This window comes from Papio anubis, chromosome 5, assembly GCF_008728515.1.
Source record: "Papio anubis isolate 15944 chromosome 5, Panubis1.0, whole genome shotgun sequence".
NCBI classification, from domain to species: domain Eukaryota; kingdom Metazoa; phylum Chordata; class Mammalia; order Primates; family Cercopithecidae; genus Papio; species Papio anubis.
Genome location: NC_044980.1, coordinates 173,028,077 through 173,316,434, shown reverse-complemented (window position 1 = coordinate 173,316,434; position 288,358 = coordinate 173,028,077). Strand labels below are relative to the sequence as shown.

The window sequence follows — 288,358 nt, the reverse complement described above, 5'->3', positions numbered from 1 at the left end:
TGGTGTGGAACTTAAAGATTACTGATACAGACAGACAGGTGTTAAAAGTATGTGTAGCATATTCTTTGTAGCTTGCCGAATGTATCACATCCTTTAATCCCAATCCAAATCCTTTGAAATAAATTACTTTCTCTGTTTTATAGGTAAGTAAACTGAGATTCACAGAAACAAAATTTCCCAGGATAGGTGTCACAGCTGGTCAACAGTAGAGTTGATCTGCCGGGACCGATTTGAATGGTAAAGCCATTGTTGTCTACTACGGTGGTCATTCAAAAAAATGGCTTTGATGTCTTGGTTAAGCTACATATGAATTACCTCTTTGCTGTTATTAATTCACAATTTATCCATCTTTTCCACAAGGGCATCAAGGGTGGTGTCCAAATGCCTTACCGGAATCATTGATCCAGCGTTGATCCATTGATGATGGCCTTCAGTCCAATAAACTTAACAGAAAGAGGACAGAGTTAATTCGGCAAAAATTGTTCATATTGAGCACATTGTAGGCTCCTGTTCCCTTTTTTGCTTTCTGACATACTTCCTTATAATCCTGTTTAGATTTTTTGTCCAAAGAAATGTGAATTTTAAAGTAGAGCAAATTTTTATGCATCTCTCACTTTCAGTTTATCCAAATGTGTTGGTAATCTCAGGTTTCTTAGAAGAAATGAATTTTGATGAGATTTGAAGGGATAACCTAATGTTTCACTCAATGAAATTTATTCAAAATCTACTGTGTGCCCTGAATTAAAATAATATTAATTTAACATCTCTTGTGTAGCAAAAAGAAAGACACTACTTTTTTTTTTTTTTTTTTCTTAGTGTCGTGGCACAATCTTGGCTCACGCCAACCTCCGACTTCCAGGTTCCAGGAATTCTCCTGCTTCAGCTTCCCGAGCAGCTGGGATTACAGGTGCCCATCACCATGCCTGGCTATTTTTGGGTGTGTGTATTTTTAGTAGAGACAGGGTTTCTCCATGTTGGCCAGGCTGGTCTCAAACTCCTGACCTCAGGTGATCCACCCACCTCCACCTCCCAAAGTGCTGGGATTACAGGGGTGAGCCACCGCGCCCCACTGAAAGATACTAATATTGATTTTACATTCATTATATTAGCTACCACTAAGGAGCTCACAGCTCAGAGAGGGACAAAGACATACAAAAAGAATTCCAGTGAGTGTGACAAGTGCTAGAGAGAAACTGTACAAGCAGGGTTGGGCTAGAGAAGAGGAATCAACTCTTCTTGGGCAGCTGAGGAAGGGATTTATCCCTTGAAGAGAGTGTGTATGTGCGTGTGTGCGTGTGTGTGTGTGGTAGTCCAGGCATCATGACACACCACAGGAAACATATTTGTTGCTAATTGGTTTTCTTTTCTTCTCCAAAAGGAGGAATCTACATTCTTCTCAGTCATTTGCTGGTCAGGCTTGGAGCTTCTTGGATTGCATGGGCTGACCGTAGTCGGAAAAGCAGGTGGGCACCCAGAGGTCAAACAGGGCTCCCGGCCTGGTTAGGCCTGGTGGGTAACCTACTGAAAGAGGCCACCGGCCAGACCAGGAAGTGGGGCAAACGGGAGCAACACAGGATAGTATTGCTACGTGTTACGTCTAAGTCTTTTAAAAGCAGCTTCCACATTATTGCATTTGACCCTAATCTCAGTGCCGTGATACGTCATGTCTACTTTCAGGCAAAGAAATGTTGGATCTAAAGGACTGACTGGCCTGGCTGAAGTCCTGGAACAAACAGGCAGCAGGACTAGGATTCAAACAAAGGCCGTATCATTCCCCAGCTGGTGATTTCCACCCTGAAGAAGAGAAGAGAAAGAACACCGGACACAACAAACTGCAAAATAGATAATCAAATGCGTGACTCAGTATCCAGGGAATCCTGCGAAATCATGTTGTAATTTGTACTCAGTACAGGAGGCATTCCATTTCCGTCTGCTGTTTAGACGGGCAAAAGGCTATGGGAAGTTTCAACACCAGTTTTGAAGACGCCTTCATTTTGGTGGGATTCTCAGATTGGCCGCAACTGGAGCCCATCCTGTTTGTCTTTATTTTGATTTTCTACTCCCTAACTCTCTTTGGCAACACCATCATCATCGCTCTCTCCTGGCTAGACCTTCGGCTGCACACACCCATGTACTTCTTTCTCTCCCACCTGTCCCTCCTGGACCTCTGCTTCACCACAAGCACCGTGCCCCAGCTCCTGATCAACCTCTGCGGGGTTGACCGCACCATCACCCGTGGAGGGTGTGTGGCTCAGCTCTTCATCTACCTAGCCCTGGGCTCCACGGAGTGTGTGCTCCTGGTGGTGATGGCTTTTGACCGCTATGCTGCTGTCTGTCGTCCACTCCACTACATGGCCATCATGCACCCCCGTCTCTGCCAGACCCTGGCTGTCGCCTCCTGGGGGGCGGGTTTCGTGAACTCTCTGATCCAGACAGGTCTCGCAATGGCCAAGCCTCTCTGTGGCCATCAGCTGAATCACTTCTTTTGTGAGATGCCTGTATTTCTGAAGCTGGCTTGTGCGGACACAGAAGGAACGGAGGCCAAGATGTTCGTGGCCCGAGTCATAATTGTGGTTGTTCCCGTAGCACTAATTTTAGGCTCCTATGTGCACATTGCCCGTGCAGTGCTGAGGGTCAAGTCAATGGCTGGGCGCAGAAAGGTTTTCAGGACTTGTGGGTGCCACCTCCTAGTAGTGTTCCTTTTTTATGGCTCGGCCATTTACACCTATCTCCAATCCATCCACAGTTATTCTGAGAGTGAGGGAAAATTTGTTGCCCTTTTTTATACTATCATTACCCCTATTCTCAATCCTCTGATTTATACACTAAGAAACAAGGATATGAAGGGTGCTCTGTGGAAAGTACTATGGAGGGGCAGAGACTCAGGGTAGGAGATGAAAAAATGGGCAGTAAAATTTTCTGCAACAGCTCTTCAATCAAAGATCTCACCGTGTTCCTCGGAGGGCAGTTGGTCAGTAGGAAACAGCCCTCAGTCATCCTCGGAATTGGTTTTTGGTTTTGTTTTTTTAGTAGGACGGAGTTTCCCTCTTGTTGACCGGGCTGGAGTACCGTGGTGCAATCTCGGCTCACTGCAACCTCAGATTCCTGGGTCCAAGTGATTCTCCTGCCTCAATCTCCTGAGTAGCTGGGATTACAGGCGCCCACCACCATGCCTGGCTAATTTTTGTATTTTTAGTAGAGATGGCATTTCACCATGTTGGCCAGGCTGGTCTCGAACTCCTGACCTCAGGCGATCCGCCCACCTTGGCCTCTCAAAGTGCTGGGATTACAGGTGTGGACCCCTGTGCCTGGCCGTCCTCAGAGTTTTAGTCCCTTCCTTGTTTAGAAACTGAAAGTAGGGATCTCTTGGGACTCTTTCTTGTTCAGTGTCTATGATCACTGTGTAGCCAGCAGCAAGTGCTGGTTTGTATCACAACTTTCCAAAGGAACGAGATTGAGAAGAGGTTGTATTGTGTCCAGTTATGGAGAGTGGGATGGGTTCTGGGCAAGACTGAGAGTGATAGAAGACTTAATTAGGAATGACAACGCCTTTCCAAGGTCAATGACTCCCAGCGTGGTGCCATGCAGACGCACTGCGCCCGAAGGCAGACAGAATGAGTTCCCCCTGCTCTTCTAAGCAACTGCGACCCTGCCGTGCACCCTCACATCTCAGGGCCCATTTCTAAGGTCTTTAACAGAGGTTATTCATGTCCGATGTTTGGAGCAAATAAGGAGATCACAAACAGAGGTGCTTCATGGAGCGTGTAGAGTTTCAGGTTTGCATGTCATTTACACCCTTGAAGAAAAAGACAAAATCATTAGGGTGGCGTTGAGTACAGGGAGCAGTGACTCTTACTAGCTGCACCAGGAGTCTCTGTCATGCCGCTTGGTGCCATGGATAAGATACTTTCCATGCAAGAGAGAAGATAATAGAGAAGAAATGAACATATGAATAACGAGCCAAGAGGAACAGATATAGAAAAGAAGAATAAGCTTTCACAGTCTTGGTAAATTTCATGTTGAGGGAATAATCTTTTATTCTGATAACAATAATATTTGTTTATATCTGAAAACCCTTTTTGCACAAAATGTTATTAGTCCTTACAGCTGTATTGTGAGAGTGAGTTTTGTTGTAGTCCCTATTTATTCACAAGAAACTGAGGTTCAGAGCGTTGAAGTCACTCATGTTCACATAGCAAATATGGGGTGAAGCTGAGATCCGGGTTTCTGAAACCCTAAATCCAACCCTTACTACAACACCCTCCTAATTCTCTTTTTCTGAAAGGACATTTTTAATAGGGAAAGATTGAGTTTGGACAGAAGGGTGGCTGGAGAGAGAATCAAGTGTGAGCTTAGTGTACTTTCATAGTTTTGCGCTGGTTAATTCTGGCCAGGGTTCTAGATGCTTCTGAGTTACATATTCATTGGTCGGAGGGCATATTTCTTTTCTTCGCACAAAGCTAATGTGTCCTATAAAAACAGTTACCATTTATTGAACACTTATTATAGTTATATTCAAGCACAGTTCAAACACCATGCTATATAATATACATCACTGACACACTAAATTCTTACAATATGGAATGTAGGTACTATTTCCCTCCTCCCATTAGTTCTGCTGATCTAGAGACTGAAAGTCAGATAATCATTTTGGGTGATTTGCCTCAATTACCCAGGCACTAAATTGTGGGGCAGGATTTGAATCGGGCCTGTTTTATTCCAAATCCTACCCAACTAGCCACTACTTAAAGACCAATTAAAAAATGTTTATTAGCTCAAGGAACTAACCTATAAACTGCCTGGAACAAATGATTTTTCTCCTGCATCCTTGTCTATCTAAGTTGAAACAATCCAAGCGTATACATTACCTAATGAAGAAAAGGAAACTATTTGAACGAGCAAGAATTTAATAAAATTGTTTTGTGGTTAATGAGTTCTTTTTTCATTTGGAAAGCAGAGATATAGCCTCCTAATTACATTAGAGGGAACATATCTCAGAGCTGAGCAATTTTAAGAGGTCACTGGTGCAGTTGGGGACACACAGCCACTGCTCTCGCAAGTCAGGTCTTGTGCAAGGCAAATGCCATCTCCACGGGAACCTATATCCCTTGCGCCTCCTTGGACCTTCTCATCCATAACAGTGGCTAATTGATCATTAGAGATTTTTGTGTCCTCATAGCCCTCCCAGAGCCAGTGAGTGGTTCCCGGGTCCTTCAGTTGCCCATCTGAGAGAGGAAGTCAGAGGTGACTTCATGAATGGAACAGAATATAAACACCTCCGCACCTTTGTCTTTTAGAGCCCAGCTGGCCGCCATTTAAACCTGTTGCCGTTTGTCCTTTACCTGCTAAACCACCTGAACAGAATTTTGAGCTAGAAATAATGATGCATGTAAGGCCTAAAACTGGGACGTATTTATGGAAAAGACAGGGAGACACAGGAGAAAGGAGATTGTGAGGATTGGTTCTCAAGAGAAAAAAATTAAATTGATGATTTCATAGAGAAGAAAGAAAAAGAACTTAGAGACATTTCAGTGAATATCAGGGAAAGCCATCTTTAAGAAACTCATACAGCCGGGTGCGGTGGCTCAAGCCTGTAATCACAGCACTTTGGGAGGCTGAGACGGGCGGATCACGAGGTCAGGAGATCGAGACCATCCTGGCTAACACGGCGAAACCCCGTCTCTACTAAAAAATACAAAAAAACTAGCCGGGCGGGGTGGCGGGCGCCTGTAGTCCCAGCTACTCGGGAGGCTGAGGCAAGAGAATGGCGTGAACCCGGGAGATGGAGCTTGCAGTGAGCTGAGATCCGGCCACTGCACTCCAGCCTGGGCGACAGAGCGAGACTCCGTCTCAAAAAAAAAAAAAAAAAAAAGAAAAAAGAAAAAAAGAAATTCATACAACCAAGTTCAATAGCAAACAAAAATAACTCACTAAGTAACCATTTAAAAATGGGCAAAGGCGGCCTGGTGTGGTGGCTCATGCCTGTAATCCCAGCAGTTTGGGAAGCGGGGGTGGGTGGATCACTTGAGGTCAGGAGTTCAAGACCTGCCTGGCCAACATGGAGAAATCCTGTCTCTACTAAAAATATAAAAATTAGCCAGATGTGTTGGCAGGTGCCATAATCCCAGCTCCTTGGGAGGCTGAGGCAGGAGAATTGCTTGAACCCAGGAGGCAGAGGTTGCAGTGAGCCGAGATTGCACCACTGCACTCCATCCTGGGCAACAGAGAGAGACCCTGTCAAAAAAAAAAAAAAAAAAGAGGGGGGTGGGCAAAGAATAGACATTTAGACACTTTTCCAAAGAAGTCATACAAATAGCCAAGAGATATAAGAAAAAATGCTCAACATCACTAAACAGGGAAATGCAAATCAAAACCATAATGAGATACCACCTCACACCTCTTAGGATGACTAATACCAGAAAACCAAAAGATAGTTAAGTGTGGGGAGGATGTGGAGAAGGGAACCTTTGAACATTGTCGGAGGTACAGCCATTGTGGGAAACAGTAGGAAAGTTTCTCAAAAAATTAAACATAGAACCACCATATTATCCAGCAAGCCTACTTTTGGTTATACATAAAGCAATATATCAAGGACATTACTATCTTGAGAAGATATCTGCACTCCCATGTTAATTGCAGCACTATTCACAATAGCTGAGATATGGAAACAATCTAAGTGTCCACCAGGAGATGAATGGATAAAGAAAACAGAGGCATGAATATTATTCAGACGTAAAGAGGAAGGAAATCCTGTCATTGGCAATAACATGGATGAACCTTAGGATACTATGCTAAGTAAAAATAAGTCATACACAGAAAGATACCACACGATCTCATTTATATATAGAATCTTAAAAACAAAATCAAACTCCTAGTAATAGGGAGTAGAGCTATGGTTAGCAGGGTGAGGGTGGGACAAAAGGGAGATACTGGTCAAAGTGTAAAACCTTCCGCTATAAAGTAAGTACTGCAGACCTATTGCATATTAACTGTAGTTAATAATAATGTATTGTATACTTAAAATTTGCTAAAAGAGTAGGTGAAAGATATTCTGACCATGAAAATGGTTAACGATTTGAGGTGATGGATGTTAATTACCCCATGTTAATGGTGGTAATCATTACACAATGTATATACTGTATATATCAAAATATTATGTTGTACATCCTAATCACAGTAAATTCTTCAAAGGGTGATTGCTTATTTAGGAGACAAATTTAAGGAGGAGGCGTTCTTTAGCTGCAGAAGGGAAAGTCCAGATACACCCACCTGGCAATCAGCAACAGGAGGGAAGGCCCCTATCTTCACGCAGGTGGTGGTGATGAGCGTGTGTGTGTGTTGGGGAGAGGAATGAGCGTGTGTGCATGCATGCATGTGCCATGTGGGAGCACCTTCTCAGAGGCCCAGTGTGACACTAGGAGACCAAGTAGCAAGAAGGGACGCTAGGTAACATTCACCACTAGTTTCTTTCATCTTCACTCAATCTCTATCCTTTCGTATGTGCAAGAAGGTAGCTAAACCTCTCAGTAAACCCTTTTCTTGCATCTTGATGCCAGAAATGCCTCATCATTAATCAATATCTGAGCCAGAAGAATATTAAGAGTTACCTTTATGGAGTCTTCCATCCATATTAAATTCTTTTCAGATTTTTAAAAGGCTTTACATGTTTCATTCTGATTCTTTCTGGGGCTGATATAACAGAGCTGAGCTATGATGCTTATTTTATTACAACCCAACCCAAAGCTTTGTTTATTTATCATTTAACTCAAGAACTAGGGGTGCTGTCTCTTGAACAAGGATGTGAAGAAGAGGGGAATATTAAAAAAAATGACAACAACAGAAGACACGTTATAAGGAAAGGTTAGGGGATGCTTTTATTGTATTCTTGATACACAAATATTATTATTTAAAAGATATGGAGATCAGTGGTTTTCTCTGCCATCTGGCTACTGGGAAAGAAAACTTTGAGTCAAAGAGGGTTTGACACTGGACATAGGGAACGACTTAGCTATTAGTGTGAGGTGACTCTGAAACAGCTGTGGCCTCTCCATTACAGATATGGGCAGAAACCTGTTATTTATTTATATCCCCTATTTCAATTGCTTTGGTTTATTAGAAAAAGTTTCACTGGCCAGATATGGTGACATGTACCTGTCATCCCAGCTATTGGGGAGGCTGAGGCAGGAGGATCACCTCCATCCGGGAGGCTGAGGTGGGAGGATCACTTCTGTCTGGGAGTTGGAGGTTGCAGTGAGCTACGATCTACAGCACTCAGGCCCATTGAATGTAGCTCCTATCTCCTCATCTGATACGAGGCCAGCCACTCTTTAGAAACATGACCGATTCGAATGTTTCTTTATTTGGCTTGTTCTTCAGTTTTCCAAAATCAAATTTGCCACCAGCCTATACCTGTGGTCACCTCCAATGAAATAAGGGACATAGTTTTCGACCCAAGGGTGTGCTTTGAGAAGTATCTTCTGCTGTGTCTTTCTGAGCTCTGTAGCTGCAGAATCATCTTTTCAAGCATCCTCTTCCACTTCATCTCACACCGGTGCTCAATTCCCCCCTGGTTCACAGTCCTCGACATTTTCTGGTTTGGAGTTTTAGATAATTCCCAGTTTCTCTGAAAATGGAAATTCAACTTCTGCTTTTAATTCTCCTTGCGGCTTTTGAATGATTTATGTGATAGAAGGGGGAAATACCTATTTTGTGGTATGATGTTACGTGCTCTATTTATGCTTGTTGAGTTGAATTTCCAGTAGTTGCCTACATTTAGTTACAAGTTCCTTTTCTGATTCTTGCATACTCGGGCGAGATGGTAGGCCAGAGGTGAGGGTATACTTTGTGAACAGAAAACAAATGCCAGGAGTATTATTTGTTCAGTGTGAATCTAATTGGACCAAGATGGCATTTACATTTTCAATTTTGTTTTCATCATACCCATCTCTAACATCTGAAAAAGCGAGAAGTAAATGAGAAAAAACTTCTTCATATACAAGTATCTTTACTGAAAAGTTGTTTTAGCCTTATACTTCATTTTAACCAATTAAACTATATTCAATATAATCTGCTTTTCTGTGGTCTTTAGCAATAACCATGCTCCCACCACATCCTATGCAAATATGTGCATATGTACGGTATGTGCAAAAATGCGCATGCTTGTTTCTATCCATTCACAACTTAGTTTGTTTAGGCTGATGCCAATTTTCACTCAGAACAGGCACCGAAGGATGAAGGAGGCAGCCTGGGCGTGTGAGGGTGATACGGTGTGAAAGCCAGGCATTATTCAGGTCGTGGGAGCTAAGGTTTGCCGTCAACTGCTTCATGACTCTACTGAACATTATAAGATCATTATCATAATTCCTTCACCAATTTGCTTATTAAATACTTCATGAAGGAAACACCTTAATATTTCCTTAGTTGAATGGCTATTCAATGAATGATAGCATGAAGGTACTCTTGGAAGAATAACAAGGTAAGACAGCGGTTTTCAGGGTGTCCCCAAAGAGGCCATTGTCTCAGGGGTCCTCAACCAGCAGCATCACCCGCTCCCAGGAACTCACTAGACATGTGAACTCTTGGACCCCAGGCCAGACCTCTTCAATCAGAGACTGCGGGAAGCGGGACAGTCATCTGCGCTGTAACAAGCCCTCCTGCTGATTCTAATGCACACGTGTGAGAAGCACTGACATCACCCGCGATTCCTCCCCCTATCTTTTCTTTCGGTTCTGTATAAAACCGAGTCACTTCAAGGATTAAATGAGCTCACTCTGTGAAGATTCTGAAGTATAAAGTAGTATACATTTTTAGGTATTTTGTCCACCATCAAAGGGGGCAAATTGAGGTGGGAATCTCAGAGTTCCACCTTATCTTTTATACAGTGTGTGTAGAAAGTCATGAACTAACCTTCATATCAAAATCCACCTTCCCCCTCAAGGTGACCAGCCATGGAAATTGCTATCACTGACTTGAAACAGGGTTTTTCTTCGTGGGTATAGATTCGTGGGAAATACTACTCTCAATCTTTCTAGGCTTATTTGTATCCAGATATAGTAAGAGTAAAACAAACATCCATGTAGCTCTGAGACAGAAAAGAGTCCCGAGGGGATGATGGGGACAGGAGAGGGGAGGGCTGGCCCCCTCTTTCAGCACCAGATCAACAGGATGAATATTTATCCGTGCCGCATTGAGTCCCTTCCTTTTCCACACCTGGCCACCGCTTTGAGTCACATCCCTCTGTCTGCTGCCTGGATTTCCCCAAATGTAGGGCCTGGAGATGATCACTGTATTCACTCTATCTTCAGTAAGTTTCTGCCTTTAGTGTAAGCAGTTCTACTATTTTTCACCTCACCGAGGGATTTGATTATGTGATTAGTGTTTGACAATTAGACAAGAGTGCATGGGACACAGAACAGGTGAGTGGGGATGGGCAGAAGAAGATCTTATGAAGAATAAAGCAGGCCGGGCGCAGTGGCTCATGCCTGTAATCCCAGCATTTTGGGAGGCCGAGGTGGGCTGATCCCCTGAGGTCAGGGGCTCGAGACTAGCCTGGCCAACATGGTGAAATCCTGTCTCCACTAAATACAAAAATTAGCCAGGCATGGTGGCACATGCCTGTAATCCCAGCTACTCAGGAGGCTGAGGCAGGAGAATTGCTTGAATCCGGAGGCAGAGGTTACAGTGAGCCGAGATCACGCCATTGCACTCCAGCCTGGGCAACAAGAGTGAAACTCCGTCTAAAAAAAAGAGTAAAAGGACAAAGCAGTGAGGAGGTCTAGGCACTTGGGATAGAAACCCCAAAAAGGAATGAGGGTTCTGAGAGGAAGGGAGGAAGGGAGGATTGTGCCATGAGGCCAAGCGTCATGCTCTGTGGTCATCTCAGTGACTCCTGAATTGGCCAGCTGTTTCTTACTAGGCAAACGGATGAGCAGGGATCTTCCCTAAAGACAGTCCTATGCTGCTGTAAAGACACATGCACACATATGTTTATTGCGGCACTATTCACAACAGCAAAGATTTGGAATCAACCCAAAAGTCCATCAGTGACAGACTGGATGAAGAAAATGTGGCACATATACACCATGGAATACTACGCAGCCATAAAAAAGGATGAGTTCATATCCTTTGCAGGGACATGAATGAAGCTGGAAACCATCATTCTCAGCAAACTATCGCAAGAATAGAAAACCAAACACCACATGTTCTTACTCATAGGTGGGAATTGAACAATGAGAACACTTGGACATAGGAAGGGGAACATCACACACCAGGGCCTGTCGTGGGGTGGGGGGCTTGGGGAGGGATAGCATTAGGAGAAATACCTAATGTAAATGACGAACTGATGGGCACAGTACATCAACATAGCACATGTGTACATATGTAACAAACCTGCACGTTGTGCACATGTACCCTAGAACTTAAAGTATAATAGTAAAAAAAGAAAACAAAACAATCAAAAAGTAAAGTAAGAAGTTTTATTAAAACAAAAGCACAGATATATTTTAAAAAGAGGGTTATTTGTTTTCTTATTATTGATTAGTTTCAGTTCCTTACATATTTTGCATATTAGTGCCTTATGTTATATAATTTGCAGTATTTTCTCCCTACCTGTGGTATGTTTCTTCCTTCAATTAACTGCTTCTTTTGCTGTACAGAAGCCTTCCAGTTTCATGCAATCCCAGTTGTCTATTTTTGCTTTCATTGCCTGTGCTTTTCAGGTCATATCCAAAAAATCACGGTCCAGACCAGTGTCGTGGAGCTTTTCTCTAATGTTTTCTTCTAGTAGTTTTAGGGTGTCAGGTTTTATGTTAAGTTTTTCATCCATTTTAGTTGATTCTTGCATAAGGAGTGAGATGAGTCCAATTTCATTCTTCTGCATATGAATAGCCAGTTTCCCAACATCATTTATTTCTGTTCTGCTGTTGATGAACATTGGTGCGAGTGATGTGGCCACGAACTGGTTGGACTTGTTCCTGTGCACGTAGGAAGGAGTTTCTTGGGGGAATGCTTCTAGCTGGAATTGCGGGCCTCAGAGTGCCATTTAAATTTATATTTCCCTGCTTTTTAATGAGTTTGGGTATTCTTTCTTTTTTTTTTATTTTTGAGACAGAGTCTTGCTCTGTTGCCCAGGCTGGAGTGCAGTGGTGTGATCTTGGCTCTCTGCAAGCTCCACCTCCCAGGTTCACGCCATTCTCCTGCCTCAGCCTCCCCAGTAGCTGGGACTACAGGTGCCCACCACCGTGCCTGGCTAAGTTTTTGTATTTTTAGTAGAGACGGGGTTTCACTGTGTTAGCTGGGATGGTCTCGATATCCTGACCTTGTGATCCACCCGCCTTGGCCTCCCAAAGTGCTGGGACTACAGGTGCCTGCCACCACGCCTGGCTAATTTTTTGTGTTTTTAGTAGAGATGGGGTTTCACTGTGTTAGCCAGGACGGTCTCGATCTGCTGCCCTCGGGATCCACCCACCTTGGCCTCCCAAAGTGCTGGGATTACAGGCGTGGAGCCACCGCGCTCGGCCTACAAAGCTCTTCTTATTTAAATTAACACCTACTTAGCACTGACTGTTTAGCAGTAGAATACTACCTGCTAAACAGTCAGTGCTAAGTAGGTGTTAAAGATAGAAATATAAGCCCCTACATCCGTGTGCCCAGATGGCGTTCTTAGGCCAAGCCTGGAGGAGGTCACATTCCCTTAGCTGTGAGGGGCTGCGCAGTGTGGCCCGGCTGTGAGCCCAGGAAGAAGAGGAGGCCGTGGGTTTGGGGAGCACCTAGGAGACCCTGCCTCACACGCACTGTCTGATGTTGGCTAAGACAGTCCTACGGGGGCACCTGAGCTCTTATCATTCTGTGGTTTTGTTGGTGAGCGGGTTTGTTTTCCTTTTCTAAGAAAACAAATAGAATCTGTGTCAGAAGCCAGACATCTGTTTGCTTTTTTAACTTCTAGATCAATGATTTTTTTAATTGACATATGATTGACAAACATCAGATATAGTTAAGTATACAATGTGATGTTTGATGTACATATGTGTTGTGTAACAATCAAGCTAAGGAACCTACCCAACACCTCACATATGTACTTTTTCTATTTTCTTTTCAGTGATAACACTTAAGATCTACTCTCTTAGCAAATTTCAAGTATACAATGCATTATTATGAATAAACTATGGTCACCATGTTGTACATGAGATCTCCATAAGTTTTTTATCTTTAATCAAAAGTTTGTAGCCCATGACCAGCATCCCCCTATTTTCTTCCACCCAGCACCCCTGGCAACCATCATTCTACTCTCTGTTTAAATTAATGATGTTTTTACAGTTTGTTATCTTAAAAGTCATCCAGAAATAGGTTAAAGACTTAGATTCTGGAGTCAGACCTCCTGAACTTAAATACTACATCTGCTACTTTCTAATAACAACAATAAAACTGGCAAGTTACTCAATCTCTCTATGCCTGTTTTCTCTTCAGTAAAATAATAATATAAAATGTCAAAAATAGTTTACATATCACAAGTTCTTTTAGAATTTGAGGGTGAAAAGTCACAGCATCCAGAGAAACTGAAAGTTGAAGTAAGTCTAGCTGTTAGTAATCAACTGTACCTTCTTTGCTGAGGGGCAGAAGACGAAACTTCAGCTATCCTTGGTTGCTTTATGTCAGTGTTTCCAATGTACTCAAATCTGAGAGTAGAATGCCATTTCAAATGAAAACATTCGGGTGAAAACAATGGCCAGAGGGCAATGAAATTTTTACCATCATCGCAAGAGACATAAGGAAAAGTATTTCTTACCATTTCATGGCCAGGCCAGTTAAAAATGGATTTAAACATTTTCCCATACATTTTGATAAAGTGGTGGTGTGGACAAATATTTACCAGAAGACGATGGTATTCCTTTGGTAGGATGACCTTAACAAAATACCACAGACGGGGTAGTTTACACAGCAGTAATTGTCTTCTCACAGTCTGGAGCTGGAGCTCCAAGATCAAGGTGTGGGCAGGGCTGGTTCCCCTGAGGCCTTTCTCCGTGGCTTGCAGAATCGCCTCCTCCCTGTGTCCTCATGTGGTCGTCCCTCTCTGTGTGTCTGTGTCCTCACCTCTGTAAGGACAGCAGTCATATTGCATTAGGGACCACCCACAGGACCTCATTTTACTTTGATTACCTCTTTTAAGGACCGGTCTCCAAACAGTCCCATTCTGAGATTACTGGGAGTTAGGACTCCACAATACAAATTGGGGTTGGGGGAAGGAGCCAATTCAGCCCATAACAACGATTGTGGTAAAGCACTGTGTCTGGTATCATGACAATAATTCAAAACTTTTATGACTCAGTAAATAGCAAGAAATCTGTGCTAAAAGCTGCCTGCCTGCCTGTCTACAACTTTCAGAGCAAAACAAAACAAAAAGTTCCAGCAGGTGGAGCCGTTTCCAGACGAAAAAATCACCTGATGTGCAATCGAAGCATTAATGCGACCTGCGTTTTGAAACATTAATGCAACCTGCTTTTTTTTTTCTTTTTTTAAAGTATGAAAGGAAGGCCCTTTTCAAATATATCTGGGCTTGAATATAATAAATAGAGGATAAATCCCAAAGTTCTGGCAACGTTTGTTTAATATCTGCACTTCAAAGTGAACATTTTATTATAAAACAGGTAGCTCTTTTCCTCTCAGAGGTTTGATTTTTAAAATGTTATTTTTTTGCACATAAGAAGGACAAGGGCTACAATCCCAGCACTTCGGGAGGCCGAGGTGGGCGGATCACTTGAGGTCAGGAGTTCGAGACCAGCCTGATCAACATGGTGAAACCCATCTCTATGAAAAAAAAAAAAAAGCCTGGTGTGGTGGTGCACACCTGTAATTGCAGCTACTCGGGAAGCTGAAGCAGGAGAATAATTAGAGTCTGGGAGACGGAGGTTGCAGTGAGCCGAAATTGTGCCACTACACTCCAGCCTGGGAGACAGAGCAAGACTCTGTTTCAAAAATAAATAAATAAATAAATAATAAAAGGAAGGAAAAGGGTATTTTCACCAATATCCTCCAGGCTAAGATATAAGTTATGAGTAATGAATGGGCTCTTTATTTTTTCTTTTGACAAATCCCTCACACTTCTCATTTCTCACTTTCTGTTAATGCTTGCTCAATTTGGTTCTGCAAATGATTGTGGTTAGGGCTCTTAGTTTATAATTCAACAGTCAAGGTGATGCTATACTTATCACTATTGTGTCAAAAGATAAAGGTTAAGTAGATGGTATAATCTCCCTGCCCCACCTCTATTTTGTGCATTCCTTCTTCTCATTCATGGTAGGAGAAGAAGAAAGTAAATAGTAAACATTACTTAGGAATATACTGAGTCACTCGTAAAAACCTTCAAACAGTGGCTTAAACAACGAAGAGCTTTGAACTTTATTTTCCCATCACATAAAATAAATCTAGAGGTTGTCTGCGGCTGAAGAGGTGTCATACTTACACAGTGCTACAAACAGCACATCGCTCCCGTCTTCAAGATCTCCTTGTGGTACAAAATAGCTGCTGGCAGTCCAACCATCAGATCTACATCCCTGGTGGAAAGGAGGAAAGAGGGAAGAGCCAAAAGACATGTATCAGATAAAGAAGTCCCCACTTACATGTAATGTCGCTTTTGTAATTTATCACATTTTCTGGATGCATACATTGTGTTTCCTTTGGTGTTCTCTTTTATCCCGTTGCAAATTCTCCACTGTCTTAATCATTATGGCACTCAGTAAGTCTTTATTTCTGGTAGCACAACTCTCCTTGTCTAATTTTTCTTGAAAACTGTCCTGCTACCCATTTTCTTTTTAATATGGCTTATTAAAGTTTTATGGGAAACCTCATTTAGTTTTTATTGGAATTACATTAAAGTCATAATAAATTTGGATAATATTATTATCCAGAAATAATAAATATTTCTCTATGCATTTAGGTCTTTATTACTTGAATTTTGTTTCATATTTTTATTCATAAAATATTTTTTTAGATTCATTCCTCAGATTTTTGTTGATAGTTTTAGTTGCTATCATAAGTGAGTTTTTTAAAATTAAAAAGTAACTCCTCATTCTCCCTTGCTCCCAGCCCTGGCAACAGCAAATCTACAACTTTATCACTATAGACTTAGCTATCTGAATTCACTTCACATATGTGGAATCATACAGTATGTGACCTTTTGTATCATTTCGTAACATGTTTTCAAGACTCATCTATGTTTTAGCATGGATCAATGTCTCATTTGTTATGGCTGAATAATATTCCACTGTATGGCTGTATCACATTTTGTTTATTGATTAATGAGTTGACAGAAATTTGGGTTGATTTCACCTTTTGTCTATCGTGAATAGTGCTTCTATGTACATTTACATACAATATTTGTTTGAATGCCTGTTTTCAATTATTTGGGTTTTATACCTAGAAATAAAATTGCCCCATCATCTGACAGGCGATTCTATGTGTAGTTTTTGAAGGACCACCAAACTGGTTTCCATAGCAGTGGCACAATGTTTCATTCCCATCAGCAACAGAGGAGGGTTCCAGTGTCTCCGTCATTGCTATCCTTTCATATTTTATGTTGTTTTGATTATGCCCATCCTAATGGGTGTGAAGAGATACTCCATTGTGATTTTGATTCACATTTCCCTAATGATTAATGACATCAAGCATTTTTTGTGTGTTTTATGGCCATTTGTACATCTTCTTAGGAGAAATGTCTGCTCAGGTCTGTAGAGGGTTGTGATGTGGTCCCAAAAAGATATGTCCAAGTTTTAACCCCCGGTATCTGTGAAAGTTATCTTATTTGGAAATAGTCTTTGAAGATATAATGAAGTTAAGATGAGGGCATCCTGCATGTAGGTTGGGCTCTAAATACAATGACCATTCTCTTTGTAGGAGACAGAAAAGGATAAAACAGACACAGCAAAGAAGATCATATGAAGATGGAGGTAGAAATTGGAGTTATGCTGTCAGAAGTCAGGCAACACCAGGAGTCACCAGGAGCTGACAGAGGCAAGGAAGGATTCTCCCCCAGAGCTTCCAGAGGGAGCCTGGCCTTACGACACGTCGATTTCAGGCTTCTCATTTTGGGAAGCACGAGAGAATAAATTACCACCAACTTGAAGTAATCTGTTACAGAAGCTAGGAAACTGATAGAAAGTCTTTTGCCCATTTCTCAGTTGGGTTGTTTGTCTTTTATTTTGAATTGTAAGAGTTCCTTACAGATTCGGAATACTAGATCTTTACCAGACATGTGACAGGTAAATATTTTCTCCATTCTTTGGATCGTCTTTTCACTATCTTTATAGTGTCATTTGATGTAATTTTTTTTTTAATTTTTAAGAAGTCAAATGTATCTATTTTTCTTTTGTTGCTAGCGCTTTTGGTGTTATATCCTGTAATCTATTGTCAAATCCTAAGTGATGAAGATTTACTCTCATGTTTTCTTCTAAGAGTTGTGTAGTTTTAGCTCCTACATTTGTCCACTTTGAGTTAACTTTGTACACGGAATGAGGTAAGCATCCAGCTTTATTCTTTTGCATGTGGTTATCCAGTTGTCCTAGCCCTATTTGTTAAAGAGATGGGTCTACTGTTCTTTCCCCACTGAATAGCCTTGGCTATCATTGTCAAAAATCAATTGGCCATAGATGTATGAGTTGACATCTGGATTCTCAATTTTGTTCTATATGTCTGTTGTCATGTTTTGATTACTGTAGCTTTGTGGTAAGTTTTGAGATCAGGAAGTATACATCTTCCTACTTATTCTTTTTCACTATGTTTTTTGGTTATTCAGAGTTGCTTGAACTGCCATACGAATTCTATTTCTGCAAAAAAAGTTGGAATTTTTACAGGGATTGCTTAGAATCTGCAGATCTCTTTGAGTCCTGTTGCAATCTTCATAATATTAACTCTTCAGTTCATGACCATGGGTATCTTTCCTTTTATTTGGTCTTCTTTAATTTCTGTGATGCTTTATAGTTTTCAACATGCAAGTTTTTCACTTCCTTGGTCAAATTTATTCCTGAGTACTTTATTCTTTTTGATGCTATGGTAAATGAAACTTTTTAAATTTAATTTTTGGATTGTTCATTGCTAACATATTAAAATAAAGCTGATTTTTGCTTGTTGGTCTTATATCCTATAACTTTTCTGAATTCTCTTATTAGCTCTACTAGTCTTTTTGTGGAGTCTTTGGGATTTTCTATATATAAGATCATGCCATCTGTGAATAAAGATTTTACTTCCATCTTTTCATTATGGATACCTTTTATTTCTTTTTCCTGGTTAATTGCTCTGGCTAGAACTTCCATTAAGATGTTGAATAGAAGTCATAAAAGAGGGCATCCTTATCTTGTTCCTGATCTTAAAGGGAAAGCTTTCAGCTTTTCATCATTGAGTACGACAACTATGATTTTTTTAAATAAATGATCTTTACCATGTTTAGGAAGTTCCCTTCTATTCCTACTTTGTTGAGTATTTATAGGGAAAGGACACTGGATTTTTCTCAAATGCTTTTTCTTTACCAATTGAGATGATTGTCTGGGTTTTCCCAACTTAATTTTATTAATGTGGTCCAGTGGGTTGGATAGCAACCCTCATAAAAAGATATAACTACCCAGAACCTAGAAATACAAGACCCTTATTTGAAATAAGACTTTTTGCAGATGTATTCAAGTAAGAATCCCAAGAAGAAATTATCCTGGGTTAGAATGGGCACTAAATCCCATGACAAGTGTACCTATAGGAGAAAGAAAAGGAGAGACACAACAAAATAGAGACGAAGACCTTTGCAAAGATGGAGGCAGAGACTGGAGTGATGCAACTACATGCCAAGGATTCCTGGAAGGCACCAGAAACTAGGAGAGAGGTATGGAACAGATTCTCCTACAAAGCTTCCAAAGGGAGCCAACCCCACTCACACCTTGATTTTAAATGTATGGCCTTCAGCACTGGATAGAATAAACTTCTGTTGTTTTAGGCCATTCAACTTGTGAAGATTTGCTATGACAGCCCTAGGAAACTAATACACGTGATGTGCTCCATTTATTGATTTTCATATGTCTAGTTATTTTGCATTCCTGGGATAATTGACACTTTATCATGATATATAATCCCCTTAATCTGCTTCTGAAATTGGGTTGCTAGCATTTTGTAAGGATTTTCTTATCTATTTTCATAAGGAATATTGGTCTGCAACTTTCTTTCTCTCTCTCTCGCTTTCTCTTTGTCTCTCTTTTTTCTCTGTGATTTCTTAGTCTGGCTTTGGTATCAAAGTAATGATGGTTTCAAATAATGAGTTACAAAGTATCCCTTTCTTTTCAATTTTTTGGGAAAAATTGGAAAAGGATAAGTGTTAATTTAACTTCATATGTCTTGTAGAATTTACCAGTGAAGCCATCTGTTCAAGGACTTTTCTCTTTTGGGAGATTTTTGGCTACTCTTTACTTCTGTTGACAAAAAAAGCCAACCTCTGAAAGATATTTGAAAAGGTTTATTCTGACTCATATGTGAGGGCTATGACCTGTTACACAGTCTCAGGCGGTCCTGGAAACATGTGCCCAAGATGGTTGGGTTATAGTTTGGTTTTATACATTTTAGGGAGACATAAGACATCAGTAAATACATACAAGGTATACATTGGTTTGGTCCAGAAAGGCAGGACAACTCGAAGTGGGGACTTACAGTTCATAGGTGGATTCAAAGATTTTTTGATTGGCAATCTGTTGAAACATTTAAGTTAATTGGATAAAGAAAATGTGATACATATACACAATGGAATACTATGTAGCCATAAAAAAGAATGAGATCATGTCCTTTGCAGGGACATGAATGGAGCTGGAGGACATTATCCTTAGCAAACTAATGCAGAAACAGAAAACTAAATATCACATGTTCTCACTTATAAGTGTGAGCTAAATGGTGAGAACACATGGACACAGAGGGGGAACAACACACACTGGGGCCTATAAAAAAGAAAGAGTTAAGTTCTTATATAAAGAACTGGAATCAATAGAAAGGAATGCCTTGGTTAAGAAACAGGGTTATGGAAACTAAGGTTCTCATTGTGTAGATGAGATCTCATTGGTGGCTGCCATAAGAGGCAACAGATAACAAACGTTTCTTATTCAGACCTTAAAAGGTGCTAAACTCTCAACTAATCTCTTCAGGATCAGAAAAAGACCTGGAAAGGGAAAGGAATTCTCCACAGAAAGTAAATTTCCCCCACAAGAGACTGCTGTGCAGGGACATTTCAAAATATGTCAAAGAAATATATTTTGGGGTAAAATATTTTTATTTCTTGTAGAGCCTGCTGTCATATGATGCTATACTAGAGTCAGGTTGGAATTTGGTGTCTTATTGCTACAAAGAGTCCTTTGTCAGTCTTGATGTCTCCGTTTTAATGTTGATGCTAGTCAGTTGTGCCTGAACTCCAAAGGGAGGAGAGTATGATGAGGCATATCTGATCTCCACTTTCCGTGATAGCCTGAACTAGTTTTTCAGGTTTATTTGGAATCCCCTTGGCTGAGAGGAGGGGTCCATTCAGTTAGTTAGGGGGCTTAGAATTTTACTTTTGTTTATACTTTATATAGGCCTATTTAGGTTTTTTATTTCTTCTTGAGTCAATTTTAGTAACTTGTGTCTTTCTAGGAATTTGTCCATTGCATTTGGGTTATTCAACTTGATGGCAAACAATTGTTTATAGTAGGCTCCCATAATCTTTTTTATTTCTGTAAAATCGGTAGTAATGTACTCACTTTAATTTCTGATTTAGTAATTTGAGTCTTCTCTTTTTTGCTTTTAGTCTAGCTAAAATTTGCCAATTTTGTTAATCTTCAAAAAAACAGCTTTTGGTTTTGTTATTTCTATTTTTCTAACCTCTATTTCACTCATTTCCATTTTAATCTTTATTATTTCCTTTCCTCTGTTAATTTTGGGTTTAGTTTGTTCTTTCTTTTCTAGTTCCTTGAGGTGTACATACACACCCAAACTTATGAGATGCAGCAAAAGCAGTGCTTGCAGGGAAATTTACAGCTGTGAACACCTGAATTAAGAAAGAAGAAAGACTTACAAACTATAATGTAAATGTACACCACAACCAAACAACTGCAGAACAGGAATTCTTCTCAAGTACATGCAGATTATTCCTCAGGATAGACCATTTGTTATGACACAAAAAGTCTTAATAAATTTACAAATATTCAAATCACACAAAGAATTTTTTGATGATGATGGAGTAAAACTAGGTATTGGCCGGGTGCAGTGGCTCAAGCCTGTAATCCCAGCACTTTGGGAGGCCGAGACGGGTGGATCATGAGGTCAGGAGATCGAGACCATCCTGGCTAACATGGTGAAACACCGTCTCTACCAAAAAATACAAAAAACTAGCCGGGCAAGGTGGCAGGCGCCTGTAGTCCCAGCAAAAGTAGTCCCAGCTACTCGGGAGGCTGAGGCAGGAGAATGGCGTAAACCCGGGAGGCGGAGCTTGCAGTGAGCTGAGATCCGGCCACTGCACCCCAGCCTGGGCGACAGAGTGAGACTCCGTCTCAAAAAAAAACAAAAAAACAAAAAAACTAGGTATCAATAACAGAAGGGATATGGGAAAAGTTCATAAATATATGGAAGTGAAACACAATTTTAAACTGCCAATGGGACAAAGAAGAAAATACAAGAGAAATTAAAAATAAACCTTAAGCTATTTTCCTTCTTTGCCTCTTGTAATAATTTTGGCTTACAGTCTATTTTATCTTATATTAGCATTGCTTCTCCAGCTCTCTTTTGGCTAATATTCACATGGAATATCTTTCCACAATTTCATTTTAAACCTATTTGTGCCTTTGGATGTAAAGAGCGTTTCTGATACACAGCATATAGATGAATTATGTTCCTTTTAACATTTATTTTTGCCAGTTTCTGCCTTTAATTGGAGAGGATTTCCTTTGAGACAGGATCTTGCTATGTTGCTCAGGCTGGACTCAAACATTTCCACTCAAGTAATTCTCTCACTTCAGCCTCCTGAGTAGCTGGGATTATGTGCATGCACCACCACGCCGGCTAATTGGAGAGTTTAATATATTCACATTTAAAGCAAATATGGATTAGAAAAGACTTACTTACATCATTATTCTATTTCTTTTCTTATATCTTTTTTCTTCCTCAATTCTTCCAACATTGACTTTTTTTAAGTTTAACTTTTTTGTAATGTACCATTTAATTCCATTCTCATTATCGTTCTCCATATTTTTAGTAATATTCTTAGCAGTTATGTTGGACATTACAATTAACATGTTAAACTTTATGATTATCAAATTTGAGTTAATACTAACTTGGCATCAAAATTATTCAATAATCCTACTGTTGTATATGATTTCTGTGCCTTCCTATTTTGTTATTGCAAATTGTATCTTTATATATCATGTTCCCATTATCATAGATTTATATTAATGTTTTGTTTACTTGCCTTTTATGTAAGATGGGAAAGAAAAGAGAGGTTGCAAACCAAAAATACAACAACTGACCTTTATATTTACCCGTGCAGTTACCTTTACCAGTGTATTTTATTCTTTGTATGGCTTCAGGTTACTGCCTAGTGTCCTTTTATTTCAGCCTGAAGGATTTCTTCAGAATTTCTTGTACAGCCAATGTATTAGAAACATTTCCTTCAGTTTTTAGTATCGCCTATACTTAATTTCTCCTTCAGTTTGAAGGATTGCTTTGCCACATAGAGTTTTTGATTGGCATCAGTTTTTTGTTTTGTTTTGTTTTCTTTCAGCATTCTAATGTCATCCCACTACTCTCTGGCCTCCACGTTTTCTGATGAGAATTTGACTGTAAATCTTATTGAAGATTTTTGTACATGAGGAGTCACTTCTGGATTGCTGCTTTCAAGGTTCTCTCTTTATCTTTCTAAAGTCTGATTATAAAGCATCTTGGCATGGATATATTTTAGTTTGTCCGACTTGGATTTTGCTGAGCTTCTTTGATGTGTAGTTTAATGCTTTCCATCAGATTTGGGAAGTTTTCAGCCAATATTTCCTCAAATGTTCTTTCTGTCCCTTTCTCTCCCACCTCACCCCCTTGGGACTTCCATTTTATGTATCTTGGTATGCTTCTTGGGGTTATACGAGTTTCAGGCTCTCCTCATTTTTCCTCATCTTTTTTCCTTTCTCTGAAAAATTCACCAAGGCAATTCAAGCAGAAAACAATGAGCAAATTTGAATTAAATCAACTGAGATGATGTCTTAAGAACTACCAATAAAAAGAATAAAAATAAATGAACAAAGCCTGAGACCTGTGGCACACCATCAAATGTCCCTTCACATGCATGATGAGTGTCCTAGAATGAAAACAGAGAGAGAATAAGAATGTCTTAAAATACAATGGCTGAAAACATACTGTATTTGATTTAATAAACTTTTGTTGGAACTTATAACTCAGTTGTGCTCATTTATGTATGCCCACGGCGACTTCATGCTGTACTGGTGGTGTGGAGTAGGGTCCGAAGAACCACATGGTTCACAAAGCCTAAATATTTACTATTTGGCTGCAAAAGTTTGCAAAAGTTTGCTACAAAAGCAGCAAAAGTTTGCTGATACCTGTCCTAGATTATTAGAAGATCCTAGGTGGGCTTGTCAGACACTGCTTTAGAATGACATTAAAAGGGTAATTAGTTGTTTTTAGTCTCTTGTTTGTGGGATTTTTCTAAATCAGCTATTTAGAATTATGATAATACTCTGAGGCATCCAGACATGCAGCTTTCTGAGGCAGGGTTGGGATGGATTTAATGGCAGGGTTGGGATGGATTTAATGGCCTTGTGTATGCGAAGGGCCATGTAGCTGGAAAGTTGTGCTGTCATTAAAATGGTGGTGAAATCATGGGGGAGGATGTGGGCTGTTGTAAATGAGGAGCAAAAATGAGAGAGTGGAAAAGTAAAGACTATAAATGTAAGTCCTCCTGATTCCAGAGTGTGTATTCTTTCTGTTACACTGCAACCGGTAAATCGGTTAAAATGATATATTTTTATTTTTACTGTGGTAAGAACACTTAACATGAGAATTATCTTCCTAGAAAACTTTTAATTGTACAATACGGTATGACTGACTATAGGTACAATGCTGTACAGCAGATATTTTTAGTCTGCTGGTGACTTTTCCTAAACATTCTTTCACGGATATCACATAACCAAAGTTAAGTGGTCTTTTCCGACTATGAAGGGATTCTGTGCTATTCCTTTTCCCCAGAAGTAAATGCAAATGTGGCTATAATAAAGCACTTCAAAAATAATTTAGATAATAAAAACTAGTTATTAATTTTTAAAATTCTAAGGAAAAATATGTATTCAACATATTGATGTTAATGTTAAACAAACAGCTTATAAAGACTGATTTAATGATAATTTGGAATTATATGCAGCTACTTGTCAACTTTGCTCTGGATATCTTATTTCTTTTGTTTTTGCCAAGAATCCCCAAAAGCATCAGATTTTTTAATGCAGCGATGATAAACTGAGACAAACAAAGCAATGATGAAATAGATGGAATTAGTTCTAGGTCTCTGTAGAAATTCTCTGGAGGCCCCCATCGTCTTTTTTTTTTACATCTCCCTCATCCCAGGGCTCATCCATTTCTGATAGTAATTAACCACAGGAGGCTGAAGCCCAGGGGATGTCAAAATAAGGCAGAGTCTTGTGCAGCCAACATTATCCTGTTGCTTTCTCCATGTCCTTGGGTAAGATAAAAGCAATTTGCCAACCTGAGCTCAACTCTTTTGCCTGGAGCAGGAACTCCCAGTCACCAGGTAGGATCGAAATCTTCTATTTCTTTGTTATAAGTTCTGCACTGGCTTCTGGTCCCCTTTGGGGCACTGAGGATGTATGTGTGAGCAAGAGAGAGACTTCATATGTTCACACAAAGCATATAAAGGACACTTAAGTGTAGGATAAAGTTCTGCTGACCAATGGAACTTCATGTTCTAAGAAAAGAAAAGTACAGCAATATCACTTCCAGCTCTGTCACAGAAAAATGAAAGGCTTTACATAATCGGTCATAGCATTTTTATTCACAATCATGTTATTATTCAAGCCTAGTGCCCATATTTTGTCTTTTTTTTTTTTTTTTTTTTCCTGTAGGAGTCTCCCTCTTTCGCCCAGGCTGGAGTACAGTGGCATGATCTCCACTCACCACCACCTCTGCCTCCTGGGTTCAAGTGATTCTCCTTCCTCAGCTTCCCAAGTAGCTGGGATTACAGGCGCCTGCCACCAGGACGGGCTACCTTTTGTATTTTATAGTAGAGATGGGGTTTCACTATGTTGGCCACGCTGGTCTCAAACTCCCGACCTCAAGTAATCTGCCCATCTTGGCCTCCCAAAGAGCTGGGATTACAGCTGTGAACCACTCTGCCCGGCCCCATATTTTGTTCTTAATACTATTCTTTACTAAAGTAAACTCAAAGTCTTTGGAGAGTAGTTAATTCCAGTTTTTTGAGGCTGGAAGAAACTATTTGGACAGCAAGGTATATCCAGTGAAGTTTGTAAGAGAATCAGTGACAGTCCTCAAAAAGCAATGAGCCACCTTAGGGGAATGTCCACTGGCCACATTGTGATGATTGAGAGTAATGATAATAAAGATAACTTAGGTTAATTGGGACAGGACCATGAGTCCATAATGATACTCAGGTTTATATAAAGCATCAAAAGTGTAGTGTAATCCAAAAGAAGGGTGGATTTCAAATGACATGTTTAACTTTTCAGATTGATTTTAATAAGCAAGAATGTGTTTTTCCTCACATATATATGTATACAGTATACATACACATGTGCATGTAGTTTGTTACTTCTGTTAAGTAGATGTTTTTAAGAAATATAATATGTATATCACCACCTATATGAGCTGGAAAGATAAAGCAAAATAAGGAAACCCAAAAGCCAAGTTAATGGGTACAAAAAAATAGTTAAAAGAATGAATAAGACCTAGTATTTGACAGCACAACAAGGTGACTATAGTCAGTAATAATTTAATTGCATATTTCAAAATAACTAAAAGACTATAATTGGATTGTATGTAATACCAAGGATAAATACTTGAAGGGATAGATAAATACCCCATTTTACTTACATTTTGTGATTATTACCTATTACATGCATGTAGCAAAACCTCTCAAGTACTCCATATATATATGTGTGTATACACACACACACACCCCTACTATGTACCCATATAAATTAAAATTAAAAAGCGAAAGTCCTGTGGAAATAAGGACAAGTTTTAACAACAGGAACAACTGATCAGCTCCTGAGATCTCGTGTGAGCACCAGGCAGAAGGGGAGTGTCGTGGGTAACTTGTGCTGGTGTCCACACAAACCAAAAACAACGGTGAAAGGAGGGCTCAGCTGTTCACAAAGACATGGAATGAACCCAGGGGTCCATCAGCCGTGGACGGGATAAAGAAAACGTGGTACTCTACAGCTGTTAAAAAAAAAAAAAAAAAAAAACCTGAATGAAGTCATGTCCTTTACAGCAACACGTGTGGAGATGGAGGATGGTTTTCTCAGTGAGTTGACCCGGAAACAGAAAACCAAACGTCGCGGGTTCTCGCTTCCAAGTGGGAACTAAACATCCGGTACGCAGGACCATAAAGACGGCAGCAGCAGACACCGAGGACTACCGGCGGTGGGAGGGGAGAAGTGTTTAAAAACTACCTATTCCTTAGGAGGCCGAGGCGGGCGGGTCACGGGGTCAGGAGATGGAGACCATCCTGGCGAACACGGTGAAACCCCGTCTCTACTAAAAATACAAAAAACTAGCCGGGCGTGGTGGCGGCGCCTGTAGTCCCAGCTACTCGGGAGGCTGAGGCAGGAGAATGGCGGGAACCCGGGGGGCGGAGCTTGCAGTGAGCTGAGATCCGGCCACTGCACTCCAGCCTGGGCAACAGAGCGAGACTCTCAAAATAAAAAAACCAAAAAAAACCAACCTTGAATACTATGTTCCCTGTCTGAGTGACGGGTTCAATAGACGCCCAAACATCAGGATCACACAATATACCCATGTGACAAATCTGCACATGCACCTGAAAAGGACGGCTCAGCAGTGTGCTCCAAGAAAATTAATTAGCTACATATCTCCAAAAAAATAATAAATTAGCTACATATCTCAAAAAAAAAATGAATTAGTTACATATCTCAAAAAAATAATAAATTAGCTGCATATCTCCAAAAAAAATAATAATCGGCTACATATCTCCAAAAAAAGGGCTAGGTGTGCAGACTACCTCATTTATTCTTCATTCAGGGAACAGGATGTGTGTCTGTGCTGTCCAGTATTCGAGAGGTTGAAATGTGACTACTGAGACTGACAGGGAAAGTTTTGAATTTTATTTAATTTAACCTAAGTTAAAAAACTGATTCTCAATTCAGCTATTGGAAAACAAAGTGTGCTTGGAACAACTGGGATAAGTAAATCTATGTTTTCAAGTGTAATTATTATAAAGTCTAAATACAGATGAAGTATTGCCAATAAAAAATTAGCATCTGATTTGAAATGTACAGTAAGTATAAAATAAATCCTAAAGTTTAGACAGTACGAAATTAACACCTCATTAATTTTTTGTATTCAGACATATTGAATTAATAGTTTGGGTATACTGAATTCAATAAGATATATTGTTAATTTACTTTTTCAACCTTTTAAAATATGGTTATTAGAAAAATTTTAACGACATATTTTGCTTGCATTGTTGCCACTGGGCAACTCTGCCCTAGATAATCTTACTAATTATAATGAGTGACTGTTGATAAGAAAAACACAAGTTTATAATTAAATCAGTAGAACAGATCAGTATGTCAACATAACGTGACAGTAAGTCAGGTGCTTCTGTCCTACTAATGTTAAAAGCATACCTCATTTCTGGGCAAACAGCCAGCTCTCTAGGGAAGATGGAGTTCTAGCAGTCACCATGACATAGCATGTCAATCTTTGCTCCAAAAAGAGTCTCAGCCTAACCGGTGATCACCAGCTCAGCATTTCCTTGGATGGTACATGTATTTTTGGATGCCGACGAAGAGTAGATTGGGCAGGTTCTGGAATGCCTGTTGGTCTGAGGCAATCCTGCATTTTCTTTTGATCTAGGAAGACAAACTTGGGAGCAGTAGAAGCATTTTAAAAAGCAATAATGAAGAAATAAATTCACGTCCACAGCAATGCATTTTAAAATTGGCTTTAGTTTTTATGTAGGGATCAATTTTGGAGAAATGGTGATACTCTATTTTTGCTATCTGTGCTTTCTAAGGTGTTTAAAGTGCACAAAGGAATCTGGATATGGTAAACTTAAGATGTATTTGACTGAGAGAAGAGGCAATTACAGAAAAGTAGCTGCGGGCGCGGTTCCATGGAGTGAGGGAGGGCATTTGAAGGTGAGGCAGTGGCATCATCAGAGGGATCTGCCGAGCGCGGTGACTCACACCTGTAATCCAGCACTTCGGGAGGCTGAGGCGGGCAGATCACCTGAGGTCAGGAGTTCAAGACTAGCCTGGCCAACATGGTGAAACCCCATCTCTACTAAAAATACAAAAATTAGCCAGGTGTGGTGGCAGATGCCTGTAGTCCCAGCTATTGGGAGGCTGAGGCAGGAGAATTGCTTGAACCCTGGTGGTGGAGGTTGCAGTGAGCTGAGATCACACCACTGCACTCCAGCCTGGGTGACAGAGCGAGGCTCCATCTCAAAAAAAAAAAAAAAAGAAAAAAAAGAAAGAAAGAAAGAAAGAAAAGAAAAAAGAAATAAAAGTGAAGTAGAAAAAAGTCACAGATTTGGAATATTAACATGAGCTAGTTTAATGGAGGAGAGATCTCAAAAACAATAGGAACAGAAGATACTGAAATTGAACACCTACAAATAACCTGCATAGATACATCGAAAAAGCGTTACTATATTTTTTGTTAGAAAGGAGGTGCTATTACCCTGCCTCCATTGACATTGATCATTTCTCAAAATATACGTTGTTTTGGGTGGGGAGAGATGCAGCAAATAATTATTCATTTAGAATGATTTATTTTAATAAAACAAATTCTATTCTATCTCCAAATAACTTTGTCTCTAATTTTTTTAACTTTAATTTTTAATTGAGGTTAAAAAACACATAACACTAAACTTACCATCTTAGCCATTTTAAGTGTATGGTTCAGTAGTGTTAATATATTCACACTGTTGTGTAACAGATCTCCAGAGCTTTTCCATCTTACAAGCTGAAACTCTACAACACATTAAATAACTCTCCATTTCCCCTACCCTGTCTCCTAATAACTATCATTCTTTCTGCTTCTATAAAATTGATTGCTGTATACATTTTTTGTAACTGACTTATTCCACTGCACATAATGTCCTCATAATTAATCCGTGTTGTAGAATGTGACAGGATCCCTTCCTTTTGAAGGCTGAGTAATATTTCATTGCATGAGTAGACCACATTTTTGTTTATTTGTCCATCTGTTGATAAATATTTGTGCTGTTTCCACCTGCTGGATATTATGAATAATGTTGTAATGAACACAGGTGTGCAAGTATTTGTTCAAGCCCTTGATTTCAATCATTTTGGGCATATACCCAGCAGAGAGATTGCTGAACCATATGGTAATTCTATTTTTAATTTTTTGAGGAAACTGTCTTACTTTTTTCCAAAGCAACAGCTCCATTTTGGATTTCCCAACAGCAATGCAGAAGGATTCCAATTTCTTCACATTCTTACTAACATTTATTTTCCGGTTTTGGTAGTAACTGCTCTAGCAAGTATGAAGTGATATCTCATTGTAGTTTTTATTTGCATTTCTCTAATTATTAGTGATACTTAGAATCTTTTCTTGTGCTTATTGGCCATTTATATATCTTCTATAGGGAAATGTTTATTCAAATCCTTTGTCCATTATTTAGTTGGGTTATTTTGTTGTTATTTAGTCATAGGAGTACTTTATATGTTCTAGATATTAACCCCTTGATATAGTCTGGATATTGTTCCCTCCAAATCTCACGTTGAAATTTGACCCCCAAGGTTGGAGTTGGGGCCTAGTGGGAGGTGTTTGGTTCATGGAGGCACATCCCTCAGGAATGGCTGGTGCCCTCCCTGTGGTAATGAATGCATTCTCTCTCTACTAATTCATGTGAGACCGGGTTGTTTAAAAGAGCCTCACATATTTCTTGCTACCTCTTTCACCATGTGTCATGTTGGTTTCCCTTTGTTTTCCCCCATAGGTCAAAGCTTCCTAAGGTCCTCACCAGAAGCAGATACTAGTGCCATGCTTCTTGTACAGCCTGCAAAACCTTGAGCCAAATAAACTTCTTTTCTTTACAAATTACCCAACCTCAGGCATTTCTTTATAGCAACACAAATGAACTAACCCAGAAAATTGGTACCAAGAGTGGGGTGTTGCTATAAAGATACCTAAAAATGTGGACGCAGCTTGGGAACCGGGTAATGGGCAGAGGATGGATGAGTTTGAAGGGCTCATAGGAAGATAGGAAGACTAGGGAAAATGTGGATCTTCTTAGAGACTGGTTAAGTGGTTGTAGTCAAAATGCTGATAGAAATTTGAACAATGAAGGCCAGGCCGATGAGGTATCAGACAGAAATAAGAAAGTTATTAGGAATTGGAGCAAAGGTTGCCCTTGCTGCACTATATCAAAGAAGTTGGCTGCTTTGTGTCCATGTCCTAGAACTTTGCGGAAGGCTAAACTTAAGAGTGATGACATAAGGTATCTGGTGAAAGAAATTTCTTTCTTTTCTTTTCTTTCTTTCTTTCTTCTTTTTTTTTGTAACAGAATTTCACTGTCGTTGCCCAGGCTGGACTGCAATGCCATGATCTTGGCTCACTGCACCCTCTGCCTCCCCAGCTCAAGCAATTCTCCTGCCTCAGCCTCCTGAGTAGCTGGGATTACAGGCACGCACCACCACACCCAGCTATTTTGTTTTGTGTTTTTAGTAGAGACAGTGTTTCACCATGTTGACCAGGCTGGTCTCAAACTCTTAACTTCAGGTGATCTATCCACCTCGGCCTCCCAAAGTTCTGGCATTACAGGCGTAAGCCACCATGCTTGGCAAAATTTCTAAGCAACAAAGTGTTCAAGAAGTTGCATAGCTTCTTCTAACACCCTACAATCAGATATAGGAGCAAAGGAAAAACTTGAAGTTGGAACTTATAATTAAAAGGGAAGCAGAATGTTAAAATGTGGAAAATTCACAGCCTGGCTATGTCATCAAGAAGGAAGAAGCAGTTTCAGAAGAGGAATTTAATAGGAATTCAGGAATTCAAGCAGGTTGAGGAGAAACCACTTGTTAGAAAGATTAGCATGACTAAAAGGGAGCCAAGTGCTAATATTCAAGACAATGGGGAAAAGGCTGAGGGGCCCAAGAGGACAGATTGATCTGGGGAAGAGAAAGGAAAGAAAACCAGGCCTACGGTGCTGCTGCCCTGTGCTGCCCCAGGATGCTGCTTCTCACATCCTGGCCATGCCAGCTACAGACAAAGCTCACAGATCACCAGGTACAATCACTTTATTGATTGTGTCCTTTGATGCATGGAAGTTTTAGGTCTGCTGTAGTTCTATTTGTCTATTTTTCCTTTTGTTGCTTGTGCTTTTGGTGTCATATTCAAGAAATCGTTGCCAAATCCAACACCATGAAGATGTTCCCCTGTTTTCTTCTAAGAATTTCATAGTATGGGGGTCTTTTTCTTTTTCTTTTACGTTTAGGGGTACATGTGCAGGTTTGTTACACAAGTAAACTTGTGTCATGGGGATTTGTTGTACAGGTTATTTCATCACTCAGGTATTAAGCCTAGCACTCAGTAGTTATTTCTCTTGATCCTCTATCTCCTTACACCCTCCACCCTCTGATAGGCCCAAGTATGTGTTGTTCCTCTCTATGTGTCCATGAGTTTTCATAATTTAGCTCCCACTTATAAGTGAGAACATGTGGCATTTGATTTTCTGTTCTTGTGTTAGTTTGCTAAGGATAATGTCCTCCATCTCCATTCATGTCTCTGCCAAGGATATGATCTCATTCTTTTATACGAGTGCATAGTATTCTATGGTATATATGTACTACGTTTTCTTTATCCAGTTTATCGTTGATGGACATTTTGGTTGATTTCATGTCTTTGCAATTGTGAATAGTGCTGCAATAAACATATGCATGTATGTGTCTTTAAAATAGAACAATTTATATTCCTTTGAGTATATACCCTATAATGGGATTCCTGGGTGGAATGGCGTTTCTGTCTTTAGGTTTTTGAGGAATTGCCACATTGTCTTTCACAATGGCTGACCTAATTTACACTCCCACAATGACTGACCTAATTTACACTCCCACAAAAGGATAAGCATTCTTTTTTCTCCACAATCTCACCAGCATCTGTTATTTTTTGACTTTTTAATAAGAGTAATTATGACTGGTGCGAGATGGTATCTCATTTTGGTTTTGATTTGCTTTTCTCAGATGACGAGTGATGTTGAGCTTTTTTTTAATATGCCTGTTGGCTGCATGTATGTCTTCTTTTGAAAAGTATCTGTTATATTCTTTGTCCACTTTATAATTAGGTTATGGGTTTTTTTTCTTGTAAATTTAAGTTCCTTATAGATGCAGGATATTAGACCTTTGTCAGATGCATAGTTTGCAAAGATTTTCTCCCATTCTGTAGGTTGTCTGTTTACTCTGTTGATAATTTCTTTTGCGGTGCAGAAGCTCTTTGGTTTAATTAGATCCCATTAGTCAACTTTTGCTTTTGTTACAATTGCTTTTGGTGTCTTCATCATAAAATTTTTGCCCATACCTAAGTCCATAATATTATTGCCTATGTTGTCTTCCAGGGTTTTTATAGTTTTGGGTTTTACATTTAAGTCTTTAATCCATCTTGAGTTAGTTTTTGTATATGGTATAAGGAAGGGGTCCAGTTTCAATCTCCTGCATATGGTTAGCCAGTTATTACAGCACCATTTATTGAATAGGGAATCCTTTCTCCATTGCTTGTTTTTGTAAGGTTTGTCGAAGATCAGATAGTTGTAGGTGTATGGGCTTATTTATGAGTTCTGTATTCTGTTCCACTGGTCTAAGTGTCTGTTTTTGTACCCGTGCCATGCTGTTTTGGTTACTGTAGCCTTGTACTATAGTTTGAAGTTGGTTAGTGTGATGCCTTCAGTTTTGTCCTTTTTGCTTAGGATTGTCTTGGCAATTTGGGCTCTTTTTTTCATTCCATATGAATTTTAAAATAGTTTTTTTCTAGTTCTGTGAAGAATCTCAATGGCAGTTTAATAGGAATAGCATTGAATCTGTAAATTGCTTTGGCCAGTATGGCCTTTTTAATTATATTGATTCTTCCTATCCATGAGCATGGATTTTTTTTTCATTTGTTTGCATCATCTCTGATTTCTTTGAGCAGTGATTTGTAGTTCTTGTAGAGATCTATCACCTCCCTAGTTAGCTGTATTCCTAGGTATCTTCTTCTTTTGGTGGTAATAGTGAATGGGAGTTTGTTCCTGATTTGGCTGTTGGCTTGACTGTTATTGGTGTTTAGAAATGCCAGTGATTTTTGCAAACCGATTTTGTATTCTGAGACTTTGCTCAAGTTGTTTATCAGCTTATGAAGCTTTGGGGCTGAGATTACAGGGTTTTCTAGATATAGGATTATGTTGTCTACAAACAGGAATAGTTTGACTTCCTCTTTTTCTATTTGGCTGCCCTTTTTTTGTTTCTCTTGCTTGATTACCCTGGCCAGGACTTCTGGTACTATATTGAATGGGAGTGGTAAGAGAGGGCATCCTTATTTCATGCCAGTTTTCAAGGGGAATGCTTCCAGATTTTGCCCATTCAGTATGGTGTTGGCTATGGGTTTGTCGTATGTGATTCTTATTACTTTGAGGTGTATTTATTCAATACTTAGTTTATTGAAAGTTTTTAACATGAATCAGTGTTGAATTTTATCAAAAGCCTTTTCTGCATCTTTTGAGATACTCATGTAGTTTTTATCTTTAGTTCCGTTTATGTGACGATTCACATTTATTAATTTGCATATGTTGAACCAACCTTGCAGTCCAGGAATAAAGACTACTTGTTCATTGTGGATAAGCTTTTCGATGTGCTGCTAAATTTGGTTTGTTAGTATTATGTTTATGTCTTTAATCAATATTGAGTTAATTTTTACATGTGGTGTAAAATAAGGATTCAACTTTATTCTTTTGCACATAAACATCTGGTTTTTCCAGTATCATTTTTTAAAGAGAGTGTCCTGTCTCTCTCAGCACGCTTGTCCAAAATCATCTGACCATATGTGTGATGTTAAGCAGAATACTGTACACTAGTATCAATCCCAGGTGAAGACTAAACACCTTGCCAATTTCTGCAAAGTTTTCTAAATCTGGCAGAAGGTTTTACTCAAACCCAGTTGCCAGAGTATGAGCGTGGTAAGACAGAACACTCTTGTAATACACTAAGTAAAACAACTTTACTATTAACAGATAGCAAGCAAGGATAAACAGAAGGCTGGAATCTGTGGTGTGCTGGTCCCTCAAACTTAGGAAATCTTCCCAGAACAGATAAAATTTTGTTTGCACATTTCACTCTCTATCTCAGCTGAGTGATGACTAAAACAGTCCACCTTGAATTTATACCTCTGGGTGCATCTTGGATCACTGAGCACAACTGTTGTAAAATATCCTTTTGTGGGAGGAATGATAACACTGTCTAGATTCTTCCAAACACATCCTTCTAATTTCAGGATGTTTCATTTTACAGTTATTCTGAGAATACAAGTAGGAGTAGGCAGAACTGGGTCATCCAAGGCAATGCTGAGATCTGTCTTCCTGCACAGTAGGATTTACTTCTGGACTCTCTATCCAAGTCCATTGGTCTGTATGTCTATCTTTATGCCAGTACCATGCTGTTTCAATTACTGTAGCTTTGCAATATCTTTTGAAATTAGGAAGTGAGAGACCTCAAACTTTATTTCTTTTCAAGACTGTTTTGGCTATTCAGGGTCTCTTGAAGTTCTACATCAATTTTAGGATGAATTCTGTTTTTGCAAAAAAGTTATTGGAATTTTGATAGGAAATTTTGATAGGAAATCATTCCTATATTGACTGAATATATTGTTTTGAATAGTGTGTACATTAACAATATTAAGCCTTTCATTCATGAACACGGGATGTATTTTCTTTGTGTCTTCTTTTATTTCTTTCAACATTTTGTAGTTTTTGGTGTACAAGTCTTTCACTTCATTGTTTAATTTTATTTATAAGTATTTTATTCTTTTTGATGCTATTTTAAATAAAGTTTTTTATTAATTTACTTTTTAGATTGTTATTAGTCTATAGAAATGCAATTGATCTTTTATTCTTGTTTGTTGATCTTTTATTTTGTTTGTTGTTTGTTTGATCTTTTATTCTTCAACTTTGCTGAATTTGTTTATTCATTTTAACTGTGTGTATTTGCACACTATGGGCCTTTCTACATATAAAATCATATCATCTGTAAACAGAGATAGCTGGACTTCTTCATTTCCAATTTGGGTATCTTTTATTTCTTTTTCTTCCCTAATTGCTCTGGCTGGGACTCCCACTGGCATATTGAACAGAAGTGGTGAGAACCAACATCCTCACCTTGTTCCTGATTTTAGAGGAAAAACTTTCAGTCTTTTAACATTGAGTATGATGTAAGCTGTCCATTTTTCATACATGGCTTTATAATGTTGATGTGGTTTCCTTTTATTCCTAGTTGATTGTTTTTATCAGGAAAAGAATATTATCTTTTGTCAAATGCTTTTTTCTGCATCAGTTGTGATGATCACGTAGTTTTGTCTTTTATTAATGTGGCATACTACATTGATTAATTTTTATATCTTTTCCAGTGTTAAACCATCCTTGCACTCCAGGAATAAAACTTGATCATGATGTATAATACTTGAAATATGCTGTTGAATTCAGATTGCTAATATCTCTTTAGGGTTTTTGCGTCAATAATCATCAGGATTATTCTATAGTTTTCTTTTATTTTAGTGACTGTCTGACTTTAATATTAGGAGAATGCTAGCTTCATAGAATGAGTTTGTGAGCATTCTCTCCTATTTATTTATTTTTTGAAGAATTGGAGCATAATTGTTCTTAATTTATCTTTAAATATCTGGTAGAGTATCACCAGTGAAGCCTTACAGTTCTGAGTTATTCTTTGTTGGAAAGTTTTTGATTACTGATTCAGTCTCCTTTCTAGCTATTGGTTTGTTCTGGTTTTCTATTTATTGCTGATCCAGTCTTGGTAAGTTGTATGTTTCAAGGAGTTGATTCATTTCCTCTAGGTTACCTAATTTATTGGCATTCAATTGTTCATGGTATTGTCCTATAATCCTTTTTTACTTCTGTGATATTGACTGTAATATTTCCTCTTTCATTCTGATTTTACATGAGTCTTCTTTTTTCTTTTTCTTAATCTAGCTAAAGGTTTGTCAATTTTGTTGATCTTTCAAAAAATGCAAATCCATAAATGTGATACACCACATGAACAGAATGAAGAATAAAACCATATGATCATCATGTTAAATGCAGAAAAAATATTTGACCAAATTCAATGTCCATTTATGATACAAAATCTCAGTAGATTAGGTAAAGAAGGAATGTAGCTCAATTCAATAAAAGCCATAAATTACAAGCTAACAGCTAACTTTATACTTAGTGGCAAAAAGTTGAAAGCTTCTTCTGTAACATCAGGAGCAAGACAAGGATGTCCACTCTTGCCACATCTATTTACTATAGTACTGGTTGTCTATAAAATTGATTTTATTTTATCTTTACTATTCTTAAAATGTTTTGAGCTCACTTGTCTAAAAGTGTTAAGCAGTAATAATTATAAAGCTACTTCACTCTAAGTTTTACATTCTTTGTGACATTGGATTTTGTACACCAGGAAATTTGAATTCCTATTATTTAGATTTGTTTGCAAACCTATGAAATGATAGTGACTATTACATAAAAATTGTTTTGACAATATATAGATTACACTTGATTTTATTTCAAGTGCTACAAAATAAGCAGATGATTAAAATAAATGACAGCTCAAGGGAAGACTTCATCTTAGTTGGCTTCTCAGAATATCCCCAGGCTGAGTTCATCCTTTCTTTGTTTGTCTCCGGGTTCTACACCATGACACTCATGGGGAACACAGCCATCATCTTGGTCTCCCTGCTGGATAGCCGGCTCCACACCCCAATGTACTTTTTCCTCCGAAACCTCTCATTTCTGGACATGTGTTTCACCACCTGCATTGTCCCTCAGATGCTGGTGAACATCTGGGGAGCAAGTAAGAAGGTCAGTTACGTAGGCTGCATGGTTCAATATTCTGTCGCTTTGGCTCTCGGCTCCACAGAGTGTGTGTTTCTTGCTGTCATGGCTGTGGACCGTTACGTTGCCGTCTGCTGGCCTCTTCGCTATGTTACAATCATGCACCAACAGATCTGCCACCTTCTCACAGCCTTGTCCTGGTTTTCTGGGTTTGCCAACTCTCTCTTTGAGTCTTCACTAACTATCATTTTGCCTCTGTGTGGCCACCACCATGTGGACCATTTCCTTTGTGAGGTCCTGGTCATTGTCAAGCTGTCCTGCGTGGACACCGGCCCAGCTGAATTGAAGATGTTCATTGTTCGTGTGATCATCCTTGCCCTTCCAGTGTGCACCATCCTCACCTCCTATGCCTGCATTGCCAGAGCTGTGCTGAAGATGCAGTCTGCTGAAGGTCAGCAGAAGGCCTTTGGGACTTGTGCCTCCCACCTGGTGGTGGTCTTGCTCTTCTATGGAACCATGATGTTCATGTATCTTCAGCTGAAGAGTAACTACTCTCAAACTCAGGGAAAGGTCCTTGCTCTTGTTTATACCATTGTTACCCCCACCTTGAACCCACTAATCTATACACTGAGGAACAAAGAGGTAAAGAGGGCGATTAGAAAATTGATCTGGAAGGATCCAGTTTAAGAAATTACAATCCCTGGAATTTGAGTCATAGAAATTATTTGGAGAGTGGATTAATGGCAGGAAGGACAATTTTCAGATTTCAGCCCAAGTTGATTGACAAACAAATGAAGCAAGTACTAAATACAAACTAAATGTAAAATTGTTGTCATCAACAGTGGTAACTGTAATCTTACAAAAATTGCATAATACAGGCATTCATTCACATTTTTGCTGTCCTCAAAATCTGTAATCAGGATATTTTGCAGTATTTGTTGATTTCCTCAAGAGATTGTTAGAGCTGTAGTTTTCTAGGGAATACTGGACCTTCTGAGGGATGGAACACATGGTAGATATGGAAACTGAGCTGAAATAGCTTACATATGAAGATGGATCGTATGGATCTAAATCTTTATTAATGTAAAATAGGAATTGAAACCTTACAGGAAAGAAAACTGAGCAAAGCAATTCAGGGACAGTATAATACTTTGTTTTTGAGGGAACAAGGAAAATTCCCTGCGGCGAGACACTTGACCTAGTTTTTAAATGATGCTTAGGATTTGGGCAGGTGTGTGGCAATGGGGTAAATAACATTCAGTGGATCCAGACCAGGGTAAGCAAATGTGTTGCTAACACAAAGGAGAATAATATTAAGTTTCTATACCCAATTGTTCTCTCGTGTGACGAGGGCTGAGTGTTTACAGGGTGTTAAGGGTTCATGGCACCAGCATAAATGAGACAGTAATTCTATTCAGCATGTCATGATTTACAAAGAGATTGTAAATATAAAGGTAGACATAATATGTCCTCTGCTACCATGGAAGGATGTGCAATGAGAAATGAGAATCGACTTTTTAGAAAGGTTTTGCCAGGTAGTTGGCATGTGTTATGAGCCATAAAGGACATATGACAGTTTCTCATATTGGCCAAAGCAGAAGAACTTCCAGGCAGAGAAAGTTGAAGGAGGATTTAAAAAAAAAAAAAGTCGAGGCAGAGAAAGTTAAAGTATGTGGGGATTGGCTCATCGGTCACAATATTGGTGGTGAAGGGAGAGCACAGTGACAGTGAGGACAGGAGGTGGCAGAGACAGATGAGGGCTGGGTCATCAGGGCTTAGGGAAGTTGGGCTGAGCTGATGACTCTTGCAGTAGGAGATGGAGGTGGTCTGCAGCACTTCAAATAGGCAGTGGCAGAATCCGGCGTATGCTAGAAAGGTGGTATGTGTGTGTGGGAGGAGGATTCCAGAGAGGGGTTGGCTGTGGTGAGGGTGGAGGCAGCTCTTAGGGAAAGCTGCAGCTGTGACAATGAGGGTCCATGAAAGTTGAGTCCGACAATGACGAGGAAGATGGACAGGATTTGGAAATGTAGCTGGAGGTTGGAATGCATGAAGGGGGTTCCTGAAAATGTAGGTTGGGAATCCAGAGAAGGGCTGGATCTGGGAAGGATGATTTTCCTCGCTAAGTTAGGGGCTTTATTCTGTAGGTAAAGGGGAACTGAGAACTGCACCTGAGGCAAATTCTGGTTCATAAAGGCTGATCTGGTAGCGGGTGTGTGGTGAACTATAATAAAAAAAAAGACAAGATATAGAGATGCCATTTTTTTCCTTTTTCTACTGATAAGAATTTTTACGTTGAATGCATGGAGGAAGGGAGATAACACTATCCAAACAGAATATTGTAAACTTTCATCTGGAAGAAGATGTATCACCAGACTATTAATGTAACCTCTCCATAGGTGGGGACCCCAGGGCCTTACCTTGTAGAAGCTGTATATTCTAGAAGCTCAGGTAGGCTTGTGGGGATTATCTCTGGTTTCTGGGTACACAGTTTGTTCAGTCTGTGGCCCAGAATGGCTTTGAATGTGGCCCAACACAAATTTGTAAACTTTTTTGTGATTTTTTCTTTTCTTTTTTTTTTTTTTTTTAGCTCATCAGCTATTGTTAGTGTTAGTGTATTTTATGAGTGGCCCAAGACAATTCTGCTTCTTCCATTGTGGGCACCCCTGCCATAGAATATGTTGCTGAGATAAATTTTAAATCCAGCCTCAGTCGCCAGAATAAAGATAAAGTGTGTTAATGTGTTACTGAGGCCTTAGTAAAGGGACTGGACAGAGGTCAGTGGGGAAGCCCACGCCAGTGGATGTGGGCTGGGCACAGAGCAGAGAAGGCAGAGTTGGGAAGAGTCTCTGAGGGGAACACAGTTGTAGAGGCATTTTTAAATGGTGAGCTGGCATCACTGTGTAGAAAGAACTAGAAGTTTTCATATATCTACAGACAGACACTGAGCCCAGTGATCTATAGATTTAGTCCCACGGACAATATTCAGCCCATTTGTTTCCTGACTGGTTATGACTTAGCTTTTGGCACTATGTGGACTCAAATTTTCCACACTCTTAAGCCTATATAAAATTGTAGTTCAAGAAGGTTAAATTCATTTCCCAGAACTAAACGGAATTTGGACCTGTGACTCCAGCTCACAGAATAGAATCATTTCTCACAGAGCATTAGAGTTTAAAGACAACAGTGGGCAGAAATTTCATGTATTGAAAATAATTGTTCCAAGTCCTTAAATCACTCACAAATATATACATAAATTTGCAAATTACATGAAATATAAATGTATACAATATATGTATGAATAATATTTAATGAAGTGTGTATAAAAATTCAATTTTTCTTATCTATAATGCATTTAAATAAACGTACATACTTGGACTTCTGTAAGGTAAATGTTTACCTGATACCACTCGTAAGTTCATATGGCCAGAAAGGACTTGTGTAAGAGATTGTGTATGAGCCATAAAATTCATGAGGGACTTCCTTAGTGGCATCCAACAATTACCAGGGAAGAAAATGTTCAAAAGGACATGGGATAAGCTGAAAATCCCTGGGGACAATGGAAGAGAGGATATTGAAACATTATAACTAGAATTCATCAGAATTTATGGTCTTTCTGTCAGTTTCATTGTAAACTTAATGCCCTTTGCACTATCCACAGGTAAAAAGCTGCTAGTAGGTGCTTAGTGAATACAAACTAATGATAATGATATTAATACTACAACTCAGTCTCACTGAGCCTGATGGAATAAGTCCTCAGGCTTAATCTGTATACCTTTAGTCTCTCGTGTGTAAGGACATAGGTCCAATAAAATGGTAAGATTAAGGGACAAAAGTGTAATTTAGTTGTGGTTGAAAGTATTAATTTCTAGTTCAGTGGAAGGGAATCAGTGAAATGAAGAAGAAATGGATCATTTAAGATGATACTGTCTGTAGACCAACAAATGCCATGAGAATTTGCCAGCCCCAAACTGGCACTACAAGAAATGCTAAAAGGAGTCCTAATCTTAAAACAAAAGCTCAATACACACCAAAATAGAACCTCCTTAAAGCATAAATCTCGCAGGACCTATAAAACAATAACACAATAAAAAAAAGTAGGCAACAACTAACACGATGAATAGACTAGTATCTCACATCTCAATATTAATGTTGAATGTAAATGGCCTAAATGCACTACTTAAAAGACACAGAATGGCAGAATGGATAAAAAACCACCAACCAAATATCTGCTGCCTTCAAGAGACTCATATAACCATAAGGACTCACATAAACTTAAGGTAAATGTGTGGATAAAGATATTCACATCAAAGACTGCACCTCCCTGATGTTTCCTCAGTCTGGAGGATGATTTTGTTGACCACTTTACTTTTCCAGCCTACGCCCTGCTGTCCTCTGTCTACAGTCATTATAGACGTGATTTATTATTTTTCCTATAAATTCAAATGTGCCAATTAATAGAGATATTGGGTCAATATGTTGCCAGTATATCAGCTTTTACTATGTCTATTAAAATTGTCAATAAAGTAAATGCCTCTATATCAGTCCTGAGAATGGCTTAAGAAGGAACTATCTAAATGCTTTACCTCATCTGAGAAAGGATTTATGTGGTTGAGAGGAGCCTATGAAAGAGACTGCCCACAATTCAATAGAAGGACCCTGATAATATTTGGGTACTATAGACAACTCCCCCTCCACCCCATTCCCACAGAGTTTTCCTACATTGCTTCTACTGGGATTTTCACATTTTGAGATGATAATTGTTACTAGAGAAGCGTAAGAACACAGCGAGGGCAGTTGAAGTCTGTTCCATCAGTACTTTGTTGTAGTCACAGTTCTTCAGAGGGCCAGAATCGGATGAAATTGTTCAAGGGTGATGTTCAAAGGAGATTCGATGATAAAGCAAGGCCTATTTTGGGATGTGAGAACTTCTTTGTAATGATATTTGCAATTTTGTGGTTTGCAGTGGCAATGGTCATGCTTCTCCTAGTACCTTTGCAGATAGGTTAGTTATTCCTTTTGGAACAAAACCGAATCACACTGGTACTCTTTAAGGGGCTGTGGTTTGCCATTTATTGCACTGGTTAAATGGACCCCACAAGCTCGTGAAGTTTTGTGCCTGCTTCAGCCTCTCCTTTCCCATGTGCCTCACGGTCGCATTCTGACCCAGTAGAAGTAATTTACAGTGGTTCCATTCTCATGATCAATTACTGGCTAAGGAAGGGTCTAGTACATAAATCAATCTATCATCTGTGGGGGAAAGTTTGTCAAAACATCTAGGGAAAGGCTATCTCGTTGCAGAAAGGATACAAATTCTTTCTTTTCTGGAATGTTCGTCTGCAAGTGGCATTTGAAATTGTCCATTAGAGGAGCTAGCCAGTGTCGGCTGAAGATAGTGCAGCTGAAACGATCCTGTGTCCTTAGTGATAAACCTTGGAATCACCTCCTACCCTGCTCTTCGATATGTAAGTCAATACCACAGAGCCATATACTGTTTCTTCTTGTTGTTGTTGTATGCATCTGTCTTCACTGAGACACATTCCTAATGCTAATTTCAAAGGTTGCCATTCTGTGTATAAAAGGCCACTTTCAACCTGCAGGTTGAAATGAGAACAGAGGCAAAGTTTTGAAGACAAGTCATTTTGTATCAAAACTCTTAAAAGTGCATATGTGTGATTGTAAAATTCCATGTATAGGAATTCTTTTTAAATGAAACATTAGAAAATGTAGGGAAAATGAATGAACAAGAAATTTAGCACAGTGTTATTAATAAACAAATTAAGTGCTTATAATAGAGACTTTGGAACAGAATACAATCCCCCCAAAATTATTTCCTCTATACAATAGAACACTCTGCAGCCATTAAAATTTATGTTACAAAATAATACTATTGATAAGGAAAAATCACCAAAGATAACAGTGATAACTGATGCTGACAAATGATAGCACAGTTTTTGTATTATAAATATTTATATGTGAATAGAAAGAATTCTAGGAAAGCACTGACTGTTTTTAGACATAATTTAGACAATTTAAATTTATTTTCTTTGAAATTTCTGTATTTTTATTTTCTTTTATTTTTTTATTTTAATTGACAAATAAAAGCTGCGTATGTTTATGGTGTACAACATAATGTTTTGATATATATACAAATTGTGGAATGCATGAATCAAGCAAATTAATATATTCATTAGCTCACATACTTACTTTTTGTGCATGGTGGTGAGAACACGTGAAATCTACTCTTGGCAATGTTCAAGAATACAATACATTGTTATTGATTATAGTCAATATGTTGTGTAATAGATCTCCTGAAGTTATTCCTCTTGTCTAATTGAAATTTTGTGTCCTTTGACCAAAATCTCCCCAGTGCCCTTCCCATACCTCACCTGACTCTCAGGCCTTGGTAACCACCATTCTATTCTCTGCTGTGGGTTCAACTTTTGCAGATTCCACATACAGGTGAGCCCACGTAATATTTGTGTTTCTGTGTCTGGTTTATTTTACTTTGCATAAACTCAGGGGTCATCTATGTTGCTGCAAATGACAGGGTTTCTTTCTTTTTTAAGACTGAATAGTATTTCACCGTGTATGTATACCACATTTTCTTTGTGCATTCATCCTTTGAAAAGCACTTAGGTTAATTCCATATCTCAGATATTGTGAAGAATGCCACAGTGAACATGGGCAAGGAGCCATCTTTTTGACATACTGATTTCAAATCATTTGGAAATGTACCCAGAAGTGGGATTGCTGGATTACATGGTAATTCTGTTTTTAGTTTTTTGAGGAAACTTCATACTGTTCTCCATGACTGTAGCAATCAAGTGTGCAAGGGTTCTCTTTTCTCCACGTTCTTGCCAACACTTGCTGTCTTTTATTTTTTTTCATAATGGCCATTTGACAGGTATGAGGTAATATTTCATTGAGGTTTTAATTTGCATTTCCCTAATAATTAGTGATGTTAAGCATTTTAAAAATATACCTGTTGCTCATTTTGATGTCTTCTTTCAAGAAACGTCTATCAGGTTAATTGCCCATTATTTTGTAAACTACAACAAGTACATTATTTTAATTAAATAATTTACAAATAGTTAGTATAAGGAACCTTGATATTTTAACCCAATGATTAATCTTCGTCAATTTTCTTTCTTTTTTTTTTTTTTTTTTTTGAGATGGAGTCTCGCTCTGTCACCCAGGCTGGAGTGCAGTGGTGCCATCTCGGTTCACTGCAAGCTCCGCCTCCCGGGTTCACGCCATTCTCCTGCCTCAGCCTCCCGAGTAGCTGGGATTACAGGCACCCGCCACCATGCCTGGCTAATTTTTTTTTGTGTTTTTAGTAGAGATGGGGTTTCACCGTGTTAGCCAGGATGGTCTTGATCTCCTGACCTCGTGATCTGCCCGTCTCGGCCTCCCAAAGTGCTGGGATTACAGGCGTGAGCCACCGTGCCCAGTCTAATTTTCTTCTTTTTGAAATTTCAGCTTTTATTTTAGATACAAGGGGTACCTGAGCAGGTTTGTTACATGGGTGTATTGCACCCAGGTAGTGAGCATATTACCCAATACGTCATTTTTAAATTCACACGTCCCTCTTTCCCTCCCGCTTCTAGTGGTCTTCAGTGTCTATTGTTCTCATGTTTATGTCCATGCGTGCTCAATGTTTAGCTCCCACTTGTAAGTGAGAACGTGCAGTATTTGGTTTTCTGCTTGTATGTTAATTCACTTTGGATTATGGCCTCCAGTTCCATCCATGTTGCTGCAAAAGACATGATTTCATTCCGTAATATGTCTGAGTAGTATTCCATGGTGTATATGTATCCTGTTTTCTTAATCAAGTCTACAGGTGATGGATATCTAGGTTGATTTCATGTCTTTGCTATTGTGAGTAGTGCTGTGATGAACATATGCATGCATGTGTTTTTATGGGAGAATAATTTATATTCCTTTGGGTATATACTCAATAATGGGATTGCAGTGTTGAATGGTAGCTCTGTTTTCAGTTCTTCAATTTTGTTTTGTTGCAATTGCTTTTAGAGACTTAGCCAAAAATTACTTGCCAAGGTCACTGTTGAGAAGTATATTTCCTAGGTATTCTAGGATTTTTACAGTTTGAGGTCTTACATTTAAATCCTTAATCCACCTTTAGTTAATTTTTGTGTATGGAGAATTCTTCTGCATATAGCTAGCCAGTTTATCCAGCACCATTTACTGAATAGGAAGTTATCTCTCTGTTGTTTTTGTCTGCCTTGTCAAAGATCAAATGGTTGTAGGTGTGTGGCTTTCTTTCTGAGTTTTCTATTCTGTTCCACTTTCTATTTGTCTGCTTTTGTACAGTACCATATTGTTTTGGTTACTGTAGCCCTATAGGATAGTTTGAAGTTGGGTAGTGTGATGTTTTCAACTTTGTTCTTTTTACTTAGAATTGCTTTGGCTACATGGGCCCTTTTTTGGTTCCATATAAATTTTAGAATTTTTTTTCTAATTCTGTGAGGAATGACATTGGTAGTTTGATAGGAATACTGTTGAATCTGCAAATTGCTTTGGGCAGTGTGTTTATTTTAACAATATTGATTCTTCCAATCCATGAGCATGGGATGTTTTTCCACTTATTGTGTCATCGGTGACTCCTTTCAGCAGTGTTTTGTAGTTCTCCTTGTTGTGATCTTTTACCTCTGTGGTTAGTATTCCTAGGTAATTCTTTTTTTTTTTTTTTTTTTTTTGGTGTGACTATCGAAAATGGGATTGTGTTCTTGGTTTGATGCTCAGACTGAATGTTACAGGTATATAGAAATGCTACTGTGTAGTCCCAGCAACTCAGGAGGCTGGAGGTGGGTGATCTGGAACTGAGTCTGGGAGGCTGAGGGCTGCAGGATTTCATGTGATCAGATCACTGCACCAGGGGTTTGGGTGAATAGGAGGAGATCTCAGTTCTCAAAAAAGGAAGAAAGAAGGAAGGAAGGAAGGAAGGAAGGAAGGAAGGAAGGAAGGAAGGAAGGAAGGAGGAGGGAAGGAAGGGAGGGAAGGAAAGGAAGGTGGAAGGAAGGGGAAGGGGGAAGGGGAAGGAAGGGAAGGAATGAAGAGAGAAAGAGAGAAAGAAGGAAAAGAAAGAAAAGAAAGAAGAAAGAAAAGAAAAGAAAAAGAAAGAAGAAAGAAAGAAGAAAGAGAGAAAGAAAGGAAGAGAAAGAAAGAAAGAAAGAAAGAAAGAAAGAAAGAAAGAAAGAAAGAAAGAAAGAAAGAAAGAAAGAGAGGAAAGAAGGAAGGAAGGAAGGAAGGGAGGGAGGGAGGAAGGGAGGGAGGGAGGGAGGAAAGGCTACTGATTTTCATACATTAATTTTGTATCTGAAATCTTGCTAAAATCATTTGTCAGTTCTAGTAACCTTTTGTCCCAGGAATCTATGGATCATTAGTTGCTTTGCAGTGTTTCTGCAATGTCCACTGCTTTTCTGGCCTGAGTTTCAAGCGAGGCGAAACGAAGGTGTATGCTTTGCATAAGTCATTCAAGTAGCCTTCAGACAGGAAAGACACAGACGCAGACAGTGACTTGTGAGTCAGGCATGCTCCGGTCCCTCTGGAACCAGGGACCAAGGTCCTGCACTGGGAACACAGATGCTGCTATTTCAAAATTGCTTCCACAGAGGGTGGTGGTGGGTCAAGAGCAAGTAAACGTCACAAAATATTTCTACTGTTTTGAAGATGTCTTCTTCTTGTTTCAGCATTAGCTTGGTTGCTGTAACTGTTGACCGTATTTAAGATTCTGAAAAAATTGGTCTGACAGTTACCGCTTGTTTTCTGTGTTTCTATAGAGGAATGGTAGTTTGGAGTTACCTACTCTACCATTTATCTAACGTTAGTCTCTTCTTTTAAAATGTACATATTTAAAATGTACATATAAACAGCTACATATTTCCCTCCAAGCTCTGGTTTAGCTGCATCTCATAGATTTTGGCATGTCGTGTCTGCATTTTCATTTATATCAAATTATTTTCTTTTTTTTTTTTTTTTTTTTTTTTTTTTTTTTTTTTTTGAGACGGAGTCTCGCTCTGTCGCCCAGGCTGGAGTGCAGTGGCCCGATCTCAGCTCACTGCAAGCTCCGCCTCCCGGGTTCACGCCATTCTCCTGCCTCAGCCTCCCGAGTAGCTGGGACTACAGGCGCCGCCACCGCGCCCGGCTAGTTTTTTGTATTTTTTAGTAGAGACGGGGTTTCACCTTGTTAGCCAGGATGGTCTGGATCTCCTGACCTCGTGATCCGCCCGTCTCGGCCTCCCAAAGTGCTGGGATTACAGGCTTGAGCCACCGCGCCCGGCCATATCAAATTATTTTCAAAATTTCTTTGTGATTTCTTCTTTGCCCCACTGATCATTTAAGAGTATATTGTTTAATTTCTACATATTGGTGGCTTTTCCTAATTTCTTTCTGTTATTAATTTCTAATTTCATTCCCTTTTGGTCAGAAAACACACTTTATACTATTTTAATCCTTTTACACTTATTGTAGTTTGTTTCATGGTTCATCTTGGACAATGTTGCAGGTGTACTTGAAATGAACATTCTGTTGTCATTAGGTAGAATATTTGATAGATGTCTTAATTTATGTCTAGTTGGTTCATAGTATTGTTCGAATCTTCTGTTTCCTTGTTGATCTTCTGTTTAGTTATTGTATTCATTATTGAAAATGAGGTATTGACATTATCTACTATTATTGTTGAATTGTCTAATTTCCCTATATGTCTGTCTGTTTTTACTTTATGTATCTTGTTAATAGGAGACATATGTTTATAATTGTTTTGTGTCTAATGAATTGGCCCTTTTGTCATTATAAAATATCTCTTTTTACCTCTAGTAACTTTTTTTTGTTTTAAAATCTATTTTGTTGGCTATAATTATAGCCATTCCAGCTTTCTTACAGCTGCTCTTGCATAATGTATCTTTTTTCATCTGGAAACTTTTAATCTCTCTGTGTCTTTGAATCTAAAGTATGCCTCCTATAGACTGCATACAATTGCACATTTTAATCCAACTTTATAATCTCTCCCTTTTGATTAAAAGGTTTAATCCATTTATTGTTATTATTGATAGAGTTGGATTTTGAAGTAAAGCTTTGCCTTCTCCCAGATAACTACCCCTCTTTTTTTTTTTTTTTTTTTTTTTAGTTTTCCTTTAAGTTCTGGGATACATGTGCAGAATGGGCAGGTTGTTGCATAGGTACCCATATGTCATGGTGGTGTCCTGCACCTGTCAACCCGTCATCTAGCTTTTAAGCCCTGCCTGCGTTAGGTATTTGTCCTAATGCTCTCCCTTTGTCTCCCACCCCCTGACAGGTCCTGGTGTGATGTTCCCCTTCCTGTGTCCATGTGTTCTCATGGTTCAACTCCCACCTGTGAGTGAGAACATGCGATATTTGCTTTTCTGTTCTTGTGTGAGTTTGCTGAGAATGATGGCTTCCAGCTTCATCCATGTCCCTGCAAAGGACATGAACTCATCATTTTTAATGGCTGCGTAGTATTACACGGTGAATATGTGCCACATTTTCTTTATCCAGTCTATCATTGATGGGCATTTGAGTTGGTTCCAAGTCTTTGCTATTGTGAATAGTGCTGCAATAAACATATGTGTGCATGTGTCTTTATAGTAGAATGATTTATAATCCATTGGGTATATACTCAGTAATGGGACTGCTGGATCAAATGGTATTTCTGGTTCTAGATCCTTGAGGAATGGTCACACTGTTTTCCACAATGGTTGAACTAATTTCACTCTCACCAACAGTGTAAAAGTGTTCGTATTTCTCCACATCCCTGCCAGCATCTGTTGTTTCCTGACTTTTTAATGATCGCCATTCTAACTGGCTTGAGATGGTATCTCATTGTGGTTTTGATTTGCATTTATCTAGTAACCAGCAATGATGAGCTTCTTTTCATATGTTTGTTAGCCTATAAGTGTCTTCTTTTGAGAAGTGTCTGTTCATATCCTTTGCCCACTTTTTGATGGAATTGTTTTTTTCTTGTAAATTTGTTTTAGTTCTTTGTAGATTCTAGATATTAGCCCTTTGTCAGACAGATAGATTGCAAAAACCTTCTCCCATTCTGTAGGTTGCCTGTTCACTCTGATGATAGCTTCTTTTGCTGTGCAGAGCTCTTTAGTTTAATTAGATCCCATTTGTCAATTTTGGCTTTGTTGCCATTGCTTTTGGTGTTTTAGACATGAAGTCTTGGCCTATGCCTATGTCCTGAATGGTATTTACCTAGGTTTTCCTCTAGGGTTTTTATGGTTTTGGGTTTTACATTTAAGTCTTTAATCCATCTTAAATTAATTTTTATATAAGGTGTAAGGAAAAGGCCCAGTTTCTGTTTTCTGCAAATGGCTAGCCAGTTTTCCCAGCAGCATTTATTAAATAGGGGATCCTTTCCCATTGCCTGTTTTTGTCAGGTTTCTCGAAGATCAGACGGTTGTAGATGTGTGGTGTTATTTTGGAGGTCTCTGTTCTGTTCCATTGATCTATATATCTGTTTTGGTACCAGTACCATGCTGTTTTAGTTACTACAGCCTTGTAGTATAGTTTGAAATAAGGTAACATGATGCCACCAGCTTTGTTCTTTTTGCTTAGGATTGTCTTGGCTATGCGGGCTCTTTTTTGGTTCCATATGAAATTTAAGATAGTTTTTCCTAATTCTGCAAAGAAAGTCAGTGGTAGCTTGATGGGGATAGCATTGAATCTATAAATTACCTTGGCCTGTATGGCCGTGTTCACGATATTGATTATTCCTATCCATGAGCGTGGAATGTTTTTCCATTTGTTCATGTCCTCTCTTATTTTCTTGAGTAGTGGTTTGTAGTTCTCCTTGGAGAGGTCCTTCATGTCCCTTGTAAGTTGTATTCTTAGGTATTTAATTTTCTTGTTAGCAATTGTGAATGGGAGTTCACTCATGATTTGGCTCTCTGCTTGTCTATTGTTGGTGTACAGGAATGCTTGTGATTTTTCCACATTGATTTTGTATCCTGAGACTTTGCTGAAGTTTCTTATCAGCTTAAGGAGTTTTTGGGCTGAGACAATGGGGTTTTCTAAAAATACAATCTCGCACCCACTGACTAACTTGTCCCAATGAGATGAACCAGGTACCTCAGTTGGAAATGCAGAAATCACCTGCCTTCTGCATTGGTCTCACAGAGAGCTGCAGACTGGAGCTATTTCTATTTAGCCATCTGAGCCCCTCTTTCCGGCAAAAGGATTTAAATACTGGAATGTGGCAAAATGAAAAACTGATGCGAAGATGATAGAGGAGATGAACACACCCATTAGGGAGGAAGAGGGAAGAGCAGGAATTCAAGCCTACCATGAAGTCAGAGTATTCAACATGAAAGACACAGGAGTCTGGGGGTGCACGAGGTTTAGAAGAGGACAGTGGTGGGGTGGGTAATATTCCACTAATAACGTGAATACGATGAGCAGCACAAAACTAACAACACAAGAAAATAAGAAAAAGAACAACTGTAAGTTTCACAGGTACCAGTAGGCAGAAGCTGAAGGTGGGGTCAAGAAGAGAAGAATGGCGTGGAAGGAAGCAAAGTCGATGAAGCATGGAGGGATGCAGTCACACCTGAGAAAGCTGGAGATCCCTGGGCTGAGCTGTCAGTCAACAGCAAAGCTCCCCGCCCTCAGGCTCTCCTGCTGCTTCCCAGAAACTTCCTGCTCCATCTGGACTCTGCCTCCACGGCCCTCTCAGGGGGCAGTTAGTTCTCCCAGACCACTTCATCAATAAGACCCTGGAGCTGGGGGAGTTTTCTACTGGCTTCTCTGATTCACTTGCAGCTCAGTTTCCCACTGCCCTAGAGTGATGTCATGAGACCATTGTAGGTCCTGATGTTTTCATGCAATGCATGTAGAGAAATGACCCTCACGGGTTATTACATTGGCGTAAATGCTTTATTATTATTTAAAATAGTTGTAAAGAATGTTAATTCTGACATGGCATGGTTATTGGCAAATACATAAAATATTTCTCATGTCTGTCATAATTGAACTTTGTGAAATACATATTTTTTCATTTTTCTAACATTTTTATTAACCTAAGAAGTCAAACTGTGATCATTACAAATACAATCTGCATCACAATGATAAAGATGTTAGAATCTTTTGTTCATTCTGTATTCAAAATCCAAAGTGTTTTTCACAGTCACAACACATCTCAATTGGAAAGTTCATTTTGATGAGATATTCTTGATGCCCATGTAGATTTCCTAAGAGTTACAGTCCCAAGATGACTTGAACACCAACTAATTTTCCACACACACTATCAATTGTTCCAACAACTGAATCACTTTTTGGAAGTGAATTTACAAAGGAAAATCCCATCCCATTGCTGAGTTGCATCTACTTGTAAGAACAGGTCACAGTTTGTCTTTCTATTCACCGCTGAATGTTGTTAAAGTCCTTTGTAACTTTGGCGATGGTGAAGACAGGTGCTAGAAACTGTTACCCTTAGCTCTTGTCAACGTGAGTTCTCATTTCTCCAGACCAACTATCTTAGGGTGGGAAAGTCAGTTCCATGGTCATTGCCAGTTGCATTGATAACGAAACAATCAAACTATTCTCCCTGCGGGTTGTGACATTTTGATTCCAACCAGCACTCTCAGGTATTCCAACTGCTTCACATTTTCTACAGCCCTTGCGATGGTCAGCCGTTGTCACTGTGGCTTCTCTAATGGCTTCGTGGTTGTATTTCAAGGTGTATTTGATGTGCATTTCTGCAGGGGGAGAGTGATGATCAACACCTTTTGAAGTGTCTCCTTAGATCCCCTTTGGGAAAGTGTCCATTTTAATCTTTTGCAGATTTTTCTTCTTTTAAAAAAACTTTTGTTTTAGATTCAGGGGTACACGTGCAGGTTTGTTGTATAGGTAAATTGCGTGTCACGGGGGTGTCACGTGCAGATTATTTCATCACCCAGGTAATAAGCATAGTATCCCATCGGTAGTTTGGATGCTCTCCCTCCTCCCACCCTCCACAGTCAAGTAGGCCCCAGTGTCTGTTGTTCCCTTCTTTGTGTCCATGTGTTCTCAATGTTTAGCTGCCACTTCTAAGTGAGAACATGCGGTATTTGTTATTCTGTTCCTGCAGGTTTACTTCAGATAATGGCCCTCAGCTCCATTTATGTTGCTGTAAAGGACATGATCTCATTCCTTTTTGGGGGCTATGTAGTATTCCGTGGGGTACATGTACCACATTTTCTTTATCCAGTCTACCGTTGATGTGTATATAGGTTGATTCTATGTCTTCGTTACTGTGAATAGTGCTGTGATGAACATATGCATGCAGGTGTCTTTATGGCAGAATGATTTCTGTTCCTTTGGGTATACACCCAATAATGGGATTGCTGGGTCAAATGGTAATTCTGTTTTGAGTACTTTGAAAAATTGCCTCACTGCTTTCCACAATGGCTGAACTGATTTTACATTTCCACCAGCAGCATATAAACTTTCCCTTTTCTCTGCAACCTCGCCAGCATCTGTTATTTTCTAACTTTATAATAACAGCCATTCTGACTGGTGTGAAATGGTATCTTACTGTAGTTTTGCTTTGCATTTCTCTAATGATTAGCTATGTTGAGCATTTTCTCATATGCTTCTTGGCCACATATATGAATTCTTTTGAAAAGCATCTGTCTATAGCCTTTGCATACTTTTTTTTTTTTTTTTCTTGTTCGTTTGTTTAAATTCCCTATAGGTTCTGGATAGTAGACCTTTGTCAGATGCATAGTTTGTAAAAATTTTCTCCTGTTCTGTAGGTTGTCTGTTTACTCTGTTGGCAGTTTCTTTTGCTATGCACTAGCTCTTAGTTTAATTAGACTCATTTGTCAATTTTTGTTTTTGTTGCAATTGCTTTTGCATCTCCATCATTAAATCTTTGTCAGGGCCTATGTCCACAATGGTATCTCCAAGGTTATCTTTCAGGGTTTTTATACCATATAGTTGGGTCTTGCCACTCTGTGCCTTTTACTTGGAGAATTTACCCTGTTTACATTCAAGGTTAATATTGATATGTGCAGATCTGATCCAGTTATCATGTTGTTAGTTGATTATTGTGTGGTTGCTTTTTAGTGTCAGTGGTCTGTGTACCTGAGTGTGTTTTGTGGTGGCTGGTAACAGTCTTTCCTTTCCATATTTAGCACCCTCTTAAGGACCTCTTGTAAGGCAGGTCTGGTGGTAATGCATTCCCTTAGCATTTGTCTGAAAAGGATCTTACATCTCCTTCGCTTACGAAGTTTAGTTTGGCTGGATGTGAAATACTTGGTTGGAATTTTTTTCTAAGAATGCTAAATACAGAACCCTCTCGATATCTTTTGGTACATAGGGTTTCTGTTGAAAGGTCTGCTGTTACCCTGATAGGGTTCCCTTTGTAGGTGATCTGCCCCTTTGCTCTGACTTTAACACTCTTCATATATGAATATTTCAGTTCCCGCTGCTGGCACGAGCACACACAGAAATGCGACGGCCCCACTTCTGCCAGAACCCCACCACAGCACACACGCAGCCGCCCATGCTGCCATCCCAAGACACAGTCATCAGAGTCTCCAAGGTCAAAGTAAAGAAAAAGTGTTATATTGATTGTTTTACTAATTGAAAACACACTTCCTTCCATCTTGTATCTTGATAAAAGGTTGACCTAATATATTTTAAAGTGGAAAATAATTATTGATCTCTGTATTTTCTGCAGCTATATGTGTGTGTATTTGTGTGTGTATGTGTGTGTATATGTGTTTGTCTTTGTGTACATGTGTGTTTGTGTGTGTTTTTGTATGTGTGCATGTCTGTTTCTGTATATATGTTGTATAAATATATGTGTGTGTATGTGTTTGTGTGTGTATGTGTCTTTGTGTATATGTGTGTGTGTTTTGTATGTGTGTATGTCTGTTTCTGTATATATGTTGTATAAATATATGTGTGTGTATGTGTTTGTGTGTGGTATCCCCAGGCAATCTGGTGCGTGGTTTGTGTGTGTGCATGTCTCGCGGCACCTGTGCGTTTCCAGGTGGCAGGTCTCAGGCATATGTGTGCGGTTTGTGCATGCGGTTCTCAGTATGCAGGTTTCCAGGCAGGTTGTCTCAGGCATATGCGTGCCCAGGCAGGCGGTCCTTGCGCATACGTGCGTGCGGCCTGTGCGTCTCAGGCACCCGTGCGGTGGCTCAGACATATCCTTCCGATGGCCCATGTGGCAACGTGGCCAGGGTCCAGGGAGTCCTTAACGGTCCCGATTGCCCATATTTCGAGGTCCTGGCGATCCGTCTGACCATGGCGAGTGACTGGTTCCTGGTTCCACCCATTACTGGCGTGAGGTACGTCCAATCCATCTGCCAGCCGGCCGCAGGAGTGATTTAGCTGGATTACGGGAACCAGCAGGTGGAGTCCTTTGAGATTGTGATCCTCCCATGGCTGCACTGTGTCCCATCTACAGCGAGGAGACCAAGTCCTTGCAGATGTCAAGTGACTTCCCAGAGCCTTGTAGGTGCTGAGCACCGGGCTAGCACTGAACCTTGGTGGCCTCACTCTGAAGGCAAGGCAGAACCACAGCCCCTCCCCAGGCTGTCCAGGGCTCCTGTATCCGTGATTGATGGGCTCAGGGGGAACCTCACTCATATTCAGAAAAAGCCAGGAGGGACAGCTGGAGAAGCTCAGGTTTGGAGTGCAGCCCTAAGCTGGCTCCTGCTCAGTGCGCTGCTGTCCTGTGTGTCCCGGGAAATCCTCGCCCTGCTCTGGAGGGTGGCACACTAGGAGATTATATCCCACACCTGGCCCAGAGGGTCCAACGCCCATGGAGCCTCCCTCATTGCTAGCACAGCAGTCTGAGATCTAACTGCAAGGCGGTAGCAAGGCGGGGGGAGGTGTGCCCGCCATTGCTGAGGCTTAAGTAGGTAAACAAAGCCACCGGGAAGCTCGAATTGGGTGGAGCCCACCACAGCTTAAGGAGGCTGGCCTGTCACTGTAGACTCCTCCTCTGGGGACAGGGCATAGCTAAACAAAAAGCAGCAGAAACCTCGGCAGAGGTAAGTGCTGCTGTCTGACAACTTTGAAGAGAGCAGTGGATCTCCCAGCGTGGAGGTTGAGATCTGAGAACAGACAGACTGCCTGCTCAAGTGAGTCCCTGACCCCTGAGTAGCCTAACTGGGAGACATCCCCTCCTAGGTGCAGACCAACACCTCACACCTCACACAGTGGGCTACACCCCTGAGATGAAACTTCCAGAGCAAGAATCAGACAGCAACACTCGCTGTTCAGCAATATTCTATCTTCTGCAGCCTCCGCTGCTCATACTCAGGCAAATAGGTTCTGGAGTGGACCTCAAGCAAACTCCAACAGACCTACAGCTGAGGGTCCTGACTGTTAGAAGGAAAACTAACAAACAGAAAGGACAGCCACACCAAAACCCCATCAGTACGTCACCATCATCAAAGACCAAAGGCAGATAAAACCACAAAGATGGGGAAAAAGCAGTGCAGAAAAGCTGGAAATTCAAAAAAATCAGAGCGCATCTCCCCCTCCAAAGGAACGCAGCTCATTGCCAGCAACAGAACAAAGCTGGATGGAGAATGACTTCGACGAGTTGAGAAAAGAAGGCTTCAGTCGATCAAACTTCTCAGAGCTAAAGAGGAACTATGTAACCAGCACAAAGAAACTAAAAACCTTGAAAAAAGATTTGACAAATGGCTAACTAGAGTCACCAATGTAGAGAAGTCCTTAAAAGAACTGATGGAGATGAAAACCATAACACGAGAACTACGTGACAAACGCACAAGCTTCAGTAACCGACTCGATCAACTGGAAGAAAGAGTATCAGCGATTGAAGATCAAATGAATGAAATGAAGCAAGAAGAGAAGTGTAGAGAAAAAAGGGTAAAAAGAAATGAACAAAACCTCCAAGAAATATGGGATTATGTGAAAAGACCAAATCTACGTCTGATTGGTGTGCCTGAAAGTGATGGAGAAAATGGAACCAAGTCGGAAAACACTCTGCAGGATATCATCCAGGAGAACTTCCCCAACCTAGTAAGGCAGGCCAACATTCAAACTCAGGAAATACAGAGAACGCCACAAAGATACTCCTCGAGAAGAGCAACTCCAAAACACATAATTGTCAGATTCACCAAAGTTGAAATGAAGGAAAAAATGTTAAGGGCAGCCAGAGAGAAAGGTCGGGTTACCCACAAACGGAAGCCCATCAGACTAACAGTAGATCTCTCAGCAGAAACTCTCCAAGCCAGAAGAGAGTGGGGGCCAATATTCAACATTCTTAAAGAAAAGAATTTTCAACCCAGAATCCAGCCAAACTAAGTTTCATAAGTGAAGGAGAAATAAAATCCTTTACAGACAAGCAAATGCTTAGAGATTTTGTCACCACCAGGCCTGCCCTGCAAGAGACCCTAAAGGAAGCACTAAACATGGAAAGGAACAACAGGTACCAGCCATTGCCAAAACACGTCAAAATGTAAAGTCCATCGATGCTAGGAAGAAACTGCATCAACTAGCGAGCAAAATAACCAGCTAATATCATAATGACAGGATCAAGTTCACACATAACAATATTAACCTTAAATGTAAATGGACTAAATAGTCCAATTAAAAGACATAGACTGGCAAATTGGATAAAGAGTCAAGACCCATCAGTTTGCTGTATCTTTTCAGGGAGACACATCTCACACGCAGAGACACATAGGCTCAAAATAGTGTGATGGAGGAAGATCTCCCAAGCAAATGGAAAACAAAAAAAAGCAGGGTTGTAATCCTAGTCTCTGATCTCTGATAAAACAGACTTTAAACCATCAAAGATCAAAGAAACAAAGAAGGCCATTACATAATGGTAAAGGGATCAATTCAACAGGAAGAGCTAACTATCCTAAATATATGTGCACCCAATACAGGAGAGCACCCAGATTCATAACACAAGTCCTTAGAGACTTTACAGTTATATCTCTAGACTCCCATACAATAATAATGGGGAGACTTCAACACCCCACTGTCAACATTAGACAGATCAACGAGACAGAAAGTTAACAAGGATATCCAGGAATTGTACTCAACTCTGTACCAAGTGGACCTAGTAGACATCTACAGAACTTCCACCCCAAATCAACAGAATATACATTCTTCAGCAACCACATCGCACTTATTCCAAAATTGACCACATAGTTGGAAGTAAAGCACCTCAGCAAATGCAAAAGAACAGAAATTATAACAAACTGTCTCTCAGACCATGCAATCAAACTAGAACTCAGGACTAAGAAGCTCAATCAAAAACGCTCAACTACATGGAAACTGAACAATTGGCTCCTGAATGACTACTGGGTACATAACGAAATGAAGGCAGAAATAAAGATGTTCTTTGAAACCAATGAGAACAAAGATACAACATACCAGAATCTCTGGGACACATTTAAAGCAGTGTGTAGAGGGAAATTTATAAAGCACTAAATGCCCACAAGAGAAAGTAGGAAAGATCTAAAATTGACACCCTAACGACACAATTAAAAGAACTAGAGAAGCAAGAGCAAACACACTCAAAAGCTAGCAGAAGGCAACAAATAACTAAGATCAGAGCAGAACTGAAGGAGAGGAGAGACACAAAACCCTCCAAAAATCAATGAATCCAGGAGCTGATTTTTTTTTGAAAAAGATCAAGAAAATTGATAGACCGCTAAAGTAGCAAGACTAATAAAGAAGAAAAGAGAGAAGAATCAGATAGACGAACAACAAATGATAAAAGGGGATATCACCATCACTGATCCCACAGAAATACAAACTACCATCAGAGGAATACTATAAACACCTCTATGCAAACAACCAGGAAACCTAAAACGAAAAATGTATACTTCCTTGACACTTACACTCTCCCAAGACTAACCAGGGAAGAAGTTGAATCCCTGAATAGATCAATAGCAGGCTCTGAAATTAAGACAATATTTAATAGCCTACCAACCAAAAGAAGTCCAGGACCAGACGGATTCACAGCCAAAATTCCTCTACCAGAGGTACAAAGAGGAGTTGGTACCATTCCTTCTGAAACTATTCCATTCAATACAAAAAGAGGGAATCCTCCTAACCATTATTTTACGAGGCCAACATCATCCTGATACTCAAAGCCTGGACAGAGATACACCAAAAAGAATTTTTAGACCAATATCCCTGATGAACATCGATGCAAAAAATCCTCAATAAAATACTGGCAAACCAAATCCAGCAGCATCAAAAGTTATCCACCATGATCAAGTGGGCTTCATCCCTGGGATGCAAGGCTGGTTCAACATATGCAAATCAATAAACATAATCCATCATATAAACAGAACCAAAGACAGAAACCACATGATTATCTCAATAGATGCAGAAAAGGCCTTTGACAAAATTCAACAGCTCCTTCATGCTAAAACTTCTCAATAAATTCTCGTATTGATGGAATGTATCCCTAAATAATAGTGTATTTATGATAAACCCACAGCCAATATCATACTGGTTGGCAAAACTGGAAGCATTCCCTTGAAAACTGGCATTGAAGACAGGGATGCCTCTCTCACCACTATATTCAACATAGTATTGCAAGTTCTGGCTGGGGCAATTCTCAGGGGCAAGAGAAAGACATAAAGGGTATTCAGTTAGAAAAAGAAGTCAAATTGTCCCTGTTTGCAGATGACATGACTATGTATTTAGAAAAACTCCATTGCTTCAGCCCAAAATTTCCTTAAGCTGATAAGCAACTTCAGCAAAGTCTCAGGATACAAAAATCAATGTGCAAAATCACAAGCATTCTTATACACCAATAACAGACAAACAGAGAGCCAAATCATGAATGAACTCCCATTCACACAGCTTCAAAGAGAATAAAATACCTAGGAATCCAACTTACAAGGAAGGATGTAAAGGACCTCTTCAAGGAGAACTACAAACCACACTGCTCAGTGAAATCAAAGAGGACAGAAACAAATGGAAGAACATACCATGCTCATGGATAGAAGAATCAATATTGTGAAAATGGGCCATATACCATGCAAGGTAATTTATAGATTCAATGCCATCCCAATAAGCTACCAATGACTTTCTTCACAGATTTGGAAACAGCCAAAGTTCATATGGAACCAAAAGACCGCCGCGATTGCCAAGACAATCCTAAGCCAAAAGAACAAAGCTGAGGCATCACACTACCTGACTTCAAACTATACCACAAGGCTACAGTAACTGTGCATCAGCATGGTACTGGTACCAAAACAGAGATATAGACCAATGGAACAGAACAACAGAGCCCCCTGGTGAAAATACCCCACACATCTACAGCCATCTGGATTTGACAAACCTGATAAAAACAAGAAATGGAGAAAGGATTCCCCTATTTAATAAATGGTGCTGGGAAAATTGGCTAGCCATAAGTAGAAAAGCTAAACTAGATCCTTTTCCTTACTCCTTATAAGAAAATTAATTCAAGATGGATTAGAGATTCTAAAATGTTAGACCTTAAACCATAAAACCCTAGAAGAAAAACCTAGGTAATACCATATTCAGGACATAAGTATGGGCAAGGACTTCATGTCTAAAAAACACCAAAGCAACAAACAAAAGCCAAACTTGACAAATGGGATCTAATTAAAACTTAAAGAGCTTCCCACAGCTAAAAAGAAACTACCTAATAGAGTGAACAGGCAACCTTACAGAATGTGGGAGGTACTCTGCAAATCATCATTCTAATAAAGTGGCTAACATCCTGAACCTAAAGAACTCAATCAAATTTACAAGAAAAAACAAACAACCCCATCAAAAAGTGGGCAAAGATATGAACAGACACTTCAAAAGAACACATTCACGGCTGTCAACAGACACATGAAAAAAATGCTCATCACTGGCCATCAGAGAAATGCAAATCAAAACCATTAATGAGATACCATCTCACACCACCAGTTAGAATGGCAATCATTAAAAAATCAGGAAACAACGGTGCTGAGAGGATGTGGAGAAATAGGAACACTTTTATACTGTTAGTGGGACTGTAAACTAGTTCAACCATTGTGGAAAACAGGTGGCAATTCCTCAAGGATCTAGAACTAGAAATACCATTTGATCCAGCCATCCCATTACTGGGTATATACCCAAAGGATAAGTCATGCTGCTATAAAGACACATGTACATGTATGTTTATTGCAGCACTATTCACAATAGCAAAGACTTGAATCAACCCAAATGTCCATCAGTGACAGACTGATTAAGAAAAATGTGGCACATATACACCATGTGGAATACCTTTATGCAGCCATAAAAAGGATGAGTCCTGTCCTTTGTAGGGACATAGATGCAGCTGGAAACCACCATTCTCAGGAAATCATCTAAAGAACAGAAACCAACACCCAAACATGTTCTCACTCATAGGTGGGAATTGAACAATGAGACTACTTTGGACACAGGAGGGGAACATCACACACCGGTCCTGGCCGTGGGAGCAGGGACGGGAGGGAGGCATTAGGAGACATACCTAATGTAAATGACGAGTTAATGGATGCAGCACACCAACATGGCACATGTATACATATGTAACAAACCTGTACGTTGTATATTAAAGTATATTAAAAAAAAGAAGAAGAAAACTTACAGTACTCATTTTATAGACAAATGAAGGAAGGGTAAAGATTTTAAGTTGCCCTAAGCCACAGAACCCCATTTTTAGCCATGGTATACTGTATCACACCATCCAACAGAGTTACTTACATGTATAAAAGTTTGTGCATTCTTTTAAAATTTTGTAAACATAAATAAATATGCTGTAGAAAGAGGCAACCTTGTGGAATGGACTGTAAGTCAGAGATTTCAATTCTGTCTCTTAGTTTTTTCACTGATTTACTGTATGATCTAGGAAAGGTCATCTACTTCACAGGTCTCAGCCTCACATTCACAAAGTAACTGATATCTGAAATATATTCTTACTTTAAATTTGTCTCTACTCTGGGGTTTAGTTTCTGACTGGGATAGCCATCAGAATGATGGCTTTGAAAGATAGATTATCAAAGCATAACAATTAGATGGCCTATGATATTATTTTGCTAAGATTTTTCACAAAACCCAATCATCATCAGAGATATGGTAGCTCCTGGAGAGACAGTACACTCTTTGCAGATTTGGAATGCCCAGTTTCCATCCTTGCTCCATCCCATACTGTGGGAGACACAAAGGGAGGAGGTAGGAAATTTCTACAGAAATCCCGTGAGGTGATAATAGATCACTTGTACTTCTGCCTAACGTTCTTCACAGGATACAGTCAAACAATGGGTATCAGTCACAGAAGTCATGATTTTGATTTGTTTCCTAATCTAATGTATTCTGCAAACTATAATTTCTCTTTTTAATTCTACAGAGTACACTATATAATGTACATAAACAGTATACATTCAAAGACCCTAATGCACACATCACATAAAAAATATATATATATACACACACATACAGAATCTCAACTCATTACACAAAATTCAGCACCCTTTTATGATTGAAAAACACTAAAAATGCTTAAACAAGAAAAAAACTACTTCAACACAGTAAAGGTCATATTTTTTTAAAAAATCCACAGCAAACCTCATGAAACAACAGTGAAAAACTGTAGGCTTTTCCTCTAAGTCAGGAACAAGAGAAGGATGCCCAGTTTTGTCACTTCTATGCAATACAGGAAATTCTAGCCAGAGGAATCAGGAAGAATAAATAAAGATATCCAAATTGCAAAGGAAAAAGCAAAATATGTCTGTTTTCAAAAGACATGATCTTATATGTAGAAAACTCCAAGTAGTCTACAAAAACGACTGTCAGCATTAATAAATCAGCAAAGTTGCAGGATACAAAATCAACAAACAAATACTAGTTGAGTTTCTATACACAAACAATGAACAATTTAAAAATGAAATTAAGCAAACAATCCGAAAGAATAAAATAAATTGGAATAAACTTAACCAAGGAAGCAAATGACTTATACACTGAAAACTACAAAACAATACCGAAAGAAATTTCAACAGACATAAATAAATAGGAAGATCCTAATATTCATGAATTGCAAGACTTAACATTAAGATGTCAATACTACCCAAAGTTATTATAGGTTCAATGCAATCCATATTAAAATCCCAATGATTTTTTTTTCAGAAATTTAAAAACTCTATTATAGAATTCATGTGGAATCAGCTTGGTGCAGAGGCTCACACCTGTAATTCCAGCACTTTGGGAGGCCAAGGTGGGCAGATCACAAGGTCAGGAGATCGAGACCATCCTGGCTAACAGGGTGAAACCCCATCTCTACTAAAAATACCAAAAAATTAACCGGGCGTGGTGGTGGGAGCCTGTAGTCCCAGCTACTCGGGAGGCTGAAGCAGGAGAATGGCGTGAACCTGGGAGGCAGAGCTTGCAGTCAGCCAAGATCGCGCCACTGCACTCCAGCCTGGGTGACAGAGCAAGACTCCGTCTCAAAAATAAAATAAAAATAAAAACAGCAATTTTGGTGAAAATGTAGAGAACTTGGAACCCTTGTCCATTGCTGCTGGGAATGCAACATGGTACAGCCACTTTGGAAGTCAGCTGAGAGTTTCTTACAGAACTAAACATACTCTTACCACACAAGCCGCAATCACACCCCTTAGTATTTACCCAAATGAGTTGAAAACATATTTACACAAAAACCTGTACATGAATGTTTAGAGCAGCTTTATTCATAATTATCCAAACTTGGAAGAAAACCTGTTCTTCAGTAGGTGAATGGACAAATAGTGACACATCCAGACAATAGAATATTATTCAGCACTTAAATGATCTATCAAGCGATAGAAACACAGGAACTTTCAATCCGTATCATTAAGTGGAAGAAGCCAATCTGTGAAGGCCACGTACCGCTTCACTCCAAACACGACATCCTGGAAAAGGCAAAACTAGGCGGCATAGGGAATGTTTAGGGCAGTGAAACACCCTGTAAGATTCTGTGATGGTGGATACACGTCATCATGCATCTGTCAAAATCCATCAAACCTACAACCCAAGGAGTAAACTCTAACATAATAAAGGAGGACTTGCCGGGCGCAGTGGCTCACGCCTGTAATCCCAGCACTTTGGGAGGCTGAGGCGGGCGGATTACAAGGTCAGGAGATCGAGACCATCCTGGCTAACACGGTGAAACCCCTTCTCTATTTAAAAAAAAAACAAAAAAACAAAAACTAGCCCGGGCGAGGGGAAGGGCGCCTGTAATCCCAGCTACTGGGGAGAATGAGGCAGGAGAATGGCGGAACCTGGGAGGCTGAGCTGCAGTGAGCCGAGATTGCCGGCACTGCACTCCAGCCTGGTGATAGAGCGACTCCGCCTCAAAATAAATAAAATAAAATAGCGGGAGGACTTTGGTGAATGATAATGTACTGATACTGGCTCCAGGAATTGAATATGGACCACACTCAATCTAAAAGATGCTGGTAAAGAGAAAACTGAGGGAGGGGGTGTGGAACTGTACTTTCAGCTCAATTTTTCTATAAACCTAAAAGGTATATTAATTTTTTTTAACATCCTTAACAGAGCATCAGAAGATGGCAACAAAGCTCAAACACACACCCACGTTGCCCATGTCCAACAGCCCAGTCCTGCCACCATGACTGGCACAGAGGCCCATGCAATGCCCTGGAGGTGGTCAAGTGAGTGATGTGAGCACTGGCAGCTAGGGGTTGGATCCATCTACCACCACTGCCACCCCAAGTGAGCCAAACGGCCCCACCACAGGTGTAATTCTTCATTCACCCGTTGTGACTAGGGAAGAGTCCAGCCTGAGCTGGACTGAACTTGGATTTGTAGAGGCGACTTTGAGTTTCAAAGGGAGAATGAGGGAATAGGGAAGGGGTTGGGGGGGCGCTCAGTGGAGTCCGGAAAGTGACAAATTGCAAAGGGCTGGTGTGAGCACTGCTGGCCCCAGTGCTGCTCCCCGTCTGGAAACTGTCGTCCTCCCAGAGGGAGGGGAGACAGGCCTGGCCTCAGGTGCCAGCCAGAACAAGCAGCATGGAGTTCTCCCAGGCAGGCAAGTTAAGGGGCGCCGGGGTCATCTCAGGGGTGTGGCCTCCAGCGCTGGTAACGTCTAGTGTTTGTTCAAGTCCCCACGGGCCAAGCCTGAGGCCTGGTGGCCAACGGGGCTCCGAGCGGCCGGGCTGGACTCGGCTCCAGGAGGTTCTTTGTCAACGGAGCGAGTTAACCGCGCCCTGGGAGCCTCCGTTTTCCTCGCGTGTCCTTGAGCAGCAAGAGACGACGCGATCCAGGAGCCTCCAAGAGCAGGGTCTAGTGGAGGCTGGTCCCCGCCGGGTCCCTCCCGCCCCGACGGCTCCGGCTCTGGGAATGCACCGGCCTGGGAGCGCCCGGGAAAGACCTCGCGTTCGCCCCGCGGACCCAGGCGAGCCCCGCCGCCTTTCTCCCCGGTCCGGGGAAAGGAGCCAGAGAGGCGCGGGCGCCGGCGCAGCGGAGCGGGGGTCAGGCCGCCCGGGGAGGGCGAGGGCAGTGGCCGCGGTGGCCCGGCCCGCCGCCCGCTCCCCACAGCCGTCCGGCCCGGGCAGTGAGCTCCATGGCTACCGCCCAGCCCTGACTGCGCCCTGGAAAGCCCCGAAAGGAGGCGGCTCCTGGGCGCGTCCTCTGGAGTCTGGAGGATGCCAGGATCTCTGGAGGTGGTAGGGTCTGGAGGATGCCAGGATCTGGGAGGGGCGGTGGGAGTCCCTGAGAGGTGCAGAGATCTGGAGGGTGGTGGGGTCCTGGAGGATGTCACAGATCTGGAGAGGCGGTGGGGTCCTGGAGGATGCAGGATCTGGAGGGGGCGGTGGGGTCCTGGAGGATGCCAGGATCTGGAGGGGGTGGTGGGGTCCTGGAGGATGTCACAGATCTGGAGGGGGCGGTGGGGTCCTGGAGGATGCCAGGATCTGGAGGGGGCGGTGGGGTCCTGGAGGATGCCAGGATCTGGAGGGGGCGGTGGGGTCCTGGAGGATGCCACAGATCTGGAGGGGGCGGTGGGGTCCTGTGCCAGACTCGCCTTAAACGCTGCGAGGACAATGACCCCCCAGCCCGCCTCAGGCAGGAGGCGCAGTGGTCCCCTCTGCAAGCTGCAGATTCCCCACCCTGGCTCCAAGTGACCATGGGTGAAACCGAGCTGGAAGCAACAAAAACGCCTTAAAAACCTGAGTTCCCGCCTCAGGGTACTGATGCCTTTTACTGATTGTAAAGCCGGTGTGGAACTTTGCAGCCTTGGCCCAGAAACATAGCTGAGCATCGGGGAGCAGGTGCGACCAGAGGACATTGGCAGGGGAGCAGTGCCTCCTTGTGGTCAGTGCGTGCTGGCCTCGGTGACAGGAGAACCTTAAGGCTGGTGACATTCAGTCCCCAAGCAGGCAAATCACAGAGGTGGCTGGGGCTGTGCAGGGCTAATGGGCAAACTAGAGCAATGGAATAATATCTTTCCTCTCAGACAGGGAAACGTTTTAAAAATAGGTAACACTAGGCCGGGTGCGGTGGCTCATGCCTGTAATCCCAGCACTTGGGGAGGCCAAGGCGGGCGGATCACGAGGTCAGGAGATCGAGACCATCCTGGCTAACACAGTGAAACCCCGTCTCTACTAAAAATACAAAAAATTAGCCGGGCGAGGTGGCGGCGCCTGTACTCCCAGCTACTCAGGAGGCTGAGGCAGGAGAATGACGTGAACCCAGGAGGCGGGGCTTGCAGTGAGCAGAGATCGTGCCACTGCACTCCAGCCTGGGTGACAGAGCGAGACTCCATCTCAGAAAAATAAATAAATAAATAAATTTTAAAAAACACTCAGGGCTGGCGGGGGCACACGGAAACTGGCACTGCCATAAATTGCCAGAGGAGGAAGGAAAGTGGGTGGTGGCCCTGGGAGAGGTCTCTTGGTTTGTTTTGTTTTGTTTTTGGGGGGTTGTTTTATTGGGGGGTTGTTTTTTGGGGGGTTTGTTTTTTGCAAAGGCAGGGTCTCACTATGTTGCTTAGGTTGGTCTCGAACTCCTATCCTCAAGCAATCCACGTGCCTTGAGTTCCCAAACTGCTGGGTTACAGGTGTGAGCCACCAGGCCCGGTCCCTGAGAGCCTTTTGGAACTAGGAATCAGAAGTCTTTCTCTGGGGTTGGGGGAGGGGAGGGGGACAGTGTATGTGTGCAGGGGTTTGGAAACTTTGTAGCTTGGCCATGGATCTCATGGCCCGAGAGCCTCACCTCAGTTTCATGGGCGAGATTGGCCCTTGTGGAGTTTGAGTCCAACCCAGAAGAAACAAGGAAGCCTGGGTCTCCTCCAAGTGTGCAGCAGGCTGGCCTGGGGTCCCCCCAAAGGCAGCCAGAGACAAGCCCAGGGTCACCCAGTCTGCAGCAGGGTGCAAAGGTTTGGGGTCACCCCCAAAGGCAGCCAGAGCCAAGCCCAGGATCACTCAGTCTGCAGCAGGGTGCAAAGGTTTGAGGTCCCCCCAAAGGCAGCCAGAGCCAAGCCCAGGGTCCCCCCAGCATCAGCAAGATCTACACCTGGAGTCACCTCAAAGGCAGCGGAGTCTAGTCCTGAACCCCCACAATGTCAGCCGAAGCCAAGTGAGGAGGCACCACAGTGTTCTCAGGACCAGGGAGAACTAGCCTCGGAGTGGGCCCAGAGTCCAGAGGAGCTGCCCTGAGGGATGCGGGTGGCATCAGCAGCTATACCCGGGCCCAGGATCACCAGGGCCTTACCCCAGTCAGCACGTGCCAAGTTCAGAGCCCTCACGGCCAGTACAGGAGCTGACACCCAAGGCACCTGGCTCCCTGCCGGGGTCAGCACGAGCCAAGCAAGCTGCCTCTGGCTGGGGAGAGGTGACGGGCGGCCATGGGGCAGAGAAGGGAAAAGATGCTTCAGCCCAGGCTCCAGTATCCAAGAAGTTGAAGGAGGAGGAGGAGGAGTTTCCTGTAATCCAGAAGGGGAGGCCCAAATTGGGGTGGGTGTGGAAGGACCAAAATCTGACTTTTACAACATTTCCATTTTCCCAAAAAGAAAACTCAATGCCCGTTTGCACAGTCACTCTCCACTCTCACCCACAGGCCCCGGTAACAACAAATGTACTGTCTGTCTCTATAACTTTGTCTTTTCTGGACATTTCTTACAAGTGGACTCTTACAGGCTGGGCGTGGTGGCTCACACCTGTAATCCCAGCACTTTGAGAGGCCTAAGCGGGATGATTGTTTGAGACCGGGAGTTTGAGACCAACCTGGACATCATCGCAAGAACCCTGTCTATACAAAAACGTAAAATAAACAAATTAGTCGAGCATGCCGGTGCACACCTGTAGTCCCAGCTTCCAGGGAGACTGAAGTGGGAGAAAGTTGAGCCGGGGATGTCGAGGCCGCAGTGAGGCATGATCGCGTCCCTACACTCCAGACTGGGCGACAGAGCAAGACTCTGTCTCTAAAAACAAACAAAAAGCATGGCACATTCCTTAGAGGGAAGCCAGTAGATTTTACAGGAGCAAGAACCTGTTTCTCATACACCTCTCTCTCCTGAGTGCCAGCCAGGCAGGAGCAAAATAAATAACTGTGGAATTAAAAAGTAAGTCAGTCCACACACGGAGCCCTCCACACAGAGGCTCTCGCAGGCAGCATCCGTCCAGCACAGCCGTCATGACTGGAGCTGTCACCTCCTCCGAGGGGAAGTTCTCTTCTCTGGGTACAAGCATCCCGTCACAGGTGGAAGAGAAGCCGGGCCCTCTAGCTTTTCCTGTAACTAAGCTCTCGTTTCTCCTGGTGTGCTCTTATTCTCTATCCGCATAAATTATGTGAATTTAAAATTGCATGCCACTCTCACTCTGTGCACAATTTTTGAAGATAACATCTCTCACTTCAAATTTTTTTTTAAATTGCTTGGAGGAGTGATCTTCAAGATGACAGGTCTCAGGCGTGTGGACACATGACACAATTTGGTCACACGGTGGCGCCATGGAGGCAGTCCGCAAATTGTTGCCACAGTTGCTTCCTCAGTGTCTTGCACCCTGGCAGCTGTGTCCCAGCAGCTCACGTCTGCAAGTGCTTTCCGTGGGCACACTGCTTTTCGGCGCTTATCACAGTGAAAGATGGGCATGCGTTAAGCAGCAGCGCTGGTGCAGGCGCTGAGAAACTCACACAGGTCAGTGTCTGAGAATCTGTGAGGCAGCAGACACAAGGTCGTGGAGAAAATGAAAGACGGTCTTAAAGTGGAAAGATACGACACACACACACACACACACACACCCCAAGTGAAAGATTAGTCTTGATCCATGTACATATTCAATTGTGTAGGATCTTCAAAAACACGTTGCTTCAAATAACATGGAACCACCTTGAACTTTTGGTGCATGGTGTCTGAATCTGTCCCGAGAGCCAGGAAGAAGGACTCAACCCCTGTTTCCCACAGAGCCCTTTAGATGTCTGAGGATGGGCTCCTATCCCTAGGGGCCGATTTCAGGAGGAAGGAAGTCAGTCACTGGCGTGCCCTGGGTTGTGGGGATGGAATGAGATTGGGCCGTGGGGTGCTGTGGGTGCCGCAGACTGCCTGAGTCTTCCTCTTCCTTTATTCAGATGGGCACCCTGAGCCTGGGCTGGCAGCTGCCCTGACCACAGGGCAGATGGCTCAACTGGCAGGCCCCCAGATTCATTCCTTCTAGCCTGCCTGCCTCCCTTCCTCCCTTCCTTTCTGCTTTCTCTCCTCTTTCTCACTGGAAGGGGATTACACTGCCCCTCGAGTTCTGTCACTTGCCTTTTTCACCCAACGATAGCTCACGGCCATCTCTCCACCTCAGTACCCAACAACCGACCACATTCACTCCATGGCCGTGGGAGTCCCCTCTGCGTAGTCTATTATGTGGCCAAAACCCCTCTTGGGGCTTTTTCCTCTCTCACAACAATGTGGAGGTTTTGACATTGACACATTACAACTCAGAGGCACAGAAGTCCTTTGTCCATCAATGAATGAAATTGCTGTCAACACCACCCCTCATTTCCACAGATGGTGTCAACAAACAAACTTGTGCCTACAGTTTGTTCAGCTGTTTCTAGATTAGATCGCAAAGCCTCCCAGGCTAGCACGGGCTCCCGTGGGCCGATGGTGTGTGTCCAGCTTCCCCCCACCCTCACTGTCTCCCAGCCTATCTGAGTGATCTAAGTCTGGACATTGCACAGGCTCCCCAGAGTTCACTCTCCAGCACCAGAAAGGGCTGGGGTCTCCTCTGTCTTTGACCATCCCAGTGTGGCCGGTCTGATGCTCTGCTAGGCCGAAGCTGCGGGGTGTGTGCTGTGGGGACTGGCCCAGAGACCTCTCTCCAGCTGCCCAGCCTGCCCTGAGCAGGGCTTTCTCCGGGAGGCCTCCTTGGGCCTATCACTGTGGCCATTTCCCTTGGCCCTCAAATGTCTGCTCTCCATGGGCCAGGTGCTCCAGCCCTGTGCTGGGTGTCGGGTTCTGTGCAGTGCTCATGTGATAAGCCCCAAGCACACACAGCACTGTCTCTACAGCCTGAGATGTCCTCCACCCACTGCCTGTTTGTTTTTTTTTTTTGAGATGGCGTCTCGCTCTGTTGCCCAGGCTGGAGTGCAGTGGTGCAATCCCGGCTCACTGCAAGCTCCGCCTCCCGGGTTCACGCCATTCTCCTGCCTCAGCCTCCCAAATAACTGGGACTACAGGCGCCCGCCACCACATCCAGCTAGTTTTTTGTATTTTTAGTAGAGATGGGGTTTCACCGTGTTAGCCAGGATGGTCTCGATCTCCTGACCTCGTGATCCGCCCGCCTCGGCCTCCCAAAGTGCTGCGATTACAGGTGTGAGCCACCATGCCCGGCCCTCCACCCACTGTCACAAGCCTTGTGTCTTCCTGGGCCAAGGCCCAAGTACTGGGAACACAGAGTCCCTTAGACGACCCATGCCTCACCTGCCTGCTCCTAGGGCCCCGGGTCATTCTCTTCTTCCTGTGTAGCTGTGGCATGCACAACTTTCCCAGGGGAAGTGGCTCTTATGCCATAGCTGCTTCCTTTCCTACTTCATGCCTTCATTTTATAAACTCTGTGGTCCGAGTCCTCCAAGCTTAACTTTTTCAGAGTTCAAAGCAAAAGTGTTTCTTTGTCTACCACCTAGCACTTGCAAATCAAGAGTCTTCCAGTTGTCAGGATGTTTGCTCTGCTCTGCATTTTAGAACATTTAATCTGAAATTCATCGTTGAGTCATTCATGCTTTGTGATCCTCCTCCACTTTCCCATCCTCCAGCAGGCTACCCTGGGCATGCTACATATGGCAGTGGCAAAGTTGTAAGATTCTAAAGGGACAAGGTCTTCACATTGTCACTTTTGCTGAATTAAATTAACTTGGCTAAAGTAAGAGGCTGTTTCTTTTTCAAAGGGAGGAGAAATTGACTTCAATTCCTTTTTTTTTTAGACAGAGTCTCTCTCTCTCTCACCCAGGCTGGAGTGCAGTGGCGCGATCTCAGCTCACTGCAACCTCTGCCTACTGGGTTTAAGTAATTCTCCTGCCTCAGCCTCCCGAGTAGCTTGGATTACAGATGCCCACCACCACACCCGGCTAAGTTTGTATTTTGTAATGAGGACGGAGTTTCACCATGTTGGAGAGGCTGGTGGCAAACTCCTGACCTCAGATGATCCACCCACCTCAGCCTCCCAAAGTGCTGGGATTAAAGCCGTGAGCCGCCACGCCTGGCCCCTGACTTCCATCCTTAACAGGAGAAGCTACAAACGCACATTGTAAAAGTGCATGAATATAAGGAGAAGTAAGGCGTGGTGGCCGTCTTTGCTATCTACCACGTTAATAGAAGAGAAAAAATAATAAAACACTTGATGGATCCATAAAAATTAAGAAGGAAGGAATAAATGAACAACAGACTGATGAAACAAATAGAAAACAAATAATAATATGGCAGATGTAAACCCAAATATATCAGTAATTACATTAAATGCAAATGGACTAAAGTCGAAGATTGTTGGTCTGTTTTCTTAAGCCAAGAGACATTTTAAATATAAACGCACAGCTACAGTCAGTTATGCTGTAATATGTGTTTTAAATATTAGGGCCAGGTACGGTGGCTCATGCCTATAATCCTAGCACTTAGGGAGGCCAGGGTAGGTGGATTACCTAAGGTCAGGAGTTCAAGACCAGCCTGGCCAACAGGGCGAAACTCCATCTCTACCAAAAATAGAAAAATTAGCCATGCGTGGTGGCAGGCACCTGTAATCCCAGCTACTCAGGAGTCTGAGGCAGGAGAATCACTTGAACTTGGGAGGCCGAGATTGCAGTGAGTCAAGATCGTGCCACTGCACTCCAGCCTGGGTGAAAAGAGCAAAACTCCATCTCTAAATAAATAAATATTGGAATTTTATTCAATGCACTGATATATTTGAGGGAACTTGAGCATAATGTGACTTTTGCATTTGTTCATGCATGATTTCATTTGCCAAAAACACTACATGCATGCAGAAAATTATGCCCAGTCCAGCTGATCAAGCAATGTGGAAATGCACAAAAAGCACACACACACACACTTCCAACTGTGTGTGTTATGAGCCACAGCCATGCATATTTGGCAGGACAAACTTCCACCCCATCCAACTTCAGATAACCTCCCTTCCATCACCTCACAGTAAACCACGAGCTACAGCCCTTCCAACAACCACTTTAACAAGCAGCTTTGAGGTCTTACTCGGGGTAAAATGCCACATTTATTGTACTGTTTATGTATGTCTTAACTATTTCACCTGCGTAAACTGTGCTGTCAATTTTTTGGTGACAACTTTATTGAGATATAATTCACATACCATATGCTTAATGTGGCTTTCAGTGTATTCACAGAGTGGTGCAACCATCACCACAATCAATTTGGGAATGTTTCTGTCACTAGAAAGAAACCCTATACTCTTTAGGTATCACTCCCCTATGCTTCCATCCCCTCCCCCTACCCAAACCAATAAACAACCAGTAATCTACTTTCTACATATTTTCCTACTCTGGACATTTCATACAAATGAACTAGTATAATATGTGAGTTTTTTGTTTTGTTTTGTTTTGTTTTGTTTTGAGACTGGCTTCTTTTTTTCCTTTTTTTGAGATGGAGTCTCACTCTGTTGTCCAGGCTGGCGTGCAGTGGCACAATCTCGGCTCACTGCAAGATTCGCCTCCTGGGTTCAAGCGATTCTCCTGCCTCAATCTCCTGAGTAGCTGGGACTACAGGCGCCCGCCACTATGCCCAGCTAACTTTTTGTATTTTTAGTAGAAACGGGGTTTCACCGTGTTAGTTAGGATGGTCTTGATCTCCTGACCTCGTGATCCACCCGCCTCGGCCTCCCAAAGTGCTGGGATTACAAGCGTGAGCCACCGCACCCAGCCCCTACTGGCTTATTTCAATTAGCATAATGTTTTCAAGATTCCTCATTCCTTATCATGTGAGACTATTCCACTGTGTGAATATACCACATGTTATTCATCCATTCACTAGTCGACGGACATTTGAATTGTTCCATCTTTGGGCTATTCTGAACAATGCTGCTATAACATTTGTGCACACATTTCTGTGTGGACCTACATTTTCATTTCTCCTGGCTCTATATACCCCTGTGAGGGAAATTGCTGGGTCATATGGTAACTTGATGTTCAACGTTTTGAGGAAGTGCCATAATGTTTCCAAAGTGACTGTACCACTTACCATTCCCACTAGCAGCAGATGAGAACTGAGTTCTCCACATCTTTGCCAACAATGTTTATTTCCCATTGTTTGGCTTATGGTCATCCTAGTAGGAATAAAGTGGTGTCTCGGGGCTTACATTTGCATTTCCTTGGCGGATAACGATGCTGAGCCTCTTTTCCTGTGTTGATTTGGCCATTTGCACATCTTCTTTGGAGAAATTATTACGATTCTTTGCCCATGTTTAATTGAGTTGTGGTCTTTTTATTATTGAGTTGTAACAGTTCTGTATAGATTCTAGATAAAGTTCTTTATCAAACATTTGATTTGCAAATATTTTCTCTCATTCCATGGTTTTTTAAATGTACAATGTCCTTTGATGCACAAAAATGTCTTAATTTTGATGTCCAACTTAACCATTTTTTCTTTTCCTGCATGCCATTTTTCTTTTCTTGCATATCCGAGCTAAGCTTCCATTGCCAAATGAAGATTTACTACTTGGCTTTCCTCAAAAGTTTATGTTTTCACTTTTACATTTAGGCCTTGAGTTAATTTTTGATCCATTTGGAGTTAATTTTTGTCTGTAGTGTGAAGTAAAGTTTCAACTTCATTGCTTATGGCTATCCAGTGGTACCAGCACCATTTGTTGGAGAGGCCATTTCTTCCCCTGGTGAATGGTCTTAGAAGCCTTGTTAAAAATACAATGACCAAGAAGAGAATTCTGGGAAGATGGAGGCACAGGAAGCCTGAGAAATCTCTCTCCTCACCTAGACAATAATACTCACAGAATCTGTCTGATGTAGCTATTTTGGAGCTCTGAAGTCCATTGAAGGCAACTTCCAGGAAAAGACTCAGATGGTACATTGTGGTTAATTTTGGTCAGTGAGCTCTTAGCATCGTTGCAGCTGCCTTTTCCCCACTCCTCATCCCCACTGCAGGCAACCGTGCACATGTTCCTGGAGCAGCCTCATCCCCACTGCAGGCAACCGTGCACATGTTCCTGGAGCGGCTTACAAATCGGTATCAGGAACCAGAGTAGGCATAAGAGACCCCGTCCTCCAGATACTGAGTATCTGTTCCGATCACTGCTTCATCTGATCGCAGAAGTACCGACAAAGAGGTAGCAACCCTTATTACTGCACCTTCTCCCATTGATTTTGGTTTTTTGTTTTCTTTTTTTTTTTTTGAGACGGAGTCTTGCTCTGTCACCAGGCTGGAGTGCAGTGGCACGATCTCGGCTCACTGCAAGCTCCGCCTCCCAGGTTCACGCCATTCTCCTGCCTCAGTCTCCCGAGTAGCTGGGACTACAGGCGCCCGCCACCTCGCCCGGCTAGGTTTTGTATTTTTTAGTAGAGGTGGGTTTCACCGTGTTCGCCAGGATGGTCTCCATCTCCTGACCTCACGATCTGCCTGCCTCGGCCTCCCAAAGTGCTGGGATTACAGGTGTGAGCCACCGCGCCCGGCCACCTTCTCCCATTGTTACAAGCCCCTCCTCCCTTGCTGGCTAAAGTGACTTCCAGGGGACTTAAAGGACTGGTGACGTTTTCCTCCTTGATTTCTCTCTATTTCCCCTTCTTGGAACCAGACAATAAAAAGTAGGACATTCAAAAGCAACTGCATATGCAGGGGAATTAGAAAGTTACAAGCACGCCCAGGGGAAGGTCTGGTTCCAGAAAAGGCCTGAGGAGACCTTATAGTCACACCTCAAGCTGAGCCTTGGCTCCAGGACAGTCTACAACAATTTCAAAACCAAAAAAGCACAAACACAAACACAAATGCAAACAACAGCAAACCCTGAAGAAACGGGAAAGTCTGATTTCAGAGTCACTAAAGTATTAGATTCAAATGTCCAGTTCTTGACCAAAAAACCCCACAAGAGTATACAAAGAAACAGGAAAGGATGGCCCATTCAAAATAAAAAACAGGCCAACAGGAACCGTCCCTGAAAAAGACCTGGGAGAGAATCCACTACACAAAGACTCCATACCAACTGTCTGTAACATGTTCAAAGAGGTTGGGCGCGGTGGCTCACGCCTGTAATCCCAGCACTTTAGGAGGCTGAGGTGGGTGGATCATGAGGTCATGAGTTCAAGACCAGCCTGGCCAAGATGGTGAAACCACGTCTCTACTAAAAATACAAAACATTAGCCGGGCGCGGTGGTGGGCATCTGTAATCCCAGCTACTAGGGAGGTTGAGGCAGGAGAATCACTTGAACTCGGAGGGCAAAGATTGCAGTGAGCCGAGATCGTGCCACTGCACTCCAGCCTGGGCAACAGAGTGAGACTCTATATATATATATATATATATCTGTGTGTGTGTGTGTGTGTGTGTGTGTGTGTGTGTGTGTGTATTCAAAGAACAAAAAGAATCTGTGGAGAGGCTGGGTGCGGTGGCTCACACCTGTAATCCCAGCACTTTGGGAGGCTGAGGTGGGCGGATCACCTGAGGTCAGGAGTTCAAGACCAGCCTGACCAACATGGTGAAACCCCGTCTCTACTAAAAATACAAAAATTAGCTGGGCATGGTGGCGCACTCGCCTGTGGTCCCAGCTACTCAGGAGGCTGAGGCAGGTGAATCGCTTGAACCTAGGAGGCGGAGGTTGCAGTGAGCCAAGATCATGTCACTGCACTCCAGCCTGGGGAACACGGTGAGACTCCACCTCAAAAAAAAAAACAAACAAAAGAATCTGTGGAGAAAGGTGGAAAAAGTCAAGAAGACGCAAGATCAAAATGGAAATGTCAATAAGGAAATAGAAAACCTAAAAAGAGCCCCCCAAAATTCTGGAACTGAAATGCACAATGACTGAGAAGAAAAATTTACTAGAGACGGGTTTTCACCGTGTTGACCAGGCTGGTCTTGAACTTCTGATCTCAGGTGGTCCACCTGCCTCGATCTCCCAAAGTGCTGGGATTACAGGCATGAGCTACAGCGCCCAGCCCAATTTTTTCTTTTTTTTTTTTTTTTTTTGAGACAGAGTCTCTCTGTGTTGCCCAGGCTGGAATGCAGTGGTGTGAACTTGGCTCACTGCAACCCCCACCTCCCAGGTTCAAGAGATTCTCCTGCCTCAGCCTCCCAGGTAGCTGGGACTACAGGTAACCAACACCAAGCCCAGCAAATTTTTTTTTTTTTTTTTAGTAGAGACAGAGTTTCACTATGTTGGTCAGGCTGGTTTTGAACTCCTGACCTTGCGATCCACTTGCCTCAGCCTCCCAAAGTGCTGGGATTACAGGTGTGAGCCACCGCTCCCGGTCAACACAATTATTATTATTATTTTTTTTTTTTTTTGAGATGGAGTCTTGCTGTGTTGCCCAGGTTGGAGTACAGTGGCGTGATCTCGGCTCACTGCAAGCTCCGCCTCCCAGGTTCAAATGATTCTCCTGCCTCAGCCTCCTGAATAGCTGGGACTACAGGCACCCGCCACCACACCTGGCTAATTTTTTGTATTTTCAGTAGAGACAGGGTTTCACCGTGTTAGCCAGGATGGTCTTGATCTCCTGACCTCGTGATCTGCCCGCCTTGGTGTCCCAAAGTGCTGGGATTACAGGCGTGAGCCACCGCGCCCGGCCCCAGTAAACAAAATTTTTAAATGACAGAAGTAAGTCCCTCTTTATCAGTAATTAAATGTAAAAGATTAAACGCTGCAATCGAAAGAGACTGAAAGAAAGGGTAAAAACATGATCCAATTATACACTGTCTACAAGACACTCACTTTAGATCCAAAGATACCAATAATTTGAAAGTGAAAAGATGGAACAGGATATTCCACAGAAACGGTAACCGAAAGTTTGCTGGTTGGCTATACTGATATCAAACAAAATAAACTTTGAGTCAAACATTGTTACAAGAGACAAAGAAGTACATTAGATGTTGATTAAAATAATAATATTAATAATAATAATAAATGTGGCTGGGCATGGTGGCTCGTGCCTGCAATTTCAACAATTTGGGAGGCCGAGGCAGGCGAATCACTTGAGCCCCGGAGTTCAACACCAGCTTGGGCAACATGGCGAAACCCTGTCTCTAAGAAAAATACAAAAAAAATCAGCTGGATATGCTGGTGCACACCTGCAGTCCCAGCCAGTCGGGGGTGCTGAGGAGGAAGGATCACTTGTGCCTGGGAGGTCAAGGCTGCAGTGAGCCATGAGTGCACCACTGCTCTCCAGTCTGGGTGACAGAATCAGACCCTGTCTCAAAAAAAAAAAAAAAAAAAAAAAGAGTAAGTACATCAAGAATATACAACATTTACAAATATATACACCCAGTAACTGAGTCCCAGAATATATGAAGAAGCAAACGTCGGCAGAACTGAAGGGAGAAGTGGACAGTTTACAATAATACTTGCAGAATTCAATACCCTACTCACATTAATAAATAGATCAACCAGACAGAAGATAAATAAGGAAATAGAGAATTTTAAAACACAGCAAACCAAGTAGATCTAACAGGCATATACAGAGCAATCCACCCGATTACAACAGAATATACATTATTCTCAGGGGCACATGGCACATTCTCCAGGATACAACATATGTTAGGATACAAAGTAAGCCTCAAAAGATTTTAAAAGGTACATATCATACAAAATATCTTCTCCAACCAGAACAGGATGTAGTTAGAAATCAATAACAGAAGGAAAACTGGAAAATTCACAGATTTATGGAAATTACACACTTTTAAACAATGAATGGATCAAAGAAGAAATCGCAAGGGAAGTTAGGAAACAGACACAAAGGGAAAAAAACACAACACACCAAAACTTATGGATGGAGCCAAAGCCGTGCTAAGAGGGAAAGTTTATAGCAATAAACATTTAGATCCTTTTAATCTCAAATCAACAACAATGTGATCATTTAAATAAGTGGGAAAAGGACAAACTAAATTCAAAGCTAGCAGAAGGAAAAGATTAAAGCTGAGATAAAGAAAATAGAGAATAGAAAAATCACAGAGAAAAATCAACAAAACCAAAAATTAGTTCTTCAAAATTATCAACAAAATCACAAACTTTAGCCGGATGGGCTAAGGAAAAACGGGAGAAGAATTACATTACTAAAATCAGAAATGAAAGTGAGGCCATCAGTACCAATTTTACAGAATAAAAAGGATTATGCAAGAGCAACATAAGTAATTGTACAGCAACAAATTGGATAACACAGATGAAATGGACAAATTCCTAGAAACACAGAATCAACCCTAAACCACGAAGAAATAGAAAATCTGAACAGACCTATAGTAAGAAAATTGAATCAGTAATCGAAAATCTTCTAACAAAGAAAAGTTCTAGACCTGATGGCTTTGCCAGTGAATACTACCAAACATTTAAAGAATTAATACCAATCCTATTCTAACTTTCCCAGGAAATTGTAGAAGAAACACTTCCTAACACATTCTACGAGGCCCGCATGACCCACACCAAAGCCAAAGACACTTGAGGAAAACTACAAACCAATATCCCTTACAAACCTTGTTTTGTAAGGATGCAAAAATCCTCAACAAGCCAGGCACTGCGGCTCACACCTATAATCTCAGCACTTTGGGAGGCCGAGGGGGGTTGGATCAATTGAGGTCAGGGGTTCGAGACCCACCTGGCCAACATGGTGAAACCCCTCTCTACTAAAAATACAAAAATTAGCTGGGTGTGGTGGCACACATCTGTAGTCTCAGCTACTTTGGAGGCTAAGGCAAGGGAATTGCTTGAACCCGGGAGGAGGAAGTTGCAGTGAGCTGGGATCGCACCACTGTCCTCCAGCCTGAGGGACAGAGCAAGACTCTGCCTTAAAAAAAAAAAAAAAACTCAAGAAAATACTGGCAAACTTAATTCAGCAGCATATTAAAGAGACTATACATCATGACCATGTAAGATTTATTGCTGGATTTGTAACCATAGTTCAACATGACCAGACACCGTGGTTCATGCCTGTAATCCCAGCACTTTGGGAGGACAACACAGGAGGATCGCTTGAGCCCAGGAGTTCAAGACCATCCTGGGCAACATAGCAAGACCCTGTCTCTACAAGATAAACCTTTAAAAACAGGACACACTTTGGCTATGTGGACTCTTTTTTTGGTTCCATATTAATTTTAGGGTTGTTTTTTCTATTTATATGAGGAATGATGGTGGTATTTGGATGGGAGTTGTATTGAATTTGTGGATTGCTTCTGGCAGGATGGTCATTTTCACAATATTGATTCTACCCATCCATGAGCATGGCATGTGTTTCCATTTGTGTCGTCTGTGATTTCTTTCAGCAGTGTGTTGCAGTTTTCCTTGTGTAGAGATCTTTCACCTCCTTGCTTAGGTATATTCCTAAGTGTTTTATTTTATTTTATTTTATTTTATTTTATTTATTTTATTGTTGAAGCTATTGTAAAAGGGGTTGAGTTCTTGCTTTGTCAGGTTGGTTAGTGTTCATGTAGCAGAGCTGCTAATTTTGTTTGTTTTGACAGAGTCTCACTCTGTCGCCCGGGCCTGGAGATGCAGTGGCAGGATCTCTTGGCTCACTGCAAAAATCAAAATCATTTTGAAATCCCAGGATTTCAAAATCCGGAAATCAGAAAACTCTTTTCATCAAAAACTCCTCAAAATCCTCAATAATCAAAACAAAATAAATCCGAAATCCGGAAATCGTTTCAAAATCAAAAAACCAGAAATCAAAAGAACTCAAAATCCGAAAAATCGAAATAAAACAAAAAATAAAAATCAAAAATCAAAATCCATCAAAATAAAGTTCAAAAATCAAAAATAAATCAAAGTTTCAAAATCAAAAATCAGATTTCCGAAATCAAAATCAAAAAAAAAAAACAATCAATCTTTCCGCAAAATCAAAATCAAAAACTCAATCAAAAATCCGTTTTCAAAATCCAGAGAAATCATCATCATAAATCAACAATAAATCAGAGGCTCAAAATCAAAAAATCAAAATCCGAAATTTCAGAAATCAAGTTTCGAAGTCAAAAAAACTCAAATCGAACTCAAAAATCGACAAAATCGAAAGAAAAAGTCAAAAATAAATCAAGACAAAATCCGTAAAAATCGAGATCAATCAAAAACTCAATCGAAATTTCAAAATCCGAAACTCATAAGTTTCAAAATCGAAGCCGAAAAATCAAAAATTCAAAATCAAAACCCATCAAAATCAAATCACTCGTCAAAATCAAATGTTCAAAATCAAAATCAAACTCGATCAAAATCATCATCCGTTCAAAATCAAAATAAATCATCAGTTTCGAGATCCAAAATATCGTCAAAAAACAAAATCAATCAAAATCAAAAAAAAGTCAAAAAAAAATCGAGGCCGGTGGGGGAGCAGGGTGGGGACTGGGGGAGGTGGGAGCAGGGTGGGGGGAAGCGTGGTGGTGGGGAAGGCAGGGTGGGGGCGGTGGGGGAACAGGGGAGGTGGGGACTGGGGGGTGGGGGAGCGGGGTGAGCGAAGACTCTGATAGAGGGAAATTAGGGCTTCCCTGCCCCGGGCAAGAAACCAGGCTCCTTAGTATGAAAGGTGGGAACAGGAGTCCGGTGCAGGTTCTTTTCCACCCCACGCCCTCCACTTCCCAAGCTGCAAGGCGGTGCCCTTGGTTCCTTCTCGCCCTTGCACCACCGTCCAGCAAGAAGGCGAGAGAAACCAGGTGCAGGAAGGAGGGGCGGGCAGTCATGGGAAAAACCACAAACAGGTGAGCTCCGCCCGGCTCCGGCGCACGGACGAGACCACCCTCCGGCGGAGCGGCCGCGGCGCAGGGAAGGAGCCGCGCGGGTGCCGGGACCGGCCGCTGAGCCTCCGGCGCCTCCACCTCAGGCCTTAGCACCTGCGGCTGCTCCGCGGTTCCCGGGCTGGGCCGCTGTGGCCGCTGTGGCCGCTGTGGCTGCTGTTCCGCGGGCGCAGCACGCGCCTCTCCACGTGGCCTAGAGTTATTTTTAACGGGTATAGAGCTGCAATTCTGCAAGATGGAAAGAGCTCTGAAGATATGGATGGGGGTGACGTTAGCACAACAGTGTGATCCTACTTAATGCCACTGAGTTGTATACTTAAAAACGGTTAAGACGGTACATTCCGTGAGCATTTTAAATTTTTGAAATAAGAAATAGGAACTTAAACAAATTAAGAAGCAAAAAACAAACAACCCCATTTAAAAGTGGGCAAAGGACAGGAAAAGACACTTTTCAAAAGAAGACATACAGCTAACAAGCATATGAAAAAAATCCTGGGCATCACTAATCACTCCAGCCTGGGGGACAGAGCAAGACCCTGTCACTAAAAAACAACAGAGGTCAAATGTCAGATCTATTTAAGAATAACTAAGGCCGGGCACGGTGGCTCACACCTGTAATCCCAGCACTTTGGGAGGCCGAGGCGGGCAGATCACGAGGTCAGAAGTTCAAGACCAGCCCGGCCAACATAGTGAAACCCCGTCTCTACCAAAAATACAAAAATTAGCCGGGTGTGGGGGTGTGCACCTGTAATCCCAGCTACTCAGGAGGCTGAGGCAGAAGAATCGCTTGAACCCGGGAGGCGGAAGTTGTGGTGAGCCAAGATCCCGCCACTCCGTCTAAAAATAAATAAATGAATAGGCCGGGCGAGGCGGCTCACACATGTAATCCCAGCACTTTGGGAGGCCGAGGCAGGCGGATCACGAGGTCAGGAGTTTGAGACCAGCCTGACCAACATGGTGAAACCCCGTCTCTACTAAAAATACAAAAATTAGCCGGGCGTGGTGGTGCGTACCTGTAGTCCTAGCTACTCAGGAGGCTGAGGCAGGAGAATCGCTTGAACCCAGGAGGTGGAGGTTGCAGTGAGCCGAGATAGCGACACTGCACTCCAGGCTAGGCGACAGAGTGAGACTCCATCGAGGTCAGGAGATCGAGACCATCCTGGCTAACACAGTGAAACCCGTCTCTACTAAGAAAAATACAAAAAATTAGCCGGGCGTGGTGGTGGGTGCCCGTAGCCTCAGCTATGCGGGAGGTTGAGGCAGGAGAATGGTGTGAACCCGGGAGGCGAAGCTTGCAGTGAGACAAGATCACGCCACTGCACTCCAGCCTGGGCGACAGCGCGAGACTCTGTCTCAAAATAAAATAAAATAAAATAAAATAAAATAAAATAAAGCAACAATAGTTGCCAAAGGATACATTGCATCAAAAGACATTAAGTGCAGCATCAAAACTGTAAAACCTGGGAGGAGGAAGAGTAAAAATGGAGAGTTTCTGTATGAGATTAAAATTAAGCTATTACCATCTTAAATTAACTTGTTATACATATAAGATGTTTTACGTAAGCCTCAGGGTCATCGCAGAGTAATCACAAAGCAAAAGCCCATAACAGGCACCCAAAAAATAAAAAGGAAAGAACCAAACCGTACCACAGTAGAAAGCTGTCAAACCACAGAGGAGGAAAACAGAAGATCTACACAACTAGAAAACCATTTAACAAAATGGCAGGAGTAAGTACAGGCCTATCAATAACAACCTAAAATAGAAATGGATTAAATTATCTAAACGATGTCGAGGAGCTGAATAAATAAAAAGGCAAGACCCAGTTATATGCTGCCCAAGCTCAGCTGTAAGAACACACGTAGACCAAAAGTGAAGGGATAGAAAAAGATATTCTTTGCAAATGGAAACCGAAAGAGGAGAAGAGTGGTTATACTTAGATCGAATAGACTTGAAGTCAGAAACTGTAAAAAGACACAAACAAGGTCATTATATTATGACAAAGGAGTCCATTCAGAAAAAGGATATCACAATTATAAATATAAATGTACCCAATACCAGAGCACCCAAATGTAGAAAGCCAATATTAGCAGATTTAAAGGGAGAAACAAGCTGCACTACGATGATAGTAGGGACTTTGACACCCCACTTCCAGCAGTGGGCAGATGATCCCAAGAGAAAATCAATAAAAAACACTGCAGTTAAACCTAAACTCTAGACCAAACGGACATGACTGGTATTTACAGAACATTTCATCCAACAGCTGCAGAATACGCATTCTTTTTTTTTTTTTCTTTTTTTTTTTTTTGAGATGAAGTCTTGCCTTGTCGCCCAGGCTGGAGTGCAATGGCCTCCCGGGTTCAAGCAGTTCTCCTGCCTCAGCCTGGGTAGCTGGGATTACAGGCTCACACCATCACACCCAGCTAATTTTTTTTTTTTTTTTTGAGATGGAGTCTCCCTCTGTCTCCCAGGCTGGAATGCAGTGGCGCAATCTCGGCTCACTGCAAGCTCCACCTCCTGGGATCACCCTATTCTCCTGCCTCAGCCTCCTGAGTAGCTGGGACTACAGGCGCCAGCCACCATGCCTTGCTATTTTTTTTTCTTTTTTTCTTTTTTTGTATTTTCAGTAGAGATGGGGTTTCGCCGAATACACATTCTTCTTGTCAGCACATAAACATTCTCCAGGATACACCATATCTTAGGCCACAAAATAAGTATCAACAAATTCTAGCAAATTGAAATCAGATCAAGTATCTTTGCTGACCACACTGGAATAAAACTAGAAAATCAATAATAAGAGAATTTTGGAAACTGTACAAATAAGTGGAAATTAAACATGTTCCTCAATGACCAATGGTCAAAGGAGAAATTAAGAGGGTAATTTAAAATTTTATTGAAACACACCAAAACCTAAGTGTTGCTGCAAAAGCAATACTAAGAGGGAAGTTTGTAACAATAAGCTTCTACATAAAAACAAAATAGAAAGATTTCAGATAAACAACCTAACAGTACACCTCAAAATAACAAGAACAAACCAGACCCAAAATTAGTAAAAAGGAAAGACATAATAAAGATCAGAGCAGAAATAAACAAAATGGAGATAATTTTTTAGAAGATCAATGAAACAAAAAGTTTCTTTTTCACAAGATAAATGAAACTGACAAACCATTAGCTAGACTAATTTAAAAAATATGGAGGAGGCTGGGCACAGTGGCTCATGCCTGTAATCCCAACACTTTGGGAGGCCAAAGCGGGCAAATTACCTGAGGTCGGGAGTTCAAGACCAGCCTGACCAACATGGTGAAACTCCATCTCTACAAAAAATACAAAATTAGCCGGATGTGGTGCCGCATGCCTGTAATCCCAGCTACTCAGGAGGCTGAGGCATGAGAATCACTTGAACCCGGGAGCCAGAGGTTGCGGTGAGCCGAGATCGCACCATTGCACTCCAGCCTGGGCAACAAGAGCGAAACTCTGTCTCAAAAAAAATAATAATAAAAAATAAAATAAAATTTACGCTCTTTCAGTCCTTCCACGTTCCTCTGCCTGCTTTGTTCTAGCCACACTGGCAGTTGATTAGATGGGGGCCACCCACACTGAGGGTGGGTCTGCCTCTCCCAGTTCACTCACTCAGATGTTAATCTCCTTTGACATTTGGCAACATCCTCACAGACACACCAGGAACAACACTTTGCATCCTTCAATCCAACCAAGCTGACATTCAATATTAATCATCACATCTATTAAAAATAAAAATGAAGAGATACTTCATGTTTATACATTAAAAGAAAGTTGATTTGCCCCAAATTGGTCATCGATTAATTGTAACTCTAATCAAAATCCCAGCATATCATACATGTGTGGAAACTGATTAAAAATAAGTCTAAAATTTAAATGAAAATTCAACTTGTGAAAAATTGCAAAGTCACTTTTGAGGAACAGGTTGGAAGGACTTACACTTCCAGATATGTAGATTTTTATATAACTAAAGTAATGAAGATATGGTAGTATTGAAACCAATTCAATAGTCCCATAGATAGTTGGTTTTTTTTTTTTTTTGGATAAATATATAAATGGATGCTTCTGGTCTTAAAGCTCGAGCCTTACATTTGTTTTAGCTGAGTTCCTTCCTCAGGAAACAATCCTCAGTCTTCTCAAAAAAAAAGTATTAAAGAACTGAAAATCACCAGATCCCCACATCCAGACAATGAGATGCTAGACCCTTCATTCATCATGATTGCTTCCTTGCCCCTCTTTAGTTTGTTTTGTTACACATTGTGTCATTTCTTCCTTGCTATATAAACCCCTAGTTTTAGGTGGTCGGGGAGATGGATTTGTCAGCCACAGCACCTGATTAAAACGTTCCTCCTTGACAATATACTTGTCTCCTCTGTCACTGGCTTTCTGTGTGGTGGGTGGCCAGACCTAGACTGAACCTCTGATGTTTTGGTGACAGTATCAGTACAAAAATAGGCAAAGCCCAGAAAATGAGCCATCAGTGTAGATCGTTAATTTATGACTGAGGTGGAACTAGAGAAAAGAGTAGAAAGAATGACCTTCTCATAATGGTCATGGGACAGCAAGATATCCCATGGGGTGAAAGACAGAAACTCGACACATACTCCTACTTCACCCTACACAGAAAAGGCAATTACTGGGCCCATAGGTCTAAATATGAAAGAAAAAAAATAAAATTTATAAATGATAAAAAGTAAATATCTTCATGACATCAAGATAGAGAATGGTTTCTTTAAACGAACACAAGGTCGGGCACGATGGCTCACGCCTATAATCACAGCACTTTGGGAGGCTGAGGAGGGCAGATTACCTGAGGTCAGGAGTTCAAGATCAGCCTAGCCAACATGACGAAACCCCATCTCTACTAAAAATACAAAATTTAGCCGGGCGTGGTGGCACACACCTGTAATCCCAGCTACTCGGGAGTCTGAGGCAGACATAATGAATGTAAAATCAATATTAGTATCTTTCAGTGGGGCGTGGTGGCTCACCCCTGTAATCCCAGCACTTTGGGAGGTGGAGGTGGGCGGATCACCTGAGGTCAGGAGTTTGAGACCAGCCTGGCCAACATGGTGAAACCCCGTCTCTACTAAAAATACAAAAATTAGCTGGGTGTGGCGGCGGGCACCTGTAATCCCAGCTACTCCAGAGGCTGAGGCAGGAGAATTGTTTGAACCCGGGAGGAGGAAGTTGCAGCGAGCCAGGATGGCACCATTGCACTCCAACCTGGGAACAGAGTGAGGCTCTGTTTCAAAAAAAAAAAAAAAGGCTAATGAAACCACAATGAGATGCCAATGCAAACTGACTAGAATGGCCACATTTTAAAAACCAAACCTGAAATACTGTGGGTAAAGGTGTGCAGCAATGGTAACTACTTACACTGCTAGGAACATGCAAAATAGTACAAATAACTTGAAAAACTACTTGGCACTGGCTACCAAAGCTGAAGACAGCATATGTACACCAGGAAACATATACAAGAGTGTTGTGGCAAAAGTTGGAAACTAGTAACCACTCAAACTTCCATTAATAGTAGATGGACAGGCCGGGCGCATTGGCTGACACCTATGATCCCAGCACTCTGGGAGGCTGAGGTGGGTGGATCACGAGGTCAGGAGATCGACACCATCCTGGCTAACACAGTAAAATCCCGTCTCTACTAAATATACAAAAAAATTAGCCAGGGGTGGCGGTGGGCACCTGTAGTCCCAGCTACTCAGGTGCTACTCGGGAGGCTGAGGCAGGAGAATGGCATGAATCCGGGAGGCGGAGCTTTCAGTGAGCCGAGATCTCGCCACTGCACTCCAGCCTGGGCAACGAGCGAGACTCCATCTCAAAAAAAAAAAAAAAAAAAAGTAGATGGACAAATTGTGGTGTATCATACTGTGGAAAACTATGAAGTTACAAAAATGAGCAAAATATAGCTTATCATATCAATATAGATGAATCCCACTAATGGTGTTGAGCAAAAGAATATCAATGGTACGAATGCATTGAGATAAAGTGAAAAAAAAAAAAAAAACATGCAAAATGTGAGCTGAACAGTAGGGACACATAAACACACAGACAGGAGTAATAGACACTGGAGACTCCAAAAGCAGAGAGGGAGGGAAAGGGGCAAGGGCTGAAAAATCATCTTTTGGGTAGAGTGTCCACTGTTCAGGTGATGGGTGCACTAAAAGCTCAGACTTCACCTGTACACAATATATGAATTAAGAAGTCTGCACTTATGTCCTCTAAGTAAATTTTAAAATGTTAAAAGCATATTCTGGCCAGATGCGGCAGCTCATGCCTGTCATCCCAGCACTCTGGGAGGCTGAGGCAGGCAGATCACTTGAGCCCAGGAGTTCGAGACCAGCTTGGGCAACATGGCGAATACCCATCTATGCAAAAAATTCATGGGGCATGGTGGCGCACACCTGTGGTCCCAGCTACTTGGGAGGCTGAGGTGGGAGGATCATTTGAGCCTGGTGGGGGGTTCAAGGCTGCAGTGAGCAGAGATCATACCACTGCACTCCAGCCTGGGTGACAAAGTGAGACCCTGTCTTTAAAAAAAAAAAAAAAAAAGTATATTCTGGGCCAGACACAGTGGTTCATGTCTATAATCCCAGCACTTTGGGAGGCTGAGGTGGGCGGATCACGAGGTCACAAGTTCGAGACCAGCCTGGCCAACATGGTTAAACCCCCATCTCTACTAAAAATACAAAAATTAGCCGGGTGTGGTGGCAGGTTCCTGTAATCCCAGCTACTCAGGAGGCTGAGGTGGGAGAATCTTCTGACCCCCAGAGGCAGAGGTTGCAGTGAAGTGAGATTGTCCCACTGCACTCCAGCCTGGGCAGCAAGAGAGAGACTTTGTCTGAGGGGGAAAAAAAAAGTATATTCTGAAAAGAAAAAAAAAGCAAAACATATATTTTGGTGATAAAATGATAAAGAAAAGCAGGGAAATGATAATGCCAGGGTAGTGGCCATGTTTGGGGGTTAGTGAGAGGTCTGTGATGGGTGGTGAGGGGATGTGGGGATGTCATTCTATGTCCCTTGGCCTGGAGAATGGAAACGCAGATGTTTGCTGCTTTAAAATTCAGGTTTATAATATGCTGATATATTATGTACTTTCCATAAGTGTGTTACATCTCATAATAAATCTTTCAAAGCTAAAAAAAATCAATTTATGATTGATAAATACCTAACTTCATGTATCATTTGGTTACCTAGTTTCCCCAACCTTATTTATTAAATTTTCTAAACTATCCTCACTGGTTTGCGATTCCAGCTTAATAATATAGCCAATTCTTACCTGGGTTTGAGAGAGCTAGTAGTGGTTATCGAAAATCTACTCTTGCTTTTTGGCGAGGATGAACGGGCTTTGGGGGGCGGGGTGGGGGGATGGAAAATGTGAATGAAACGAAAAGCAGGGAGGGAGGATGAGACAGTCATGGTCATGGGCTTTATTATTAAACAGGAAAAATCTAGAGACAAACTGAAAAGAGAACGGAAGTCTGTGAGAGGGTTGCCAAGTCAGAAAGCAAAAGCAAGTGTCGCTTTATTTAAAAGGTGGGGGCGGGTCCTGATTGAGCTGAGAACAAAACATTTGGGGGGGTTCTAAAGCTTGGAGGCCAGGCCTGCAGGGTGGGGGTCGGTTATCCCGGGTGTCCCGCTCAAGGGTGCAGCTTCCATCGGCACTGTCCATCGCCACTGTGCAGGTAGTTAAAGACTGCTGGACGGGTTTTGTTTGCTTTTTTTTTTTGTTTTTTTGAGGCGGAGTCTTGCTCTGGCTCCCAGACTGGAGTGCAGTGGCTCGATCTCGGCTCACTGCAACCTCCTTCTCCCGGGTTCAAGCGATTCTCCTGCCTCAGTCCCCCGAGTAGCTGGGATTACAGGCGCGCACAACCAAGCTCGGCTTATTATTTTATTTATTTATTTGTTTATTTTTGAGACTGGGTTTCCCTATGTTGCCCAGGCTGGCGCCAATATTTTCAAAGATTTAACATACTGCTATTTTTACATGCACTGCTTTTTTGCTTACTCTGGATTTTATCGATGGAAAGAAAGGACAGAAAAGGGCGCGTGCCGCATTTTGTGCCCCTTGCCCACCAGGCTCCATTCCCTCCGGAGCGCACACCGAGGCCGTCTGCGTTACCCGCGTCCCCGCGCCCGGAGCCGCCCAGGAGGGGGCCCGGACCCCGCGGTGCAGAGCGCGCACTGCTCGGGTGGATGCACCGGACGCCCCGCGGCGGCCTGGGAGGGACCGGGGGGAAGGGGGGGCGCGGGGGCGGCCTGAATCCCTGGCCCGCCTCCCCGGGCCCCCGCCCCGCCCCGCCCCGCCCCGCCCCGGGCCAGCCTGCGCCCGCGACGACACTTTCAGCCCCGAGCCGCGGCCGCTCAGGTCGGACCCACGCGCAGCGGCCGGAGATGCAGCGGGGCGCCGCGCTGTGCCTGCGACTGGGGCTCTGCCTGGGGCTCCTAGACGGTGAGCGCGGGGCCGCCGGGGAGGAGGCCGGCCGGGGAGGGGGACCGCGCACCTGGGGCGGGCGCTGAGACCGCTCCGACGGGGACGGGCGGGGGACACGGTGGCCCCGGAGCGCGGACGCCTGAGGGAGCACGGCGCTCGGGGCCCGGGACCTCGGGATGAGGAAAGGGCGGGCGGGGACTGCAGCCGGGTCAGGGCCAGGGCGGCCGGGCCGCGCCTCGGCGCAGGGTTCGCCCTCCCGGCCCCGAATCGGCTTCTCGGTGGGTGGCTCCGGGTCCTCCAGCCGGGCCCCGTCGGGCTGCGCGCTGAGCCTGGATCCTTCGTGCCCTTCCTCGCTTCCCCGCGAGGTCTCTGCGCCGCGCCGCTGGCCCGACCCACGCGCACCGGAGATCCCGGCCATCCCGGCCCCAGACCGGGTGCGCACTTCCCGACGCCCGACGTCTCCGCTCGCGGGCGGTCCCCCAGAGGGCGCTCGAGCCGGGCTTCCACCTCCCGCGGCCGGGGCTGCAGCGCAGGGGCCGGGACTCGCGTGCGCAGGAGGCAGACAGGTGCAGGTGCAGGTGCAGGTGCAGGTGCAGGTGCGCGCTGGGACCTCAGAGGAATCTTAAGGAGGCGAATCGGGGGCTGTCAGCGCGGCAGAAGGGGCGGAAGGCCAGGGGTCCCCGGATTTGAGGGGACAGGGGCCTTGAAGGCCGGCTGAGGAGCAGAGGGCCCCGCGGGAGGGTCCCCTGCCCAGGAGAGGCGGGGTTCGGTTTGTGTTGGGAATGTGGCTCTGGCGGGGAGGGACCCAGACCTGAGGCGGAGGCGGAGGGGTTGGAGAGAGGGATTGGGGGGGATGAGGGAGGGGCAGAGGGAGTGGATGGAGATGTCAGGATAGGGAGTGGATGGCGATGTCAGGGAGGAAGCTGGGAAGATGAGCTGGGAGTCCACACGGAGCTGGTGTCCCTGGAAATCAAAGGGTGGAAGGGCGGGGTCAGGGGTTCCAGTGTCTGAAAGGGGAGTGCCGGGAGCCCTGAAGCCAGCGATGGGGACCTCAACATTTCTGCACACCATAGGAATTAAATACTGGCTTTACATGCTTGTAATTCTCACAGGGAGTGTCAGACTCATTTTACACATGGAGAAGCTTAGAGCAAGGACATGTGTCACTTCCCCAAGATCCCCAGGAGGCCCAAAGGAAGCCTGACAAAGCCTGCCTTCTGCCCACCACCTGTATGTCCACTGGCTGAAGGGCAGAGGCCAGGAGAGGGGACAGGTCTGGCTCAACCAGGGGAGGAGGGAGGAGAACATCTGTCTGGGCCCCTGAGTCGGGCAGGTCAGATCAGGGCGCTGCCCTTGGCCCTCCTGGACCCAGCCCAGGACCAGGCTCTCACAGGTGCTCAGGATGTATTTGTGAGTGGCTGTTAGAGCTTGGTTGGACTGCAGGGCTGTAGAATGGGAGACACTTAACCAAGAGGAGACATGGGATGGGCACCTGAGTGCAGTGTCTGAGGCTGAGCTGAGGAGCTGGAGAGGAAGCAGAGAGACCCAGGAGGGGACCCTGGAGGAGGGGTCCAGAGGCAAGGGGGCTTCCAGGGAACATTCTGCAGGTCTGAGGAGAACCAGGAGAGGCCAGTGTCCTGTGCTCCCGGCTGGAGCACGGCGGGATGTGGGGTGAAGGGTGATGAGGCCATTTTCTGCAGTAGGTGCAGTGACTTAGCGACCCAGTTATGAAGAGGAGAGAGGGCGTAAGTGGGGGCCCCATGGAGAGGGGTGTCCTGGGCTGGACCTGGGTTTGGCTGGTGGGGAGATGGCAATAGAGACTGAGGTCATCCCTCCCTGAGCCCTGCACCTTGCTCTATCCCTTGCTAGGCTGAAGACCCCGGGAGCCCCCAGCTTGATGGGGGATGCCATGGCGGGAGCACAAGCCCTCAGCTGCAGTCGGGTGTCAGGGCAGCTGCAGTGGGAGCAGGCTGGAAGCCTGAGCACCCTGAAGCTGACCCCTTAAACGTGTGCTGTTGGTCATAGAACCGGACTTGTCCTGCCTCCCCCGTAAAGTCATTTCTGTGTGACCTGGGCCCCCTCCTTTCCCCTCCTTGCACCTCAGTTTCCCCAAGCATAACCATGGCATACGCTGGCAAGCACCGGGGTTGTGTGGGTTGTGTGTGCTTGGGCTGGACTCCAAGACCCAGTTTCCTACTTCAGTTCCACAGTCTTGCCCTAGTGGAGAGGGTAGGTCGCAGATGTCTCTCGGGGCTTCATCTAGAGAGAGGCCATTGGCACCTCTGCACTGTGGCTGCCAGCTTAGGGACATGCCAGAGCAGGGTCTGCTGGGCATCTGGAGTGGCCTGGTCTCGGGACGTTTGCCCTTGCTGTGAGCTGAGTCACACAGGCCCAGGACTGGACAGATGTGTGGCCCAGGGATGTAAGTCAGTGCAGGCAGGATGTGGGGACCAGGCCCCCTTTACTTGTGCCTGGGGACCTTCTGCTGCAGCTCAAGGCTCTGAGGACTCGAATGCGGGTGCTGTTCCCTCCTCCACCAGGCCTGTGGCACAGAGCCAGTGTAGCTAAAGGGGTCCTGTGCCCTCCCAGAGCGGCCCCACGTGGCTGGGCCCAGACAGGGTGTGAGGTGTGATGTGTGGTCTGTCTGGCGAAGTCTCCACCGTGACCCCCAGCAGTGGCACCCCGACCCAGGGAAGCACCCCGACCCAGGGAAGCAGCCTGCAGTTCTATGCAAGACCCCAGCATAGTGCCTGTTCAGGGTGGCCCAGGGAGGACGTGGACCTGGCCCCATCCCGCAGGGGTTTCCTGTGCCTTGCAGGGACACAGACATGCCATCAGACGTCTATCGCCCAGGGATGAAAGTGTTCAGGGGCCCTGGTGAGGCCCAGCTGGTGGCTGTAAGCTGCACAGGAAGGCAGTGTCGCTTCCAGCTAAGGCTTCCTGGTGGGGTCTCCAGAACTCTAGGACAGGGAATTCCAAACAGGGCAAAGAACCCCGTGAAGGCTCAGAGGCAGGCAAGTCCAGATGGTGAATGTGGCTTAGTGAGTCGTCCAGTGAGGCTAGAGTCTGGGAGGAGTGGATGGGAGGTGGGGGAGACGAGGCTGGAGACGGGGCAGCGCCAGCAGCAAGGAGGCTGGTGTCCAGGGGAGACAGGAACTGCAAGTGGATAACCCAGGGGATAAACTGGGGTGGAGGCAGGTAGCAGCTGGGGATGGTGGGGACAGAGGAAGTCTCAGGTCTCTGGCTTCAAGGATAGTTTATCAAAGGGAGACCCTGGAAGAGGAGCGGGGCCTCGGGGTGGAGGTGTCCAGTGGGATTTCCTGGGAGGCCTCAGCTGCTGCAGCCAGCCAGATAAGGAAGGAGGAAAGTTGGGAGCACTTGAGTGTGATGGGGCAGAGGGGAATGGGGGAACCCAGGGAAATTAAGTGAAGTCAGCTGCAAGGGGAGGTTCTTCTCTGTGTCTGGCTCACTCCCCTCCTGCTGTCTTTTGGGTATTTTCCTCCACAGGGCAGTTTTCTCTCCGCCAAGGAGTAGCCTGTGCCCCACGTTCCTCTGAGATGCCGCTCAGAGTTGGGGGTGGGCAGGGAGAGGGGTCTGGAGAGCCTCTCACACCCCCTAGACTCTCAGCAAGATTCAGTCAATGTGTCCAGCTGGAGCCGGGGATTCCTGAGTTTCGATCCTTTTCAGACACTGGCTTCCTCTGGAATCCGGGTTTTCCGGTCACACTGAGGAGACAAGTCTGGAGCAGGAAGGTGCGGGCATTCATTCCCGGTGGGGGAGCAGGGGCCAGCCTTGGCCAGGCTGCACGGGGCTCACCGCAGGCACACTCCCGGCCCCGTCTGAGGCCCGCAGCACCCTAGCCTGCAGCCAGGCCCGGGCAGATCCAGGTGGTGAGTCGGGGAGCCCCGCCACGTGGCCAGCGAGGTCAGCAGGGGTTCATGGGAAAGGACTTGTCGGCCACAGGAGAGGACATCCTGCTGCGTTTCCCTCTTCCTGCGGCAGGAGCTGGTGGCCCCGATTTAGCAGCACTGGGGGGCCACCTCTGCGCCAGCTGGGTTGTCTGATAACGCCGCTCGTCCTGCCGGCCAGCAAGCAGAGTCCTGACCCCACGGAAGCCAGGGAAACTGCGTGGCAAAGCGGGCTGCCCCACGGCAGTCCTGTGCTGGGAGCTCAGCATCTGCTCAGGCCCCCTCCTCCTGGTCTCCACCCCCACGGGGTACTCAGGCAGCCCATGCTCCCTGCAGGTCCAGCCCCTCTCAACCTCATCGCCACTCCCTGCTTCCAGCATCTTCCAGAAATTTGTCTCCATTCTGCCCCAAAGGGACTGCCATAAAATACAAATCTGAGCCTTCAGGCCCCCCCCCCCCCGCCACACTCACCCACAAGATAAGCACCAGCTTCTTGGGCTCGTGGTACCGGCCCTTCCTGCTGGAGTCCCAGGCCGTCCCTAGCCCCACGTCCACCCAGCCTACACTCACTGCACACACCAGCCCTGGCACCATGGCCTTTCACCCGCTCTGGACACGCCCTCTGGGAGCCTGCTGGGAACTCCAGGCAGACAGGGTGCTAACGGGCCTTCCAGGGCAGGTGAGGGCTTCGTTCCCGCTCAGTGTGCCTCTGGGAGCACAAAATTCAGACTCTCAGGTGGGTTTAAGGGAAGCCCTTATCACCACCCAGCTCAACACACTGGCCTCAAAGCTCCTCTAAATTCTACCAAATGGAGATGGATTTGTTTGAAGCAGCAAGCGTGCACACGCACACAGATGTGGAGTGTCCGGCAGCGAGCCACACCTCAGTGTGAAAAGGTTTCTCAGATTGCTTCACAGCAGGACGTATACAGGTTTTAACCTTGTCACACAGACATTATTCTTATTATTTTGGAGATTCGAAAATTAAGGCTACAAGAGTGAAACGGCTCTCTAGATAATAGATGGCTTATTTCGGGGAGGTAAAAGGTGTCTGGTATCTGGTTCCAAATAGCACAGGGGCCAAGGGGGAAAGAAGGGGCGGGAAAGAAGGGGCAGGCACACAGGCCGCTGTCCACGTTCTCCAGGGAATGCCCTAGAGGGCTGGGCAGATGGCCTCTTCAATTTCTAACCACCTCATGGCCATTTTTACTTTGCTGTCCCAGAGACTTTCCAAAGTAGCATGTCGCAGACAGTTCCCCCAGGCCCACCATTCGCCCGGCGTGCCCCTCTGTGCACAGCCTCTCCACCCTCCCGGTACCCTGTGCCCTCTTCCCCCTCACCCCCACACCTGCCCACACATCCTATGGTGTCTTTTTGTCCCTTGGATCCTCAAAGTCAGCCACGGGTAAATTGCTGACCAAGTCCAATGCTGGGAATGCCACTGCGAAAAGACAAACAGAAGCCCTTGTCTTGAAGTAACATGGTGAAACCCCGTCTCTACTAAAAATACAAAAAATTAGCCGGGCACGGTGGCGGCGCCTGTAGTCCCAGCTACTCGGGAGGCTGAGGCAGGAGAACGGCGTGAACCCGGGAGGCGGAGCTTGCAGTGAGCCGAGATGGCGCCACTGCACTCCAGCCTGGGTGACAGAGCGAGACTCCATCTCAAAAAAAAAAAAAAAAAAAAAAGAGTTTGAGAGCCTGGCCAACATGGTGAAACCCTGTCTCTACTAAAAACAGAAAAATTAGCTGGGTGTGGTGGCAGGCGCCTGTAATCCCATCTACTCGGGAGGCTGAGGCAGGAGAACTGTTTGAACCCGGGAGGCCGAGGTTTCAGTGAGCCGAGATCGTGCCACTGCACTCCAACCTGGGCAATAGGGCAAGACTCCATCTCAAAAAAAATAAATAAATAAAAAGAAAGAAAGAACTGTTAAAAGTGGTAATGAGCCAGCAGAACTATGGAAAAGTCCATGGAACTATGGAAAAGTGCAGGAGTCCTGGGTGGGGAGCCTCAGTGTGAGATGCTGAAGCAGCACAGGAGCTCAGACGTCAGAGGTAGGGAGGGACTGTTCCAGATCTATGGCACATGGAGGTCTGGAGCCACACTGGGTGGGTGGCAAGGAGGCAAAGGAGGCGCCAGATTCTGCCCATAAGCAGCAGAGAGGGATGGTTTTAGGCAGGAGAGGGACTTGTGTTCTGGAAAGATCTTTTGACCTCTGAGCAAGGACTGGGCCAGTGGGGAGACACTGGTACTGCGATCTGGGGAGAGCCGTTGAGGCTGGCCAGCAGTGGGGTGGGGAGGAGGGAGAGTGGAGCGACAGCAGCCCTGGAATGCCCGGGAGGGGCTCTGCGGCCAGAAGGCGTCCATACCAAGGTGTGGTCAGGATGGCGAGGAGAGGTGGGGGCAGGGGCCTGGCACTCCCAGCCACCCCACCCGTGGTGCCCTCCTCCTGGGCCAGCAAGCTCCTACTCAGTCTGCAGAGCCCATTTCAGCTCAGAATGGAGGCAACTTGGTGGCTAGTTGGCTGTGGGGGATGAGCGAGGTCAGGAATGTCTGGTGGGTGAGCATCACTCTGACAGCCAACCTAGTGGGAGGGAGAGCGGCGTTTCCAGCACTGATGGAAGAGATGATTACATTTTGTAAAATGCAGAAATGCAAAGTATAGACATCTGTAGGACAAACAGTAGCTTCCCATAGTCCTGTCTTCCCAAGACAATCTTTTAATGGTCATGTATTTTGGAGCACATTAGCCTCTGTGTACTAGCTTCCTATCTGGACAGTGGCAATATGGAGGCTGCTGCAGGCAGGGGTGTGAAGGCGTGTGGAATGCACACGTGCGTAGGGCTGTGTGCACACGGACAGTGCTCAGTGCCTGCTGTTATTGTTGTGGCAGGAGGTATTGGGAAAGCAGACTTTGGAGAATTTGCCATCGGTGTATGGATACTCTTTATCATTACTGTGTGGGTGCCTCCTTCTCCACATTCTTGCCAGCGCTGGGAATTCTCTTTTTTTGTGGTACTTGCTCCTCTGGCAGGTGCACAGTTGTGAGCTCCGTGCCTCCAGTCATCCTCCCCAGTGCTGGATGTGGGCTGGGCTCGAGGGCTGGGTCCTCCAGGACTGGAGCCCAGGAGAGCTGTCAGGGAGGGTGGGAGCACAGAGTGGGGTTGAAGCCCCCTGGTGTGCCACCATGGAGAGAGAGAGTAAATCCAGCAAGCAGGACAGAGGCCCGAGGCCGGCTGGGGACCTGGGTCTGCTTCCACGGCCTCATCACCCTCACCATGCTCCATCTGCTCCATCTACTTGAGGACCCGAAGTCACGGGCACTCTGGCCTGTGTGCCCTCCTCCTGGGCCAGCAAGCTACAATGCCCCTTTCAACTTCCATGAATCCCCTCCCACCAGCGAGGCTTGCCCCCCTTGCTCTGAAGACAACACAGGGTCAGAGTGAAACAGCAGCTGTAGCAAACCAATCATTCAGGAGGCAGGTGAGAGCAGAGGGATCCGTGTGCATGAACCAGAGACAGCCTATTCTTTCTTTCTTTTTTTTTTTTTTTTTTGAGACGGAGTCCCGCTCAGTCGCCCAGGCTGGAGTGCAGTAGCACGATCTCGGCTCACTGCAAGCTCTGCCTCCAGGGTTCACGCCATTCTCCTGCCTCAGCCTCCCGAGTAGCTGGGACTACAGGTGCCCGCCACCACGCCCAGCTAATTTTTGTATTTTTAGTAGAGATGGGGTTTCACCATGTTGGCCAGAATGGTCTCAATCTCTTAACCTCGTGATCCGCCCGCCTTGGCCTCCCAAAGTGCTGGGATTACAGGCGTGAGCCACGCGCCCGGCCGACAGTTTATTCTTACCCATGTTGTTTGTGGTCTGTAGCTCCCAGTGATGTTGGGGCCGATGCATCTCTCGCAAGTGGGAAAACTGGGGCTTGGAGAGAGGAAATGATTTGCCCGAGACCATACAGCAGACGGCAGAAGTGTGGGGTGCCCAACCCGGCGTGTGGGCTCAGCTCTCAGGCCTGCAGGATGTGCAGTGAGGACCGACAGCCCCTTCAGCTCTGGAGGCACAGGGGCTACTGGCCAGGTTAGCGGGGGCCACCAGACAGGACACTCCTGCTGCCTCCCCCCAGGTCTCTGCAGAGGCCTGGCCCCAGGAGTGAAGAAAGAAGGTTCAGGTGACCCTCTCTGCCCAGCCCCAGCTCAGCCAGCAGCTCCGTTGCTCCCCACCAGCTCCCTCCACTCTGCAGCCTGGCTTCTGGCTGCCTTGTCCTGCTGAACTCAGCTGCCCAGAGAGTGTGTGTCCAGCCGGCAGGCCTGCCACATAGCCCCTGTCTTCCCAAGCACCCCAGGGAGAGGGAGAAGTGGGGCCGGGCCCAGGGTGGCCACAGCAGGGCCATGCTCTCTGCCAATGCAGAGGGGCCCCAAGCTCATGGATAATCCCAGTGCCATCCTTGTGCCGGCTGTGCTGGGCCTGGGGACAGAGCCATGGGCTGATGACACCCCAGCCCAAGAGCCGCTTGATGACACAGATCCTCCACGTGCTGTGGGTCAGGGCCAGAGTGGGGATGACATGCTCAGCTGGGGGCAGCAGGGCAAGCCTCACAGGCCCTGCAACTGGGCACAGAGGAACTGGGGCCACAGTTTGCCGGGCACAGAGGGAGAGGGAGGACAGAGGACACAGCTCAGCCAGGCAGGGAGGAGGCTGCTGGAGAGCAGGGGCCCGGGAGGCTGGCGCTCAGGGTGGTGGTTGAGAGAGATGGCAGGGCAAGAGCGGGGCAGGGCTGCAAGGATGCGGCTAGTTCTACCCTCACTCTCTCATGCCAGCCCCCTCACCTCTGCACCAGGAGCTGGGCCCAGCCATGCCCTGTGGACTCAGCCATCATTCTGAGGGCAGCTCCCAGAAACTAACTAAGGCCAGCCCTCACCCACGCTGCCCTGTAGAGAGGGCCGGGACCCTGTCCCACCAGGATGTGGCACAGCCGGCCCATCTCAGTCCCATCCTGGTGGGCCCAGAGAGGATCTGATGAGAAAACAGGGATTCTGTATGGAGCAAGGGATGCAGGACATGCAGGTGTGGAGCCGCGGGAGGGCCCAGCTCACACATCATGGGAGGAAAGCAAGGCTGGCTCTGCCAGCAGCTCTCACTGGGCTGGGCTGGGCTTTCCCTCCGTTTTCAGGAAAGAAGCTTTTGAAAAAAATGGCATCATTAGCTTAAAGGGCTTTGCCTGCAGCCAACCAGGGCGTGAAGCCAGATGGAGGCCAGGCTCCAAGGAGGGGTGTGGTGGAGGCCACTGGGGCGCAGGACCAGGCAGCCATGTGCCTCCTACGTGGGCCCTCCTGCCTGCAGGGATCTCTGAGGCTTCAGACTAGGGGCTAGGAGGAAGGCCGGGCTGGGGTCTGGCCTGAGCCTCTGCCCCCGGCCTTTGGAGGGGAGCCTGGTCCTGGGGCAGGGACCATCCTGGACTCAGCCAGACTGGGTTCCCGTATGGCTGCCTGCTTCTGTGAGGCCTGGAGCCTCAGTTTCCTCACTCGCTGACCTAGCTGTTGAGCTCTCCCTCCCAGGCTGCTGTGAGGATCCAATGAGGCAGTCGCAGTCGGCTGGCTGCCCGCCGCCTCGCTCATTGCCAGCGCCTAACCCATGGGACATTTCCCCACCCTGCCTGGCCCTCGAGGAGGGGTGCCAGCACTTCCCGGGGGGGGGGTGCAGGACCCTCCTGTGCCGCTCTCACACCCGCCACGCCTGTGGCTGACGCCAAGGCCCCGTGGGCCAAGGCCGGAGGGTGTCCTGGGGCTGCGGACAGCACAGAGGAGGGGAGGTGTGCACTCTGGCCTTGCTGACCTCCGCCCGGTGCCTGCCCCCACCATGCTGCTGCAGGCTTGGGGGCCAGGGCTTTGCGGGGCCTTGGGGAAGGAAGAAGCCAGTTCCCGGGCCAGGAACAGGAAGGCAGGGGGAGCGCGGCAGAGGCCAGGATGACAGTGCTTCCTGCTGCGGGAAGGGAAGGACGGCAGAGACAGACAGCAGCCAGGCAGGAAGGATGCACCGCCTTCAGAGCTGCAGGTGGGGGCTGGGCAGTCACAGAGCCTCTGGACGTGGCAGCCTGCAGCCTGAATCTGCCCCGGGGAGCCCATTCTGTAAAATGGGAAGCATCTTTTCCAATGGAAAAGACTCTTTGTCAGGCTCTGACAAGAGTCTCTGAGGTCTCAGAGGTCTGTAGAGCCATCCATCCATCTACTTTCTATCCATCCAACCATCTGACCATCCACCCATCCACCCTTCACCCATGTGCCCACCTTTCCTCCATCCATGCTTCCATCCAGCCATTCATTCATCCTTCCATCTGCCCGTCCATCCATCCTTCTGTTCATCTACCCATCCATGCATCCTTCCATCTATTGATCCATCTTTCTATCCACTCATCCATCCACCCATCCATCCATCTATCCATCCACTCATCTACCTGTCCATCCATCCATTCATCTGTCTGTCCATGCATCCACCCATCCATCCTTCTACTCACCCATCCATCCACCCACCCATCCACTCCTCCATCCATCCATCCATCCACCCACCCACCCACCCACCCACCTACCTACCCATCCATCCATCTATCTACCCTTCCACCCATCTACCCACCTACCCACCCATCCATCCATACTTCTTCCATCCCTCCATTTTTTTCATTCAATGAGTATTCACTGAGACTTTACTCTGTGCCGGGTGCTGTGGGAAGCATGGGGTGGGATAAAAAAGAGCTGTCTTGGTCCAATAGAAACTTACTGCCTAGTGGAGGACATGGACAGATACAGCTTAAACAAACACATAAATAAGTAATTCCAAGTTGTGACAGGAAGGATGTCGTAAGCAGCCGGGAGGCTAGGACGGAGCTATTTTGTAGGGGTGAGGAGGCCATGTCTAAGCTGAGTCCTGAGCGTGAGAAGTCAGCCTGAGGGCACAGGACAGTCTGGTGGCTGGGAACCGTGAACGCGAAGGGGACGAACCACGAGGGTGTGGAGAGAGGGGCAGGGACCAGGAGTTTGGATTTTCTTGGGAGTGCAGAGGAATCCAGTGCACTGACGAGACTGAAGCACAAGTGTGATCAGGCTTGTGCTTTTTCAAGTATTACTCACTGCAGGGAGCGGGGCCTAGAGGGAGGCCTGGAGGAGGACAAGAGAGGGCCCAGGAAACCACTCTGCGGTGCGTGCAGTTGTGTTGGCCCCAGTGGGAGAGCAGGGGCCGGCCCTAAGGTGTGTCCAGCCTGACAGGCTTCAGTGGTCTGTCAACAGATGGGCTGGGAGAGGATCTGGGGAGAGGGAGCTATGGAGGGAGGAGCCTTTGGTGGGGCTGGAGGGAGTGCGTGTCTGCAGTTTAGCATTGGAAACGCAGACTGCCGGTTGTCTGTGGGGTGTCCAAGTCCAGTGGGCAGCTGAATGCGTAAAAGTGAAGTTGCAAACAGTAGTCCTGGCTGCAGCTAGAGACCTGGGAGGTGTCTGGACTCCAGAGAGACGGTGGTGCCCAGCACTGTGTGTCGGGCAGAGGGGAGGTGGGGAGAGGTAGGTCACAGATGCTGCCCAGGGGAGAGCATGCGCAGCTCCCTGCCCTGTGTGCCCACTAGACCTGCAGCCTGGAGGTCATGGGAGGCCCCGCCCAGTGGCTCCATGAAGTGAGGGGGCTGTACCCCACTGGTGGATGAGGGGAGACCAGCAGAGGGGAATGAAGGGGGATAGGAAAAGGGGCAGTGGCTGGAAGAGAGTGTGGAACCAAGGAATTATTTTGTTTTGTTTTTAAGATGGGAGATGGGCCAGGCGTGGTGGCTCACACCTGTAATCCCAGCACTTTGGGAGGCCAAGGTGGGTGGATCATCTGAGGTTAGGAGTTTGAGACCAGCCTGATCAACATGGAGAAGCCCCGTCTCTACTAAAAATACAAAATTAACCAGGCGCGGTGGCGCATGCCTGTAATCCCAGCTACTCAGGAGGTTGAGGCAGGAGAATCACTTAAACCCGGGAGGCGGAGGTTGCGGTGAGCCGAGACTGCGCCACTGCACTCCAGCCTGGGCAACAAGAGCGAAACTCCATCTCAAAACAAAACCGGTGGGAGATGATTGCATAAAGACTGGTGATCAGAAGAGAAATCTGTGGCGGGGGGCCCTAGGCACGATGGAGGGCCTGGTTTGGGGCAGGCGTGTCAGAGATTTCTGGGGCCCTGGCTGGCAGTGTGGGCTGGGATGTGGGAAGATGGGGTGTTTCTTTTTTCTTTCTTTCTTTCTTTTTTTTTTTTTTTTTTTGAGATGGCGTCTTGCTCTGTCCCAGGCTGGAGTGTGGTGGTGCAATCTCCGCTCACCGCAAACTGTGCCTCCCGGGTTCAAGCGATTCTCCTGCCTCAGCCTCCCGAGTAGCTGGGATTACAGGCGCCCACCACCACACCCAGCTAATTTTCGTATTTTTATTAGAGATGGGGTTCACCATGTTGGCCAGGATGGTCTGCCCGCCTGAGCCTCCCAAAGTGCTGGGATTACAGGCATGAGCCACCGCACCGGCCAGTGGAATGTTTCTGTCTCATGATTTTGCCCTGTCGATGCTGAGAGTGAGAAAGAAGCACCCTGAACTGTGTGCACCCAGGAAAATGAGGGGGAGGAGCTCACGGGGGGGGCCTTGTGCTGCCGCGTTGCTCTGTTCGGGACGCGTGCTGTCTCAGGGTTGGGATGGAGGACAAGAGGTGAGGGAGCATGCAGAGGGATGGGCTGCAGACCCCATGCACCAGGACTGCATGCACCAGGACCCCATGCACCAGGACCCGAAGCACCAGGACGGGGCAGCACCAGGAGGGCACCGAGGGGTGGGGAGGAAGCAGTGGGGGCTTTGAGGAGGCTGAAGGATGTGGTGTTGTGGAGCAGGAACAGGGGAAGCGGGAGAGAGATAGACATGCATTTGGGATGGCGCGGCCTCTGGTAATGACCAGGTCCAGGGTGCGCCCTTGGAGCTGAATGACTGAGGAGGAGAAGAGGGGAGGACCATGCACGGGGATCTCAGAGGCCAGGGTGCTGGTGAGTCAGCCCTGTGGATGGTGAAGTCATGGAGAAGAGCAGGAGCTGGGGTGGGGGGGATGGTGAGCCAGGAGCTACAGTCAGCAGAGAATGAGGGGAAGTGACGGGGGGTGCAGCTGATGACAGCTTTAGTGGGGAAGAGGGCGGTGCCGCCAAAGAGCAGGACCCTCAGAGGGAGGGCAGGTGGCTGCGAGGGGTTCAGGCCAGAGGGACTGCTGTAGGGAGGGCAGGCGGCTGTGAGTTCAGGCCAGAGGGACTGCTGCAGGGAGGGCAGGTGGCTGCGAGGGGTTCAGGCATGTGGGGTGGAGAGCAGTAACCGCCCAGGGGCAGTGGTGTGGCCAGAAAGCCAGGCTTCACATAAGACAGGAAGGGACATTCGGAGTGGACAGTGAGGTCTACAGCAAAGTTTGCCAATCACACAGGGCACAGTGGAAGGTTGGTGAAGGCAGAGGGGTCACTGGAATAAGTTATGGCACGTCATGGAAAAGGAGAGCTTGCGTGGAGGGGCAAGCACGGTGGATGGTCCTGCTCAGCGGTGATGCAGGTGCTTCCTTTGGTGGTACGATGCCTCCAGGAGGAAGCTCCTACAGACTCCCCTCCCCACCCACCCTTCACCCATCCACTTTCCTTTCACCTGTCCACCCACTCTTCCACCCATCCATCTATTCATCCTTCCACGCACCCATCCATCTGTCCACCAGTTTACCCACCCATCCACCCATACTTCTATCCATCCATGCATCCATTCTCCCACCCACCCACCCACACTTCCATCCACCCACCCACCTACCTCCCCACCCACCCATCCACCCACCTACCTCCCCACCCACCCATCCACCCATCTGTCCATTTATTCATCTGATTCATCATTCATCCATCCCATTTCCATCCATCATCCATCCGACCATTTTTTTTTTTTTTTTTTTTTTTTTTTTTGAGACAGAGTCTTGCTCAGTCGCCCAGGTTGGAGTGAGTGGTGCAATCTCTGCTCACTGCAACCTCCGCCTCCCGGGTTCCCGCCATTCTCCTGCCTCAGCCTCCCAAGTAGCTGGGACTACAGGTGCCTGCCACCTCGCTCGGCTAATTTTTTGTATTTTTAGTAGAGACGGGGGTTTCACCGTGTTAGCCAGGATGGTCTCAATCTCCTGACCTTGTGATCCGCCCACCTCGGCATCCCAAAGTGCTGGGATTACAGGCCTGAGACACGGCGCCTGGCCCATCCCACCATTCTTATATCCACCCCTTGAACCTCCTTTGCACATCTCTGTCTTGGGCTTAGGAAGATGAATAAAATTGAGCCTCTGTTCAGATGTGATCATAAAACCACAATTCAGTCTTACTGTGTCCCAGCAGGAGCTCGAGGAGGAGGAAGAGGCCGGTGCTGCCTGAGTGATGAGGACATCTGAACTAGACCCTAAAGAGGGAGGCCCTAGGGAGGGAAAGAAGGAAGGAGGGATGTCTGAGGAAAAGGACAAGTGTTCAAGACAGGAAAACAACAGGCACTTTGGGAGGATGGGAGGAGGGCCACGCCTCCTGGGAGAGGAAGCTGGAGAGAGGCAGTGGCTGGAGGGCAGAGGCCCAGCCCACCTTGCTTTATCCTGGGAACAGAGGGGAGCCATCTGAGGAAGCTGGGCTGACAGCTGCCGTACAGTGGAGCTAGACGGTGTGTGCTGGATGTGCACTCCTGAGAAGGGGGGCCACCAGCTCAACACGCCACACCTCAGTGGGGTGGGGATGTTCTCTCTCCTGCAGTGAGGGCGTGGGGCTGGGCGTGGGGCTGGGCATGGGGCTGGGCAGGTGGACACTGGACTCGAGCCTGGTCTCCTGACCTCCTGCGAGGCCCACTGGGAAGGTAGAGCCCATTCGTCCCGACAGGTCCAGCCCCATGCCCATCATCCCTCCTCTGTAGCGCTGAGGAAAGACCACCACCCACTCCGGTGCCCACATACATGCCCAGCTGTCCTCCTGGCGTGGACTGACTTTCCACTACCTGGAAAAAAATCCCCTCCTTCAAAGCCCAGCTCAGCAGGATTCCTTCTTAGCTCCTCACCACCCGAGGGGAGCCTCCTCTCTGCAGGGATCTCCCAGCCCCTGGCCCAGACTCCTCTCGTGGCAGCCCCAGGGGTGCAATCTATGGGCTGCCAGTGCCCAGGCCCTGCTGCCGTGCTGTGAAGGCTGGGCACTGCCCAAGGGGAAGGGGCTGCAGAGCCCACAACCCCCTTCTGCCTCGGGGCCCCAGGGGCGGGCTGGCAAAGCAAAGACGTGGTGGTAGTCACAGCAGCAGACAGGCAGGCAAGGTGCTACCTTCTGAGGGTGGCTGGAGGGCCTCAGTGTCCCAGTCTGGACAGTGAGTCTGGATGTGTGGTTTAAGGCCCTTCCTGCTCTGGACCCATAGTGAAGTGGTGCCTGGAAAGGTTTGGCCAGGAGAGAGGAATAGAAGAAGGGAGAGGCCAGAGGTCGCTGACCAGTGACTGTGCTGCCCGTGTGAGGCCGAAATGAGATCTTGGCGTGCAACAGGCACCTGGTGCCGTGTCCGAGGGTGGCTTGGGGTCAAGGGTTCCCTGGGCTCCACCCCACCCCCATTAGCTTCAGGGCAGGACCCTGGGGCCTCAGGGAGCTGTCCTTGGGAGGGCAGGAGAACTACACTGCTGCTGCCCCAAACCCCAAGGGACCCGCCGGACTGGAGGGGCCTGGGGGCAGAAGAGTGGGCTGTGCCCCCAGGAGGACAGGGACCTGGGGGAGGAACAGGACGCAGCCCTGGGCCTCTGGCCATGCAGCCCTCCCTTCCTGTTGTCTCAGGATGCCCCCGGCAGGATGCATCTGCCAGAGTTCCAGACCCAGACCTCCCCTGGGGCCTGCTCCCACCCACACCGGGATCCCACCACATTTACACTCATGTATGTACACACGCTAACATGTCAGAGATGCACAAACATGCATGCTTGCACATACACACAAAGCCACACACACCACTCAGACATAGGCACACACAGACTCACACACCCAGGCCTACAGGGACGCGCGCACACACACACACACACACACACACACACGCCACCCCACAGGGAGGAGGGTGTGGGGACAGCAGGGCTGAGTCCTGCAGGACAGAAGGCCCAGCCCAGCCAGCCTACAGTCTCTGGCTGAGGGTGGGTTGCAGCCAGATGGGGCCGGTTTATTTGTGTGTCTGAAGATCCCTGTGAGAAGGTCTGGGGGTGTCTGGGGAGGCCTGGGCAGGGAGAGCCCAGAGGAGGCTGGGGCAGCTGGCAGGGTCTGTGAGGGTGCGAGAAGCTGAGGAACCAAAGGACACCTGTGAGGTGATGCCACGTGGCCTGGGAGGGGGAAAGCCACTGGCAGAGAGCAGGCAGGAGGGCCGAGGCCTGCGTGGTGTGGGGAGGACCTGGGATGTGCAGGATCCCCTGGGAAGCAGCAGGTGTAGGTCAGCAGTTGAGGAGGGAGGGCCTCGGGCAGCAGCACTGCAGGGGCCGTGATGCCGAGGCGACATGCTCCAGCACCCCTCCCCCTGCTCCTTCATGCCAGCCGCTCCACTCACTGGGGTCAGAGATTGGGGTTTGGTCCAGGGTGGTGTGTAGGTGAGGATGGCGGCTGTGGGGCAAGGCAGGGTGAGCCTATGGGAGAGGTTCGTGGCTGTCTTGGGGCCTGGGGACTGGTGCTGCTCACGGTGCACATGGTGAGGCCAGGCCACACCGCGCTGGCTGAGAACCTGGGCTGCTTCGGCCCCACAGCGGGTCCGCTCTTGTGATGCAGAATGCCCAACCATGCCCGATCAACATCGTGTGAACTCACGACCCAGCACCACGCTGACCTTGTCTCCCACCCCAGGCCTGGCGAGTGGCTACTCCATGACCCCCCCAACCTTGAACATCACAGAGGAGTCACACGTCGTCGACACCGGTGACAGCCTGTCCATCTCCTGCAGGTACGGGTTCCCTCTCCTACTGGCAGGCCAGGGAGGCTGGAGAAGCCCAAGGCAGGAGGTGGTGGCTGAGGACCCAGATGGCAGCCCCTCCCAGGGCAGAGTGGCCTCGGGGCTGTGGAGTCTCCCAGGCTGTGGGTGACTTTTGTCCTCCCCAGCCTCAACCATACACCCCCATCAGCATTTCTTTTCTTTTCTTTTTTTTTTTGGAGACAGAGTCTGGCTCTGTCACCCAGGCTGGAGTGCAGTGGCGCAATCTCAGCTCACTGCAAGCTCCGCCTCCTGGGTTCACACCATTCTCCTGCCTCAGCCTCTGGAGTAGCTGAGACTACAGGCGCTGCCACCACCCCTGGCTAATTTTTTGTTAGTGGAGACAGGGTTTCACCGTGTTAGCCAGGATGGTCTCAATCTCCTGACCTCATGATCCGCCCACCTAGGTGTCCCAAAGTGCCAGGATTACAGGCATGAGCCACCGTGTCTTTTTTTTTTTTTTTTTTTTTTGAGATGGAGTCTCACTCTGTCACCTAGGCTGGAGAGCAGTGGCGCAATCTCGGCTCACTGCAAGCTCCGCCTCCCGGGTTCACACCATTCTCCTGCCTCAGCCTCCGGAGTAGCTGGGACTATAGGCGCCCGCCACCACGCCCGGCTTATTTATTTATTTATTTATTTATTTGTATTTTTGGTAGAGACGGAGTTTCACTATATTAGCCAGGATGGTCTCGATCTCCTGACCTTGTGATCCGCCCGCCTTGGCCTCCCAAAATGCTGGGATTACAGGCTTAAGCCACTGTGCCTGGCCCCTCATCAGCATTTCATATGGGGCCTCATCTCCCTGCAGCCCACTCCTGACACCTCACACTGACCCCAGGCCACTTCCCAGGTCATCTGCACCCACTCCCAGCCACCCTGGGAGCCACCCACTGGGGCCCCAGAGGTGGTGTCTCCCCACCTTCCCAGCTGTGATCCAAGGCCTGTGCTTATCTGCAGGCCAGCCTGCCACACCAGCCCCAGGAGCCCAGTCGAGGCCCAGGGGCCGGGGAGTGCCCTGCCCCGGGCAGGGTCTGTAGTGTGCGCCCAAACCCTGGGCAGTTCCATGCTCCGGGTAAGACAAGCCTGGTGAGGCTTGGCCTGAGGGAGGCTCCTCAGGGATAGTCCCCATGGGCTGCCGCTGGGGCCCACCTGACCACTCCTGTCCTCTGCCAGGGGACAGCACCCCCTGGAGTGGGCCTGGCCAGGAGCCCAGGAGGCACCAGCCACTGGGGACAAGGACAGCGAGGACACGGGGGTGGTGCGAGACTGCGAGGGCACAGACGTCAGGCCCTACTGCAAGGTGTTGCTGCTGCGTGAGGTGCACGCCAACGACACAGGCAGCTACGTCTGCTACTACAAGTACATCAAGGCCCGCATCGAGGGCACCACGGCCGCCAGCTCCTACGTGTTCGTGAGAGGTGAGACTTGGAGGCAGGCCAGGCTGGGGCAGGGTCCCGGGCAGCTGGGGCCCACACCGCCCCCAGCCTGTGGACCCCGGGCTGGCAAGAGGAGAGAACGGGGCCCCACCTGCTCCAGCAGGTGGGCTGGTTCAGGACCAGCACCGCCCAGCCCCATGGAGCCCTCCCCCAGCCTGGCCGCCACAGCCCTTCCCCAATACCTTGCTCCCTCTCCACAGACTTCGAGCAGCCGTTCATCAACAAGCCCGACACGCTCCTGGTCAATAGGAAAGATGCCATGTGGGTGCCCTGTCTGGTGTCCGTCCCCGGCCTCAACGTCACGCTGCGCTCGGTACGGTCCCACCCCCACCCCCACCCCGGGATCCGGCCCCACCCCCACCCCGGGATCCGGCCCTCCAGTCCCACCCCTGGGAAAGGCAGCTGCCCGTCTGGCCAGGAGCAAGGGGGCAGCTGGTCACTGATGGTGGCCTTGTCCCTCCAGCAAAGCTCGGTGCTGTGGCCAGACGGGCAGGAGGTGGTGTGGGATGACCGGCGGGGCATGCGGGTGTCCACGCCGCTGCTGCGCGAGGCCCTGTACCTGCAGTGCGAGACCACCTGGGGGGACCAGGACTTCCTTTCCAACCCCTTCCTCGTGCACATCACAGGTAACTGGGCTGTGTTCCATTCACAGTAGCGGGGCTGTCACTGCCTCGCTGGCCTCAGTGGGCGTCGTCCTGTGAGGGCGTGGGAATCACTGTGCGTGTGTCAACAGGCAACGAGCTCTATGACATCCAGCTGTTGCCCAAGAAGTCGCTGGAGCTGCTGGTAGGGGAGAAGCTGGTCCTGAACTGCACCGTGTGGGCTGAGTTCAACTCGGGTGTCACCTTCGACTGGGACTACCCGGGGAAGCAGGTGAGGTCAGCAGCCCTGCCAGGCTGTCCTGTCCCCAGGAGTCCCTGCCACTGTCCAGCACACACTGAGCCTCTGTGCGGAGGATGTGCGGACCCAGGCCTGCCTCAGGTGCCCCAGTCTGACGGGCAAGTGTTCCACCCAAAGACGACTCAGGGCCTGGGTCCAAGGCTTCTGGAGCCGCCGCTGGCTGGGCTGGGAGGGGTGCCTTTGGTGGGGTAGCTGTGCAGGAACCCGCTGCTGACGCGGGGCTTCCCTGGGTGCGGGCAGGCAGAACGGGGTAAGTGGGTGCCCGAGCGACGCTCCCAGCAGACCCACACAGAGCTCTCCAGCATCCTGACCATCCACAACGTCAGCCAGCACGACCTGGGCTCGTACGTGTGCGAGGCCAACAACGGCATCCAGCGGTTTCGGGAGAGCACCGAGGTCATTGTGCATGGTATGGCATGGGTGGGTCAGGGTCAGGCGCCATCAAGCCTGGGAAACAAGGGTCCTTGTGCCATGTGGGCCTGGGCCCAGAGCTCACGGTGCACGTGAGCATTTGGGAGTCCAGCCAGAGGGAAGGGAGGGCCTTGAGCGGAGCAGCTGCCCAGCTCCTGCACCTGCCCAGCTCCTGCATGGCCAGCCCCAGTCTACAGGTGTCCGGCTGCCGGGGCCGCAGGGGCCATGGGGGGAATCCCTGGTCAGTCAACCACGGGTCAGTCCTGGATTTACACTGACTTCTCCTGTCTGGCAGAAAAGCCCTTCATCAGCGTCGAGTGGCTCAAAGGCCCCATCCTGGAGGCCACGGCAGGAGACGAGCTGGTGAAGCTGCCTGTGAAGCTGGCGGCATACCCTCCGCCCGAGTTCCAATGGTAACAGCCCTGGCTCCCCTGACCCCGCCGCTACCCTTCCAAGCTGAGGGGCAAAACAGACCACGGGGGAGGAAGGGCAGCATCCTCGCCATCAGGACCTGCACGCTGAGACCAGGCATGGCAGGAGCCTCTCTCAGGAGACGCCCCAAGGAGCCCGCCCGTAATGTGGTATTCCAGATGGAAGGTCTATCTGTGCTCCTGCCACACCGGGAAGGGTTTCAGTACCAGCCTTCTGTTCCATGTGGGTGTGGTGGGCACATCGAGGGGCTTTTCCTAACTGCCTCCTGACGGCTGGCTGCCTCTCTGCCCTGCAGAGTCTCCAGGGCCTGCCCTGAAGCAGTGGCATATGCCTATGCCTCCTTCTAACGAGGCTGCCTCTCCCAGGACCCTCCTGTCCAGAAATGTGGAGATGCCACAGGGAACTGACACATTGCCTGGGCTGGGCCTGTGCTGTGTGGCAGTGAGCAAGAGAGCTTCCAGGAGGCCGGCAGGCTGCTGGAGTCCCCGCAGACCCCCGATCTGCAGGCTGAATGAGGCTACTCTGCAGTGTGCCGAGGCCCAGGGAAGGGATGCCTCAGGGGTGGCTCTGCCTCTGCTGGCTGCTCCCTGCAGGCTGTCGGGGGGCATGGCAGTCCTCACAAACACATCCGCAGGCCGTCTGAGTAATCCACATGGCTCACCCATGGTCAGTCACACTTTGAGTCCCCATTGCATGGATGAGGAAGCAGAGGCCAGGAAAGGTTATTCGTAATTGACCCCCAAGTTTCCAGGAGGGGTCTCTGCTCTGAGCTAGCCCAGCAGCCTCCTCCTTTTCAGCCTGGGCACCTCCCTCCTGGCAGGGCCACTCTTCCTGGAGCTGGGCAAGCAGAGGCCCAGGGTTTCCTCAGCCAGGGCCCCCTGCACTGGCTGGGGGCTGGTCTCTCCTGGGAAGGCCCAGGGTGTCCTGGCCCTGAGCCCAGTGTGACCCTCCCACTGAGGATACAGACTTCAGTGTCTGTCCAAGGCACCCGGTCAGTGCCAAGGCCCTTGGGGCAGAATCCTGAGGGCACTGGCAGATCCTGGAGCCTCACTCACAGGTGCAGCTCCTGGAGACTCCTGGGCCCTGTCCCCCACCCTCCAAGGCCAGCAGGACTGAGCCTGCTCTGGGCAGGTGGCAGCTCTGTTGCATCCAGGGTCTACCCAATCCTCAGGCAGCTGCCTCTCAGAACAGCTTTCCAGGATCACTCCTGCCACATCTGGTCCTCTTCCTATGGCACCCACCCAGCCTTCCTGTGGTGCCCATCCTTCCTATGGCACCATCACGTGACGATGGCGAGCAGTGACTGGGTGGATGGTCTGGCAAACACACAGACAGACTGGTCCTTGGCTTCCGAAGCACCCATAGTGTGTCCAGCACGCTGCTGGCACTGTCTGAGTTAAACCTCACGACAGTTGCAAGGTGCATGTCATCTCCTCCGCTGAGGCAATGAAAGGGTCTCAGATCCGGCAAGTGGCAGACTCGGGACCAGAGCCACGCAGACAGCACCACCTCAGTTCCGCCCCGGCCCGGGCCTGCCTCACTCTGTGACCCCAGGCCAGGCAGCTCCCCTCTGGGTCCCTGCTGTGGTGTCCCAGTTGAGAACAGGTCCCTGCATCCCCTTCTCTCTTGGTCTCTGCCCAAGGGCTATGCCTCTCCCGGGCCACACTGTGGTGTCTCTCTGGTCTACCACACTCAGCACTGGGGCAGACACCTGTCCAAAGGAGGAGTATCTCCATACAGAGTCCAGGACACCGAGACAGGTTCCTGCAGGGGCCCCAGCACACCCTCTGGGGCTGAGACATCTGCTTCCTCACGTGTGCAACAGACATGTAGGGAGCTGGGCGCAACTCTACAGGAGGCAGCCCTGCCCTCGTGGGGCTCCCAACCCAGGGGGAAGATGGGCAGTCAATAGACACAGCAAAGCAGGGGCAGGCCACAGCATAGGATAGGCAGGCAGGCTGCACACCCCCACCCAAATGAAGGAGGCAGGGAGCCCTGCAGATTCCTGGCTACGGAAATGAGCGCCCCAGCGAGGCAGGCAGTGATAGACAGGCCTTGGGGTGGGGGGTGGACAGCAAGAAGGCCACGTGTCTGGAGGGGCCACACACATGGCAAGGAGCTAGACTGCTCACAGGGACTGCACCTCACTCCTTCAGATGTCGGTAAGAAAGAGGACAGGGTCTCCAGGCCTGCCACATCTGGGCGCCCACCCACCCTTCCTGTGGCGCCCACCCTTCCTATGGCACCATCACATGTCAATGGCGAGCAGTGACTGGGTGGATGGTCTAGCAAACACACAGACGGGCTGGGTGGAGGAGCCAGGTGTGTGGGATCCTCCTGGGCTGGGCTGGGCAAGCCTGGCCGAAGAAGGCTGTCTGCAGCCACAGGTAGGGAGAGCGAAGGCACTGCCCCAGCAGGGACATGATCATCTCGCTACTTGTGGAGAGATCACAGAGCCTTTGGGGCAAGGCAGGGGATGCTACTGCAGACCTCAGTGACCGATGCCCCTGAGCCGGCCGCCTGACACGGTTGTCACACCTGGGAGATGCGGCCTGGAGGTATCTCCAGGGACTTAGGCCTTCCCCTCGCAGACCAGTGTCTCCCGCCCTACCCTGCACTCCTGCCAGCCCCTCCCTCCTCCTGACCATGTATTTGGGGTCGGGGGCTGGGGGTGCCAGGATGAGGTTGGGGCTGAGGTGGGATCTGTACGGGCCCTGACCTCCCTTCCCCGGCCAGGTACAAGGATGGAAAGGCACTGTCCGGGCGCCACAGTCCACATGCCCTAGTGCTCAAGGAGGTGACAGAGGCCAGCACCGGCATCTACACCCTCGCCTTGTGGAACTCCGCTGCTGGCCTCAGATGCAACATCAGCCTGGAGCTGGTGGTGAATGGTAGGCCAGGGATGGGAGAGCACACAGGTGGGCGGTGGGCGGCGTGGCATTGGAAGTCAGCTGACCGGCCATCTGCTGTGCCCCCAGTGCCCCCCCACATACACGAGAAGGAGGCCTCCTCCCCCAGCATCTACTCGCGCCACAGCCGCCAGGCCCTCACCTGCACGGCCTATGGGGTGCCCCTGCCCCTCAGCATCCATTGGCACTGGCGGCCCTGGACACCCTGCAAGATGTTTGGCCAGCGGAGTCTGTGAGTACAGCTCCTACGTACGGCCCAGGCCCCTGCACAGCCACAGCCCCCGCCCCCGCCCCCAGCCTCCGCCGTGAGGAGCCCTCTTTATAGCGCCCCTCACCACCCAGGCCTTCCCTGCACCCCTCCCCAGGGCCCGGCTCTGAACTTGAACCCTACCTTCAGCTATAGCCAATCCCTGGCCTCACCGCGCCTGAGTGAGGCTCAGAGCCTCCCTTGCACCCCTCCTCCACCAGCTGGCCAGGCTGGACAAAGGATGGGTCCGGCCCCCACCCACCTCCCTCAAGAGCGAAGACCTCTGGACACATAATTGCATCATCTGGAGGCAGGAGGAAGCACGTGCCTCTGAGCACCCAGCAGGACACCTCCAGTGGGGCAGGGGTCTGGGAGGGTGTTATCTGAGCCTCTGGGATGGTTGCACTGAGCCCCACGGTACACCGTGTGTGCTCACGTGCCTCAGCTCATCTGTGCAGCACTCACGTCACCCCCTTACAGACAGGGAAACAGGGTCAGAGAAGGGAGATGGCTTTCCCAGGGGCACAGCTGTAAGCAGCAGGACCAACCCACCTGCTGAGCCACGCTCCCCTCACCCACCTGCTGGGCTGTGCTCCCCTCACCCACCTGCTGGGCCGTGCTCCCCTCACCCACCTGCTGAGCCGCGCTCCCCTCGCCCACCTGCCGAGCCGTGCTCCCCTCATCCACCTGCCACCCACCTGCTGGGCCATGCTCCCCTCGCCCACCTGCTGGGCCACGCTCCCCTCACCCACCTGCCACCCACCTGCTGGGCCGCGCTCCCCTCCACTGAGCGGGATGCCAGCAGGACAGATGGGTTTCACAGGACACTTAGACGAGCAGGGGATGAGAGGAGGGCGCCCAGGTGGGCAGGGCTTGAAGGCACTAGGGAGCCAGCGAAGGGTGTTGAGGAGTGGAGATATGGCTCAGGTTTTCCTTTTAGCGAGAGATCCTAGTGTCAAACTGGGGCGGGGTGGGAGTTGAGAACCTAGCTGGGAGATGAGGGTGGCCCCACTGGCTGTGGCTCTGCGGTGGTCGGTGGGGGTGGCTCAGTAGGGGTGGCCTGAGCCGGCCCCAAATGTCCAAGGTTCATAAGTATCCTTCTAGATCGTGTGGCCTGCAGCTCGCTGCCAGCACCTCCAAATGTCCTTCCTTCTGGGTGTGCCACCTTTATGCTCTGTGCCAAGTGATGGAGCCCTTCAGAGAGTCCCTGCTCGGCTCCTCCACAGGGGCAGATAGGAGCCTCCCTTGGGGCCCTGAGGCCACCCCCCAATCCTGGCAGGAGGCCAAGGCTGCTGGGGGTGCACACGCAGCCCAGAGGGAGGCCGCAGCTCCTAAAGCAGGAGAGAGGGAAAGGCCGGGCAGAGACACCTCCTGGGGCAGAATGGGACTGTGCTGCCCCTGCAGCCATGTGGGCAGATCCAAGGTGGCCTCTGCAGGAAGGAGCAAGAGAAGCGGGACAGGGTGCACACGTGTGCGAGGGACAGTGGACACAGGAAGGTGGTGTCGGCAGCCTGTGTAGGACGGTTGCCGGGTCCTGACCCTGAAGTGTGGGAGACAGAGCTCCAGAAACAGGCTGGGCATGGTGGCTCACGCCTATAATCCCAGCATATTGGGAGGCCAAGGCCGGCGGATCACCTGAGGTCGGGGGTTTGAGACCAGCTGACCAACATGGAGAAACCCTGTCTCTACTAAAAATACAAAAAAATTAGATGGGCGTGGTGGCACACGCCTGTAATCCCAGCTACTTGGGAGGCTGAGGCAGGAGAATCGCTTGAACCTAGGAGGCGGAGGTTTCAGTGAGCTGAAATCGTGCCACTGCACTCCAGCCTGGGCAATAAGAGTGAAACTCCATCTCAAAAGAAAAGAAAAGAAACAAAGTCCCCTTCCCATCTCCCTCACTCAGGCCCAAGGGCCAGCCTCGCCCACCATTCCATATGAGAAGGTGACTGGGTGTGACAAGGGCTTGACCCCGCCCCCGAAGTGGGCCCTTCCTGCCTGTGTCCCTGACCTGCCCTTGCCTCTTCTGGCTCTGGCAGCCGGCGGCGGCAGCAGCGAGACCTCATGCCACAGTGCCGTGACTGGAGGGCAGTGACCACGCAGGACGCTGTGAACCCCATCGAGAGCCTGGACACCTGGACCGAGTTTGTGGAGGGGAAGAATAAGGTACAGGCCAGCCGTGCTGCTGAGTGCCCAGGGAGAAGGAGAAGGGAGGAGAGAGAGGCCACTACTGCCGTATGGTTTCCACCTGGCTTCCAGAGTGCTGGGCAGAGCGGCTGAGAGCGGGTGACCTTCCTGCAGTCTGTAGGCCTCGGCCACCCTGCCTGCAGAAAGGTCAGAGGGCCAGCCTCTGGCTTTGTGATGGAGGGCGGACCTCCGGCGGCTTCCCAGACAAGGAAGCTGAGATGCAAGGCCACCTGGCCAGGCCATGAACCCCTGAGGCCCACAGGCCCCAGGGCCAGGAGGGGACAGGGCTGGAGGCTGACCAGGTCTGCACAGAGGGCTGTTGAGCCGCTGGCGCGGCCTGGGGGCAACGCCGAGAAGGGGGTACTGAACAAAGGCACCTACTTCCTCCAGTCACTTCCTGTTTTCCTACACACCTCCAGAGCCTCTTCCTGTTCCAGTCCTGGACAGGAAGTGCCCAGCTGGGGGTGGGGTGGGGGTGGGGGTCTTTGGATGGTAGGCAGGGCCTATGGCCCTTCCTCCTCCCCTGTGTCTCAGGCTTCCTACTCCCTGGGGCCTCAGTCCTTCTGGGAGCCATCCCCACCCCTCGCAGTAACCCTGGACCCAGGAGTTGCTGTTGTGGACAGTCCTGGGCTGAGGAGAGCATCTCACAAGGATCTCAGCAAGCAGCAACTGGGTTGGGCCTGACCCCATCCAGAAGTGACTGGCCTTTGCTGTGACCACAGCCTGAATTCTCACCCTGGCTTGGACTGACCCTGGTGCCCCTCAGCATAGCCACAGACTGAGCCCAGTCCCGGCCAGAGGTCTCTCTGGTCCTGCCAAAGGCTGCCCTGTGACGTCACCGCAGCCTAGGCCCGCAGTCCCGTGCACTGTCCCTTGACTTCTCTGGGCAGCTGCCTCCCCCTGCTGCCCAAGGCCTTCTCTTCCCTGCCTCACCATCCCTGGTCCTGTGAGTTTCGGTCTTCTCCAGTCCAAAGCCTCAGTTTCCCCCATGACTGTGGTGGGCACAGCGACCTTCTTGCAGAAGGGGAGGGCCCAGGTTGGGAGAACTTGGGCAGGAAATGGATCCTTTTGCCTGTGCTCTCCCAGACCGTGAGCAAGCTGGTGATCCAGAATGCCAACGTGTCCGCCATGTACAAGTGTGTGGTCTCCAACAAGGTGGGCCAGGATGAGCGGCTCATCTACTTCTATGTGACCAGTGAGTGACCAGACCATCACGGGCAGGCCTGGGTACAGGGTCGGAGGGGGGAGGTTTGGGCGCATTGAGTTTCTGGGGTCCGTGGGGCACCCAGGAGAGAGATCCAAGGCCCACCAGTTGTAGACAGGAAAAATAGATTTGAGGGTTATCAGCATAGGGCCTGGGTGCTGGTGCACTGGGATGGAATGGTGTCCTTTGTCCCCAACCCTGAGGTTCCTCCCTCGAGGATGCCCTTGGCTCACTGCAGCTCCTCCTAGCTATACCCACTCCCACTCTCCCCTTCCCAAGCCCTGGGACCTTGTGACTCGTGTGAATTTTGCTCTGGGGAGAAGATCTGTGGCTTACTCAGATTTTCAAATGTGCTAGTGACCTCAGGAGAGCTGAGCCCAGGAGAAGACGCCACTGGGTCCCAGAATGTAAATCAGGGCACCAGCAGAGAGATGGAGCCCCAGAGAACACCTGGGGGCTGGGGAGGCCACAGGAGCCTGACCAGAAGGGACCAGAGAGGCAAAAGGAAATGGGCACATGGCACTGGGAAGAGCCAGGGAAGAAGACACTGTTTCAGGCTGAACATGGGGTGGGCCGTGGCAAGCTTCAGGAGAGAATGAGGCTCAAGTCTCACTGAGTGGGGTCATGGAACTCCTGATGACCTGGGCTTCTCGGGGGTGGGGGCAAGCAGTCCAGCTGGGGCTCCTCCAGGAGAGAGAGAGAGAGAGAGGGAAGGAGGCAGGAGACCCCGGGGCGGCAGGTGGATGGGTGAGCAAACTCCCAGGGCAGTGTCACGGGCCTTCTTCCTCCCTCCACAGCCATCCCCGACGGCTTCAGCATCGAATCCAAGCCATCCGAGGAGCTACTAGAGGGCCAGCCCGTGCTCCTGAGCTGCCAAGCCGACAGCTACAAGTACGAGCACCTGCGCTGGTACCGCCTCAACCTGTCCACGCTGCACGATGCGCACGGGAACCCGCTGCTGCTCGACTGCAAGAACGTGCATCTGTTCGCCACCCCTCTGGCCGCCAGCCTGGAGGAGGTGGCGCCTGGGGCGCGCCACGCCACGCTCAGCCTGAGTATCCCCCGCGTCGCGCCCGAGCATGAGGGCCACTATGTGTGCGAAGTGCAAGACCGGCGCAGCCATGACAAGCACTGCCACAAGAAGTACCTGTCGGTGCAGGGTGAGGCTGGCCGCGGGGAGGGCGGGGACTCGCTCTTTTCTAGCCGAAGCTGTCTCTGCCTTTGCCCCGGCGTGGCTCGCCCCTGGGACGTCTATTCACGGCCCTGGCCTGCAGGAGCGCCCCCTCCTAACTATCCGCCTCCCCCTGCGGAGACGCGCCGCGCTCCTGCCCGGCGCACAAACCCTGAGTCCAGCTTTCGGGGATCCTTCCCTCCCTCTGCTCCCAGCCCAAAGAGGGTCCTCCTGCTAAGTGCAACTCCACTGAGTTCCTTCTCAACCCCTGCCCCCAGCCCTGGAGGCCCCTCGACTCACGCAGAACTTGACTGACCTCCTGGTGAACGTGAGCGACTCCCTGGAGATGCAGTGCTTGGTGGCCGGAGCGCACGCGCCCAGCATCGTGTGGTACAAAGACGAGAGGCTGCTGGAGGAAAAGTCTGGTAGGGAGGGTGGCCCGGGCGAAGGGCAGGTCCCGAGGCCCGCGAGGCCAACGACCCCAAACCCAGGTGGACCCGCCCCTCCACCCCACCCCCTGCAGGAGTCGACTTGGCGGACTCCAACCAGAAGCTGAGCATCCAGCGCGTGCGCGAGGAGGATGCGGGTCGCTATCTGTGCAGCGTGTGCAACGCCAAGGGCTGCGTCAACTCCTCCGCCAGCGTGGCCGTGGAAGGTCCGGCCTCACCCTGCACCCCTCAACCCCCTTCCTGCCCCCAGTTAGCGCCTTCTTGTGGCCACTTCGGGCAAGTCGTGCCCACCAGAAGCGGCGCTGCCTGCAGTGCACCCTCTGCCACACACACACACACACACACACACACACACACACACACGCCGGCCCCTTTCTGCCCACGCAGGCTCTGAAGATAAGGGCAGCATGGAGATCGTGATCCTTGTCGGTACCGGGGTCATCGCTGTCTTCTTCTGGGTCCTCCTCCTCCTCATCTTCTGTAACATGAGGAGGGTGAGTGTCCCTCCCCTCTCCTGGTGGGGTCTCTCTCAGGACTCCCCCACCCTGGCCGCCCTTAAGATAAAGAATAAGGTGCCCGCCCTAGTTGACCTGGCAGCCTTGTCTCCTGGGTAGCCTGGCAGCCCTCCACCCTGGGCTCCAACCCCGCAGAGGTCTGCCTGTTACTCCGTCCCCTCCTTGACTGAGAGCCCCGCAGGACGTGCCATCTGTCCTGGGCAAAGTTCTGCCCCAGCCACAGTGGTACGGCCAAGTCAGTGAGCTGCCCCACTCCTCCCTGTCCGGTCCCCGCAGCCGGCCCACGCAGACATCAAGACGGGCTACCTGTCCATCATCATGGACCCCGGGGAGGTGCCTCTGGAGGAGCAATGCGAATACCTGTCCTACGACGCCAGCCAGTGGGAGTTCCCCCGAGAGCGGCTGCACCTGGGTGAGGCCAGCACCAGCCTGTCCAACCCACACCTCCTGCCCGGCGCACCTGCTGCAGGCTGGAGTTCCTGAATCCCTCCATTCTCGAAACTCCCACCAGGAAGTTCTGCCTGGCCTGACCTGCCCCTCTGGGCGTGGGTAACCAGAGCCTTAGCCAGGGTTCCCAGTTCCCAGGCTCCCCGAGGTCACCTGCTGCCACCCTGAGCAGGGTGGATCTGTCACACCTACCCGGGAGGATGCGCGGCTTCCTGTCCACCCTCTCCCTCTCTTCCCGCTGTGGCTCCCACGCTCTTCCTGTTTGGCAGAGAGGCTCCCCACGCTCCTCCTGCTGCCAGGCCTGTCCTCCTGGACCTCTGGACGGGGCTCCCCTGCTGCCCACCTGTCTCCACCCTCACCCCATACAGCTCACCTGCAACTGGCTCCCTGCCCCGACAGGGAGAGTGCTCGGCTACGGCGCCTTCGGGAAGGTGGTGGAAGCCTCCGCTTTCGGCATCAACAAGGGCAGCAGCTGTGACACCGTGGCCGTGAAAATGCTGAAAGGTGTGGGGTCTGCGGGCGAAAGGGGCAGCCTAGGTAGTGAGGAGCAGCAGCTCTGGGTGGGCCGGTGGCATGGCAACTCAGGAAGGGAAACTGAGGCTGGGAGCCAGTCTCATCCAAGATTCTACAGGGAGGCTGCGGGAGTCAGAGCCAAGGTACCACCCGAACCCCCTGCCTCAGTGGGGCCAGCAGGATGTCCTGGGGCCTTGGTACCCCTCCCCGTGCCCAGAGTGCTGGCTGTGCCTTAGCTAAGCAGCCCGTGGCGGGAAAGGGGGCCGTGCCCGGATTGGGGCCGACGCGAGGCCTGTGTCCCCTCCAGAGGGCGCCACAGCCAGCGAGCACCGCGCGCTGATGTCGGAGCTCAAGATCCTGATTCACATCGGGAACCACCTCAACGTGGTCAACCTCCTGGGGGCGTGCACCAAGCCCAAGGGTACGCAGCGGGGCGGCCCGCTGGGACGGCGAGACCCTGGGCGCAGGGCGCCGCGGGCGGGAGGGGCTGCAGGGCCGGCGCTGGGAGGCCCGCGGGGGCGCGGGTGCAAATGCGGAGCGCGCCCGCAGCGCGTCCCGGGTTCGAACGCACGGCCCGCCCCGTCCCGCCGCAGGGCCCCTCATGGTGATCGTGGAGTACTGCAAGTACGGCAACCTCTCCAACTTCCTGCGCGCCAAGCGGGAGACCTTCAGCCCCTACGCAGTGAGTGGGCGGCCCGCCGGGCGCCACGGGCGGCGGGGGAGTGGAGGCGCCTCTGCCGTGGACACCTGGGCGCCCTCGAGCCAGCTTCATGCATCCGCAGGAGAAGTCTCCCGAGCAGCGCGGACGCATCCGCGCCATGGTGGAGCTGGCCAGGCTGGATCGGAGGCCAGGGAGCAGCGACAGGGTCCTCTTTGCTCGGTTCCCGAAGAACGAGGGCGGAGCGAGGCGAGCTTCTCCAGACCAAGACGGTTAGAGCCTGGCTTCTTCCCCTTTCCTAGTGCCTGACAGGCCCGGTTAGATACCATGATCAGGCACCCTAGGGAAACCCAGCCTGGGGCCCTCGGTGGGGGCTTTCGTGGGAGAGTGTGGAATGGGCTCTGCCTTAGGAAGGGAAGACACCTGGGGACAATTTTCACACAGGTGTTCCACGATTGACTGGGTCGTCACAGGCTGAATAGGAAATTGCCCTGCAGACCAGGCAGGCAGTTGAGGGCCAAGCAGCAGGTGCCAAGCCCCCACAGAGCAACAGTATTTACTGCTCTGGGAGTAGCACGTGGGTGTTCCGGAGGCTGAGGGGGCAGGAGAGGGGCTGAAATGCTTGTTAGCTGCTCCCTGGGGCTGGGTGGATGGAGGCGGTGGTGGAGGCGCCTCCTGAGCCCACCTCGCCCGCTGTGCAGCTGAGGACCTGTGGCTGAGCCCGCTGACCATGGAGGATCTTGTCTGCTACAGCTTCCAGGTGGCCAGAGGGATGGAGTTCCTGGCTTCCCGAAAGGTGAGCTTCCTCTGAAGGCCCTGCAGACGGGGAAAGGGTGGTGCATCCCCACCAGTCACCAAGAAGTGCTTGGTTCAGACTTCACCCTGCAGGGGCTCTGAGGTCCATTAGCATCTCTCCCACTTTCAGAGGAGGAAACTGCCCAAAGCAGGGAGCTGACGTCCCAAAGTCTCTTGGCTGGTCAGCAGCAGAGTCTGTCTGACTCCACGACTTTCTCTGCTTCCCCACAATTCCACAAGCTGTCTCCATGATGAGTCCCGGAGATGGACAGAAATCCTTCCCCACAGGCAGGGCACCCCCACGGTCCCCACTGCTTGGGCACCCTGGAGTTTCGGGTGTGGGTGTTACCCCAGGGGCCTGCACTGACAGCCCCCATTGCGCCTCCCTGCACCCCAGTGCATCCACAGAGACCTGGCTGCTCGGAACATTCTGCTGTCAGAAAGCGACGTGGTGAAGATCTGTGACTTTGGCCTTGCCCGGGACATCTACAAAGACCCTGATTACGTCCGCAAGGGCAGCGTGAGTGCAGGCCATTGAGGAGAGGGAATGTGGGGCAAAATAGGTGATGGGGTGGGACCACAGACTGCCTGTCCAGGAGAGGGAGTGCTAGCACAGGGTGATGTGGGCTCCTTGGTTGGCCAGCCACCTGCCCAGCTGCTGGGGGACTCCCTGCCCCCAGGGGACCCTAGTGACCACCCCCCCCACAACTTAGGCATCCTGGGGCAAGGAAGTGGAGACGGGAGTTGACAAGTGGGGCCCCAGGGCTCCAATTGGAGCTTGTGCTTTGCCCAGTGCCGTGGTCCATGCAGCGGGCCTTGACTCCCAGGGCCTACCCTGTGGGGCCTGTGTGTGCAAGGCATTGCGTGGCGTCTATCCTAGAGATGGACCAGCTTGGTGGAGTATGTGGAACCCAGGAGGCGGAGTGTGTCTCATAAGTGGAGCTCAGGCAGGGCAGCAGGTGCCTGGATGAGCTTCCAAGGCGGGTCAGGGTTCCATCCCTGGGAGAGGAAAGGTGTCAGAGTGAGGTGGAGGAGCAGGATGGGCCCAGAGCCTGGGCGTGATGGGCCATCCAGCCCAGTGTGGCTGCTGGTTGGAGGGAAGGATCAGGTGTGCACTTACAGAAACTCCCCTGACACCACAGGCTGGGAAGAGAGGGGAGTAGGGGTGCTGGGGTGGAGGTAGAGGCCAGTCCAGAAGGGCCCTGGCCCTCAGGGCTCCCAGGTAGAGACCATGAGAGGGAGACAGAGCTGGTGGCGGAGATGCCTCAGGAGCCCAGGAGGAGGGCGTCAGGAGTGATGGCCCAGCTTCTAGGGCAGGGACAGTGAGTAGATGGAACGTGCTTGTCAGGGGAGATGGTGAGAGTGTGCAGGGGTGCGTTTCATCAGGAGGCTGGGTTGGGGATCTAGGGCTGGAAGAAGGCCTGCGGTCTCCCCCGATACCCCTCCCCTGAGAGCTCAGGGAAAGAGGGGGTCCCCGGCAGATCCAGGAGAACAGCAGCAGGGAGGCACCTTCCACCCAGGCAGAGGGCCCTGGTAGGGGGTGCCAGAGCGCCTGGCCTCAGCCCTCTCCTCCTATCCGCCATGGGACATGCTTCCCTCCGCCTCCCCAGGCCCGGCTGCCGCTGAAGTGGATGGCCCCTGAAAGCATCTTTGACAAGGTGTACACCACGCAGAGTGACGTGTGGTCCTTTGGGGTGCTGCTCTGGGAGATCTTCTCTCTGGGTGAGTGCAGGACGGGGTGCCGGTGGGGAGAGGAGGCGAGGTCACTGGTGGCAGGTTACATGACCAGCCCTGCTGGAGTAAGGGACTGGGCACCTGGAGGTATGTGCCAGGTCGTTCCGAAGCAGGGGCTTTGTGGGCCACCAAGAGCCCCCCACCTCTCCCCAGCCTGGCCCAGCCTCCGAGAGGAGTTTGCCTCCAATGTGGGCCACCCTCTGTGGGGTGCACGCTGAAGCCTGGGCCGGGGCTGAGCCTGTTCACGTGGCAGCCCCAGAGGGAACTCAGGGCTCAGTCAGCGGACGTGCCTACTGCAGGAGCTCCATGTGGGAGCGCAGGCCCCGCTGCAGGCATGATGAAGCCTCCAGGCCAGGGTAGGGCAGTGAACTTGAATAACTTAAAACGTCAGCAAGTGGCAACAGTGATACATGCTACTACGGAAACTAAAGGAGCAGGAAGAGTGTAGGAGGCGCGAGAGCTTGGGTCAGCGATCCAGGACGGAGCAGCAGGGCTGGTGGGGAGCATCAGAAGCAGTGAGAGGCGAGAGAGGCTTTGTTGAAACTGACCACAGGCGGCTCCCCCGCCACGATGATCCGGTATCCATGATGTCTACCATGTTGCCAGTGCGTGGATGCTCTTGGCACCCCTAGCAAGCAGGCGGCACAGTCCTCTTTTAACTAAATGAAGAACTTGAACTGGGGAGGGCCGCGACCTGCCCGGGTCCCGGGTAGAGCAGGATCGGATGAGCCGTCTCCACCCCACCACGGGGATGGGGGAAGGGACAGACGGGGTGACTTGGGGGGGCTTGCTCCCCACCCACCTCCCCTTCTTGTTGTCAGGGGCCTCCCCATACCCTGGGGTGCAGATCAATGAGGAGTTCTGCCAGCGGCTGAGAGACGGCACGAGGATGAGGGCCCCGGAGCTGGCCACTCCTGCCATGTGAGCCTCCCCATGGCCCTGCAGGTGTTGCGGGCAGTAAGCATAGGGGGCGTGGGGATTGTGGCCTTGAAAGGGTGGCATCAGGGAAGCCAGGGCCAGTAGGACAGGCCTGGGCACCACCCTCAAGACACACGGGTAGTCTGTGGCATAGCTGCAACAGGCACCAGGAGGGAAGGCCGGGTGCTGTCGGAACAGACAGAACCGGGTGTTCAGGGAAAGCATCACCAGGAGGTGACGCTGGGCTAACACTTGAAGGAGGAACGAGGGTAGCCGGACAAGGGTGGGGCACGTGTCAGGAGGAGGGCAGAGTGGGTGAGAGGGCCCAGGAAGGCTGGGGGACTGAAGGTGCTGGGGCGGGGGTGGGGTGCACGCGGTCCAGCAGCCCACGTGATCCTGCAGACGCCGTATCATGCTGAACTGCTGGTCTGGAGACCCCAAGGCGAGACCTGCGTTCTCGGAGCTGGTGGAGATCCTGGGGGACCTGCTCCAGGGCGGGGGCCTGCAAGTGAGCCCCTTCCGCACCCTGTTCTACTGTGGCCTTTGGCCCCTGCCCTGGGTCCCTGGCCCCAGCTGCCCCTCCAAGCCCCTCTAGGCTCTGCCCACCTCTAGGCTTGGGTGGTGTGGTCCTGGGCCCCTACCCACACCTCGTCCCCACACCCTTGCATCTTTCTGTTGAGCACACGCCCACCGCACACCTACGCTGCCTGTTCCAGATGCTGTGTGGATAGTCAGAGCCTGTCCCTGCCCAAGGGGAATCCTAGGCTGGTCCCCACTGGCCTGCGAGGCAGCCCCATCTCGCTGGCATCATCATGATGCATTCCTTCAGCTGGTCCCGGTTCTGTCCCCCACTCCACTGAGCACACGGACCCCTGACCTGTGTGTCCTGATGTCTCCACCTCCCAAGGTGGTGCTCCTCCAGGGTGGGGGACGGGCCTGCTCGTGACCCAGCTCAAAGTGGGGCCTGGAGCAAGGACCCGGGAGCGGCCTGTTGCCCAGGCCTAGGGACTGGGATGGGTGCTGTGGCTCTAGTTCCATCCAGAGAAGGTAGGAAGTGCTGGCCCCAGTTCCTGAGGCTGCATGCTCAGCCGGGGACTGGAGGACGGATGATCCGGCCGAGCCCCGGCCTGCCCCATCTGCCTTATCCATATAGGAGGTACCTGGAAGGGCCGTTGGGAGAATTTGGTGAGGTTGGCACAGCTGGCATTCTGCTACCTTGATCCCTTACCTGTCGTGACGGCTGAAATGTGCTGGCTTCTGCACGAGCTCGTTTCCTCCTTGGAGCACTCACGTGCCCGCATGGTCTGTTAGGACCCTATTTCAGGGCTCAGGAGCCCAAGCAGTCCCAAGTGCAGGGGCGAGGGCTGAGGGCAGCGACTGGTGGTTTCTGGCCCGGCTGCCTCTCCTGTTCCCCGCCAGGAGGAAGAGGAGGCCTGCATGGCCCCACGTGGCTCTCAGAGCTCAGAAGAGGGCAGCTTCTCACAGGTGTCCACTGTGGCCCTACACATCGCCCAGGCTGACGCTGAGGACAGCCCGCCAAACCTGCAGCGCCACAGCCTGGCCGCCAGGTCAGCTGTCCTGTGGGTCCAGGAATGGGGTGGGAGAAAGCCATGTGGACAGGGTGCATTTTATCCCTGTGCGTCTTTGGGGGAAAGCAAATCATGCGACGTCAGAGACCAGTGTGCACGAACCCAGAGCACAGAGCGGCTGTAAATGACCCACTGCAGGTCCCCTCCAAGGCCATGTGACCTGGCTGCGTGCTTGTTTTTGAGTCCTGTCCACCCACCAGTGTCCCCTCACCCCAACATCAAGGGTACTTCTTTTTCTTTTTTTTTTTTTGAGATGGAGTCTCGCTCTGTCACCCAGGCTGGAGTGCAGTGGTGGGATCTCAGCTCACTCCAAGCTCTGCCTCCCAGGTTCACACCATTCTCCTGCCTCAGCCTCCCAGGTAGCTGGGACTACAGGTGCCCGCCACCACGCCCAGCTAATTTTTTGCATTTTTTAGTAGAGACAGGGTTTCACTGTGTTAGTCAGGATGGTCTCAATCTCCTGACCTTGTGATCCGCCCGCCTCGGCCTCCCAAAGTGCTGGGATTACAGGCGTGAGCCACCGCGCCCGACAAGGGTGCTTTTCTCACGGAGAGGTGGAGTGGACTGTGTTTGGGCCAATATTCCTCCCAGGAGTCTCTGATTATCTAAATCACTGACTAGTCTGGGGGTGAGTCCCCAAGAGTCCCTGGGAGGAGGGAAGGTCTCCAACTGAGGCATGGTCAGGAGGAGAACGTAACTTAATTCCCAGAACTCTGCCCAGGCTCTCTTATCCCTGGCATTTCACACTCAGGATGGCTGTGCCGCCCACATTCACACCAGCGTTGCTGAGATGCAGGCTCTGCCCCAGCACATGGCAGGGCTAGTCCTCGGGGACAACCACAGTGAGCTGGATTTTGCCAGGCTCCTTCCACCAACCCCGCAACATGTGCCTTAGCGCACACACGTGTGGGCAGGGCAGTCAGCAGCTTGCAGCCCCGGGGCTGCCTGGCTGGCCCAGGGTAGCCCATCCGCGGGAGGAGCTCCATGCCCCACGGGGCTGGATGCCCCTCACTTCCCATCACAGAGCTCAGCAGTGGACTCGGGAGGAAACACGGCCCAGGGTGGAGGTGCACACCCAGGCCCTGCTGCTGAGGCTGTGGGGTAGACATCTGAGGCCAGGCCCACGGAGAGGCCCCTGCCAGCACTCAGACCCAGGCCCGTCCGTACTCCTGCCCCAGGCTGGGGGTCCTTTCCAGGGGAAGAGGAGGCACAGGGACAGCAGAGAGAACTTCGAGGAGAGTTGTTGGGGTGCATTCCTCAGTACCTTCTGATTTCTCCCCACAGGTATTACAACTGGGTGTCCTTTCCCGGGTGCCTGGCCAGAGGGACTCAGACCCATGGTTCCTCCCGGATGAAGACATTTGAAGAATTCCCCATGACCCCAATGACCTACAAGGCCTCTGTGGTACTTCACATGACGGGCGGGGGCTGTGCTCTCGGGTCAGGGCTGGGGCCACCTCGGGAGGCAGCCTCGGAAATTCGTAAGGCAAATGGCAGAAACCAATTGCAGGCTTTTTAACAGAAAAGACTATCCTTTTAAAGTGCAAGTCCAGGCCGGGCATGATGGCTCACGCCTGTAATCCCAGCACTTTGGGAGGCCGAGGTGGGCGGATCATGAGGTCAGAAGATCGAGACCATCCTGGCTAACATGGTGAAACCCCGTCTCTACCGAAAATACAAAAAATTAGCTGGGCGTGGTGGCGGCGCCTGTAGTCCCAGCTACTTGGGAGGCTGAGGCAGGAGAATGGCGTGAACCCGGGAGGCGGAGCTTGCAGTGAGCTGAGATCGCGCCACTGCCCTCCAGCCTGGGCGACAGAGCGAGACTCCATCTCAAAAAAAGAAAATGCAAGTCCAGGGAGAGCCTTGGGCACATCTGGGCCCTCCTACGATGCCACGTCTCACAGCTGCTTTCTGTCCTATGCCCTCGTCACCCCCACACGAGGCCTCCCCTCCTCAGCAGTGCAGAAACCCCAGTGGAAGGACAGCTCCTCCTCCTCCTCGGTGGCAGGTTCGGGAGTCCTGGGCCTGGTCAGTGAGCGCTGGGCAGAGGGGCCCCATGGGAGCCCTTGGCCAGACCTCAGGGACCTGGGTTCCTGCCTTCAGGGCCACTTGAAGACACTGGGGGACTCTGAAAAGATCGCAGTTTCCCTCCCGTGTGATTCAGAATAAAAACCACACCAAGCCACAGTGAAAGGGTAACAAAGCCCGCCGAGTCGGGAGGCAGCCTCACAATGACCGTTTTTTGAACTACAAGCTGCCGGGTTGTAAGTCCTATCCCTGGTTCTCCCGCGGCTCCTGCTCTTTGCACACTGAGTGTAGGCTTGGCCACCATGGAGGTCCCCCAGTGTGAGGTGTCCACGGGCCAGACACAGCCCCCGACCTCAGTGTTTGCCTCCGTGGCAGGGGCATGTGACCCTCACCCTGGGATGGAATGGACACCTTGTTTCCGGCTCAGTGTCTCAGGGACGGGTGTTAGGTCAGCTGCACCGCAGGGTCATGCCGCGCTGTCCTGGCTGGGGGTGGCTGCCCTGCAGGAGGGCCTCAGGCGGGGCCCACAGCCTGGCTTGTCCTCTTCACACAGGACAACCAGACGGACAGTGGGATGGTGCTGGCCTCGGAGGAGTTTGAGCAGATAGAGAGCAGGCATAGACGAGAAAGCGGCTTCAGGTAAGGGCTTCGTGAGCCTCCTGCACTGCCGGTGTTGACATTGCCTTCCCCTGGAGGAGGGAGGCTGGGGCCTGGGCGTGCCCAGCCCTCTTCCTGGAACCTCTCGTGGCTCCCTATGAGCTTTTCACATGTTCAAGGTGAGCTGCCCTGAGACTCCCCTCCTCACCTGGCACCACAGGAGCCCCTCCCCGCCGCATGCTGACCACCTGCGTGCCGGTCCCGACACCTCCCTGTCACCTGACAGAGCTCAGACGCTGTGTCTTTCTGACACGACGCAGAACCCACCATGCCCGGGGCACACACACCCTCCTCCAGGTTGGGGAGGCCGCCCCAGCCCCAAAACCCCTGAACTTCATCCAGTGGCTGCAGAGCCAGGTAGATACTGTAATCTGAACTGGCTGGTGTAGGGTCTGACCCTACAGAGCTTAGCAGGTGTTCTCCCCATCTGTGGAGATGAGAGATCGTAAGAAACAAAGACACAAGACAAAGAGATAAAGAGAAAACAGCTGGGCCAGGGAGCCACTACCACCAAGATGCGGAGACCGCTAGTGGCCCCGAATGGCTAGGCGCGCTGATATTTACTGCGTGCAAGACAAGGGAGCAGGGTAAGGAGAGTGAGTCGTCCAAGTGATTGACAAGGTCAAGCAAGTCATGTGACCATGGGACAGGGGGCCCTTCCCTGCTAGTAGCCAAAGCAGAGAGGAAAGGCAGCATACGTCAGCGTTTTCTTCTATGCACTTACAAGAAAGATCAAAGACTTCAAGACTTTCACTATTTCTTCTACCGCTGTCTTCTAAGAACTTCAAAGAGGAACCAGGAGTACGGGAGGAGCATGAAAGTGGACAAGGAGCGTAACCATTGAAGCACAGCACCACAGGGAGGGGTTTAGGCCTCCAGATGACTGTGGGCAGGCCTGGATCATATCCAGCCTTCCACAAGAAGCTGGTGGAGCAGGGTGTTCCCCGACTCCTCCAAGGAAAGGAGACTCCCTTTCACGGTCTGCTAAGTAACGGGTGCCTTCCCAGACACTGGCGTTACCGCTTGACCAAGGAGCCCTCAAGCGGCCCTTATGCGGGCGTGACAGAAGGCTCACCTCTTGCCTTCTAGGTCACTTCTCACAATGTCCCTTCAGCACCTGACCCTATACCCATGGGTTATTCCTTGGTAATATGACTAATACATCAAAGAGCAATATCAAAAGCTAGTGATTAATAATGTTGATGCTAATGATCAATAATGTCCATGATCATCTATCTAATTTGTATTATGACTATTCTTATAACTGTTTTCTGTGTTATACTGAAACAGTTTGTGCCTTCAGTCTCTTGCCTCGGCACCTGGGTAATCCTTCGCCCACAGGCTGGGATGTATTTTGGCAACAGAGAAATACCCACATATGCCTGTCCAGATAGAAAGTGAACTCTATTTGCTCAACATGATAGCCAGGGGAAAAACAGTTTTGGCCAACTTGAACATTGAAACTTTTAAGTGTATAGATTAAACAAAGACTTTAGTGTCTACTTAAAAGATTCACTTTATTTTTATTTATTTATTTATTTATTTATTTTGAGACAGGGTCTCACTCTGCCTTCCAGGCTGGAGTGCAGTGGTGTGATCTCAGCTCACCGCAACCTCCACCTCCCAGGTTCAGGTGATTCTCCTGCTTCAGCCTCTTGAGTAGCTGGGATTATAGGAGTGTGCCACCATGCCCAGCTATTTATTTATTTTATTATTATTTTTTTTATTTATTTTTGAGACAAAGTCTCACTCTGTCGCCCAGGCTGGAGTGCAGTGGCCGGATCTGAGCTCACTGCAAGCTCCACCTCCCGGGTTTACGCCATTCTCCTGCCTCAGCCTCCCGAGTAGCTGGGACTACAGGTGCCCGCCACCACGCCCAGCTAGTTTTTTGTATTTTTTAGTAGAGATGGGGTTTCACTGTGTTAGCCAGGATGGTCTCGATCTCCTGACCTCGTGATCCACCCCTCTTGGCCTCCCAAAGTGCCAGGATTACAGGCTTGAGCCACCGCGCCCGGCCTATTTTTTTTATTTTTAGTAGAGACAGAGTTTCACCACATTGGCCAGGCTGATCTTGAACTCCTGGCCTCAAGTGATCTGCCCACCTCAGCCTCCCAGAGTGCTGGGATTACAGGTATGAGCCACCATGCCCGGCTTATCAGCTGACTCCTGTTAGTACCTGGTTTTGGAAAATTAATGGTGGTCACGTTACGGAAATAGCTTTGGGCTAATTTTTCTTCACCAAACAGCATTTTGACCTGCAAAAAACAAGGTAATTAAGTCAAAGGTATGGCAGAGGATGATTGCCATGTAAATTCAAACCTCTGCACACCTTCAAAAAACAGCATAGCTCCTTGAGATCCAAGAAGGCTGCTCAGCCCGCGCCTGTGGCTCAGCTAGGAGAGAAACTCGGTACACAGACCATGGGGTGATGGAGGAGACGGGGCTGCGAGGAGACCTCCCTTGTCAAGTCCGAGGCACTGGGCAGCCATCCTGCTTCTGAAAGGGCAGCGAGCCAGAAGGGAGTGCAGCTCCTTGGATGCTTGGTGGTAGAGGAAGAAGAAAGTTCCAGAAGATAAGGGTCCTAAGGAAGCAAGATAGTATCCAGAAGTCAGAAGAAGACAGATGAGCACACAGGATGGATTTGTGCGTTTGGAAACTGCACCACCCTGTATCGGCAGCAGAGGGCACTGTTCTTTGTCCTCTGTTCATGATGAGCCAAGAAGAGGTTCCACAGGTCCCTGGCGGGTGCGTTCGCTTGGCATACAGAGTGCTCTCCACACAGGTGCAAGGAGAGGATGTGCCTTGTGGGGTGTGTGGGGAGCAGAAGGAGGAATCTATCTGTCTGGTCCTTTGCTGTCTCCTGTTAACCCCTGGTCGGCACTCGCCCCATGGGGGATTACCTGCTCCTCACTCCTGGGTTACACCGTCCAGCCCCTTCAGTGCCCACTTCGGACGCCAGAGCCCATGCCCATACATGTGGCGTTTCACCTGCATCTGTGGGTGGAAGGAGATCAGGAAACTCTGGGCTTGTGGTCACTCAGCGTGACTGCATGGAGCCAGTGGAAGGCCCAGCTCTTTTGGGTAAGAGACTGGCTGGCCCCTGGTGGCAGGATGATACGGAACGTGGATGGAGCCTTCAGAAGGAAGAAGGCAGTCAAAGGAACTTGAGATGATGCCAAAGATATAGGTTTGATGTGGCACTTTTAAGTGAAGAAATGTAGGATGCCACCAAAGTCCCTAGTCCTACCCACAGGAGAAGTGGCTCTTTCTGTGTAGAAAATCCTAACACGAATAATCCTGAACCTCCAAAAAAGCACCATCCATACAAAGTTACAGGAACAAGACAGAACATTAGAGTTAAAACTTCCCAGTAGACAACTGTTTAAATGAAACAGGAAAATGAACAAAATACTCCAACGTGAATTAAACATATAACAAAACAAGCAGTGGCACCATGAATCTGATATTCAAAAGTTCAGAATAGAAATGGACGGACAATGTGATGATACAAACGAGAGCAGACTAAATTCAGGAAAGAAATGGAAATAAAACATAGATTCGGCCAGGCAGTAGCTCTCACCTGTAATCACAGCACCTTGGGAGACGAGGCCTGGAGTTCAAGACCAACCTGGGCAACAGAATGAGACTCTGTCTCTACAAATAATTTTTAAAATTAGCTGGGTGTGGTGGCCCACGCCTGTGGTAGCAGCTACTCGGCAGGCTGAGGTGGAAGAGTTGCTTGAGTCCAGAAGGTTGAGGCTGCAGTGAGTCATGATCGTGCCACTGCAGTCTAGCCTGGGCAACACAGCAAGACCCCATTTCGGGGGGAAAAATAACTAAATCCTTTCTAAAATGAGGGCACGACAGGGACAATATGTATGACCAGACTGACAGTGGCAGACACAGAGGATGGATGTGAAAAGAAAACAAAACTGAAATAAAAGAGGCAAAAGGATCAGAAATAGAAAAGATCCAATATACATAAAATTGGGAGTCCCAGAGGAAGAAGATGCAAACAGTAAAATAACTAGTATTTTAAACTTACAGTCAAGAGCTTTCAGTAGCACTATGCAAAGCATCAAACAAGTAATCAACATCTTCAAAAAATGCAAAGAAAGCACTGAGGATGGTGCAGGATGGGGCAGGCAGAGAGGAGGGGAGGGGCAGAAACCACCTCCTAGGCCAAGGCGAGAAGCCTGCATTTCCTTCGTGGAGTGACTGGAAGCCGTTGGAGGGTGTGTCAGGAGGAGAATGACATAGTGTAACTTGAAGGACCTCTCCGAAGGGTGGAGCACCAGGAGGCCATGGTGGAAGCAGAGCAGTCTGCAGGAGGGTGTCAGAGCCGGCAAGGATGCAGCGGACTCCGCAGGAGGGGCCGAGAATGGAGAAGCCCGCATGTGTCCTGGAGTTACAATGAGCAGAACTTCTGGCTGGATGGGATCTGGATGGACGGGATCTGGATGGATGGGATCTGGATGGATGGATATGGATGGATGGATATGGATGGATGGGATCTGGATGGATGGATCTGGATGGATGGGATCTATGGATGGATGGATATGGATGGATGGGATCTGGATGGATGGATATGGATGGATGGATATGGATGGATGGGATATGGATGGATGGATCTGGATGGATGGGATCTGGATGGATGGATGTGAATGGATGGGATCTGGATGGATGGGATCTGGATGGATGGGATCTGGATGGATGGATCTGGATGGATGGGATCTGGATGGATGGATATGGATGGATGGGATCTGGATGGATGGGATATAGATGGATGGATATGGATGGATGGAATATAGATGGAATTGAGAGATCTGGAATGGAATGGATATGGATGGATGGATATGGATCGATGGGATCTGGATGGATGGGATCTGGATGGATGGATATGGATGGATGGGATCTGGATGGATGGGATATAGATGGATGGATCTGGATGGATGGGATCTGGATGGATGGATATGGATGGATGGGATATGGATGGATGGGATATGGATGGATGGATATGGATGGATGGATAGGGATGGATGGGATCTGGATGGACGGGATCTGGATGGACGGGATCTGGATGGACGGGATATGAAGAGTGAGGGGAAGGAGGAGGCAAGGAGAACCCCAAGGTGCTCCAGCAGCTGAGGGGACTTTGGTGCCGTTCACTGAGATGGGCAAGACAGAGTGAGAACTGGGTTGGGGATGACGTTGGACATTCTTCACAGTCTCGTGTCGAGGCTCGGACAAAGCTCCAGTGAGTGCCGAATCCGATCAATCCGCTTTGCTGTTTAGTCTAGTCTGCGTGTGTTTTTTGAAGTCTGAGCATGTCCCATGCTCCGCTGTGTCCTTGGTGGTTCCTATCAGACCCCGACAGGGGTCCGGTCCCTCCTCCTTGTTGTTCATTTGTCTGTTTTTGAGGCCGAGTCTCACTTTGTCGCCCAGGCTAGAGCGCAGCGGCATGATCTTGGCTCATGAAACTTCCACCTCCTGGGCTCGAGCAATTATTTCACTTAGCTGAGGCCACAGGCCTGCACCACGCCTGGGTAACTTGTATTTTTTGTAGAGATGGGGTTTCCCCATGTTGCCCGGGCTGGTCTCTAACTCCTAGCCTGAAGCCATCCGCCTGCTTCAGTCTCCCAAAGTACTGGGATTACCAGTGTGCACCGCCCGCCACCCGGCCTTCTTCTCTTACTAACTCCACCTTCCATGTCTTGGCAGCTGTAAAGGACCTGACCAGAATGTGGATGTGACCAGGGCGCACCCTGACTCCCAAGGGAGGCGGCGGCGGCCTGACCGGGGGGCCCGAGGAGGCCAGGTGTTTTACAACAGCGAGTATGGGGAGCTGTCCGAGCCAAGCGAGGAGGACCACTGCTCCCCGTCTGCCCGCGTGTCTTTCTTCACAGACAACAGCTACTAAGCAACATCGGACGAGGCCCCCAGCACTCGGGGGTTCAGGCCCAGCAGGGCGGGCAGAGGGCTGGACACCCAGGTTGGGAACTCATCTGGTTTAACTCTGGTGGCGCAGGAGTGTCTTTCCCTCTCTGCAAGCTTCCCAGCTGGGAAGAGCAGAACTCCAGGCCCGAGGCCCCTGGGATTCTGTCACCACAACTGGCCAGGGCCACGCTCCAGCTGCCCGGGCTCCTCCCCCTGAGATTCGGATGTCATTTAGTTCAGCGTCCACGGGTGCTGGCCCCGGGGCCAGCCCTTCCATGGGAATGTCTCTGATGACCTCTTTCGTCACACTGGGTGGCGGCTGGTCCCTGTTTTCCCGTGAGGAATCTGGTCTGGGAGTCACAGTGATGGAGGTCAAGGCACACTGGAGCAGAGTCTCCCGAACACCGTGTCCTCCACAGGCACACAGCCGTTCTTCCCGTGGAGGCCGGCTGGCCTCACCCGCCCCTTCACAGTTGAAGGGAGGGGGGCTGTGTTTCCATCTCAAAGAAACAAGGGAGGAGGAATTTGCAGGGTCCTCTTCTGGGCCTGACCAAACAGGTAACTAGCCCCTGGGGTGGCCGCCGGTATGACAGACCGGTGACAGAGGCAGCCTGCACACCTGAGCCTGGGTGTCGAGAGCCATTCTGCAGGTCTTTTTCAACAGCTTCGCAGACTGTATAGCTGCTGTGAAGAATTTGCTTTCCAAATTCAGCGTGGAAGACGTCCAGGGACAGTTACACTGAGTCTAGATGACTCTGGCGCCCGCCCCTGGTCAGGGCCGGCAGAGCAGTCAGCACCTCTGGAGAAGGCCCCCCGCTCTCCCACCTGGAGTCCCACCTGGCCCAGACTCAAAGGAGCCTGGGTCTGGAGCTGCCGGTCTGGTTCTTCCCTTTAGAGCCAGGACCTGGTCCTGGAGCCTTTAGGACCTGCCACCTGCGGCCCCTCCCAAACCGTGAACCAGCTCATGAGAGATAAGCACCATGGGATCCACTCAGGAAGGCTCGGGGCTGGCACGAAGGACCACCCAGCATTGCCCTGTGCCACCCAGCACTCAGTGGACATTCTGGGGCCCTGCCTCCGGCCTTTTCCTGGCCTGCGCCTGACATCAGCACCCTGGCTGGTCAGAACGCCACCCTCCCGGAGGAGCAGCCAGAGATCCTCTGAAGGCTGGAGCCATTCTGCTCAGGACCCCTATCCCAGCTCAGAGTGCCCCAACACCTCACCAGGAGAAAGACCCACGTCCCCCTGTTAGAACCACGGAGACTCACCACCACCCTGACTCCCCAAACCCACCCCACAAGACGCTTGCAGGACAGGCTCCACGCAGCGAGCAGGGGCTCGCTCAGCTGACCCTCCCGTCCCCTCCCCCCCCCCCCCCCTTCCCTTCCCCCCTCCCCTCCCCTCCCCACCTCCCTCAGTGCATGTTACTCCAGGATACGTTGAATGCATGTATAAGGTCATCTTCATTGTCCCTGGGACCTCCTTCCTCCACACCTCCTCCAACGTGGGACTGGCCTGTCCGGCTTCCCTAAGAGGAGCCCGAGGCTGTTCTCTGCAGAGGACCAGCCCGCCCGGTGCGCACCTCTCCTCTCTCCTCACTGCCCACCCAGGCATGTACCCGGAAGAAAACCAACTATGCCTTTCTAGACCATGTTCTCAGAAAAGATGGAAAATATTTAACAAGAGATAATAATAAATCTGGTGCCAGTCTGTGTGTGTGTGTTGGGGACATGAGTGTTGCTTTTGTTGTGTTTGCTTCTATAATCTAAATGGGAATACAGAAAAGTCCCCACACTGGGTTTGGACTTTTTTTTTTTTTTTTTGAGATGGAGTTTCGCTCTTTCGCTCAGGCTGGAGTTCAGTGGCACGATCTCAGCTCACTGCAACCTCGTCTTCCGGTTTCAAGCGATTCTCCTGCCTCAGCCTCCTGAGTAGCTGGGATTACAGGCACCTGCCACCTCGCCCGGCTACTTTTTATATTTTTAGTAGAGGTGGGGTTTTACCATGTTGGCCAGGCTGGTCTCGAACTCCTGGCCTCGGCCTCCCAAAGTGCTGGGATTACAGGCATGAGCCACCGTGCCCGGCCGCTTTTCTTGTTTTGGTTGGTTGGTTTGTAGAAATGAGGTCTCACTGTGTTGCCCAGGCTGGATTTGGACATTTTAACTTTCCATTATAATTGACTGAATCTAGCCACTGACCTTGACCTATGCATCAACCCAAGTGTCCACCAACAGGGCATCCTCCCGTGCCCAGGCCTGAGCTGCTCTCCAAGCCCAAAGTATGCCCTTGTGTGGTGGTCACTGAAACACCTCCCCAGTCCCATCCTGTACCACTTTCCTAGTGGGGCTGCACTCACACTTCTGGGCTCCTCTGGTCCTTCCTCTGTTGGACTTTCAGGGCTGGGCTCAAGTGTCCCTCCAGGTTCCAGCCACCTTCTCACACCCAGAGCACCACTCACGCCAGGCTGTGTGGATGGAAACAGCCAGTGAGCAGGGAGGGAGGGAGGAGTCACACCAGGCTACAGTGTGTGCCCACCGTGAGGGCCCCTTGGTCCCTCCTGCCTCCCAAGAACCTTCTCACCTTCTCCTCTCAGGCTCCAGCCCTTCTCCGGGTGCCACTGCCCGCCTCTGCCTCCTACCTCCACCCCAGCCCTTCACTCTTCATTTCTGCCAAGAGCCCTTGGTCACCTGCTTGGAGGAGGTTTGGGGCCCAGGACGTGTCCGAATGTCCTTTGATGCTATTGCCCCATGCTGTGGGGCACTGCGTAGGCCCAGGCGTTTGTGTCCAGCAGGCAGAGCTCCTGAGTGGCTGCTCAGAGCTACACATGGTCCTAGGACCTGGGGTTGGAACTTAAAGGCCGCAGCCCTGCTGTGGAGTGAAGAAGAGTGAAGAGGAAGACCAGAGGGACAGGCGAGGGAGGGGAGTGGGAGGTTGGGACAGGAGGCCACCGGGGCCCTAGGGCCTGAGAGCCCAGCGTTGGGTCTGTTTCTTATTTTAAGGCTGGAGGGGCATTCTGAGACGGGCTGACGTCTTTGACTGACATGTTTGCTCTGAGAAGGAGGAATCTCGAAGGAGCTTGGCAGGGCCTGCAGGGGGCAGCCCCAGGGGTGCGAGGATGGCTCTGGAAGGCCCTCTGGAAGAGGAGCTCCGTTATTAGCCGCCTGAATCCAGTGCAGAGTCCTACAGACACCCACATCGGATATTTGGGGAAAATCCTTTCCTCAGTGGTCTTCTCCAGCCGCCCCGGGACCTGCATCCTTGACGCCTCACCTGAGGCCCTGGGTGTCCTTGGCTGAGGAGGGGTTGAGCCAAAGTCCCAGGCAGGCTGGGAGGACGTCATGGGGACGGAGAGCCTGACTCCAGCCCAGGGTCTTTGTGGCTTTCTCAGTTCTGGGAGGCACCAGGTCCAGATGGGAGGAAGAGCCCGGAAGAGAAGGGGGAGCACACGAGCAGCAGCCGGGTCTGCAGGGGGTGCCGGGGTACTGGCGGGCTAGGAGACCAGAGGGCTGTCCCGGAGGACTCCCGCCCTAGACGCTCATTGTGCTCGGGCGGAGGGAATCCAAAAAGCAACTTCCAGCCCGGACACAGACTCCCCTCCCTCTCACTTCCCCACCCCATCCCTACCCCATTACCACTCCCAGGCCACTCCACCCCAGTAGGCCCAAATCGACTTTGTTTTTTGTTGTTTTATTTTTTTTTTTTGAGACGAAGTTTCTCTCTGTCACCCAGGCTGGAGTGCAGTGGTGCAGTCATAGCTCTCTGCAGCCTTCATCTCCTGTGCTCAGGCGAGATCCTCTCGCCTCGGCCTCCTGAGTAGCTGGGACTACAGGGGCTCACTATACCTAGCTTCCGGTAGACTCTTGAAGCTGTGTGCTTAGTCCAGATAATCAGCCACAGTGTCCAAGGTGCTGGCCAGTCCCCGGGCCCGGGGCCATCTGCACCCCGATCTCTGCATGTGGATTCGGGGAGGGGGGGACCATAGCATCACTGAGAGGGGGCTGCCTTTGTGCCTTTGGCAACCACCAAATGAGGCCTGGGTCTCCTCTGCCACTGGGCAGAGAGCCTGGGGCAGGCTGGGCTCTGGGGGCTCCTCAGGGCTGGGAGCAGAGGATGGGATATCAGACGTGGCACCCTGCAGCTGGTGAGCCTGAGCCCAGCACCTGGGGGAGACCCACCCAGGTAAAAGCCCCTCTTCCGACCACGTGATGTGAACAGGGGCATGTGGCCCCCACTGACTCACCCACCCACCCACGCAACAGTTAACACCACATGCTCCCACCCATTCCCCATGTGCCCGATGGACTGAAGGTTTGTGTCCTCCTGAAATTCACGTGTTGAAATCCTACCCCCAGTGTGATGGTGTTAGGAGGCGGGGCCCTTGGCAGGTGAGTAGGTCATGAGGGTGGAGCCCCTGGGAATGGGATTAGTGTCCTTACAAGAGGAGGAGCTCCCTAGCCCCCTTTCCACCGTGTGAGAAGTCAGCTGTCAGGAAACCAGGAATCGGCCCTCACCAGACCCCGGACCTGCCTGCGCCTTCATCTTGGCCTTCCCAGCTTCCAGGACTGTCAGAAAGAAATGTGAGCCCAGCCTCAAAGCAATGTGCATAGGGGAAATGCGTCCCTCCTGAGAGCGAACTGGGAGGTGTCTTGTTCTGCTCTGGAGGAGTATCTGGCTGCAGCCGCCACCGCGGGGAGAGGGGACAATCTCCCCTTCCTGGGCCGAGGGGAGGACACCACCTTCCCCTCAGGAGCGCATCCAGAGAGGGAAGCAGAAACTCCCGAACTTTCCACCAGAGCCACGGGCGGCCACGTGTGCCGTAAACCTGACGGTGGGCAGGGAGGCTGGAGGGTGTGCACGGGCGGCCACGTGTGCTGTAGACCTGACGGTGGGCAGGGAGGCTGGAGGGTGTGCAGGGGCGGCCACGTGTGCCGCAGACCTGATGGTGGGCAGGGAGGCTGGAGGGTGTGGGGGCTGAACCGGGGCTTGAGGAGGAGCCCAGAGCGGCCACGGAGAGAGAGGATTACGGGATTTGGAACATGCTGGGGCAGCATCCTTGGCAGCCTGGGCTGCCCCTCTGTGGGACACAGGGGTGGAGTCAGCCGGGCAGCTCGCAGGGTCCCTCCCTTCCCTGGCTGCTGAGGCACTGCCAGGAGCTCCATCACAGCTGGCTTTGGGGCAGCAGGGCCACACAGGACTGCCCAGCCCTGGAAGGAGGCAGCTCCCCTGAGAAGGCCATGGCCTCCCCTAGGGACAACCAGGTACCTGGAAGTCAGCAGCCAGTCTCCACGGAGCGGCAGCAGTAACGGAAGGGAATACTTGGACGGGGCTTTGCTTTTGGGACGGCAGCGAGTGCATCTCTGCCACAGTGGGATCTTGGCCTGGAGTCTGGGCTGGGACCTCCTCTGGTTCTGATCCCCCAACTCTCACCCCTGCCTGGCTGCTCCGAGCCCTGGAACATGGAGGCAGCACAGGACGCTGTGCCTTCCAGGTCAATGGGAGGGCCTTGCCACCCCCTGCGGATACTAGGCGTGTGAGGAGCGTGGCCTGGGCACCGTGCAGACCCATCTCAGACTGCCAGGGGACTGCAGGCAGGTCACTGATGTTCTCTGAGCTGTGTTTCTTCTGAATCATGAGGGTGATAACGCCCTTCTCACCCCAGTACCACTCCATTCAGGAAACCACTTCAGTCCCTGGACTCGGTGGGGCTCTGTGGGCTGGAGTGCTTTCCTCAGTGGAATGGTATTGGGGTGGGGAGGGCAGGAGTACTGCTGGGCTCTCCCAGACTCCCTGGCTCACCTGCTGGGTACACAGAGGTGTGGAGCCCTGCCCAGGGTCATCCCATGAATCCCCACCAGCACCCCTTCCTCAGCCTCCTTCCTCACTGAACAGACTGCAGCAGGGAAGCCGGACGTAATGAGACACCGTGCTTCCTTGGCGGCTGCTGCTGCTGTGGGCAGCTCGGTCCCTGGCGCAGTGGGGTGAAGCCTTACGGGAGGGCCTTGGGGATAGCACCAGCACTTGTGTGCCTGGGCCCAAATTAGTATCGGAGGTTTGGCACTGCTGGCTGCCAGCCGCTCACTCCAAGGAGGACAACTGTCTAAAAAATGGGAGCTGAGAGGCCAGGCGCGGTGGCTCATGCCTGTAATCCCAGCACTTTAGAAGGTCAAGGCAGGCGGATCATGAGGTCAGGAGATCGAGACCATCCTTCCTAACATGATGAAACCCCGGCTCTACTAAAAATACAAAAATTAGCTGGGCATGGTGGCACACGCCTGTAGTCCCAGCTACTTGGGAGGCTGAGGCAGGAGAAACGCTTGAACCCGGGGGACAGAGGTGGCAGTGAGCCAAGGTTGCGCCATTGCACTCCAGCCTGGTGACAGAGCAAAGCTCTGTCGAAAAAATAAAAATAGAAAAAAGGGAGCTGTGAGATGGCAGAGAAGAATGAGGTATGAGGTCCTGGTGACATCCTTTGAGGCTGGATCAAGCTTTGACTGAAGGCGGAGCCATTCCTGGAATTTCAGTCTTTGCTTAAGCCATGTGGGTCAGCTTTTCTGTCACTTTCACCAAATGCCCTGAACCCACAAGGCAGGAACCTGCTCCCCTTCCCCACAGCGGGGCCCTGTGGGTGGGAGGGCCCTGGACAGGGAAGGGGAAAAGGAAGCGGTTGAGAGCCAGATCAGTATTGACCCCGAGCACGGTGCCACAGCGGGGCACTCAGGATGTGCTCACCACACTGCCCAGCATCCCAGGGCCCACGGGGCCGAGCTATGAGGAAGGAGGACGGGGGTTGCGCAGGGGGTGCTGGTGGAGATTCATGGGGCAACCCTGGGCAGGGCTCCACGCCTCTGTGTACCCAGCAGGTGAGCCAGGGTGCCTGGGAGAGCCCAGCGGCACTCCCTGCTCTGGCCTTACCTGCCGGGCATTGCCACACCCCAGCCTGCTCCCCACCAAACCACTTCCCACTGGCACAGGAGAAGCCCGCAGTCCCCGCTGGAACAGGCCGCCTGTCCTTGGGGCCTGCTCAGGGCAGCGTGAGGGGGGTCTGCTGCCGGCCGCTGTGGTGACCCTGGCCAGGAGGACTTCCCCGGGGGGTACTTGGGGATTGTGCTGACCGGGGCTGGGGGCCGAGACCAGGCTATGGCCAGGAGCCCCCACAAGTCCCTTGAAAAACGGTCCCAGGACCATCGGGAAACACAGGGTGCCAGCTGATGACACCAGGGCTGCCCATCAGTCCCCACCTTCGGGTAGGAAAGTTTGCTCAGAAGGAGTGAGGAGGGGAGTCTCAGGGCAGGGGTCCAGCGCCCGCAGACATAGAACAAAGAGCAGTTTCCACTGGAACAGCACCACAGACTCCTCACAAAGCCCAAAATCATTATAGCGTGGAGGGCTAACCTAACCAGGACCCAGCCGCCAGGACACCACGTGACAGCCAGCTGTCCCAGGAGAGCAGAGGTGGGCATGGAGGGGCCCCAGAAAACTACAGCAGTGAACAGTCGCCAAGATGCCTGCTCTGGGGGGAAGCCGCACTCACCTGCCCAGGTGAGCACATCAGAGAGGCATGGGTGTCCGGAGTTCAGTTTGCTTAATAATTTATGTACTCAACGCATTAGGAAGAGAGGGCACCAGAGAAAGAGGGATGTCAGAGAGGGGCATCACAGAGAGTGGGGGCCTCAGAGAGAGAGGGGGCATCAGAGAGGGGGGCATCAGAGAGGGGGGCATCAGAGTGGGCATCTGCCGCCTGGACAGCCCTCCACAGGTGTCCGCGGAAGCACCGCCACAGTGTGGGCCAGGCGGAGGCACCGTGAGCCTCTAGGCTCCCCCAGCAGGAGCACCCAGGGGCTGAGTACCCTGCTCCAAGGCCCTGAGGTCCTTCAGTAGGCCCCGAATTCAGTATCTGGCCCCTTTCCCAGAACCGCAAAGTGCTTGTTTACCTTCCAGCTCTTCCTGCATTTCGTGGGAGCGAGCAAGGTGTGCGTGTTTGTTTTGGACCAAAAGATGCCCTGCAAACACCACCCAGGACAGGCTGACCGTGTCATCTGCAGACAGTGCCAAGCACTTTCCCAGTGTCTCGGCAGAGCTGCGCCCACAGGGGCTGCAAGCAGGAGTGGCAGGGAAGGCCAGGCTGATGTGATGACACTGCGCACCTGCCCCGTCCCATGCTGGGTGGACTCTGACACCTGGCCTGGCCTTCAAGGGGCAGCGATTAGAGGGCAGGGCAGGCCCCGGGTCCATCCACTCCCCAACTCCTGGGACCTCAGAATGTTGAGCTCAGCAGGGACAGTCTCAGCAGCCTGACTGGGGGCATCATAGTGAGATGAGAGGACTGTCCTGGATTACCCAGGAGAGCCCTAAATGCAACACCACACACACTCACAAGATGGCGGCAGAGGTTTCACACTCACACCCACCCATACTCACACACATTCACACACACTTGCACACAATTCAAACACACACACGTATATCCACACCTATCCTCCCTCCCACACTCTCCCTCCCACACACAGACTCACATTCACACAAACACCCTCACACTCACACTCACTCTCCTTCACATGCACACTCTCATTCTCATTCACTGTCCATCTCTCACACACGCACACTCACACTCACACACACACACTCACACTCACATGCACATTCAAACACACCCACACACACACAAGAGGAGGAGGCCATGTGAGCAGGGAGGCAGAGACTGGAGTGATGCAGTCACCAGCCAAGGCGCCCCGGCAGCCCCCATAAGCAGGGCGAGGCCAGGAGTGGATCAGCTCCTCCAGCCCTGCGGACACCTCGCCCTCACCCCTGTGACACCGCACTTCTGGGCTCCAGACCTGTGAGCGGCGTAAATGTGTTGTTTTCAGCCACCAGGTATGGGGTGACTTGTCACAGCAGCCTCAGGAAACGAATACAGAAGCAGCCGCCGACCCAGCTGTGCAGGTCTAGACGCAGGCCAGACCCTCGGCCTGCCTGACCCCCAGCTGCTGCAGAGGCTTCGCCAGGCGTGGTCCCCAGAGCCAGTGTGGGGTGAGGGGCTGGCCCAGCCTGGGGTGACCACGGAAGCTCAGGAGAGGAGAGCCCACCCTTTGGCCCTGTCAGTGGTGAAACGGGGACACACTTCTCCGGGGAGCTGGGGGATGGATTTTTGGAATCCGAAATCTTGGGGCACATGAGAACGAGGGCCTGTCACCACCCTGCCGGCTTGTGGGAAATGGGAACAGATCCACCCCAGGCACCGTGAGCCGGAAGGGGGAGCGAGGCTATTTTGAAGACAAAGAATCCCTGGAGGCAGGTGCAAGGGGCCGCTGGAGTGGCCAGGACCCCAAGCGCTGCTGGGGACCCACGGATGACCACCTCCCCTCCTCTTGGCCTCCGCATCACCTGGTCTTTCCCACAGTCAGTGTTCTCCGGTCCCCAGGCGGCACGGGGAGAGGTGGCCCCAAAGTCAGATCCCAAGATGTGTCCACTGTGGTTGCTTGGGCCAAGGCGCCAGACCCTGCTCGGGAGAAGAACAAGCTTCATGAGGATGTGGAGACACTGGGATCCCTGTGCGTTGTTGCTGGGAAGGCCGCGTGGTGCCGCTGCTGTGGGAGAGATGGCAGATCCTCGCCAAATGACACAGGCAAGTACCACAGGCTCCAGCCATTCTACCTGTCAGGAGCCATCCAGAAGAGCCAACAGCAGGGTCTCAGAGAGGCATTTGTACAGCCGTGTTCATGGCCGCGTTACAGCAGCAGTTAAAACACGCAGGCGCCTATGCGTCCACCCACAGGTGAAGCAAACGCGGGAAGAAAATGTGGCACAGCCAGGCAGCGGAGTAGTATCCTACCCTAAAAAGGAAGGAAACTCTGAAGGTCGTGAATGAACCTTGAGGATATCACGCTAAGTGAAATAAGCCAGACACAAAAGACAAACACTGCCCGATTCCACTCACGAGGTCCGGGGCATTGCCAAATTCAGAGACAGAAAGCAGAATGGTGGTGCCAGGGGCTGGGGGAGGGGGGTGGGGAGTTGTTTCATGGGCTCAGAGTTTCAGTTTTACAGGAGGAAAAGAGTTCTGGAAATGGACTGTGGTGACGTTTGCACAACATTGTGAATCTGCTTAATGCTAATGGAATGTACCCTTAAGATGGTGAAGATGGGCTGCGCAGGGTGGCTCACACCTGTAATCGCAGCACCTTGGGAGTCTGAGGCGGGAGGATTGCTTCAGGCCAGGATTTTGAGACCAGCGTGGTCAATATAGCGAGATCCCATCTCTACAAAAAATAAAAATAAATCAAGCCAGGTGTGGTGGCTCACACCTGTAATCCCAGCACTTTGGGAGGCCAAGGCAGGCGGATCACAAGGTCAGGAGATCAAGACCATCCTGGCTAACACGGTGAAACATCGTCTCTACTAAAAATACAAAAAATTAGCCGGGCGAGGTGGCAGCACCTGTAGTCCCAGCTACTCGGGAGGCTGAGGCAGGAGAATGGCGGGAACCCGGGAGGCGGAGCTTGCAGTGAGCTGAGATCCGGCCACTGCACTCCAGCCTGGGCCACAGAGCGAGACTCTGTCTCGAAAAAAAAAAAAAAGGGGGTAAATGAACAGAACAATGTGAATGTGTGCACCTGTTTGTGACAGTTAGCAAGCCACAACTGTCTGCAGGTGCGGAGGAGGCCGCAGTAGCTTCGGGTGGCTGAGGGATAAGACATGCTATCAGCCATGGCAAAGGAATCCCAGGACACTGCCTGAAGAGTCAGGTCTTCCCACCCAGGAGCCGGTTTACCATGCATGCCAGCTACGCTTTACAAAATAAAAGAGAGGCTTTGCACCAACGAATGCTGAGATCAGCCATGAACCAAAAAGTGAGTCATTCAATGCTCGATGCCTGGGGTCAAAAAATAGACGGGGAAAAAAGGGCTAAAAGTAAATTAATTTATGTATCATTTACAAAACTTTTCAACAAGTGTTTTGCTCTCCATCTGTCATACTTCTGCAGTGACAGACAAGTGAGGACATTTAGAGAGACTCTGGAACAAACCAGGCCCATCCACTAGTGTCCAGGCTAGTTGCGAAGACAGAAAAACGCCCCAGCTCTTTCTGTTTGCACGATGGCTGCCTGTGGCCCGGCCAGGGAGGTGGCCAGGAGTGAGGCCTGATCGTCTCTGGCGCCTCCACCTTGGCTTCCCCAAGCCCAGAAGGCGCCCACGAGGACCCCCCATTGCCTGACATTGCCACGGTCTGGGATCACCGACCTGCCCCGCCCGTGCACCTGCTCTGGCGCGAGGGAACCTCCGCCTCACCAGGGCCCAGCCCTGCAGTGAGGCCCATGGGGTCAGACCGCAAAGTGAAGGTGCGGACCGGGTGGGCCTCGGGGAGACAAAGGCCAGGCCCGCCTGCTCGCAGAAGGCCCAGCTCTGGGTCCCAGCCCCTGCCAAGAGGAAGTACCCCAGGCAGGGAAGGGGTCACTGGCTTCCCAGGGCCCGCCGGCCGCAGCAGGAAGTTGGCCAGGGCTCGGCCATGAGCGGAGCAGGGAGGGCTTTCTCCGGAGCATGGGCGAGGCCGGCCCTGGAGGGGCGAGGACCGGGTATATGAAGCCTCGTGGCCAGGCCCGGGCATCCGCAGGTCCCCAGCGCGCCCCGAGCCCCTGCGCCATGAAGCTCGCCGCCGCCCTCCTGGGGCTCTGCGTGGCCCTGTCCTGCGGCTCCGGTGAGCGCCCTGGGCTCCTGGCCCGCACGGTGGCCTGAGGCCTCGGTGCCCGCTGTGCCCCGCCCCTGCCTGCGCCAATCCTGGATCCCAGGGTCCTTCCAGCCTCGCCCAGCGCCCGGAGGGCTCCGCCACCCCGCGGCCCGTCCCAGGCCCCGCGCCTGCGCTCCCCGCGCCTGCAGCCCCAGGCCTCCCTCCTCTCAGGGCTCTCTCCAGCCTCGAGCCAGGACAGGGGCCGCCCGTGGCCTGGGGACGGCCGTCTGTCCCCTGTGTGGCCACCGTCCCCTCATCCTGCAAGGTGCAGCGCGAGTGTCCCCTCCTTGGGGGCCCGCCCTGGAGCCTGCACAGAGTTCACCGGTCCTCCCGCCACCCTCAGGCCACTCCGGTGTCCCTGCAGCGTGTCCGCGCGGGGCCGCCTCCCCAGACCCCCTGTGTCCCGGGGCTCGCTCCCGGCCTCGGCGCAAGACTGAGAGGGCGGTCAGGGAGCCGGGCAGGGCGCGACGGTTCCTGGGCGCCCTCCGCGGGGGCGCGTCCTGGGCCCGCCTTCTGGGGACCCCCGCGCAGGCGGTGACCCCTCCCTGTTTGCTTGCAGCTGCTGCTTTGTTTGTGGGTTCGGCCAAGCATGTGGCCCAGCCTGTCACTGAGCTGGAGTCAGGAGCAGAGGCCGCGGCCGGGACCCTGGCCAAGCCCCTCGGCACCATGGCCGACCCCCTCGGCACCCTCAACGCCCTCGGCACCCTCAACCCCCTCGGCACCCTCAACCTGCTGAAACTCCTGCTGGCAAGCCTGGGCATCCCCGTGAACCACCTCGTAGAGGGCTCCCAGAAGTGTGTGGCTGAGCTGGGCCCCGAGGCCATGGGGGCACTGAAGACCCTGCTGGTAACGTGGGCACCCCGGGAACCTTCCTGCACCCGCGTCCCTTCCCGGCCAGCCTCAACATTGCACCAGAGGTGTCCAGACCCTAGTCACGGCTGTTTCCTGTCCGGCCCTCCAAGCCCTGTCCCTGGGATAAGCCTGGGTCTCCCGGTGGGAACTGGGTGGGGCGCATCCGAGTTGCAGGGGCGGGGAAGGCGGAGGCGTCCCCGGAGACGCCAGCGGACCCGCCCCGCTCCCACTCCCGGCAGAGCCTGAGTTCTTGGGGGCAGGGTTGGGGCCCTCAAGCTCGGCCTCTGCTTTCCAGGGGGTCCTGACGATGTTTGGCTGAGCCGAGACTGGAGCAGCTACACCTGAGAACAAGACGCTGCCCACCCGCGGGGGCTGAAAATCCCACTGTGAGGCGGACCGTCCCGTCCCCTTCCCCGGCCCCTCTCAGTAAACGTGGTTAAGAGCAGCCTGAGCCTGATATTTTCTCACCCAAATGCTGATGCCTGTGGGGGACCGAGGGTGCCAAGTCCCAGATATTGTGAGGGAGGGAGAGAGGGAGGGTGCGAGAGTCTGCGGGTGGCACAGAGAGAGGGGGCCAGCATCAGAGGTAAACTGTCTGTAACTGTGGAAGAAGCATAAAAATTATCTACTGCTTGAAGACTGGCGAGAATGCAAACGCGCCAAAGCCATTTGTTGCTAAAATTTGAAAATTTTTATTTGTTTCCCTCTGTAACTGTAGATTTCTTCCTGGGAAATGGGGAAGGAATGAGGGCTTGTTTTGCCTGTGGTTTCTGCTGGTTTTGTTCACATCACCCAGCGGCTTTGATTCCTTCTGCTGTACCAGAGAGACCTCCTTCTGTCCACTGATCCGAGTGCTGCTGGGAAGGTGCCCAGGGAACCCAGACATCGACGTCCATTTCAGGGGAAGCTTCCCAGTAAACTTCCTTGCCGGGAAAAATGACTCTGCCCCAGGTGGCTTGAGCAGGGCTTCTCCCCCCTACCATCGTGAATATTCACACAAGATTTAAAAAATTTTTTGGTTGGGCACAGTGGCACACACCTGTAATCCCAGTACTTTGAGAAGCCGAGGCAGGTGGATCACTTGAGTCCAGGAGTTTGAAACCGGCCTGGGCAACATGAGGAAACTCCGTCTCTACAAAAAATACAAAAACTCGGGGGGCGCGGTGGCTCATGCGTGTAATCCCAGCACTTTGGGAGGCTGAGGAGGGTGGGTCACGAGGTCAAGAGATCGAGACCATCCTAACCAAAATGATGAAACCTCCTCTCTACTAAAAATATAAAAATTAGCTGGGCATGGTGGCTCGAGCCTGTAGTCCCAGCTACTCAGGAGGCAGAGGCAGAAGAATCGCTTGAACCTGGGAGGCGGATATTGTAGTGAGCCAAGATGGTAGCTGGGCGCAGTGGCTCACGCCTGTAATCCCAGCACTTTGGGAGGCCGAGGTGGGCGGATCACCTGAGGTTGGGAGTTTGAGACCAACCCTGACCAACATGGGAAAACCCCATCTCTACTAAAAATACAAAATTAGCCGGGTGTGGTGGCACATGCCTGTAATCCCAGCTGCTGGGGAGACTGAGGCAGGAGAATTGCTTGAACCCAGGAGGTGGAGGTTGCGGTGAGCTGGAGATTGCGCCACTGCACTCCAGCCTGGGCAACAAGAGTGAAACTCCGTGTAAAAAAAAAACAACAAAACAAGATCGTGTCACTGCACTCCAGCCTGGTGACAGAGTGAGACTCCGTCTAAAACAAAACAAAACAAAACAAAAATACCAAAGTTATCCGGGCATGGTGGCCTGTGCCTGTAATCCCAGCTACTCGGGAGGCTGAGGCGGGAGGATCACTTGAATCAGAGAGGTCAGGCCGCAGTGAGCTGTGATTGCACCACTGCACTCCAGCCTGGTCAGCAGAGAGATGCCCCATCTCAAAATACATAAATAATACAGTAAAATAAAAAGTTTGGCCATTTTGATGAGTTCACAAGCAAACCACAACAGGGAAGAAGCCACCTGGATCCAGATGCCATGAAATCTCATCCACGCATTGCCCCCAAGGCCCTGCAGGGCTGTGAATCTTCACGGGGTGGGGAAGGCTTTGGTCTGGACAACAGTGAACCAAGAGTGAGAATCACAAGGTCATGGGGACACTGACCCCACCATGACCCCAGGCCCACCTCCCCCAGTATTATATATCCAGGCTTTTTGCAGGTTGTCTGCTAAGAATTCCTTAACTAACTGGATTAAAACATCCAGGTAAATCATTATGGGAACATGGTAGAGCTTGTTGGAACTGACGGTGGGTGGGCTGTGGTACTATCCCGAGATGGCCCTGCTACCCTCCACCCCTGGAATCTTTCCAGGAAAACGACAGGGGGAAAGCAAAGTGCTTAGTAAAAAAGGGAAGCTGCGAATACCAGTTGAAGTTCCAAGACCAGCCGCAACGTCTAGCTTCCTTCCTCCTGTAGATTCCTGGAGGAGAGACCAACATAATCCTGGACGTGCTGGTCCCAAAGATGCTGTTCGTCAGTGAGCAGGTATATGCAGATCTGCCCCCAGAGACCGAGGGAGCTAAGGGGCTGAAGAAAGAGTCTGACAAGTTCAGTTTCTCATAAATAAACATTTAATAGGGACTTAAAACCAGAAGCCACGTCTCGGGTGGACTTGCGGTGGTGCATCCCCCGCGGTCGACTCCCAGCCGCAGGGTGTGTATCACGGGGAAAAGGTACATATGCTTCAGCAGGGATGTGTGAGACAACGAAAGTCGACCCCTCAAAGGCAAGAGTGCTGTGGCCAAAGTGCTGGGACTGAGGCATGACCCATGGCGCCCAGCCCAAGGATAAAATGTTTTAAAATGGTTACTATTTGAAAAATATTTTATATTGCCACAAAAGACCAAATGCAAAGTCTTTAAAGCAGCCTCTAAAAGTGGAAGTTAGGACAACAAATAAACTTAACTTGGTTTCTAATGGGGGCCTAACCACCAAGGATCTAAGTAATGTAAAAATGTAGTAATTTAATTGATGCCCTGGGATGGGTCCACCCCAAGGACAAGAGGAACTGTGAAAATAATTTTAAACTTCTCTTATTGGCGGCATTGCTCTACTGAGGCCCTTCTGTGCATATTCTGTGACAACTCAGATGTGTAATCAAGTTACTGTCATTGAAGTCAGATTTCTGGCAAAGTTAAAAGAAGATGCTGATGATGTAAGAGTAAGTAAAACCTTAAGGCTCAAGATCACACTTGGAAGTATAATTGTAAATGCCTGATGTTTTTAGACGTGGAGTCTCACTGTCACCCAGGCTGGAGTGTAATGATGCGATCACAGCTCATCGCAGCCTTGAACTCCTGGGCTCAGGCGATCCTCCCACCTCAGCCTCCCAAGTAGCTGGTACTATAGGTGTGAGCCACTGTACCCAGCTTTTTTTTTTTTTTTTTTTTTTAAATTTATGGCTGGCATGGTGGCTAATCCCAGCACTTTGGGAGGTCGAGGCAGGAGGATCCCTTGAGCCCAGGAGTTCAAGATCACCCTTGAACAAGGGCAACAAGGTAAGACTTTGTACAGAATAATTTAAAAATTAGCTGGGTGTGGTGGCGCACGTCTGTAGTCCCAGCTACTTGGGAGGCTTAGGTGAGAGGGTCACTTGAGCCCAGAAAGCGAGCTGTGATTGTGCCACTGCACTCCAGCCTGGGTGACAGAGTGAGACCCCTTCTCTGGGTGACAAAGCAAGCCCCTGTCCCCCCCCCAAAAAAAAACACCCCAGCATTAACAGGAGTTTGGAAGAAGCTGATTCCAGTCTAATGGATAACCAAGGGGTTCAAGGCTTCAGGTAGTAACTGCAGATGTGGTAGAAATAACAAGAGAACTTGAATTAGAAGTGAATCCTGACTGAAGATGTGGCTGCACTGCTGCAACCGCATGATAAAACTTGAACAGGTGAGGAGTGGAGTGAGGAGTTACTCCTTATGGATGAGCAGAGAAAGTGGTTTATTGAGATGGAATCTCCTCCCAGTGAAGAGGCTGCGAACCTCACTGAAATGACCACATAGGATGTTTTTAGAAGAGTACACAAACTTAGTTGACAAAGCAGCAGCCGGTTTTGAGGGGATTAACTCCAATTTTGAAAGAAGTTCTACTGTGAGTAAAATTCTATCAAACAGCATTGCATGCAACATAGAGAAATCTTTTGTGAAAGGAAGAGTCAATGCTGCAAACTTCATTGTCTTATTTTAAGAAGTTGCCACAGCCGCCCCAACTTTCTGCAACCACCATCCTGATCAGTCAGCAGCCATCAACATTGAGACAAGATCCTCTACCAGCAAAACGATTATCACTCACTGAAGGCTCAGATTTGTAGGCAATAAAGTATTTTAAAATTAAAGCATGTTCCTTAAGACATAATGCTATTGCATACTGAATAGACTACACTATCGTGTAAACGTAACTTTTACATGCACTGAGAAACCAAAAAGTTCACAACTTGCTTTACTGCAGTGGCCAGAAACAAAGCCCTCAATATCTCCGAGGTACGCCTGAATTCAGCTGTCCCAGCACTATTCATTGAGGATGCTACACGTTCCCCTATTGAGATATCTTGGCAAGTTTGTCACAGATCAATTGACCAGAAATGTAAGGGCTTATTTCTTGGGATTTAAATTCTATTCTATTGACCAATATGCTATCCTTATGCTAGAACCACACTGTCTTTAAAATCAGGATGTTTTAGTCCTCCAACTTTGACCCTCTTCAAGACTGTTTGGCTATTTTGGAGGTCCCTTGGATTTCCATATGACTTTAAAGATTAGATTGTAAATTTCTGCAATAAACAAAAAGTCAGCTGGGATTCTGATAGAGACTGCATTGAATCTGTAGATCAATTTAGGGAATATTGCCATCTTAATATTATCCTCCAATCCAAGAACATGAATTCCTTGCTTTCTTGGGAGAAAGTCTTAGTCTTTCACCATTAAGTATAATATCAACTGTAGGTTCAGATTGAGGAAGTTCTCGGTTTTTTGTTTTTGAATGGAGAGTAAGTTTCGTCAATGATCCTATGCTTTTGTCCTTTATTTTACTGATACAATGCATCACATTAATTGGATAAATCCCACTTGGTCATGGTGCAAAATCCTTTTTTATATGTTGCTGAATCCCATTTTGCTAGTATGTTTTTGAGGATTTTTGGATCTATATTTAAGTGATTGGTATGTAGTTTTCTTTGAGATATCTTTGTCTGGTGTTGATATCAGGGTAATACTGACCTCATAGAATGAGTTAAAAAGTGTTCCCTCTTCTACTTTTTGAAGTTTGTGAGGAATTGGTATCAACTTAAATACTTGATAGCATTCACCAGTGAAGCCATCAGGGCCTATGCTTTTCATTTTGTAGTTTTTTCCATTAGTAATTCAATCTTTTATTATTATTTTTGAAACGGAGCCTCGGTCTGTCGCCCAGGCTGGAGTGCAGTGGTGTGATCTCAGCTCACTGCAAGCTCCGCCTCCCGGGTTCACCCCATTCTCCTGCCTCAGCCTCCTGAGTAGCTGGGACTACAGGCGCCCGCCACCGTGCCCGGCTAGTTTTTTCTATTTTTAGTAGAGACGGGGTTTCACCATGGTCTCGATCTCCTGACCTTGTGATCCATCCGCCTCGGCCTCCCAAAGTGCTGGGATTACAGGCGTGAGCCACCGCGCCCGGCCTAATTCAATCTTTTTATTGCTGTACATCTATTCAGATTTTCTTTTCTTCTTGAGTCAGTTTTGGTAGTGTCTTTCTAGGAATCTATCCATGTCATCTACATTGTCTAATTCATTGGCATACAATTGTCCATAGCATTCCATAGTAATCCTTTTTATTCTAAAAAGGTTGGTAGTAATGTCTCCCTTTCATTCCTGATTTTAGTAATTTAAGCAGTTTTTTATGTTCAGACTACTTAAAGGCTCATCAATTTTGCTGATCTTTCCAAAGAATCAGTCTTTGATTCTCTACTGTTTTTTGTTTGTTTTGTTTAGTTTGTTTGTTTGAGACAGTCTCCCTCTCTCGCCAGGCTGGAGTGCAGTGGTGCGATCTCGGCTCACTGCAACCTCTGCCTCCCGGGTTCAAGCAATTCTCCTGCCTTAGCTTCCTGAGTAGCTGGGACTACAGGCGTGCACCACCACACCCAGCTAATTTTTCTATTTTTAGTAGAGACGGGGTTTCACTGTGTTGGCCAGGCTGGTCTCCAGCTCCCGACCTCATGATCTGCCCACCTCGGCCTCCCAAAGTGTTGGGATTATAGGCGTGAGCCACCACGCCTGGCCCTATACTGTTTTTCTATTCTCTATTTCATGATTTTCTGTTCTAGTTCCAATTACTTCCTTCTTTCTGCTTGCTTTGGGTTTGGTTTACCATTTTCCAGTGTCTTAAGTTGAAAAGAAGATTTAAGATCTTTTTTCAATTTTTGAGATGGAGTCTTCCTCTGTCACCCAGGATGGAGTGTAGTGGTGTGATCTCTCGGCCTCCCGGGTTCACACCATTCTCCTGCCTCAGCCTCCCGAGTAGCTGGGACTACAGGTGCCTGTCACCACACCTGGTTAATTTTTTTTTTTTTTTTTTTTTTTGTATTTTTAGTAGAGATGGGGTTTCACCGTGTTAGCCAGGATAGTCTCGATCTCCTGACCTCATGATCCGCCCGCCTCGGCCTCCCAAAGTGCTGGGAGCCACCGTGCGTGGCCCCAAAATCTTTTAAAATGTGTTTATAAATTTAAGTATTGCTTTCACTGCATCCCATGTTTTCGTATATTGTCTTTTCATTTATTTCAAAGTATTTTCAAACTTCCCTGGTTTCACTTCGATTGGATAATATATTTGGTATGATTTCAATCCTTTTGAGCTTATTATGGCTTGTTTTATAGCATCGCATATGATCTGTCCTAGAGAATATTCCATGTACACCCGGGAGAAATGTATATTCTGGTATTGTTTTACTTGTCTATCAGGTTCAGTTGGTGTTTCCTATTCACATCGATTAATGCCTAGCTGTTCTATTGAGAGAAAGGTACTGAAATTTCCATTTATTATTGCTGAATTGTCAATTTCTCCCTTCCATTCTGTCAGCCTTTGCTTCCTGTAGTTTGGGGCTTTGTTGTTTGTTGTTGCTTATCATTAGAAGATATCCTTCTTTATCTCTAGGAACATTTTGTTTCCTAGTCTATTTTGCCTGACATTAGTATAGCTCCAATTTTTATAGTTCCTGTTTGCATGACATCTTCTTCCATCCTTGTACTCTCAGCCTATGTGTAACCTTTACACCTAAAGTGCATCTCCTATAAATATCATAGAGCTGAATCTTAAAAATTGATTCACATACCAAAGTTGTACCAAATATACTTGTTTTATAACTGAATCAAATCCCCAAAATCATTAAAAAAATTTTTTTGGACCCACATCAACCAACCTGCTATTTCCGTTTTATGGGAATCTATTGAACTTTGTAGCAAAAGTATTTGTTTCTAAGTACTCACGAATTCTTGCGTTGACTCTAGAATATGAACATTAAATTCAAAGCAGTAATGCATAATTTAAAAAACTAGTAATGCATAATTTAAAAATTAATTTAAAAATTACTAATTTAAAAATTAGTAATGCATAATTTAAAAATTTTATTTTTTTGAGACAGGGTCTCCCTGTATTGCTCAGGCTGGTCTTAAACTCCCAACCTCGAGCAGTCCTTCTGCCTTGACCTTCCCGAGTGCTGGGATTACAGATGTGAGCCACCATGCTTGGCAGCTACTCTAAGTAAATGCATCAACAGTGTTTGCTTCAAATTTTACTTATAGTTTTTGCAACTTATAAAATGTTAAATTACAATTAAAATTTTAAATGTCAGAAAATGCATCAAATTCATATTCTTGATTTGCATTATAAAGTTTCAATTTCAACATAAATTCTTGTACCTGTCTGTGAACATCACAAATAAGCTTTTCCTTTCCTTGGAGCTTCACCTTTAGTTCATTCATTGTCAGTGTGATATTGGTGAGAAAATCTGCACCATAGACTGATGTTATTTTGCTTTAGATTATTGCATACATGATAGCATTCCTTTTGTTGCAAAAGAATCTTAAATTGGAATCAAGAGAACAATGAATCACTAAAACTCCTTCACAATTCAGCAAATAATAATTAGCAAAGACATTGTCTTTAAACTTATTTATTATTATATTTTTTGAGATAAAGTCTCACTCTTGTCGCCCAGGCTGGAGTGCAGTGGCATGATCCCGGCTCACCGCAACCTCCGCCTCCCGGATTCAAGCAATTCTCCTGCCTCCGTCTCCTGAGCAGCTGGGATTACAGGTGCCTGCCAGCATGCCCGGCTAATTTTGTATTTTTAGTAGAGACGGGGTTTCACCAGGTTGGCCAGGCTGGTCTTGAACTGCTGACCTCAGGAGATCCACTCACCTCAGCCTCCCAAAGTGCTGGGATTACAGGCGTGAGCCACCACTGATTTTAAATTTAATAATTTCTATGTATATATATTTGTGTGTATATATGTGTGTACATGTATATATCTCTATGTGTGTGTGTGTATATATATAAATATTTGAGACGGAGTCTCCCTCTGTTGCCAGTCTGGAGGGCACTGGCGTGGTATCGGCTCACTGCAACCTCTGCCTCTTAGGTTCACGTGATTCTCCTGCCTCAGCCTCCCGAGTAGCTGGGACGACAGGCACACACCACCATGCCTGGCTAATTTTTGTATTTTTAGTAGAGATGGGGTTTCACCATGTTGGGCAGGATGGTCTCGATCTCCTGGCCTCATGATCTGCCTGCCTCGGCCTCCCAAAGTGCTGGGATTACAGGTGTGAGCCACCACACCTGGCCTCATGTATATTTTTTAAACTAGAAAAATATGAACATACATCTCACTTTAACTACTAATTAGGATTTACATAGGCACAGTAACTGTCTGCATATAACATTTAGATAAATGCACTATAATGTTACTTTGGTTAGTAGTAAAATACTGTTAGAATGAAGTCAATTCTTTGATACCATCTGGCAATGTGTTTATGTGTCATACAAACAAGCAATGCAATGGTTCTCTATCTTAAACAATGCAACAATTAAAAGATAAATGTGATCCTATAAACATGTGATCCTATAAAAATCATTTTGCTTAACAAAAAGGACTATTTTTCAGTACCAGTCACAACAGCCATATTTCAAATGCCCAGAAGCCACGCATGGCTAGAGGCCACCACGCTGAACAACGCACATGAGCGGAGTTTCGCAGAGCTGAGGATTCTTGGATCCCTCCCTTCACTAGCTGTGCGCTGCTCTGCCTACACATCTTCCAATGCTGGGTCTTACCAGCAACCTCGGAAAGGCAGTCTTTTTACATTTAAACTATTTTCAGGAATACAAAAAGTCAAAGGGAAACAGGCTAAAAGAATTAATTTAGCATCAAATGCTACCTTTCATCATTTTCTGGAATTACTAAGCTGTTTAGTAGCGGCACCATGGATTTCTCTTGCAGACTAAAATCTGAATAAATGATAATGGGGAATGAAGTAAAATCCAGCTTGAGAAACAAGATTCTTCAACTAAATACTTTTGTCAGATGGGTAAAGGAAAAATGGGGGCCTTGGTGGCAGACATAGATTTTGAGTCAGGGTTTACATAATGACAACAATGCCTGGACAAAACTCATTTATCCGTCTTTTCACCCACATGTGAGGCAGGAATTGAGATTATTACTTCCCTTTCCTAAATATTTCAAAATTTCCTTTCCTTTCTAGGCTTACTGCTCTGCAAGCCCGCCTCGGCTTAGCTGTCAACTGGACCACACCAGAAACCAGCTAACTAGTCTGACACCACGTATCCGTCCCCCCTTTTAACGCACCCTGCACAACGCCACTGGGCCCGTTTCTTCCTCCACACCTATCGCATCTGCAGCACCCAGTGCACTAGATTTATGGTCAACGAACAACTGGAAGGATGATGCCTGTAAATCTTTATTTCCAAACTAAGCACAGAGTCTGACAATTGCAAATCTCTCAATTTTAAGTAAGCTTAGGCAACTTACTACCGGGTAACTCTGTAAGCCCAGAAGCTTTGATTCACTTTGCTGGTAAGCTGGAAGGTATCCAGCAAATAAAGCTCTTGAAGCTGGCCTCAGGTCAGGCTTGACAGAGCAAGCCAAGTTTCCTGTAACAGACCCAAACTCCTTTAACAGTTTTTGGGGAGATTAGAGTGATCTCAAGTTTGTGATTCAAAGAAAATGAGAAAACTGACATCTCCTCGTTCATTTGATTAAAAATGTTAAATGTGCTAAAACTGCAGAAACTGGTTTTCATGCTACTTTGCAATCCAGCTGTCCTCCCAACCCCTAGCTAGACTAGCTGGTTAGACTCATTTATGTAACAATCTATTTAAAATATTATTCAGGGGAAATCTACTTACAAAAACATTTCTCAAAATTCTCATAAAATTCTAGTAGAAAACTATCTTCTACAAGTTTCTTCTAATACATAACCACTCATTATGTTAAATTATCTTTATAATACCTGTAAAAGCTTATTTTAAAATCAATTTGAATACCTAAATAATAGTCTAAAAAGGGAATAAAACTCTCAGTATATAACATTGTTATCTAAAACCTAAAAACTTTATTCTAAATATATTTCAGTTCATGTTTCTTTAGGTACTTGTTCCTTTAAAGAACATTAACTGGAATTTATCAAGTAACATGGCACACACTTCATTAACTTTTTTGTTTTTTTTAAGACAGGGTCTTGCTCTGTCACCCATGGGGTGCAGTGGTGCCATCCGGGCTCACTGCAACCTTAGCCTCCCGGGCTCAAGCAATCCTCCTGTCTCAGCTTCCCAAGTGGCTGGAACAATAGGCACGCACCACCATGCCCGGCCAATTTTTATGTTTTTTGTAGAGGTGGGGTGGGGTTTTACCATATTGCCCAGGCTGGTCTTGAACCTCTGGGCTCAAGTGATCTGCCCACCTCGGCCTCTGAAAGTGCTGGGATTACAGGCATGAGCTACTGCACCCAACCTATTAACATTTTTATACTTATTTTTTGACAATTATATGGAAGAACCAAAACTCACCATAGTGGTAAAATTGCATAGTCATGCACCGTGCATAATGACATTTTGGTCAAAGACTGACCACATATATGAGGATGGTCCATAAGATATAACAGAGCTGCCTATTCAGATTTTTTTTTTGAGAGTCTCACACTTTGTCACTGAGGCGGAGTATAGTGCCACAATCTCCTCACTGAAACCTCCACCTCCTGGGCTCAAGCAATTCTCCCACCTCAGCCTCTTAAGCAGCTGTGACCACAGGCACATGCCACCATGCCCAGCTAATTTTTCTCTTTTATAGAGATGGGGTTTCACCATGTTGTCCAGTCTGGTCTTGAACTCCTGGCCTCAAGTGATCCCCCCACCTCAGCCTCCCAAAATGAGATTACAGGCATGATCCACTGCACCCAGCCTCAGACATACAATTTTTTTGACTTTGTCGCCCAGGCTGGAGTGCAGTGGTGTGATCTCGGCTCACTGCAAGTTCTGCCTCCCCGGTTCACGCCATTCTCCTGCGTCAGTCTCCTGAGTAGCTGGGACTACAGGCGCCCGCCACCATGCCTAACTTTTTAAAAATTTTTATTATTTTTTAGTAGAGACGGGGTTTCACCAAGTTAGCCAGGATGGTCTTGGCCTCCCAAAGTGCTGGGATTACAGGTGTGAGCCGCTGCGCCCAGTCTACTCTGTCTTTTCCATGTTCGTGTCTTTTCCATGTTTCCCGGCCTACTCTGTCTTTACCATTGTCTTACAACTGCTTACAATGTTCACTACAGTACCATGCTGTACAGGTTTCCAGCCTAGGAGCAACAGGCTAAACCGCAAAGCCGAGATATGTAACAGGCTACACCATTTAGGTTTGTGTAAATACAATCTGATGTTCACACAATGGCAAAATCACCTAAGGATGCATTTCTCAGAATATATCCCCCTAATGTGCATCACTGTATTAAGGATTAAGTAGAACATGCCTACTTTAAAAATTGGAGATCAAAGCAAATATTCATTTTATCTAAACTGTCCAGATTTTGAATTTTTCCCACATGTACATAAAAATTTACATTTGCTATAGAAGTAGTTTCTAAAAGCAAAGGAACTCATGTTTTCTCAATTGTAAGCTGACATCTGAAGACTTACGAAGTCACACGTTTTTAAAGTTTACATATACAACAAAATAGAGGCAACAAGTAAAACATTTAATGAATTATTATAACCCCAACACAACGTTTGCTACTGTATTTAAAAGCATTTATTTAAAATATGTCAACCTCCTTCCAAAAGACGGAAGACACATGAGCCCATTTCTTATATCATGAGGTATAAGGTAACAACAACGAAAATCCTAAATGCAAAAGGACCATCAGTTGCCTAAATATAAAATTGAACTTTGGCAAAGATATAAGTGTTATACAGAATAACAGCCAATAAAGAAATACATTAGTTTATACCATTTCCCCATATCATGGCCCTGTCCCCCTGCATTCTTCCCTTTGGAAGGGTGAGTTACAACCCTGTCCCAGATGATTCAGAATTTTAAATACGTGGTCTGCTGATTAACCTCTATTTTTCCTCAAACCTCAGTACTACAGCTATACAAATTACACTTCTAAAATATTTGAAACAGATATTGAATTTATTGGTTGGCTATGAGTAGGAAAATACATCGGTAAAGAAAAAAGACCCTGTATATAAATATAATACTAGCTAGTTACAATTTGACCAAGAAGGTTCCACTGAAAAGAACAGTACAAGCCCTTGTTACCGCCAGTCCATATGGTATATTCAGTTTCCCACCACCCTCATCAAAGAGCTGCCTGGGCAAATGGGACATTCTTTGAGCTTATAGTGCAGATAATGTGCTGGGTTTTGTTACATGAATGGTAAACAAGAGTTAGTCCAGTGCATTACACAATATAATGTACTGTGAATAAAGACTAGATACTTTATTTTAGACACTACTTCAACATACCAGTTACTAAAATTTATGTAACCAAAAAGAAGAGCAAAGTGAACATCTTAAAATACTGTTTATGAATGGTGAAGAACATCTGCTAAAGGAGTTCTTGGAATTATCTGCAACATTTGTACTGGATATTCTGATAGCTTTATTAAAAAAACAATGCTGTAATTGTTTTGCCTAGCTTGGTTTTAGTCCTTATACATAACCCCAAAACCTTAGAAGTCAGTATGGAAACTAGTTCCATAAATTTAAATAGTACAAAGTGAAACTCTAAAACTTGAATGTTATTATTGAGAACCTGAATCTCAAAAGAGCTTCGAAATTTTAATTTAAACATTTAGAAGTGCATTCCATCCAATTTAATAATGTCCCTAAGTTTGAAAGTGCTAATAACCCCAAGTAAGTTTTCCTGGTTGTCACTAAATCATATTAAAAACACACACACACAAAAAAAAACCCTACATTTTTGGAGATGTTCTCTGCCTATCTTTGGGACTATTAAAGTTGCACTCAACAATTCATTTCTACAACTTTAGCTTAAATTATGCCATAAATTAATTTAAATTCTCAAAGTATAAATAATTACCATTAATATGGTGAAGCTGTACTTCAAGAGATTTGCAACAAGGACTTGAGTGCCTCCAAACTTCTGATCTTTAAAACAGAAAACATGTCCTAAATTTTTTGTAAAACATTTCTAAAATGGATTTATCCAGCAAAAACACTGAAATTACATTATGGCAACACATTAAATATATTTGTTACAGAATTTTTGAAAAAAAATCTACACCATGAAAACATACTAGTTTTTATTGCATTTTAGGGAGTATAGATTATTGAAAATTATTTAGGACACAGAAAATGCCTAAAACATGAAATCTTTCTTAACAAAAGCATCATTGTCTATTTTGGTGTGACTGCTTATTCCCTACAGACTTCAAATATTTCTTCCTCTTTTGAAGGTTACAGTTGTAAATCTACACTCTTGGTTCAATTTATCACTGTCCAAATAAGGTGGAGAAGCTGTTCAAACTGATCCACAGAATGCAGTATGCCTTGAAGAGGCAAAACAAGTATTTTCAAGACATAACAGGCCATTATATCTTAATATGCTGCCCCAAATTCAAATATATTGTAGACAGTAACAAATACAGATGAATACATCTTGTGTAAAGCTCAAACCTTTAGCATCTAACAAGGGCACTCTAGTTCCGGCATCTATGAAAAGATGACGTCCTCCGTTAACAAACACAAAATGAGTAAGTGCTCCTCCTCTCCCGCTTCCGTAAAGCTCTCTGGACCTGTGATTACATAATGCAGATCGTAGGAAAAGCTGCTTCCTCAGCCTCATTAGTCCAACCAGCTCCAGCTCACCTTCACTGGAAATTGTCATGATGCACATTACCAACACAGTGTTCAGGAAAAATGAGTAAACATACCTTTTATTCACACTCTACAAAAAAACCAATAACAAAACCCCATACAAAGTTATGCACTGGTTCTACATCAATATGAGCTTTCCAATGTTCTGATTATAAACTGGATGTGTTTGGTGTCAGCACAACTTAAACAAAAAGCAAAAAACAAAACCAAAACATCACAATGAAATCCTAGAAAAAACAAAAAACGAAAAACCCTCAAAGGAAAAAAACAGGTCCAAGACAAAGATTCAACATCAAAACCTTTTGGAGAATTTTCTAAAAGGAAAAAAAAAAAAAAAAATCAATCATTTCCCAAACAACTCATTCTCTATATAAAAATTGTTAGTAACAGTCAATATTTTTTTTTTCCTAATGCTCACATGGCGTCCTTTTGCTCCCCTGCCTGCAGTTGAAACAAAAGCAGTTTGACCAAACTCCCTCGGAATTCATTTGACTTTTGAGAGAAGAATTAACAAATGAGAACAGACCATGTATACGTTCACTTTGCAAAGTTAAAGCTGGTTTTCATCTCTATTCTACTAATGGCACTACGGGCAAAATAGAGCGTGTGATGTAACTTTTATCTTGGTTGACACACTAAATGACTTAGTCATTTAAAAAATGATCTGAAGAATTGTCTTAGGGACCTGTTTTGAAAATACATCTAATTCATACTGCTTTATAAATGGAAAATTACTTCTTCTTAAAAAAGGATTAAAAAAAAAATAACAAAAAGACTAAGGAATACACGGACAACAAAAAGAATTCACATGATAGTAGTATTCCGGGTGACAAGCAGCACACTGCAATGACACCAAGAAGCAGTGCTTGGATCTGGTGAGCAAAGATCCAGGGACTCACCCTATAACATGTTCCAAAATGTGATATTCAATGCTTCACAATGGGAAAAAGCCACAGCTCATACAAAAGCATTTTCATAAAATTCTCACAAATGTTAAACAGTATTTTAAAAATATAAAAGAGGATGCACAGATTTTCTCTGCATGCACAGGCAGTGCTTGGTGAGAACAAATTTAGGCAGGCACAGTGGAGATTGGACAGGAAGTGTCTCAAAAAAGAGTTAAGAAGCTGTACCTAAGCAGCTGTAGTTTTTTAACTTAAAAAAGTTAGATTTAAAAATATCAGAATGTACATATATCAACCATTACATTCGGTCCATAAATGTCTACAGATCATCACTGTTCAGCTTATCTGTCCTGGTAGATAGTTTTCATAAAAATTCATGAATAAGTTGCCTCTGGTCTGAAAACATCCTAAGGTTTAAGCAGATTTGTATGTAAAGAACCATGTTCTCAATTTAAAAATAAAGTAGTACAAAAGGGCTAACAAAACCCTAAGAGTGCAAACCACGAGCAGAGAAAGTCTGTTGCAGCTTCTTTTACAAGCTGGCCTTTGTAACACATGAAACAGGTTCTTTTTCTTTAAAAAAAATTTAGCCTTAGTTTACAATACAATCATTTCCAAATGATTTTTTTTTTTAGTACAAAATTTCATAAATCAGGTCTTCTGTGGATCATATACAATCATAAAGGCTAAATTCAGATTCTATATTTTACAAACAAGTCTGAAAAAGGAGGGAGTAAAGTATGGAAGAATGGTCTCTGGATGTTACTACTGGCCTCAAAAAAGTAGTGCTACAGATTTCTGTGCAAAGAGAATATGCTGTTCAAACATTTTCCTATTTCAAGGCATGAAAATATTATATTGGATAGAAGAAATAGGAAAATTTCTTATAACAAATTAAAGATAGGTGCAAACACACCAATCCCTGTCTAGCAGTATAAAGCATATTGGGCTCAGAATTTGTCTGTTGTTAGCACCTGGCTTTCATACTATATCCTTATCAAATAATCAGATTGAAAATCCAAATCATTCTTAAGCAAACAAAAATCCTCAGTGGCCATACCTCACTCCCCTATGTTCAGATTTTCACAAGTTTACAAGTGAATCAAGGCTGTCCTCTGAAGGTGCTTGACTACCTCCTGCCAGGAAGGTGGATGCCGTTGACTTGGGGCAGGAAAGGCAGTAAGAGCTCCAGTTGTGCAAAAAGTGAGAAGTGGTCAGAGGGAATGAGGGGGTGCGGGCAGCCACTGATGTTATTCTCAACCAGCCAGTGGTGGTCCAGAGGGCCCAGGATGCCTAAGGTGTTCAGCTGAGGTTTAGAATAGAAAATGTAGTCGATTATACCCTGAAAAACAACAGAAAAAAAGATAAGCACCACATAAGACAACACTAAAATCCTGAGTGCTTTCAAGACATGTCTTTACTGTCATGTTTGGTGAACAGAACAAAATAAGTGAAACTTACTAGCTTATAGGATGAGGTGTGTACTACATATACCAAATGGTCCCCTTGCAAAATGTCAAATCGAGCAGAATGAAGCCTTCTTCTTATCTGGATCTTTAATAAGACCTAAAAGACCCTTCAGGATGCAGCCTCTGCTTCTCTTTCCTAGACTAATTTGTGTCACTTTCCCTGCTGCCGCACTAGCCTTTGGAGTTAGAAAGGGGTGAGGATGGGAGGGGAACCTATAGGTACCAAGTTCTTTCCTGCCCCAGGACACACACACACACCCCACATGTGCTCCACCCAGCTCTTTCCTGCCCCAGGACAGACACACACACACACACTCTCTCTCTCTCCCCCGCCGCCATTCTGCCTGGAACACTTTCTTCTACTTGTTATGAGGTCAATTCCTTCTTAATCTTTCAATGTCAAGTTCAACTGCTTTCCAAAGACCTTCCTGAATCCTGCTCCTACCTACTTAGCCACCCTACCTCCCACCACTGATTCACTTCCCTTGCTAATAATGGCCATCTCAAGGTGTAATTATCTATTCATTTGTGTGGTTGAGACTTGTCTCTCATCACACCTCAGTTCCACGAGGGCAGGACTGTCTCTACCTGACCCCCTTTTCTCTCAGCAGCACCCCGCCATGGCATCTAATAAACTGTTCCCATCTGATGGTTCTGCTCCTCTCCTCGACATGCTCTTGGCCAAATGTCCTGAAGGACAGTCAAGTATCTTCTTCCTGCCTCTGTATCAGCAACAGAAAGAGAAAGAAAACCCTAAGCTTTCCCACCCTCTGGTTACTACCCATACCTTCTCTTCAATGTCTCCTGAAGAATCTGAAAGGAAGGGGCACTTGAGGATCAACAGGGGTTTACTTTCTATGCTCTAAGGTGCAAGAGCTCCTGAGATACTGTCTAAACTCTTATTTACACTCTGACAATCTAATCTAAATGACTACTTTTCCAGCAGCTTAGAAACAGAAAGCTGGGAGTTGAGAAAGCAGAAATGCAACAAGTAGTTTAAAAGGCAGCTGAGTCAGATGCGGTAGCTCCCGTCTATAATCCCAGCACTTTGGGAGGCTAAGGCAGGAGGACTGCTTGAGGCCAGGGGTTCAAGATCAGGCTGGGCAATATAGCAAGACCCTGTCTTTACAAAAAATTACCCCAAAAAAATGATTTGGGTATGGTGGTGCACACCTGTAGTCCTAGTTAGTGGGGAAGCTGAGGCAAGAGGGTTGCCTGAGCCCAGGAGTTCGAGGCTGCAGTGTGTTATCATCACATTACTGTACTTCAGCCTAGGCAACAGAGTGAGACATCTCTTTTTAGAAGAAGGACAGCTGAACACAAGAAAGTGACAGCCCTAAACAATCGCTAATGTTAAAAGTGATGATAGTCTGACCAGGGGCGGTGGCTCACGCCTGTAATCCCAGCACTTTGGGAGACTAAGATGGGTGGATCGCATGAGGCCAGGAGTTCGAGACCAGCCTGGCCAACATGGTGAAACTCCGTCTCTACTAAAAATACAAAAATTAGCCAGGTGTGGTGGCAGGCGCCTGTAATCTCAGCTACTTGGGAGGCTGAGGTATAATAATCACTTGAACCTGGGTGGAGGTTGCACTGAGCTGAGATCGTGCCACTGCACTCCAGCCTGGGCAACAGAGTAAGATTCTCTGGGGGGTAAAAAAAGATGTATCTTAGAAACACTTATAAATGGCTAACATAAACCACATTTTGGCATGCAAGAGTTTAGTTTCAATTAAAATGTTAAGAGACGGAACGTCTTACCCCAAATGTCACCCAAATTAGTTACTATGGTGCTGTATATCTAGCTATTAGTAAGGAGAATATAAGAAACATAATTGGCCGGGCGCGGTGGCTCAAGCCTGTAATCCCAGCACTTTGGGAGGCCGAGGCGGGTGGATCACGAGGTCAGGAGATCGAGACTATCCTGGCTAACATGGTGAAACCCCGTCTCTACTAAAAATACAAAAAACTAGCCGGGCGTGGTGGCGGGCGCCTGTAGTCTCAGCTACTTGGGAGGCTGAGGCAGGAGAATGGCATGAACCCGGGAGGCGGAGCTTGCAGTAAGCTGAGATCCGGCCACTGCACTCCAACCTGGGCGACAGAGCAAGACTCCGTCTCAAAAAAAACCAAAAACATAATTGTCCCCAAAAGGTGAAAAAGTCAACTCAGGAATTTTACAGATTATTTCATCTGACTTCTTATCCTGAAAAATATTAGAATAAATATCTACAAAGTAAGGATATAACAGCAATCACGTGGACTTCTAAAGAAGGTAATAAAAGAATATTACTGGCTGAGCACAGTGGTTCACGCCTGTAATCCCGGCACGCTGGGAGGCTGACGTGCAAGAATCATTTCAGGCCAGGAGTTCAAGACCAGCCTGGGCATAGTGAGACCCCCATCTCTACAAAAAACACAAGAATTAGCCAGGCATGGTAGTAGGCGCCTGTAGTCCCAGCTACTAGTGAGGCCGAGGTGAGAGGATCATTGGAGCCCACATGGTTGAAGCTGCAGTGAGCCATCATTATACCACTGCACTCCAGCCTGGGTAACAGAGTGAGACCTTGTCTCAAACCAAAAACAAAGAATATTGCTGTCAATCAATTCAAGATTGCTTCATTCCAGTCTGAACACACATCCACATTTTTAAAGACATAATGATGCATCAGAAGACTTGCCAGTAAAACAGAGGTTTAAAAAACTTATCAGTCTCAAGACACACCTTGAAATCAAACGTGTAATTTGTGTAAGGCATCAGGCCACTCTCATAGGCACTCTTTAACTTGAAACCATGAGTGATCCTTCCATTGGTGGTTCCATTCTTCCCGTGACAGCTGAAGTTGGTAAGACTTTCATTATACCTCAACTCCTTAAAGTCTTTGTGATTTGTTTCTACTCCACCCGTGCTCAAATATTCTACAACACCTACAATGAAGACAAATTTTTTTACTGTCAAATATAATATAAACAAAAAGTAATTTTAAAAGATCATGCAATAGTAAAAAGTTTTAAACTACATATTCCCACGTTCCAAAATGTTTCCTTTTACATTTGCCAGGAATTGTCCAAATCTATTTTTACACAGCTGTAATCACAGAACACTGAATAGTTTATACTTTGCTTTATGAACATGTGTCTTCCCAATTATCATTCTTTAATGCACAATGCAACTGGGCTGGTGGATAATATTTACGGTTACTTATTTTGTAAAATGCAGGTAGTTTCCACTTTTTACAAAGAATTAAAGATAACACCACAATCAACATCTTAGTATGCAGACTTCCTGCTTATGCTCAATTATTTACTTGGTATAAAATCCCAAGACTAGGACTGAATGTGCCATTTTACGATACTGCCAGCTATGGAACAGAATACCACCAGCTAGTTACAGAGCAAGCGTCCACATCCCTAGTCAAGTACTTTCCCAATTTACTAAGCATAGATGGGCTCTGAAAATAAACTTCCATTTGCATTTTATTCACAAATTAGCAAGGCTGGACATTTTCTGACCTGCCTGCTATTACAATATCATATTTCTCAATGCTGAAATGGGTCTTGGGTATTAATGTGTGACTAGATTTTCTCTTTACCCCTCAGATACTTTGTAGCTACACAGAAAGTAGAAAGCATGTAGAGAAATTGTCAGAGACTACTACTCAACTGCTTCAGCAGCAGTAATCCCCAGACAACCTGATGAAATGAAATAATTACAGATTTTAGATAGCTTTGATTTTCCCTGAAATCGAATTTTTTTTTTTTTTGAAACGGAGTCTCGCTCTGTCTCCCAGGCTGGAGTGCAGTGGCATGATCTTGGCTCACTGCAAGCTCCGCCTCCCAGGTTCATGCCATTCTCCTGCCTCAGCCTCCCGAGTAGCTGGGACTACAGGCGCCGCCACCCCGCCTGGCTAATTTTTTGTATTTTTAGTAGAGACGGGGTTTCACTGTATTAGCCAAGATGGTCTCGATCTTCTGACCTCGTGATCCGCCCGTCTCGGCCTCCCAAAGTGCTGGGATTACAGGCGTGAGCCACCACGCCTGGCCTGAAATCGAATTTTAACTCAGTTTCTTTCTTTCTTTTCTTCTTTTTTTTTGGAGATAGTCTCACTGTCACCCAGGCTGGAGTGCAGTGGGACAATCTTGGCTCACTGCAACTTCTGCCTCCGGGGTTCCTGTCATTCTTGTGCCTCAACCTTCGGGTAGCTGGGATTACAGGCCTGCACCACCACGCCTGCCTAATTTTTGTATTTCCAGCAGAGACGGGGTTTCACCATGTTGGCCAGCCTGGTCTCGAACTGCTGGCCTCAAGTGATCCGCCCACCTCGGCTCCCCAACGTGCTGGGGTTTTCTTTCTTCCTAACGGCTCTATCTATTGTGATGTCAATAATGTGTTTCCTAATGCGCATGTGTGTGTGTTCACGCATACACTCAAGTCCAAGGAGAAGTATTCCTGTGTGTACAAGTGAGTGCAAACACGAAAAGGAAGAAACAGTTTGTTATTACAAGGGCTATTGTTTATTGCATACTATCTATGGAAAGAGCATTCCAGATCAGGCTTTCTGTATTCTACATTTTAATAATCAAGATCCTTGCTCTTTGTTAAAATTGCTTGACTGATGTGTGTGTAAATAAAGGAGCTCAATTTCTACTTGAGGTGTATTTTTCTAATCAAGTTACAAACACGTGCAAAATTGAGATTCCATAATTTTAACTCAAATTTAAACTATGATTATATTACCAGATGCTGGAATCCCAAAGGGGTTGTCTCAATAACCATAATTATCTCTGACTTGGGGGTAATAAAACGGAACTACATACGTTCTTTAAAGAGTTATTTCACGTTATTGGTTATGTGTTTATTCAAAATGATTAACATCCTTCTCCTCAAGCTTCCACAATATTGTTTCATCTTCAAAATGGCCCCTCCACCCCAACGTGACGTTTAAAACCTGCTCATAGCTGCCATTACAAACTGAATTTTTATTTGGACTTAATTTGGAATGATCAGAAACAAAACATTACTAAATCATTTTATGTCAAAAAATATTCTACATAAAATCACATTATTTTCTTACCAGAGTCTGGCAAAGAATTAAGATCTGCACATAACACAAGTGGAATAGTTCCAAATTCTCCCAAAACACTGGATTTGAGGTTGCGAGAGGCTTTATCAATAATGTTCTTCACTTCTGAGAGGAACATCATAGTCTGCACCAACTTCACATCAGAGTACTCAGGGTCCCAATGCATGTGCGCATTGGCCACGAGAATGAGCTGTTTTTCTGTTCCAAGATGTGGCTTTCCAGCTACATTAGATAAAAACGAAACAAAGAAAGAGACAAAACCCACCCATCAGCCCATATATTCTTACAGCGTCTGAAAGCAAATAATCTCTCAGAGTCCCAGAACAGAAAAGACACCTAAAATTTCCATCGGATGACTGAACGTGCCCTACAACAAATCTGAGAAATACACGCCTAAACCTGGGTTGATGCTTCCAGCACAGAGCATTCACTACTTGTGCAAAAACAGCCCTATTTGGGACAGCTTGATTTTTAAAATTCTGTCTCCTTGAAACTTTTGGTCTTAGTTTGGATGTCCTAAATCAAGCCTCACAAAATTACATCTAAACCCGCTTTCTTAGATGTAAGTCCTATTTCCATTTTTTCTATACTTCACATTAAATATCTCCAGTTCCAACTGTTCCTCAAGGGACACAAGTTTCAGCTCCCAGCATAATGGTCACTTGAAATATACTTTCAATTTGAAGTGGTCCATTTATCCCAAACTCAAGACCTTTAAAATAATTATTTTATTTTATATTTTTCTTTATTTATTTTTTTGAGAAGCAGTCTCACTCTGTCACCCAGGCTGGAGTGCAGTGGGGCAATCTCAGCTCACTGCAACCTCTGCCTCCCAGGTTCAAGCAATTCTCTCCCTCAGCCTCCCAAGTAGCTGGGATTACAGGCGCCTACCACCACAGCCAGCTAATAAAATGATTATTTTAAACAGATCAGGAAAAGAAGTCAGCTTACAGGACATCCTTGCTGCCAAAAAATTATAAATGTGTATGGAGTTCTTACCCCTGAGCAGTTATTTTAATTTATATTTACTTCAACATTTCTTTTTTATATGAAAAATTCTTAAGCACACACAAAAAAATGTTTCTTAATGCTTTTCAAGGCTTCTAATACTTTAACGGGCAATGCTTTCTCATGTTGTTTTGTGGTAGAGAAAAAGAGATACATTTCAGGAAAGACAACTTCTCACTGAGTTTCTTCAGGTGTTAGACAAGACCATGAATACACAATGAAATTTCTGTTTTCTACTCTTTTGAAGATTTCTAGTCAGAGCTAGTCAATTTTACAGGAAGTGAAGGGCACTCACACGGCATTTCAATCGATTCCTTCCGAAGTTCTAGCAGTACTGCAACCCCAATGTTATCTTTTGTCATGACTCTGTTCAGCATAGCTTCAGACCCCTCAGAATTTGCCATGGCTAGCTGATTAAATTCAACAGTGTGTTTCTGAACCAAAGTAAATCTAAAACAAAAACAACACACAACACACACAGAGTTGGGAATACCAAGAGGTTAGCTTTGTGGGAAATGTAGTTTTCCCAAACTTCCTTCACAGATACGATGGCACTTAAATCACATTATGGAAAATCCTCCACGGTTAGCACCAAGGTTCCCACATCCATTTAAAGTTGCTCTCAGTCTGTTATTGATACAAATAACAACTTGAAATACTTTTACAACTGAAGAAAATGTAGTAATCTTCTGTTTAGGTTTTATGTTGGAATATTCTACCTTGTAATTTTTAAACAATTCTTTTCTCAAGTATGGGTTTAAGAATCCCTGTACCGTCCTAGAGGGAATTTTAAGTACCTGGTATTTCAATTAACAATTGGAGTTAAACCCTAGTAAACACCTGAAGAAACAGCAGTACTTTAAGCATGTCTCCAAAACAAGGTTATTTCTGATGATTAAAAACAAACAAACAATCCCCTAGGTCAAACAGTATTATTTTCTTGAGTAATAACATAGTGCCTCATTCTCTCATTTGCCAATTCATTTCCACACCCTTGGCCCCCACCCTGCAAATACTGAGAAAATGTTCTTTTTCAAAAATAAGATGACTTACTTTTCTGTCTTGAAGAATATTGCACAGCCATCAACATGTTTCCTTTCTTGTTCTGACATTGTCCTAGCTCTAGACTTAGGACTGAAGAATCCATTATAGCCACGTTCTTTCAGTTCTACCAGAAAAAAACTGTAATACTGTTCCGTTTCAACCTCCTGAAAAATTGTAAACAGCACAGTCATTTCATAAGAAAAAAATTAGTCTGCATGTTAACTTTCATGTACAGTTTGAGAGCTTGAAATAATTTCAAAGGACTCGTCTGAAGATTAAAGAATGTAACATCTTTTCACACCAGGCTTGGTGGCTCATGTCTGTAATCCCAGCACTTTGGGAGGCTGACGCGGGCGGATCACTTGAGGCCAGGAGTTCCAGAACAAGACTGGCCAACATGGCGAAACCCCATCTCTGCTAAAAATATAAAAATTAGCCAGGCGTGGTGGTGCATGCCTGTAATCCCAGCTACTAGGGAGGCTGAGAATTACTTGAACCCAGGAGGCGGAGGTTGCAGTGAGCTGAGATCATGCCACTCCACTCCAGCCTGGGGGACAGAGCAAGAACCTGTCTCCCCAACCAAAAAAGAAAAAGAAAAAGGTAACATCTTTTCAACGCTCTTTATCTGAAATCAACTGGAACACCTACTTGTCATTTTACAGGTACCAGGTGCCAAGGACAATTCATTGTTATTTAGGAACAATGAATGAAAGACACATACTTCTATGCATGTATATTTCCTTATGTCTTAGAACTGATGTGGAACAAGAATCACAGAGGTGGAAGAACTTTACAAATCATAACTTCAGACCCGTGGGGAGAAAGTAACATGTCCAAGATCACGCAAGTGACTATGACAGCTGGACTGGGAACCCAAAATGATCGTGCACCAGGTCAGTCCTTTTTACACGGTGCCTTAATTGTTCTAGTAACATGGTCAGCAATGCAAAGTTACAGCTTGACCATGCCAGAACTTCAGTAACTTTGCCACCCAATTCAAAAATAGTGCAGGGACACTGGAGGAAGGAGGAAGGAGGAAGGTGAGTATTTAGCGGTCATGGCAAATGCATAAAACCCAGCTTAGCTCATTTGCTTATTTTGCAACACAGCACTGCAAAGCAAGGCAGGCAGTACTCCCAGCATTCACTGATAACAGCAAAAAGCAGTACTTGAAGAACTACCGAAGCTGAAACTTCAAATGTGTCAGTGTAATGTATTCCTAGTTTGCTCCTTGCTTTATCAATGCTAGGTCGACTCTCTTCTGACTTACCTGAAGACTTACGATATCAGCATTGCAGCTCAAGATTTCTTGAATAATGGCCTTTTTCCTGTAGTCCCAGTTTAGTGCCCATGATGGACAGTAGCCGTATAACTGCCGGGTCGCATATTTATCACAAAGAACATTATAGCACATGACAGAAAACAAGGCTGTAGGAAAGATAACTTTACTTATTCACACACGTGGCAGAAAAAAAATATATAATTAATTTCAGTAATGGTTTTCACTTAAATGTTAAGTTTGACTGTATTCATTCAATCTATAGTCACTGAAAAGCTACCATATGCCACACATGGGGGATAAATAAAAGATATCACAAGCAGGATAGATAAGTGAACAAGTTAGAATACAATGTACTACCTGCTACAGAGGCAGGCACAGAGGTTTGGAAGTAAAAAGTCTAAGCTTGTGAGCCCTTCGGTCTCTGAGTCTAACATTCCTCATGTTTATACTCCTACCATGCTACCAATTGTTCATGTATGACATGGAAACTGGATAGGTAGTCCTTAATAGGCATGCCTCATTTTCTTCTACAGCACAACTATTATTATTTCATGCAAAATGAAAACGGTATCATAGACCAAATTTTGTTACACGCGCCATGAAAGCTCCCAAACTATTTTCATAGAATTTAGGTTAAAAGGAGATGAGCAGTCATTAGTTCCACTTTCCTCTTAAGTAAGGGTTTAGCTCTCTTATAACTTGGTAGTGTCAAATCCATTTGGAACATGCTAGGATTTGGAAACTTCTAACAGAGAAAGATTTGGGTGTATTCATTTTAAGTGAATTTCATCAGTACATTACAGAAGGGTTTCTCAACAAGAGTGGCACTACTGACATTTAGGTGAAGTCTGTTGCGGGGGCCTGTGCCATGTACTACAGAATGCTGAGCAGCATCCCTGGCCTCCATCCACTAGATGCCAGCAGCACTTCTCCCCGATTATGACCATCAAAGTTGTCTCCAGACATTGCCAAATGCCCTCTGGGGGATAAACGGCCCATTTGAAAAGCACTGCTTTATAGTACGCTTTCTATATAGCACAATGTAATATACATAGAGGTCATGTGAGCAAGAATTCTTTTTCATTACCTCCCAAACCAAATCAACCTTAAACATTCTATCTTAATGCTACCTGTAATCTAAGCATGCCGACAATACTGTTAGGCTTATAATAGAGACTGAGCAAAAATAACAGTTAAAAAATAAGACTACCAACCAGTTGGCCTTGTTCTATCTGGTTCTTGTAACATAATCCAAGACCTTGGAGGTGGTTGTTCTGTTGTAACTAGTTGAATAGAAAATACAGAATTAAGCAATATTCTTACACATCTTCCTAATAAAAAGGTTTAAACAAATAACCACTTACTTCTTTTTGCAGTACCTGACAAATTATCAAGCAAATAGTTCAGCAGCCGTCTTGTTCCATCTGGTTCCTGATAAAGGTTCAATATATCCTGGGTAAGGGGATTTCCTGGAAATAATTTTAAAAAAGTAAAATGAAACTAAGCACTAAAATGTTTCAAAATTTTATTATGTACCAAAATTATCAGATCATCTATAACAATGTTATAGTTACTAGTAAGATGTCAAGCTACAGAAAATGTTTTTTCAGTTTTTGATATAAGAGTAAAAATGATTCATACCATGTTCTATATACACATTCAAAACATAATATTAATGGGCTGATGTCAATCAGAAATGCTCTAGCAGTGCTCTGTATCTGACCTGCCTTGCCAATATTTTCAATAACACAGACGGTTATAACAAACAAGAGCGAGTAAAACAGGAACAGGGCAGCCAGGTAGACTGGGGGAGTGGGTGGGCAGAGGAAACAGTGAAGGGAAGGATGAAAGCCAGCGTAATGCATCAGAGAATCAAAACTCTACAATGTCACAAAGCTAACAACAAAACATCCTAATGACAAATATACACTTGCACTTAGATCTTTTAAAGTCATACTGAATAAAGCAACAACATGGGGCTGACTTGGCTTAAGAATTAACTAACTAAGGAGCGGGAAAAAAATCCCAGGGCCATGAGCCATCTGTAAATTCAATAACTGCTTTGTACCAAAATGAGAGCAAATACAATGATTTACATATACCTACAAGAGCCTCAAATCCTCTCAGAAGGGTTTATTATGTACATGAGAAACAAAAGTACAAATAACAACAGTACAGTGCAGGGTTTCATGGAGCAAAGTTCCTATCCATTCTACACAAGCGTTGTGTATTATTCTGGATGCCACAGCGCCATTTTAAGAAAACCAGACAAATTCTGCAGTTTGAAGGCGGCAGATAAAATGGTCAAAGATCTTAACCATACCAAATGAAGACAAACTAAAGGATATGGTAGATAAGAATGATCACAACCTAAAGGAAGTGTTTTTTCCTATTCTCTCATAAAAGATTGGACTCAAAGAGCAGAAGGAAGACTGAGAGATAAGATCTAATAGGAAAGGCCAAGACAGAATAGAAGAGGTTGGCAAACACTGTTAGCTATTTGAAACGCCCTGTGCTGTGAGGCAGTGGAGTATCCTTCAAAGAAGCTGAGTTGCATGGATGGGAAAAATGGCAAAGTTCATTTACCTTTAAGATCTCTTTCAGTTTGAAAATTCTAGAATTCTAAGAATTATAAAAAGTAAAAATGTGCTGCTCTAAGTGCAAAGTAGGTATTTGCAGGAATACAATTACAAGAGCACCAATCTCTCACATGTGTGGTTCTTTATACCCATCAGTCTTTTCATGTTTTCACTGAGTCACAATCCTGTGAGATAGGCAGCTACAACCTGAAGCTTATCAGGACCCTGTGTGAAACACATCTTGAGAAAACGAAGTCAACCGAAAACTTCTCAGTATCAGGTAAACAACTCATTCTAACCAGACCTACAGTGATGCTGGGTTTTGTTTTGTTTTGTTTTGTTTTTTTTTTTGAGACGGAATCTCGCTGTGTTGCCCAGGTTGGAGTGCAGTGGTGCGATCTCGGCTCACTGCAAGCTCCGCCTCCCGGGTTCACGCCATTCTCCTGCCTCAGCCTCTGGAGTAGCTGGGAATACAGGCGCCCGCCACCATGTCCAGCTAATTTTTTTTTTTTTTTTGTATTTTTAGTAGAGACGGGGTTTCACCGTGTTAGCCAGGACGGTGTCAACGTCCTGACCTTCTCATCTGCCCGTCTTGGCCTCCCAAAGTGCTGGGATTACAGGCGTGAGCCACCGCGCCTGGCCGATGCTGTCTTTATACTACTTCCTAGTGCAAAGAATATTGACAGGTGACTGCTTCTACCTATGTGATCCCCCCTTGTAAGATCTTGCTTTATAAACTAAAAAGCATCCCCAAATACAAAGACCTACTTATGACTCTAATAAATGCACATTGAAGCCCAATGGTGTGGTGGATGTCACCTACATCTGCTTGCTTTTGGGAATTTTTTTTTTTTTTTGAGACGGAGTCTCGCTCTACTACCCAGGCTGGAGGGCAGTGGCGCGATCTCGGCTCACTGCAAGCTCCACTTCCCTGGTTCGCGCCGTTCTCCTGCCTCAGCCTCCCGAGTAGCTGGGAGTACAGGCGCGGCCACCACGCCCGGCTAATTTTTTGTATTTTTAGTAGAGACGGGGTTTCACCGAGTTAGCCAGGATGGTCTGATCTCCTGACCTCGTGATCCGCCCGCCTCGGCCTCCCAAAGTGCTGGGATTACAGGCGTGAATCACTGCGCCCGGCCGGGACCTCTTTTAAATTGAAAATTAATCTGCTCTTCACTACCCGGAAAAAGAAAACAATATACATGAATAAAGTCAACAACAATAAAATTCTGGAATTAAAACATTATACTGAGTCCTGAGAAAGAAACAAAAGTAAATGAGAAGTTAGGGTAGATGGAGTAAAAACACTTTCCCCTATTCATCCCGGTAGGTACACCTAAAAGCACTGTATATTATGTGTAAAACAAACATAAAACTCTGAAACAAGGAGAGAAGGCAGAATAGCCAGAGACTGCAGGACCTGACGAATGGCACGGGGGTGAGTTCCCGCGTTTACTTTTTGCCTCAGATATTCGAGACATGCAGCTAAGAAGTCAGTAACATGGAAACACCAGTGGGTACAGACCCCAAAAAATCCCAACAAAAGCCCAAGGACCAGGGGAAGGGCTGCCTAAAAAGAGAAAAGTTTTAGAGAAGAACCACTCTACTCAAGCCTAACACTAAGGGAAAAAATGTGGTCCCATCTCTACCCACACCAGCATGAGCCAAGGAGACAGCCTGGCAGGCTTCTGCTGCAAGAGAAAGAAAGGAGGTGATATGGAGCTCCCCCTCCTCCCTCTGAGGTGGTGTCAGAGGAGGCCAAGTAGAGTCAAGACTTTCACCATCTCTCTGCAATAAAGAGGACACGCCAATGCGGTGTCTCTGGAGACTGCGTGAAGAGCCAAAACTACCACCTCCACCAGCAGTAACGAGGAGTCCCTACTCCCAGGTGTCAAGGAAAGCTAAGTGGGACCTGAACTTCTACCTTCACTGGCAGGAAGGAGACAATGCCCTGGTTCCCTCGCCACGGCAGTGCTAGGGAAAGAAAACCAAACTAAAGAGTTTAATGAGATCTAGAGTCTCATAATGTGAGTGAGTCCAGTTTCAAATGAAAATAGCGAATCACACCAATACACGAAGATACCAAATGCAAACGATAAACAGCTTCCAACCCTGAGATGACAGAAACAGAATTACCCAACCAAGACAAAGGAATCATGACAAAAATGCTTCAATGAGAAATTACAAACATGCTTCAAATAATAAAAAAAAAAACCCAGGAAGACTGAGCAAAGAAAAAGAAGGTTCAGGCAAATAAAACATTTAAAACCAAATGGAAATGTTAGAATTGAAAATAAAATAAATGAAGGCTAGGCATGGTGGCTCATGCCTGTAATCTCAGCACTTTGGAGGCTGAGGCAGGAGGATCACGTGAGGCCAAGAGTTCGAGACCAGCCTTGTTAACACGGCAAAACCTCATCTCTACAAACAAACAAACCAAACTAGCCATGCAAGGTGGCGCGTGCCTGTGGCCCCAGCTGCTTGGGAGGCTGAGGTGGGAGGGCTGCTTGAACCTGGGAGGTCAAGGCTGCAGTGAGCCAAAGACAGTGCCACTGCACTCCAGCCCAAGACCCGAGCTCCTGGTTGACTGACTGACTGATCAGAACACAGACCAACAACAATAAAAAGAACAAAGTCTCTGGGACTTGCGGGACTATAACAAAGGATCTAACATTCATGTCATCAGAAGCTTGGATACTGAGGACACGAAGGACAGGGCTGAAAAAGTACTCAAAGAAATAATGGCTGAAGATTCTCACAATATGGCAATAAATATAAACCAACAGATTCAAGAAGCACAGTGAACCCCTAAACAGGAAAAACCCAAAGGAATCCACAGCAAGACACATCATAATTAAACTTCTGAAAACTAAAGACAAAGAAAAAACATCTTGAAAGCAGCCGGAGAACAATAACACCTGCAGGAGAAAAACAAATCTGACTGACAACAGATTTCTCATCATAAGTCATGGAGACCAGAGGAAGTAGCAAAATATTTTTCAAGTGTTGAAAGAACTGTCAAATCCAGAATCTTATATCCAGTGAAAATATCCTTCAGGAATGAAGGGGAAATAAAGACAATCTCAGATCACAAAAAAACTAAGAATCTGTTGCCAGCAGATCTACCCAAAGGGAACCACTAAAAAAATTTCTCTAAATACAAAGGAAATGATAAAAGAAGGACTTTGGAACATTAGGAAACAAAACAATATAGGTAAACAAAAAAACATGGGCAAATACGAGATTTCCGTAAGTTTTCTAAGTCATGTTTGACAGTTTAAAAAACTCTGGCCCAACATGGTGGCTCACACCTGTAATCCCAGCACTTTGGGAGGCCGAGGTGGGTGAATCATGAGGTCAGGAGTTCGAGACCAGGCTGACCAACATGGTGAAACCTCGTCTCTATTAAAATTGAAAAATCAGCTAGGTATGGTGGCACGTGCCTGTAATTCCAGTTACTTGGGAGGCTGAGGCAGAAGAATAGTCTGAACCCGGGAGGCAGAGGTTGCAGTGAGCTGAGATCGTGCCACTGCACTCCAGCATGGGTGACAGAGCGAGACTCCATCTCAAAAAAAAAAAAAAAAAAATCATAAAACTAATGTGATTCTAAATTTATGTAAAGAAAATATTCTGAACTGTTATCAATGGCAGTGAATGAAAGTGAATAAAAGGATGTAAAGAGAGTTAAGGTTTGATACTTCCCTTGAACTGGTAAAATAACACCCACTTAGACTGTGGTAAGTTATACATATAGTGTGATACCTAAAGGAACCATGAAACATCTATACAAATAGACACACTCAAAAACACTACAGAAGAATCAAAATGGAATCTAAAAACTGTTTAACCCATAGGCAGGCAGAAGCAAGGAGAAAAAGACAAAAGATGAAGAAACAGAAAGCAAAAAAATAAAATGGCAGACTTACACCCTAACTTAACTAACTTTAAATGTAAATGGTCTAAATATACCAATTAAAAGACTAGTAGAATGGATTTAAAAATATGACCCAACTATATACTGTCCACAGAAACTCACTTCAAATGTAGTAAGAGAGGCAGGAAAGGAATGGTAAGAGATACATAATATAATGCAAAAGCTGATCAAAGGAAAGCAGGAGTGGTTATATTAGTACCAGATAAAGTGGACTTCAGAGGAAATAAAACTGCCAGAGACAGAAGATCCCATTATGTAATAACAAAGGGTCAATCCCTTAAGATGACACAGCAATTCTAAGTGTGCTTCCAAACAAGAGAAGTGCAATTTTTGAGACGGAGTCTGGCTCTATGTCTGGCTGAGGCAGGGTCGGATCTCAGCTCACTGCAAGCCCGGCCCGGGTTCACGCTTCATTCTCCTGCCTCAGCTCGGGAAAGTACCTGGGACTACAGGCTCTCGCCCCACCGGCCAGCTATTTTTGTATTTTTTATAGAGACGGGTTTCACTGTGTTAGGCAGGATGGTCTTGATGACTCAGATCACCTCGCCTCGCCTCCCTCCCCAAAGTGCTGGGATTACAGGCTTGAGCCACCGCGCCCGGCCGAGAAGTGCAAAATCTTTTATGCAAAAACTGACAGAACTGAAAGGAAAACAGTCTACAATGACAGTTGGAGACTTTAACACCTGTCTCTCCACAACTGACAGAACATGACAAAAACCCCACTACCATCGACCTAAAAGACATTCAGTTACTATATAGGAGCTAATAGATATTTATAGAACATTCCATCCAAAAACAGAAAACACATTCTTTTCCAGTACTCAAGAAACATATGCCAGGATGGACCACATCAAACGAACTTCAACAAGTTAAAAAGCACTGAAATCATACAGAATGTTCAATTTCAGACCACAATGAAATCATGTCAAAAATCAGTAACCGAGCTGGGAGTAAAGTGCTTGTAGTCCCACCTCCTTCAGAGGCTGAGGTGGGGGGGATTGCTTGGGCCTCAAGAGTCGGAAGCCAACCTGGGTAACACAGCCAGACCTCGTCCCAAAATAATAAACAAACAAATAAAATATACTGAGCTAGTGAAAACGAAAATACAAATATCAAAATTTGTTGCTGGACATAGCTTCTAAAGCAGGGTTGGGAGGAAAATGCATAAAGACAAAAGTCTAAATAAAGACAGAAGTCTCAATTCAATAATCTAAGCTATCGCCTCAAGAAGCTAGAAAAAAAAAAAAAAAGAGCAAATGCAAGAAGGAAGGAAATACTAAAGAGCAGAACTCAATGAAATAAAAGTCTCCATATTGTTTTTATCTAAAAAGCCATAGCAGTTTTTTTTTTTTAAAGTTGCTTCTGCCGAAGGAGGGCGCGCCTTCCTGGGCCACGCTGGAAAGCACCGGCTACCAGGCCGGCTTTAGGTCACACTGTGAGGAGCAGGGGGCCCAGCCCGGCCAGCCCCAACCGCCCAAGGTCTCACTCTCCACAGGGCCCTCCTCCCATGGCATGGATCCTGCCCCAGGCTCTCCACTCATCACGTCTCCAGTTATCCAGGTCCTTGCCATCTCCCTCTCCTCCCATGCATCTGTCTTGGCCTCTGAGACTAAAGAACACTTCTTTTCTCCTCTCTGTGGACTATGTCCTGATAAAAGTGCCAGGTCACTAGACCCCAGAAGCCTGGAGTGTGTTCCCTGTGGCCACACACAGCTGCACCGTTGTGAGGCTGAGTCCAAGAGCCAGTTCCTTCCTGGGGCCTCAGAACTGGTTCTGCAGATGTTGGCGGAAGGATGGACACTTAGATCAATGAAACAGAATAAAAAATCCAGAAACAGATTCACACAGATATGCTCAACTGATTTTTGCCAAAGGTGCAAAACAATTCAGTGGAGGTAAGATCATCTTTCAATAACGCTGCTGGAGCAACTGGACATCCACAGGCCACACACGCACACAAAAAGAACCTTGAGCTACTCCTCACATCTTTTAACTCAACCTTAAGTCAAAATGGATCATAGACTTAAATGAAAAACATAAGACCACAAAGCTTTTAAAAGAAAACCTAAGGGAAAAATCTTTGGGACTTAGAGCTATTCAGAGTTCTTAGACTCGAAACAAAAATCAGGATCCATAGAAGAAAAAACTGATAAACTGGGCTTCATTAAAATTAAAAACTTTTGCTATGCAATGACCTTGTAAAAAGCTACATACTGAGAGAAATATGTGCAAACCACATATTCCATCAAAGACTAGTATCTCGAATATATAAAGGACTCCCCAGTAAAAAAAGCAAACAATCTAATTAGAACACGGACAATGACAAGAAGAAATGTCACCGAAGAAAAACATTACAGATGACAAATAAGCACCTGTAAAGATGCTGAATATCTTTAGTCATTGGGGAAATGTAAATCAAAACCATGAGATGACTACACACCTACCAGAAAGGCTAACACAAAAATAGTGACAACACCAAATGCTGGTGAGGATGCAGAGAAAGTGAATCACCCGTGCACTGCTGGTTAGAATGTAAAACAGTGCTGACACTATAGAAAACCATTTAGCAATTTCTTAAAAAATGAAATACACAACCCTCAAATGACCCAGCCACTGCCCTCCGGGACATTTATCCTAGAGAACTGAGTAACTCACACAATAACCTGCACACTGAATGTTCACAGCAGCTCTTATTTGTAACAGCTCCAAATAAGAAGTCATCCAGATTTCCTTCAGCAGGTAAATGGTTAAACTAACCACGAGACATTTCTATCATAGAATACTACTCTCGTCTATTTAAAGGAACAAATTGTCAATACATGCAACCAGGACAAATATCCAAATAATTAACCTGAGTGGAAAAGCCCATCTCAAAAGACTGCATACAGTATGATTCCATTCAGTGGCATTCTTTTTTTTGAGACAGAGTCTCGCTCTGTCGCCCAGGCTGGAGTGCAGTGGCGCGATCTCGGCTCACTGCAACTTCTGCCTTCGGGTTCATGCCATTCTCCTCCCTCAGCCTCCCAAGTAGCTAGGACTACAGGAGCCTGCCACCACGCCCGGCTAATTTTGTTTTTGTATTTTTAGTAGTGATGGGGTTTCACCATGTTGGCCAGGATGGTCTCGATCTCCTGACCTCATGAGCTGCCTGCCTCGGCCTCCCAAAGTGCTGGGATTATAGACGTCAGCCACTGCGTCCGGCCCAGTAGCATTCTTAAAAGAGCAAAACTTAGAAGGAGTGAGCTGGGGCAGGAACAAAGTAGGTATGGCTATAAGAGTGCAACAAAAGGATCTTCTGGTGATAGAAATGTTCTACAATCCTTTTCTAAATGGACATATAATTGTATATGTTTATGGGGAACGGTGTGGTGTTTCCACACAGTTATTCATTGTGGAATGATCAAATCAGACTAATCCACATATCCATCACCTCAAATACTTATTTCTCTGTGGTGGAAACATTTAATATCCATTCTTTTAGCTGTTTAAAAATACAAATTATTATTAACTACAGTCACTATGCTATGCAACAGATCACCAGACCTATTACTCCTGTGTAAATGAAACTGCGCACTCTCTGACCAACCTCGCTCCTTTCCACTCTGTCCCCTGTCCCCAAGCCTCTGGGAACAACCATTCTACACGCTACTTCTATGAGTCTGACTTCTAAAGACTTCACACATAAATGAGATCATGTTTGTTTTTGTCTGTGTCTGGCCTATTTCACAAAATATTCTGTATCTCGACTATTCTGTGTACGATGATGTGAAACTATAGTTTTGAAAGATGCTACTATTGGAGGGAGTTGGGTAAAGGGGATAGGATTGTTCTGCATTATTTCTTGTAAGTGCATGTGAATCTACAAGTATCTCAAAATAAACAGTTTAAGAAAAAAAAAAAAAAAGTGAATGGGCACCTAAGGTCACAGTCCTGCCTTTCACTGTAGCACTGTAGCACAATTTTGAAGAGCATTTAAAAATGTAGAGGAAAAGGTGAAGGCTGCCAGCCATCCTGCAACAACTTCAAAGAAAATGGTATGAACTGATTCATAAGGCAGAAATACTTTGGTTCTGCAAGAATGTATGACGTATAATAGCAAACAAACATGACTCTGAACTAAGTGATATGTTTTCTCTCTTCCAAGCGGATGCCAGGAGAAATCAATGATAGCTTTCAGAAGGCAAAGATGACACAATTGCTTTAAGAAGTAAAGCAGCAGATCTACCCCAAAACGGATCATTCCACCCAATGTTCCAACACAACATTAGAATTAAAGCGTAAACTGCAAAAGCTCAGAAAAATAAAAGGATTTGTCCAAAGGAGGTATAAACCAGTAAAAGAAGACTGCTATTACGGATGCGTAATGCTGCCCAACAGGATATGTGAGATAAACAAATGTCTCTTTGAAACTACACTTCCAAGAAAGAAACACAGACGTCTAGAGGTGATAAAGTAAAGCATCTGAAACGGAAAAGCAAGGGATCATCAAAAATGAAGGAGGCATAAAGAACTGCCCCTACCGCTGCAGGCATTTACACTTAGAGGCTTTCGTATACATTAAATCAGTATGAAAATTTACGGCCGGGTGCCATGGCTCACACCTGTAATCCCAGCAATTTGGGAGGCCGAGGAGGGTGAATCACTTGAGGTCAGGAGTTTGAGACCAGCCTAGCCAACATGGTGAAACCTCGTCTCTGCTAAAAATACAAAAACTTAGCTGGGCATGGTGGTGGGTGCCTGTAATCTTAGCTACTCAGGAGGCTGAAGCAGAAGAATCGCTTGAACCTGGGAGGAGGAGGTTGCAGTGAGCCGAGATTGTGCCACTGCAATCCAGCCTGGGTGACAGAGACTCCATCTCAAAAAAAAAAAAAAAAAAAGAAAAGCAAATTTGTGACTGGTGACCCTAACTTCAAATAAAGTTTGTGAAAATCCTTAGTGAGTACGAATTACAGTTTGTAAAACATATACTGTAAGATTATGAAAACCTTGAATTGGAGAAACATACCTCTGCCATGAGGAAGACTGGAAAAACAAAGAGGGTCTCAACATTCTGTAATGTTCCATTTCTTTTGCATTAAAAAAATTATACATAAAAATGATAAAGTATTCACTGTTAATTCTGGCAGTCAGTATATGGACACTTTGCCACACAGTACTTTTCTGTTCTTCAAATTTAGAAACAGCTAGACTGGGAAATATAACAGAAAAGGGCATCTTCATCTTGCATTTCACTGGCCTTTATTTTTAGGAGCCTTAGCTAGTGCAGCCCACACAGAAAAAAACATTCCAAACCATTTACAATGCTGATGTTTGTTGAGTATGACTTTCTATACATTTTAAAACATATATTTGTATTTTTTATTTTTTAAAAAACTGTTATTTTATGATATATAAAATATTTATAGGACTAAAACCTTTTATATAACTATTTTTAATAAACTAAGAGTGCAATTCCTTTTTTTTAAAGACAGAGTCTCACTCTGTCGTGCAGGCTGGAGTGCAGTGCCACAATGTCAGCTCACTTCAACCTCTGCTTCCCAGGTTCAAGCAATTCTCATGCCTCAGCCTCCCAAGTAGGTGGTACTATAGGCGGGAACCACCATGCCCAGCTGACTTTTGTAGTTTTGGTAGAGATGGGGTTTTGCCATGTGGCTCATGCTGGTCTTGAACTCCTGGCCTCAAGATACCTGCCCACCTGAGCCTCCCAAAGTGTTGTGATTACAGGTGTGAGCGACTGAGGCCGGCCTACGGCTGCAAATCTTGAAGCCTTCATCCAGTGACTTTTTTGAAGAAGCAATTGTACAGTAGGCTAGACACACCTACCTAAGGCTGGTGAAGAGCCGCTTAACATGATAAAAAATTTACAGGCATTGATGTATTGTCAAAATATAACTTTTAATATTGTTGGCTTAAAAAATATTTATTTTCTAATAGTTCTTGCTGGATCAGTTATGGCTCTATAATCAAGTCCTCATAAATCAAGAAAAATATGCTTAAATCTTGATCATCAGCAGGTTCAAACGGTCAAAATTTTCTACTTACTGTTTTCTGTACTATATGAGAGGCTCTATTTTTTTGAGATTTGAATCTAAGAAAAACAGCTGTTTATAACATGATGAAATAAAGAAAGTATAGCCTCAGGGAAGTATCCCCAGAACACAGGGTTCATTAAAACAGAGTCTAGAAAAGAAGGGCTGGGCCCGGAGCAAAAAAAAGAAAACAAAGACTAGTAGATAGTCTACAGCTGAGCAGAGAAGAATAAAACCATTGCGATATAGCTAAGAAACTGATGAAGTCTGGGGGAAAATGAGTCTTTAAAGAATCCCCTAGCAGAAAGATTCTTGCCTTCTTTAGATTCAAAGACATATATACAAACCATAAGAAGTACAAATATGGAAGTCATACCTTTCAGGCCTAAAGTCTGCAACTGAAACAGTTTTCCCAGCTCAAAAGGTAGAACTCGTAACAGGTTGTTATTTAAATGGAGCTCCCTGTTGATGTAAAAATTCCAGGAAGTCAGAAAAATGTTAGCCTTTAACAGTTAAAATCAACAACATAGTTTCTAGGAATATAAGCACCTAACAATGAAAAAATGTTACATTATATTTCAATGTCCAGTACAGCATTTCTTTTTTTTTTTTTTTTGAGACGGAGTCTTGCTCTGTCGCCCAGGCTGGAGTGCGGTGGCGCAATCTCGGCTCACGGCAAGCTCCGCCTCCCGGGTTCACGCCATTCTCCTGCCTCAGCCTCCTGAGTAGCTGGGACTACAGGCGCCCGCCATCGCGCCCGGCTAATTTTTTGTATTTTTAGTAGAAACGGGGTTTCACCATGGTCTCGATCTCCTGACCTTGTGATCCGCCCGCCTCGGCCTCCCAAAGTGCTGGGATTACAGGCGTGAGCCACCGCGCCCGGCAGTACAGCATTTCTTAAACTACATGTGGTTAAAAAAAAAAAAAAAAAAAAAACTGCCAGAGAATACAAGAAACAAATTACTAGAAAAATGAAATAATGGGTGAAAAGGACAAAATACAAGCCCCAATTTTTAAAAAGTATTAGATTTAACAGACATATAAAATTACTCAATTGCTATATTAATCTCACTGCAGACCGGCAAGACAGTTTGCAAACTGGCCCCAGGTCACACACCACACCGAGTATCACTAGTCTAGCACACGTGGGGTCTACTACACGTTTAAGAAAGTGGAAATGATAAACTAGCCTACCATGTGAATTCTTAAAAGAGAACTAAAATAATCATTTATGACTCAAAAGAGCTTATAACAGCTGCACAATTAAGCTTATGATTGCTATTAACTAAAGTTGCATTTAAAAAATAACAGTAGCTGTATTAACTATTCATTATTATTCTTAATAATTTGTTTTGCAGAGATAACCATAATATAAATATCAAAGGAATCTTCAAGGGTTGCGGCAGAGAGGGGGGAACATTCGGGGAAAGAACCACCAGAGACCCAATACTGATACAGTGGCAGTTTTATTTGTCTTTTTTTTTTTTTTTTTTGGAGACAGAGTCTCGCTCTGTCGCCCAGGCTGGAGTGCAGTGGCGCGATCTCCCCTCACTGCAAGCTCCGCCTCCTGGGTTCATGCCATTCTCCTGCCTCAGCCTCCCAAGTAGCTGGGACTACAGGTGCCCATCACCATGTCCGAATAATTTTTTGTATTTTTAGTAGAGACGGGATTTCACCGTGTTAGCCAGGATGGTCTCCATCTCCTGACCTCGTGATCCGCCCGCCTCAGCCTCCCAAAGTGCTGGGATTACAGGCGTGAGCCACCGCGCCCAGCCCTATTTGTCAATTTTTAAGTGTGCAGGATATATATTTCTATAATCTTTGGTTTTTGACATTTAAATGAATCTTGGTTACTGAGCAAACCAGAAGGTCTGTGTGGCTGTAAACTGAACAAGAAGAGCTAGTTCTGATATCTGGCTCCTGTTTATTTCCAAACACAACACACAGAAAAAAGGAGGTCCCTCGGCTGGCCGCAGTGGCCCACGCCTGTAATCCCAGCACTTTGGGAGGCTGAGGCAGGCAGATCACTTGAGGTCATGAGTTCGAGACCAGCCTGGTCAACATGGTGAAACCCTGTCTCCACTAAAAATACAAAAATTAGCCGGGCATGGTGGCACACACCTGTAATCCTAGCTACTCAAAAGGCCGAGGCAGGAGAAATGCTTGAACCCAGAGTCAGAGGTTGCAGTGAGCTGAGGTCACACTATTGCACTCCAGCCTGGGCGACAAGAGTGAAACTCCATCTCCAAAAAAAAAAGGAGGCCCTTCCTCTGTCTCCAATAAAAAAAAAGGAGGTCCTTCAAGTAAATTTGTTTCAGAGGACTAAAAACAGTCATAGAATAAACTCAATAATTAAGCCTAAAAAAAAGTCAAAAGGCTGGAGTAGGAGCAACAGAGGCAAAGATCTTTCAAAAAGTCCTATTCCTTTTTACTATATGGCTAATGGCAGAAGGCAGCAGAAAAGCCAGTGGAACCATGTCAAGAAGTCAGTTAATATGAAATAGTACAAACTATTCCATTGGGGTTAACGTAATACCTGGAATTCAGCCTTATATTTAACTTGGTTAGATCTTATCTACCTTATAAAACAGAAGTAAAATAGTAATAATAATCATAATGGGCCAGCCACAGTGGCTCATGCCTGAAATCCCAGTTTTCTGGGAGGCCAAGATGGGAGGATCTTTTGAGGTTAGGAGTTTAAGACCTGCCTGGGCAACACAGTGAGACCCTCATCTCTATCAAAATAAAAACAGCAATGAGCATTTCTTCTCTTTCTTTTTTTCTAGAGGGCAGGAGGGTGGAGACAGGGGCTGTCTTGCTCTGTCACCCAGGAAGGAGTGCAGTGGCATGATCTCTGCTCACTGCAACCTTGACCTCTTGGGCTCAAGTCATCCCTGCGCCTCAGCCTCCCGGGTAGCAGGGACTACAGGTGCACGCCCAGCTAATTATCTGGGGATTTTTTTTTTTAGAGACCAGATTCTCACTATGTTGACAAGACTGGTCTGAAACACCTGGGCTTAAGCAATCAGCCTGCCTCAGCCCCACAAAGTACTGGGATTACAGATGTGAACCACCGCATGCAGCCTGCAATTACCATTTCTTGCAATACAGTCTATGACTGGCAACATACTAATTTTTTTTACCCATTATCTCAAATATCCCTTATCCTGGGTCAAGAAGGTTGTCCAAGATCACACAACTCATAAATGGAAAAGTTAAGATTCCAACCTGAACTTACACATGTGACTCCAAATGCTACATATTTCATGCTATACGCCCCCAAATTTAATAATTAATTCTAGCTCTTTCAAGTCCAGGCTTTACTACTATCAAACATACAAGCCCTGGGATGGCAAAAAAGGTTTTACCAATTGGCAATGGTTTCCAATTGGTGTTAAGGATGGTGCCCTGTTTGTCATGGGGAAGTATGTGGGATACCGTAAGTGCCTTGCAGTCCAGCCCCTCTCTGTCCAAACTTTTTCATTAAAAAATAAAGTATATTACACAAAATACAGTAATTAAAAAATTCAGCCAATCATCTACGTAATTTATTATTAGCTGACATTCAGTTTTCCCAAAAACAAAACTATAAAGTTATAAAGGATATAGTTATGTTTCCTTTTATTCAAATACCATTAAATGAATAGTTTTGGTTCCTAACACAACGTTTTTTTTTTTTTTTTTGAGATGGAGTCTTGCGCTATCACCCAGGCTGGAGTGCAGTGGCGTGATCTCAGCTCACTGCAAGCTCCGCCTCCCGGGTTCACGCCATTCTCCTGCCTCAGCCTCCTGAGTAGCTGGGACTACAGGCGCCCACCACCACGCCTGGCTAATTTTTTGTATTTTTAGTAGAGATGGGGTTTCACCATGTTGGCCAGAATGGTCTCGATCTCCTGAACTCATGATCCTCCCACCACAGCCTCCCAAAATGCTGGGATTACAGGTGTGAGCCACCATGTCCGGCCTATATTTTGTTTTAGGGGTCATATAGTTAGTATGTATTAAGTTGTATCTGCATACCTGAGTGATACCATGTTTCCGAGTTCTGCGGGTAAGCTACGAATTTTATTAGATGACAGGTCCAAATACACCAGATTGTGAAGCTTGGCAATGTCTGAAGGAATTCGGGACAGGGAATTGTCACTCAAATGCAAAGCTGTCAGGTGAGTCAGTGACCACAAAGATGCACTTAAGCTTCTTACTTTTCCTGTAAGAGAAAAAAATACAGGAACGGATTATATAGTTTTCTCTACAATTTGTTCTGTAGATTCAGTAAGATTTAGATGTTGTTATGAGTAACTTAAATTTTATCCAAAAAACTTGTGAGAAGGGGTTAACAGGAAATCTTACCTATTCTACAACAATTCATTGCTATGATTAAGTTATAAGCTCCTCACTTAGCAGGTTAAAATAAAAAGTTAATGTGCCAACACTACTTAGATTGCATCTTTGGAGCACAAAAAGAATTTATCCTTTAAAATTATCTCAGATATGAGAGGGAAATATGATTAATTTATAGTAATGATAAATCCAATATCTGAACATCATGACTGGTTTGGACTTATGCAAAATAACACAAATTCTACTATCTCAGAGGCTGTTCATTATTTCCAGAAAACAAGAATGTTGCCTAAAAACAAAAAGGAACACAAAGTATTCTTAGTTGAGTTTTAAGACCAGAGTACCCAAGTGATAACTGCATGAAGAACCACAGAGCCAAGCAGCATTTGTATTACGCGTTAGCAAGTAAAAACACTTGCCCAGAAACACTTCAAATATTAAGTCAGACCTTTCTAATCAAATAGTAGTAGGCATAAGATTCAGTGACTAAGAATAGAATGATAAAATCTTTCAATGCAATAATAAATCTGTACTTTGGTACTTCTTGATAAATTGTCAATGGTTTCTACAATCTAAGAATGTTCCCCATAATCTCCTTACTGGTTCAGGATCTAATCTGAGAGAGAATGAAACAAATGTAACGAAAACATACCAATCTTTCAGAACTGATTAATTTTCTATTGGTTGAAGAAAATGCAACCTTGAGACTTCTTACCAAGATAGAGTAACAAGAATTAAATTTACCATGCCACCTGTGACAACTATCATATCAGATAATATACATGAATCAGCAAATTTCTAAGATGAGACACCAACCAGTGCAGGAGAGTCATTCCTGAAGGGTGGGAAGCAAACAAGGTAGACCCTATAACTGTCTCAGCTTACTCCTTGGACAGCACTTACAGGAGGCAGCCCAAGGAGGGAAATCCCAGGTAGAGGATAGTGATCCTCCCTGAGTTCCAGAGACAGAGAGTCCAGGGAAGTCAAGGTAATTAGAAATCAAGAGGCAGAACATTAGAGAGAAGAGAAGAGAACAGAGAGAAGTCCAGAGATCTGAAGGGGCCCCCAACTCCCTGGCTTGTTGTCAACAGAGTATTGATCGGCACATGCATGTAAGAAGCTGCCTGAGCCAGAGGGAAAAAAACACCTGAAAGGACTGTGGAGGCAGCAACTCCCAAGTTCACATGGAACTGAGGCTAGACTTTGTTCCTCAATGTCAGAGGAAGGACTGCTAACAGGTGCAGGGTTCCTTTTTGGGATGATGAAAATGTTCTGATTGTGGCAAATGTGGCACAACTCTGTGAATATATAAAACCCATTAGATTTGCACTTTAAATGGGTGAACTGTACAATGTGTGAATTGTATCTCAAGTTGTTACACAAGAGAAAAAACAGCAGAAAATGTCTCTGTTTGACGAAAACTCTAAACTCACAGATACAAAAAGCTCAATGAGGGCAGGATGCAGTGGCTCATGCCTGTAATCCCAGCACTCTGGGAAGCTGAGATGGGTAGATCACCTGAAGTCAGGAGTTCAAGACCAGCCTGGCCAACATGGTAAAAATACAAAAATTAGCCAGGTATGCTGGTGGGCGCCTGTAATCCCAGCTTCTAGGGAGACTGACGCAGGAGAATCACTTGAACCCGGGAGGTGGAGGTTGCAGTGGGCTAAGCTGGCGCCACTGCACTCCAGTCTGGGCGACAGAGTGAGACTCCAGCTCAAAACAGACAGACAACTCCATAACATATGAAACATATGAAATTTTCATAAAAAGCAAGAAAAGAAAATTACATGTACATCTTAATCAAATGGCTTAAAAGAGAAAATCTAAAAAGCCACCAGAGGAGGGGAAAAACATTTCATATCGGAGGAGCAAAGATAAAATGCAGCAGACTCCCAGCTGTAAACAGTAAGAGAGACACAGATGAGCAAAATCTTTTTTTTTTTTTTGACGGAGTCTCGCTCTGTCGCCCAGGCTGGAGTGCAATGGCAGGATCTCAGCTTACTGCAGCCTCTGCCTCCCAGGTTCCAGCGATTCTCCTGCCTCAGCCTCCTGGGTAGCTGAGATTACAGGCCCACACCACCACGCCCAGCTAAGTTTTGTATTTTTAGGAAAGACGGGATTTCACCATGTTGGCCAGGCTGGTCTCGAGCACCTGACCTCAGGTGATTTGCCCACTTTGGCTTCCCAAAGTGCTGGGATTACAGGCGTGAGCCACGGCGTCCAGCCAGGAGTAAAAACTTTAATGTACTCTAAGGAAAAAAAAATCCTGTCAACCTAGCAAACTACCAAAAATAGCTTCCAAAAATGAAGGCAAATTAACTTCTGACAAAGCCTGAGCATCCCTAATCTAAAATCCAAAATGCTCCAAAACCTGCAACTTTTGGAACAATGACATGAAATAGAGACTTCCTTGCTTTCTCATGGTTCAATGTAGATAAGCTTGGTTTCATGTACAAAATTTAAAATATTGGATAAAATTACCTTCAGGCTATGTATAAAGTATGTATGAACCATAAATGAATTTCAAGTTTTAGACTTGGGTTCCATCCCCAAGATATCTCATTACACACATACATGTAAATATTCAAAAATTAAAAAAAAAAATCTGAAATCCAAATCACTTTTGATCCCAAGGGATATTCTAGTTAAGAGATACCCAACCTGTAAAGAAAAGGTGAAATGATTCACTGCCAGCTCATCTACCTGACAGGAGACACCATGAGCCCTAACTAATAAAGCGTTACAGCCAAAAAAGCCAAACAAAGGAGGTAAAATGCAATGATTTTAAAAAAGCTCTATTATTTCAAAGCAAGACGTTAAGAAAAAACAAGGAAGCTTTATTATTTCAAAACAAGACAGTGAAGAAAAAATAGAACAAATAAATGATATGAATAAAAAACAAATAGCAAGATGGGGAATTTTAACTCTAATGATAGGAATAACCATATTAAAATCAAATGGTTGGACTGGGCGCGGTGGCTCACGCCTGTAATCCCAGCACTTTGGGAGGCTGAGGCTGGTGGATCACGAGATCAGGAGATCGAGACTATCCTGGCTAACACGGTGAAACCCCATCTTTACTAAAAATACAAAAAATTAGCCGGGCATGGTGGCGGACGCCTGTAGTCCCAGCTACTTGAAAGGCTGAGGCAGGAGAATGGCGTGAACCCGGGAGGCGGAGCTTGCAGTGAGCTGAGATCGCGCCACTGCACTCCAGCCTGGGCAACAGAGCAAGACTCCATCTTAAAAAAAAAAAAAAAAAAAATGGTTGAAAGAACCCACATAAAATGGACTGTCAATCAGCATTTTTAAAAAAGACCAAATTCTGCAATGCCTGCAAGAAACACACTTCAAATATAAAGACAAATAGAATCTGAGTATGAATAAATATACATAATGCTAATATTAGTAAAAAAAAAAAAAAAAAAGAAACAGCTATACTAATAGCAAAGTAGATTTTAGAGCAAAGAATATTCCCAGGGAGAAAGGTCACTTCATAATGATGAGTCATAATGATAAATCAGTCAGCTCATCAAAAGGACATACAATCCTAAATGTTTATGCAACTAGTAACAAAGTATGAGCAAAACATGACAGAACCGCAGGAAGAAACAGACAAATCCACAGAGATTTCAGAACCTTTCAATTAACAAGAAAGAAAATCAGAAGGGATATAGAAGACCTCAACAAAACTATCAATAAACTTGACCTCATTAATATTTCTATAATACTCTACCCAATAACAGTAGGATACACTTTTTTATTTTTTTTTTTGAGACAAAGGCTCACTCTGTGCAGTGGCGTGATCTCGGCTCACGACGTCCTCCACCTCCTGAGTTCAAGCGACTCTCCTGCCTCAGCCTCCCGAGTAGCTGGCATTACAGGCGCCCACAACTACGCCCCGCTAATTTTTGTATTTTTACTAGACACTGGGTTTCACCATTATTGGCCAGGCTGGTCTCAAACTCCTGACCTTGTGGTACACCCACCTCGGCCTCCCAAAGTGCCAGGATTACAGGTGTGAGCGGCTGCGCCAGGCCAGAATACACATTCTTTTCAAGTACACAAAGAATATTTACCAAGACAAATCCCATGCTGGGTCATTAAACAAGCTGAAAAATGAAAAGATTAAAATATCAAACAGTACATTTTCTGACAAAAATATGTTGGAATTAAATTAGAAATCAACAAAGATATCTGGAGAATACCCAAATATTGGAAATTAAATAACTCCCTGGTCAGAAGCAATCAAAAGAGTAATGAGAAGTATTTTGAACTGAAAGAAAATGAAAACATAAAAAGACACCACATTTTGTGGGATGTAGCTAAAACAGTAGAAAAGAAGTAAAGTCTCAAATCAATGACCTTGGCTTCTATCTTAACAAACTAGGGGGAAAAAAATTAAATGCAAACTAAGCAGAAGAAAGGAGATAAGTCTAAGATCAGAGATCAATGAAATATGTAAGGGAAAACCAACTAATCCAATAACCCAAAAGCTGGTTCTTTGAGAGGTAGAGTAAAACTGATAAACCTCTAGCCACACTGATCAGGAGAAAAAGAGAAAAGATACAAATTACTATGATCTGGAATGAAAGATCAAAACCACTCTCTCTCTCTCTCTCTCTCTCTCTCTATATATATATATATATATATATTTTTTTTTTTTTTTTGAGAGACAGAGTCTCGCTGTGTCCCCCAGGCTAGAATACAGTGGCGCGATCTCGGCTCACTGCGAGCTTCGCCTCCCGGGTTCACGCCATTCTCCTGCCTCAGCCTCCTGAGTAGCTGGGACTACAGGCGCCCACTACCGCGCCCGGCTAATTTTCTGTATTTTTAGTAGAGACGGGGTTTCACCATGGTCTCGATCTCCTGACCTTGTGATCCGCCCGCCTCAGCCTCCCAAAGTGCTGGGATTACAGGCGTGAGCCACCGCGCCCGGCACCACTATATATTTTTAAGTATTAAAAAGATACGGATAAAAATCTGTTCAAATGTTTACAGTGGCTTTATTCATGATTTCCAGAAATAGTAAACAACTCAAAAAAAATTCTTCAACTGGGAAAGGAACACATAATGATACATGAAGACAATAAAATGCTACTGAGTAATGAGCTACTCACTCATACAACTTCTATGAAATGTAAAAGGCTACATACTCTATTGTGCCATATATATGGCATTCTTAAAAAGAAAAAAACTGTAAGAATAGAAAAAAGATCAGAGGCTCTGGGTGAAGGAAGGAGGCTGACTACAGTCACTGGAGATTTGGGGAAACAACAGAACTTTTTTTTTTAAATACAGACAAGGTCTCACAATGTTGACCAAGCTGCACTTGAACTCATAGGCTTAAGTGACACTCCCACCTCAGCCTCCCTAGTGGTTGGGACTAGGGACAACAGAACTATTCTCTCTCTTTTTTTTTTTTGGAGGCAGAGTCTTCCTCTGTCGCCCAGGCTGGAGTGCAGTGATGTGATCTCAGCTCACTGTAACCTCCGCTTCCGGGGTTCAAGCAATTCTCCTGCCTCAGCCTCCCGAGTAGCTGTGACTACAGGAGCACACTGCTATGCCTGGATAATTCTTTTGTATTTTAGTAGAGACAGGGTTTTACTGTGTTGCCCAGAGTGGTCTCGAACTCCTGAGCTCAGGCAATCCGTCTGCCTCAGCCTCCCAAAGTGGTAGGATTACAGGTGTGAGCCACTGGGCCTGGCTTCTATCTTGATTTTAGTGCTAGTTACACAACTGTAGGTTTGCCAAAACTTCTATAACTATACACTAAAAAGGGTGAAGTCGCCTATAGGTAACTATACCTTAATAAATTATTAAAAGATTATAAAAATATTTTGAATATTATTCCAATAAATAACAACAAACCACATGAAATGGACAATTTCATACACAGAGGGTACCAAACCACACTCAAAAAAAGAAACAGGAACCTAAATAGACCAATAATACATTACAAAAATTGAATTTATACTGAAAAACCTGCCTACACAAAATTCTACAACCACACCGGTTCACTGGTAACCACCAGCAAACATTTGAAAACAACATAACGCCGATTCTACTCAACTCCGTCCAGAAAGCTAAAGATGAGAAGGCACTTTCCACATTGTTCTGAAGTATCACCCTGATACCACCCAGGCAAAAACAGTACAAGAAAAGCATAAAAAAACCTTATGAATATAAATGCAAAAATTCTTAACAAAATCTTAGCAAATCAAATCCAGCAGTACACTGAAAAGATAACAACCAAGGTTATTTCAGAAATTAAAGGTTTAACATTCCAAAATCAATGTAAATTCATTATCTTAGCAGACTAAAAAATTAAAGCCTCAGAATCATCTAAATAGATGCACTTTAAAAAACAAAAAAAAAGACTGATGAAAATATATACATTCCTGATTTTAAAAAAAGAGAATGCACTAAATTAAAAACAGAACTTCTTGGCTGGGCACAGCGGCTCACGCCTGTAATCCCAGCACTGTGGGAGGCCGAGGTGTGGGGAATCACCTGAGGTCAGGAGTTCAAGACCAGCCTGGCCAACACAGCAAAACCCCGTCTCTACTAAAAATACAAAAACTTAGCCAGGCGTGGTGGGGCACACCTGTAGTTCCAATTACTCGGGAGGTGAATCCCTTGAACCTGGGAGGTGGAGGTTGCAGTGAGCCGAAATCATGCCACTGCACTCCAGCCTGGGCAACAAGAGTGAAACTCCATCTCAAAAAAACAATAATAAATAAATAAATAAATATAGAACTTCTTAACCCTGTTAAAAGACATCTACAAAAAGCTTAGTGGTAAAGGAATCAATGGTTTCCTCCTAACATGAGAAACAAAGCAAGAATGTCCACTCTCACTATGCCCATTCAGCGTTATACTGGAGGTTCTAGCCAATACGATAAAGCAAGAAAAACAAAGGATTTGGAAGGCAGAAGTTAAACTGTCTTTATTTACAAACAGCATATGTATGTAACTAATCCCATGTATCTATATACATATTTATGCAACTAATCCTATGGTATTTACAAAAATGTCACTAACAAGAAAATTTAGCAAGGTCAATATACCAAAAAAGTGTATATTTCTGTATAATGAACAATCAGAAACTGAAATTTAAAATGACACAATTTACAACAGCATCAAAACTATCTGACCAAAAAAATGTACAGTCAAAACTACAAAACAATGCTAACAGAAAGTAAGGAAGTCCAAAATAAATGAAGAGATACATGGAGTTCACAGGTGAGAAAACTCAGTATCAAGAGGTTAGCTCTCCCCAAACTGGTCTACAGAGTTAACACACAATTCCCCCAAAAATGCCAAGTTTGAAATTTGTAAACCGATCCTACAATTCATATGGAAATTCAAAGGACTTAGAAAACATCTAAACAATGTTGAGGCCAGGTGCAGTGGCTCACGCCTGTAACCCTAGCACTCTGGGAAGCCGAGGTAGATGGATCACGAGGTCAGGAGACTGAGACCATCCAGACCATCCTGGCTAACACAGTGAAACCCTGTCTCTACTTAAAATACAAAAAATTAGCTGGGCGTGGTGGTGGGCGCCTGTAGTCCCAGCTACTTGGGAGGCTGAGGCAGGAGAATGGTGAATCAGGGAGGAGGAGCTTGCAGTGAGCCGAGACTGAGCCACTGCACTCCAGCCTGGGCGACAGAGTAAGACTCTGTTTCAAAAAAAAAAAAAAGAAACCATCTAAACAATGTTGAAAAAGAACACAGCTATAGGGCTAACATTACCTAATTTCAGGGCTTATTATATAAAACTCTCAAAATTCAATATTAAGAAAACAAAGCAGGGCATGGTGGCTCACACCTTTAATCCTAGCACTTTGGAATGCCGAGGCGGGAGGATCGCTGGAGGCCAGGAGTTTGGGTCTCACTATGTTGCCTAGGCTGATTTCAGTCTCTAAAAAAAGATTAAAATCAGCCAGACATGGTGGCACACACCCATAGTCCCAAGCTACTCAGGAGGCTGAGGAGTGAGGCTCACTTGAGCCCAGGAGTTCAAGGTTACAGTGAGCTAAGGCTGTGCCACTGTACTCCACCTTCGGTGAGACAACAAGACCCCGTGTCAAAAGAAAAACAGAAAGAAAAGAAAAAGAGAGAGAGAAAGAAAGAAAAAGGGAGAAAGAGAAAGAGTGACAGAGACAGAAAAAGAGGGGCCAGGTGCGGTGGCTCACGCCTGTAATCCCGGCACTTTGGGTGGCCGAGACAGGCAGATCACTGAAGGTCAGGGTGATTCAAGACCAGCCTGGCCAAGATGCTGAAACTCCCATCTCTAATAAAAATACAAAAATTAGCCGAGCGAGACTCTGTCTAAAAAAAAGGAGAGAAAGAAATAAAACATAATTTTCAAACCAAGTGAAAGATCTAACAGATACTTCACCAAAGAAGATATAAACAGATGGCAAATAATCACACGAAAAGATGCTCAAAATTGGGAGTCATTAGGGAAATGCAAATTTAAACCACTCTGAGATAGTACTACATACCCAGAAGAATGGCTAAACTTAAGACTTGTGTTGGTGAGGGCATGGATCAAAGACATCTAGTAGGAATATAAAACAAAACGTCTTTGCAAACCAGTTTCAGTTTTTTAGAAAGTTAAACATACGCTTACCATATGATCAATTCCATTTTTAGGAAATAAAAGTTATGCCCACACAAAGGGGAATGTTCATGGCAGCTTTATTTGTAACAGTCAAATATTGGAAACAACCCAAGTGTGTTCAACAGGAGAACAAATAAATGCTGGCATAGCCATACAATGAACTACTATTCAGTAATAAAAAAGAATGCACTACTAAAGACCAGCAAAACACTATGGACGAACTACTGAGTAAGTACAGAGGGTAAGAGCAGAACAAAATCACCAAAAACAACAACAAAAAAATGCAAGGTGTCCATTTGCATGAAAAAAAGAAAAATGTGTACATACTAAAAAACATCATTTACACAAAAATTCCACAAAATGCAAACTAATCTAAGGTTATAGAAAGCAGAACAGCGGTTGCTTAGAAATGGGGGAAGGACGCCGGGCGCGGTGGCTCAAGCCTGTAATCCCAGCACTTTGGGAGGCCGAGACCGGCGAATCACGAGGTCAGGAGATTGAGACCATCCTGGCTAACATGGTGAAACCCCATCTCTACTAAAAAATACAAAAAACTAGCCAGGCGAGGTGGCAGGCGCCTGTAGTCCCAGCTACTCGGGAGGCTGAGGCAGGAGAATGGCGTAAACCCGGGAGGCGGAGCTTACAGTGAGCTGAGATCTGGCCACTGCACTCCAGCCTGGACGACAGAGCCAGATAAAAAAAAAAAAAAGAAATGGGGGAAGGAATGGAGAAACAGGAGAGGTGGGGAAGGAAGGATCACAAACTTCCAGGATCAATGAATACAATCATTCTTGATTGTGGTGATGGTTTCACAGGTGTACACAGTCAAAATATACACATTATTCACTTTATGCATGCCAATTTCTGAATGTCAACTATACTTCAGTAAAACTGTATAATAAAATCTATCTTAATCCAAGAAGGTATTTCCTTTACTTTGCTGTAAACAGAAGAGACACCATACCACAAACTGAAAACACACAGCTGACAGTCAATATGAATAAGGCATTTAATATAAAACAATTTGTTGTTTTTTTGAGACAGGGTCTCATTCCGTCACCCAGGCTGGAGTGCAGTGTTGTGCTTGCTCATAGCTCACTGCAGCCTTTAACTCCTGGGCTCACATGATCCTCCTGCCTCAGCTTCCCAAGTAGCTGGAACTAGAGGCGTGAGCCCCTGTGCCTGGTTCCCTGCCATGTTTTCTGGGTCTTTGCTTCACTCAAGAGAGGGGAAGGGTTTGCCTAAAGCAGCAAACAGAGCTCCTGAATGGAGACATACAACTTCTATGGATTTATGGAGGTTCATTTTAAAAGTCTGCCAACTTGTATACCTCATTTTCCCATAGAGGGTGATCATAATTCTATCTGCCAGAAAAATAAGCTGACATTTCAAGAAGGCAGAAGGTAGCCAGAAAGAAAACCACAAAGTCTGTGAATAAGGGAAAGGAAAAAAGTCAAGTAAAAGCATAAATCCTATATGAGGTAAAGGCAGGAAGACAAGGAGAACTCAGATCTCTACCACACACACACATAATTTTGGAATAAATTTCTAAGTACCAAAAAACCAGGAAAGAAATGAAACAGAATAGTTCTCAGCATAACTCAAATCCTAGAATCCAAACATGAAAACAGTTGTCAGGTTTGAATTCATTAAAATGTAAAACTTCTTTCTACATGGGGAAGACACCAACGTGTTCGGAAGCTAACCATTAGTCAATTTTCAGTATCCACCATGCTGGTATGGGGACAGAATGGTAAATAATATCATGTCCCTGCCCTCATGATTTCCTGTGAGTTGTATAATGAGAGAAAAGAAAACAAACAGACGAAGAAATCAACAGGAAAATGAACAACGGGTAAGAATAGGCCACTAAAAAAAACAAAGCATATTAAAAACAAATCTTCATACTCAGTAATAAAAAATGTTTATGATAGCAAAATTAAAAAGACTAATATCCAATACTGACAAGGCGAAAGGGGAAACAGACACATTCTTTCATTATGGGAAAGATGCAACTATTTGGAAGCCAGTCTGGTAATATCTACTGAAATGTTAAACCTGAGTATTCTTTGCCCCATCAATTCCACAATTTGTGATTTACCTTATGAAAACACTTGTTCAGGTATGCTAAGATAATAATATTGTTGGTAGTTGGGGAAAATGAGAAATACAAATGATCATTAATAGAGCATACTTAATTATGTTTCATTCATATAATATTCCTTAGCCATTCTCTTTTAGAATGAAATAGTTATGTACACTGATGTGGAAATAGGTTCACAACAAATGAAGCAAAAAAAAACAAATTTCAAAATGTGGTACTTCATTTTCGTTTAAAAAATCAGAGTTTACGCCGGGTGCGGTGGCTCACGCCTGTAATCCCAGCACTTTGGGAGGCCGAGACAGGCAGATCACGAGGTCAGGAGATCGAGAAGACCATCTGGCTAACACGGTGAAACTCCGTCTCTACTAAAAATACAAAAAAATTAGCTGGGCGTGGTGGCGGGGGCCTGTAGTCCCAGCTACTTGGGAGGCTGAGGCAGGAGAATGGCGTGAACCCAGGAGGCGGAGCTTGCAGTGAGGGGAGATCGCGCCACTGCACTCCAGCCTGGGCGACAGAGCAAGACCCTGTCTCAAAAAAAAAAAGAAAATTCAGAGTTTAAAAGATTAGTAACAGAAGTAAAAGAGCATAATGTACTGGAGAAAGATAAATCTCTACCACGGAACTATGCAATACAAGAAATTAAGGATCCTAATTTTCTGGAAGAGGTCAATGAACAAAAAGGAAGTCACCGTTTGATAATCTCATGATACTTATCTACTTCTTCACCACAAAACTTCACCACAAAATTATACATACTCATAAGTACCCCAAAACTTGCATTTACTTTTAAGCAGTTTAGTGACTGGAGGAAGGCTGGGATTATCCTGACCTACGTTAAGAGCCCTGTTTCGATAAGTGATTTCATTCTAAAATACCCAGCACCATTTATTGCTAAATGCCAAGAGACAAGAGAAATCAATTTGTGTGTTCTGAAATCAGGCGGGTGATCAGCAAACATTAAAAGAAATAGATGTAATTAGTATACCTACCAGGAAATCAAAATAACTATGCATTTGCAGATATAGAAAAAAACTAACAAGCAGCTGGGTGCAATGGCTCACGCCTGTAATCCCAGCACTTTGGGAGGCCGAGGTGGGCGGATCATGAGGTCAGGAGATTGAGACCATCCTGGCTAACACAGTGAAACCCTGTCTCCATTAAAAATACAAAAAAAAGTAGCCGGGCGTGGTGGTGGGCGCCTGTAGTCCCAGCTACTCGGGAGGCTGAGGCAGAAGAATGGTGTGAACGGGGAGGCGGAGCTTGCAGTGAGCAGAGATTGCGCCACTGCACTCCAGTCTGGGCAACAGAGTGAGACTCTGTCTCAAAAACAAAACAAAACAACAAACCACAACCTCAGAAGAGCATAATCTAGAATTTGAGAGATATGGTCTATCATTCCTTCATGGAAAAATAAGTATGAATAGAGCCAACATTCTCGCTGTTTCAAGGCTTCAAAATGTTGGAGAATGCCATAAAGTAAACCAAGGTGAAGGTGGGGACTGTAGGCATCTGACTCAAAGATCATTTAGTGACTACGAGGAGTTCAGACCCAAGTGTATTTTCTGGAAGCTTCCTGAGTGTGGCTCTGGTTAGTACATTTCTCTGCCCTGCACTGCCATCTCAAGGGCCTAGGACAAGTACAGCTGTTGTGGGCTGCAGGTGTCCCTCAAGAGCAGGCAACCACAGTGCCGTACCCATGTAATAGAAACAAAACAAACATAAGAATTGTTTGGTATTTTCAGATCTTCAGGCAGTATTTTAAAGTTTGTTCATGTCTGATTTCAGCTTCCTGTAACAAGAGTAGTTTGTGTTGACCAACCATCCCACTGAGGGAAAGAAAAACTAGATTTTAAAAAACTCCACAAAAGCACAACTTCAAAAGCACAGGAGAACTACAATGGCAGCAAAGGTGTGACAAAGAACCTGGAGAGAAGGGAAGTACCGACAGGTAATAGGAGGACATGTCCCACCACTTTACCTCTCTAGAGGAACAGAATCACAAGCAGCAGTTAAGAGGCAAGCCAATGAGCCAAAAGCTGGAAATGAGAGAATGAGGCACTCAGCAGAACTAGTCATCTTACACAGCTGGGAAGAAGACTCTCTTAAACCACCAAGTTGGCTGGGTGCAGTGGCTCACAACAGTAATCACAGTACTTTGGGATTACACTTGGGAGGCTGAGTCGGGTGGATCACAAGGTCAGAAGTTCGAGACCAGCCTGGCCAATATAGTGAAACCCTGTCTCTACTAAAAATATAAAAATTTGCCGAGAGTGGTGACAGGCGTCTGTAGTCCCAGCTACTCAGAAGGCTCAGTCAGAAGAACTGCTTGAACCCGGGAGGCAGAGGTTGCAGTGAGCCAAGATTGCGCCACTGCACTGGAGTCTGGGTGACAGAGACTCTGATTCAAACAAACAAACAAACAAGAAAACCCACTGAATTTCAGCTGGGAGCTACAAATGGAATAAGGTGACCCAGCAATAGGCCAACCTTCACAAGCACTGAACATCTGATTCAAATTCAATGAAACTGTAATTATTATTACTTTTTTCTTTTTCTTTTTTATTTTTTTTTGAGACGGAGTCTCGCTCTGTCACCCAGGCTGGAGTGCAATGGCATGATCTTGGCTCACTGTAACCGCTGCCTCCCAGGTTCAAGTGATTCTCCTGCCTCAGCCTCCCAAGTAGCTGGGAGGTGCCCGCCACCACGCCCAGCTAATTTTTTGTATTTTTAGTAGAGACGGGGTTTCACCGTGATGGCCAGGCTGGTCTCGAACTCCTGATCTCAGGTGATCTGCCCGCCAAGACCTCCTAAAGTGCTGGAATTACAGGCATGAGCCATTGTGTCCTGCCAAAACCCTAGTAAGATTAAGGCCATCTACCCCTCTACAACTGCCTGGAAAACACAAAAGTAAATTCACTCCTAAGGAAGAAAATACCATCAAGACATTCTACTATTTCCAGCATTCAACAAATTTACAGACCAAAGGAACCCCCAGAAGATTCAGATACTGAAGTTATCAGACACGGTCTTTTAAAAATATATATATGATAGGCTTACTAAACTTTTGGATAAGATAGAGTAACAGGAACTGAATTTATCCTCCTACCTACAACAAAGAAACCAGACAAAATATATTAGAAAATCATTTTTTAGACACTAGATACCACACAGCACAGGACAGTGATGAGTAATAGATAGGAAACCACAAAGTGAGCAGTTATCACAGTTCCAGCTTACTGGAACTTTCCTGATAGTAGTGCAAAGGGACAGAACGCAGGTAGTCTATGTAATACACAAGTTGAGGAAATGAAGCTAGGAGTCTGGAGAGGCCAAGGTGGCTCGAGTCCACAGGACAGACTGCCAAAGAGAAGAGAGCTACACAGATACAAAGCTCTGGAGATCTGAAAAGGATGGGGCCCTGGCCCCTGAGTCTTCGACTGCACAATCATCAGCAAATACATGTGAGAAATAACCTGAGGCCAGGGACCAAGGATGGGGTGCAGAAAAATTGAAAACAGCAGAGCGGGCTGGGTGCGGTAGCTCATGCCTGTAATCCCAGCACTTGGAGAGGCTGAGGCAGTCGGATCACCGGAGGAGAGGAGTTCAAGAAAAGCCTGGCCACCATAGTAAAACCCCGTCACTGCTAAAAATACAAAATATGAGCTGGGCATGGTGGCGGGTGCCTGTACTCCCAGCTACTCAGGAGGCTGAGGCAGGAGAATCACTTGAACCGGGAGGCGGAGGTTGCAGTGAGCCGAGACTGCACCAGTGCCCTCCAGCCTGGGCGACAAGAGCAAAACTCCGAAGCAGTCCGAGGGAACAATCCTTGGGGATCACGCGGGTCAGGAACAATTTGTATTCCACCAGTCGGCATGGGAAACCTATTCACAGAGTATTCGGGAAAGTATTACTTTAAAGTGAGCTTTAAGTGAATCAAACTGTTTCCAAATAGTCTAACTGTATCTCAGAAGAAAGCTCAAGAGTACTTCTAGGGATACAATATCTGGCCACCAAAGAAGGTAAAATGCACAGTACACTGTGTCCCATAAAACATTACCAGGTACACAAAGTAGAAGACAGAAATAAATTAAAACCAACCCAGAAATGAAAAAGATGAATCAGCAGATAAGGGCATTAAAAGGTACTTGTGTTAAATATACGTAAAAAAGTAGGGAAAATGTTCAGTAACAGCATGAATGATATAAAAAACATCCATGGCTCAACTTGTGATGAAAACTATACTATTACTAGATGGAATTGATGGCAGATTAGATACTGCAAATAAAAATATTAGTAAAACTGAAGAAACGGCAATAAAAACTGCCTAAAATATTTTTAAAAAAGAAAATAAAGGTAAGAATAAATTAAACATAGCATTAGTTAGCTGTAAGACAACTTCAAGTAGCCTAAAATACAGGCAACTGTACTCCCCAAGGAGGGAAGGTAGGGAGGCAGAAAAAATTACTTGAAAAAATGGTAGCCTAAACCAGAAACCTAGAGCCAACGAGCTCAAGAAAACCTAAGCAGCACAAGAAAAACGAAAGAACGAAACAAAACTACAAGACACATCATTATCACACTGCATAAAATGAGTAATGAGGAGAGACTCTTAAAGCAGCCACAGAAAACAGACACATAAAAGAAACAAGGATAAGTATGACCTTTCCTTAGAAACAATGCATGCCAGAAGGCCACACAGCAGCACGGAAGAACTCACCATGACGTGCGCCATCCCAATCATCACAGCTACTTGAGGGGCTGAGTCAGGAAGATCGCTTGAACCCAGGAGGTCGAGGCTGCAGTGAAGCCGAGATGGCATCACTGCACTCCAGCCTGGGTGACAAAGTGAGATCCTATTTCCAAAAAAAAAAAAAAAAAAAAAAGCCAGGCATGGTTGTGTGCACCTAGCTACTCGGGAGGCTGAGGCAGGAGGATCACTAGAGCTCAGAAGTTTGAGATTACACTACTCCATCCAGCCTGGGCCACAGAACAATGATATACTATCTCAAAACAAATAGATAAATGAGACTTAATTACATTAAGAAGTTTCTGCACCGCAAAAATAATGATAATTAACAGTCTAGAGAATGAGAGAAAATATTGGCAAACTACGCATCTGACAAGGGGTTAATATACAGAATCTACAAGAAACTCAACTCAACATGAAAAAAAAACCCTAATAATAAGTGGGCAAAGAACATGAAATGATATTTTTCAAAAGACATACAAATTGCCAACAAAGATGAAAAAAATGTTCAACATCAATAATCATCAGAGAAATGCAAATTAAAACCACAATGAAATATCATCTTACACCACTCAGAAAGGCTACTATTAAAAAGCCAAACCAACAGATGCTGGCAAGGATGTGAAGAAAAAGGAATTAAACACTGTTGGTGGGAATGTAAATTAGTACAACCTGTATGGAAAACTGTATGGAGATTTCTCACAGAACAAAAAATAGAACTGCCATTCTATCCAGCAATCCCACTACTGGGTATACCCAAAGGGAAAGAAATCATCAAGTCAAAAGATAACCTGCACTCCTATATTGTAGCACTATTCACAATAGCAAAGATACAGCATCAATCTAAGTGTCCAACAATGGATGACTGGATAAACAAAATGTAGTGTATCTATATACCAAGGAATACTACTCAGCTATAAAAAAGAATTTGGCCGGGCGCGGTGGCTCAAGCCTGTAATCCCAGCACTTTGGGAGGCCAAGACGGGTGGATCACGAGATCAGGAGATCGAGACTATCCTGGCTAACACGGTGAAACCCCATCTCTACTAAAAAATACAAAAAACTAGCTGGGCGAGGTGGCGGGCGCCTGTAGTCCCAGCTACTCGGGAGGCTGAGGCAGGAGAATGGCGTAAACCTGGGAGGTGGAGCTTGCAGTGAGCTGAGATCCGGCCACTGCACCCCAGCCTGGGCGACAGAGCAAGACTCTGTCTCAAAAAAAAAAAAAAAAAAAAGAATGAAAGCACATCTTGGGCAGCAACCTGAAGAGAACTGGAGGCTGTTATCCTAAGCAAAACAACTCAGAAACAGTCAAATACCGACGTTCTTTCTCCAAAACATGGGAGGGCGAAGAAGGTGAAAAAGTTACCTTTTGGGTACAATGTTCACTATTAGAGCAATGAGTACACTAGAAGGACAGACTTCACCACTACACAATATATCCAGGTAAGAAAACTGTACTTGTGACTCCCTGCGCACCAGGGGCCCCCTTCCTAGCCAGATAGCTGGGTGCACAGTGTCCTCGACCCCATGAACAAGTGAGCACATCTTCTGCGTCCCCAGGGACTCCAGCCCATGCCATGGTGGATTCGGAGTGCCTCTCAGCTCCCCCGCTGCTGAGGCCAACTTCTTGTGCACCCAAAAGGGAATCCTCCAGGTTTGCTAAGATTACATTGTGCCTGGTGATCCTGATCTGCTTCAAGTGCCTCCACACCAGAGTATTCCTCCCTGTTGGTGGCTGAAATGATCCTTGCTGCTATTTTGTCAGCTACATGTGTGATCTGCACACCAAAATACCATTCATCAATTGGCCCTGGAGTAATTTCTTCCAAACCCTCTTAACAGTGATCCTCTACCTAATCACCTCCATTATCGACCTTGCTGAGAGAGGAAACCACTCCAAAACCATCGCAGGGGTACTGGGCCTAATTGCTAAGGGCCTCTTTGGCTTTAATGCTTACGTCAACCTTCCTCTTTCAGTAGCAAAGATATACTGCAGCCCCCACTGGCCCCACAGATGGCCAGTGTAGGCAAACTCCCCTCATTTCTCTCTGTAACCTGCAAGTAAGTTTTCCATGGAAATAACTCTTCCCTGTCCCAACAACAACACTCCCAGCGAACCAATTCCCATCCCCCTATAGAAGTAAAAGTGCCTTCATTGGGAGAATATTGTCTTCCAGCCTGCCAATCAACTCTTGATGGGTGTGGCCACCTTTATGGGTATGCTTAGGTCCTGCTTCTGCAGTATCCAAAAGGAGACAACAGTTTTGCCTGAACCATATCCCCCACCTAAGCCATAAAATTAGGGAGTGGGAAGCCTTAGATGTCAGAGTCCAGGCTCTAGGAGGTGATCCACTCCAAATAATCTCCTTGGTGTGGGTGGTGGTTCTATGGAGGGATAAATAAATAATAAACAGACTGTTAAAATATAAAAAAGAAAACTGTACTTATACCTCCTAAATCTGTGAAAATGAAACAAATAAAGAAGCCAGTCTGGGCTGAGTTGGCTTATGCCTGCAAGCCCAGCACTTTGGGAGGCCAACACGGGAGGACTGCTTGAGGCCAGGAGTTCAAGACCAGCCTGAGCAATATAATGAGACCTCGTCTCTATGAAAAATAAAAATTAGCCAGGGCTAGGGATATTTCTAGCTAGAGTCAGTCATTATTTCTAAGGTTTCAATGGACAGATCTGGGACATATATTTGTAACCATATGCATTTATAAATACAAGGTATGAATATATTTAAGTTTTATATGATGTATGACAAAATATCAAATATACAAGCTAAAATCTTATGAAAACATACTGAACTTTTAATTCAAATTCAGGATAACAGGGCTTTTAGTTCCCCTCTTTTATAATTATATCTGCATCTTCTTTAATACTGACAGTCCCGGTTCTTCAGGGACATGGGATGATAGAATATTTATTTATTTGCTTCATCCCACCAATATGATTACTGAGAGCAGATACAACTGTGTGTGCATATCATTTACCCGCCCTGCCCCCCTTTATATAACTGTGGTCGGTCTACATTGTCAGAGTATGTACCCACTACATACTATCAGCTTTCCCATTTAACCTGCATACACTCCTATTTTCAGACTTAGTTTTTCAAGTCACTGTATATTAAATGCCCCCTACTAGTTCATACGCCAATCACTTTGTCTAGAAGCTTGTCCTCTAGATGATTCTTTAAAAAGTGTTCACAGCAACAGCATGTCCTATGTTTCCTGTATTTTGGTAATAGTTTGTGCCCTTTATATTTCAAAGCCAGTTTTGCTGAATTTTAGATCCTCGGCTCACACAATCTTAAAGTATCTTAAATATGTTACTCCAAAAAATTTTTTTGGTATGGCATAAAGCCTTGCTGCAGGTCTAATGACACTCTGATTTTCTTACTAGTCACTTGCTCTTTTTGCTAGATGCCCAAAACATATGCTGTTTCCGTAAACTCAGTAATTTCATCAGAATATATCCTGGTGTTGGTTTTTCTACACTGATATTCTCAGGTATACTGTGTGTTCTTTCAGTCGGTAGTTTGATTTTTTTTTTAATTCAGGAAAGTTTCCTTGAATTATCATTTTTAGTATTCGTTCTGATCACGTGCATTGATTTGCTTCAGAGGCTTATTTCTCTGCATGCTGCTTATTTGTCACTCTCCCTTGAATCTTTAAAAAAAATTTCTTTTTAAAAAAATGTCAAAGTATAATCTACATATGGTAAAATTCACTCTTACTGTCTTATGATTCCTTTACAAATGCATAGTTACATAACCACCACAATTAAAATATGTAGTTGTTTTGTCACCCCCAAGTATCTTCCCTGTATACATAATTTGGTGCTAAAGCTACTTCCTTGTAGACAAGAAAGTAACAACTATAGAAGTCAGGATAATGGTTAATTTTGGGAGGAGGGTGGGGGCTGTGACTGGCTGGGGCATATAGAGAGGGTTCGGGGGAAAGTGAAAAAGTTCTAATTTTTGACATGGGTGGTGATTACAAGGCTTTTGGCCTTCTAATAATTCACTAATATGAATTACAAGACCTCATCTCTAAATAATAATAATAAATGAAGAAAGGTTACTTTAGAGGAGTATACCCTCTTCCTTCCTATGTTGTATTACGGTATAATATATTCATGTTTTCATCCACGGTTCCTGGTTCCTAACTCCCATAGTCTTTGTTATAATGTTGGAGTGCTTAAGGCCTCGGGAAACAGGATCTCTCTATGACCTTCTCCTATCCTTCTTTCCCCTGCCCAAGGCAGGACTCTAAACTCACTAGGGGGTCAGAAGACCCTCATTCCGGAGAGGGTCCTGCCCCATACCTTAGAGGAAGGAATGCTACCCAGAGAGCCCCAGAGAAGTCTGAGCAGATGTGCCTTGCTTGTCCAATAATCACATTTCTACAGCTTTCAACCATGCCTATGTAATGAAGCCTCCATAAAAACCCAAAAGAACAGGGTTCAGAGAGCTTCTAGATAGCTGAATGCAGGAGATTCCTCCTGAAGGGTGGTGTGCCCAGGGAGGGCATGGACACTGCACTTTTTCCTCTACACCTTGCCTTGTGCATCTTTTCATCTGTATCCTTTGTAATATCCTTTATAATAAACTGGTAAATGTAAGCAGATGTTTCTCTGAGTTCTGTGAACCACTGAAGCAAATTAATTGAACTCAAAGAGGGGGTCGTGGGAACCCAAACTTGAAGCTGGTCAAAGTTCTAGAGGCCCAAACACGGGACTGGTGATAGAAGGGGGAGAGGGCAGTCTTGGGGACTGAGTCCATAAACTGTGGGATGTGACGCTCTCTCCAGGTAGATAGCGTTGGAATTGAATTGGAGGGCACATAACTGGTGTCTGCTGCTTGGTGTGTGGGGAAAAGAAACCCACACCTTTGGTCACAGAAGTCTTCCTTTGTGTTGATGATTGTGGTGGTGTGAGAGCAAAGAAAAAACATGGTTTGAGAGTTTTTCCCTATATGTGTATCCAGAACTTCTTCCCAAAGTTCAGGGTAAGCAGGCAACAGTGACTCAGAATCACCAAGGAGTTCACAGTATGTGGTGGAAGGAGGAGAAGGTGGAGGAGATTCTCCTCTCCTTAGCCTCAGAGATGTATCTCAATGACCTGAGTGCTTTCTAGCATATCCTAATGCTGTAAGATAGGGGGAACTTCCTTACAAGCAAAGGAACTGTAATTCAAAAACTGCTAATAAGGGCTGAAAAAAGGAGAGGTAAATATAGTTAAATGCCAATCCTGAAAAAATTAAAAGGGAAAACTAGGAGTGGTGACAGCCTGTGCTTTGAGAATAACTACAAAATGAGAGTGCATATTTCTCTTTGGGCTCCCCTGGCACAGAAATCCAAATCTGACAGGAGAGAGGAAGAGAAATCTCACTCTCCATGACCACACCTACTTACTGAGCTGAACTTGGTTTGGTAAAGTCCAGCACTCTAGAAATCAGAAGGAGGAAAACAGGAGAGACCCATGTGTGTACTGACCTCTACTATGTCTGCAAAGGCAGGCATTTCAGTTTACTCAATAGGTTAACCAGAAATTTTGAGCTGACAAAGGAGGAATGATATTATCCTTATTTCCTTTTTACTTACTGTTATATAGCACTTTTATACCTAGATTTGTTATGTTTTGTCTGTTATTTATACTTGTGCAGTCCCTTCCTCTCACTCCCTAATGTCATAAGCTCCATAAAAAGAGGGACTTCATATATCTTTCATGCACGTGGGCCAGCGCCAGGTAAAACGTTTTACACACAGCATATGCTCAGTATGTCTGCTGCATTAAATTTTAAAAAATCAAGGACAGTCACAAGAAACAAGACAAAATTTGTTTTGTACTATTTCAGAAGGCAAAAATCAGAACAAACTGAAAGGGAAGGGGAAGCATATTAGGCCAACAGTAACACCAAACTTCACTAGCGCTGGTTGCCCTGAGAAGTAATGTCCCTTCACCATCTTCAAAATATTTAAAAAGAGGCTGTGTGCCCCCTGGCAGAGATGCTGGGGAAAGGATATCCTTCACATCTGAGGGGTCATATATTTCTTTGAGTATGTCCAGATTGCATTAAAAGGGGAAGGAAAATTTGAGGTCCACTTCAAACTCCTAAGATTTTGTGTTTCTGAATAGGGCTGTCCTCAGTGACTCAGACTCAGAAGCCAATGAAGAAAATAAGGAGAAACAAATCTACCCCAAAACCTATACAGATCAGCCATTCCTACCCCACTAGAAATCCATCATTGCTAATGCAAAAGCTCAATCCTACTTTATCAGAGAATCAAATACCAGAACAAATACTTGACTAGACACTAGTATTTAACATGTGTTATTTTCATTTCATCCTTGTTATTATTTTACATTTATGTATTTTGTAAGAGGACACTGATACTGAGAAAATATACAATGAATGGGTTTTGAACTTTGACTCAATCATATTTTCATTGAACCTTCCTGCTTCTAAGATAAGCTACTAAAATACAATCATTTATAAACATATTATATTTGTAAAATATAATCGTTTCTTTCCTGTATTGGCATTAGAAAACTCAGTTTACTACCATATCTTAATTTCCATACCATAAATTCATGCTTCCATGTCTTACCACTTATTTCAAGCTCTGCCCAATGGGATTTCTTTCCATTTGCTGCTTCCTCAGAAGACATAATTGTATACATCCTCCGAGGGTCAGGGGGCTCGTACTGTTCTTTGGGCATGCCTGTTAAAAAAAAGAAACCAATCAGTATTCTAAACAAATCAAATAAACAAAAGCCACAACACCTCTTTTTTTTGAGACAAAGTCTGACTCTGTCACCCAGGCTGGAGTGCGGTGGCACAATCTTGGCTCACTCCAACCTCTTCAAGCAATTCTTCTGCCTCAGCCTCCCAAGTAGCTGGGACTATAGGCACGCACCACCATGCCAGGCTCATTTTTGTGTTTTTAATAGAGATGGGGTTTCACCATATAGGCTGGGCTGATCTCTAACTCCTGACCTCATGATCCGCCCGCCTCGGCCTCCCAAAGTGCTGGGATTACAGGAGTGAGCCAGCACGCCCGACTCACACCTTTTAAAAGTGGACACCCATATTACAATCTCTACCATTTCCCACTGAAAGAAACTAGGAGCTTCTTGCAGAAAATGATTATTTCAAGTGCAGGACAAGACAGATACAAACAAGCTGTGAGGCTACCAAGGCTGCAGCAGCTGTGGGGGACACAGGAGCCAGCTTGAAGAAGCTTCCACTGACCAAATATGAGACAATCTGAACATCAGAAGAATGACTGCAACTGAGTCATTATGAACTTCATGAGTTCATACTTTTATCTAAAAATCAAAAAACTCAGTCACCAGAAATTAGAAAATTAAAAAATCGGCAGGGCATGGTGGCTCATGCCTGTAATCCCAGCCCTTTGGGAGGCCAAGGCAGGTGGATCTCGAGGTCAGGCGATTGAGACCATCCAGGCTAACACGGTGAAACCCCGTCTCTACTCAAAAACACAAAAAAATTAGCCGGGTGTGGTGGCGGGTGCCTGTAATCCCAGCTACTTGGGAGGCTGAGGCAGGAGAATGATGTGAACCCAGGAGGCGGAGCTTGTGGTGAGCCAAGACCGCGCTACTGCACTCCAGCCTGGGCAACAGAGCAAGACTTCGTCTTGAAAAATAAATAAATAAATAAATAAATAATAAAAGACACAAACATTTATCCTGCATTTCTGGCAGAAACTAGGTGACTGTTTTTAACAGAATTCTAGCTAATAAATCCAAAAAGAGTTACGTAATTAGAAAATAGTTTACCATCTCTAAGAAAACGATGGATCTAGGCAATGATCATCAATGGTTAATAAAACCATTAAGTGGAAAAAAATATCAATGGAAAATTTTTAAATGGATAGATCAGGCTACAACAGTGATTCCCAACCTTTTTGGCACCATGGACCAGTTTCATGGAAGACACTTTTCCATGGATTTGGGGAGGCTGGTAGTTTCGGGATGAAACTACCACCTCAGATCATTATGCATTAGTTAGATCATTATGCATTAGTTAGATCATTATGCATTAGTTAGATCATTATGCATTAGTTAGATGCACTTTTCCACGGATTTGGGGAGGTGGTAGTTTCGGGATGAAACTACCACCTCAGATCATTATGCATTAGTTAGATCGCACCATGGGGAGCGCACAGGCTAGATCCCTCGCATGCGCAGTTCACAAAAGGGCTGGTGCTCCCGTGAGAATCTAACGCTGCTGCTGATCTGACGGGGCGGAACTTGGGCAGTAATCCTTGCTCACCTGCCACTCACCTCCTGCTGTGCGGCCTGGTTCCTAACAGGACATGGACAAGTACCAGGGTTGAGGATCCCTGGGCTACAAAACCTAAACCCAATGATCAGTCTCATTGTTAGGACAATCAGACATTACTTGCTTCCCAATAAGACACTATGAGAAGTACACACAAACCACCTATGTCCTTGACCCCTCACCAACAAAGTTAAAAACTGAACCTGAATCAAATCAAGCCTCTCTAGATCTGATATTAGTTTACACAAAGTAAGCGATCTAGAGGAACATGTTTAAAATAACACCACAGGACAAAACCATGTGAATATATTTAATACTACAAAACGGTACACTTGGTTATGATAGTAACTACCATGTTGTGAATTTTACCACAATTAAAATTTTTTAAAGTAAAAATAATACAAGAATACAGCCAGCCAGTCAGATGCAGAATATAAAAGTTCTAGATGACAAAAGACCAAATTTCTTGAACACATCAATGGTCTGAAAAAGAGGAGTAAGCAGAAACATATGGAATAAATGACTTAAGAGGCACAGCAATCAAATGCAATGTACAGACCTTGTTTAGTCCCAACTTGAACAAATCTGGTTTTCTGATTTTGAAAATCAGAGAAACCTGAAGATAGACTAAATATTAGTTAATATTAAAGAAGTATTGTGATTCAGGCACAGTGGCTCATGCCTGTAATCCCAGCACTTTTGTGAGGCTTGGGCCCAGGAGTTCCAGACCAGCACCAGCCTGGGCCCCATCTCTTATCAAAAAAATTAAAAATTAGCCAAGCATGGTGGTATACACCTATAGTCCCAGCAACTTAGGAGGCTGAGGTGGGAGGATCGCTTGAACCCAGGAGGTTGAGGCTGCAGTAACATGTGACTGTGCCCCTGCACTCCAGCCTGGGCGACAGTGAACCCTGTCTCAAAAAAAAAAAAAAAAAGTATTATGGTTGTATGTGATTTTTAAAAATTCTTGTCGATTACAGATACATTCTAAACTATTTAGGTGAAATAAAACATCACTCCCATGTACATTCCCTCAAAGCCCTTGTTCTTGTCTTGCTTTTATTCTTTTGGATAAATCATAACCCTGGTTTAACCAATTGTTCACCTACTCTGTATACCCATGCAGCTAAACATAGCTGGAGAAAAACTTATGACCATGTAAGTTTAAAGAGTCAGTCAGCAATTATTCCTCAGACTCTGTACACTGCCCAGAAATAATACGTAAATTCTTAGTCTATCCCCTTCTCCTAGTTGTCTTCCGTCTTCAAACCTCTTAACACCTGCTCCTCCATCCTCCCTCTCAGCTGATGACCTTACTTTTTTTTTTTTTTTTTTGAGACAGAGTCTCGCTCAGTCCATGTTGGCTTACTGCAAGCTCCGCCTCCCGGGTTCACGCCATTCTCCTGCCTCAGCCTCCCAAGCAGCTGGGACTACAGGCGTCCGCTGCCACGCCCGGCTAATTTTTTTGCATTTATAGTAGAGATGGGGTTTCACCGTGTTAGCCAGGATGGTCTTGATCGCCTGACTTCGTGATCCACCCACCTCGGCCTCCCAAAGTGCTGGGATTACAGGCGTGAGCCACCGTGCCCGGCCTGATGACCTTACTTCTATTTTCACAATGAAATAGAATGTCAGAAGGGCCCTTTCTAAGATCTCCCACCTATGCCCATCTATCCCTGCCCTTAGCACGTAAGCCATTTGTGCAATTCGATCCACCCCTTCATTCTGCCTATTCAAGGATAGGACTCTGGCAATCCCTTCCTTCCTCTCGTCACATTCTGCCTCCCTCCTGGATCTTTACTTTCAGCACACATATACATACTATTCCTTCCTCTATTAAAAAAAAAAGGCTTAACTTCATTTCTTGCTCCAGCTACTTCCCTTCTCTCATTCTCTCTATAGCAAAAACAATCCTCAGGAATTGTGTATGTTCTCTGTCTTCTATTCTCCTCTTCCCAGTTAAACCCATTCAAGTTAGTAAGTGTTTTCAACCTTTCATCAAAAACTATCAAGAAGAAACTCAGTAGCCAGGCACAATGGCTCATGCCTATAACACCAACGGCTTTGAGATGCTGCAGACTGAGGATCACTTGAGCCCAGGAGTTCAAAGCTGCAGTGAACCACAATCATGCCACTGCACTACAGTCTGGGTAACAAAGCACAACCCTGTCTCTAAAAACACTCTTTTTAATTTTTTTTTGTAAAGAAGAAACCCAGTGATCTTATATTCTTATTTCCAATGGTCATTTCTCTGACCTCTTTTTGCTTATGATCAGTATTTGATATAGATGATCACCCCTCCTGGAAACACACTGCTTGCCTTCCAGAATATCTGTTTTCTTGGTTTTCCTCCTCTCTCTCTAGATTTAGTTTTTTACTAGTTCTTTCTGCAGAGTTGCAATTATCTCCATTTTACCAGAAAACAGAAACTCAAAATAGTATAAGCAATTTGCCCGGTGTTACCAGGCTGGGAAACAGCAGAGTCAGGTCTGAATGAGTCTGATTAAAAGCTAAAGCTACTTTACGCTGCCGCCTCCCTGCTGACAGGAAGTAGACCTACTTTTTTTTTTTTTTTTTTGAGATAGGGTCTTACTTTGTCACCCAGGCTGGAGTGCAATGGTGCGATCTGATGGTGCGATCTCTGCTCACTGCAGCCTTCACCTCCCAGGCTCAAAAGCCATCCTCCCCTCAGCCTCCCGTGTAGTTGGGACTACAGGCATGCGCCAACACGCCAGGCCAATCTTTGTGTTTTTTTGTAGGGATAGATTTTCGCCATGTTGCCAAAGCTGGTCTCGAACTCCTAGGCTCATGCGATCCACCTGCCTCAGCCTCCCAAAGTGCTGAGATTAGAGGCATAAGCCACTGCACCCAGCCTACTTTTCAAACACAGAAATGGGTTTTGACTGTTTACTCAAAAGCACAGAAGGAGGTAAGCAATCCTAAAAAGCTGCTTTAGAATATAAATGGTGAGATAAAATAAACTGGTCTTATACCTTAGTTTATTCAATATAGAAATATAATAACTGCTGTTTTTAGACTGATACAAAATACCCAATACAAAAGAACAAACATGAAGAAGTGTTCATTCTGTCTAGAGGACAAGGTGGTAAGGAAAGTGCTCTTTCTGAATGACATGCATGTATCAGTATAATGCTCTGTTCTGTGCTACCAGAGCTTGATGACAGCATCCCTTAAGATCACCTAAATGGCACTATTCTGACCAGATTCCACTTACAAAGTAACTATTTGATCTTCATCAGCTTTCCCAAATAGAATTTTATAATGGTAAGAAATTGCTTTGACCAGCTGAGACTAGTATTTTAGTCCTATTAATCATTTGAATTATTGATGAAAGTTCAGAAGTCTGATTTATCAATCTCATGTAAGCTTAGTGTGAATCAATGTTCAGTTTGATCACACTTCAGGAAGTGTTACCGGACTAAGGCATCTGAAAACCATGCCCTGTACCTGTGGCCAAACAGTCTTGATTTCTGCCTGGGCAGCCAACCATTGCCTCTCTTGGTTTTTCGTATTTTGAGATTGGCAGTCTTAAAATTTAAGGTACTCATCATTCTAAGTCCCAAGGCACTGAAAAACCCAATCCATTTTTCTGGGAGTCTGACAAAGTATAGCACTGAAGACTAGGTAAAGGAAAGGATACAGGAATACATGCAGTTTAGGATCTTTCCCAAGGCTCTGAAATCAACAAGTAGTTCTTGCTCTCTAAAAAGTACAGTATGTCACCAAAGATTACTACCTAAAATAACAAAAGTATTCCAAAAAACACCTGAAAACTTTCAAGGAGAATTACAAAAGAATTTTTTTTTTAAATAGCTAGGCCAGAGTCAGAGTCAGCAGGCATATAGCACCTAAGTAGTTAACATCTTACCAATTAAATGCCAGACATCGCTACTGATCCTGGCATAATCAAACAAAAGTCTCCACCTGTTTCAGATCTCAGAGCACTTTTTCATGATCTTAGAATAATTACTTCACTCAAACACAAAACATTAGAAAGATATGCTTTCATATTTGTTTATGAAACAGCTTAAACATACAAAACCTACGGTCATCTAACTACGGAAAGTTAGTGGTGCAAAGAAGAATTACAAACCATTAAAAGACTATCCAGAAACATTTAAAGAGCGGCCTACGTGTACACCATAAACTTTGAATGTCTGCCAGACTCTAGAGGGAGAGAAAAAACCTTCAGGAATCCAGTCTACTTCACACTTTCAGAAATGCTGGGGCCTAGGGGGAGCTGGGGATAGGAATCACAGTGAGGGGTTATAAGAGACTTAGCAGAATATGAAGTAAAGTGAAAAGAAATAAAAGTTAAGAAAACCAACTGGAATGAAGATACCCACAAAGGCAAAGTAGAAAAAGTTACATTTAAAGCACTTAAATATATTTGAACCTCCTCTGGTTAGGAGAGAGGTGAAAAGAAATAGCTGCTGAAAAGAGAAACCTAAGAAAGGGGGAGAGCCTCTGGTCTATTTTTCAGTCAGGAATCAAACATGTCCAGTGAAAATTAGGGACAATCAAACATTTGAGTGTTCCCCCTGGGAAAAGGATTGGTAGTTACAAAATAATAAAAACCAGAGCCGAAATCCACCCATCCTAATAGTCCCTAGCCAGCAGATATGTCACAACCTCCTCCCCCCCACCAACCACAGTAAGCAAAAAAAAAAAAAAAAAAAAAAAGCCATCTATACTTAACCTTCAAAATGAACATCTAAGGGGAAAATAATAGGGGTGCCTGAGAATCTACTGTGAAAGAAAACGCAAACCGTTTTTCCTCCACGCTCACACTTAACACGAATGCTTCTATGACCAGATGTGTGAAGGTTTTTCCCCACACACCAAGCAATTCTCCAGCATATACCCACTGAGTGTCCTATAGGTCAATTCAATCCTGACACTATCTACCCGGAGTTAGATCCCACTGAGATTATGGGCTCAGTCCCACAATACTGTCCCTGTCTTCTTCAGACACAAGTAAGGTCATCACCCACACTTCTGATGACCGGCTATAAGGCTGGGTTCCCAACACTTCCTCCTGGAGTTGGATTAATTTGCTAGAAGGACTCACAGAACACGGGCAAACACATTAACTGGTTCGTTATAAGGATATGGTAAAGTACACGGAAGAACAGACAGATGAAGTTGTATACAGGGTGAGGAACAGCGTAGGGGGGCAGAGCTTCCATGCCCTCTCCCACCTCAGCCTACTTTGGGACGTGAGGCGGAAGGATCACCTGAGCTCCAGGAGGTTGAGGCCACAGTGAGCAGAGATAGTATCACTGCACTCCAGCCTGGGCAAGAGTGAGACCCTGTTTCAAAAAACAAGACATACAAGCTGCCAACAAACACGAAAAAATACTCAACATAATGAAACAGAAAAATGCAAATCAAAACCACAATGAGATACCATCTCACACCACTCAGAATGGCTATTACTAAAAAGACAAAAACTAACAGATGCTGGCGAGGCTGCCCAAAAAAGGGAATACTTATACACTGTTGGTGGGAATGTAATTAGTTCAGCCATTGTGAAAAGCAGTTGGGAGATTTCTCAAAGAACTAAAAATAGAACTAAACCAGGCCCAGTGGCTCATACCTATAATCCCAGCATTTTGGGGGGCTGAGGAGGGCGGATCATCTGAGCCAACAATTGGAGACCAGCCTGGGCAACAAGGTAAAACCCCATCTCTACAAAAAAAATACAAAAATTAGAAATCGAGACCACAAAACCCCATCTCTACAAAAAAAGCATACAAAAATTAGCCAGCATGGTGGCATGTACCTATGGTCCCAGTTACTTGGGAGGCTGAGGTGGGAGGATCGTCTGAGCCTAGGACGTGGAGTTTGCAGGGAGCTGAGATCACATCACTGCACTCCAGCCTGGGTGATAAGAGTCAAACTCTGTCTTGAGAGATAAATTGATTGATAGATAGATATAAATAAATAAATAACAAACAGAACCACCCGTTTGACCCAGCAATTCCATTACTGGTTCTATACCCAAAGGAAAATAAATCTTTCTACAAAAAAGGTACATGCACTGGTATATTCACTGCAGCACTATTCACAATAGTAAAAACATGGAATCAACCTAGCTGCCATCAACAGTGGGCTGGATAAAGAAAATGTGGCACATATACATCATGGAATACTACATGGCCACAAAAAAGAAAGAAATCATATCCTTTGCAGCAACATGGATGTAGCTGGAGGCCATTATCCTAAGTGAATTAATGTAGGAAAAGAAAACCAAATACTGTATAAGCGGGAGCTAAACACTAGGTACATACGGACATAAACATGGGAACAATAAAACTGGGACTATTAGAAGGAGAGGGGGAGGACTGTAAGGGCTAAAAATCGACTGACTACCTGTGTGATGGGATCATTTATGTCCCAAACCTCAATGTCACACAATATACCCATGTAACAAACCTGCACATGCACCCCCTGGATCTACAATAAAACCTGAAATTATTAAAAAAAAAATTATTACTCAATCTGTAACTCAGCACATACACCTTTGAGTATTTACCCAAAAGAAATGAAAATATACATACCCCAAAAGATATGTATATTGCAAAAATAAGTAATTCAAAAATCTAGGTTGTTGGAACTTGTTAAATATTTTGAGCCTTAAGAGAATGTGATTATGAAACCTGAGTCGCTTAAACAGGCAACTGGAACCTAGGAAGCAGTAGCTTTTGTTTCTCTGATTATACATTAGCCTTATTTCTTACCTACATTGTTCTGTAAACTGTTGTAAATGACTAACCAATGAGTGCCAGGGAAGATGTCGTGCCTCTTCCTATTAGCTGCTGATATTCATTACAGATTAATTTCCCTCTTTCCTCTCTCACACACAGACTTCATGACCACCACATCATTCAAGATGGAATGTGGAAGGGCGCAGTGTCTCACACCTGTAATCCAAACACTTCAGGAGGCCAAGGCGTGCAGACTGTCTGAGTTCAGGAGTTCGTGACCAGCAACACGATGAAACTCCGTCTGTACTAAAAACACAAAAATTAGCTGGGCGTGGTGGTATGCGCTTGTGGTCCCAATTACTCGGGAGGCTGAGGCAGAACTGCTTGAACTCAAGGGGCAGAAGTTGCAGTGCTGATACTATGCCACTGCACTCCAGCCTGGGCAACAGAGCGAGACTCCATCTCAAAAAAAAAAAAAAAAGAGATGGAATGTTAAACACACTCTTCGAAAGAAAAAAAATTTAAAAACAAGTTATATGGAAAAGAAAACAATCTATAACTAAACTGTTGTAACTCATAAACGAACCTTGCAGAGAAAATATTGTAATCCTGTTAAATGTCTTTGTTTCCTGCCTATACAAGCAGCATCTTAACTTTTTTATGTATTTTATTTTATTTTTGAGATGGAGTCACGCTTTGTTGCCAGGCTGGAGTACAGTGGCGCAATCTTGGCTCACTGTAACCTCTGACTCCCTGGTTCAAGTGATTCTCCTGCCCCAGCCTCCTGAGTAGCTGGGACTATAGGCAGGCGCCACCATGCCCGGCTAATTTTTGTATTTTTAGTAGAGACGGGGGTTTTACCATGTTGGCCAGGATGGTCTCGATCTCCTGACCTCGTGATCCGACCGCCTTGGCCTCTCAAAGTGCTGGGACTACAGGTGTGAGCCACCATGCCCAGCCCAGGCCCTTAACGTTTAACTTTGAAGCCCAGATCCCAGTGCTATGGAGTCCATATTCCCCAGATAGTCATTCCCAGATTTTCACTTAAAACTCATATTTAAAAACTCTTTGAAACTGGATTCTGCTCATTTCAATTATTTCAGGTTGACAATACAGTTGTTCATCACAGCTTTATTCATAATTGCCAAAAACTGAAAACCCAAATGTTCAATAATAGTAAATGGACAGGCTGGACGTGGTGGCTCACGCCTGTAATCCCAGCACTTTGGGAGGCCGAGGCGGGCAGATTACTGGAGATCAGGAGTTCAAGATCAGCCTGGTCAACAGGGTGAAACCCCATCTCTACCAAAAACACAAAAATTAGCTGGGTGTGGTGGCACATGCCTATAAGTCCAGCTACTCGGGGGGCTGAGGCAGGAGAATCCCTCGAACCCAGGAGGCGGAGGTTGTGGTGAGCCGAGATTGAGCCACTGTACTCCAGCTAGGCAATAGAGTGAGATTCCTTTTCAGGAAAAAAAAAAAAAAAAGCAAATGGATAACCAAATTTTAACATAGTGACACCACTAAATACTACTGAACAATAAAAAACAATGAATCGATGAACTGATACACACAAATACGAATCAATCTCAAACATTAAATAAGAGACCCAAGAGATTCCATTTATATGAATTTGTGGCGATAAAAATCAGAACATTTTGCCTCCACAGTGATGGAAATATTCAATATATTAATTGGTGCATGGTTTATATGGATATATATATTTATCAAGACTCAAATTATACAGTTAAGGTCTACATGTACATTGCATTTTATGTAAATTTTACCTGAACTAAAAAATATTCTATATTCTAACACTTGGCCAGGTGAAAAGACTTTTTCCAGATGAGCAATTACTAAGGAAACAATCCACAAACTTTTGCTAAGTAAGTACTCATTACGACATTGTTAATGACATTAGTGCGAAAGTTATCAGTATCAAAATGGAGTGACTAATGTCAAGCTCTAACCAAATGGAGACCTTTATGCAAGGAATTCCTCAAAATGGCAGTGTCCCAGATAACCTGCTTGTACAACTGCCTGACACAGCTGTCTCTACCGATGAACCAATGAAACACCACCAACTCCTACAATAAGCCCTTGTAACCAACAGTCTTTGTTTCAAAACAACTTACTTGGACTTCCTCTTTGTCTTTAAAAGTTTCCTCTTACCCCAACCTCTTTGGATGCACCTAAGATTCCTTAAAGCACGTGTCCCTGATTATAATCCCTTGCTATTCCCGAATAAACTCTGGAAAGTTGGTCTCTCAGTAGCTCATTTTAGCTTTATCTTAGGAACCCAAGATAACCTGGACAAGGTGGCTCATGCCTATAATCCCAGAACTTTGGTAGGCCAAGGTAGGCAGATCACTTCAGCCCAAGAGTTCAAAATCAGCCTGGGCAACGTGATGAGACGTCTCTACAAAAAATTTTTTTAAACAGCTAAATTAAGTTAAATTAAAAGGAACCAAGATTTTCAGAGAAAGGGTGTATTTATAAATCAAGGAAATTAAATGGAAACACTGGCCAGGCTCATACCAGTAATCCCAGCACTTTGGGAGGCCAAGGCGGGAGGCCTGCTTGAGCCCAGAAGTTCGAGACCAGACTGAGCAACAAAGGGAGATCCCTCATCTATACAAAAACTAAAAAGAAATCACCCAGGTGTGGTGGCACATGCCTGTAGAGGCAGGAGGACTGCCTGAGCCTGGAAGGTCAAGTCTACAGAGAGCTATGATCACACCACTGCACTCCAGCCTGGGTGACAGAGTAAGACCTTGTCTCTCCCCCGCCATCACCAACACCACCCCGCCCCAACACACACAAATACTAAAACTGGCTTGAGAATATCAATATAAACTTATGATTTAATTTATTTCTATCTACTGAAGTGTTGTAGAAGCAATATTACCTCTGAAATAATGGCACTCCTAAATTCTCAATTTCGAGCTCTAATACCAAGAAAGCAAAGTTCTTCGTAAAATGGTCAATTAAAAGATGGGCAAGAAATGTATAAAACGAGCCTGGGACATCTTTCAGTGCCAAAAAGCTAAAGTCTAATGGAGTCATCAAGTCAACATGATACAGAAGCCAGCTAGAAGGGGTCGTCACTGGACAAACTATGACCATTTGAGCAGTAAGAATTATAATTACAATGGAATGAAACACACTGAATCAATACAAATCTATGAGAACCTCAATAAACAAAGCCAAAACAAAAGAGAGATAACATAATCCTTTCTGTGCTGCAAAAAAAGAGCTGGCAGTGATGTAAAAGATGAAACTACCATAGTAATCAAGGCAAGGAGAGGGGGAGACGGGGAGACAGGGGAAGAGATGGGACATGGACTGCAAGTCAGCCACTATCTGAGACAGCTATTACAATATGGAGATAGGTAACTAAAGAGAAAGATGTAAGTGGTTACGCCTCAGCAGGAACTGGATTCAGAGTAATCAAACAGCCCCAGTTTAAGAAAAGCCCTACCTGGCCAGGCGCAGTGGCTCGCACCTGTAATCCCAGCACTTTGGGAGGCCGAGGTGGGCAGATCATGAGGTCAAGAGATCAAGACCAGCCTGGTCAGCATGGTGAAATCCCATCTCCACTAAAAATACAAAAACTAGCTGGGCGTGGTGCCTGTATCCCTCTACAGAACTACGTGCCTGTAGTCTCAGCTACTCGGGAGGCTGAGGCAGAAGAATCACTTGAACCCGGGAGGCAGAGGTTGCAGTGAGCCGAGATTGCGCCACTGCACTCCAGCCTGGCGACAGAGAGAGACCTTGTCTCCAAAAAAGAAAGAAAAGAAAAGCTCCACTTTACAAAACAATGACAGCTAATAAATGATGAAAGAATTTTTTAAGACGACATCATTTTATAATTCCTATTCGACATTAATCAAGGATTATAAAAACAGCCGGGTGCAGTGGCTCATGCCTGTGATCTCAGCACTGTAGGAGGCTGAGGTGAGCAGATAGCTTGAGCCCACGAGTTCAAGATCAGCCTGGGAAACACAGCAAAACCCTGTCTCTAGTAAAAATACAAAAATTAGCTGGGCATGGTGGTACATCGCAGCTACTCGGGAGGCTGAGATGGGAGAATCACCTGAGCCAGGAATGGGGCAACAGTGGGCAGTGATCATGCCACTCTACTCCAGCCTGGGCAAAAGGAGTGAAACCCTTAGGGGAAAAAAAAAAAAGCATTATACTGGGTTAAAAGCATTAGATGAATACTGGCACCAATGAAATGCTAAAAGCCACCAGTACACAGATTCTACACACACTACTTTCTGATTATAAGGTAGAAAACGTTTAATGGAGGAATAAATTGTTACTCCCTTCACCAGTCTTACCAACACTATGGAGGAAGAACCAGGTATTGGGGTCTCTTGCTTGCTGTGGTGCAGTATGAAATACACGTCAGTAATGTTTACACCTTGATTTGAAAACTAGAGGAACTGGCCAAATGACATCAAAGGAGAAATCAGACATGAGAGAATGTGGGACTTTCTGCAGGTAAACCAGCCTGTTGCCTTCAACAAACTGGTGTCAGCACTATTCTAGATTTGAAGAGACTTAAGGAATATATTCAGATGCAATGAACAGTCCCTACGTTGGACCCATAAACCAGCACTAAAAAAAATTTTACGGACAGTGAGAGAAGACATGTAATACCTAGTTCATGTTTACATTAATGATTTGCGTGATGTTACTCTGACCAGGTATAAAAATGTGGTTTTTTGTTAAAAGGCTCTCAGATGTTAAACCATTTATTTTAGTGGGCCAGATTTTCTTCAAGGGAAATGAGACTGAGTTACAGGCAATCTTAATTGGCAAGATAAAATTCTGAATTTTCCCAGCACTTTGGGGCCGGGTGTGGTAGCTCACGTCTGTAATCCCAGCACTTTGGGAGGTCAAGGCAGTCGGATCACAAGGTCAGGAGATCGAGACCATCCTCGCCAACATGGTGAAACCCCGCCTCTACTAAAAATACAAAAATTAGCTGGGCGTGGTGGCAGGTGCTTGTAGTCTCAGCTACTCCGGAGGCTGAGGCAGGAGAATTGCTTGAACCAGGGAGTCGGAGGTTTCAGTGAGCCAAGATGGTGCCACTGCACTCCAGCCTGGCAACAGAGCAAGACTCCATCTCAAAAAAAAAAAAAAATTCCTGAATTTTCCCAGCTCTCTGGGAGGTCTAGGCAGGCCAATCACTTGAGCCCAGGAGTTCAAGACCAACTTGGGCAACATGGAAGATCCCGTCTATTCAAAAATTAGCCAGGCGTGGTGGTGTGTGCCTATAGTCCCAGCTACATGAGAGGCTGAAGTGGGAGAATGGCTTGAGCCCAGAAGTGGAGGCTGCAGTGAGATGAGATCAAGCCACCGCACTCCACCAGCCTGGGTAACACAGTGAGACCCTGATCTCAGAAAAAAGTTGTTTTTTAATCTTGAATTTGACATCTCTCTTTTCTTTTACTATGCTTTTCACATTTTCTTCTTCTCCATTCTTTGTGCTTTACTTCTTTTCCCAACCATAAAGGAGAAAACAAAGGGCAACAGAGGAAAGGAAGGGAGGTAAGCAGGAAGAAATAAACTCATGTGCAGAAAGACCCTTTTTTTGAGTAATCAGGCTCCTTAGAGCTACTGTAAGTTAGGGCACATCTGAAAAGGCAGTGACACTAACCTTCATGCCAATCTACTTCCACTGAAGTTAATACAGACCCTCCTCATTTCTCAACTTCAAATATTACACATCCTCCCCACACTGCCATTGATTACCCTCCTCATATGCACCTGCTCATGCCACTCTCCTATTAAAACTTTAAATGGCCCTGCCTGCCTGCCTACATAAAGTTCAAACCTCAAAGTCCTCTACTACCTCAACTTAGCTATTTTCTCACTTATCTACAGCCCTTTGACACATGCTACCCTATAATGTCCTAATTAGAGGAAACCTAGTTCTAAGACTTTTTTTGACACAAGGTCTCACTGTCACCTACGCCAGAGTGCAGTGGTGTAATCACAGGCTCCTGGGCTCAGGCACCACCACACTCAGCTAGTATTTTCCAGTTTTTTGTAGAGATGGGCGGGCATCACTACATTGCCCAGGCTGGTCTTGAACTCCTGGCCTCAAGGGATCCTCCTGCCTCAGCCTCCCAAAGTGCTGGGTTTATAGATGTGAGCCACTGCACCCAGCCTAAAATATAAGTCTTTCAACACATGCTAATCTCTTTACTAAAGACAACCTTCATCCTAAACTCCTACTTTCTCTTCACAGGAACTCAGACGACATATTACAGCCTCTGTAAGCCCTCCTCAACACGGGAACAAGTTCAGTACTCCCCACTCTGGATGCACACCATACATTTACCACAGCATATGTCACCTCCAAACAGTTTGTATCTCCCAATGTCTTGTGTAATACCTAGCAAATTACACTAATGAACTGTTCTATTTTTTCCTTCATGACCAAAATCAGGTTTCCATAGAAAAAAAGTCCAAAAGCCATTCAATACAGTGGAACCATGCTTTAAGGAATTTTTCTTTACAGAATCATTTATTCAACAAATATTCACTGAGCACCTTCAATGTGACAAGCACTCTGTCAGGTACTATGAATAAAGAATAATAAATGCATGATCTTACAGCTTAGAAAGCAACAAAAACCTCACAACCATGCACTCACACTACCATTCTCTTACTTTTGTTACCACCACTTGAATTTAGGACTTTAATTCTTGTTTCCTCAACCATTACAATGGCCTCTTCTAATTGGTACTTATGCTTTTAGGATTACAACTAACCTAAATACCACTTAGATTATTCTACCTAAAGCCAAGTCCTAATTACACTGCAAAATTCAGTAAAACAAGCTCTTTGTGAAGCAGACTTTTTTTTTTTTTTTTTTGAGATGGAGTTTCGCTCTTTCACCCAGGCTGGAGTGCAGTGGCGCTATCTCGGTTCACTGCAAGCTCTGCCTTCTAGGTTCAAGCGATTCTCCTGCCTCAGCCTCCCGAGCAGCTGGGATTACAGGCGCCCGCCAATACGCGCGGCTAATTTTTGTATTTTTAGTGGAGATGGGGTTTCACTGTGTTGGCCAGGCTGGTCTCGAACTCCTGACCTCATGATCCACCTACCTAGGCCTCCCAAAGTGCTGTGATTATAGTGAAGCTGACTTCCGACTATAAAATCGAGGTTTCAGACATATGGTGTGGCTCAAACCTGTAAGCCCAGCATATTTGGAGCCCGAGGCGGGAGGAAACCAGCCTGGGCAACACAGGGAAACCCCCGTCTCTACAAAAACTAAAAATTAAAAAAAGGGCCAGGCGCGGTGGCTCATAACTGTAATCCCAGCACTTTGGGAGGCTGAGGCAGGTGGATCACAAGGTCAGGAGATCGAAACCATCCTGGCCAACATGGTGAAATCCCGTCTCTACCAAAAATACAAAAATTAGCTGGGCATGGTGGTGTGCGCCTGTAGTCCCAGCCACTCAGGAGGCTGAGGCAGGTAAATCGCTTGAGCCTGGGTAGCAGAGATTGCAGTGAGCAAAGATCGCGCCACTGCATTCCAGCCTGGGTGACAGAGCAAGACTCCGTCTCAAACTAAAAAAACAAATTATCATCTTGGTCTTTAACCCTGCCCTTTCTCCTATGCTTACTACCCAGTTTTCCAAGCCAAAAATATGAGTATATCCTTGACCCCTCCTCACCTAATCACAGGCTTCATATTCAGTCTCCAACTCTCAACCATTTTACTTCCTAAATCTCCCATCCACTCTGCCTTAATCCCCTCAGCTCTTACCTGGGCTATTCAGTCTCAGACCCATGTTCTTTCTTCCACCACTCTCCCCGCCTCTCTCATCCATCCTAGATACTGTCTGATATGGTCTGGGTCTGTGTTCCTACCCAAATTTCATGTCAAATTGTATTCCCACCGTTGGAGGTGGGTCCTAGTGGGAGGTGACTGGATTACAGGGGTAGCTTTTCCACTTTGGTGCTGTCTCAGAAAGTGAGTTATTGCAAGATCTGGTTGTTTAAAACTGTGTAGCATCTCCGCCCCAACTTCCTCCAGCTCTGGCCCTGTGAAGACTACCTGCTTCCCCTTCACCTTCCTCCATGGTTTTAAGTTTTCTGAGGCCTCCCCAGCCACGTTTCCTGCACAGCCTGTGGAACCATAAGCCAATTAAACCCTTTTTCAAAAATTACCTAATCTCAAGCATTTCTTTATAGCAGTGCAAAAATGTACTAAATACACTGTCCAAAGTGACAGTCCTAGAAACACAAGTACATCATGTTCCTAAAACTGTTATCTTTTGTTTTGTTTTGTTTTTAAAACAGAGTCTCGCTCTTGTTGCCCAGGTGGGAGTGCAGCGGCGTGACCTCAATTCACCGCAACCTCCGCCTCCTAAGTTCAAGTGATTCTCCTGCCTCAGTCTCCAGAGTAGCTGTGATTACAGGCACCCACCACCACGCCTGGCTAATTGTTTTGTATTTTTAGTAGAGACGGGGTTTCACCATGTTGGCCAGGCTGGTCTCGAACTTCTGACCTTAGGTGATCTGCCCGCCTGAGCCTCCCAACATGTTGGGATTACAGGCGTGAGCCACCACACTGGGCCCCTAAAACTATATCTTGTTCATCTCAACACCCTTGGAAACAGGAAACCCAGGCTCATTTACAAAACAAGTAAGTTGAGTCTGACTTGATCTCTGTAAACCTCCTTAGTATCATCTGGGATCTCCCTAATTCCCACTTACCCTTCACAAACTTTCATGCCTTAGCAATGCTATATCTTCGGTCTGAAATGCCCCAGACACCAAAAGGTCATCCTTCAAATGCCAACTCAGACATTCAACTTCAAAAGGTCCATTACAATCTTCCTCCATATCCCTCCCAAACACAGAAGTTTACTGTTTCCAGCTCTGAGCTATGCTAAACCTTGAAAACATGTCTACTGTTATATTCATTAACCCTGCCTTAGTATTTTTTTATCTCACATTCTGTAACACAGGCTCCTTCCACTTACATATCTTAAATATTTTTATAACTCCAGAACTTGTCAAATATTCAGGTAATGCTTATATGAATTCAAAGGGAGAAACCATGATAGTATAAAAGCAAACATTTTGTTAAGAGTGCAAAAAAAGCCTTAAAAGCAGTGCCTATCTTACTAGGAATAAGAAAAACTATTATCTAAAAGGCAAAATCTAGAGAAAACAGAAAGGACTTCAATATCCAAGGGAACTAGGAATACTGGTTCTGGGATAGCCTGAGGTAAGAAGTAAGGGGGCAAACTTAAAGGTTAAACTATATAAAATCTATCTTAGGGACACAATGGCACTATAAGAGCAAACATTAAACAGATAGGTGTAATGGCAAAAGGGTGTTGGGCACCTGTCTGCCATGCACTGCACTAGGCATAGAGTAGCCACTATTCTGTGAGCACTCATTACCTGCCAGGTCTATCCAGCACTTTACATGCATTGTCTCATCTAACCGTCAGTACTCTTATAAGCAGACACTATTATAATCTTTGTATAAAGAGAAAAGGTCCGGAGAATAAATAACTTTCCTGAGGTCACGAGGATACTAAATGGCACAACTGTTATTTTTAACCCAAGTCTGATTCAAGTTTGTGCTTTCAACCACTACGCAATAATTTACCTGTATGACCTCAATTTAATTCTCACAGCACCCCACGAGGTAGATTCTACCTCCATCTTATAGAAGGGGAAACTGAGACCCAGAATTTATGTAATTTGCCCCAGATTGCACACTCTAAGTAACTGAGTTGTAGAGCTGGGATTTGAACCAGGGACAATCTAACTCCAAAGCTAGTCTTTCTATTCTACCACAGCCTCATTCTCAAGAATTTTATCATTTGCAAGACCAAAATCTTCTGTTCATTATCCAAATATTATGTTGCTGGGACCATGAGCCCCTCGTTTATGTCTCAGATGCATCATCTTTCCCAAATTAACCTCCTCATCTGTACTTTATAGTCCCAAACCCTCCACAACACACTAAGACACTCAAAGTGTTCTGAGCAGATCTCAGGACCCTTCTCAGGGCCCTTTTGCACTCTTAAAAATTAACTAGTACCTCAGAACTTTTGTTGATGTGGGTTATAGTTATCAATAATCAATAAAAATCAAATTAAAACTGAGAACTTTAAAAATATGAACTCTGTAACAGTAATAAACCTATTACACGTTAAATGGCATTTTAATGAAAACTATTTTAAAAAACAAAGTAAAATTTAGTGAGAAGAGTGACACTGACACTGTCTCACAGTTTTGCAAATCCCTTTAAAGTCTGCCCACTAATGTAAGGTATTAAGTCAAAACCATGATTTGTGTAGTAAAATCTCACCAAGATTAAAAAGGTAAGCAGTGAGGAAGTCATCAATCCTAAATCTGTTCTCGTACCATGAGACAAGCAACCACCATTTAGTTTATTGCTTCAGCACCGTAATATTTATGCCAACGTGAATCTTTGCATTTTTCTTACCTTTTGCCAGACTTTCCAAAATCTATTTACTGCCCCTGCTCTTACAATGAACCATAATATTTTAAGTACTACTATCTAGTGGGAATTTTGGTCTTTTGAGCCATTCAATATTTATTCTAGCTGCTAATTCAGATACACAATGACTTGGGAGGTTGCAATGTATAAGCAATCAGTTTTGATCCACTAGTTTTTTCCCCTTAAAACTAAGAAAGAAAATTATTCATAAAATGTTGACCTTACAAAGCATCAAGAAGCCTTTAACACTAGAATCTTACTCTAAGGCCACTGATAATGTTTCAGAAAACATGAAAGCTACACACCGCTTTTTGACTACAGACTGCCTTTTCCAAAATAATGAAAGGCTTTATAACTGAATTTTTGACGAGCATGAAAAGTACTCTTACGTGGACTCTCGGGAGGTTTTTGATCCATAACCAAGAGAATCATAAATATTAACACAGACTCTGCCACTTAGCTCTATTATGTCAACATGATCAACTACAAGTGTAAAGGGTTATAAATTTGGGTCAACAATTGGGTCTTCCTGTATTATCAAATTAACCTCAAAGGACCAATCCAGTCATAAAACCATGAGAGTGTGTTAAGAGGAAAAAGGGGCCAGGCGCGGTGGCTCACGCCTGTAATCCCAGCACTTTGGGAGGCTGAGGCGGGCAGACCACAAGGTCCAAGACATCAAAACCATCCTGACCAACATGGTGAAACTCTGCCTCTACTAAAACACAAAAAATTAGCCGGGTGTGGTGGCGCACACCTGTAGGCCCAGCTACTCGGGAGGCAGACGCAGGGGAATCGCTTGAACCCAGGATGCGGAGGTTACAGTGAGCTAAGATCGCACCACTGTACTCCAGTCTGGGTGACAGAGTGAAACTCTGTCTCAAAAAAAAAAAAAAAAAAAAAAAAGAAAAAGGAAGGAGGGCACAGTGTTAGTAAGAATACAAACTGGGGCCGGGCGCAGTAGTTCACACCTGTAATCCCAGCACTTTGGGGTGCCAAGTTGGGCAGATCACTTCAGGTCAGGAGTTCGAGACCAGCCTGGCCAACATGGCAAACCTCCGTCTCTACTAAAAATTAAAAAAATTAGCCGGGCATGGTGGCGCACACCTCTAATCCCAGCTACTCGGGAACCTGAGGCTGGAGAATCACTTGAACCCAAGAGGCAGAGGTTGCAGTGAGCCAAGATTGTTCCACTGCATTCCAGCCTGGGTGACAAGAGTGAAAACTCCATCTCAAAAAAAAAAAACAACAAACTGGAGTCAGACCTGTATCAAGTACTGGCTTGAAATGATGGGCTTACAATCATCTTATTGCCTAAATTTCCTCACTTATAAATTGGTGATATCTATGTCACAATTTTGGTGTGAGGATTAAATGAGATACATGTAAAGCAGCAGAGCCCACTGCACCACTGGCATTCAACACTTTTTTTTTTCTTCAGTGGTTACGAACCCCTGTATCTTTTGAGTTTCTATAGTTTCCACAAAACTAAAAACCAAATGACAATTTTTTAAGTCTCAAATAAACTATAGTTATCATTGTCATAATTTTAGATTAACAAAGGAAACTACTGGTCTAAAACATGGCAGTTAGCTTCATCAAACATTGTTTTATGATGCTGAAGTGTTTACTTAGCAACAATACATAATCTTACAGAGCAAAAATACTTGCCTCCCAAAAGGCTGAGTGTAATACAATTTTTGATTTAATGTAGTCAAGCCATATCTTCATCTCTGTTTGGTCTTTAATTAGGAGAGATTGCTAATACGTCTATCTCCCTATAATCAAAATCTGCCTAACAAAACTATATACAGTCACTCAATGCACCTAGAGAATCACCAGTAATGCTCTGTATTTGGATATACAGAGCCACTGGCTAATTTGTTTTATTAAGTCTCTATGTGTTCGTAGCAATAACTTGGAAAGAAAATGACCGTGTCTAATGATTTCCTCTTTGCTACTATTTTACACTTAAAACTGCATCAAATATTTAACCAAAGTTTAGGCAGTGGAGCACAACATAAGTGCAAACCTAGCACAGGGCATAGGAAAGCAAATCTTATTCTTCTAGTAACTGAAGGCTGAAAATTGTAATTATGATTTTACATCAGATAATCTCTACCTCTAATGAGGAAAAAAATTTATTGTTTTTGAAATCACACAAAATTCCACAGGCAAAACAATTTTGTGTGACCAAATAAAAATGCAATCATTTCAACCAACAGATCAGGGGAACGTTTGAAAAACATACATGCAATATGTATTATAAAGTTAATTCCTAAGTTTTGGACTTAAGGAAACAAAGCTGGTGACTAACACAGGTGCCTACCTTCTCTCGACCCTGTCTCCTCTTTAAACTATTATCCTTCTTTCCTTCTCTTCTAGTTTAAATTTTTCCAAATAGTAGTCTATAACCTTCTTCATCTTAACCTGCCATTTGCTCCTCCGCCGAATCTACTATCTGACTTACATATCCCCTGGTCCCATAAAGATTTTCCCTGCGTTCATTCCCCCACCTGCCAAATCCTATCAACCCATTTCCAGATCTCCTCATCTCACCCTAAACCTAGGCACAATGATCACTACTGAAAACTCCCTCTTTCTTGGCACTATGACTTCCTTTGGCATCTGCAGCATTACTCTCTCCTGTTCTGCCCTGATCTCTTTAACCATTTCAGTCCTGTCCAAAACAAAATATCAGTTGTTCCTTAGGGTTCCCTTAGTCCTCTCCTCTTGTGGTCCATGAGTTAAGTTTCACACTTGCATATGTGCATACTTTCATTCTGTTCAGCACAGTCCATAATTCTTAACTGATTCTCAAATGGGGATCTTACCTCTGCCAAAAAGGTGAAAAACATTTGTTCACACATTCTTCTGAGTAATCCCCTAACTTCCAACGCCAACTATACAATGACCAAATCTATCAAACCCCCAACCGCTGTCTGGTCCAGATACCCGTTAGACATATCCCCTAAGTATCCAGAAGGTATGTCAAACTTAACCGGATCAAAAATCAAACTATTCTACTTTCCTTGTCCAAATCTGTACTACTTTTTTTTTTTTTTTTTTTTTTTGAGACAGAGTCTCTGTCTCCCAGGCTGGAGTGTAGTGGCCGGATCTCAGCTCACTGCAAGCTCCGCCTCCCAGGTTTACGCCATTCTCCTGACTCAGCCTCCCAAGTAGCTGGGACTACAGGCACCGCCACCTCGCCCGGCTAGTTTTTTGTATTTTTTAGTAGAGACAGGGTTTCACTGTGTTAGCCAGGATGGTCTCGATCTCCTGACCTTGTGATCCGCCTGTCTCAGCCTCCCAAAGTGCTGGAATTACAGGCTTGAGCCACTGTGCCCAGCCCCAAATCTGTTCTTCTATTTCCCAAGTTAAATCATACCAACAGTTCTCCAAGCTAAACAAGTTCTGAATCATACTCAACTCTTTCCTATTTTTTTTATAGCTTATGGCTTCTCTGTCCCTAATTCTGGTATCCTGTGCTTTTCTATCCCCTATGCCGATGTACTTGAGCTCTCACAGGATGTAAATGAACTCTAACTCCTTTAATCCAGCTTCTACATTTTCATTATGTGCCTCCTGAAAAAGTATGTTACATGAACCATTTGCTCACCCATATCCACCTAAACTCTCACTGGATTTCTATCTATACAGGAAATCCCAACACTTTATGAAAAAGCCTACAACTATTCACAAGCTGTTTCTGACCACTCTTCCTGTCCCTCTCATCCCTGTGTCCTATGCTCCACCGCCCAAGTTGTTCCCAACAAGCTGTTCCTTCTCCCTGTCCTACTCAACCTAACAAATCCCTATTCATCCTTTAAAACCCAGCTTAAAGACCTCTGAGATGACTCCCTGGGTTTTCCAAGCAGAATGAGTTTCTCTTTCCTTAGCATGCCCAAAATGTTTTGTGCTTTCTTAATTACTAAATAATCCGATGAGTATTCGTTTGTCTTTCTCCACAACACTATAAACCTCCTTGGGACAAAAGACTGTAAGCCCCACAAAGGTAGCATGGGACCTGACACATAGGTTGTTCAACAAGGATTTTTGAAACTGAGTTTTAGTACTATTTAAAAATGGTATTAAACAAGTATAATCAACTATAAAACTTGCTTTGAAAACGTGAACTTGAATTAGCTGGGCGTGATGGCGGGTGCCTGTAGTCCCAGTTACTAGGGAGGCTGAGGCAGGAGAACGGTGTCAACCCAGGAGGTGAGGCTTGCAGTGAGCCTAGATGGTGCCACTGCACTCCAGCCTGGGCCACAGTGCGAGACTCTGTCTCAAAAAAAAAAAAAAGAAAAGAAAAGAAAGAAAAACAAAACGTGAATTTGGCCAGGTACAGGAGCTCACACCTATAATCCTAGCACTTTGGGAGGCCAAGGCGGGAGGACTGCTTGAGCCCAAGAGTGTGAGACCAAACTGGGCAACGTAGAGAGACCTCATCTCTACTAAAAATAAGAAAAATCAGCCAGGTATGGTGGCACACACCTGTGATACCAGGTACTCGGGAGGCTTGCATGAACCTGGGAGGTCAAAGCTGCAGCAAGTCATCATCACTCCAGCTTGGGTGACAGAGTGAGACCCTGTCAATAAAGAAAAGGAAAAGGAAAAGAAAGAAAAAGGAAAAAAAAAGAAAGGAAAAGGTGAACTTGTTCTAGTGTAACTGATACACAAATTAGAGAACAATTTGAGCACAAGCCGTACCTCCTGTTTATGTGCTATTTTGTCACATAAACACTAGATGAAGGGAGAAAGTTTGCACCCAGTCGAACTGAACTGTGTAGAAATACCTGAAACACACTTCAAACACCTACCAGCTAAGTCAGTTCACTACGTGTTAAGGGCCACACCTATTCGCTTCTGGTGTTACAACCTTCCATCTGATTATAGGTAATTCTTCTACCACTTCACAGTAACTCACAAGCAGCAACCTTTCTGACATCCCTTTCCACAAGCAAACCAGGCCTTTTCAAGGCAAAATGCCACATTTATTACAGTATCTATATATTTCTTAACCATTCAACACGTGTAAAACTGTTCTATCATTTTTACCAGGTTCCTTTTTTTAAATGTGTCACTGATAAAGCTTCCTTTTTTAAATGTGTCACTGACAACCCCATTTGTCAGTCATTTCTACTGTACAATTCTGCAAAGGAGTGATTTTTTAGGAATCTGTATGTTGCTTTACAGAAAACTGACTGTATAAATTAACAGTTGTATGAGAACTTCTTAGACCTTAAGTTAGTCTCACTATTCCAATTCCAATAATTTACTAAAGAGGAAACGGCCATCCCAAAATTTCACAAAATGTTTACAACGCATATCCTAGCAAACCATCAGGATACTGATAACTTTTTAAGCTTGGTGGCTTTGATTTCAACTGGGCGTAGGGTTGAATCTTCCAGCTTAAGGTTTATAGCCTGCCTAAGCCTAACTCAGAAGACAAGTGTTCTCAACACCTGAACTTTCATGAGTACTATTTTATGATTTTCATTGCTTTGACTGCTTTTAACTTCTTCCAAAACATACTGACATTTTGATTTTAAATGACCCTGTATTATACAGCAACTGGGCATAGCCCTAAAGTCCCTTAAGGGACCACAGACTCAGGAGACACCATATCCAAGTTAAAAATAGATCCAAGCCGAGCATGGTGGCTCACGCCTGTAATCCTAGCACTTTGGGAGGCCAAGGCGGGCAGATCACTTGAGGTCAGGAGTTTGAAACCAGCCTGGCCAACATGGTGAAACCCTGTCTTTACTAAAAATACAAAAAAATTAGTCAGCATGGTGGCAGGAGCCTGTAATCCCAGCTACTCAGGAGGCTGAGGCAAGAGAATGGCTTGAACCCAGGAGGCGGAGGTTGCAGTGGGCCGAGATCATGCCACTGCACTCCAGCCTGGGTGACAGAGAGAGCCTTCATCTCAAAAAAAAAAAAAAAAGAAAAACCAAAAGAAAAAATAGATCCAAAGTCACTAACTCTATAATACCTCAAATATATACTTGTACGGCTTCCACTCTATTCTCCACAGGGATGCCAAAGTGATCTCTAAATCACCTTGCTCCCCTGCTAAAAATATTTTGGCTCTCTCTTCTGCTGTAAGATACAGGTAGAAACTTCACTTTTAGCTTAGCAAGCATGGTCCTTCAAAATCTAGACCAGACACACCTTTGCAGGCTCATCTCGAGTCATGCCCACTGTTCCAATAACACCTTATCACTAGTCTTACCCTAACACTTGACACCTCAGTGTACCCACAGTTTCTTCTGTTTAACATGACTCCCTCTCCCCAGTTTGGCAAATCCTATTCAGTGTTATTTTCCGTAAACTGCCCCCACACCCTCCACAAGTTTAATCATTCTCTATCGCGTTCTCCCACAGCACTCTGTGCACCTATTAAGCCTATACGCTATGAGAGGGCAAAATCAGAGTATTATTTGTCTTTGAATTCTCAGTGTTAAAACACTGTGACTGGCCGGGCGCGGTGGCTCACGCCTGTAATCCCAGCACTTTGGGAGGCCGAGACGGGCAGATCACGAGGTCAGGAGATCGAGACCATCCTGGCTAACACGGTGAAACCCCGTCTCTACTAAACAAATACAAAAATTAGCCAGTCGCGGTGGCGGGCGCCTGTAGTCCCAGCTATACGGGAGGCTGAGGCAGGAGAATGGCTTGAACCTGGGAGGCGGAGCTTGCAGTGAGTGGAGGTGGCGCCACTGCACTCCAGCCTGGGCGACAGAGTGAGACTCCGTCTCAACAACAACAACAACAACAAAAAACACTGTGACCAGTACATACCTTAACATGTAACTTAAGTTACCAAGAAAATATAAATGGACGAAGGAGAGATAAAGACCAGAGAAGGGTAAAGTGAAGACAGCCTAAATGAGTCCCCATCTTGGATCAAATAACCCCCAACCTTGCTACTTATTCAAGTACCAAAATACAGTACATTCCATTATACTCTAATGCACCCCAGCTATGCATACAGTATATGTTTACAGTTTATTCACAATTTTTGTTTTTGAGACGGAGTTTCACTCTTTTTGCCCAGGTTGGAGTGCAATGGCGTGCTCTCGGCTCCGCCTCTCATGTTCAAGCAATTCTCCTGCCTCAGCCTCCCGAGTAGCTGGGATCACAGGTATGTGCCGCCACGCCCAGCTAATTTTGTATTTTTAGTAGAGACAGGGTTTCTCCATGTTGGTCAGGCTAGTCTGTCCGCCTGTCTTGGCCTCCCCAAAGTGCTGGGATTAAAGGCATGAGCCACCACGCCCAGCCTCAGCAATTCTTAATTTCAGATACATAGTGTTTTATTAATCACACTTTGTTGTAAAATGACTACCTTGAGTAATGGGTATAAAGATATCTACAAATCCAACTCTGGTTTTCCCAGTAAAACATACATTTTTAGCTGAGCGTATTAGGACTTTTCCAAAGTGATAGATGCTTTAAAGCAGAGCTTCCCAAACCAGTGGACCTTACTTACATACGGGAATGGGTTCTAAATGTGCTGAACATATTGATCCCTCACCCCTCATGGCCCAACGAATATAGCTGTGAGCTGCCTTAACATTTATTTCAGTATGTCTTACATATATTATCCTTTTCTGTTGCACCACGAAAAAGGTTTATGCTTTAAAGAATATAAGAAGGCAAATATGGGTACTGGAATGTCTAAGCATTAACCAAAATGCATTTTTTTTTTTTTTTTTTTGAGACTGAGTTTCACTCTTGTCACCCAGGGTGGAGTGCAGTGGCAATCTCTGCCTCCCGGGTTCAAGCAATTCTCCTGCCTCAGCCTACTGAATAGCTGGGATTACAGGCATGCGCCACCACACCTGGCTAATTTTGTATTTTTAGTAGAGACAGGGTTTCACCGTATTGGCCAGGCTGGTCTCGAACTCCTGACCTCAGGTGACACACCCATCTTGGCCTCCGAAAGTGCTGGGATTACAGGTGTGAGTCACCGCACCTGGCATAAAATGCATACTTTTAAACTACAGGTACAGTGGGCAAATTCCTACAATGCCTTTACACGTTTGTAGTTAGGACCAAATTCTATAACCCAACCTTATGTCTGCTCAAAAGAAAACAGTTTGAAATTTCCCAATAATTGTAGTTTTACTTTGCCAACAACATTTAAGAAACATGAAAATACCTACAAATTGAACAGGCATATTCAAAAGGAGCTGCCTAGGCTGCATCACCACTATCAAGACACTATGGAAATTAATGATTGGCTTTCAGAGAAAATCTTCAGTCTCACAAGAATATCTATGTCTTTTGTCACCATTTTTAAAAACTGATCAAGACAGGGTCTCACTACGTTGTGACAGTTATCACAGGCTTTAAACATTTCATATTTTTCTGAGACAGGGTCTTGCTGGTCTCAAACACCTGGGCTCAAGCCATTCCTCCTTCCTCAGCCTCCCAAAGTGCTGGGATTACATGGTGAGCCATCATGCTTGGCAATTACATAATCTTTTTTGACCATTTCATTAAGCATCTCGTTCACCTACTGAGAAGTGACCTGAAATAACTTCTAACCATTAAAATACCCTCTACCCTCCCAAAAGAACAAACCTCTAGTAATGAGGTCACACACTCGTGTGCTCTCACATGCACACAAACCCAGTCTTTCCCCTCGTAATTACAGTATCATGGGCAAGTCACCTCCACCTTTCTAGGTCTGTTTTCTCATTAGCAGCTGTTCAAATATTTTGTTTAAAACAAAACACCTGGAGTAGATCACAGATCTAAAGATATTAAGCCATTTTTATTCTAATTTTACTCTAAAAGTCACAACATTCTAAAGACTGTGATGGCCAGGCATGTTGGCTCATGCCTGTAACTGCAGCACTTTGGGAGGCCAAGGAAGGAAGATCGCTTGAGTTCTGAAGTTGGAGACCTGCCTGGGCAACAAAGCAAGACTCTACAAAAACTTTAGAAATCAGCCGTGGTGGTGTCTGCCGGTAGTCCCAGCTAGTCAGGAGGGTGAGGCAGAAGGATCGCTTGAACCCAGGAGGCAAAGGCTGCAGTGAGCCAAGAACTGTGCCACTGCACTCCAGCCTGGGTGACAGAGTGAGATCCTGTCTCAAAAACAACAAATAAATTAAATAAAGACTGTGATAAATGTCTTAACAGCAATTCTCCAAAAAAGCCACCCTTTTGATCAATGGCCCACATCTACTCCTACAGCCTACAAATCTGTTCTGGAGTGGTAAAGTCTAGTACATTGTAAAAAATACAAAGTGCTACTACACACCATTTTATTTTTTCAGTTATGCACATTCACTCTCTTCCTCTTCAAAGTTAAATTCCCAGATACAAGTAGGCAAGAAGATTCAGCACTAACAATGAGACAATCCACCTGGAAAACAGGTAAGTATGGGAACTCAAATTCAAGCAGATTATCTAAAACACATCAGCTTAACACAGTAACAACAAATCCAAGAAGGTCAAGCGAGACGACCATTCACAATGTTGTCAATGGCAGTAACAGTTAAAAACAGAAGGCTACAGGTGTTGGTTAGCAGGCTCCTCGCGGAAGGCGAAGGAGGTAAAGAGTCAAAGGAAGTTTCCAAAGAAAATAACGATTAATGTTGAAAAACAAAAAGGAGGGGTGCAGTTTGGGTTCCCAGAGAAAACTGCTACTAGAAACCAGCGCGATCTCCGAGTCCTTAGCAACACCATAAAACAAGTCTCTTCACTGCATGCTAAGTGCTTCTTTAACCTGTAATCCACCCCGTCCTCTCCCCCAAAATCTGCGTTAAACGGCATTTTAAGAACATTTTAGGGGAGGGGTAAGCAGCGGGTTTCCCGCTCGACAGTAACCGCGGCCACGGAGTGCGAAGTTCCACACGCGAACCACCCACAGAGCCGCTCCTCCGAAGTTGCCACCGTCTTGGCCCCGAGTCCCGGGACACGGACTCGCTTCCTCCGTCGACGGCAGCCGGGACCAGCCGGGACCCCAGAGCCCGGCGCCGGCCCCTCCCCTCCCCTCCGCCCGCCGCCGCCGCCGTCAATCAACGCCCCCCGGCGGGGACTCGGCTCGGGGGCGCGGCCCGGGGCGGGGCGGGATCGCGGCGCGTCGAGGGCCCCCCACAGCCGCCAGCCCGGGGAGCGGCGAGCCCGCCGCCCACGAAACTCAAGTTGCCCGACCGAGGCCGGCCGACGGGGCGGTCCGTGCGCGGCCGCAGAGAGAAGCGGCGCCCCGGCCGGGCCTCGGGCCTGCCTCGCTCACCTCTCGGGGTGCGCCGCCTTCCTCCGCCGCTGCCGCCGTCTCCTCCCTGTGAGCGCAGCGGGGTCTGACCTGTGGAACCACCATACCAGTCCCGCCCGCTGCTGCAGCGCCGCCGCCGCCGCTCCTCTCCGCCTCAGTCGCTGCTCTTTGTTCCCCGTCCGAGAGCCGCCGCTTCAGCCGCCCGCCTCAGCCGCCCCGGCGGGCCGCCACTACGCCCTCCCGCCCTCTCGGCCCCCGGCCTCGCCCTCCTCGCTGCGCCCGCCGCTGCCTTCGCCTCCGCGCCGCCGACGCCGCCGCCACCGACGCCGACGCCTCCTCCTCCGCGCCCCCCTCGTTTTCATTGAAAGCAAACAAGCATCATGGCGGCGGCCGCCGTCCCTCAGCCAGCGAGCGCCCGGACCGCCGCCGGCACGCCAACATCCCGGCCGCTCATTGGCCGCCGTCGCTGGGCGCAACCATCCGGCCTTCGGCGCGGGGGTCGCTGCGGCCCGCCGCGGCCTAGGCCCCGCCCCTCACCCCCGCGCTGAGGAACGGTGGTCCGGCCCGGCGCGCTGCGGGCCCTGCTCCTGGCCTCCCACGTCCTCTCCGTTCATCCTTGGTCTCCTTCTGTTCCCGCTCTCCCCGCTCCGTTCCTGCCTTGGCACTTCTGTTTTCTCCTCTCTGTAGCGCTCCTCCATTTCTCATCTACTTCTTTTTCCGCCTCGGGTGGTCCACTTTTTTTTTTTTTTTTTTTTTTGAGACGGAGTCTCGCTCTGTCGTCCAGGCTGCAGTGCAGGGGCGCGATCTCGGCTCACTGCAAGCTCCGCCTCCCGGGTTCACGCCATTCTCCTACCTCAGCCTCCCGAGTAGCTGGGACCACAGGTGCCGCCACCTCGCCCGGCTAGTTTTTTTTTTATATGTTTAGTAGAGACGGGGTTTCCCCATGTTAGTCAAGATGGTCTCGATCTCCTGACCTCGTGATCCGCCCGCCTCGGCCTCCCAGATGCAGGGATTACAGGCGTGAGCCACCGCGCCCGGCCGGGTTGTCCGCTTTTATCTCTTCTCTTCCCTCTTCCTTGATCCTCCTCCCCTTTTTTTCTCCTTTTCCTTTTCCTTAAGCCTTCGCCTGTCATTCACGTCGAAACACAGGTATTTGCCCGGAGCCAGTATCTTGATCTGCCTAAAGACAAGACAATCTCGTGAACAGGCGAATGTTACTCCTTCCTCAATGACGCAGAAAAAGAGTAAGTTAACATACCGTTTCAGTCCATGAATGGTAATTCATTCCAGTACATTAATGGACAGTACGGTGCTGGGCTCCTAGCCTGAGTAACGGACAACAGCTGCTGTGCTCAAAGATCGAAAGGTGTTCGGGGCAAACTCTGGTAGTTGAAGGTGAGCAGAGAAATGACTGGGCTGATTCATGATGCTTACATCAGGAAATATTAGTTGACTGATGGTCAGGGCACAGAGATGAATCAGACCCCACCCAGCCCTGAGTAAGCTCACAGTCTAGGGGCAAGAACAACACTCAACAGACTTAATATTGGAGGTATATTGGTCTGGCGCGGTGGTTCACGCCTGTAATCCCAGCACTTTGGGAGGCCGAGGGGGGCAGATCAGCTGAGGTCGGGAGTTTGAAAACAGCCTGACCAACATGGCGAAACCCCCTCCCTACTGAAAATTCAAAAAATTAGCCAGGTGTGGTGGCGGGCACCTGTAATCCCAGCTACTGGGGAGGCTGAGGCAGGAGAATCGCTTGAACCTGGGAGGCGGAGGTTGTGGTGAGCCGAGATCGCACCATGGCACTCAGGCCTGGGCAACAAGAGCGAAACTCTGTCTCAAAAAAAAAAAAAATTCAAAGTATATGCTGAAGGGTATGGTGTGAAGGAAAAGGAATAGCTGCCTGCCCACCCATGTGGCAAAGTAGGATAGGCTGCTAACTGCTTCCTGGAAAATCAACCCTGAAGAAATGGGAGTGAGACAGGTTCCAGGAACTAACCGTAGCAACAAACCAAGGCTTCTGCGTCACTGAAGGCTGTTGAGAGCTGGGGATGTGGGAAATGGGTTACTATTGCCTGGGGTGGAGGAGACCTGGCTGGAAGGGCAAGGAAAGGATGAGGGAAAAGCTGTTCAGAGATCAAGATGATCTCCCTCTCCTCAGCATGGCCTTGGGATGGTCATTGCTTAGCACTGCCATGACATCAGTAGTGACAGGCCAGGCCTCTAGGGCCATAGGACACTGGGCAACGATGGCAGTGCAAAAGCCAAGTAGTCAGGAAGAACACATGCAGACCAGCAAGCTGCCTGTGGCCATCCCTCCACAACCTCCTCCCGCCCCAGGCAGGGAGTCGTGCAGCCCTGTGTTGTACAGAGCATCCCAGGCTGAGAGGCCAATGGCACAGACACCCTGCAGGGCCTCTCCTCCCTGTGTAAGTGCCCTGGCCATCTGTGCTCCAGCCTGGGTGCCTTTTTGTAATTTGTATGGCCAGAGGCAGCTACTCTCAGCCCGGTGCAAGGACTCACGCCTGTAATCTCAGCACTTTGGGAGGCTGAGGCAGGCAGATCACTTGAAGCCAGGAGTTCGAGACCAGCCTGGCCAACGTGGCAAAACCCCATCTCCACTAAAAATACCCAAAAAAAATTAGCTGGGTATGGTGGCGGGCGCCTGTAATCCCAGCTACTTGGGAGGCTGAGGCGTGAGAATTGCTTAAATCCAGGAGGCAGAGGTTGCAGTGAGCTAAGGTTGCACCATGGCACTCCAGCCTGGGAGACAGAGCGAGACTGTCTCAAAAAACAAACAAAACCCAGAGGGAGCCATCCCCTCGTGACTGGCAGGATTGTACGGAGGTGGGGAGGTCTTGTTGCACAAAATCTTGGTAGCATAAAGCAACAATTTTACTGTATCTCATGATTCTGATGCTCGCCCTTGGGGCCGCATGCCTCTGCCAAAGGTGGCAGCTGGGTGTTGAATATCTGGCACCTCGGTGCCCCCTGACGAGGCCTCCCTCTGCAGTGTCTCATCCTTCAGCTTTTGTGTGTGGCCCCTTTCTCCAGCCGGAGGTGATCCTGCGCTTCTTACATGACAACCGGGGGCTCCAAGAGGAAAGCAAAGCCGCCAGGGCTTCTGAAGAAGGCCACTTCCTCAATATTCTATTAATTAAAGCAGGCACAAGCCCAAGCCAGATTCAAGAGGAGAGGACATAAGCTGTAGAGGAGCTGCGCACACATACAGGGCGGGGTGGACTTATTGGAGCCCTCTGGGGAGACTTGCGACCGCCAGGAGGGTACAACAGTGGCTCTGCTGTGCGTGCTCTGTTCTTTCTACATATCTGAAGAGAACCCTGGAAAACACCCACTCACCTTTCAGATCCAGATCAAAGTGCCGCTCACGTTAGGCCAGACCTCCCATTGCAAGTTATAAAACTCACAACTCAGTATTTCTTTGCAAGAAAGAGGGAATTGAATTGAAAGAGGGAATGCGGACCCATTCAAGCATTGTAAGGTGGCATCAAGAATCAATCTCACCTCGTACCTTCCACCCTACTTTCCTCTCTGCTGGCCTCACACAGGTGGGAAAGATGCCACCGACACCTGCAGGCTTAGATTCTACCAGCTTCTCCACTTAGAGAAAGTGCTTCTTTCCTAATGGCCAAAGACCCAGGGCGGGCTCTCACTGGCCTGGCCTGGGCCCTGTTTCTGCTGCAGCCAGGCAGTACCAAAGCAGGACCAATCTGGGATTGTTACGTGTGAAGCTAGGACAGCATGAATTGGTGGCAACCAGCACCATCTTCCCACCACGTGGAGAGATGAGACAGTGATGAAGATGTGGAGTCTCAGAGCAAGGGCCTGACAGTTTGATTTCAGTGGTTTTTTCCTTTAGCCTGTGACCTATACCAGAACCTATTTCAGGTATACAAGACTTTTTTTTTTTTTTTTGCTTAAGTTAGTTTGAGTTTGGCTTCTGTAGCTTACAACCAAAATAATTCTAATTTGACCAGTAAATGCGTTGCACAGATGGATGCGTCACCAGAATAGGGTCCTCATCCGACGTACACAGCAAGTTAGCGCGCCAAGACCCCAGGCTGCAGCACAGGAACAGTTTTAATCCTAGGCCCACGGGATGTGGGGACAGGGAGAAACCAAATCTACCTCCCTGATGAGTCTGGGGCTAGGAGTTTCAAGGGTTTTGGAGTGGGCTACAGAGTGGAGCTTGTTGGTTTGTCAAGGAGAGCAGGATGCAGCTGTGTTCTCATGCTGATTGGGTTCCTTTGGATGAGGGTTGGGGGGTCTTCAGACTGGTTGGCATCAGCTGTTCGACTGGAATTCAGGATCTACTTGAGCACTTCTTTTATATTTATTTACTTATATTTATTTTTTTATTTTTACCTCTGAGACAGAGTCTTGCTCTGTCGCCCAGGCTGGAGTGCAGTGACACAATCTCTGCTTGCTGCAAGCTCCGCCTCCCAGGTTCAAGCAATTCTCCTGCCTCAGTTTCCCGAGTAGCTGGGATTACAGAGGCACACCACCACGCCCGGCTGATTTTTGTATTTTTAAGTAGAGACGGAGTTTCACTATGTTGGCCAGGCTGGCCTCAAACTCCTGACTTTGTGATTCACCCGCCTCGGCTTCCCAAAGTGCTGGGATTACAGGCGTTAGCCACCACGCCCAGCCTATATTTATTTATTTTACTGTATTTTTGAGACAGGGTCTCACTCTGTCCCCCAGACTGCAGTGCAGTGGCATGATCACAGCTCACTGCAGTCTCAACCTTCTTGGGCTCAGGTGATCCTCCCACCTCAGCCTCTGGAGTGGCTGGGACTGCAGGCACACACCACACCCAGTTAATTGTTGTTGTTGTTGAGATGGGATTTCACCATGTTGCCCAGGCTGGTCTCCAGCTCCTGCCCTCAAGCAGTCTACCCGCCTCGGCTTCCCAAAGTGCTCGGATTACAGGCGTGCGCCACTGTGCCAAGCTGCTTAAGTAATTTTTAAACAAAAGCCTTAGGACTCTAATGTCAGAAATTCCGTCTGTAGTAACAGCGGGGGTGCACAGTGGTCAGTGTCTGGGAGCTACATGACTTTCTGTTACAAGGAAGTGGGTCTAAGTGCCACCTGATCAATGCTTAATTATAACTGTATTTCTGTCCAGGATTCCTGTTAACTCTCAGAGGGGGGCCTCAGGTGGGTGGTTGAATAATGAAAACGGACACCTAGGTGATGGCCATGGTGGTTGATGTTGCTGTGGTGTCTGTCACTCAAACATGACTGGAGCATTGGAATTCCAACCCGGGACTGGTGGAGAACGTTCTGTGGTTTGAATATTTGTCTCCTCCAGCACTCATGAAGACAGAATTAACAATCAAAAGAGAAGCAAAGCAGACAAATTTGGAAAACTCAGCCTGGCCATGTAGAGTGAAAAAGCGTGTTCAAAAGCAGAAACCAAGAGTGGCCCAGTAGTCTTTCACTAAGATAAGTACAGAGAAAAAGGATCATCAAAGAGAATGGAGCCGGGTGTGGTGGCTCACACCTGTAATCCCAACACTTTGGGAGGCCGAGGTGGGTGGATCCCCTGAGGTCAGGAGTTCACGACCAGCCTGGCCAACACGGTGAAACACCGTCTCTACTAAAAATACAAAAAATTAGTCGGGCATGATGGCAGTCGCCTGTAATCCCAGCTACTCAGGAGGCTGAGGCAGGAGAATCGCTTGAACCCGGAAGGCAGAGGTTGCAGTGAGCCAAGATCATGCCATTGTACTCCAGCCTGGGCAACAAGAGTGAAACTTCGTCTCAAAAAAAAAAAAAAAAAAAGAACGGAGGAAAGACCTCTAGGGCATTTTGGAGGTCTTTGAGGCCGCCACTGCTGTCACAGGCTCTGAGGCCTAGAGGGCAGAATGGTTTCAGGGGATGGCCCAGTATTGGGAGGTGGGGTCTTTAAGAGCTAATTGGGCCATGGGGACTCTCCCAGGCTGGCAGATCACTTACGCTCAGGAGGTTGAGGCCAGCCTGAGCAACATAGCAAAACCGCATCTCTACAATAGATACAAAAACGTGGGCCGGGTTTTGGTAGATATTGCCAAATGGCTCATTGAAAAGGCTGTGTCAGTTTATGTTCCCACCAACAGTGTAGAAAGCTCTGTTTTTCAAGCCAACTAAAACTCCGTCTCTGACTCTGTTTCTCTCTGTCTCTGACATGAATAAGAGTCTAAGGGAAATAAGTATTTGAATTTCACAGTATGTATATGTGAAGCTACATAATTCCTCAAAGCTTCTTTGATGATGTTCTCAAGGGTAGGTTACCCTATTTTCTTTAACTGAGGTAAAGTTCAACCCACATGAATGAATGAATTCATTCATGGATTAATTAATGGGCTATCATGGGAAAGGAACTGGTGGCTTTGTAGGAAGAGGAGACAGACCCGAGCTAACATCTTCGCACACCCAGCGCTGTTGCTATGTGATGCCCTGTGCTGCTTTGGGACTGTAGGGAGCCCCCACCAGATGTGGCCCCTTGACCTTGGACTGCTCAGCCTCCAGAACTGTAAGACATAAATTCCTTTTCTATGTAAATTACCCAATTTAAGATATTCTGTTACAGGCAAAAGAAAACAAATGAAGACAAGTGTGCACCATAACTATATGAGTCCAGCAATTGGATTTGCCAGGGCCCCCAGAGAAACGCAGTGTTGATTACAGACTGACCACAAGAACCAAAATTCACAGGAGACTGATGAATGAAGCAGGTCCCAAGGTTTATTTGCAACAAAAACTTGAACAGCCGTGTGACAAACCCTCTTCTAGTAGGAAAGCACATTCTAGAGGGAAGCAAAGCCATTCAGAGGTTGTTTGGTGAGTCTGAAATACAGTCCTGTGGAGCCATTCAGCTCTTCACAGTCTGACACCTCTCTAGGGTTGCAGGCTTGCTGGCCAAAGATCAGCACTGGTGACAAAAATTTCCGACTGCCATGCAGTGCCAGAGACATGGACACACCCTGGACATCTGTCTCCCCTTCTGTGGACTTGAGGCTTGCAGGCCACAGTTCTCCTTAGATAGGGCTTGGTATCGTAGATGAAGTTTCGGATCCCAATCATATCTTACCCATACTATCTTTTGTCCCTGAGTCCATTGTATTAGCCCGCAATTGGTTGAAAACCTAACTCAAACAGCTTTAAGAGGGAGACAAAGGAATGAGTTGGCTCAAATAGCGTTAGAAGACCAGGAAGAGTCCACTGGCTGCAGGTGTGGCTTGATCTGGGAGCTAACGCCACTCAGTTCTGTTCACCTCCATGGTGACTTTATCATCAGGTGCCATATTCAAGAAAAGGGGATACCAGCTCCTTCAAGGTTCAAGCCTGGCAGGAAAGAGAACATCCCCAGAATGGTCGAACAGAGGTCCTAGGCCTGACTCATTTCCACCTCTGAATCGAACACCGTGTTCTGGGGTGTCATACACCAGTCAGGAAGAAGTCACAGGCCCTACTTGTGGAGGCAGATCGTCTTCAGCTGCACTCAAGCATATGTGGAAAGAGTTGATGGGGGCCGGGTGCAGTGGCTCATGCCTGTAATCCCAGCACTTTGGGAGGCTGTGGCAGGCAGATCACTTGACGCCAGGAGTTCGAGATCAGCCTGGCCCACGTGGTAAAACCCTGTCTCTACTAAAAATACAAAAATTAGCCAGGCGTGGTAGCACATGCTTGTAATCTCAGCTACTTGGGAGGCTGAAGCAGGAGAATTGTCGAACCTGGGAGGCAGAGGTTGCAGTGAGCCAAGATCACGCCGTTGCACTCCAGCCTGGGCGACAAGAGCGAAACTCTCAAAAAAAAAAAAAAAAATGATGTGGGGTAGTCAGGAAAATCAGGGATGCTGTTGCTGGAAGAAAGAGGAATAGAAGCAGCAAGGAAGAAAGAGGCAGAGGCCTGCGGTCCACGTTCTGCCAAGCGTCCACCTTCATGGCACAGGCCTCCTGCCTGCTGCTTCCTTGGGCATCTGTCTTCCTGGCCTCACACTCAGTATGTGGAGCTGAGAAGATGCCTTGAGGCCTCAGAATGTGGGAGATGGGCTTCCCATGCAGAGCTCAGATGCACTCCCCAAACTTACCTTAGAGAATTGATGGGAAGGGGAAGAGGCGGCCCATCTGGTTTTGTTTCTGGTTTTGCTTTTTGTTTTCTCGCTCTTAACTTCTTTTTCCTTATTCTTTAACAAAGCATCATAACTAAACTGACGCTTTTTGTTTTTTTAAGAGATGGGGTCTTACTCTGCCACCCGGGCTGGAATGCGGTGGAATCCGCCTGCCTTGGCCTTCCAAAGTGCTGGGATTACAGGCATGACCCACCACGTGTGGCCACTGCACCCTAGCCTGGGCGACAGAGTGAGACTCCGTCTCAAATAATAAAATAAAAAATAGTAAAACTTAAAAAGCAGAAAGGCATGAAAAAGGAAGTGGATATCTCATCCCTATCCCTATTCCAGCCACACTCCCCAGAGACAAGCATTTGAATTGATTACCATGCGCTGGCCTCTTGAAAAACAAACCCGTTGCACTTACTGACTCCTGTGATGAGAACTCCAGATACAGGCAGCCTTTAGAGCTGTTTGACTTGAGGCTTGATACGGGTGTCTAAAAGGCCTAGAAACAGGACAAATTTGTTTTTAAACAGCATGTTGAGCACATTTCAAATAGTACGTTCTATGGTTTTCTTCAACTGTTGGACGCTGTTTCAGATGAATTAACCTCTAAATTTAAACCAGTGGGTTCGATTGTCAATTGGGGGGAAAAAAAAAGAACCAAACACAACTCTAGGCGGTTTAGACAGTCTGTATTGTATTGATTGTACTCCCACAGGAGTCTCTGGTGGTCGGGGGTCTGGTGTGAGAGGCAGGGGGCGCTGGGCACCACCGGACTTGGGCCTGAGGGCTGGAGGGGGGGTCTGTTTGGCTGCAGCGCCTGGCCAGGGTGGAGTTCCAGGGAGATGTCCCAAGATGCCAACGCCTGCCGGCAGATTAATCACTGATACTCCCCTGGGAGAAAAACATTTTGAGTTGCCCTGCTACTTATTATGGGATATGACGTATTGGCCTGAGAGCAGAAGCCTGACCTAGGACAGGCTTTTTTTTTTTTTGAGACAGAGTCTCGCTCTGTCACCCAGGCTGGAGTGCAGTGGCACGAACTTGGCTCACTGCAAGCTCCGCCTCCCAGGTTGACGCCATTCTCCTGCCTCAGCCTCCCAAGTAGCTGGGACTACAGGCGCCCCCCACCACGCCCGGCTAATTTTTTGTATTTTTAGTAGAGACCGTTTCACCGTGTTAGCCAGGATGGTCTCGATCTCCGTGACCTCGTGATCCACCAGCCTCAGCCTCCCAAAGTGCTGGGATCACAGGCATGAGCCACCATGCCTGGCCTTTTTTGTTTGTTTTTTATTATTTATTTATTTTAGATGGAGTTTTGCTCTGTCACCCAGGCTGGAGTGCAGTGGTGCAATCTCAGCTCATTGCAACCTCTGCTGCCTGGGTTCAAGCAATTCTCCCGCCTCAGCCTCCCAAGTAGCTGGGATTACAGGCACGCGCTACCATACCCAGACAAATTTTTTGTGTTTTTTGGTTTTGCCATGTTGGCCAGGCTGCTCTTGAACTCCTGACCTCAGATGATTTGCCCGCCTTGGCCTCCCAAAGTGCTGGGATTACAGATGTGCACCACCGTACCTGGCCTGGACAGGCATTTATTATGGATATTGCCCTTGGAAAGTTGAGGGCATGGTGACTTGACTTTTGTTCCTGGCAGGTTAATACAAGGCTTCCAAAAGTTAACACAAAGTTTCCCAAAACTGACCTGACTGTCCCCAGGACGCCACAACATGCCAGCTGAGGAATGGCGTTTGTCTCAAGGATACCCAAAGGGGTATTGTGCACTGAACGGTGGCCCCACATCTGCTCCCCTGCCTCTGCAGGCAGTGGGTTAGTCTAGAACCCCTGTGCGGGGTCTCCAAGAGGAACATCAGCGGAGCCAAAGGCAAAAATCTGAAGAGATGCAGAGGATGTGGGTGCCCCCAGAGATGGAGGGGGCCACAGGGTTTTATCTGGGAGCCCGGGGACAGAAGTCCCAGGTTTCTTCATGCAGAACTTGATTCATAGGCCACTGTCAGAATTTATTAGGACTCACTCAGTTTCTACAGTAGAAACTGATTTAAAGTGATTTAAGCAGAAATGAGAATTTATTGGCTCAGGGTAATGCTAGCTGCTCTAATAAACAGATACAAACAAAATCTGTGGGTTGCTACACTCTCGGTTTATTTCTGGGCTAGCTATCCATTGAGGCGTTCCGATTCCGCAGGTGACTTCCCCTGTGTGATTCAGGGACCCAGATCCCTTCCTCTTATGGTCCTGTCATCCCCTAAGGCAGGGATTCTTACTCTGGGGTCTGTGTACCACCAAGGAATCTGTGGATAGAATTCAGGCAAAGGGACCTGTGAACTCAATTGAGAAGAAATTTAGCACTGTCATTTTGAGTATAGGTAACAGATCCCAGTGGGATGAGCAGTCCCCTTGTCTATCACTAGTAGAAGCCCCAGCCAGATACTTCTGTACCCTATCACAGTTGTGGGAAGATCTCCCCACCCCCAGTTCCTTTTTTTGAGATGAAATTCACATTATATAAAATGAACCATTGTAAAGTATACTATTCAGTACTATTTAGTACACTCCCAATGGCGTGCAACCACCACCTCTCTCTAGCTCTAAAACATTTTCATCACCCTAAAAAAATGTTGGGGGCCGGGCGCAGTGGCTCACGCCTGTAATCCCAGCACTTTGGGAGGCCGAGGCGTGTGGATCACGAGGTCAGGAGATCGAGACGATCCTGGTTAACACGGTGAAACCCCATCTCTACTAAAAATACAAAACAGTAGCTGGGCGTGGTGGCGGGCGCCTGTAGTCCCAGCTACTCGGGAGGCTGAGGCAGGAGAATGGCGTGAACCCTGGAGGCAGAGCTTGCAGTGAGCTGAGATCGTGCCACTGCACTCCAGTTGGCGACAGAGCGAGACCCCGTATAAAAAAAAAATGTTGGGGTATCCTGAAATATGGGCCAGGTGCAGTGGCTCACTCCTGAAATCGCAGCACTTTGGGAGGCTGAGGCAGGTGGATCACGAGGTCAGGAGATCGAGACCATCCTCACTAACAAGGTGAAACCCCATCTCTACTATATATACAAAGAAATTAGCCGGACGTGGTGGCGGGCACCTGTATTCCCAGCTACTAGAGAGGCTGAGGCGGGGAGAATGGCATAAACCCAGGAGGCAGAGCTTGGAGTAAGCCAAGATCCCACCACTGCACTCCAGCCTGGGTGACAGGGAGACTCCGTCTCAAAAAAAAAAAAAAGAAAGCCTAAGTGCTTCCTAACCAGCTCAGCCCGAAGCCACCCACATCACTTCGTCTCCCGGCCCATTCGCAAAAACCAGTCATACCTCCCCGCCAAAAGCAAAGAAGATTTGGGAAGATTTCCACAAGCCTGGAAATCACGTGCTCAATTCTGTCTGAGCACCTGCTTCCGGCAATAAATCTGTACAGTGGAAGAGAGGGCATGAATTTTGTTGAACAGACAAACATTTGTGACACGGTCCAAATACCTGATCGCCAGATATCCACGTTCACACCTCTTCCGATGAGTGGAACCTACTCTTCCCATACCCAAGGGAGGCCACACCTATTGCCGCCTCCTCCTGAGCCTGTCTTCCACCCTGCTGCTTGGAGCGGGGAGCTGGCATCTGGGACCATGAGAATGAGGGCCACGAGGTCAGAGTAAGAACGGGAGCTGCAGGAAGGCTGGTGGGGTCCTGAGAGTCTTGTGAAGCAGGGATGGCACAGTAGCTGTAGGCTGATGCCACCAGAATCCAGTGGTGGATGTGTGACGGAAGACAAGGCTGATGCTCTGCCCTGCAGAGACAGAGACAGAGCCTGCTGGCCAAAAGTGGACTGAGGGTGTTGGCTTCTAAACCAAGTGGATGATTTCAAAAATGGCCTCAGATTCGTTAAATTGTGAAACTGGATAACAAGCAGAACACAAAAGCAAATAGGTAAAGGACTTGAGTCTTAACGTTTAAAAGCTGTGTCCAGACAAGATCTTTGGCAGTGAGTGCTTTCTTTTTTGTTGTTGCATAGGAGTTTCACTCTTGTTACCCAGGCTGGAGTGCAATGGTGCGATCTTGGCTCACCACAACCTCCACCTCCCGGGTTCAAGCGATTGTCCTGTCTCAGCCTTCGGAGTAGCTGGTATTACAGGCGCGCGGCACCACACCCGGCTAATTTTGTATTTTCAGTAGAGACAGAGTTTCTCCACATTGGTTAGGCTGGTCTCGAACTCCCAACCTCAGGTGATTCACCCACCTCAGCCTCCCAAAGTGCTGGGATTACAGGCGTGAGCCACCGCACCCAGCCAGCAATGAGTACTTTCACGTGGAACTAATAGGTTGAGAACAGACCAGACACCTACTAGGTTTGGGAGGGAAAGGTATTGCCAAAGAAACCACAAATATGGCCTGCAATTACATAATTAACCTCAAAGGCAACACCCAACCCCCTAAGCCTACACCAGCAGGAAGCAGGTGCTGAAATTCCCAAGTGCAGCGTGACCATGAAAGAAAATAAACCTAGAAAGCAGGGACAAGATCATTTTCGGTCAGTGGGCAGAGGGTTCCCAGATGGGCTGAGCTGTAACTCAGTGTACCTCCAGAGCAGAGGGGCTGCCGAGGAGAGGAAAAGCAGACGGGCAGGGAGCAGCCCCGCTGCGACTCCACCATCCTCCCGCCGTCTGAGTTTACGTTGCTTATTTGTTTGCTGCAACTGTTCTATTCCCCACACGAATCAGTCTTTTAGTTCATAGGCTCTAGACCACAGAAGCCATGCTGGGATGTAGGCCTTCGGGTTACCCCCTTGGAGAAAGTGTGAGAATGGGATAATATATGAAAAAAGGGTGTGCCTCGCTCAAAATTAACATCTTATATAACTATAATACAATCTCTCTCTCTCTCTCTTTTTTTTTTTTCTTTTTGAGACAAAGTCTTGCTCTGCCGCCCAGGCTGGAGTGCAGTAGCGCGATCTCGGCTCACTGCAATTTTTGCCTCCCAGGTTCAAGCTATTCTCCTGCCTCAACCTCCTGAGTTGCTGGGTCTACAGGCACACACCACTACACCCAGCTAATTTTTGTATTTTTAGTACAGACAGGGTTTCACCATGTTGGCCAAACTGGTCTCAAACTCCTGACCTTAGGTGATCCACTGGCCTTGGCCTCCCAAAGTGTTGGGATTACAGGTGTGAGCCACCACGCCTGGCCTCTTGGTTTTTCTTTTTTTTGTATAGGTGGGGTTTCACTGTGTTGCCCAGGCTAGTCTTGAACTCCCGAGCTCAAGTGATCCACCAGCCTCAGCCCCCAAAGGTGCTGGGATTACAGGCATGAACCACTGCACTTGGCCACTATAATACAATCTCAAACCCAGAAAGTTGACATTGGTTCAAGTCAGAGAGTTTATTCAGATATTACCAGTTACACATGCACTCATTCATGTGTGTGGGGGAGAGGGGCTCTCTGTGCAACTTTGTTACATGTAGCTTCAGGTGTCCACCACCACAATCAAGATACTTCCCTGGGGCCGGGCGCAGTGGCTCATGCCTGTAATCCCAGCATTTTGGGAGGCCGAGGCGGGTGGATCACAAGGTTAGGAAATCGAGACCATCCTGGCTAACACATCTCTACTAAAAATACAAATTTAGTGGAGGCCAAAACTGTTTGTATTTGTAAAAATACAAAAAAAAAAAAATTAGCCGGGCGTGGTGGCGGGCGCCTGTAATCCCAACTACTCGGGAGGCTGAGGCAGGAGAATGACGTGAACTCAGGAGGCGGAGCTTGCAGTGAGCCGAGATCGCACCACTGCACTCCAGCCTGGGCGACAGAGCGAGACTCTGTCTCAAAAAAAAAAGATACTTCCCTGGGCCGGACACAGTGATTCCAACACTTTGGAGGCGGAGACAGGAGGATCACTTGAGCCTGGGAGTTGAAGACCAACCTGGGCATCACAGTGAGTCCCTATCACTATAAAAAATACTAGCTGAGCGCGGTGGCACCAACAGTCCCAGTTACTCGGGAGGCCGAGGACTAGCTGAGTGCGGTGGCACCGGTAGTCCCAGTTACTCAGGAGGCTGAGGACTAGCTGAGCGCGGTGGCACCAACAGTCCCAGTTACTCGGGAGGCCGAGGACTAGCTGAGCGCGGTGGCACCGGTAGTCCCAGTTACTCGGGAGGCTGAGGACTAGTCCCAGTTACTCGGGAGGCCGAGGACTAGCTGAGCGTGGTGGCACCGATAGTCCTAGTTACTCGGGAGGCTGAGGACAAGCTGGGCACGGTGGCACCGATAGTCCCAGTTACTCGGGAGGCTGAGGACAAGCTGGGCGCGGTGGCACCTGATAGTCCCAGTTACTCGGGAGGCTGAGGACAAGCTGGGCGCGGTGGCACCGATAGTCCCAGTTACTCGGGAGGCTGAGGTGGGAGAATCACTTGAGCCCATGAGGTTGAGGCTGCAGTGACCCATGATCGCGCCCCTGCACTCCAGCCTGGGTGACAGAGCAAGACACTGCCTCAAAAAGAAAGAAAAGATACCTGTGTCATCACCCCAACGTTTATAGCCACACCCACCCCTCCCCCACCCATCTCTAGCTCTGGTCAATTGCTCTTTAAATTTCTTTCATTTATTTTTTTTATTAAACTTTATTTATCTAACAACATAACAACGGTTTTTTTTTGTTTGTTTGTTTGAGACAGGGTCTCGCTCTGTTGCCTTGGCTGGAATGCAGTGGTGCAATTATGGCTTACTGCAGCCTCCACCTCCCAGGTTCAAGCGATCTTCCCCCCTCAGCCTCCTAAGTAGCTGGGACTAAAGGTGTGCACCACCACATCCACCTAATTTATTTTTATATTTTTATTTACTTATTTTTAGACAGAGTCTCCCTCTGTCGCCCAGTCTGGAGCGCAGTGGTGCGATCTTGGCTCATTGCAACCTCTGCCTCCTGGGTTCAAGCGATTCTCCCACCTCAGCCTCCCGAGTAGCTGGGTCTACAGGCACATGCCACCACTCCCAGCTAATGTTTGTATTTTAGTAAAGACAGGGTTTCACCATATTGGTCAGGCTGGTCTCGAACTCCTGACCTCATGATCTGCCCGCCTCAGCTTCCCAAAGTGCTGGGATTATGGGCATGAGCCACTGCGCCCAGCCTATTTTTATTTTTTTGTAGAGGTGAAGTCTTGCTATGTTGCCCAGGCTGGTCCCAAACTATTGGGCTTAAGCAAAGATTTGGGGCAAGGTGGTGCGCACCTGTAACCCTGCTACTCAGGAGGCTAAGGCAGGATGATTGCCTGAGCCCAGGAGTTCGAGGCCAGCCTGAGCAACATAGGGAGACCTCGTCTCAACAACAAGAGCAACAAAATTTGAAAGACTAAACACTTAACATAGTAAAGACGTAAATTCTCCCCAAAATTGGTCTATAGGTGTACCAAAATTTCTATTAAAATCTCAGCAAGATTTTCTAAATAGATAAAAGCTTGTTCCAAAATTTCTATGGGAAAGGAAAGGCTCTAGAATAGCCAAACAATATTTAAACAGAATAAAGTGGGAGTCATCACTCTTGCAGATGCCAAGTCTTTACTGTTAGCCACGGTAATTAAAACAGTGTGGTACTGGAGGATAGATGCGTCACATTGATCAGTGAGACAGAGAACCCAGAAACAGATTTATACAAATATACCCAATTCATTTGTTGTTGTTGAGACAGGATATCGCTCTGTCGCCCAGGCTGGAGTGCAGTCTTGGCTCACTACAACCTCCACCTTCTGGGGAAGCTCAAGCGAACCTCCCACCTCAGCCTCCCTTCCCCAGCTGCAGTAGCTGGGACTACCAGCACGTGCCACCATGCCCAGCTAATTTGTGTTTTTAGTAGGGATGGAGTTTTGCCATGTGGGCCAGGCTGGTCTCAAACTCGTGGCCTCAAGCAATTGTCTTCCCTCAACCTCCCAAAGTGCTCGGATTACAGGCGTAACCCACCTCACCCGGCCTACTCAATTAATTTTTGATGAAGGGAGAAAGTAATTCAATGGAGAAAGGGGTCACCTTTTCGATAGATGGTGCTGGAGCAATTATACATTCATCTTGCAAAAATCCCACAAAAAAAAATCCTGAACTAATCTTCCCATCTTCTACAGTTTTTAACTTATAATGGACCTTGGACTTAAATGTAAAATTACAGGACATCTAGAAAAAAAAAATAGGAGAAAATCTTGAGGACCCAGTCTAGGCAGAGTTCTTAGACTTGACACCAGAAGCACCATCCATAAAAGGAAACGTCAATTAATTGGACTTCATCAAAATTAACTTTTGCTCAATGAAAGACTGTTAGGAGTCTGAAAAGACAAATTATAGACTGGGAGTTGATGTTTGCAAGTCACATATCTGACAAAGGAATTGTATCTAAAATATATAAAGGACTCTGTAATCCCAACGCTTTGTGAAGCTGTGGCGGGCGGATCGCCTGAGGTCGGGAGTTTAACACCAGCCTGGCCAACATGGCGAAACTCCATCTCTACTAAAAATACAAAAATTATCCAGGTATAGTGGTGCGTGCCTATCATCCCAGCTACTCAGGAGGCTGAGGAGGGAGAATTGCTTGAACCCGGGAGGCAGAGGTTGCAGAGAACCAAGATCGTGCCACTGCATTCCAGCCTGGGCAACAGAGCGAGACTCCATTTCAAATAAATAAAATAAAGAACTCTCAGACCTCGACCTCAGCATTAAAAACACCAACAATCTAATCAGAAAATATGCAAAAGGTATGTACAGGAATTTCATCAAAGAGGGCACACAGATGCCAAATAAACACCTAAAAAAAGTTCGATGTTGGCTGGGCACAGTGGCTCACGCCTGTAATCCCAGCACTTTGGGAGGCCGAGGCAGGTGGATCATGAGGTCAAGAGATGGAGACCATCCTGGCCAACATGGTGGAACCCTGTCTCTACTAAAAACACACACACAAAAAAATTTTTTTTTTGGCATGCACCTGTAGTCCCAGCTACTTGGGAGGCTGAGGCAGGAGAATCGCTTGAACCTGGGAGGCAGAGGTTGGTGACTCTCTCAAAGAAAAAAAAAGAATAAAGAAAAGAAATTCAGCGTCAGCCGGGCACAGTGGTTCATGTCTGTAATCCCAGCACTTTGGGAGGCCAAGGCAGGCGGATCACAAGGTCAGGAGATCGAGACCATCCTGGCTAACACAGTGAAACCCCGTCTCTACTAAAAATACAAAAAATTAGCCGGGCGTGGTGGCGGCGCCTGTAGTCCCAGCTACTTGGGAGGCTGAGGCAGGAGAATGGTGTGAACCCGGAAGGCGGAGCTTACAGTGAGCCAAGATCGCGCCACTGCACTCCAGCCTGGGCGACAGAGCGAGACTCCGTCTCAAAAAAAAAAAAGGTTCAGCATCATTAGTCAGTAGAAAAATACCAATTAAAACCACAATGAGGTATCACTATATACCTATTAGGATGACCAAAATAAACAATAGCGATGACACCAAAAGCTGGCAAGGATGCAAAGAAACAGTTTAACTCATACATTGCCAGTGAGAATGTAAAAGGATACAGCCAATCTGGAAAACAGGTTGGCAATTGCTTTCAAAACTAAGAATGGAGTTACCATAAAACTCAGTAATTATATTCTTTGGCCTTTGTCACAGAGAAATGAAAATTTATTTTCGTGGAGAAAATTGTACATGAATGTTTATAGCAGTTTCATTCATAATATCCCTAAACTAGAAACTACTCAGATATCTTTCAACAGACAAATGTTTAAACAGACTGTGATGCATCCAAACCGTGAAGCACACTCAGCAAGTAAAGAGAAAGGAGCTATCAAGACGCACAGCAACGGGGACGAACTGCAAGAACATTATGCTGAGCCACTCTCAAAAAGATACAAGCGGCCAGGTGCGGTGGCTCACGCCTGTAATCCCAGCACTCTGGGAGGCCAAAGCAGGTGGATCGCGAGGTCAGGAGTTCGAGACCAGCCTGGCCGACATGTTGAAACCCTGTCTCTACTAAAGATACAAAAAATTAGCCAGGCATAGTGGCACACGCCTGTAATCTCAGTTACTCAGGAGGCTGAGGAAGGAGAATCGCAGGAGGTGGAGATTGCAGTGAGCTGAGATCGCACCACTGCACTCCAGCCTGAGCGACAAGGTGAGAATCCATCTCAAAAACAAACAGACAACAACAAAAAAAACCAGCTGGGCATGGTGGCTCACATCTGTAATCCCAGCACTCTGGGATCCTTTCTCCAAAGAAATCCACGCCAAGACACATCATAATTAAACTTCTGAAAACTATAATAATATAGTAATAACAATTAATAAAATAATAATATCTTTGTGGTCGCCCCAATTTTGGAATCTGTAGGTTTATGTCTTTTGCCAGGTACGAAAAATTTTCAGCCACGATTTCTTTGAATACATTTTTTTTTTTTTCTTTTTTTTTTTTTTTGAGACGGAGCCTCACTCTGTCGCCAGGCTGGAGTGCAGTGGTGCGATCTTGGCTCACTGCAACCTCCACCTCTGGGTTCAAGCGATTCTCCTGCCTCAGACTCCTGAGTAGCTGGAATACAGGTGCACCCCACCACGCCCAGCTAATTTTTGTATCTTGAGTAGAGACAGGGTTTCACCATGTTGGCCAGGCTGGTCTCGAATTTCTGACCTTGTAATCCACCCTCCTTGGCCTCCCAAAGTGCTGGGATTGCAGGAGTGAGACCGCGCATGGCCGGTTTTTTTGTTTGTTCGTTTTCTTGTTTGTTTTCGTTTTTGTTTTTGAGACAGGGTCTGGCTCTCTTGCCCAGGCTGGAGTGCAGTAGCATGATCTTGGCTCACTGCAACCTTTGCCTCCCAAGCTCAAGGGATTCTCCCACCTCAGCCTCCCAAGTAGCTGGGACTACAAGCGCACGCCACAATGCCCAGCCTGTTTTTGTATTTTTTTGTAGAGATGGGGTTTTTGCTATGTGACCCAAGCTGGTCTCAAATTCCTGAGCTCACATGATCTGCCCACCTTGGCCTTCTAAAGCGCTGGGACTACAGGCCTGAGCCACTGTGCGGGATCTGGGATCCTCAATCCTGTTTCAGTCTTCTGTTTCAGCGGGCAGTTGCCCGGGTTAGCATGTAAGTTCTGTCTACTTGTGGGCTTCAGTTCTGACGGCAGTTTAGTTTTCTGAGCCCTCGCAATGTTAGTCTCCTGTGCTTTGTTCTGGTGCCACTGGGGTACCCTTTCGGTCCCTGCTGGTTGGCCTGGTGTTGCTAGATGACTTGCATGGGAAAAAGGGGCAGACGCCACTGGATAGGGGCAGGGACACATGAGGCTTTGCAGATGCTGCCACTGCAGAGCCCACCAGAGCTTTGGTGGTAAAGCAGGGTGTGGGACTCTCCCAGGCTTTGCTGCTGCTGAGGGCAGGTGGCACCAAAAGCAGCGTGGAGAGGAGCTGGGTGGCCAGGACTGGGGTGGAGGAGGGATGGGGTACAGGACCCAGGAGTGAGGGCTGGGTGGATCTGTGTGTGGAGGGAGGGAATGGGTGGAGGAAGGAAGGACTGGTGGAATGGATCAGGGAATGGAATGGATCAGTGGAATGGATGGAATGGATCAGGTGAGGTGAGGGCTGGGTGGCCAGGACTGTGTGTGGGGTGAGGGCTGGGTGGCCAGGACTGCTGCTTTGCTGATCCCGGATGGATCGTAGGGCCCACGCTGTGGGGCAGGGGCTGGGTTTTGAGATTTTCATCCTGTTTCTCAGCTTTCCTCTCTTCTGGATTAGTTTATGTTGTCTGAACTCTAAGTCAGTTATGACTCAAATATCCACTTTTCATCTTCCAAAACTTTATTGTCATTCCCCCTCTCTGTTCTCCCTAGTTTGTTTTGTGGGTTTCTTTGCGCATCCCCACTCCTTTACTGTAGTTTTCGTGGAGTTTTGGGGATGAGAGGCTGTAGATAATATGTCATATTAAACAGTTCTTTCTTACAGTTTTTAATTTCTTGTATATCTGTGGTTATATCTCTTTCCTCATTCCTAACATTGCCCATATCTGTTGCTTATTTTTCCCCTTAAAGTTAGACTTGGCGGAGTTTTGTCTATGTTACTATATCCTTTTAATTAGCTTTAAAAAATTCTTATCTCTTAAATTTTTGTTTTTTTTAATGGAGACGAGGTCTCGCTGTGTTGGCCAGGTTGGTCCTGAACTCCTGGCCTCAAGTAATCCTCCCACCTCAGCCTCCCAAAGTGCCAGGATTATAGGTGTGCACCACCGTGCCCAGCCAGAGCTTTCCTTAACATGAGTATTTTGCTGGTGTATTTTGTTGGCATTTTAGAAAGCACTCATTTATGGATGCTACTTTTGTATTTCTTTCTTTCTTTCCTTTTTTTTTCAGGGTCTCACACCCAGACTGGAGTACAGTGGCTGCAGTCATGGCTCACTGTAGCCTTGACCTCCCAGGCTCAAGTGGCCCTCCCACCTCAGCCTCCTGAATCACTGGGACTACAGGTGTGCACCACCACACCCAGCTAAGTTTTAATTTTATTTATTTATTATTTTGAGACAGAGTCTCACTCTGTCACCCAAGCTGGAATGCAGTAGCACAATCTCGACTCACTGCAAACTCTTCCTCCCGGGTCCAAGCAATTCTCTGCCTCAGCTTCCCAAGTAGCTGGATTACAGGCACCCGCTACCGTGCCTGGCTAAGTTTTGTATTTTTAGTAGAGACAGGGTTTCGCCATGTAGGCCAGGCTGGTCTTGAACCTCTGACCTCAGGTGATATGCCTGCTTCGGCCTCCCAAAGTGCTAGGATTACAGGCGTGAGCCACCCGCCCAGCCTACTTTTCTATTTCATTAATTTCTTTTTTATTTTTATTAATTTCCTCCCACTCTCTTGGTATTTATTTTATTATTCATTTACTTTCTAGAAATAAGTGCTTAGCTGATTTGTTTTCAATTTTCTTTATTTTATAAAATTTCATAGGACTATTTTCCTGAGTTTTCCCTTGTACTCAGTAGCTCTTAACATATAACATTCTTATTTATATTACTTTATAAATTAATATTTCACTTTGTGTTTCTTCTCTAACAAACAGTTACTTATGAGATTGTAAACCTTCCAGATGGCTTTAGAATTCTGGATAGGTGAAGGGAGGGTGGGGTGGAGCAGGAAGAAGCTCCCCTTGGTAGTTAATTTCTCAGTTATTGTTTCATGGTGAGAAAATATTCTGTACGATTTCTACATTTTAGAATTTACTCAGATGTTCTTTACGGCTGAATAAAACAATTTTGATAAATGTTCCATGAGTATTTGAAGGGAGTGATAGTTTCTGTGAGACTTTCACACTTGTACATCGAAGATAAGGAAAATAGTTTTCATTGCAGCTCTTAAAAAATAACGAATATTGGTTGAGTTCATATTTTGTGCCATGCACTGTTCGGGGTTTCTCAACCATGGCCTATTGACATTTGGGCTGGGCAGTTCTCTGGGGGGATGTCCTGTGCATTGCAGGAGGCTTAGCAGCGTCCCTGGCTTCTACCCCACTGGACACCGGTAGCATCTCCGCCAGTCATTTCAACAAAAATGTCTCCAGACATTGCCAGCTGTCCTCTGGGTGTAAAATCAGGCCCAACTGAGAACCACTGCACTATTCTAAAGGCTTACATTTATGAATCCATTTAATCATCACAAACCTGTGTGGTAGGTTCTCCTACTGTTATCCTCATTTTCCAAATAAGCATCTGTAAACAGAAGCCAGGTGAAGTTAAAAGTAATTTTCCGGGCCGGTTGTGGTGGCTTATGCCTGTAATCCCAGCACTTTGGAAGGCCGAGGTGGGCAGATCACGAGGTCAGGAGATCAAGACTATCCTGGCTAACACAGTGAAATCCCATCTCTACTAAAAATATAAAAAATTAACTGGGTGTGGTGGCGGCGCCTGTAGTCCCAGCTACTTGGGAGGCTGAGGCAGGAGAATGGTGTGAACCCGGGAGGCAGAGCTTGCAGTGAGCCAAGGTCCGCCACTGCACTCCAGCCTGGGTGACAGAGCGAGACGCTATCTCAAAAAAAAAAAAAAAAGGGCCGGGCCTGTAATCCCAGCACTTTGGGAGGCCGAGACGGACGGATCACGAGGTCAGGAGATCAAGACCATCCTGGCTAACACGGTGAAACCCCATCTCTACTAAAAAAATACAAAAATCTAGCCGGGCGAGGTGGCAGGTGGCTGTAGTCCCAGCTACTCGGGAGGCTGAGGCAGGAGAATGGCGTGAACCTGGGAGGTGGAGCTTGCAGTGAGCTGAGATCCGGCCACTGCACTCCAGCCTGGGCGACAGAGCGAGACTCTGCCTCAAAAAAAAAAAAAAAAAAAGTAATTTTCCAAGGTCACAGTGCTATTAAGCACCATTTGTAATTGCAGACAAAACCAGAAAACTCAGACCCCGGAATCACCTCACATGTCATTCGATGAATTGCGGTACATACATACAAAGGAACGTAGGGCAGATTCACTGGTTGATTTGATTTGTGTTTGATGAAGAAATCTCAGAAGCAACATTGAGAGAGAAAAAAGCAAGTTGTAGCTATCTTTCAGATGAGGAGAAAATATGCAATCTCACCTGAAATATCTGGTAATTCTAATTTCAGTTTCCCTTTGCAATTTCCTTTCCATTCCCAGAATTTTCCTTGCGTTTGTGGGAGCTGTGGTTTGGGTCTCTTTTTTTTGGTCTTTTCCTTTCAGGAAACTGTTTCCTCGAGTGTCGAGTGGCTCTCGTGCTTCCAGTCGCATTTATGTGAAAGAAACTACTGGGATATTGGGGGCAGGACTTGTTGACTGACAGCCATCACCACAGTGCTGACTCTGTCCCTCAAGACCAGGAGTGTGCTGGGCAGACACACTTCTCCTGGCCTTAGCCAGCCTGGCACTGCTGGGCCCCGCCAGGCAGCTGGGAGGGTGCCTGAACTGCCCCTGGCTGGGTGGCCTTAAGGACCCCAGGGGGTGCTGCCAGCTGAGATTCACCCACTTTCTGCTTCTTTGCAGAAACCTTTATCGGTGAACCATCAGTGTCCCCTCCTTTGTGTTAGGGGCCCATAGGGCCTGTATTCCTTTGCTGTCATTTGAACAGTATTTTGAGAAAACCATAGGCGCTCAACCAAGGCACACTGCTAAGTCAGTTGCCACTCAAGTTTCTGCTTTTCGTCCGGGCGCGGTGGCTCACGCCTGTAATCCCAGCACTTTGGGAGACCGAGGTGGGCAGATCGCCTGAGGTCAGGAGTTCGAGACCAGCCTGACCCACACAGAGAAACCCCATGTCTACTAAAAATACAAAATTAGCCGGGCTTGGTGGCGCACGCCTACAATCCCAGCTACTTGGGAAGGCTGAGGCAGGAGAATCGCTTGAACCTGGGAGATGGAGGTTGCATTGAGCCGAGATCGCACCATTGCACTCCAGCTTGGGCAACAAGAGCAAAAAAACTCCGTCTCAAAGGAAAAAAAAAAAAGTATCTGCGTTTCAGCTTCCAAGATTTTCCAAGGTTGTGTTGCTGTTATTCCCTATTCTATTCCCACACTTGTAAGATTTTGTGTGTGTGTATGTGTATACACACAATCATACACACACACACACACACCGGTTGTTAAAATGCTGAAATATCTGGTTAGTAAACAGAAGCTCCCCTGAGCTTCAGGTGCCCCATAGCCCCAGCCTTTTCCCTGAGACCCCAGCGCCCTACACTTTGTCCTGGGTGGCGAGTGTCTTCCTGCCGTTGGCGATTTCGAGCTCTTCCTCACGTGGGAAGGGAAGGAGCCGCGTGCGTACGGGTGATCCTGAAGGCTTCACCTCCAGTTTAAAAAGGCTCCCTGGATGATGTTGACTACCAGCCAGATTTGCAAGCCATAGGACAGACAGCAGGGCTAAGGTTCAGACGCTTCCACTTCCCACAAGTGGGGTTTTAGAGACGTCACCTCTACTCTTTGAGTCTCAGCTTCTCCATCAGTGAAATGGGGATGAGGATCTCTTGCAGAGTTGGGAAGATTAGATGCTGTGTGCAGCGACCCTACCCAAGTGCAAGAACGCCCCTCCAGGAAGCCGGTGTCATATACGTGATGGCCACCAGGTGGTGCCATCGGCATCGGTGAGGAAGCGCAGCCAGGCTCAGACTTGGGTGGCGTCTGCATCTCCTGCTTAGCTTTTGCTTGTGTTGTTTTTTCTTTAAAATGATGGCTCCGGCAGGAACACAAAATCAGAATTTCCGGGTTTGGGACTAAAATGTGTATTTTAGCAAGTGGTTTTAGTCCACACTATGAATCTATGATCCACTGTTTTTTATAGAGATGGGGGTCTTGCTATGTTGCTGAGGCTGGTCTTGAACGCCTGACCTCAAATGATCCTCCCACCTTGGCCTCCCAAGTGCTGGGATTACCGGCATGAACCACCGTGCCTGGCCTCTTGAGACAGGCTGATCTAGAGCGCCAGGCAAGGGGGCTCTCTGGAGTCATGGGTTCTTGCCCTTGGCTCTCCCTGGCTTTGGCACTGGACCTCCATGAGTGAATGAGCCCCCAGGATTGATAGGATGGCCCCTGATGGAGCCCTCGTCCTGGCTTTAATCTTGGCTGTCCCTCCATGACGCTTCTGTGCACATCCTCCAGCCCCATCCATGCACGGCATCTGCGGTGAGGAGAGGCCTGGACCCTGCAGCCTGCAGGGAAACGCCACTGGGTAAGTGACTCCTACCGCGGAACACCCCTCAGCGGCAGAAAGCAAAGGAAGGCGTGCCAGGAGGTGCCACAGTCCAGGTCAGAGATGAAGGGACCTGAGCTCAGGTGGTAGAAGGAAGGGAGGAGAGGAAGACTCAAGAAGCTTTCAGGATGTGTGGGGCGGGGAGGAGAGGGATGGGTCTGGAAAAGCCTCACTCCTCCAACTGTGGTTCAGGGCCAGCAGCAGCAGTAGCTGGGCTTCTTACAAATGCAAAATCCAGTCTGTAGCCCCAACTACATAGGAGGCTGAAGCAGGAGGATCACTTGATCCCAGGAGTTTGTGTTCAGCCTGGGTAACAGTGAGACCCTGTCTCTAAAAGAAAAGAAAGGAAGGGAGGGAAAGAGGGAGGAGAAAGAAAGAGAAAAAGAAAGAGGGAGGGAGGGAGGAAGAAGGAAAAGGAAGGAAGAAGGGAGGGAGCAGGGAAGGAAGGAAGGCAGTGAGTGAAGGAAGCAAGGAAGAAAGAAAGGAAGGAAAGAAGGGAAAAAAAATAGAGAAGAAAGGAGAAAGAAATCCAGAATCTCGGGCCTCCCAGGTTTGCTGAATGAGAACCTGCATTTTAACAAGACCTCCAAGTGATTTGCACGTGGCTTGAAGTGTGCAAAAGCCCTGGTCTAGAACGTGCAAAGCCCTGGTCTAGAGTACCAACTGAGATGCTGGCTGTTATGAGTGGGCAACAGTGACATCACCCATGGCAGAGGATGGAGGAGGAGGAGCAGCAGGAGAAGGCCAGGGGCGGTGGGGAGGGGAGGTATCTGAGTTCCACTGGAGTCTCCAGAGTTGGAGGGAGCCTGAGGTGACCAGGTGCAGTGTTTGGGAGGAGCTGGGCATGTGCCTGAAGCTAGGGGAGGGCAGGGTCTTGCAGGAGGTGCAGGAGTGGGAGCTGGGGGCACACCTGTGATGGCTGGAGTCCTGAGTGCAGGTGAAATCTCTCTAGGAAGTGGGGTAGCAGTGACAGTGCCCAGATGGCCAGTGATATGGACGGAGTGGATGTGAGCTCAGCTCCGTGACTCCATGGTTAGTGTGGTCTGCCCAGGGCCCTCCTCAGAGTTGCCTGGCCCTTGTGACAACTTGTCCACCTGACACCTCCACACAGTGCTTCACTGGCTTGCAGTCCCCAGCGGCACCCCTGGCCTTCCTCCTGCAGCCTAAGTCGCTGCTGTCTGAGGTGTCCCCGCCAGGGAACTGCACACCACACCTGCTCGCTTCTGCCGGAATCCTGGGCGGTCCCCCTCATCCCCAAGCCTCATTGATTCTGTGCCCCAAATCCATCCACTTTCTTCATTCCACTGCCACCACCCTGGTCCAAGTACATCATCTTGAATCAGATGACACAAAGGGCTGTCCCAGGATCCAGCACTGACCTCTACAATCTCCTCTAACCACCGCAGTCAGAGGGACTGTCCCAAAATGCTAATCCATTCCCACGTACTTCCGTGTGGCATCTCTGGTGGCTTCCCATTGCTCTCAGAACAAAGCCCAAACTTGTCACCAGGACAATGTTGCTGCCACAACCTCTCCAGCTCTGCCTGGGTCTCTCCCCGTGGCTCTGGCACCAGCCTCCCCCGTGACCTGCCTCCAGGCAGGCCGGCTCTTTTCAGCCCTGGGACTTCCTGTGTGCCCCCAGATCTCCGTAGTGGGCTCCTTCCCTTCCTCCCCACCTCAGGGAGGCCTTGCGCATCATTTCCATTCTCAGCACCATCCCCCACAAGGGACCTGCGCTGCAGCGATGCATCGGCTCATTGCCCTGGTTACTGTCCGTCTCTCCCCACAACTATCAGCTTCCTGCAGTGAGGACAGCGGGACCAGACACACATGTTCACACTGGTGTTGAGTGGCTGGCCAGCGCATTCCAGAATCCAGAGAAATCTCAGGTCCCTGGGGCTGAAGGGGTTGGGAAAAGCTTCCTGAAGGTCCTTCCTGAGATAAAGCTGGAAAGAGGGGCAGGCTCTTTGTAAGTACAGACTATTTTGGGCAGAGTCAAGGGTGAGAGATGAGACTGAAGCGTGTGCACAGGAGGTGAAAGAGACCAATCTGGCTGCAGGGGGCTGTGGGATGACAGCAGGGGTCAGGATGGGAGTGCAGAGGGCCTCAAACACCAGCGTGGCGAGGCTAGATCCAGCAGACCCCAGAGGCCTCTGACAGAGTCCAGGTAACCCTGAGCTCTGGCCCCGATGTCCTGCTCCTGACCTCTGCGCCCTGGGCCAGCCCATATCCTGACTCACACTGGGCCCCATTCCCATCTGAGCTCACTTGGGCTTGCATCTTCGTCAGTTTTCTGTTGCTATCATAGAATATCACAGACAGTAATTTACAACGAAGAGAAATGTATTAGGCTAGCAGTGCAGGAGGCCAGGAAGTCTGAGATCAAGGGGCCAGCATCTGGTGAGGGCCCTGCTGACGTGTCATCCTATGGCAGTAAGTGGAAGTACGGGGTGTGTGTGCTCCAGACACAGAGAGTACGAAGGGACTGAACTCACTTTGATAACAAACCTACTCCCATGATGATGGCATTGATGGACCCGGGAGGGCCCAGCCCTGGCAACTCATCACCTCTTAACGGTCCCGCCTCTCAGTGCTATTGCACTGGGGACTAAGCTGCCAGTACAGGAACTCTAGGGGACACTTTTAAGCCACGGCTTCTCTGTCCCAACTCCTGTGGCCTTCCTGACTTTCAAGCCCCCCATTCTCCAGGCCAGTAATCACAACTGTCCCTGTCCCATCACAGGCCGGCAGCCCCTCCTCCACCCAGCCCAGAATCAGCGGCCAGCAACTCTGGGCACCCTGACCTGCCTGCCTGGCCCTTGGGACGCTTTAGCCACGCTCTGAGCCCGTTTCCTCATCTGTAAACTGGGGTGAAGACATTTCCTCCCTGAGCATGTGAAATGTTTTTCCACCTTCCTGCTTCAGACCTTCTGGACCAGGGGGAAGAGGGGACCTCCCGGGGCTGACTCAGGACCAAAACACAGTCCCCATCAGCTCTAATTTGACCCCAGATGTGTCTCTCCTTGAATACAGCGGGACGGGCCGCTCCCTTCCTCACCACCTCCCCTTAGAGCCCTGGGTTCTTATCTTGAGTGCAAAGCAGGGCCTCGCCCTGGGGCCCCAGGACACCTCTCCTCCCTCCTGTTAGTCCTCCCGGCTCACCCCAGTGCTCCACCAAAGGCTGAGCGTGCTAGCTGTCCACGGGCACCTGCCCAGGGCTTCCCGGCTGTGGCCAGGGCAGGAGGACAAGACAAGAGGAACAACCCACTCCGCCCGGCCTTCTGGCTTCTGGAAAGCCCTGCGGAATTCCCAGCTCCTCGCTGGCCCCAGCCCAAGCTGCCGCACCCACAAACACTGTCTGCTGCCACCCATTCCTCAGCCCTGCTTCCTCCTCCAGGAAGCCTCCCTGGTGACCCCAGCCCCCAGGAATGAGTAGCATTGATCTTTATGCAGAATTGCAGAACTTCTAAAATTTTATTTTTGAGACAGAATCTTGCTCTTGTCACCCAGGCTGGAGTGCAGTGGCACAATCTCAGCTCACTGCAACCTCTGCCTCACAGGCTCAAACCATCCTCCCACCTTAGCCTCCCAAGTAGCTGGGATTACAGATGCACGCCACTAAACCCAGCTAATTTTTGTATTTTTAGTAGAGACGGGGTTTGCCATATTGGCCAGGCTGGTCTTGGACTCCTGGCCTCCCAAAGTGTTGAGATTACAGACGTGAGCCACCGCGCCCAGCCTCAGACTTCTTTTGTAGATTCATGCTTTGCTGAGCGTAGGGTCTCCCCTTTGTTTCTGGCCAAGTGCCCAGTGCTTGGGGACTGCCATGAGCCCCTCTGCTCCCTGTGCACAGAAGGGAAGCCTGGCTGAGCGCTCGACCGCTCATTTTCTGGACAGGGTCAGGCAGGCGTACTTGGGAACAACCACACGGGCCTGTGGCGTGGCTGAGGGACAGGTCTGGGAACCGTGGAAGCGCATTAGGCCTGAAGCTCAGAATACAGAAGCTTGAGCTGAGTGCTGGGCAGCCATGGAAAATGCTGCACCCCTACTCTGCCTGGGGAACGAGGCAAGGGAGAGAGGACTCTGCATAGTGGCGTCTTTGTGCAGGCTGTCCGCAGCCACAGGGCTCTGGACGGGTGTTGTCTGGGGAGAAAGACGGAGCCAGTAGCCGTGGGGGAAGGTGCTGTGCCTGCCAGACCTGCAGCTCCTAGCCTGAGCCACTTTTGGACAGGTCTTCCCCGACCCCGGGGCCCCAATCCACAGTCCCCAGAGTGCCCTGTGCTGATAGCTTTCCTGGAGGGCGTGAACCTCGCTGAACGTTACCAGGTGGCCATCGGGTTAGCATGGACAAGTCCAGCCTGGAGCTACTGAACTGGGGACACACTCCAGTCCAAGGCACCTTCTCTTGACTCAGCCGCGTGCAGCAACTGCCTGGACTGTGGGCCGGCTCGCGTTTGGACAGGGCCTTTTAGCCTCCCCCTAGCCCAGGCAGGTCAGTTTGCAGATGAGGAAACTGAGGTTACAGAGGTTGACACACGATTCTCCAGGGTGTTATGTGGCAGACGTGTCTTCACTCCCCTGCTGCCTGTCCCTGTCGTTTCTGGGTGGGGAAGGTGAGGGGGGTTTCCTGGCAGGAATCAGTCTGGTCCCTACAAAGGGCTGAGGCCATGATGCTGGGGCTGAGGCAGATGCCGGCCAGCAGGCTCCCTAGGGCAGAGAGGACCACACGGCACACTCAGTGGCCAGAAGCACCGGTGCCAGGGTGAGCAGCCTGTCAGCAGCAGGGAAGTGGGGTGCACCTAGTGTGTCCGGAGTTCGTCCCTTCCGGTGGGTTCGTAGTCTCGCTGACTTCAAGAATGAAGCTGTGGACCTTCGTGTTGAGTGTTAAAGCTCTTAAAGGTGGTGTGTCCGGAGTTTTTCCTTCCGGTCCGTTCCTAGTCTCATTGACTTCAAGAATGAAGCTGCGGCCCTTCGCACTAAGTGTTACAGCTGTCAAAGGTGGCACAGACCCAAAGACTGAGCGACAGCAAGATTTATTGTGAAGAGTGAAACAAAACTTCCAGAGCGTGGAATGGGGCCCTAGGGAATTGCTGCTACTGGCCAGGGGTGGGGGGGGGTGGCCAGCATTTTTATTCCCTTATTTGTCCCTGCCCAGGTCCTGCTGATTGGTCCATTTTACAGAGCGCTGATTGGTCCATTTTACAGAGTGCTGATTGGTCCGTTTTACAAACCTCTAGCCAGCCACAAAGTGCTGATTGGTGCATTTTTATAGAGCGCTGATTGGCACATTTTACAAACCTCTAGCTAGCCACAGAGCACTGATCGGTGTGTTTTACAATCCTAGCTACAGAGTGCTGATTGGTGCATTTTACAATCCTCTTGTAAGACAGAAAAGTTCTCCAAGTCCCCACTCGACCCAGGAAGTCCGGCTGGCTTCACCTCTCACTAGGGGCACCTGCAGGAGACACAGCAGATGTGGGCATCTTTGGTGAGTAGCCACTCCCTCTTATGGTGGCTCCCTTAGGGCTCTCTCCTGTCCCACTCTCAGTAGATGGGGTTCCAGCGAGATGGCCCTTTCTATGCCCCACACCAGGCCTGGGGCTGAGGCCTGAAGGCTGACCCATAGCATTCCATTCCCTGACAAAATTCCTACTGCTGAGGTGGGCACGAGTTCAACCCAGGATGACAGACACCATTCAGGGACTTTTGGAGAGACTGTTTTCTTCGGGTGTATTGAGCTGGGTGCATGGAAGTCAGCAGTGCTGGGGCCTGCGAGGGTGAAGCCAACACGAACTGCAGCTGAGCTGGGGGAGGTGGCGGAGCAGGGGAGGCACAGGCCTGGGGTCGGGGACGGGGCCCTGGCCAGGGATGCCCAGCATCTACACATGGGGTCCTTTGTCTCAGATCCCATTTTCACTGGGTTTCCATCCCCACCAAGTAGAGTCCAGCGAGGCTCAGAGCCCAGCAGTCTGAGGCCGGAGCATGATGCTGATGGAGTGCAGCAGCAGCAGGAGGCCATGGGGGGCTCCAGGTGGACGCAGGGTGGACAGAGGGTGGCCTCGGAGGTGCATGGGGCGGGGGCAGGGAGAGTCGGGGGCCGGAGCCAAGACCACGTTGTTGATGGGACCTGAGGCACAGAAGAGGTGCTGGGAAGGGCCAGGGAGTCTTCCAGAGTCCAGATCCCAGAGCCTCCACCTCACACCTAATGCTGAGATTTGCAGCTGGGAGTGAGCTGGAGACAGGAGGGGGCCTGGGAAGAGGGCTCTGATACTTTTCTGAGGAAGCCAGCTTTGTCGGGGGCTGCGTGAGTCGTTTGTTCACCCAACCTCAGACCCGTGCCCACCCCTGTGAGGTGGGGGGCGTGGGACCTGGGTTAGACCCAGGTCTGATCTTGCCCTCCAGACCCCACGAGGATAAGGGGAGGCAGGCCTGGTCCTCACACCAGGCGCCCAGCATCCTGCCAAAGGCTTCGAAGCCTGCTCTGCCCAGGCTGTGCTGGGACTGACCACCCCGCAGTGAGGGTCTGTTTCTACCCTCTCCTGCAGAAAGGACAGAGTCTGTCTAGGGACAGATGTGGAGACGCTGAAAGGTGCAGCAGCAGGATGGGCCCGGGTGGGAGGAGCTGGAGGAAGCTGGGCACCAGCTGTGAGCCCCACCTCACATCTCCAGCTCACCTGGACTTCTCAGTAATCCCTCAGGCTGGGCTGGACTGGGCTGCAGACGGGGCCCCAGCTGCATCAGCAGGCAAGGCCTGCTCTGGGGGCAGGCTGGGAAGCCCTGGCTTGTCAGAGAACTGAAACCACACTGAGCAGACGTGGCTGCAACCCGTGTAGAGAGAGAAGAGCAGCTTCCAAGACTCCTGACTTTGTGCTCAAACCCCAGATGACTCCGACAGACCCTGCTAAGCCTCTCCACCAGGCTGCGGCTTCCACGGGGAGGAGATGCCCCATGGCTGATGCGACAAGTTACCACAACTTGGTGGCTAACACAAGTTTATTCTCTACAGTTCTGGAGGCCACAAGTCTAAAGCCAGTTGTACGGGGTAAAGTCAAGGTGTCAGCAGGGCTGGTTCCCTCTGGAGGCTCCAGAGGAGAATCTGCTCCTGGCCTCTGCCAGCTCCTAAGGGCTGCCAGCATTCCTTGGCTTATGGCCACATCCTCCAGTCTCTGCCTCCCTGGTCACATTGAGTTCTCTTCTGTGTAATCTCTCTTCCACCTTCTCTTCTGTGTATAGTCTCTCTTCCTCCCTCTCGTAAGGACACTTGTGATTACATTTAGGGCCCACTTGGCTAACCCAGGACAACCTTTCCATCCCAAGTTCCTTAACTTGGCCAAGTACAGTGGCTCACACCTGCAATCCCAGCACTTTGGGAAGCCAAGGCGGGTGGATCACTGAGGCCAGGAGTTTGAGATCAGACTGGCCAACATGGTGAAATCCCATCTCTACTAAAAATACAAAAATTAGCCAGTCGTGGTGGTGCCTGTAATCCCAGCTTCTTGGGAAGGTGAAGCTGGAGAATCCCTTGAATCCAGGAGGTGGAGTTTGCAGTGAGCCGAGATCGTGCTACTTCACTCCAACCTGGGCAAGGGAGTAAGACTCCATCTCAAAAAAAATCCTGGCCAGGGCCTGTAATCCCAGCACTTCGGGAAGCTGAGGCAGGCGGATCATGAGGTGAGGAGATCGAGACCATCCTGGCTAACACGGTGAAACCCCATCTCTACTAAAAATACAAAAAATATTTAGCAGGGCGTGGTGGCAGGCGCCTGTAGTCCCAGCTACTTGGGAGGCTGAGGCAGGACAATCGCTTGAACCTGGGAGGCAGAGCTTGCAGTGAGCCGAGATCGCACCACTTCACTCCAGCCTGGGCGACAGAGCGAGACTCCGTCTCAAAAAAAAATCCTTACCTTGATCACACCTGCAGAGCTCCTTTATGCCATATAAGGCAAGGTTTGCATGCTGCAGGGATTAGAACCGATGTCTGTGGGACCATTGTTCAGCTGACCACTGTCCCTCCCTGGGGACCCAGCCTCACCTGGAGCGTCCTTTATTTCCACAGACACTCATGGCTGGGCTCCTGGGAAAAGACTGCTCTCAGAATATGCAGCCTCCAGGGCTGAGCAGGCCCCCACCCCACACATGGCCTGCGGAGCCCAGGAGCTTGGTGAACCACCGCTGGGGCAGCAGGGGCTATGTGGCTCCCGGAGAGTGGCTGTGGCTCCCCATGATGCTGCGCCTGGAAAAACATGATCCCACTCTCCCAAAGCAGGAGGGGATGGCTGGGAATGCACATTCCCAGGCCCAGGAACCTGGGACTTCCAGAAGGTCCCTTGGCACTTGGGTGCTATTGAGGCCTGGGCACCACTGGGGGGCCATTCTCTGCTGGCAAGCTTAGGGTCCCTCTGAGAATCACTCTCCTGGGAGCTGTTTACATTCGGAGCAATTCCTTCCTCTGAAGGTCTGGCCCTGAGGCCCTGTGAGTCCGGGGAACAGACGGGTGAGGCCCACAGCCTCTCTCCAGCCTGAGTGGGCAGCAGTGCGTGTGCAGGACACCACTGTGAATAAGGGACAAAAACCACATCACCAAGGAGCTGAGCACCTGAGGATGGGTCAGGGAGGACTGATCCCCTCTGCACCCTCATCAGAAGAGCAGAGGTGAAAGCCCAGCTCACTGCCAGGAGCAAGAGGGGCAGAGAACGGAGAACAACGTTACTGATCTGCTGTGGGTGCCACCCACGCTCTGCAGACCCAGGTGGCCTCTGCTCCCCCAGGTGCTCAGGGCTCGCCTGCCTCACCTCAGGATTCTCCATCTTGGCCGCTCCAAGTCCTAAGGGAATGTCTCCCCGCTATGATCTCTTACCCAGTCAGGTCACAAGCAGTGGTTCCCTGCCCACGAGAGAGGCAGGCCTGAGACACAGCATGGGGCTGAACATCGTTGTGCTTCACCACCGACTCCTGCTGGGGGCCAGCTTGGTGGCCATCCATCGCCTCCCATAGGCAAAGCTGCCATGCTTCTCTTTACTGACCACATGTCTTCCCCAGGGCCCCACTAGCTTCTCTCCTGGGGATGGTGGAGAAAGGGGAAAGAGCTTCCCAGTGGGGGGTTGGGACTTGAAGTCCCACTGTGTCCGGAACTGGTGGGTTCTTGGCCTTGCTGACTTCAATAATGAAGCCGCGTACCCTCGCCATGTCACAGTTCTTAAAGATGGTGTGTCCGGAGTTTGTTTCTTCTGATGCTCAGACATGTCTGGAGCTTCTTCCTTCTGGTGGCTTCATGGTCTCACTAACTTCAGGAGTGAAGCTGCAGACCTTCACGGTGAGTGTTACAGCTCATAAATATGACACGGACGCAGAGTGAGCAGCAGGAAGATTTATTGCAAACAGCGAAGACCACGTGCAGTAAGCAGACCCCAGCAGGTTGCCACTCCTTGCTAGGGCGGCCTGCTTTTATTCCCTTATCTGGCCCCACCCACATCCTGCTGACTGGTCCATTTTACAGAGAGCTGATTGGTCTGTTTTGACAGTGCTGATTGGTACGTTTACAATCCTTGAGCTAGACAGAGTCACAGAGTGCTAGTTAGCTAGACACAGAGTTAGCTAGATGCAGAGTACCAATTGGTGCATTTACAAACCCTGAGCTAGACAGAGTGCTGATTGGTACATTTACAAACCCTGAGCTAGACACAGAGTCACAGAGTGCTAGTCCTCCAAGTCTCCACTAGGTTAGCTAGATACAGAGTGCTGATTGGTGCACATACAATCCTCTGGCTAGATATAAAAGTTCTCCAAGTCCCCATCCGGTTCAGGAGCCCAGCTGGCTTCACCCAGTGGATTCTGTACCAGGGCTGCAGATGGAGCTGCCTGGCAGTCCTGAGCGGTGCCTGCACTCCTCAGCCCTTGGGCTGTGGATGGCACGGGGTGCCACGGAGCAGGGGGCAGCCCCTATCGGGGAGGCTCAGGCCTCGCCGGAGCTCACTGCAGGGGTAGGAGCTCGGACATGGCGGGCTGCAGGTCCTGAACCCTGCCCCGCCTGGAGGCAGCCAAACCGCGCGAGAATTTGAGTGCAGCGCCGGCAGGCCAGCATGGCTGGGGGACCCGGCACAACCGCCGCAGCTGCTGGTCCAGGTGCTAAGCCCCTCACTGCCCTGGGCTGGCCGCTGCTTGTGCAGGGCCCGCCGAGACTCACACTGGCCAGCGAGCCCAGCCCCGGTTTCCACCCACGCCTCTCCCTCCACACCTCCCCGCAAGCAGAGGGAGGAGGCTCCTGTCCCAGCCATCCCAGAGAGGGGCTCCCACGGTGCCGTGGCGGGCTGAAGGGCCCCTCAAGTGCTGCCAGAGTGGACGCTGAGGCTGAGGAGGCGCTGAGAGTGAGGGCTGCTAGCACTGTGTCACCTCTGAATGCCACTGCACTCTGGCCTGGGCAACAGGTGAGACCTTGTCTGTATTTCAAAACAAAAACAAACAAAACCACAGAACAGTTTTCTCTCATCTCCTACCAGAAAGCCCTTCCCTTCCCTCCGCACATGTAAAACTCTTCCTTCTTTAAGCTCTAGCTTTAATGTCACCTTCCCCAGAAACCTACCCCGGTGGCCTCTGAAAGGGCCCCCTCTCTTCCCTGGGGTCCTGCAACCCGCAGTCAAATATCAGGCCTTTGTATCAGAGACGCTCAGCGCCTGGCTAGAGCCTAATTTAACAGTCAGGAAGTAGGATGGAAGTCCAAATTAGAGCAGATCACCCATGGAACAGAGCTGATACAACTCTGTAAAGGAGGATAGGTTGAAATGTGGCAAAAACGTTTAAACAGTACACCAGCCGGGTGCAGTGACTCCCATCTGTAAGCCCAACACTTTGGGAGGCCAATGCTGGAGGATTGCTTCAGGAGGGGCTCAAGACCAGCCTGGGCAATATAGTGATGTTACCGGTGGAGGGTCTTGACTACCAGTTGTCCAGGTTCTTGGTGTTTTCAACGTGAAATTGGACAAAATGCACAAAGCAATGAAAGAATTAAGCACAGATTTATTGAAACGAAAGTACACTCCACAGAGTGGGAGTGGGTTCCAGTAAGTGGCTCAAGAGTCCTGGTGACAGAATTTTCTGGGGTTTAAATACCCTCTAGAGGTTTCCCATTGGTTACTTGGTTATACCTTATGTAAATGAAGGAGTGGCCCCTGACCAGTCTGACTGATCGCAGAAGGCAACCCAGGCTGAAAGGCAGTTACAGAGTTACACCCTGTGCAAACGTCTGATTGGTTGCAGGAGGGGACCAATCAGAGGCTGAAGTTAAGTTACAAAGTTTTACCCTATGCAATTGAAGACTGGGCCCATGACCAGTCTGATTGGTAGCAGAAAGGGATCAATCAGAGGCACTTTCCATTTTTCATCTGCCTCACAGAAAGGTGGAGGCAGTTGCAAAGGGAGTAGCCTCTGATCCTTTTGTTACTTGGGTGTGGAAAGTTGGGGTTTTCATTTTGATTCAATTCTAGGAAGTCAGCACTAATTGGCCTTAGGTTCCCTGCCTCAGGGAGACCCTGTCTCTACAAAAAAATACATAAAAATTAGCCAGGTATGGTGATGCACGCCTGTAGCCCCAGCTATTTGGGAGGCTGAGGCAGGAGGATTGCTTGAGCCCTTGAGAGTGCAGTGAGCTGTGATTCCACCACTGGACTCCGATCTAGGTGACAGAGTGATACCCTGTCTCTAAAAACAAACAAAAACGTCGAGCGCGGGGTCTCACGCCTGTAATCCCAGCTCTTTGGGAGGCAAAGGCGGGTGGATCACGAGGTCAGAAGATCAAGACCATCCTGGCTAACACGGTGAAACCCCATCTCTACTAAAAATACAAAAAAATTAGCCGGGCATAGTGGCGGGCGCCTGTAGTCCCAGCTACTCCAGAGGCTGAGGCAGGAGAATGACGTGAACCCCGGAGGTGGAGCTTGCAGTGAGCTGAGATTGTGCCACTGCACTGCAGCATGGACGACAGAGCAAGACTCCGTCTCAAAAAACAACAACAGCAACAACAAAAAGGGTACATAATTGGTCCAATACTTTCACTTTTTAGAACCTACCCTTTGGAAGTAATCCTTAAAAATTAAAACAAAATGTTGAAGAATTATACCAAGAACAGCAGTCTCTTCATTTCCTGTTCTTCTGTTTGATTCTTTAGGCATTAACTTCCATATCTCTAAATAGCAGCTTCTATTCTCATTCTTGATTGTTTCATTTTAAGCTGCATTTATTGTGTTTCCACAATCCAAGATGAAAATTAGGCTCTTTCCTTCCCTCTCTGTCCCTAACCCCCACACCCACTTTTAATCCCTCATCTTCCCAAGAATATGCAGTTTTAATGGCATTTTGGCTAGATTGTAATGGCATTGTGAATATGTAAATGCTATTCACAGCTGAACCATGTGGTACTGTAATTACTTTCCATGTCCTAGAACAGCTTTTGTTTGTACTAGAGGCAATGACTGTCATCTATTTCTCTCTGTATTTATCACTAATTTTTTTTTTTTTTTTTTGAGATGGAGTCTCTCTCTGTTGCCCAGGCTGGAGGGCAGTGGTGCCATCTGGGCTCACTGCAGCCTCCACCTCCCGGGTTCAAGTGATTCTCCTGCCTCAGCCTTCTCAGTAGCTGGTATTAGCCATGACACCTGGCTAATTTTTATATTTTTAATAGAGACAGGATTTCACCCCGTTGGCCAGGCTGGTCTCAAACTCCTGACCTCAGGAGATCCACCTGCCTCAGCCTCACAAAGTGCTGGGATTGCAGGTGTGAGCCACCGCATCGGGCCACTTATCACTAATTTTATCCCCGAACGTTTCCCTGGTTAGATAAATCTACTTTCAGTTGCATAAAAACACATTAGCTGCCTTTGCAGATTTAACTTCTTGAGGAACTCTCTCGTGAGGCCTCCTGCTCTGCTCGTGTCTGGATAGTTGACCCTCGTGCTCGGTACTAGCTTTCACCCAGGCACCTCCTGTCGCCCTCCCTCAGGGCCTCTCCTTTGCCTCACTCCTGAGCTCGAGTCTCTTTCTTGGACTCTATGACTCCTCTTTTCTGTTTTTTCCCCCTGTATTATTAACACATTCTATAGTAGCTTCTAGAAACCAGAAGCATAGGAGATAATTATTTTGAGAACCTGTATGTCTGCAAATGTCTTTAATCTACCCTTATACATGATTGGTGGCTTTCCAGGATATATACATCTAAGTTGCAAGTGTTATTTTTCCCCGTAATTCTGAAGATGCTTGCTTCCTTCCAGAGCTGCTGTGAAGACATCTGAAGCATTCTGAGTGATCTTTCTTTTATGGAAACTGTTTTATTCCCCCCCCCCCTTTCTATCTGGGAGCATATAAAATATGTGCTTTTCATTCAATGTGCTAACATTTCATAGTGATGTACCTTAATGTTGGTGTATTTTCATCAGTTGTGCAGAGCACTTGTTCTGGGCAGTGCTTTTTTTCATTCTGGAGACGTATGCTTCTGGTAGTTTCTTGACTATTTATTTGGTATCTCTGTCTCCTCTGTTTTCTCTGAAACTCCTGTTATTCAGATATTAGACTTCTTGGGCTGGATTAGCAATTTAAAAATCTTTTCTGCCCCTCATATTTTCCATCTGTCTGTTGAACTTTATATTTTTGTGATGTTTTTCTTTTCTTTTTTTGAGATGGAGTCTCGCTCTGTTTCACCTAGGCTGGAGTGCAGTGGCACAGTCTCAGCTCATTGCAGCCTCTGCCACCCGGTGTGTCCGGAGTTGGTTCCTTCTGGTGGGTTCCTGGTGTGGCTGAGTTCAAGAATGAAGCGGTGGACCTTCGCGGTGAGTGTTACAGCTCTTAAAGATGGCATGGACCCAAAGAGTGAGTGGTAGCAAGGTTTATTGTGAAGAGTGAAAGAACAAAGCTTCCAGAGGTGGAAGGAGACCTGAAGGGTTGCCAGGGCTGGCTGGGGGATGGCCAGCTTTTATTCCCTTATTTGTCCCCTCCCATGTTCCGTTTTTGTCCTATCAGAGTGCCCTTTTTTCAATCCTCCCTGCGATTGGCTACTTCTTTCTTTTCTTTTCTTTTTTGACACTGAGTGTCACTCTGTCGCCCAGGCTGGAGTGCAGTGGCACGATCTCAGCTCACTGCAAGCTCCGCCTCCCGGGTCCATGCCATTCTCCTGCCTCAGCCTCCCGAGTAGCTGGGACTACAGGCGCTCGCCACCATGCCTGGCTAATTTTTTGTGTTTTCAGTAGAGAGGAGGTTTCACTGTGTTAGCCAGGATGGTCTCGATCTCCTGACCTCGTGATCCGCCTGTCTCGGCCTCCCAAAGTGCTGGGATTACAGGCCTGAGCCACCGCGCCCAGCTGCAATTGGCTACTTTTAGGATCCTGCTGATTGGTGCATTTTACAGAGCACTGATTGGTGCATTTTACAGAGTGCTGATTGACACATTTTACAATCCTCTTGCTGGCTACAGAGTGCTGATTGGTACGTTTTTACAGAGTGCTGATTGGTGCATTTTACAGTCCTTTTGCTAGCTACAGCATGCTGATTGGTGCGTTTTTACAGAGCACTGATTGTTGCATTTTACAATCCTCTTGCTAGCTACAGAGTGCTGATTGGTGTGTTTTACAATCCTGGCTACAGAATGCTGATTGGTGCATTTTACAACACTCTTGTAAGACAGAAAAGTTCTCCAAGTCCCCACTCCAGCCAGGAAGTCCAGCTGGCTTCACCTCTCACCAGGTTCAAGCAGTTCTCCTGTCTCAGCCTCCCTAGTAGCTGAGACTACAGATGTGTGCCACCACACCCAGCTAATTTTGTATTTTATTTATTTATTTATTTATTTATTTATTTATTTATTTATTTATTTTTGAGACGGAGTTGGAGTGCAGTGGTGTGATCTCGGCTCACTGCAACTCCACCTCCCAGGTTCAAGTGATTCTCTTGCCTCAGCCTCCTGAGCAGCTGGGATTACAGGCATGCACCACCACGCCCAGCTAATTTTTGTATTTTTAGTAGACAGGGGGTTTCATCATGTTGGCCAGGCTAGTCTCGCACTCCTGACCTCAGATGATCACCCAAGTTGGCTTCCCAAAGTGCTGGGATTACAGGTGTGAGTCACCACACCTGGCCCACGTATTTATTTTCTAAAAACAGGTTTTTTTCTCTGTAGTTTCTCACTCTTTTATTTTTATTTACTTATCTACTTATTTAGAGACCGAGTTTTACTCTGTCACACTGGAGTACAGTGGTGCAGTCTCAGCTCACTGCAACCTCCACCTCAGCTTCAAATGATTCTCATGCCTCAGTGTCCTGAGCAGCTGGGATTACAGGCATGGACCACCACGCCCGGCTAATTTTTGTATTTTTAGTAGAGATGGGATTTCACCGTGTTGGCCAGACTAGTCTCAAACTTCGGACCTCATGATCTGCCTGCGTTGCCTCCCAAAGTGCTGGGATTACAGGTGTAAGCCACCGCACATGGTCTCACTCTTTTATTAAAATATAAAATTCTGTTCTTGAATCATGGATGCACTACCTCCCTGGGAATATTAATAAGAGGATTTTTTTTTTTTTAATGGAGTCTCGCTCTATCGCCCAGGCTGGAGTGCAGTGGTACGATCTCCGCTCACGGCAACCTCTGCCTCCTGGGTTCACGCTATTCTCCTGCCTCAGCCTCCTGAGTAGCTGAGACTACAGGCGCCTTCCACTACGCCCGGCTAATTTTTGTATTTTTAGTAGAGATGGGATTTCACTGTGTTAACCAGAATGGTCTCGATCTCCTGACCTCGTGATCCGCCTGCCTCGGCCTCCCAAGGTGCTGGGATTACAGGCGTGAGCCACCGCGCCTGGCCATAAGAGGCTTATTTTTAAAGCCTTTCTTTCCATGTGTGGTTTCTGCCTCATTCAAGCTCTTGTTTGTTTGTTTGCCTGTTAGTTTTGTTCTCTAGACTTGATATAAGAAGCTTTCCTCAAATGTGTGGTAATCTTTAACACTCCATTCACATTCAACAATGGGGAAAAATAGGATGGAGGATTTGCAGCTCTAGCCATGACAGAGAAACAAGAATTGGATTCAGCTTTGTGTTTTAGACAGCAATAATATTGTAGAAAATAGATGGAGTAAAACTGCAGAAATGTGACTTTGAAAGAAGAGAAATACATGTGCTAAGTTCCTTATTAATCCCAGCTTTTTGCCCGGGAGAACTTTCCAAACGGTAAACCAAAATTTAGCCGGGAGTGGTGGCATGCACCTGTAATCCCAGCTACTCAGGAGGTTGAGGCAGGAGAATCGCTTGAACCTGGGAGGCAGAGCTTGCAGTGAGCCGAGATTACACCATTGTACTCCAGCCTGGGGGACAGAGCGAGACTCTATCTCAAAAAAAAAAAAAAAAACAAAAAGAAGAAAAAAAGAAAGGGTTAATAGAAACAAATCCAAAGATGACAAAGATTATAGAATTGGCAGCTAATGTTTTTTGACCAGCTGTCACAAGAAATTCAAGGATTTAAAGAAAAGCATAGAAATAGTAAACAGATGGGGACTCAGCACAGACATGAAAGTGTGAAAAAGAAAAATTAGAAATTCTAGAACTAACAGATATAATATCGGAAATTAAAACTTCACAGGATGGACTTAGGAAAATCAATAGTGCAAAGAAAGGATTAGCAAATCTGAAGGCAGGTCAATAAAAACTATCCAATTTAAAGCCCACAGAGAAATACAAAAAGAATAGAGCCTTGGTGGTCTGCAGGGACATATCAAGCACTCTAAGCAAATGTAATCAGAGCCTTAGAAGGAGATATGTTATATCGGGGCAGAAAAATATTTGAAAAAATGGTTCCAAATTTTTTCTAATTTTGATAAGAATTGCAATCCATATATCCAAGAAGCTCAGTAAACTCCAAGCAGTATGAACAGACACCCCAGCCACATTAAAGTAGAATTGCTGAGAAAAAAAAAAAATAGACTATCTTGAAAGAAGTCAGAAGAAAAGGATGCAGTACATATAGGAAAACAACAGTAGGAATGACCGTGTTATTCTCACCAGAAATAACAGAACTCATAGAAAATGAAACAGCTCCTTTGAAGTTCTGAAAGAAAAAAAAATCTATTAATCAGAATTACACATCTATTGAAAATGCCATCAGAAATGAAGGTGAAATAAAGATATTTTAAATGAACAAAAGCTGAAATAATTTACTAACAGAAAATCTACATTACAAGAAATATTAAATAATTTTTCAGTATGAAGAGAAACAGTGCCCGATTGTCCGTTGTTTAATGAGTTGCCTTCAAATATTTGTCAAAAATTAGTTCTCCCAGTATATGTGGGTCTATTTCTGCACTCTGTTTTCCATTAATCAATTCTTTATTATGCCAATCCCACACAAGTCTGATTATATCGCTTTGTGATAAGTATTGAATTTAGGTAGTGTTACCCTTCTAACTTTGTTCGTGTTTTTCAGAATGACTTTGGCTCTTCTAGTTGCTTTTCATTTTCATTTTTTTTCTTTCTTTCTTTTTTCCCAGATATTTCTGACCTCTCTGTAGGTGCTTTTATTTTTTCTTTTAAAATTTTAATTTTAATCTTTGTATTTATTTATTTATTTATTTTTATTATACTTTTAAGTTCTAGGGTACATGTGCACAATGTGCAGGTTTGTTACATATGTATACATGTGCCATGTTGTGACTTTTAGAAACAACTTTTCAATTTCTATTTTTAAGAAAACCTACTGGATTTTAATTGGAACTGCATTAAATCTATGGATCAATTTGGGGAGAATTAATATGTTAATTTGCAATTAATTGTTAATATATGGGAATAAAATTGACTTTAGCATCTTGATCTGGTTGTATCCTGCAGTCTTGCTAAATTCATTTATTAGTTTCAGTAGCTTTTTTGGAGATTCCACACCCAGATATGTTCTAAAGTATATATACATTGTGGAGGACTGGAACTCTAGATAATTACACAGGTGCTAATTCCTCACAAGTGATTTCTGTGGTGAGAATGCCCATTATAAAGAGACGGAGTCTTGTTTCAGAGCTGGCTGGAGTGCAGTGGTTTGGATCTCAGCTCACTGCAAGCTCCCGGGTTTACGCCATTTCCAGCTCAGCTCTGGCTGACTATTTCAGCCACCGCCGTTAGCTTAGGAGCTTTTGGGGAGAGAGACGGGACGGTGTGTTAGCCAGGATGGTCTCGATTCTCTGACCTCGCGTGGATCTCACAGCCTGCTCAGTGCTGGTTTGGCCGCGCCTGGCCCTATGTTAGCATTTCCTTTTAAGATTACAAGTATACTGCTGGAAGGCGCGTGGCTCAAGCCTGTAATCCCAGCACTTTGGGAGACTGAGGCAGGTGGATCACCTGAGGCTAGGAGTTCAAGATCAGCCTGGCCAACACGTTGAAACCCCATCTCCTACTAAAAATACAAAAAATTAGCCGGGCATGTGGTGGCGCAGCTCTGTAACTTGTGCCACCTGGAGGCTGAGGGAGGAGAAATGTAAGCTTGAACCTTGGGAGGGCAGAGGCTAGAGTGAGCCCAGATTGCGCCACTGCACTCCAGCCTGGGTGAGCTGGGAGCTGCAGACTCCACCAAAAAAAAAAAAAAAAAAAAGACAGAAAGTGAAAAGACAACCCACAAAATGGGAGAAAGAAATTGTAAAATCAAGATACCATCTCATAAAAACTCTTACTTCATCCAGAATATATATATAAATCTACTTTTAGGAAGATTCCATTCAGGTCCTCTCTGCCCCATTTAAAAAAAACTGCCATTGTCTTTGCTGTTGAGCTGTTTGAGTTCCTTGTATATTTTAGATGCCGACTTTGTAGCAGATGAGTAGTTTGCAAGTGTTCTCTCTCATTCTGAGATTGCCCCTTCACCTGCTGGATTTTTCCCCTCGGCCAGCAGAAGCTGCTTTAGAGCTGGGCAGTGCCTGGCCAATCTGTAATCCCAGGCACTTTGGGATAGCTGAGGTGAGCTCTGGGTTTGAGCCCAGGAGCTCAAGACCAGCCTGGGTAACATGGCAAAACTCTGTCTGTACCAAAAAGAAATTCAAAAAACTAAACTCAGCTGGGCATAGTGGCATGCACCTGTCCTCCCAGTTACTTGGGAGGCTGTGGTGGAAAAATCACCTGAGCCGACTAAGAAAGAAGAAAAGAGAAGAATCAAATAGACACAATAAAAAATGATAAAGGGGATATCACCACTGACCCCTATAGGAAATACAAACTACCATCAGATAATAATATAGCCTAATTCTACACAAATAACTTGAAAATGTATGAAGAAGGCCGGGTGGCTCACTGTAATCCCAGCACTTTTGGGAGACTTATAGCGCAGATCACGAGGTCAGGAGATCAAGACCACCCTCTGGCTAACAATACAGGAAACTCCCTGCCCTGCTTGGTAATACAAAAAATTAGCTGGGAGGCTGCCATGGCTTCAGTCCCAGCTAAGCACGGGAGGCTGGAGGCAGAGAAACGGGTGAACCCAGGAGGTGGAGCTTGCAGTGAGCTGGAGATGGAGCCAGTGCACTCCAGCCTGGGCGAGCAGGAGAGCTGGACTCCGGCCCCAAAAAAAAAAATATATATATATAGAAGAAAATGGATAAATCTTTGATACATACACCCTCTCAAGACTAAACCAGGAAGAAGTCCAATCCCTGAAAAGAACCATAACAAGTTCTGAAATTGAGGCAGTAATTAAGAGCCTACCAACCAAAAAAAGCCCAGGACCAAATGGATTCAGAGCCGAATTCTACCAGAGGTACAAAGAGGAACTGGTACCATTCCTTCTAAAATTATTCCAAGCAATAGAAAAAGAGGAATTCCTCCCTAACTCATTTTATGAGGCCAGCATTATCCTGCTACCAAAACCTGGCAGAGACACACACAAAAAAATTTTAGGCCAATATCCCTGATGAAAATTGATGCAAAAATCCTCAATAAATACTGGTAAACCAAATCCAGCAGCACATCAAAAAGCTTATCAACCACAATCAAGTCAGCTTCATCGGATGGCTGGTTCAACATATGCAAATCAATAAATGTAATCCATCACATAAACAGAACCAATGACAAAAACCACATGATTATCTTAACAGATGCAGAAAAGGCCCTCAATAAAATTCAACAGCCTTTCATGCTAAAAACACTCGATAACCTAGGTATTGATGGAATGTATCTCAAAATAATGAAAGCTATTTATGACAAACTCACAGCCAATATCATGCTGAATGGGCCAACACTGGAAGCACTCCCTTTGAAAACAAGCACAAGACAAGGATGCCCTCTCTCACCACTCTTATTCAACATAGTATTGGAAGTTCTGGCCAGGGCAATCAGGCAAGAGCAAGAAATAAAGGGTATTCAGATAGGAAGAGAGGAAGCCAAATTATCTCTGTTTGCAGATGACATGATTGTACATTTAGAAAACCCCATTGTCTCAGCGCAAAAACTCCTTAAGCTGATAAGCAACTTCAGCAAAGTCTCAGGATACAAAATCAATGTGCAAAAATCATAAGCATTCCTAAACACCAATAATAGACAAACAGAGAGCCAAATAATGAGTGAACGCCCATTCACAATTGCTATGAAGAGAATAAAATATCTAGGAATACAACTTACAAGTGATACAAAGGACCTCTTCAAGGAGAACTACAAACCACTGCTTAAGGAAATAAGAGAGGACACAAACAAATGGAAAAACATTCCATGCTCATGGATAGGAAGAATCAGTATCGTGAAAATGGCCACACTGCCCAAAGTAATTTATAGATTCAGTGCTATTCCCATCAAGCTACCATTGACCTTCTTCACAGAATTAGAAAAAAACTACTTTAAATTTCATATGGAACCAAAAAAGAGCCCATTTAGCCAAGACAATCCTAAGCAAGAAGAACAAAGCTGGAGGCATCACACTATCTTGACTTTAAACTATACTACAAGTCTACAGTAACCAAAACAGCTTGGTTCTGGCACCAAAACAGATATATAGAACAATGGAACAGAACAGAGCCTTCCCAAATAACACCACACATCTACAACCATCTGATCTTTGACAAACCTGACAAAAACAAGCAATGGGGAAAGGATTCCCTATTTAATAAATGGTGTTGGGAAAGCTGGCTAGTCATATGCAGAAAACTGAAACTGGACACCTTCCTTACACTTTATACAAAAATTAACTCAAGCTGGATTAAAGATCTAAGCATAAGAACTAAAACCGTAAAAACCCTAGAATAAAACCTAGGCAATGCCATTTAGGACACAGGCATGGGCAAAGACTTCATGACTAAAATACCAAAAGCAATGGCAGCAAAAGCCAAAATTCACAAATGGAATCTAATTAAATTAAAGAGCTTCTGCATAGCAAAAGAAGCTATGATCAGAGTAAACAGACAAACCTACAGAATGGGAGAAAACTTTTGCAATCGATCCATCTGACAAAGGGCTAATATCCAGAATCTACAAAGAACTTAAATAAATTTACAGGAAAAAAAAAAAAAAACTCATCAAAAAGTGGGCAAAGGATATGAACGACACTTTTCAAAAGAAGACATTTATGCGACCAACAAACATTTGAAAAAAGGCTCATTATCACCGGTCATTAGAGACATGCAAATCAAAACCACAATGAGATACAGTCTCACACCAATTAGAATGGCTATCATTAAAAAGCCAGGAAACAACAGATGCTGGAGAGGATGTGGAGAAATAAGAATGCTTTTACACTGTTGGTGGGAATGTAAATTAGTTCAACCATTGTGGAAAACAGTGTGGCGATTCCTCAAGGACCTAGAACTAGAAATACCATTTGACCAGCAATCCCATTACTGGGTGTATACCCAAAGGATTATAAATCATTCTGCTATAAAGACACATGTACACATATGTTTATTGCAGCACTATTCACAATAGCAAAGACTTGGAACCAACCCAAATGCCCATCAGTGACAGACTGGATAAAAGAAATGTGGCACATATACACCATGGAATACTATGCAGCCATAAAAAAGAATGAGTCCGTGTCCTTTGCAGGGACATGGATGAAGCTGGAAACCATCATTCTCAGCAAACTAACACAGAAAACCCAACACGACATGTTCTCACTCATAAGTGGGAGTTGAACAATGAATGAGAACATATGGGCACAGGGAGGGGAACATCACACACTGGGACCTGTTGGGGATGAGGGGCATGTAAGCAAAACACGGAACAGCTACCTCTAAATGTGGTGATGGGATCGGGCTGATGGGCAAGCAGCAAACTACCCGGCACGCAGTATACCTGCACGAACTCCGCACGCCTACATGTGTCCGCAGTCCGCGCATAATAAAGCGACACCTGGCAATACCGTAACATAGAATTTACCATGCCGGCGCGGTGGTTAACTGGCATGGTATGCATTGGCAGCTGAGGGAAGAATGTAATTTTACCATACCATATGGGTTAACTAAGGCGAAAGCAACAGGCCATTGAGGTGGAAGAATGTATTCTACTATACCATGGCGGTTAATCATGACGGTAATATGTAATACAGGCTGAGGGAAGAAATAAATCACTACACTGGCGGCGGCAACTGTATGGCCCAGCAGGCGCCGGAGGGGAAGACGTGGAACGCATCATACTATATGGTTAACCCTGGCTTACGGCATGGCTTCAGCGGAAGTAAGGCTGGAGCAAAGAAAATGTGAACTCTTACCTGGCACCATGGCTTAAATCCAGCAATACCGGCAGCAAGGCCGGAGGCGTGAATCTCTACTACACGCGATGCATGGCTAACCAGCATCGCGTACCGCAGGCCGAGGGGAAGAAATGTGAAGTACTTACCGCGTGATGGCCAACTACAATGGCATGGCCGTTGTACTGAGGGAGAAATGGAATCTACCATACCATATGGCTAACTAACGCATGGCTTCCGGCAGTAAGGCTGAGGAAGAAAATGAATTTACCTACTCATGCGGTTGGGAATTGCTAATGTAACATGGCCAAGCAGTAATGATGGGAAGAAATGGAATTCCACTATATACTCTTTTATACATTGCACGGCAAGCGTAATATAGGCTGAGGGAAGAGAATGTGGAATTACCATACTTTTATGGGTTAACTGCACTGCATGCATTGGGTATTGAGGGAAGAATGGAATTTATTTTATAATTTTAACTACACGTAAGTGGCTGGGTAGGGTTGGAGGGAAGACAAATGTGAATTTACTATATGTATAACGGTAATGGGCTTAAAGTAGTGGTATGGAGGGAAGAATGGAATGCATTTATAACAGGAAAGAATGGCCAGGCTGGAATGGAAATGGAACGGGCCTACAGGCTGAGGGAAGAATGGGAATCTGCTACTCTCTTTACGTGGTTAACTGCACGGCGGCCGCAGGCTGAGGGAAGTACCGTGGAATCCCCGCCTATACTTATGGTTAACTGCACGGCGTCATAGGCTGAGGGAAGTTAGGCAATGTGGAATTCTACTCACCATGGTCACCATAATGGCCAGCTGAGGGAAGAATTCTACGGCGCATTTATATGGTTAATTCTGCATGGCACAGGCTGGGAGGGAAGAAGAATGTGGAATCACGGCACGCAGCACTAATGCATGGCACAAGGCTGAGGGGAAGAATGTGGAATGGCCATACCAGCAGGTTAACGGAAGGAAAGCCGAGGGAAGAAAATGTGAATCCACCCATACCATGGTTAACTGGCGCGGCATGGTCAGGTACGTACAACGTGAATCTCTACTCATACCAGGCGGCTGCATTGGCACGGTATAATAAGTAGGCCGATGGGAAGAAATGTGAATCACTTCCATACTATGCGTTTTGCTAACTACACGGCATGGTCAAGGTAAGGCTTTCGAGGAAGAATGAATTTACCATACTATATGGTTAACTACACGGCATGGTCATAGTAGCGCCGAGGAAGAAATGAACTCTAACATACCTTATGCGGTTAACCCGCGACGGCGCAGCGCTACTGATGGGTGCGCTGAAACAGGTCTGAAATATAAGCATTTTATAAGGCTGGAAATATCTAGATAATAAAAATAAAGCAGGAAATTCTTTAAAAACTCTGAGCCTGGGAGGTCAAGGTGGCAGTGAGGCTTGTGGATTCCAGCATTACTGGCACTCCAGCTCAAAGTGCTACGAGTGGGAGATCCTGTCTCAAAAAAATAAAAAAAGAAAGAAGAAACTTTATAGCTTAATAATCCCCAGTTATCTATTTTTGCTTTCTTTTGTTGTTCTGAGGCTTTAAGCAACTCTTACTTCCAGGCCATGAGATTTCCTTCTAAGTGTTTTGCCCCTGTGCACTCCTAAAATAAGCCAATCCCAGCCTGATTAATTTTGCAGGCAGGACCTGGTGGTTTCTAGGAGTCCCAGTCCATGACACCAAGCCCATGTAATGGGCTCTGCGCTGGGCCTGGTAGGTCTACGAAAGTCCCTGTCATCTCAGAGG

The 288,358-nt window shown here is 46.6% G+C and overlaps 4 protein-coding genes and 1 pseudogene across 13 annotated transcripts; 4 read left to right on the top strand and 1 right to left on the bottom strand.

Annotated features, from left to right (window-relative positions):
* The first annotated feature begins 982 nt into the window (after positions 1–982).
* LOC101026920 (olfactory receptor 2Y1) lies at positions 983–3,083 on the top strand. The gene has a single exon (XM_003900644.5). It carries the CDS (start codon positions 1,956–1,958, stop codon positions 2,889–2,891), a length of 936 nt encoding a protein of 311 aa, XP_003900693.1. The 5' UTR covers positions 983–1,955; the 3' UTR covers positions 2,892–3,083.
* Positions 3,084–65,099: 62,016 nt separating this feature from the next.
* On the top strand, positions 65,100–69,825 carry LOC110743610 (annotated as a pseudogene).
* Positions 69,826–89,026: 19,201 nt separating this feature from the next.
* On the top strand, positions 89,027–134,891 carry FLT4 (fms related tyrosine kinase 4). 2 transcript variants are annotated; one of them, XM_021940085.2, is made up of 30 exons: positions 89,027–89,156; positions 105,924–106,020; positions 107,221–107,465; positions 107,684–107,796; positions 107,947–108,109; positions 108,217–108,356; positions 108,624–108,792; positions 109,090–109,207; positions 111,963–112,117; positions 112,205–112,367; positions 114,419–114,545; positions 115,653–115,761; positions 116,568–116,930; positions 117,220–117,366; positions 117,465–117,596; positions 117,778–117,884; positions 118,182–118,317; positions 118,752–118,856; positions 119,173–119,286; positions 119,459–119,547; positions 119,648–119,795; positions 120,225–120,319; positions 120,716–120,838; positions 121,929–122,040; positions 122,874–122,973; positions 123,373–123,478; positions 124,390–124,538; positions 125,844–125,964; positions 127,141–127,226; positions 132,966–134,891. In XM_021940085.2, exons 1-30 carry the CDS (start codon positions 89,099–89,101, stop codon positions 133,162–133,164), a joined length of 4,089 nt encoding a protein of 1,362 aa, XP_021795777.2. In that variant the 5' UTR covers positions 89,027–89,098; the 3' UTR covers positions 133,165–134,891. The 2 variants fall into 2 exon arrangements, with proteins under 2 accessions (XP_021795777.2, XP_021795776.2); XM_021940084.2 differs by lacking the exon at positions 89,027–89,156 and having other exon boundaries at positions 103,879–106,020.
* Positions 134,892–143,743: 8,852 nt separating this feature from the next.
* Positions 143,744–146,199, top strand: SCGB3A1 (secretoglobin family 3A member 1). Of its 2 annotated transcripts, none has more exons than XR_002522903.2 (4): positions 143,744–144,028; positions 144,163–144,516; positions 145,462–145,748; positions 146,050–146,199. XR_002522903.2 is itself a non-coding variant. In XM_031666693.1 (4 exons), the coding sequence occupies exons 2-4, from the start codon at positions 144,716–144,718 to the stop codon at positions 146,071–146,073; spliced, it is 468 nt and encodes a 155-aa protein (XP_031522553.1). In that variant the 5' UTR covers positions 143,755–144,028; positions 144,163–144,715; the 3' UTR covers positions 146,074–146,199. The 2 variants fall into 2 exon arrangements, 1 of the variants encoding a protein (XP_031522553.1); XM_031666693.1 differs by having other exon boundaries at positions 143,755–144,028; positions 144,163–144,872.
* An 11,796-nt stretch (positions 146,200–157,995) lies between these two features.
* CNOT6 (CCR4-NOT transcription complex subunit 6) lies at positions 157,996–239,495 on the bottom strand. 8 transcript variants are annotated; one of them, XM_031666691.1, is made up of 13 exons: positions 239,115–239,215; positions 209,928–210,041; positions 187,512–187,698; positions 183,868–183,953; positions 172,317–172,421; positions 172,167–172,235; positions 170,941–171,098; positions 169,680–169,834; positions 168,922–169,076; positions 167,610–167,840; positions 165,260–165,462; positions 162,129–162,410; positions 157,996–160,477 (listed from the first exon to the last, which is right to left on the bottom strand). In XM_031666691.1, the coding sequence occupies exons 2-12, from the start codon at positions 210,037–210,039 to the stop codon at positions 162,198–162,200; spliced, it is 1,674 nt and encodes a 557-aa protein (XP_031522551.1). In that variant the 5' UTR covers positions 210,040–210,041; positions 239,115–239,215; the 3' UTR covers positions 157,996–160,477; positions 162,129–162,197. The 8 variants fall into 8 exon arrangements, with proteins under 8 accessions (XP_031522551.1, XP_031522552.1, XP_017815727.1 ...); XM_031666692.1 differs by having other exon boundaries at positions 157,996–159,434; XM_017960237.3 differs by adding an exon at positions 238,137–238,241 and having other exon boundaries at positions 158,433–162,410; positions 239,115–239,495.
* Positions 239,496–288,358: the final 48,863 nt, after the last annotated feature.

Excerpts from the sequence above, each read along its gene's own strand:
- LOC101026920 (XM_003900644.5), top strand. The coding sequence starts at position 1,956 with ATGGGAAGTTTCAACACCAGTTTTGAAGACGCCTTCATTTTGGTGGGA.
- FLT4 (XM_021940084.2), top strand. The coding sequence starts at position 105,860 with ATGCCCGATCAACATCGTGTGAACTCACGACCCAGCACCACGCTGACC. Across the intron at positions 117,367-117,464 it reads GCTGCTGGAGGAAAAGTCTG|GAGTCGACTTGGCGGACTCC; the intron begins GTAGGGAGGGTG and ends CACCCCCTGCAG. Across the intron at positions 117,597-117,777 it reads CGCCAGCGTGGCCGTGGAAG|GCTCTGAAGATAAGGGCAGC; the intron begins GTCCGGCCTCAC and ends CTGCCCACGCAG.
- SCGB3A1 (XM_031666693.1), top strand. The coding sequence starts at position 144,716 with ATGGGCGAGGCCGGCCCTGGAGGGGCGAGGACCGGGTATATGAAGCCT. Across the intron at positions 144,873-145,461 it reads GGCCCTGTCCTGCGGCTCCG|CTGCTGCTTTGTTTGTGGGT; the intron begins GTGAGCGCCCTG and ends GTTTGCTTGCAG. Across the intron at positions 145,749-146,049 it reads GGGCACTGAAGACCCTGCTG|GGGGTCCTGACGATGTTTGG; the intron begins GTAACGTGGGCA and ends TCTGCTTTCCAG.
- CNOT6 (XM_017960237.3), bottom strand. The coding sequence starts at position 210,039 with ATGCCCAAAGAACAGTACGAGCCCCCTGACCCTCGGAGGATGTATACA. Across the intron at positions 172,422-183,867 it reads GCAGACTTTAGGCCTGAAAG|GAAATCCCCTTACCCAGGAT; the intron begins GTATGACTTCCA and ends AATTATTTCCAG. Across the intron at positions 169,835-170,940 it reads CTGATATCGTAAGTCTTCAG|GAGGTTGAAACGGAACAGTA; the intron begins GTAAGTCAGAAG and ends ACAATTTTTCAG.